The sequence below is a fragment of the Stegodyphus dumicola genome, chromosome 6 (genome assembly GCF_044657685.1).
Source record: "Stegodyphus dumicola isolate Sdum_Otavi_A_Nest chromosome 6, ASM4465768v1".
Classification (NCBI taxonomy): domain Eukaryota; kingdom Metazoa; phylum Arthropoda; class Arachnida; order Araneae; family Eresidae; genus Stegodyphus; species Stegodyphus dumicola.
In genome coordinates this window covers 154595168-154875452 of record NC_140773.1, presented here as the reverse complement: position 1 = coordinate 154875452, position 280285 = coordinate 154595168, and the positions used below count along the sequence as shown (strand labels likewise).

At 33.2% G+C, this 280285-nt stretch overlaps 1 protein-coding gene and 1 long non-coding RNA gene across 4 annotated transcripts; one reads left to right on the top strand and one right to left on the bottom strand.

The window, feature by feature from the left end:
* Window positions 1–36753: 36753 nt before the first annotated feature.
* LOC146996876 (uncharacterized) lies at window positions 36754–202011 on the bottom strand. Of its 2 annotated transcripts, none has more exons than XR_015041746.1 (3): window positions 201860–202011; window positions 79088–79233; window positions 36754–37334 (listed from the first exon to the last, which is right to left on the bottom strand). It is a non-coding gene; the product is annotated as an uncharacterized LOC146996876 (long non-coding RNA). The 2 variants fall into 2 exon arrangements; XR_015041747.1 differs by lacking the exon at window positions 36754–37334 and adding an exon at window positions 68370–68850.
* Window positions 202012–235889: 33878 nt separating this feature from the next.
* karr lies at window positions 235890–247456 on the top strand. 2 transcript variants are annotated; one of them, XM_035356323.2, is made up of 4 exons: window positions 235890–236198; window positions 243659–243736; window positions 243846–243901; window positions 247256–247456. In XM_035356323.2, exons 1-4 carry the CDS (start codon window positions 236063–236065, stop codon window positions 247424–247426), a joined length of 441 nt encoding a protein of 146 aa, XP_035212214.1. In that variant the 5' UTR covers window positions 235890–236062; the 3' UTR covers window positions 247427–247456. The 2 variants fall into 2 exon arrangements, with proteins under 2 accessions (XP_035212214.1, XP_035212216.1); XM_035356325.2 differs by lacking the exon at window positions 243659–243736.
* The last annotated feature ends 32829 nt before the right edge of the window (window positions 247457–280285 follow it).

Below are 280285 nucleotides of genomic sequence, written 5' to 3'. Positions count from 1 at the left end.
GAGGACTCATTTGAAGTCCGAAATAACCAAATTTTCACCAATTGCTACCAATCTTTCTAAAATCAAATCTTATTCTAAATCAATGAAACGGTGCGAATATTTTGTCCATCTTATCAAGTTTGCACCACATATGCAATTTTTAACCAGTTATTTACCACTAATAGGATATAAGGGGAAAATTGAAATTTTGTATTAATTTTAGACCTTTTACTTCTATCGCGGAGATAAAATAATGTCTTAGCTTTGCAACAGTTGCCTGCCATCTAAGAGCAATCTAAAAATACGTATCAGTCTTAAACATATACCAAAACACAGAAGAAAAACAACAAAAATTTTCCTTGCTTAGTAGTTTTTTTTTTTTTTTTTTTTTTTTTGTTTTTTGTTTAGCTAAAAGGACGTTAGCCCAGAATGGCTATTAATTTCGTTTTGGCGTTTTGCATTTGTTCACTATAAAATCTGGATCATTTTTTTCAAATTGTTGACACTAAATAGAGCCTGCACTATATTTAAAAAATTTAAATAATAAAGAATCTGCATAAATGTATGTATGTTTCTCCCATTGTGAAAAAACAATGGAACCTAGAGACTCTGAAACAAAACAATGGAACCTAGAGAAATTCTGAATAACATAGTCCTCTACTCGAATATGGGCCTCTGGAAGCCTAAAATTGGAACTTGGAATTTGTTATATTATCTATTTCTTGTTTTGTAAAACTTTAATGAATTTTTGATTAACAAACTTGAAGATTTCAAAGTGTTCCATTAACATTAACATCGCGTGCATCTTCAAGCACGGATGTTTTCGTGCATTGGTAAAACGAGAAGACTTTATTTAAATATAGATTTTAGATGTTGCTTAATTTTCATTTCGAAATTGGTTGCTAATTTTTTCTTCCACACATGTTAATCTTTTCGGCATATCCGGAGCTTAAATATAGCAGCATACAAATACATAGTTTTATAGAGATTTTAAGTTTGTATTTTCTTCAAACACCAGAAAATTTAAAAGTCTCTCATTCTGAAACATTAAATTAACTAAATTTTCATTTCTTTTCCATTATTAAACGAAAGAGAATTCGATATTTTATTCTGTAAATTTTTATTATACTTTCAATAGATTGTAGTTTGTTGTAAAATTATACTGATTCTGATAGCGTCATCAGCTCTAGTACGTTTCTAGCAAATTACTCACTTCTTTAATCCGCAAAATTCGGAATATTTTTCAACGGTAAATCGATCCTATTTTCCAAAGATTTGCTTGTTACTTACCGCTTGGTAGTGCTGTCATCTTTTAAGAAGTTTGAAAATAATTCAACCAACGAAAAAAATTTTTTATTGTCAAAACGACACAATTTATATCTCGTTTAATGTTAGAAAAATTTAAAAAAAGAGTGCCATACGCTTGAGGTATTCCTCTTCTTTAGAAACAAAAGAAATTTCCGGGGGGGGTTGAAGCAAAAAATCAAATAAACAAGGAAATAATGGATCACACAGAAGCAGATGAAATAAATTAAGCACCATTCTACCAAGAAAGACATCAACAGGTGTTAAAATTTTTGCATCTGATCTGGCGGGGAAGCTGGGTTGGAATAAATATCCTTCAGTTATCATTTTATTTAATTTTTATGTGAAAATTTCCCATCCAGATTCTTATCTAAAATTAGGGATGGAATGAGTGGCGAGCTAGCTTATCGCAAATCCGTACTAGAGTATACATATAACAGAGGAGGAATGAATCTGCCTATGGAATCTGCCTATCTATTAATGCCTTATCTACATTTCTTGTTAGGAACTAATAAAACTGCATTCTTATGAGAACAGATAACCTCTTTGCTCTCAAAATAGTATAAGATCTTGTAAAAACAATTCAAAAATTATTTAAACTAGGAAATATTAGCAAATCTACATCCTTTACTGCGATTTTTCGAAATTTTAAATAAATTAACAGCATTTCTTGTGGACACCCTTTAATTGAATATATTAAGTAAATTTTAGGTAACTGTATGAAGCTAAAAATATTTAGAACATAATCGACGCATTGAGCTGCTTATCATTTTTGATAATGTATTTAATTTTATGCTAACAGTAATTAAAAAAAATAAAATGAAATAAAATAAAAAACTTGCAACTTACAGAAAATTTTAAAACATAAACAATACTATGCAATTTTAATTATGGTCTTTAGTAAAATAATAGTCATTTGTAGGGAATTTAAGGTTAATTAACCAGTTATTTATAACTTCAGACTTTACTATAACTTCTTTTTTACGTATTCCTCACCAGAATACAAATGAGTAGCCAGTATTTAAACTGAGGCTTTTGGATTTTAAGACGGTGTGTTTCTATCATCGCGTGGCCATTACGTTTTAAATTCCTACCAACTCTTATAGTTGTAATTATTCGGCTTTGCGTTTCCCCGCTGCCTATATTTTTATTCTGAAGCTCCAGTACAGTAGTGAGTTAGTTTCTATAATAGTAAGTAATGTGTAGTCTTTGACTGTTTGACTAGTATAGTAGTTATTGTGTAGTCTTTCATTGTTTGACTAGTATTAATGTGTAGGCTTTTGCCTTTGACTGGCAACATATAATTTAAAATTGATTATTCTATTAGTTGCATCACCAACAGCTATGATTATATTGTAGCACAATAGCCTTAATGTTCTAGATTTTGTTTAAATGAAAAGGTTACTTTGTTCTTTGTTTCAGACATAGTGATAATTCGCTTCCCATCTGTTAGGGTTACTGGAAAATTTAGTATTACTAAGACAAGTGTAACCCTACACTTCTTAAGCAATTCTACCTACATACGACCGAAAGTCTGACTCGATGAATCACTTTTGAAATCAGCTCTTATTAATAAATTATAATCAGCTCTTAATAATAGATAAAATATGTATCCTTCTATTTTCTTTCTATCGTTCTATTCTAGTTTCTCATTTATATGCTTATGCCTACTGTAAATGCTTACTTTTATCACTTCTACGATTGAGAACACATGTGTTTAAAAAGAGGATTATCACCAGTTCGTAAATTCCATGAATACAATATGATAATTTTCTACATTTTTATCACATTTTTAACATAAATAGTTATTTTATAACTATATATATATATATATATATATATATGTATGTGTGTGTGTGTATATATATATAATATTACATATATACACAAACACATATATATATATATATATTACATATATTACATATACACACATATATATATATTACATATATTTTATCATATTTATTTAAGAGTATTATACATCTTCTTAAACGATTGGTTATAAAATAATTTACGTCTAGGATATGATTTAATTATAATTTTAAATTGTTGATAAATAACATGAAACATAACACCATAATGCATTATGAAAATTTGCTATCATTCATTTGTTTTGGCTCATTTTAACATATTTATCAAATATAACTGCATATTTATATTTGATGTTCGAGGTGAATATGAAACTTGAGATCAGTTTAAAATATTTCTGTACCTGATTAAAAATTTAATATTTGCTTTTCAAAGTAAATAAGAAATTTAACACAAATTAAATAATAATTCTGTTCCTTATTAAAAATGTCACAAAAAGATCATAGATGGCAGCACCAACACTAGAATTTAGAAAGATATGATTGTGAAATTTTTGGAGAAGAAACAAATTCAAAGTACGAAATTCTGTCTCATAAAAATTATAAATAACCAGTATATAGATATAGCTTCAATTAATGTACATATTGTTTATCTGCGGCTCATTTTACAATTTCTCTAACATAAAACTACTTTTAACTGCACTGGAAAAGCCCTGGAATGAAGAAAATGTTCCTTTTCAATATCTTATTGTTTGATAATTAAATACTGAACATGAAACGTGAATAATCTTACTTCTTTCTGTGAGACCTTCTTAATTAACTTTCTTGTTAACTATTTTATATTTACATAATTTTTGGTAAGTAACTATATTTTCCATTATTTATTGGCAGCACTCATATTAGCTGAAATATCAATTGTTTCATTTCATTTTACTTTTGTTTTTATTGAAGAATTGAATGAGGGCAGCACAAAAGTCATCCTGTCGCTGTTATCATATAAATTCTTTTTGCTTGATCTGGTTTGCTGAATTATGGCAAAGCACCTGAGGGCTATCTGCCTAAGGAGAAGGATGACTTGGTGGAGCATTTTCTAAGGAAAACTGGCTCTTACACCTGCGAAAAACCACGAAAACAGCCATGCAGCTAGCCCGTTCGCCGGATTCGAACGCGGTACTGAACTACCAGTGACATTCTTTCTGCAGTAAAATTCCTTTTTTCTTCATACCTATGCAACGAAGCCTATAGAATCATTTTCAAAAAACAGTGAAAAAATTAACTAAAGAGATTTATGGAATATCGCCTCAAGATAAGGTATAAACTGGACGGATTAAACATAATAAATGCTGAAAAATTTCTGTACATATCCAATTAAGCATGACAGTTAAATGTATTTTTATTTAAACCAGTTAGATTAAAAGGGGAAAAAAAAATATATGGTTAAAGACTGTATTTAGCACTTTTAAATCGCTTAGTCTGTTAATCAGTAACAGACAGATTGAATTTCAAAGATAAATACCTTATATATGCATGCTTTGCCGAGTTTGAAAATTATGGAAATACGTAGAAGTTAAAATTAGTTAGTTTATTTCGAGTAGAGGCAACATACTGCTTTTAAATACCAGAGTTTGTTAATTAAATTTGAATGATAAATATTTTACACGTGAGGCAAAGCACTGGAGAGCGGAAGGTAAAAATATTTTTAATCAAGCAGTGCGAACACATTGCTTTAAAATCACTGAGTGTGTTAATCAAAAATTCACTAAATTCACACGAGGTATGAAATAAATTTTAAAAAAATAAGCCACCTTTTATTTTTTTTCAAAGTGCGAGAAACATGTATACCTATGTCCATACGCACAGTCTACATTATTTATTAATGGAGATGTATATTTTCAATATTAAAAATTAAGTCATAAAATTATGGTTTAAGTAGAAATACATTATTAAATAAATATAGAACTTTTTAAAAAAAGGGATAGTCCTACTTCTATATCTGTCTACATAGAGAGAAAAATAGAAAGGCTCATTTTAGGGTGTTTTGGAATGGTCCAGTTATTCATATAACATTAACTGTTTTAACAAATTTTGTAATAAGAGTAAAGCCATCAATTTCATCAAAATATACACGGAAAATATATCATCTCAGCTGTAACTGTTCATTTCATCTAAAGTTCACTTGTTTCCCAAACGCATGCTGTTTTATTCAGTTCGACGGTATCACGGATGGACTGCTAACGCTGTTTTAATACGGCCATGAACCATGTTGCTCACGAAATTTCACTTTTTATCAGACGTGATATAAATAATAAATCAATGTAGAAAACGAGACTTGAATCTGTTCAGTCTCAGTTCAGTATTAATATAGAGACTTAATAATGTTAAAAGATTCACTGAATCCAACTCCGAATACTTGGACATGAGGAAACCTATTTGTCACCCAAATGATTGCAAAAGTTTGTGAGACTACAAAAAAAATTTACGGCGAGTTTACAGCTGTTCTTTCCATGCCTTAGGTGTTACAAATTAAGTTACTTCTTTCTGAGACCTTAATATTTAATCATAATATTATACGCAACAATATAACTCATTTTTCTTGCACTTAAATATAGAATTTGTTAAATTTACGCCAATGTATGTACTTTTGCTTTAACCAAAGAAGATTGTTGTGGAAACAAAATTATGGATAGATTTCTGTATCCACCGGTGTTTATATGGTTTGATTTGAGACATATAGAATTGGCAAAATTGACGTTAATGACACACACACACACACACACACAAAAAAAAAAAAAAAAAAAAAAAAAAAAAAAAATGTTTCAAATTTTCAATTACATCCAAAAGGGAGTTTTAAGTTTTGTGTGTTACCTTTATTTGTTAAATATCATGTTCTGCGTAGTCAGATTATAAAATTCAGGTTCGACAGCAATATCGCAAATTAATTTTAAAATAAGCATATCTTTAGAATTTTCGATACAGATTCTCGCGCGCTGGAGATAACTTTTTTTTTCGTACAATGTTGCCATTGCTCACTTTGAAATCGTTTAGTTTTTTAATCAAAAATTCGTTGACGTGTTACAAAATCTGAAATCGATAATAAAACAAATTTCAAATTCAAATTAGGGCTTCCACATGTCCTTATACTATGGAAGATTACGTTATCCAAATTTTGATGGCTCTAGGTACCATTGTTTTATAACAGTGCGAGAAACATACATACATTTATGCAGATTCTTCATTATATTTAATTTCTTTAAATATTAGGTAGGGCGATAATATAGGGTGGCGACGATTAGAAAACAGTCTTTTAAAGTTTTCAACGCAAAATGCCAAGACGAAATGAATAGTCCGTCAGGGAAAATTCCCTCTTTGGATTAAAAAAAAAAAAAAAAAAAAAAAAAAAAAAAAAAAAAAGAAAAGAAAAAAAAGAAAAGGTTTAAGTAACTTAAATGCGTTTAGTTTTAGGAACTTATTAATAAAGTTCTATATCAAATACTGTAGAATATTGGTCTCAAACTCAAACTGCATGCGAGCCGACCTGAAAATAGGCTACAGGTCTAAAATTTGTATTAACAGAATGAATGTATATAGTGCATCTGTGCATCTTGCTAACCAATTAGTAACTGACTGTCTCAGTATATATCAAAAGTAAATATAGTAAAATAGATGTCAGAAGTACTAACTTAAGAAAATCTGATGTGTACACCACATGACTTCCTTGTATTGGAATATTAAATTATACGCATTTTTTCTTGCATTTCATTTAAACTTATTGGATTGAATTAAATCTACTTCGCCGACAGCACATAAACCACAATAAAATAAATGCATTCTTTAAAATTCACTCTAGTATTTGTTTACCATAGCGACATTCTGGCGCTAGATTCACTTAACAGTATTAATAATTATATAACAGTTAACTTATATAATAATTATATAACGGAAACTAAGTTATCTGTTATATAATCCAGTAATTACATAACAGTTAACTTATATATTTCGTTCATATTATAACTCATAATGCACAAAATTTATATCATTTAAAGAATAGAATTATCTAATCGTTGCCACATGTTCTATTCAAATACTATAATAAAGCTAGAAGGATGCATAAAAGAAATTAAGCAAACAAAATCAAAAAGAAACAGTTTTTCGCAGACGATTGAGTATTTCTCATTTAACTAATTCAGTTCTCACTACGCGAGAAGGCAAAAATACATAAAAACTCAAAATATCTATATTAAAAATTACGAAGTAAATCTTAAACACTTATTTCCTCGAAAAAATTCCAGAAAGAATTAAGCATGATTTAATTGGCAATAATAAATGAATGCGTTATCTTTGTTGTTGCGAAGCTAAGTTTCTCTAGATTGGCAACAAATCCACTAGTGTCCTGTTTCAAATGTAAACATCAATGGCCGCCATTAAAAAAAGGCCTAGCGGCACTTAGACAACTTTAAAATTGTTTATAATTCTAAAAATATTGCATACAGATTTACTAAAGGCATAAAAACCTTAACCGGAAGAGAAAAACAACATAATACAATCATTTTTAAAGCAAAAAATGTACAATTTACAAACATATAAGAAAGAAACTGAGATCACTGAGCCGGGTAACAGAGTGGATATATATAAATATATACCTATATAGGTTTGGTGCGGCCAATTGCAACCAAAATACGAGGTGCACATCTACATGTTATAGCAGTCCTATATACAACATTTCAACGTTCTGAGGCTACTCGTTTTTTAGTTATGCGAGATATGTACGTACGTATGCACGTACGTACATACGTTCGTACAGACGCCACTAAAAATTCTCTTCAGAATTCATTTTAAAGTAGTTTTATAATTTTTTTTTTGAAGGAAAAGAGTATTTTATTCTGTCCTTACGTACAGATATCACGCAAAAACATCGTTAAATTGCATTCGATAGCGGTCCAAATGGATATTTTCGTTGAAATATGCTGCCTGAAACTTTTCGCGATTACAATACTTCCTTTTTACTTCGTACAAGGAAGTAAAAACCCTAAATGCTAGAATGTTGAATCGCCCCAACTGCGGCTGGCTAACCAAATTTACTGATTGTATTTATGCGTGAAAGTTCTCCAGTTTTGCAGCAATCACATGACTTAATATACACGGAAACCTGACAAATACAAAATTCTGAGCTATTCATTCTGCTTTTTTCCCCTCCAATAGTCTCGCATGTAAATTTACTTAATATTTCTATGTCTCTAAAGCTGAAAGAACCATACACATCAATGTGTTCATAAGCCGTGCAAAATAGCTTCCAGAGTCATCAGTTTGAGACCATTATTATAGAACTTGGAAAATTAATACAAACGATGTTTGTATTATTTATTAAATAAATACTTTTAAAAATACACTTTCTTTTGTAACAATCTAATACAGTGATATCTCTAATTAAAGTATTAGCTAATTTGATTGAAGCTGGAATTTTTTACTCAAACTCTTATCAACTGCAGAGTCCATTCCTTGTATTTGGAATCGCAGCATTTTCAAATCAAACGAAAAGAAGGCTGCTCAGGCACATAAAATTTAATAAGCATTTAGTTTAAAGTATTATATTTATTCAGTTTTATACGGTTAGGTATTGAATTAACTACTATTAGCCCCTATTTCTTGTTAAACCTCATTTTTCCACTTTAAAAATACAATTTAAAATAAAGATTTACAATTACAATAAAAATACAATTTACAATTTACAATAAAGATTTACAATTACAATAAAGATTTAAAATTACAATAAAAATAAAATTTACAATTTACAGTAAAAAAAATAACTGATTTCAAATTTATGGAAAAAGTTCCAAGTAACTCTACATTTACCATTTATATGCTATTGTTTGATATCTGAATTTTGCTTTAGTAAAGAATATATATATGTGTGTAATAAGAGAGAGAGAGGTTAATTTTGTTCTCTTTTTACTTTCTTGTACGAAGTAAAAAGGAAGTATAGTAATCGCGAAAAGTTTCAGGCAGCATATTTCAACGAAAATATCCATTTGGACCGCTATCGAATGCAATTTAACGATGTTTTTGCGTGATATCTGTACGTAAGAACAGAATAAAAGACTCGTTTCCTCCAAAAAAACTATAAAACTGCTTTGAAATTAATTCTGAAGAGAATTTTTCGTGGCGTCTGTACGAACGTATGTACGCATGTGCGTACGTATCTCGCATAACTCAAAAACGAGTAGCCTTAGAACGTTGAAATTTTGTATATAGGACTGCTATAACATGTGGATGTGCACCTCGTATTTTGGTTGCAATCGTATATAAATATATTTATATATATATCCACTCTGTTACCCGGCTCAGTGATCTCAGTTTCTTTACTATTATACGTTTGTCAATTGTAAATTTTTTGCTTTAAAAATGATTGAATTATGTTGTTTTTATCTTCCGGTTAAGATTTTTATGCCTTTAGTAAATCTGTATGCAATATTTTTAGAATTATCAACAATTTTAAAGTTGTTTAAGTGCCCCTAAGCCTTTTTTCATGGCAGCCATTGATTGTTTACATTTGAAACAGCAGACTAGTGGATTTGTTGCCAATCTAGAGAAACTTAGCTTCGCAACAACAAAGATAACGCCTTCATTTATTATTGCCAATTAAATCATGCTTAACCCTTTCTGGAATTTATTCGAGGAAATAAGCGTTTAAGATTTACTTCGTAATTTTTAATATAGATATTTTGAGTTTTTATGTATTTTTGCCTTCTCGCGAAGTGAGAACTGAATTAATTGAATGAGAAATATCAATCGTCTGTGAAAAACTGTTTCTTTTTTTTTTTTTTTTTTTTTTTTTTTTTTTTTTTTTTTTTTGCTTCATTTCTTTTATGCATCATTCTAGCTTTATTATTTATTATAGTATTTGAATAGAACATGTGCAACGATTAGATAACTCTATTCTTTAAATGATATAAATTTTGCGCATTATGAGTTATAATATGAACGAAATATAATACTGTTAAGTGAATCTAGCGCCAGAGTGTCGCTATGGTAAACAAATACAAAAGTGAATTTTAAAGAATGCATTTATTCTATTGTGGTTTATGTGCTGTCGGCGAAGTAGATTTAATTCAATCCAATAAGTTTAAATGAAATGCAAGAAAAAATGCGTATAATTTAATATTCCGTACAAGGAAGTCATGTGGTGTACACATCAGATTTTTTTTTCCTATTTTTTTCCCTCTGTGTGGGCTCGCATTGGTGTATGTTACTAATTAGATTATGTATGTTATGTTCAACAAATCCTCCTAAGGTATTTCATTAAATCGCTTTAACGTAAAATCTTCACTGAGGTCGATTATATACTTCGGTTTCGCAGGCTTGCTTAACATTTTTTTAATTCTGTCTACCATCTTACACTATTTAAAGCATACTGAGCTCGATACTATACTTCGCTTTCCCAAGCTTGCTTAGTATTTTCTTTTTTTCTATTATATTTACTTTATATTATTTAAAGCACCGATGGCAATGGATCATCTGCTATCATCTTCTTACATAAAATTATAAAATTTAAATTATAAATCAAAAATGTAATTTTTGATTTATAATTTATTATCATCGTCTAAAATTTTAGAGATATATAATTTTAAAATCAAGTAAAAAACACCGGTTGTTTTTTTCTCTAATTTATTATTTATTCGTCGAATTCAGTTACGGTTACAACTTTTCATAATTCCTTTTTTTTTTTTTTTTTTTTCATTTTCAACTTAGAGAGGAAGAAATTACTATTTTGAAAGAGAACTGTTTATGTATAATTTTTAAGCATGTTACCATTTAGTAGCTGCTTCTTGTTGTTTCAAGCATGAAGAATACATCTGACTGCGCATAATAAATCCGATCTCTAAAATTTTACTAACTATTCAATAATTTTATTTAGTTATTTGCTTGTCAAATATATAAAAAAACACTGGGAATGATAAAAATATTAGCTTAAAATGTTAATTTAATAGTAATATATCAATACATATTAGTTCTTTTTTCGCTGATACAAATTGTTTTAGAAAACCATTTTTATTCTTGTCATAATTGAAATAAACTGAAAACTGCAGAATATATGCAATTTTTTTTTCTTTTTTTTTTTTTTTTTTTTTTGTAAATTATTTTTCATTTTCTAATTAGGAATGTTAACTGGATAAACAGTTTTCATACTCAAAATTTAATATAAGTATAAATTTCTAAAAATTATTTAAATCTTGATATTTAAAAGTATTTTTAGTGTTCTGGCACTTCCTGACCAGTCATAAAAACACTTTCTTTTCACCATTATTCAGTACTATTCGCATGATATTGATAAAGATTTCAAATATGTTTAATCTTCACTAACTGGCGACAGTGATTTCTCCAAGTTCCTTTAACAAGTCGTCTAAATAAACAGACCCAAATGAAAAAAATTTTTATTAAAACGAATGTTGTGGTACAATAAAGTTTTAAACTGTTAACATCCATATTTCTCATAAACCATGGATTTCAAAGCTTTAAATAGCGTAATATTTGTGTTACAAATGGTCCGTAAGTGATGATTTTATACACTAACCTTAATGATGCCCCACACGTGAAATAATGATGTCTTGTTGATTCTTCCACAGGATCAACAAAAATTATTTTCAGTCAACCATACTGTTTACAGAAGCGAGCTGTTCACTCCGTACTGTAAAGAACAGTCAACCATTGAGCAGCAGCGGCTCCAAGGGTCACGATTTGGGTTCATTGGGGTCAAAAGATGGAACGGCAACGCATTAAATGGCATTTAAGTCCTCAATAACTTTTCCTTCAACTAATGCGTTCTTCGGCGCAGACGTGGGAAAGCTGGCAACATAGAGGATCTTTCTCTTAGCAAACGTTTCGCGCTGTCATTATGTTATCTCGCTTGTTTGTTTGTTTGTTCACTTCGTGAAAGTGGCATTTGCTGTGTGGCTGCACGAAAAGCCATTTTATGATAATATTTGAATCGAACTAGCGATGTCGACTGAAGTAGTTTTATTCCTGATTTCTGAAGGATTTGATTTTGATGCTTCAGCCCAATAAACAGCGGAATAAGGTAACCAACGAGCTTAACGCTAAAGCAATATTCTCAGCTAAGAAGCGCTGCTAGTGTTTCACATAGAACAAAGATGGCGCACAGTATGTTTTCTTTAGATAATATTTAGGAATATTCTCTGGAATAATTTTATTTCAAATTATCTGCCTAAACATTCTGGCGGGAAAATAAAACTGAGATCAAATGTAAGGTTTTACTCATAAGACCATCAAGATGTCATTCTGAATGCATTTTATAGTACAATATGTTTGCCTTCAAGTAATAAGACAAATTATAACATCAATTTAATAAGCAGGTCGTGGGCGCCTGTCTGGTTCGTATGTCAATTTTATACTATTATTTCGGTATGATTGTGATTATTAATTTCATTTTGATATTTACAGCATATTCTGAAGATGATTCTGAAATAATCAAAAGCATGAAAGTACATGCGACATGCGACGGAGGACGTGGGCACCACCCCTCTACCAATACGGTTAATCGGTATAGCGCCATGTCCACCTTTATCTAGATAACCATACGTGTTCATTGTGCTAATATACTAATATATAAACATACATACAAATTTGGCACTCAATACAGTGGCGTTAAAGCTAATTAATGTTAGACACTGGATAATACATTGCCATGTTACAAGGTGTATTCAAAAGCATGGATACGGTAGCATATATACATAACGTGTGTACTCATATGTTGAGTACACTATGATCCTTTGAAGCATTATCATTAGATTACAGAAGATATGTACATACTGAAATATTAGGTGCGCAATGTTATGCTGGAATAAGTAATTAGTACAGTGAATTAAAAGTTAGACCCTAGATTAGTGCTGTGTGGTACAGTGTCTTGCTACTGAATTATTTGTACTGTTTCCTAAGTACATTAACCAATGTACAAAGATATTAAAACATGTGTATTAGGTACACAGTAATTAGTGGATACCCAAGCATTAGGTAAGTGCTACTTTAACATACATTAACAATAGGTACTTAATACAATGCTGGACAGATAATTGGTGCAATTAGTTTTAGAGTGGGGCTCTAGTTAGTTCTTTGCGATACGGTGCCGTGTTACAGGATAAAATGCGCAGATGCATAGTTACATTATCAATATATACAGAACATAAATTCATATACATATATACAGACATTTTGTATACAGAACATAAATTCATATACATATATACAGACATTTTGTATACAGAACATAAATTCATATACATATATACAGATATTTTGTATACAGAACATAAATTCATATACATATATACAGACATTTTGTATACAGAACATAAATTCATATACATATATATATACAGACATTTTGTGTAAAGACACATTAGGTACATGATTATTCAGTGCGTAATAGATGTATATTAACTATACAGTGCCAAGATACGTATGTGATAACACTAGTAGATACATGGGTACAATTACATATAAACAAGGACATACACAATTACATATAGACAAAAGCGTATATACGCTCATATTTGGTACATAATAGTCATTGGTGACATAAACATTTGGTACTTACTTCATTTACTTAAACTCTAGATCCATAAAATAATGTTATAACTAGTAATAGGTGCTTATTAATTTCATAATAGGACACTAGGTTGATATTTTGCCTTACCGTGTCACGTTACGTAGAAATGTATGCGGGTGCGTGGGTACAGCTGCCTATTTACAATGCTATACCGTTTTCCTATTTACAATGCTATACCTATTTACAATGCTTATATCATTCGATTTCATAATCAATAGGTACATGGCACATTTATATACATGAGCAGATGGTACATTGTGAAGTGCCGTTGAGGATAATTGATGCAATTAATTTTATAGTATTTTAAAAATAATGCATTTATACGCAATTATAAGGTGCATAATTGTCATTGGGTACATATACATTAGGCGCATAATACATATACATATTCATATATTAGTTTCTTAATACAATGCTAGGGCAAGTAATTGGTGCTGTTATTTTTACATGTAACATGATGCTGTAGGCGATTGGATGGATAAACTAATATATATACTAATATGCATATACACAACTTTTAGGCACTTAATAATCACTAGATTCTCAGACATTAGGTACATGGTATACATATACATATATAAACAGATGGTTCATAATACAGTGCTATGGAAAGTAATAAATGCAGTTAATTTTATAGTAAAATTCTAGTTTAACACTATGCGAAACGGCTTCATGTTACACAGTGTTAAATACTGACGCGTGAATACAGTAATATTTCTACTTGTTAATACTATATATATATAAATATACAAATATTAGGTGCATACTTAACATAGGATACATAATTATTAGATGCACTATGCATATACGTACATAATACATAAGATTAGTACAATGCTGGAACAATTCATTGGGCGCTGTTAGTTTTAGTGTAAGATCCTAGTTTAACGCTGTGTGGTACAGTGCCATGCTACAGGATGATATGCGCGGAGCCATGGATTTAGTTATATACATACTTAAAACACGTATACACAATTATTAGGCACGCAGTAATCATTGGATTTATAAACATTATATACATGGTATATATACAGACGATACATAATATATAAACAAATATATATATATATATATATATATATATAATAATGCTATAGAAGTTAGTTAATGCAATGGATTTTTTAGAATTAAGACTTTATATTAACACTATGCGGTAAAGTGTCATGTTGCGTGATGTTATATTCGGTTACATTATCATACATACGAGGATATATATACATAGTATTAGGCACATAGTAATCATTGGGCTCACAATCTTAATGCGCATAGTACCTTAGTCTCGTAGACTTGAAAGTACGTAATAAGGTTCAATTGGCGCTATTAATTTGATGATGCTAAATAATATTAATACAATAATGCAGCAATGATTAATACAGTTAATGATCAATACAGTAACATTTATACTAGAACATATATATACAAATACAAGGCGCATAATTACATTGAGTATAGAATCATTGGGTGCATTATACATATACATACATAAAACATAACTACATGGTGATGGTACTTAAGATACATTTATAAACAGGTACAGATGGTCCTTATTTACATATTGCGGTACAGATAATAGACATAATTCGTTTGGTTGGCATAATGCAAATTGATTAAATAGTTGATTCTTGCTATATTACTAGGAGTGTTGGATACTCCTTACGATAGTTCAGTTATTTTGTGGTGTTGGTAGTTGGTGCTATATTGCGGTACAGATAATAGACATAATTCGTTTGGTTGGCATAATGCAAATTGATTAAATAGTTGATTCTTGCTATATTACTAGGAGTGTTGGATACTCCTTACGATAATTCAGTTATTTTGTGGTGTTGGTAGTTGGTGCTAGACTCTGAATTACTATTCGTCTATATGGCTGACTAAGTATGGCACAGGTCTGTGTCAAGGTCGGCCAGTTTATCCATTAAAAGCCCTATTTTTCTAACAAAGTGCTTCTGTTTTATCAAAAACTTACAGAAAGCTTGTCGACTGGTCGACGGAAGGTTGATGTGTAGCCCTTGTGTAAGGGGACAGGAGGTCAGATAATGCTCCGGAGAGCCAGTCTGTCCACAGGCGCACTGGCTAGTGTTACTTATCCAGCGTTTGTTAAAGTACTCGGGAAATGGTCCATGACCCGTAATGTATCTTACCAATTGCATGTTTGCAGAATTTTTTGTAGTGTCCACGTAGCTGACATGGTAATAAGTCCGTCGGCCGGTATCGCTGTTATCCCATGTCTGCTGCCATTTCACGATTGCCTTTAAGCGCAATGTTCTTTTCAGATAAGACACTGGCCATAGGATGTTGATTTGTTGAGATGTTGCTCCTGTGGCAGCTTCTTTGGCTAGATGGTCAGCCAACTCATTGCCGTGGTGACCGGCATGGGCTTTGATCCATTCAAGTCTTGTATGGAGTTGGGAATATTTTCGCAGATCTTCCTGTATTCCCTGAATAATATCGGATGGGTGGTCAGGGTTTCCTATTGTGTATAGCGAAGAAAGACTGTCTGTCTTTATTGTAACGTTGCGGGAGTGGTGGGATTGCAGGTAGCGGATTGCTTGCGCAATTTCCACTGCTTCTCTCTGAAAAACGCTATTAAATTGCCTTAGTTGACCCTTCCATTGATCTATGACTGTATCTTGCAGCATGACCACATAGGCACTTCCGACGTTTTGGTCTATCTTCGACCCGTCAGTGAAGATGGTAATCTGTGCTGGACGGTGGACGGTAGTTAGATTGGTAATTATGCTTATTTCGGTGCCTTTGGCTGCTGGATGGATTTTCAGAGGGCAGCATTTAGCTTCATAGTCCTCTGGATTAAAATATTCTTCGTCAAAGGTGACAGGTCTTTTAAGCTGCAGGACGATTTGTCTTGCTGCCTCCTCTTCGACACGGATGTGTAGGGGAAGGAGACCAGCCAGCACGTTGATCGCATCTGAAGAGGTCGTGCGGTAGGCTCTGGTGACACCCAACGCAAAGGGTCTTTGAATGGTAGAAAGGTGTTTAATTTTCCTGCTTTGCACTGGGTGAGCCCATACTGCTGCTGCATAAGTGACTATCTTTTCCACCACTGTGATGAAGAGGACCTTCTGAATATGAGGATTGAGGCCCCGTGGCCTTCGCTATTGTCACTGTTCTAATTTTGATGTCCTGGATGTGTGGTATCCAGGTCATCTTGTGGTCGAACGTAAGGCCCAGATATTTTAGTTGATTGACTATTTGTATCCTCTGATTGTTGATCTTAATGGTTGGTCTTCTTGAAAGAGAACCTCCCCTTTTAGGTATTAATAACACTTTGGATTTGTGCTTTGCAATTTTTCAGTTTAAGGTTGTCACATAGGGCGTAGAATTGTTGGCACACTTCGTTACAGAGCATGAAAGTACATGCCAATAAGAAAATACGCAGTCGGTGATAATAGTAACTATTACTATTGTTAATTTTGTTGAATTTGTCATACTGCAGAAGATTGGCCTCGCCCGGCACTTGGATAACCGTCTGGCTACTGCGAATTTTAAACTGAGATATAATTCAGGGAGTTGCAATTCCAGACAGAAATAGTATTTAAATTGTCCCGTGGTTATGAAAGCAGCGTGTTTTGAAACTTATCGTAGTTTGAAGTGACGTAAAGCTATAAAACAATTGATATTGATTTACAGGGGAAAATTTGCAGAAATGAAGCAATTACCCATAATTTACCGGGTAAAAAGTCTTAAGTATTCATGGACTAACAAAAGAGATAAATTAATTTATAAAATAAAAAAAAACTTTCAAATTAATTTAAATAATCCATGCAAATTAAAGTAACACTGAAAGCAAGAAACGATGTAATGAACACAAAACTCAAATAAATATAAATGAGAAATGTGATTTCACCTTCCATACCTGGGTAGGCAAGGAGCGCGATGAAAGACGTAGACCTAACTGCAATAGTAGCTGTGGGTTAATTTTGTGATAACTATTTTAAGCTGTACTAATGATTAAGCTTAACATTTTCCTTATCAAACTGTGGTCAGAAATTTGCATATCTCTCTCAATTAGCAGTAGCCGCGACCAATAAAAGCCTGGAATTCCAGTTGTGGCAACGCAGTTCAAATTCGAGTAGTGTGGAGCTGAGTGGCGTAGATAGGCTCGCTTTAATTGTAACCCACGAATCGGGGACAAGTAAAGTTTTGCTGAATTTTAAATTTATGCGTGCATGAAAATCAGTTGACATTAATGTGATAATTCGCTGACAACGAAGAAGCAGTCTTGTGTGAGGTAAAGATAGGCAGATATACTTTAAAGTAGAATAGTTCAAGTAGCAGAATTATAAGTTGAGACTTCAGCGATTAAGTGCTGGAAGATATAGAAAACTATAGAGTAGTGGTTCCCAACCTTTTTTGCCCCATGCTCCCCTTTGACCTTTGCTAGAAGATCATACTCTCCTCAATCCTTTCCAAAATATAAAAAATACATACAGTGGAACCTCGGGATATGAGGTTAATTCGTTTCAGCATTAAGCTCGTATAGCGAATTTCTCCTATCTAGAAACAAACTTCTCCATTGAAAATAATAGAAATCCAATTAATCCGTTCCGCACCCCCTCCCCAGATCTGATTACCGTCTCATCTTCAGTCGACGTACCTGGTGTTTTCCGGAGAAGGTCCAAGTACAGATTCTTAGTCTTAGTGCAAATGATAGCTTCCAACACCGAATCGCCGTTTAACTGTTAGCCGTTTCTCGTTAATTCACACCAACAATAGCTTCTCAACATGTTCTAGGAGTTTTGGACGGTGCTTGGAAGTAATGGCAACTCCTTTGGCCACATCAAGTTTCTTAACTTCTTCCTTCTTCTTCAGAATAGTTCAGATCGTCGATGTCGAACGGTCAAAAGTCTTTGCTAATTCAATCACTCTTACACCACGCTTATATTTATCTAAGATTTCTTTCTTAATTTCAACGGCCATGGCTTCCTTCTTTTTCTTTGCAGCACTATCTGAGGCAACAATCTTCTTAGGAGGCATCGTGAAATAATTGTTTTCTAGTTAAATGTGAAAAGCAATTAACTCACAAACACGTAGAACACTGAATGAGCTGACGAAGCTGGATCGGGAAACGCGCCACGCATACCAGCAGCCTGGATCGTTGCTTGTTACTCGAGTTAATGCTCGTATTTTTAGAGATGAATTTTTCGCTCTTTCTCGTATCTCGAATTTCTCCTATATAGAGGTGCCCGTATCTCGAGGTTCACTGTATGTACTTTTATTTAGATTTAGATTATGTTTTAGCATGTTTTATTATGAAAATACAAAACTGTACTACAAATTAAATTATAGGAAATGTTGGTAAATACCAAAAATAAAAGTAGTTTTTTATGTTCACAAAATAAAACTGAACACTTAATAGCTAAATAAAAGGCTAGCCACATCCCCCTTGAAACTAACCTCCTGGTGGAGAACTCCTGGTGTAGAAGAAAGAAAAGATCGTTATTTCTATCCATAAAGTCACTAAATCTAGAATTTACTTGCGTTTGTCTGAAAAATGTGAAAGATCTGAAATACTGCAACATGACAGTATACTAAATTTTTTTGAAAGCCATTTTTTTTCGGGGGGGGGGGAAGAATGTACACAATCAAAGCTCCTGCAAATCGGCACTGAAAATATGTACTCTTTGGTAATTGGTAATAAGCCATGCTTTTCAGCAGACATTACATAAAAGAAACTTTGAGTAATGTTTTAGCTTTCGCCTATTTACGATCGAAACATTTCTCGTGAAAACAAAAATAATTTTCGAAGTTCTTCCCAATCATCACAAAAGCCACTAATCTACGTCTCTCGTGAAACCGAAATGGAATAATGAGGCCTTTTACAAAGGAGGATATCCTGTATTTAGGCGAAGTTTATACGGAATGAAATAAAAACCATTATTAGGAAAAAGAACTTCTAATTTAAAACGATAGCTACGATAAAAAGAGAAAAAAAGTATAAAATAAAAGCCTTTATTTCGCTTGAAAATTAACTATAAAAAGATCATGTTAATTTTGTACGCTTGTTTTAATTTCATGTAAGGTCAGTTAAAATACAAAATATGTACGGTTAAAATATATGCTATTTTTATGAAAAGATCATCAAAATGGAATTAGCTATTAAAATTTTCCAAAATGTCCAACCAAGCCTTAACAATTTGCATGATAATAATCCTTGAAGGACTTTATTATCACCTAACCAAGTTTTTGATAATTTAAATAATTATTTAAAATTTATAATCTTTACTTGTTGCTAAACTTGCTTAATTGTCTTGTCTAATTTTAAGTTTTAAAATGACGTGCTTCTCTTCCATTCTGATTTTGAATCAAATAAATGTTTTTGTTTATGGAATTTTTATCAAAAGAAGTAATAACTGAATGTTGAACAATAGCATCGAATGGAAAAAACGAAAGAATTAGCAAGAAATTGTACTGTAATAGAACTATAGCTAGTACGAAAGAATAATTATCATTATTACCCCTTAAAGTTAATTAATTAAAAGTGAATGATTGTGTCAATGAAATTTTTTATTTGTGAAGGTAATGAGTAAATTCGTGAGAATAAAATACTTAGAAAATTAAGAAATTGAATTAATATTTGATTGACATTGTCATGGAAGTGGGGAATACTATATTTTAGCAAGTACCTGCAAATATAGCAGAGAAAAATGAACCCTTTAGTGCAAATATAAGCACTTTAATAAATAGTGGATCTCTTCATATTACCCAGATAGAAATACTAACCTCACTTAAACCAAATCATCAAGGTTGAATCATTCGAGTTTGATCCTCGAAGTTTTTCCAACACCGACTATCACTTTTGACAGCTTAGTTGGAGAACCATTTTCTGGCGATGAACAGGATGTTTAAGTTAGAATCATACCCATAATTCGGATATGTACGCAATGATTTTCAAAATTCACGAATAAAAACGTCTAATCCTATTGAGCGACGCAGTGTATCAAATATGCCTTTATGATTAAAGTGAGTATACCAGAAGTATTTTTTCATACGCATTTCAAATATGATATCGAATCTATGCAGATAAAAAAGTATGAAAAATTGTTCATATCACAAAACATGAAAATAATAAATGTCACCAAACCGTTAAATAAGGCGTATGAAAACTGAACATATTACAAAGCTATTACATATCGCAACGGTAATCATTCAATAACTCTGTTATCAGAGAAATTAGCCAAAAGTATCATTATTCGCATTATGATCATTACTGTCAATGTTGTACATTGTCCTCTATCGGTGAAAAATGAACTAAATATTTTTCCTTTTTGGGTGATAGACCTTTCTATGATTCATTTTCGTGAAAAATTGTGTTGTATTTATCTGTCCAATTTGCACTAAATTTCGAAATCATTGCCGACTTTTCTACTATCCTACAGAGCGAAATTTACATAGAAGGACAAACTTAGAACACCCACTTTCTTGGGGAGGGGCCCAGAAAATTAAAATATGATATAAATAGTCTTAAAATATATTATAACAGACTTATAAATGGCCCCATATTTCAAATAGCTTAGGACCTTATCAAGTCTAAATCCGGCTCTAATCCTATGCATTAAAGAATTTTTAACAACTTATTGGCCGGTAGATTTACCAAATAATATTATTTACATAAAAAAGTTTCAGTTTTTTTCTTTTTTATAAACTAATATTTTGAAATATGTAAAACATAAAGTTTGGTACGAAACGAATATGTTCAAACTTATTGTTCTAACTTAAAATTTTGAAATTTAGACCTTGATAAATAATGTATACATGCATACGTGATAAATATTTTTTGTAAAGTTCACTCTTAAATTTCTCTGACTTTCATGAAAATAATCCATTATAGAATAACACCTACTTTTCGACTCATTAGAGAATAACACCTACTTTCAAGCTTCAATAAAATAGGTATATGCTTCCTTAAAAGTTTAATAATGAACGCACATAGTTTTGTATAATCAATCATGCATCAGATGCCACAGGAATTCATTAATCTACATTACTCCTGAGGCTTAATATGGATGACGTCTTCGCAAGAGGTCAGGTGACCCACACAATCTGATGATACGCTATTCATTACCTTTTATGCACAACGAAATTCACAGTGCGTTTTTCTGTTAAGGGATAAGAAATCGTGCTTATGTTATGACATGTTTTCTTCTCTAAGCGTTATAGAATATTTCTATTTTTTTAATTAAAATTTCTTTCCACAGATGTTCCATTTCTGAGTGTTTGAAACTTTTGATTCCGTATCTTTAGTAATTTTTTTTATAAAATACATTTTCATAAATTTATCCAGAAAGAAAAATGCATTAGCATTCGAGAGGGGGGGATTTTACTGTTGCTTCTTAACATAACTTTGCATTCCATAAATCCTATGCACCTGGAAAAAAAAAAAAAAAAAAAAAAAAAAAAAAAAAAAAAATACGGAATTTTTGCATGCCATATTTATTCACTTCTTTCTGTCTATTGTACTACGTTTCTTGTTTTGTTTGTAAATGTAGCTTTGTTGTAAATCTTTATGTAGGATAACATTTTAGAATATTCTTCTAATGCCGCCCTTCGCATTTCGCTATTCTATTGTTATCCCATACATGGTACGTTTCTGTGTTGTATGAGCCAAATTTCTCTTTTTCTCAAAACATTCAGCACATTATTATTATTATTATTATTGCGCTGATATTCACTAAATTCATGCTTTACTTACTTACTTTTTTACATACATGTCTTTACTTTTCAATATCATGCATAGTAGCATTTCACAGCTGCAATTTCCTTTTCATATATATTTTGATAATGTGGGTGCATTCAAATTTCAAGTGCACTTCTGTAGATTAGCTGAGAAGTGACCTATTAAGCTGAATGACTTCCAAAGTACAATTGAGAAAAAATTTCAGCTGAAACTTAAATAATTTCTTACCAAATCTTACAAAATTTATTTATTGGAAAGAAAAAACTACTTTATTTATTTATATGTAATTTTTTATTTAAGTTTTTTTACATTTAATAGCTATCTATTCATTTATTTATTTTTAATAGTTCCCTATTCGATTTTTATTGTATTCCAAATTTAAAAAAATATTCGTCAGTTAAAGTTAGAAGAATGTATAGATAAAACATATAGTTCTTAATTCTGTTAAGTTCTGAAAATATAGTGCCTCAAATATTACTCCTTATAATACGGAAAACCTTTAAACTCCAGAATTTAGAATATTGCAAAAGGAAATACTTAACTGAAAAATATATTACCAGCACGGTTACACAAATTAATTCAAATGTTATTTCTTAACCAGATAGATTTGTATATTTTTTAATAAATATCATATTCCATTTATAAACCGAAATTAATATTTAATTGATAATTTTCAGTTTATTTAAAATTACCACGTGTGATAATGACAGAATGAATAAAATGATTCGTTTATTGCAATAAAATGACTCGTTTTCTTTGGAAAGGTAATAAAGTCGTATGGAAAATGTGTGATAACGCGTAACAGAAACCTGCATCTACGTGATTATGTTCTCAGTTGTGGGAAGACAGGTTATTCAGGCATCGTATTGTGGTGGGATAGACATCGAGACAGTTTGAAACCCCACACATTGTGGAATAACAGCGAATGACTTCATAAAACAGCTGATAACGCGGTTTTATTGTCTTTATTCACTTCAGCGTTCGTCGGTAGACAAGTTTACCACTGAGAACAATTATGTCAGTTTGCTGGGGCGTTCTGCGCTTGTTTTTCAATAGGTCAAAGGCATTCGCCCTGCAAGGAACTTCGAATCGATGCTCATAAGAAAAATTTTACTCGCAGGTATACCACAAAGTGCTCCAGTCCACTGTAATAAAAAGCACGCCATAATAAAACGATCTATGTGAGCTTTAGTTTTGTTTTATTAGCATGTTAAAAATCATCTTTAATATATTATAAATACTATCTAACACAAAGTAATATAATTTTTCTCTTCCTTGTTTTTTATCTTTACCTCAAGAAAATTACGATTTTTATTCTCTTTCGTGTTAAATAGCTCTTCCTGACTAAAGTGAATATTTCTAATTATTTGTTTAAAATAGGAGACATCTTTTTACATGAACATTTGAAAACGTTCATACAATCAGTAATGGTTCTAATTTCAATGTAATAATAGTGGAATTTAAAATACTGAGAGAATTTACACTTTGTAAATTAAATACATGAAATTTATTAAGCTGAAGCTCGTTATAATGGTCCTTTGAATTCTAATAAATAATAAGAATAATATAAAGAAAGAGAAATTAATGTATTCTCACCTGTTGAGGACTTTTCTGCACTTTGAGGATATTTTTGTAACTGTAGATGAAACGGTCGTTATAATGAGTAGTCATTATAACGAGCGTTATCTGTAGAAACAGCGTAATATTCCAGGGGAAAATCATGATGTGAGCAATTTTATCAATAAAGAAAATTAAATAATAGTCTATATAAAGAATGAAATAACAAAGATAAGTAATATTTTTGAACACTTACGGATATTTGTGTGGCTTATTATTTACCTAATTTCTGTACTATTATAATAAGTTTGCCGAAATGCAGTGGTGATCATAAAGTTATCCAGTGACGTTAAGCGAAGCAAACCGAATTAATTGGAATAATGGAATTTATTTAATGGAGGATTACTGCAAACTTTTGATTTTTTTATAAAGCGCTGCACCTTCCAAGCTCAAGAAAGTGAAGCACAATAAAAGAAATACAGCTATAGTTGTCAGAATAACAAAAAGGAAATCAAGAATTTCATATGTAAGTTTCACAGAAGTCGTTGACGTCTTCTTAAACTTCACCTTTTTTTGCTAGCCGTATGGATCTAAAGTGCTATGGTTCACTGTAATATATACCCGCTATAGCGTCAAATATTGAAACAGAAACACGAAATCAATATTTTTGAAATTTTCACTCGAACTTTTTATACTTTGAGATTTCATCACAAATGGCTACTAGTTGCAATATTGAATTGTTTCTTTAATATTTGTTTGGATTTGCTGTTTATCATAGTAAGCAATTTGAAGTTATGCACTTGCAACGGTGTTTTCGAGATTATTCCAAAAATATCGTATTTGCTCGAGTTTATTGCTTAAATTCTCTGTAGAGAACTATAACTGTGTTATAGTCGTCTGTCTAAAATTAAAAAAATTATATATATTAAGATTATCCGTTTATCCTGTACTTCTTAATTTTTTAGTAAGAAGGAAAACATTACTTGATTTTATTTTGAATCGCGTTTGCACCGTTTGATTACCCTTCGTAAAACAGTTTTGACACACCAATCTCTTACACGTGCTGCTGCTACAGATGTAAACTCTTCTTTTTTCTTTTAAAAGACTGAAAGAGGCAGGGTCATCTGATATGTGAAATCTTCCTACATTTAAGTCAGTAACGGTGTAATTAGACAGTAATAGTACTTACCTTTAAAACTTATTTTAAGATTACATACAATTATTTTAATTGCAATTATTTTGTTATGTCCGATTAACAGTTTAAATTTACGAATGCGTTTCTGAATTTTTATTTACTTTACTGAAAACATAAAAGGCAAATTAAAAAATGTTGATGAAGTAATTAAAAGTTGAGGCAGTACATTTTTAGTTTAATTTGAAAATATCGACAGGTATTCGTTAATACTATTAGTATTTTGCAATTAAAATTTAATCTGTTCTTTAAAATTCTGGCTATTCTAAAATTTGGAGAGAAATTAAACTTTACATTAACTGTTCATAGACCTAATAATTGCCTCTATGAAGAAAGCATTTAAGTTCCCGGTCAATTTTTGTCGTTTGGAAGTCAAACTTCTAATTTTTCATAGCGAGTATAAAACTTTCAGAAATGTAAATATAAGAAACGAAAGACCGTATTTAAGTTAGCTTTCGTTATTTGTCGAAAATTAATTCTTTCCAAATTTGATATAGCCCAAACATGAATATTTTTGTCATTCAAAACACTTCCGCAATTGGAAGTATATGACTACGATTAATGATTGTGAAAATAAAGGCCGGGTAAAGACCTATAAATCAGGTAATGAGGATGGCTATTGAATTAATTTGGTTCGACGTTTGCAATAAAAAATAGAGATGATCAACTAGATGTTAGTAGTCCCATATACAAAATTTCAATGTTCTATGGCTAATCGGTTTTGAGTTATGCGAGATACATTCCTACCTACCTACCTACATATATACATGCGGATATACGTACAGACGGTCACGAAAAAAATTCCATTTGAATGCACTTTAAATCTCTCTTACGATCCGATTTGGGAAAAAAAAAATAGTGCTTTATTCTGTCCGTACGCACAGACGTCACGCAGAAACAAAAGTCGTCCAAATCAATTGCAGGACAGTCAGACTGGATATTTCTGTTAAAAAATGGCACCCGAAATATTTCGCTTTACTTCTTACAAGGAAATAAAAATTGAATACTTTTAGTTGTGTTTCTTGAAAGATACATTCCATTATTTTGCCAAAGGTATGGAGCGGGAAAAGGGCTTTGAAAACGTAGATTTCTGCACTGGGACAATAGGCACTAAAGGAGACCTCGGTGAAAACGGAAAATGAAAGCTTCAAACTCTAGTGCAATAATACAAGATTGCAAACAGGTCTTCCGTAATAATACGTAAGCAGGTCTTTCTTATTAAATCTTCTGTAAGTGAAAATGTGTGATTCAAAGAATCAATTTGCATTAATAACAGGAAAAAAGTTTGTATTTTCCCAGACCGAAAACTAATACATCAAATATTAACATGTGGAACCTAAACTAACCTTAACAAATCATAAAAGCTAAAATGATACAATAATTGCATATGTGGCTCAAGATATATGCATCTTATGCGTATAAAGAAAGGAAAAAGCATCCATGTATAACGCAATACTTAAATTTACATCATCCCTTTGCTACATAAATGGCTGTCTGATTTCACAAGCATCGTAGTTTAAAGGTAAGATGCCTTTCCTTAACAGACAGACAAATCCATCGAAACATCCATGTAAACAACTGGCGACTGAAATTCAAACCTGGTCGAGCTATCAGTGCTCAGCAGTCTTAACCACTCGGGGACTTTCCAGCATCGGTATTGTGTCATATCATAAAATGCTATAGATATTATTAGTATGCTAACGTCAAGTTTGGTAATATATTACTAAGCCTCGATGCCGAAAATGAAAAGAAAATGCAATAAATATATATAAATGTTTTTAGTACGAAAATAAGCCAATGGATGCATTTATTTCATAAATTAATTTCACGATTAATATTCTTTTTTTATTATCTATTTCTCAACATTTCCAGAAAATCTACTTATTTTGCAAACGATACAAATCTTACTAAATTTCCCAATGCTTTTATTGAATATGTTCCTCGCGTAAACTAATTCGCGCGATTCAAATCCATTTTATTCCAGTATCAACTCTGTGTTCAATACAAAACTTCCCTACACTTATCTAAACCTAAACAATAAATTTGGTGGCTTTATTTATTTTCTCACATAGATTGGATAAATAGACATCACCAGTCCAAGCTGCTGAAGCGGAGATTAAACCCAGAATCATTTACTTGAGATCTATTAAAGGAGCAATTGTTGGTCAAAGGCTTTGCGATGATTGTTCATTGGTGAATGCAGTTAGTTCTCAGTGCCTAACCATAATTCCGTCACGCCCGAAGGCATCCCTGTCGCCCCAAAATGATTTTCCATTTCGAATCAATGATTCTAGAGGCATTACTTTTTGTAGCAGCTCACAATCATTCGTTAGGTATAGGTTAATAAGATGTATTTCGTGATAACTGGAGATAACATTAGTACTGTTTTTTAGAGAAGTATACCTTCCGCATGTTGTTTCTGGATAGCGTGACCAAACGATACATGCTCATAACCGTTATATTACGGTCAGCATCAAATTCAATGGGTGTAGATGAAACAGACTACTAATATTGCTGCGATATCGTAGATCACTCTCAGTCATCTGTCTAAATAACATAGTTTTAGGCTGTTCTAGGAAGAACAATGCACGAAGGTAGCTAAGCAGAAGTTTATGTTCTTGTCTCCAAACATATGAAAAGGAATACATTCCTGGTGTAGCATACGTGTTTGTTTTTGAATCATTTTAACGAATTATGATATTATGTTAAGTGTTTTCATTATCTTATGAGAGATTATAATAGATTGTAATCACAGAACATCCAGTTTCAGTTTTTTATAATTTAAAGAAATTCATAGCGAAGGCACAAAATAGTTGCTTCCGAAACGTCTTTGATTAACTATAGTAACTAACTGTCATAACTAATTGATAATAAATAACTGTCTAAGAATTAATAATACTAATCACTGGGATTAAGTTCTTTAAGACTGCTGCACTATTTTAATGTATTGCTATAATTTGTTATAATTTGAAAGACGAGTTAAACAACTTATGCCACATGAATTGACAACAGTTCTCAAAACTGACCATTTGTAACACCACACGGATGATTATAAGGTAATAGCATCGTGTAAGGCAAGGGTACAACTGTGATGCTAATTTATAAATTATTTTCAACCGTTTAAACGAAAATAAATATTGCTATAATAATGTTTTGATACATTTAATTCTTTGTAGTCTATAATTATCAGTCACTAAATACATGATACGACTCTAGAACAAAGCGTAGATTTCATTTATGTGCTTTTTAATAAATACGCTGGAAAATATTTTGAACATTTTTGACAGTTCGCAAAACTCACAAACTGCATGGCCCAGAAATACCGCAAAATTTATGAAAGCTGTAGTTATCGTGGATGCTTGAATTATATGTGGATGCTAACCTATTTTATAATTTATTATTGTGAAATATGAACAATGCTACAATAAAACTTTTCATGTTTGATGTTCATTCTTAGTAATGCGCATAACATTTACGTTTTACTATTATACGAAACAATATTTTAGTCAGGTATGAACAGAAGACTCATATTCTTACAGAGACATTTTAGTACATTGATAAATGCATTATATATTGTGTTGTATTGCAGTATTAAGTATTGTGTGTAGTATTGTAGCGGATAAATGAAAACAAGTGATACAATGAAAAGAAATTCATAGCAAAGGCACACTTTTGTGCCTTCGCTATGTTATAGTGCATACAATACTTTTCGTATACAATACAGTTATAGTGCTATGTTACAGTGCATACAACGCTATGTTATAGTGCATACAATACTTTTCGTCTTTTACAATGTTCATAACATTTACATTATTGTAAGAATACACTTACTAATGCATCTAAAATTCATAATAAGTGTAAATATTCTGTTCATAATTTCAGTAAGACTTCCTGTCAGCAATAATATATTAGAAGTTTCGACGGAGTTCAAAGTTACGCTTAGGATTTCAAGAGGAGGAGGTCCAAAATCCCACATCATTTGGATTTGCAATAAACATAACTATATATATCTACGGAAAGGGTTCATTTATGAACCTTCAATCAAAATTTTAAAAAATTACTCTAGGTATAAACATTAAACAAAGGGCCAATATTGGTTCTTCAGCACACATGTTGCCTAATAAGTAATGATATGTTTTTCCAGACAGTTACTACAATCAGAAGTAAATGAAAATGAAAACGAGGTAAAAATAGCATCTTCATATCCATAGTTTCAGTTACAAACCTGTTCAAGTATTCTTTAAGGTTTAAGATTGACGGTAAAATTAGTAAGAAGTCAAAAAACTGGGAGTGAGCTATGGAAGCGTTAGATGGTGCTACAATTTGCTTTTAATTCGAGAGCAAGTAAATCTTTTTTGGAGGCAACTTCCCCTTGATAAGTCTGTCTCCTGCCTACTCAACGGTCATTCACATATGCATTTTTTAAAAAAAATTGTTTAATTTAATTTTAATTTATTAAATTAGTAAATTTATTTTCATGGATTGATTTTGCACTTAATTTGCTTATGCTTCTGAATTTAAATGATATTGTAGATTAGTTCGAGAATTAAATCTTTTACATGTTTGCATATTTTTTTAAAAATTATTTTGGCTTTTTTCCTTTTTTTAGAATTTAAATTTGCTTTTTTACTTTTATATGTATTTGTTAAAAATTAGATTTAAATTTGTTTAAATTTAAATTTCATTCCTTGCAGCAATGGCGCAAAGAATATTTAATTAAATATGTATTTAAATTTAATTTTTTAATTAAATTCAATTTATTCTTATAAAACAATTTTGATTTTGCACTTAATTTGCTTATGCTTCTGAATTTAAATGATATTGTAGATTAGTTCGAGAATTAAATCTTTTACATGTTTGCACATTTTTTTAAAAATTATTTTGGCTTTTTTCCTTTTTTTAGAATTTAAATTTGCTTTTTTACTTTTATACGTATTTGTTAAAAATTAGATTTAAATTTGTTTAAATTTATATTATGTAATATATAAATTATAAACTCTTATAAACGCATTGCAAATGTATTTCATATTTACAAATATATAAATGTAAAATATTCTCAAAAACTGCTTTCTATTTCTGGCTGCTGTACTTTTACTAACAAAGAGCTAAGTAATTTCTTACGTCGCAATTACAGCTTGAAGACGTTCATTTTTTTCTCTATGTTTTCTCTGCTTCATGACTTTTGCCAGAAATTTTAAAAATAAATGTAGAGTATTCTATAAAATTGTTTTCTATTTCCAGCTGCTATACTTTTACTAATGAAGAACTAAATAAATTCTCAAGTCGCAATTCTGACAACTGCAGACAAACCGCATAGCTTGTCCTTGGAATTAAGAAAAAAAAAAAAAAAAAAAAAACCGTTAGTATGTTTATTTGTTCGATGTACTGATCTGTTTCGTGTCGTAAGTTAACCTAAGTTTTTAAAAATTTTCCTGGTCTATTTTATTACTTTACATAAGACACTATTCATTAAATTGAATATTATCGCAATATATTTGTAATATAGAGTATTTTTCTTTTTGTAAAAATGTTATTTACATGTTTGGATATCTTGAATTTATTATTGGTTACGCGCATAATTTTGAGCGCTTTTTACATTTTACTATACTGTATTAAAATATTTACATCGTAAAGGGGAATTCTTGTACATGCATATGGGTTTGCTAATTTTGCCGAATTGTTGCATTAAGATGCATAGTTTTATTTATTTATTTATTTATTTTTTATTTTTTTTTTTTTATTTTACAAATGTATGGTACGTACGAAACACAATGTCAAAGGAACTGGGGAGAGAGTGAGATAAGCTAATTCCTCCTGATGAGTCGTCATTGTCTCACTGAATTTTCAATTGTTCATTTTTCTAAAAATTTTCACTTAACTTGCATTTAAATTGTATTTGTTTTACTTCGACTTCTAGCTATTGCTTGACAGATAATTTTCCTTTACCTATTTACTTCCATGCTTCACGTCTTCCTGTTCACTTTTCTTTTTCTTTTTCAATAAAATTTTATTTATTTTTAATTTTTTTTTAAATTTATTAATTTTTTAAAATGTTTTAAAATATTTTTGTACTTTTTGGAATTGGTACTAAATTGCATAGTTGATAGGAAATGATGTTGACTTCAAATTGAAATTTCTAGTTTTTGGCTTAATTTGCACTGTTCATAGCTATTTTCATTTCATTAATTCAATTATTAAATTTTCACAGCCAAGCCGCAGGATTCTAACATTTCTCCCACTTTCCATTTTTTATATTCTACATAGATGTATACCAAACATACATATACAGTGTCTCACAAAAGTGATGGGACACTTGTGCTTTACAAAAAGAAACTGTAGTAAAATAAATTAAAATAACATGTAAAAATTTTTTGTGGGTGTGTTTCATACTTAAATTTAGCAACACTTATTACATAACATACATTTTCTCAAAACATTAAAATATTAATTTAATAAAAATACAATTGTTTAGAACGGAGCAAAAAATGGCTCACATAAGTGATGGGACATTTACTTTTCCATCAAATATTTATCAAAAAATTTTACTTTTTAAAAAGTTTTAATATTTTGTTGGATTTCCTTTTACTTTTAAAACATGATTTAATCTTCTTGGGATGGATTCGACTAATTTTTTTGTGATTTCGGGAGTGATTTTTACATCATTTTTCTTGAAGCACCGATTTTAATTGTTGTTTTGAAGAAATGGTGTGTTTGCGAATTTTTGATTTCAATTCTTTCCAAATATTCTCTATGGGATTGAAGTCTGGAGATTGTGGTGGTGTTTTTATTATTTCAGGATAGTTATACAGCAGCCAGAGTCTAACGTTCAAAGCAGTGTGCATGGGGTCATTGTCTTGGCGGAATTTAAAATCGTTATGAAGGTTCAATTTTCGTGCTGAAGATTTCAAATTTTGGTTTAAAATGTCAATATACCTGTACTGATCCGTTATACTGTCAATAAAAACAAGATTACCAACTCCAGCGGACGACATACACCCCCATACCATAACTCCTCCTCCACCATGTTTTAGTATTGGCACCAAGTTCTGTTTGCGAAATTCTTCCCTGGGTTTTCTCCACACCAAGATTCTACCGTCAGAAACAAATATATTAAATTTACTCTCATCAGCAAATATAACTTCATTCCAGTAATCAGAATTCTTATTTATGTTGGATTTTGCGAAAGCCAGCCTGAGTTTTCTATTCTTTCCACTTACGAAGAATTTTTTCCTCGCTGCTCTACCGTGATATCCAGCAGATAGAATTACTCTTCTAATAGTCTCAGGATTAACAATTACTCCATATAATGCTTGTAAATCAGCAGCAACTTTAGGAGCACTCATTCTTAGATTTTTTTTTAATATTTCGAACGGTAATTCGCTTTATTCCATTGGATAGCTTTGATGGTCTGCCAGGCCTTCTTTTAACCTGAATCATATGATTCATTTTATATCATTTAATGATATTGAAGACTGTTGAATAACTCAAGTTAACTGTTTCAGAAGTTTCTCTAACAGATTTTCCACGTTCAATATGCAAATTAATAACTAATTTTCGAATATTAGGCAAAGTTTCTTTTCGTTTAGCATTCATGGCTGCACAGAGCTAAAAAACACAAAAATACCCAAACAAACTGGAGAGAAATACTGCAGACGATTTTATAAATTATTGCCAATTGCTTTTGAGTAAAAATAAAAACCCCAAAAAATATTTTTATTGTAGTACGTAGTAGTATCTAATGGTGTCCCATCACTTATGTGAGCCATTTTTTGCTCCGTTTTAAACAATAGTATTTTTATTAAATTAATATTTTAATATTTTGAGAAATTAATTAAATTTTTCATGTCATTTTCACCTCGAGGGATCTGTTATTTACTAATCCACTTCCACAATCATTCTGCAAGTCATATCTTCCAAAAGTCCTTTGTATTTATAAATAGAATTAATATATCGGGTTTTAACGAATGTTTCCCGCCATCACAAATATCGTCTGCGCAAATAGCTCGCGTTGGAGTGTTTATTCATATTTTGTCAAACTATTTACATATATTGTGGAATGATTTTTGACATTTGAAAGGAAGGGACTTGCTTTAGATTACTGTGTCGTGAAATATGTAAAAATAATATGGTTATCATTAAGTACAAGATTTCTGAAATGGAACTATCACACTACCAGAATAGAGCCATCATTTACTTCCAGTTCTTTTACAGAAAGTCAGCTACAGAACATCACCAAATCATGTGTACAGCTTTAGGTACTAATGTTGTATCATATGCCACTGTGGGGGGTTTGGTACCGAAAGTTCAAAAACAAGGACTATGACATTCAAGAAAGCAGAGCGCTGTGGCCGGCCTACTGATGCTGATGAGACCCGCCTGCTAGAACTTGTGGAAGAAGATCAGTATGCAACCACTCGAAAGCTTGTTAAGGAGTTAGCTGTTAGTGCCATGTCCATTAGTCGCTCTATGCATTACATAAACTTGCTGTACAAGTTCAACCGCTGGGTGCCGCATGAGCTAAATCAAGCAGATAAGGACAGACGTGTTCGGGCCTGCACTAATCTGCTCGAATATCAACGCAAGGACAAATTTCTGAACCGGAACGTCACTTGTGATGAAAAGTGGATTTACTTCAATAACACAGGGGGAAAAGCGAGTTGGTCTGCACCCGGTGAGCCCGTCGGCAGCGTCACAAAGCGTAATTTGACTAGCCAAAAGATCATGCTTTGTATCTGGTAGGATTGCCATGGTATTATCATAAAAAGTATCTGGAAACGAGTAAAACCCTCGACAGTAAGGTGTACAGCAAGTTGCTAGCTCGTGTTGACGCTTCTATCAAGGAAACACGTCCAACAGAGTTCCGGCGAAAAAAAGTAATGTTCTAAAAGATAATACAAGACCACAATACGTCTGCATTCATCGGCTAGACTCTTTACGGACTCCAGTGGGATCTTTTGCTGCACCCACCATATAGCCCTAACATCGCTCCTTGGTAATTTTATCTTTTTTCACATCTGCAGCTACATCTAGCTAGTGCTGTCTTCCATTCTGCACAGGGTGTCCGAAATGAGGTTAATCTGTTTCTGAACTCTTGGCCACCAAGTTTTTGGGCCAAAGGCTTTGAAAAACTACCAAAATGTTTGCAGAAACTATAGATTTGGGTGGTGATTACTACCCACACTAAAGGTGATACTTTCATTTTTTTCCTAACTTTATTAAGAACGTTTTTCGGCCGAAAACTTTCGTTAAAACCAGATATTTATACTTGCTTGATTTCAAACGTCATTCTGGATTCGTAGAGATGACTGTGTTTCCAAAATAGTTTCTTCAGTTTAAAACCAACTAACGGCATAAATCGCTACGCTATCCAAAGTCTTACGAAAGATACGACTCGAAAAATGACAAAGAAACTTTCATAAGAAATTGCTGAAAAAGTATTTAATGACCTGATCGAACAAAGTATGGTAATCTAATAAGACATATTGTCAGAAATAAGTTTGTAATTAAAATGCAGTATCGTGCTTTGAAAACCAGTTCATAATAGGTTTACAACATCATAAAATGCGAACACTAAATGTTGTTTTCAGTAATTTAATGGGCTTTACATCAGACAAGGTTTACAATTTACAGCAAAGATTCCAGGGCATAAATATGAAGGAATGATTATGATTTCTAAGTAAAAATGAGCAACAAAATTGATGATTTGCACCAGATTCCAACATAAACTAAATCGATTAGCTTACAAACAACTGTAAACTGCCTGTTATTTTCCCTTGCCGCAGTAAAAAGATCAGTATCTATAAGGTAGGGAAATAAAAATAGCGAACAGCCAATAATTTAACGGAACATTAAATATAATACATCAGTTCTAACCCTAAAGCCAAATCCACGTTTTAAAAAAGAGGGTACGGCTACTTTCTCTTGCAGATGCCATACTACTGATTCGCTGCGCCAACATTCTGACATGCAAATTATACCGATTATGATCTGCATAGTTACAGCACAAGTTTTGCGTATTAATTTTATCGTTTATCAGTCATTTATATTTTATTTATTTATTCATTTTATTTTTCAGTATGTAAATCTCCAGGTGTTGAGTCATGTTCAAGACCGAATTTCGCTTAACAGCGCCATCGTATTAAATCTTTTTCTTTCGTCGGTCATAGGTTAAAGAAGAACGACTTTAGATGCTTGAATTCATCGTAACAAAGATTGCTCTGTTGATCCACTGTGAAAGATGTAAAATGCAAATCAGAATTGCTGGGAGGCAGGCGACTTGAATATCTTCAAGGTCTGGTTCACTGGGTTTCTCCATTTATACTTGGAATTGCCCAGCGTTGTATCGAAGATGACTGGAATAGATTGACAACGTTTTTCAGAAGAATTTTTTTTATTAAATACAGATATCTATATTACGTACTGATAGTCAGCTCAGTCCTAAATTTTATAGCTTTGCAAAGTAATTGTTAAAATAATAAAGAATAAATATATTTCCGCGCAGAATTTTAATCAGCCAAAAAAGTTTTCACTATTTTAGCAGGGAAAGTTATCACGTAAGTCACAAACTAGCATGATATATTAGAAAACACTTAGTACTTTCCATGTATATTAATAGGCAGAAGCATTGTCCTAGTTCACGATATTCAGCTTCTTAATTGCCATGTATCAGCTGCACATGCGTAGTTCAGTTTGAAAATGGTGATAGAACTCGATGAGATTACAAGGAAAAAGCAGGGCGCTGTTATCCGTTAATTTTTGGGTAGGAGCGGAAGGGTAAAAAGACTTCGAAAAATATTGTTTGTGGAAAAAGTGTTTATCAGATAACGCGGTGCGCAAGTGGGTCGAGACATTTTTTCAAGCCTGCTCTCAAGTTTGCGATGAAAACCGAAGTGGGGGTCCTGTTCAGATTAGCATAGACTCAATAGTGTAGATGGTGGAAGAATTGATTCTAAAAACTGCATAGCATAACAATGATAGAAGAAGTACCCGTTCGATCCAATCAAAATAATTTGGTTTGGGTTATCTAATTAACGCAACTCACACGATGGCTCCACGAATGCCTTCGTTGTTCTTTACGAATGAATGTTCTCCACGAAGGCATTCGTGGAGAACTTTCTAACGGGAATTGGGTCGTATCCACGTTATACATGGGGGAAATCACAAAAATGCTCGCTCAGCCAGCCCGCACACCTGGAATCGAACCCAGGTCTAATTGCCAGGGTTCAGCGGCTTTACCACTCGCCGCTAATGGGCAAAAAAGCATCTTGGAGGAAAATGCTTTGCAGACGATGGTGATATTCAAGATGAAGACCCAATGGGGCTGAGACAGCAACCCGAAGAATTTTGTGCAACTAATGGGATTGATAAAATGATGAAACAATTGTATACATAACATAAATATTACGCTATGAATTAAAAGCAGTTTTCAGGCGAGTATCCCGTTAGGTTATTTTGTAACTTTTGTGACTTCCCTGTCGATTTCTCTTCTTACATTAGATCGCAAATACATTAGTGTGACGTCTTTAAAATTCGAAGGGGGAAAGAGCATGTTGCTAAAATTAAAATAATGTTGCACTGAAAATGAGAGCTTCGGAAACAAACAAATTGAATATTCATATAGAATGAAGAAATTGAATACTTGTATAGAATTGTGTACTTTCGCTTTTAAAAGTCAACTTCAGAAAGAAAACACTGAAACACTGTTATCATTTAATAAATAAATATCATACATAAAGCCAAATTACAAAACAGAAATGCATAATACAGACAAAAAAAGTATTTATATTCACTTAGATATAACTAAAAATTATGTCATGTGTGTATGTTTCATTAAAATTTTCTTAAAAATAATTTTTGAAATTTTCAGCTATAGTTTATCCTTTATATTTCCGTAAACTTTTGACTACAGATGATTACATATTTTAATGGAAACCACAATTCAGGTTTCAAGACACAATGCGTTCAATGCCAGCAACACATATCATTTTTTTTTCCATTTGCCGTCTCTCCGTCCTCGTCTTGATTTCGGTACACCATAAAACTGTTTTTACTATAAAATGAGACTTTTTTGGTTGGGAGACTTATTCGAGATTGTGTAGTTGCTTGTTCTTTTCAGCAACACTACTGTAATGTCAGAAAGACAGGCATAATAGTGACGTTACAGCAGAAAGTGCTCTGAAATTAAATTTCAAAAAATTATATTATTTTCAATGATTAGTTTAAATTATGCATATGCATTAGAGACAATAGTATTGTTTTAATAAAGTTATCTTCATTGTGATTAAGTGCTATTTTTGCTTTGAATAAATTGTTAAATAATCTTCTTATTTTTGGAATACGCAAATGAAGGGTTTCAAAATAGCTCTTTAAAAATGATCACACGAAATATTATCCAAACGTCCAAAAGGCGAACAAAGTATTAAAAAATGAGAAAGGTGAAAGGTAGTTAAATAAAAGGTATTTTCTTGCAAAACTTCTTAAGGTAAAGAAATTTCCTTTTCTGTACTATCGAGAAGCTGCAAAACAGAAACTAGAATTCACAAACGTCAAATCATTCTCAATAATTCTGAATTACCTATAAACTCCAGATGTTTTTATAAGCATTTAATTATATAATTACATTAAGTACATAATTTCACTTTGATTTTTACTACAACTAGATCATACACACTGTTACAACTCATTTCGTTTCATTAATTTGATTTCATTTGTAAAACATATAAGTAAAATTCAAGGAACACCCGCTGTTTCCAAAGCTTTATTGTAGAATCATTGTAGTCATTAGGTGTTTTTGAAGCAGGAGACATGAAAAATGTCGAAAGCACCTCTCAGGACTCGAATGCTGGACCTGTCAAATACGCTTAGAATATGCTTCCAATTACACCACGAAAGCATGCGGAAAAGAGGGAGAAAATACCTTATACTATTAACGGTATCCTGATGTATGTTATCAACACTTTGCTAATTGCATGCTTTTGAAAACATATTTCTTACTCTTATGCAAAAAATATGCCGAAATATTACGGAATTCTTGAAATGAAACATTTTTAAAACATTGCATAAGAAACAGCAAGAAATTGAAGTAGGAAAGGAAAAATTACTTTAAATTACTTGTTTCGTAGGATACTGCAAATCCTTAATCCTACACAGACACTCTAAATCCCTGTAAAAGTGGAGAAATTCTTTTAAAACATGCATAATTCACCAATCTTGCTTTTAAATTTTGGGATCAAGTTATTTCATCAATCGCATTTCTTTGTCTGAAAATTTCTTATTGTAAATAAACAATTGCTGGAACTAGTTTTGAAATTTCTTAAAGAAGAAAAGGAGAGAATACTTAGTGGAAAAGGAAACAACACGCAGCATCAAAACTGTGCTTGAGGGATACTACGCAGTTATAACTTGAGGAGTTCTACTCATGCTATTTGATAATTACCTAAGGCTTAAATACATCATTTTTGTCTAGTAAATCTGAAATATCTGGTGTTTTCGTAGTATCGAAAATCCAACACCATAGAAAAATTGAGATAAAGCGGCTTAAAATCAGGCTTACTTTCGTGACTTGAGTAAGACCAGGCTCAAATCTCATCGTATGTTCTTATCTCCTTTAAATGGATTTAATTTTAAGAATTTTTGTCTTCAATGAAATGAATCGCTGAAATGTGACATTTCGTCAAATTTGCTGACTGCTTGAAGTTCGTCAATTTTCCCAATTTATAATCTCTAGTTTCTTTTAGGATTTGGACATCCTAGAAGAAACTTCTCGACAATGTATAAAAGCTGCCTCCTTTAGAATGTCAATCCCTTATAAAAAGAATACATAAAAATGAGTTGTCAAATAATGCCTTAAAATTAAGCAAAAGAACAACCTTAAGTTATTGTACATTTTAAATAAAATTATATCGATTTCGAAGATATGTGACATAACTCATTCTTCTAGCAAAAACGCAAATTTTTTTGCAAAAATTTGGTATGTTTCAAGTCTAATGTATGTGGGGATTTTAAACGATGAACAAATTAATTAACGAAAGACATTTTAATCAGACAAACGATTATTACATAAATTTAACATTTAAGAGAATTAAACAAGTAATGATTCGTCAAAGTTCTTTTTGAACAGAAGCAGCGTCTCTGCTTTCACGTCAATCGTCTATCATCTCAAAACGGTAATTCCCCTAATTTTTGCTTGGCGCCTTCGCAGCTCGTAGAGAGAATGACGTCACGGCATCTGGTTTTCATCACAGCTCCAAGCGATCGGCACTACATTTCGGCCATCCGAGGGTGGACTGGCCCTCCAGGACACTGCAAAATTCAAAAAAAAAAAAAAAAACAAAGCAACAAGCAAGAATATACAATAACAGAAATAAGTGTTCGTGAAAAATTTTAAGGTGCCGTCCATTTCTTGAGGAATTCGGCACATGTGGTGGTGCATATGGGACCCTCATGGCATCCTTCCTTTATTACGTCATAGGTGTTGCCACCCTTAACTTTCGTGATGTTATAAGGTCCAAAATACTTCGCTCTTAATTTTAAGTGTGGTCCGAATTGAGTCCTTTTGATTGCCACTAAGTCACCAACTTTGTACGGCTGTGCTTGTCTTCTTTTGGCATTATATGTTTTTTCATTTTCCTGTTGGACTTGGAAAATTTGCCTCTTGGCTTGCTTTCGTAATTCTTCTCTTTGAGACTCGAATTGAGATTGAAACTCACTTTCTATCAGTTCTTTGAGCTGATCGGTGCCCTTACTGTTCATTTTAGTACCGAAGAGTAATTCGAACGGAGTAGTGTTAATGCTTCTTTAACATGTTGAGTTAAGCGTTCTCTGAACTTTGTGTGTATGTTTATACCATTCGGTTGGTTTTTTTAAGGACAGTTTCGCTAATACTGATATAATGACTTGGTTGATTCGTTCGACTTGTCCATTTGCTCTCGGCAGGCCTGTGGTGATTAGATGATGTTTAATATCTTCTTTAGCACAGTAGTCAGAAAACTCACTGGATGTGAAAGCCGTTCCTCTATCAGAAATGATCTGACAAGGGCTTCCAAAAATGGCCTTCTGATTCTCTAACTTCGCTATCACCTCGGCTGAGGTCGTAGATTTTGTTGGATAAATCCAAGTAAATTTAGTAAAGGCGTCGACCACTACTAATATGTGTTTGTAGTTTTTATGGGTACTTTCCAGAGGACCCAAGTGATCTATATGATAAGTATGCAACGGAATGTCCTCTTTGAATCGCGGATGTAAAAATCCTTCCTTTTTCCCAGCTTTACGATTTATTAAGATGCAATGAACACAATTCGCGATAACGTTTTCTATCTTCTGCCGAAGTTTGGGAATAAAATAGTATTCATCCAAGTGTTTCTCTGTATGTTTGATACCGGTGTGCCCTTTCTCGTGAGCATCTTTTATGATTTCAGTCTGCATACTTTCCGGTACGACTATCAATTCTTTACCGTCAATAAACTTGTATAGTACGCCATTTCTATTACAATAATTTTCATAACTCGAGGTTTTCAATAATTGGTTTTTATTTCAGTGTCATTTTCTTGAGCAAGTTTTAATTTAGGTAAGATATTTTCAATAGAAATGCATAAGACGTTTATAGGAGCTCTACTTAGAGCATCTACATGTGGCATTCTAACACCTTTACGATGCTCTATAACATAATCGAATTCTTGTAACAACAGAGCCCAACGAGCAACACGTGTCGCTAAATCTCTTTTTTCCATCGTCCGTTGAAATGCTGAACAGTCCGTCACTATCTTAAATGAAATTCCCAAAAGGTAAACACGGAACCTTTTCAGTGCTTCTTTTTCAGTGATCGCGAGGACCTCCAACTCGTAACTTGAGTACCTTTTCTCTGCATCAGAGGTTTTCCTACTCATAAAATAAGTGGGGTGAAAACTGCTATCACCTGGAGGTTTCTGCATTAGAATCGCCCCATATCCTTCTATACTGGCGTCTGTGTGTAGTTCGGTTTCATAATTAGGGTTATAAATTGCAAGTACAGGCTTCTCAGCTAGCGCTGATTTCAAACGATTGAATGCGATCTTTTGTACTTCACCGAATTCGAACTTATTACCCTTTTTTAGCAGGTCGCTAAGTGGCTTGGCAATTATAGAGTATTTACTAATAAATTTTCTGAAATACCCTGTCAGACCAAGAAAACTTTGGATCTGTTTTAAATTAGATGGTTCAGGGAAATTTATAACAGCTTGCGTCTTCAAGGTGGATGGGAAAATTTTACCCTCTTCTATGACATGACCTAAAAAGTCAATTCGTTTCTTTAAGAATTGGGATTTTTTAAAATTTATTTCCAATCCGTATTCACTCGCTAGATTTAAAACTTGACTCAGCCTCTCGATTCCCTCTTCGTATGAGGCGGACAAAATGATGATATCGTCCATGTACGGCAAAACGATGCCATCGTTAACTAACGGTCGGAAAATGGTATTTATGAATCTCTGGAATACAGCTGGTGAGTTACAGAGTCCAAACGGCACTTTCAAAAACTGGTACTGTCCTTCATGCGTAACAAATGATGTGTACTTCCGACTTTCCTTTTCGACGTCCACGTGAAAAAAGCCATTTTTGAGATCAATAGTGCTGAAAACATGTGCTTCTTGAAGGCGGTCTAGGATATCCTCAATCAGGGGAAGGGGAAATCTATCCTTTACGACAACTTTGTTTAAACGACGATAATCAACGCAAACTCGGTGTCCCGTCTTTCTTTTTAACGATGACCAATGGGCTGGAATATTCCGAAGAACTCTGTTCTATAATTCCTGACTTTAGCCATTCGGATATTTGGGTTTCAACAATTTTCTTTTCCGCAAACGGTAATCTACGCGGTTGATGCGATACTGGTTCGTTATTTTTAACGCAAATTTTTAACTGTATGTCCGTAGATTTGGTCTTACGTGGCATATAGTTCGAAACTAACTGTTGAACAGTCTCTTTAAAGTAGTTTGGAACAATAGGTGCAATGTTTATTTCTTCTTCGTTACTAGCTAGGTCAACAGGTAAAACAGATACAATATTTACTTCCTCTACACTCTGTGACTTACTTTTTATGGTAACCCCATTTTCATTTATTAATATTTCACCTTTTAATATTACGTTTAAGCCTAAAATGGCTTCATGTGTCATTACATTGTTGTCTACAACACAAATATCTGCAGTACACTGGAAATCATTAATTTTAATATTACCTTTAAAGAAACCTAGAGGTTTTACTTGACATTTACCGAACCCACTCAGCGTTGAACTTACGGGCACGAGGCCTTCGATATTCAGTTTATCAAAAGTCGATCTACATAACAAAGTAGTTTGACTTCCTGTGTCCATTAACGCGGTTACATATACATCATTAATTTTTACTTCTTTGGTCAACTTCGAGACTACATCAATATTCACGGTTGATACTTCTGGTTTCGAATTCGTATTTGAGCATTCGAAACTTCGGTGCCCAAATTCTTTACATTTAAAACACTTGACTCCCTTATCTTTATGAACACATTGTTTGGAAATATGACCGCTTTCACCGCAGTTGAAACAGGTTGTATTGCGTTTAATTTCAGGAATTGTTCCTCGACTATCGGTTACGTTACGCTTTGTTTGGTCAACAGAATTTTTTGAGTCATATTTATGTTTAGATTCAATTTTTTGTTTACTTTCAGATTTTGTTTTTGACGTTCGCGACTTTTCTTCATCATCACATATCTGTTGATAAAGCTTCAATTTGTTCTTAAAATCAGTTAATGTTTGTGACCCATACAAGCAAGATTTTTTAAACGCGGAGCCTGGTATACCATCTATAACATATCGTATTAAAGCAACATCTTCAATTTGACCATTTTTAGCAATTCTTTTCATATTTAAAAAATACTCATCAAATGTTTCATTGCTCTTCATTTTTTGTTTTGATAATAACTCATGCAGTTCGGCCGAATTGCAGCTGGACCGGAATTCATCAAGAATAGCATTCTTAAAAATTTGCCATGAGTTCAACTTTGGTTCACTAAGAACAAATAGTTTTGCTCTGCCTGTCATCAGGCGTTTAGCAAAAATCAGTTTTTGTAAATCATTTAACTGAAGAATGGTAGCTGCATCTTCGAAACTTTCGACCCAACTACTGACATTTTCGTGGCTTTGGCCATCAAATTGAGCAACAAAAGATTTGATGTCTTCAATAGTAACATTTATACTACAGTTATGAAATACATTCGACTTGTTTTCAATTGTACTAAGAATATTATCATTAGCACATTGGGAAGGAAGTTGTCTCACTGTGGCACCAGAATTGTTTCTTAGTTTCGTTTCATCTCGAACATTATCATCTACTTCATTTTTATCCCCACCATCCACACCCTCTAAATCACTTTCGTTTTCACTTTCTTCTAAAATTACATTATTTTTAAGCAATTCTAAATTATTCAGATAAGAAACAATTCGGGTTGCTAAGTCATCTTGTGTGCCAGAGCTATCAATGCATAAAACATTGGCAATGGAAATTAATTCATAAGCCTGAAAATCTTGTTTGATTTTTTCGAGTTTTTCATTAAGTTCTTTACTATTCTCTTCTAAAGAGAAACCACTAAATTGTCTTAACCTTTTTCGATTATTTCTGTCGCCCACATCGTTAAATATTATTTTGTGTAATAATTTTATATTATGCGCTTTTTCACTTTTCAGGACATCTTCCATTCCCGGCACATCAATTAGAAACATAGTTAATAAAATTGAGAAAATCACTCACTTCATATAATGGTAATCCACGATGTTCCTGGCTCTATAATCCGGAAACAGAAACGAAACAAATTACTTCCATACCATCCAATGGATCACAAATGGTGTCGACAAAAGGCGAGTAGAAACAGGTTATGTCCGATGGATTTTTGGCCACAATTCACGTCTTGATACTTGACATCCAGTATTATTAAAATTAATTCCACAGTCTTTAATAGAGCCGCACACTATTTACTCACTATTACGCAGTTTAGGTTCAGGTAAATCAGCATACATTCCTAGGAGTTTGATGAGGTTTTTGTTCGAAACATAGTTGATTATACATCGTAAAACAGTCCAGCACAGCAACAAATTCTTCAAAACCGGTAGTAATCCAGGAAAGCAGGTAAAATTACTGTTCATTCGAGTGCTGAAGTGCAATCCCACTTCTGAGAAAATTTTTGTGGGGATTTTAAACGATGAACAAATTAATTAACGAAAGACATTTTAATCAGACAAACGATTATTACATAAATTTAACATTTAAGAGAATTAAACAAGTAATGATTCGTCAAAGTTCTTTTTGAACAGAAGCAGCGTCTCTGCTTTCACGTCAATCGTCTATCATCTCAAAACGGTAATTCCCCTAATTTTTGCTTGGCGCCTTCGCAGCTCGTAGAGAGAATGACGTCACGGCATCTGGTTTTCATCACAGCTCCAAGCGATCGGCACTACATGTAAATATTTTAAATTGTTTATTTACAATTGTTCGAAAACTGCAAGATTTAACAGTGATTAAATAGTTCTAAGAAATACATCGGTAAGGAACAGCGTTATCTTGTACAATTAAAATAATTACGTATTTTAAGACTTTATATTTACTAAGATAGTAGCCACCAATTGATTCCTGGAGACGCACTGTTTAGCGAGAATGGACCTTCATAGTTAATTATTTACAAAGGGGACATATAGGGCTCTGACAAATATCGGAAGAAATATTTTATGGTAATGTTTGATTGTGATATTAGTAAATAGAACAATAATATACTAATGAGAAATATAAAGCATATATAGATAATAAATATTAATCTGAGAAAGGCAGATATTGTAACTGAGATGCGGCTCAGAAAAGAATAGAGGTGATAGTATTCGATATTTTTTTTTAACTTTTATTTGTGATTTTACAGGATGCTTAATAGGAAAATAAAAACTGGCTTAGAAATAAATTGTTGTCCTTAATTAAATTAGCGTATTCAGTATTTTTACTTATAATACAGTTTATTTGGGCATACCGGTATCACTGCATTTGAATTTACATATATGAATTTCGCATGCAACCCAAAGTACCATTATACTTATTACATGTCTTGCTTAATTCTTTAGCTTTTAAGGTTTCCAGGGCAATGATCCATAAAGTGGTCGATAGCAGTTACGAGATGTTGATAAAACACAATCGATAAGACAGTATGTTGTTGATAAAGATCAGTTCTGCATACGACATCAAGAGGTATTGCTTGGATATACTACATATTTCCCTACCTTCCTTAGATGACGGCAATGCTCAATCCTTCGTCGTTTCCCTTGGCAAGCAAATAACTGATATAGAATGTTCTGATTTCTAAATAAATTTCGTGGTCAAAGTGCGCAATGAATGGTCATAAAAATTATCTTAGTCTATGTTCATACAATAACTCTTTTGGTAGTGAGTCTAAAATCTCCGTTTTACACACTATATTTACTTTTTACTTCAGTTTTAGAAAGAGATCACAGATTCTGAAAACAGCGTGCATTATTCAGCATTCAAAAATGCTTGCAGATTTGTATTCACGGCAAATCCTCAGGAGGAAGAAAAGAAAATCTTGTGGTTTAAGGGAAAATTCCTCACATTAGAATTACCCCTTAGTTTAGATCAAATAATTTTAACACTCCCTTGTTAAAATAATTTAAAAGATGATAAATCACTTAATAAATATTACAATTTTAAAATGGAAAATGAATGTTAATATTATTAAACTGATCTTCCATTCTTATTTTAACTTGCAAATGTAATATATAGGTGTGGTCTTCAAAGAGGTGTTGTGTAGCTAAAATTTTGAATATTTACAAATTAAAATTTTGATTTCTATGATTCGTGTAGCAAATTTAATATAATTAAGTGAATCATAGAAATCAAAATTTTAATTTGTAAATATTAAAAATTTTAGCTACACAACAGAGGGTAATATCGTACTAGGTTTCATTTCTGAACGCCTACCAAAGCTAGGTAGTTTTTAGCGTTAAACGTTTTTTTCTTTTATTGTTTGTATCCAAAATCATATGGGAATGAACATATCTTCAATATTAAAAATCTGGCGGAGTATTTCGATACAGCGAATCATGCTTCGCGTGATTTCTGGTTATAAATTAAAAGAGAAAATTGCTAAACAACCACCCATTGTGAATATGGTGAATGCCATCGCAAAGGACAATCCGATGGGAAATAAGATATCAAACCTCTGTAAAAATGAGTGTTGCATGACGCATTTTTAATTTATTTAGATTATGAGCCGTGGTTGAAAGACAGTGTATCTTAAAGTTGTAGATTCTATTAGTCTTTCCGAAGCAGAAAACACGAAAAATCAGGGACGATCTTAATGGGATTGGAACTCTGGATCATTTGATTGCTTTGCTGTGTAAGTGGTAGCACGGCCGGCTACGAAATGGCTAACTGACTTTGAAGAACTTGTGGGCAGAAGCGCATCAACAATAAAATGATGTGGATTATGTTTTTTGACTTTGATGGAATTGCGCAAGCTGGATTCGAACTCTGAAATGTTATTAGAACCTATCAGAGTATTTAAGTGAGAGATTTGCATTGAATGGCCTAAAAATGAACAAATAATGTTATTCTCCATACGCATTATTTCTGGTACTAAATACAGTTTTCTGCCAAATAAAATGACTGCGATATGTCCTCATACGTTTTATTTCTTGGTTTCAGCATCATTCAACATGGCTTTTCCAAAATCGTTTGAATGTTCATCAAATTTTAGAAATATTTAAAAAACAAGGTTTTAAATCCATTCGCGACTTCGATGCAGCCACAGCAAGGCAATTAAATCCTTATACGAAGGAGGACTTCTCAAATTAGCTGCAGAAAGTGGCGAGAAGGGCATAAATAGTCTGTTTGGTTGCGTTCAGACGGCGACATAAAGGGCCGTTCCCACTGATGTTTATCTGAGCTAACGGAGTCAGCTCCGTGTGCCGACCAGCTCCGCTATGCCTGCAGTTCACATTTTTCAACTTACTGCCCTATGGGAAAAAAACTGGTTTTGGAGATGAGTCGGCTATGTTAGGTGTGTTTGTTAGCTCAGATAAACCACAGTGGGAACGGCCCTTAAATGTCATAAAGGCATAGTCACAAGGAATAAAATGCGGGAATTCCGTGCACACCTGCGACACAGTATCTAAGCCTCACCCACTTAGAGAAGCTAAAATTTGAGCCATGCGTGGTGTGTCTACAGCTTTTCCGCTTTGTTTTCCCATTCAGGTTTCGCGCGTTCGCTCCGACTGGTCGACGCTTATCCCAAATCGGCACAAAGATTAAAACATCTAACTTTATGCCAAGAGCCCTAAATCAGATTTTGTGACATAGCACAGACTGGTTACCTGCCAAAGCAGCTCGGCTTAACCACTTATGCCCTTTATACCGTCCTCTGGGGGGACGCAGCTTTTGAGGCCAGGTAGAATATTTTGTGGGGGACTAATTTCAATGTAGCATTTACTATAACATATTTTTTAAGCATTCAGCATATCTTTTTAATGACTTGTCACAATCAGCGTTCGAATTGCGGTAGTTGTGAAACAGGTGTATCCATAACTGAGAGATATAAATATGTTGAAATGTTGAAAAATTAGTTGAATTGAAACTGTGTTATGATCTGAAGCCTATTAATTTAGAAACATAATAAGAAAAACAAATTTTGTGAACAAATTAGGCAACTGCACTTTGTCAACTTGAAAACTTATTTCTCTTTTCATTTAAACCAAATTCAGTAAATCAATCATTATTAATGAATTTGAAAAATTAGTTGAATTGAAACTGTGTTTAAGTTTCATGGTATGGCATAGCTTGAAAAGCTACACATGGTTTTGCGTGAAAGATTTCAATAATTTGTGCATCTGATTGATGGCAGTTTTCAAGCCAGTGGATAAAAAAATACGTTGCTGTCAAAATCAACTGTGAAAAGCAGGATAAAATTCAAAGATAGAAATAATATCAAATTTCTAAACACAGAGAATTGCTTAAAAATAAGGGCGATTTTAATTAAAAATTTTCCCAGACGTTAGCATCCCCCCAAAAAAAAATACTGAATTGTTTCATGTTGTCTTCCATAAAAGTAGTTTACTGAATTTATTACAAAGTGATTCTTTATTTTCATTACAGTTTCGTACGTTTATTTTGTAACAAAAAGAAAATTCACAAAATTAACGCAATTCTAGCACAGTTTTTATCGCTAGTATAGTATTACACATTGCAATTCCATCGACAACGCAGTACAACTCAGATGACAAACAAAATCAGCAAATTCCTGATTGGACAAAGCGAATTACGAACTCGAACGCTGAAATAGCTCTACTGGCTATGGCGGAAAGAAAAACTTAAATCTTTAAGTATATTAGAAAAGTTAGTAATAGACAACGCCTAACAAAAATGTATAACTTTTATTGCAGGTCTTCGTAATATCTCATGTATTTTTAACTTATATCTTACAATAGGATTATCTTAAATGAGTTCTTGTAAAATAGTCTAATATTTTGTCCAGATGCCAAGTCAAGAAACTTTCATCCATGGTCAAGAAACATGGAAATTAACTTCCGCTCTTCAAAGCCTGACTTCCAGCCGCTGGTCTGTGACAGAATGAATAGTATTACTTTGCAGAAACTAAGTATATTTCGGAAAGAAAATATTTTAATCACCATCAGAAATCATAAGACAAAAATATCTGGGAGTTAATTTTAGCTCAGTCTAATAAATTTTGACATGCAAAAATTTGGTAAATTTGGATATATGCCCTATGCAGCTTAATGCAGCGTTTTTAATGTTTTTAAAGAAGGATAAAAATAATAAAAAGTTTAGGTTATTATAATAAATCACTTTAAACTAAGGTTATTATGTACATCAGTATGCATGAAAAGATGAATGATAGCTACCGTATTCTTACATATAGATAATTTCCACGAACACTTCTTTCTTTTCGATCCTTTAACTATTTTCGTCACCCAGTATAGAACCCTCTTAGAACTTGCCGAAAGTGAAACTGATTTTCAAGGTCTTTCGCTTCATTATCGACAACAGTAGCAGAAAGATAATCAAAATTTTCCAGAACATGATAATTATACCTTTCATCAGATGTCTCTCTTTGATTGTAAGTTATTAATTATGAATGTGGCTGCATATTTGCTTGTTTGGCTTGGTATATAAATGACAGTTGCGTATATTATCAAGAGGATAAGATCTCTGGTGGCAATAATAACTGCCTAGAATTATAAGTTAATGATACGGGAGATCCATTCATATGAATCTTGTTTATATTTTAGATCTGTTAATATATGAGTTATTTTAGGTCTACGGTGGAACTTCTTAGTAACGCAGGCTTCTCCTTTCTGGGATTTCTCGCAAATTTCCCTTTAAATTTTACTGATCCCCAAATTCACAGGAATATATAAAATGTTTAAAAATAGTTGGTATGAGTACAAAAATTTGTTACTAAGTGCAATATACACAGCTATGTGAATTATATGCATACCATCTGAAAAAGAAAAAAATATATAATTTATACTTTAATGCATAACTTCATTTTTCGAACATTCATTTTAACAGCCATGTGCGACTCGGCAAATGTTGGCACAATAATCTAGTGTAGTCATATCTGGTGCATCATTTCTTTTGTAATAGTGGTCATAGATTCTGAAATTCAGATTTTTACTTCTTGTGTACCACTCAGCTAAGGCAAACATTAAGCAACTTTCATGATACAGAAACATGCGGAAAACTCTGTACGCATATGTCACTTCATCTTGCATACCCAAGCCACCAGTTGTATGGCTTACAGGAAAACCATTACTAGTATGAATTTAAAAAAAAATACATTTTACTTTTATTTTGGACTGTGTCAACGTGACTAAAGGTTGTCTCTTTCTTGCATTATAAATTAATAATTCCTTCATAAACATTCTGAATTTATAAATAAGACTACCTATTGCAAACTAAAAATAGCAGGACACTATATTTAGTTTTCTAAAGATATAAACTTTCTAGATAAAGTGCTCATGTGTCGGTTTTTCTTTAAAACTGAAAGATCCTCTGATATATGATTTCAACATTTGTGTCCAGAAAAGGGCGGGGCCTAACAATGGGGCAGAGTGGATACGACCGCTGAACGCTGATACCTCGACAGAAAGTCAGATCTTGGTCAACTGGTTGACTGTATAAGCATTATTTAAGTTAAATTCGCATCACACATGATTTTCCCCGCTTATGACATGATTAGAAGCTAGTTCAGGAAGTGTGCTCTTATATACAGCCACTTACACATTTGAAGATTTTAGCATTTATTTCCAAGATACTGAAAATTTTTACTCGCCAACATGGCTCTTGGAACCATTGAACTGAGATACGTATAATCCTGACATCATGATGCAAGAAGAGTTGATTGCATTGGAAGGAAAATGTTCAAGCACAAGTCTTATTCAAAACACATGAGTATGCCAAGTTATAGAATTTAAAAGTTATCCGAGAGAAATATCCCCAAATTAAAAACTGTTACCAAACCAACATTATTGATTTTTTCCTCTTCTTACCTAGTAGAAGCAGGCTTTAGTGAAGTAAATTACTATAGTAAATAAGAAGCTGATTCAATAGTTTTGAATAAGGTGATTTAAGAACTACGTTAAGCAGATTTGGGCTAAATAGTAAAAGCATTGCAATAATGCATCAAGCGCGGACTCCGCATTAATTTAAATCGAACTTTTGTATAATTACAATCTACGATTTTATTTCCGAAAGCTTGTTTATATTTATAAATTTAAAAATGATAACAATACAAAAAATAATAAAACATAAATGTAGTAAAACATTTTAAACGGAATAAACTATCAAAATTTGTGTTCATATACTTATTCTAATTGTTAACTTTAAATTGTTTGTGTGCAGTCAATAGAATTATGGTTATGTTATATTCTGTATATTGCAGGTGGAAATGCACGAAACCGTTCTTTTAAAAAAGGTCGATGGAAAAAATTTTGGTAATTCCTGGTCTAATTATTTTATTCACATATTAAAATCAAGCAACAAAGAATTGATTCGCCGGTAAACAATCAGTCGCAATACATTATTTAGTTATAAAGATGTGAATTATATCAGAATTAACCCCCCGTTATAATAAAAATGAAAAGCTTCCCAATTAAAAAAAGGGGAAGAATGAATATTTAAGCAGAGAAAGGAAAAATGCGTATGTAATAACAAAACTTCAGGAAATGTATTTACAGATTTTTAGTCAACACATCATATCACTGAGAAAGGCAACAAACATAACTGAAATAATAGAATCCAAAAAGTAAGTACACGTGTATAAATTAATTCCCATTATGGTAGTAGCCCATACTGTGGCCTTAAATGATTTTTTAATTTCAATAGTTTATAATATATTTTGCTGATGAATGTAAAGAATTTTGATGACAAATAATCTGAGCAGTCATAAAGGTTCCGTGTTGTAGTATTTTGCATGCCGATTTCGTCACTAACAGAATTTCGTTCCAAATGATTTCTTTGCATGTTTGCAAAAAAAGCACATTTGAAACGAACAAATGTTTTAAATGTGAAGTGTGGCTTATAAGAACAAAGTACGGGTTAACCTTCTGTAGATATTTAATGATACGTATTAAATCCATCTCAGGTAAAGTTAATTAAAGCATGAACATCAAGGCATTTAAACCACATGGGTAAGACAAAAAGATAACAATAGTGATAAATCCAGAATTTCCTTAGAGCATGTTATGACAGTTTGAATTGTATTGATTACAGGTATCTATCTATCATTGAGAGGGGCAACATATTATAACTAATCATTTAAGGACACTTTACATATTTAGTTACATATTGTGATTACGACGTATGAACGCATGTCTCAAAAAAAGATTCCGAAATTTTTAACTGTGTTTAGCTTCTAATTTTACAGTAAAATTAGACGTTTTCTAGCTTTTCTTTTAAAGTTAGACATCGTACACACAAGAATTGTCTTAATTGATAACTAAGCATTCTTGATTTTCTTAATATTCCTTTATAGGTTAAGTAAGCATGTTATTTCGAGAGACATACTTTATAGAGAGAGATTTCTAACTCTTGAAAAATCACTAAAGTATTGAAAGTGTGATATTCTGAGATCACTTCCCTAAACATCTTCGAAAGTCATTTATTTTTTTCAGTAAGCGGATTTCTTCTCCTGTCAAACTAGAAAGTATGGCTTTTAAGTCTCATACGCGAATGGTCCACTGAAATAATTGTGCAGCTATATCTTGAATAATTAGCTTCTCTTTTTAATTGTTAGTAAGTACATAAGTTTACATTAGATTGGGATAAATCTAAATCAGAAAAATTATTCTACCACTTGGCTGTGCCATTTTGAATACCTCATGATTCATTTAGAATTTTGTTATTTGTATCTTTAATTGTTGGAAACTTAATTCTAGAAAAATTAATAGCAAACTCTTCGACGTGTTAGATTTTAATCTGAAATTTCAGACTGCAGATTTTTACGTGGGGTGGGATTTTAAGCAACACCCCTGTATTTTCCAAAAACTGGGATATTTACAGAAACATTATGACAGAAAAAGATTCTTTATTGTAAATTGTCAAAACTGCATATTACTTTCCTCACGTCATCGTAACTGTGCAATATTCTAGTTTGATTGCTTAAGATTTGTTTCCTTTTATTTATTTACTCACTAAAATTACAAATAATAATAATAATTCACTTATTCCCTTTTAAATACTGAAATATTAATTGATTAGTCACTGTAATAAATGGCAAACGATTTATCTGTATTTCTAAAACGTGAGTATCGTATACAATATGTTTGATTCTAATTTCTTATTGTGTAAAGTCTGTTTTTTTAAATCTCTTAATTTACACTCTTGTTTTTTCCCCTCCTTTGCGTAATTCGCGCGAGTGAATGGAATTCGAGGAAATTCTCGAAATACGAACTCCGGTTCGTCATGCATCAATTAACACTACGCCGTTTCCAGTGAAAAGAACCACTGGATCACGGTCAATAAGCACAAATAGCGACAAAGACAATAGAGTTTCTGACTTTCACAGGCTTTTAAATACTGCGTCGAGTAGCAAATAAACAAATGACAAATTTTTGTTTGTAACAGCACTGACCATGTATGTGTTCCTAACCGGGACAAAATGGCTAAAATATATATATTTATTCAATTATTATTTTTCAAGTACTGAAGAATACAAGACATTGATTTTTTGTAAGACTGTCTTAAACAGCAAAGCGTGATGAAAAATGTTAGCAATTAGACAGCGAAAGTAAGCAGTTGCAGTTTGCTGCAGTTTTTAATTTTTGACACTGATGTAGTACTCCGCTTTTTACCTAGGGCATGTAAGCAAGCATGTTTAATTGTGGCATGGAGTACAGAAAATTAGCAACATTTAACAGGCAGCTAGAATGGGGCTAGAAAAGGAATGTCCTACGAATTAATACCTGTGCGCTACAGAGATATGTGTGCGGAAAAATTAGCGTGCTCTTTTATTTGGTACATTGTGGGAAGGATTTAACACCGTTACGAAAGCCATTTATTTAAAATGTCCAGTGGCAGGTATTACCAGCATGATAAAAGTGTTTTTGTTGGGCTTTGATCACATTTGCCTTGTAATGTTATTATTCGCCAGAAATTAAAAGGACTAATCTGACAATTCTGACTTTTAGAATGGAAAATATGCAAAAGCTGATACATAACAAACTCAATAAGAACATTTATTTCAGTTTTCAGGTTATTTTTTGTGTCTTCTGACATGTAGTCTGCTAATTTTTCAACTTGATACCACATATATTTTTAAAGCACTACTTACACCAAACTCAGAAACCATATCTAAGTGACTAGTGAGTATGTACGGCTATATTTGTTTCAAATTAGTGAGGTAGTACTCTTCTCTCAAAACAATTCGATGCCTCTAGGAGTTGTTCTCAGGCCCCATAAGAAGACAGACAAGATAATTGCATTTTGCTGCAGCAGTTCCACACTTAATACTTTTAATACACTTTTTCAAATACGCTTTCGGTCTAATGTTTCTTCAGCGGTGCAACTTAACGATAAATATTCAATAAATTTGAAAACATATTTCAATGTTTTATTATAAATTAGACTTCAAGATAAAACTTTTGATCAGTGTAGACTAATGCAGATTAACACCGCTTTCCAAGCACTTTTAAGGTAGATTATGTGCTTTTGTACTGTAATGGTAAACACATCAGTCCAATAATCTGAATACCAAAATTCGAATCTTGGATTTGTTTGTTTTTTTTTTTATTATGGCAAAGACTCGAAAGCTATCCACCTAAAGAGAGGATCCTTCGTGGAGAATTTTCCAAAGGAAACTTGCTCGAATAAGCATTACACATGAGGAAAACCACGAAAGCTCCTATGCTGTCAGCCCGTTCGCAGAAGTTGAACTTCGAACCGAACTACCAGTTTTCAGCTCGGACGCTGGTGGGCTCTTCGATTCTTGGAAAATGGTGCTCCTAAAGATTCTGGACGGAAGACAGGTTTTTAACTCAGTATTACTTATATTTTCAAGAATGGCGCTATAGAATGTACACTCTTTTGACGCTGCAAGAAATAGGTCCATACAGATTCTTTACCCTCGAAACTCCTAATATCCGTATAGCGGCGTTTGAAATAAAACTTAATAAAAAAGTTATTATAATTATGGATTTTCGATGGAATTTCTTCTGTCTAATTGTCCTTTATATGGTAAAAGGATATGATGAATTAAATATGTTCCTACTTTAATGAGATTTACTACATATTTGTGATGCAGTAATCGACATAATAGTCTGGTAATGCGAAGACTAGGGTTCGATTCTCTTCAAAAGTACATTAAGCTTTTAAACATGCTTCACTGCCAAATTTTCAATGTCTCTACAAGGTTCGCCATAATAAGTAATTAACTAAATAAATATTTCCCTTCTTCCGATGAATTGTGCGTTTTAATTTTATGCAGTACAATTGTATTTAACTGAAATATATGCAAAATAAAAATGCAATTAAGAAGTGCTCTAAGTTATTTTAGTAATAAAAAGTAAGTTGCAGATAAAAAAAAATGCCCTACTTTTAAGATAACTATCTCTGCTTAGAAAAAATATAGGCTATAGAGCTAACATCACGTGATTTTTAAAAAACTTCAAAATGCATTGTATCCAAAAGTTATGTTTAGACATCATTAAGTTACTGATAAATTAGGTTTTCTTAAGTTCTACGAATGAAAAGAACGGCAAAATTCTTAAATTTTCAGACGCTATAAAACGGGATGAACTTATTCTAAAGGCGTTTTCATGGATAAACGTCAATGATTTTGAAACGTAATTATGAAATATTAATTGCATTGATGGCAGATCCTGTAAAAATTTAATAAAAATATAAAAGTATATAACCAAATAAAGATACAATTAAAATATATAATTAAATAAAGATATTAAAATATATAGTTATTGCCTTTAAATCACAAAGTTAATTATATTGTACAGACAGGTCTAAACTGAATTATTAATAAAAGATCTTCTGTCATATCGAATGATGTCTCTGATAACTGGCAATTTCGCAGGCCGCAAGGTGGTAAATGAAAAATTTTAGGCTTCATAACTTACAAAGCTACAACTGTCATGGTAACGTAATGTAAAGGGAAGTGAAAAATAAAATTACTAAGCTAGAGATTAGGGATACCCAAACGTTTTTCACAATATAGAACTTTTCAAGAATTTCTAAATTTTTTATCGAACCCTTGAACTTAACTCGTATTACAATTAATAATTAAGTAATTATAATAGAACCGCGGAAGAGAACTATAATATGATTGTTAAATTTTGTATTTATTATTAATTTATAATTAAACGCTCATTAAGTTAGTAGAATTGATTGGAAGTGGAAATGCAACCAGTGTACTCGGTCACTTTTGGCATGATGAACAGTATTTGGCTCAAGATAACTCAAATTTCAAACTTAAATCTATAAGGAATTCTGTAACTAACTTATTTCATTGTTTCATTGTTAAAATCAGTTTCAGCGGTATAGGAACTTGGAAATACAAGCAAACTGGAAATATATCTTCAGAAAGTTTGGAATATTTTTGTACAATTTACGTTCGTCTAAAAATAACTCTTATAAAAAGCATTTTAGACTCAATTATCAACTGACAATTCAGTAATTTCCTAAGTACGTTTGATATTCTAAGATTTTGTCGAATGGTGCTACAGCCCAGTCAAGATCGATATATGCATGTTTTATTAAGCCTCTGGACGCTATTTAAAAAAGCTTATTTTTTCAGTTTTAACAGCGAAGAAAATAATAAATTATCCATTTGCCGAGTTTTATGGGAAATCGACCAAAAGCCTCCAACAGTAAATTTTTCCACAAGTTTTATAATATCAAAATTAAGAATTAATAAACTATACATTTCAAGATTTAGAAGGGAATAAAAAGTTACTTCAAAAATAAATTTCTATATCCACTTCAAGCAAAAAATATTGCTATATGATTGAAACACCATTTCGAATTATAACCTTGGATAAACTACTTTGAAGCGAGAGGTTTAAATTTGAAAATACTGATTTCATTTTGGTTATTTACATTTTTATAATAAACATAAACACAATTAATGAATTTTTCCCCTTTTTTCATAAATAACATAATTAAATATAATTTTAATTTCTCAATTTTTTAGTTTCTCAATTTACGTTTTCTGTCAACTCCTAACTGACCTCGAGTTCGAATCGAATCCTGATGGTCTAGGGTCTACCGACAGACTTTCGCTTATATTTAATACCTCACTGAAAAATTAAATGTAAGTAAAAGGCAGCTGCGTTGTTCCTTACGACTTTCTTTTGACTTAAATGAAATGTGGAGGTGGGTAATCAATGTTATTCGTTGTCAAGATGTTTTTAACGATCGTTGAAACTTTGGTATACACTCAAGTCTTCTATCTTGCGTGTCTTCAGCCAGAACGAATTTCAGAAATAGAAGTCCTGCAAGATACCAACAGATGGGGGAGGAAGTAGTAAGTAGTTAGCTGGAAGAAATGATCAAGGTAAACTGCATCCGGCAAACAGTGTGAACTCCCATTCATAGGTCGCCAGTGAACCACCGCGCATTCTTCGGGATACGCGGAATTGAATGGTCAGTGAAAAGTCGTGTTGGGGGTATTGGTGAGGGGGAAGGTCAAGGTCAGTGAGGGATGTCAAGTAAGAAGAAACAGAAGTATTTTCAGTGGCAATTTCCCGTGTGAACGGTAGTAGTACCATGGAGGTAGGAACCTTCTCATTCTTGCATGCGAGAGATTGCTAAGAACTTTTCATAACATTTTTTTAAAAAGAAACATGTTGATGAATAAGTTGAAAGGTACTTTCTTTTGAAAGTTATATTGCGATTAAATAGATATATGGAATGCGTTCTTTTTCCATAAAAAGAAGGGACATAGAAATGTTTTTGTCTGAAGCATGGAAATTTTGTGATCTGTGTGAAATACACTTTGAGTGTCTGTGCTGCACATAAAAAATGATCTTCCTTATTTTGTCCTTTCCTTCCCAATCTCAGCGATGCAAACATTCAGATTTTTGAATATGTTGAGTTTCAGTCAGGTATTAAAAATATAGTTTAGAATCTCTTGTCATGATTGATGCAAAAGTAATACTTTTTGAAATAAAAGCCATATCTTATAGGGAAGAAATTGCTAATATATTATTTTACAATTTCATTAAATAAGTATTTCATATTTTTTTTAATTACTGGAACAATGTGTGATCACAAAGCAAAATTATTTCGGAGTAACCAGTGGTGTAGCTAGGGTTTTCAGAGCCCGGGGACAACTGAAGAGCTTGCGCCCCTTTCTGTATGCCAAAATGAAAAATGTTTCATTCTAAAATTTCGTAACATCAATTTGGCACCCAGGGATGCTGCACCCGGGGGCAGATGTCCCCTCTTACCCACCCTAGCTACGCCACTGGGAGTAACTTACTAAAATGTATTAGATCTACAAAAAAGGATATTGAGTTTATATTAGCTTCTAGTTCACTATTTTTACAGCATTTTATGATATTATTGAATCATGAATATAATCAAATCTATGGTCAAATCTATGGTGACTGTTGTGACTATTTTAAATTATTACATTTCTTTAACATTTAAAGTGCATTCACTTCATTTAACTTTTTTATTAAGAAGGTCATTATCGGAGTGTTATGGATATGGGTATGGTATGGGGCAATATTTGGCGCTTTAGGTAGCAATACAATTATGTTACTTTCCGCTACCAAATATTTATAATCCATTTGTTTAGGCAAGTGCTGCCACTGCAACAACGTTACGCTGTTCTACACCTGGGGACTGAAAAGTTCATAAGTTACCAATCCCAGTGAATTTGATGTTCGCTGTGATTCTTTAGTTACGGGCAACGGTGTCGTTAGGTTTCATTTAATTTTAATAATACATTAAAATTTTCTGCAATGCCTCATACCAGTGACATTGTGAGCTGACCGCCAGTAATCATAAGCCATTCAGGGCCAACTTTGTACTTTTTATGGCCAAACTGGTGTACTATAGCTTATTTTTTCAACTGATGTAAATTTAGATATCTGCCCTCATTGGTGACTAGTGGGTTTTGGCTGACTTTAAAGGACAGTCAACTTGGAAGCCCGTAAGCCATCGGTAACCAATAATCTTGAGACATTAAAGTCTCACTTTAGAATAGGCACTTCAGAGTCATGTTTGGCCACTCGGCTTGCCACGAAACCATGTAACGACAGCTGCTGAAGATGATCGAACCCCTAATTGTTTCTTTCCTATTTCATTCCTCTTACCGCGTTTTATTTTGCGAAAAACGCACGAATGGAAATTGACTTGAAGAAGGATCATATGAGGTGAACAAAATATCTGTTGTATGGTGACGGCAACACGTGTTGCTATCGAAAATGGGCAAGGGCCCTAAAGGCCTTGAAGTGCCTATTTTAAAATAGCAGAGTATAGTATCTTCTTTTCCTTCTAACCTTAAAACATTTATCTAAATTTATTACATCTCCTTACTCCACAGGCTCAATGGTTATCGGTGTGGAAAGTGCTTATTGTTAATTTGTAAGTTACCAGACAGTAACCATCAACCTGGAAGTCATTGGTGACCAATAATCTTTGGTAACACTTTGCAAGGACTTAACATTGTACTGTCTGTGCATGGAAGTTATGTTATGGGCAGCTGATCAAAATCATAAGTTTTGATAGGACTCGGTTTTGGGAAATCTGAATTAAAGCTTACTATAATTATTTCTTATCTACGTTACAAAATATACATACCTTTCGTTTAGCATAATATCGAAAACATCGAGAAACATTCTAGAAAATTCATGTAAGTGAAATGATCACAGAAAATGGAGTGACTTCGATAACTAGAGTCCTGTATTTTGCAGCAAATAATGATTGATTTAAAAAACATTTAATAAAATTAAAAATTGATCTGTAGAATATGCCTTCATAATGGATGACATATTTGCTTTCTGTTCTTGGGCTTAGTTAAATTACTATTGCTAGCAGTTTTGGAAAATGTAAAATGTTCTTTGAAAGGATTGGTTATTGAGGACATTTTATTTATGTTGTGTTATACTGAAATGTTTGGTTAACTGAAAAAAAAGGATTATTAAATCTGCTCACAAGATTTTTTTTCTTTTATTATGTATCAACATCTACGCCATCAACGATAATCTAAATTATTAAATATATATAATTGAAAATGCAGAAATGATAACGTGATAATTCTTTGATATTTTCAGCAAATACCTATGATTTTAATTTATCTCTTCAAGTTGTTGCATATAGTTTTTCATTAAAGTTTTGACTCAAAAAATACATTATTAACTAAATCTCAGTTTAATTTCACCAAAATAGTTTAGACATTTTTATTGAGTTGTTTCATTTTTTATTGGAGGCTATTCACATTCGGCAAAATACAAGATATTTGCCTTTAAAACTGAATCTTTTTATTGTGGATTAACAAACTAAGCTGAAAGCAACAGATGCATTTCTTAAGAATATTCATTTCTTACATTTGAATCGAATTAATTTAAATAATAAAACTGCATTTAATTCATGATCTGTCTAATTATAAACATTCATAGTTTTCATAAAATGGCGTTATTTATTTTTTATTGTTTATTTCATATTTTGTAAAACTTTGATGAATTTTTGGTTGCCAGATTCAACGATTTGAAAGCCAGCAACGGCAAAAGTGTACGGAATAGAACAATTTTTTTTTTTCCTTCAGTGCTTGAGATTGTCTGTCGGAAATTCTAAAGATATGCTTTTTATAAATATCTTGTGATTTTGCCTTTGAACCGAATTTTATGCTACGTAACTGCGAAGAACGGGATATTTAGTGAATAAAATTAAGACATAAAACATGAATGATAAAAAGAAAACTGAACATTGACATCATAAACTGAGAAAAATCTGACAAAATAGAAAAATATATGCCACCACTTTACACTACGTTGGGAATTCTAAATATATGCTGCTACACCGCATTTTAAAAATCTTTATGATTTTGTTATTGAATTGTATATGGCGTAAGTGCAAAGAAAAGATACTTAATAATAAAGCTAAACAAAAGTTAGGTGTGAGTGCAACAGACTCACAAACTGCGAGCTCAGGGAGCGCGGAGGACCCTTTTATGCAATCGTTAAAATCTCAAACCTTTCGATTTTTTTTTCCTAGAAACTTTGCTATATTCCAGAAAGAAGAACTATCTAACAATAACTGTTTAACTAAATATAATAATTAAAATGATTCCTAATAGTTGAAAAAAAATTCAGCAGTAGTCGATGATAAATACAGATGTAGATTGATAAAGACGAGATTTATTCTCATCAAATCTATAAAATTAACACAATTAAACTTGTTTTTATATTCACAAGAAGAAAAGTCATAGCCACAGGCGTCCATTCTTTACGCAGGAGGAAAACGCGGACATTTGTAATCTCCAATTAAAGATCGACATTTTAAAGGCTATCGAAATCATTCATTGCAGTACAGTGAAACCTAGGTTCCCGAACTTAATTCGTACCTTAAACCCGCTGGTCGACCGAAATAAAATATAAAACAACCGTTCGTCGACCGAAATGAAATATGATTAATGGAAATAACATATAAAAAATATTAAGTACACAATATTAAGCAGAAAAAATAGATGAAAAGTTAATTTAATTTTAGTATACCTGTACAAAAGAGTAAATGACAGCTTAAAGTGGAAATGATGAAGAATGTGATATTGTCTGGAAGAGAAATGTCCTTCCATAAAAATATTAGATCTCTTTATGGAGCATCTTTTTTTCATCTTTCCTTTGTCTCTAAGCGCCACCCGACTTGACCTGCAACTCACTAAGCTTCTGTTTGATTCAAAATTTATCCAATGTGATATTTTGTTGCCTACGTTTTAAAATATTTTTAGAGAAAAGCGGCATTATCATTAAAATGCTTAAACTATAGTTTTATAAAGTTAATATTCATATGTAAAAACTTTGCATCTCACCCCTTTTTGCGCAACTTCTCCAAGTCTTCATTGTTAATTTCGTAAGTTCTTGTCTAGGCATACTGTATCATAGATAATAAAAAAAATGACCTAAGTTCTCTTCTGGTTGCAATCCAACCTGACCATAATTAATTTCAAGCCGAAGTCAAGGTCGTATAAGTTACTTCTGCCAGGCTTTGTTAATGAGAGTTAAGCAGTGGAAAATATTAAAAGGATTTTTCCTGAAACTCCTGAGTATTAGTTATGCGTAAGGGAGATTACCTGAAAAAGGCTTTTTAAAATCATTATCTTGCCGTCTAGAGCGTTCGTAACTTGAGACACTTTACGTCATCCGAGATGTGTTTTGTTCAAATAATTTGTTAGTGAACCGAACTGTTTGTGAAAGGAGGTGCTCTTGATCCGAGGTTCCACTGTATTCGTGAATCTTCAGAAGAGGTCAAGACACTGAAGAAAATGAAAGGAAGAATATATACTGTGACCAAATATCATTTAGGTATAATTCTTTTTAATGTAAAGCTTTTTTTTAGTATTATTATGTAATGTGAAATATTGAATACTGAGGAATTTTTAAGGAAAAAGGAAATAAAATAAAATACGTTAAAAGATTGTAATAATATATCTCATAGTAATTCTATATAAAAATTTCAAAGTGCTTACAAAAGTGCTTATTATTCCCAGTAAGCGAATTTTATATCCTAGCAAAATAAGAAGCGAATCATATTCTTTTTAAGCCCCGTGCTCAAGCGATCCAATAATACAGACACACAGTTAGATTTTGAGTAATTAAGTTTTTTTTTTTTTTTTTAATTATTTCTTAAATAAGAACACAAGCTTTCTCGTGACGTTAACTTGTAATGAAATGATGTAATAGCAAATTTTCTTCAGCCATTTAAACAGAAGATTTTTAAGCTATGCATCTTTAGTTTCTGGAGGATTAATTCTTAAATTTGTAGGCCTATCATATGCATATGAGCTTAGCTTCAGATTGTTTCAGACGTTAAACTTAAATTTGCATGCAAAGATCAGACTGCAATTTCTTCTTTCCTTTTATGATTTTTATGTTTTTTAAAAAGTATTTTGTTTGCTTTTTAAATCTTTAGTGGTAAATTCTTCAAAATTCTAGATTGTAATCTGATATTTTTAGATCGCGATTATTCTGTGAAGGCTTCAAAATAATTGCGCAAAAGCCCGGCCAAGCCACTCATAACGAAACTAAAATAATATTATTCTAAATAAAATAAGATGTTACAGTTTCAAAGAACCGTTTTTATCAGATTTAGAAGAACTCTTATTTGCATTTAACTCAACACAGCCATTTTTGTTACTTTTGTTTGGTATTCAAAGTAGCTTATTATACCAATCAGTGTAGCAGCTTGTCAAATTAAAAAAAAATAAATTCTTTATTTGTAGAACTAATTAGAACTTTTTTTATTGTTTTAACGATTGTTTTGTATACCAGCGTGAATTCAATTAAGATCTTACTCCCCGAACTTCCTCATTGTCAGCTCTGTGGGTGCTCGGCCTGATAAAAATCCACCTAGTTGCGGTCACGGATTCCGGAAGCAGAATTAACAGTTTTCGAGCAGAAAGAAGAATTCCATTCTTTTCGCCTAAAAAGTCGTCTGCCGGTTCCTGCAACGAGATTTGCAAATGATCCTTAAACATGATAAGGACGCTACAGAAGTCCTTTCTTTAATCTCACTCTGGGAAAAAAAAAAAAAAAAAAAAGTCTGCTAGAAAGAAAAGAACAGTAACATCTAATACTGTTCCTGTTACGCGGTGTTTACGGACTGGTAGTTTAAAATGCAACTATCTGTTTCAGTTGTTTTGAATGTTTAATAATTAGAATGATTAATATTTATGAAAGCGTTTATTTATTGTTTTCTGCCCGTTTATTTCAATAAGTATGAAAGATCATCTTTAAGTTAGCATTACTTTGATTATATGTATATTTTTAAATCTTACTATGCAAAAATTATCCAATTTATATTTTTCTGCATGCTTTCTTTACCTTCAATTTATGCAACTACAGATTAATACTTAGAATGTAAAGAGATCCAAATTCTAGGTTTTAAAATTTTAAAATCAACAATCCCGTATGGCTAAAATTCAGCTTCACACTTTTAGACTTCAGTGATTGAATGTTTGATACATTCCGAGTATCGCTTCATTTTAGGCCATGAGGAAATTTTTTTTCGGTCCAAAAAGTTAATTAAATTTTCCATTCAGATTCTGTTTTAACTGTACGAAATCAAAGATAGTCTATTCAAGTATTGTGTTTATTTGAATGTAGAAAAGCACACTAGATCCGTCCACTAATGAGAAAAGTACCTGCGCGGAGGACTTATTGATAGAAGTCGATTCTTTTTCAGAACACTCAAAGCAAAATCCTCAAAAACACTCGTCTAGTAGCTCAATCGGATTCGAAACTGGGCCGAAATATTAATGTTTAGCGATCGTGGCTACTCGGCTGCTGAATCCAAGGCTGCTGCGTCTAAACATATTAAATGGAACTCATTATTACCAGTTAATATTCATTACTGTTGATTAGTACTTAAGTTTTTGTCAAAAAACGTTTTAAACAACAGTGCTTTTATTTACATTTTTACTAAGTGAAAAATTTACTATAGAAAATACCGTGTTACTTTGAATTTAAGTTTGAGTGAGATTTTGAGATTAAAAAACTGGAAACAATAATAATAATAATAAACAGGTTCAGATTTAACGGTCACCCAAAAGGATTCGTTAAGGTTTGCTTACGCTTTCGCTCATCTAGCAGTATACAAATCTGCTGTTGCACTTATTCGTGCTAACTTAATTTTTTTGTCTTTTTAACTTTATTATTAAACACCATTTTCTTCGCATTTATGCGATTTACGATTCAACAACAAAATTGCACAAATTTTAAAATCAGCATAGCAACATATGTATCAGAATTCCCGATGCAGTGTTAAGTGTGCTGACATGCAGTTTTCTATTTTTTTTTTTCAATATTTTCTCAGTTCATTATATCAATGTTCAATTTCTTAGTAAGATGGTTAGCAAAACTTTTTTTTAGCTCAAATGGGCATTAGTCCAGAAGGGCTATTAGTTTCGAAACGGGATTGTGCGTCGAATCACTTTAAATGTCCGAATCACTTTTTATATTCTTACATATTACCAAATATTATCACCCTGTATACTATTTAAAGAACTAAATAATGCATAATCTACATGAATGTATGTATGTTTCTCGCATTGCGGATAAACAACGGTACCTAGAGTCATCAAATTTTGAATAACATAGTTCTCCACTCGGGCACCTGGCAGCCCGAATTTGGAGTATGGAATTTATTTTGTTCTCTATTTCCTCCTTTGTAAATCCTTAGAGAATTCAAAAATTTCAAAGAAAACGGTGACAACACTCCAGGGAATAACACATTTTTATCTCTAGCGCGCAAGATTGTCGATCGGAAATTCTAAAGATATGCTGTTTTTAAATATTTTTAGCACAATATAGCGTTAGCCCAAATACTCTCAAAACTTGTACGTGTTGCCCGTTTAGGTTCGGCATGATGCCGACAACATATAATTAGATTATTTAATGTGAAACTCAGACAGTTGTACGTAATTAAGTGCAAACATTCTGCAAGGTATTCAAATGAAATTATTAATAACGAAAACATATTTAAAATATTAACTAAAACTGAACATCGAGTTACAGATTAAGAATGCATGCTGTTTAGAATTTTTCGCATCGAATTTATATAACAAACAAGGAAATTTCTTGATATTCAGTTTTATATTCCTAAAATTAGATTATAAGGTATTTTCTACATCTTATCTGCGTGCTTTCGTGTTGTAACGTTAGCACCCTAGGCGCATATTCGAGAGACCCAGGTTTCGAGTCCTGGCGAGGGCACTGCGGATTTCTTCGATTTCCTTGTTTCCAAAAACTTCTAAAATTATTCTATAATGGCGACCAAACTAAAAGCTGGTGGATGATGATTTTTTACCACCAGGGTTTAGCGATTGGGTCCCCTAATCCCAGTCGTCCTTTAAAAAGGGGAGTATGTAAGGTATTATTTTCTCTCTCCTTTCTGCATGCCTTCGTTGTGTAACGGCAGCGGTATTCGAGAGGTCCTGTTTCGAGTCCCGGCGAGGGCATTGCACATTTTCTCCGTATCCTGCTTCAAAAATATCTAATGACTCTACAAGATATTGCTAATCTTCTCTAAGAAATAAATCAAAACGTTTCGTAGCAAGTACATAATACGTGGCGTTAGGAACAAATTTTGTTAACTTAAAAAATGCAGCATATGTTTCAGTTAGGTCTATTATAAATTATACGCATTTAAAATTATATCACCAGGTAGATTATGAAAAAAAATTAAACCGAAGGTGAGCATGAAAGGTGTTGGTTATCGGTCACCTAGAGATTGATGGTCAATAAATAAGTGGGCGGTGAGGGGAGAGGCAGTAATTTTAATAGATTACTATTAAATTGAAGTTAAATTGAAACAGAACGGCGCGTGTCAAGGCTCTTGATCACTGTTGCGAGGCTATGAAATTATAACATTTTTTGTATCATTGAACTTTTATATATTTTATATTTAGTTAGACTATTGCACATGTATCCAACAGAGCTCGAGTGGCTTTGGGAAACGACAGCTCAGAAGAATCCTAGAATTCAAAGATGAATCCATTCCTCTAATGTGATGTCACGAGCTGATGAACAAATAGCTCGGCATCTAACATCATCTGAGCATCCATTGCGCTGAGACATGATGGGGCGAACAGACCAAAAAATGAGGAGTTTCGCTTTTTGAAGGAAAAATATGTTTTCCTTCATATTTGAAACAACTGTTCTCGTCAATATATTTTTTTGACAATTTATCGTAAATAGTCTTCCGTAGTGTCATTATTCCTTTAGTAAGAAATAAAAGTATCCATGCCCGTAAGTTCCCAGTACTGATTTTAGTAATTGTCTATGATATTACATTTTAAATTTAATATTAAGTACAACAGTGTTCGTTGTTGGTCACTGGTAATGATATCATGACTTTTTCATGTAAGTGATTTAATTGTCTTTGTAACTTTACTTTTATATTGACTAGCTAAACAACTCTACATTTATGGTCAATTCAGTTAGAAGGCATCGAAGCCTCTATCAGATTTACTAGCTACACTCAGCAATGCATAGATAGAAACATTTCCGGGGATCTTGGGTTTTTAAGATATCTGAATGGTTGATTTAAACGAAAACCATTATTTTCGACATATTCCTATGAGAAACAGAACAGCGAAACATTTTTGTCAGCGTCGTAAAATATATTAGGTAGTTACCTGGGACAGAGGACCCAACGCAACTATTTAAGCTAGGATCATTTCCGTTTAAACCTGTGCTTAGAGAAATTCGTTTCTCAGAAAAGTTTCGGGCCTCCAGCGGCCGAAAGGTAAAGTCGCTGAACATTGGTAGCTCGGTCCGGGGTTCGAATTCCGGCGAACGGGAGGGCTGCATGAGCATTTTTGTAGTTTTCCCATGTGTAACGTATACATGAGCCAGTTTCCCTTAGAAAATCCTCCAATAATGCATTCCTTCCCTTAAGCAGATAGCCCTCGAGTGCTTTGTAATAATTAAATAAACCAAACCAAATCAAACTCAGGAAAGTTGCTTCTAGTTTCTCTAGATATGATAACCTCATGAGGAACGCAGAAGAAACACAGAAACAAACTTTACAGAACATTTTAAAGAAATTTCAGAAAGGCAAAATGTATTACATCATGATTTTCTTCTAATAACGTTTATTAGTTCATTGTTAATCTCTGTGGTAGACAAAGATTAATGCTTAGGATGATTAAAAAACAAATCCAAATTGCACTTTTCTTCACTGCTGCCAAAAAACAACAACTCTTCACAATTTTTCAGGCAATTAAAAGTAGTCTCTTATGCAATACGATAGATTCAAAAAACGTGAGTTTCATTTATTTATTTATTTTTATTTTTTAAAATCAGGTAGAGGCTAAAATACGGGGTTAGTTTCCTGCCATTTTTGACCACAACATTTCTTCACTATTGGCAAGAAATTAAGGCAATTAAATTTTTGGATTGAAATTTTGTTGTTAAATAAAGCGTGAAATAAAACTCATTCTACGAATTGAATGTGCATGAAAACAAGTTGCTGAATTTGCCACATAATTTGTTTTGTTTTTCGATTTATCTGCGTTTAGTTTTTAGAAAACTCGTTTACTTAAGAGGAAAAACTAATTTTTCAGCATATAAAGTTTCCATGCCAAAAAATTTTATTTTTAAGTTTAAAATTGAAACTAATTAAGAATTAGGAATGGCTCGAACTTTCAAAAAATGCTCGATGCATTACGAGAGAATGTGATTTAAATTTCAGTTTTTTTGAGAAATATGAGTTTGTCGCAATATTTATTTAAAAGAAGCCTGGTAATGTAATCTTTCCTTTAAGCGAATTTTTTTATCTTCATATCTACTAAAAGTTAAAAGTGGAACGATCTACTAAAAGTTATAAAAGGAAAAATATAAAGTATTGTTCATTTTTATTCATTCAAATATAAGTACTATATGTATTTATTGTTCATTCAAATATAAAGTATTGTCTAAGTTAAAATAAAGGAAAGTAGTATTTGAATTCTGATTTCAATTTATTGCAGAAGAAACAAAACAAAAGAAAGGTAAGGTTTTTAAACTCGATTTCAATACTCTAAAAACATTCGCAAATAATCAATAGTTTTTAAGAAAACTTACAATTTTCTAATTTAAACATACTGACAGAAATTCATTAGAATAGAGAACGCAAAGAAATATTCTTTCCCTTTAACATAGAGGTCTATTACAAAATGTTACATTTTGTAAAATGCTGCATTCCGCTGTGCTGCAAGGGTGGTCACAGATGACAACCACAGGGATACGACTATGAAATGAAATGGCTTCTCTGTTGTCAGGATGTGTGGCAGTGAAAGTCAAGTCAGTCCCATCACAGATTATATTTTAGATCGTTGGTAAAGACGAATCAGATGCTGTGAGAGCTGCTCTGACGATCGCTCTCTTCTCACACTGGATCCGTGATCTTCGAGTTGTGTTGGGGAATTCCAGAGTTCCAGAGTCAAACCCCCAGGTTCTGCGACTCCGAATAAAAATTTTAAAAGAAATTACAAAGTACTCACACTAATTGACTTGTTTTTACTAGTTAGAAAACATAAAGATACATATAATCACAGATTAATTTTAAAACTTAACGTATGGTCATCGCTTGTCAAACAGAATTACGTACAATGTTTTACAAAATTAAACAATTTTCTGATGGTAAATGAATTGAATTTAGACGACAGTGTTGAAAGTTGTAGTACCTTTTTCAGTAGAAGAAAACTGTAAGAGAATATTACCGAAGAGGAAAAACAAAATATGATTGGATAAAAACTAATTCAACCTTGACTCGAGTACTTACGACATATTAGATACTAACGATATATCAGATAAAAATGGCTAGAGTTTTTACGATATAACAGAATGCTTGCCATTGAAGAAAAGGGAACAGCTTATCGACATATCAACAGATTCGATGTTAAAATCTAAACTTAAGCAAGAGTAGTTTTTCATATTTTTTATTTTAGATTCACGCAGAATACCTAGAAGTTTCTCACATAGCAGTAAAACTTTCTTATGCCATTCAGAAGAACGTATTTAAGTGATAAAACTTTCTCAACGTATGTAGCAAAAAAACCAAATATAGAAACAAATTTAATGTAGAATGTGAAATGCGACCGCAGATAGAGTTAGTTCGTTTCAACAACTTCTGTAAAAATATGCAAGAATAAGCCAGTCATCAAATGTAATGCAAGGGTGGGTGACACCTGCGGCAAACGTTAATGCTATTAATGATTGAAATTTCACTAATTTTACATTAGCAGTTTTTAATAAAAAATCATATCTGGTAGTAACAATTTGAAAAATGAAACGGACACTTACAGTGAAGAGACCCCAAATGTCATTTTGAGGCTACTAGCTTTCTGGGCTAGCCCTCCTTTGTGGGAAAAAAAAATTCTTTATTCGTTTGAGTTTCGATGACCCATTTCATCATGGTAAAGCTACCAGACAGCTAAATTTATTTAAAACAATTGACAAAGCAAACAAGGATTAAATTAATATATTTTTTTTTCATGTTCCTTTGCAGTTCAACAAATCTGCTGTTAAAGTGTCTAAGATATTTAAACAGCAGATTATTGCGCTGCTGAAACTAGAGAAAGAACGATTTGTAAACAGTGACATTAAATACTGAATGGTCTGTGGAAAAATGGGAAAAGTGAAAAGGAAAGTACAGCGATAAATATACGAAAAGGAATACTATCTTGGAAATCAACATGCGTGGGTTAATGGATTAGGTAAAGGACCATAAAAAAAATGCTAAACAATCAACTTTTTAACTATTTAAAGCACTTTATCATGCTGCCGAAAATGGGCTCTAAAGATGTAAAAACAGCCTGTCTAATTGATTTCATTGCAAAGTTTTCTCCAATTTCCAGTGGCTTTTAAAACCAGTGGTTCTCAACCTTTTTTTTTCCCACAGTGCGGGCTTTTAACCACTGCTAGATTATTCCCCTCTTTACTTTCCAAAACTCAAAATATGTAAACATTTATTTAAATTTAGATATTTTTAACGATACAGGAAGAAGCAGGTGAAGTCAAGCTACCGCATTTCTCCTGAAACTAAGAAATTCACCCTGGTTTAAGAACGCCTGCTTTATACTAACTATTAAATTAATTCACTGATATGTTGTATGTACAGATGCTTATGTAGATGAACAAGCACATGTGAGATCAGATGTGTCTGAACTTTTGTTCCAGAACAACCGGAGATGATTATGACAACGATAGCTTAGTTATGCAATTTTTTCTATTTTCTGGCATTTTCCCCCCTTACTTAGCGCGGGGAGGGAGAAAAGAAAAAGATGATGTAACGTAACTACCCTTGCTTTGCCAGCCGCCTGCTTATAAAATTTTCCTCCACGTGTGATGATATTTCTCAATCTCCGATGTATCGGTTACTAACAAGAGTCGTACGTGACAACCGAGAAAAATTAATTGGCTTATAGCTGCGTGAAATTGATTTTTTATTTTTTTCGAGTAAAGTCTAAGCTCTTTTGAGCATGCAATGGGCAGAAGAATAATGGGTTATGCTTAAGACCGAATTATTGTGAAACTCATACTTCGTAGTCAAACGTAAAACACTTTAGCTCTGTAATCACATATGAAATTAATCAACTTTTTATCTGCAATTAAACATTATTAATAGCACATTTATAGTATAATTAACAGCACAACTAATTGTACGTCTTTTATAACATTTTTATTACCTGTATATGTATGTGTATGAGCGCGTGCGAAAAAAAAATTAACTGTAATTTTAAATAGTCCCTAAATTCCGTTTCATTAATTTGGCTATTTACCTTATAAGGTATTTCTCCCGTCTTCTTAGCATGCCTTCGTGGTGTAGTGGTCAGCACACTCGGCGCGTATTCGAGAGATTAGTGGTTCGAGTCCCGGCGAAGGCATTGTTCATTTTTCATGATTACTGCTTCAAAAAAATCCTAATGTCTCTACAGTGGCGACTGAATTGAAAAAGGTGGTGGGTTATGATTCTCCACCACCAGGATTTGGCGACTGGGTCCCCTAATCCTCAAGTTCCCTTTAAAAGGGGGAGTATGTAAAGAATTTCTCCCGCCTTCTTAGCATACCTTCGCGGTTCAGTGGTCAGCACACTCGGCGTGTATTCGAGAGATCCGTGGTTCGAGTCCTGGGGAAGCCATTGCTTATTTTCACGACTCCTTTTTCAAAAATATCCTAAGGACTCTGCAACTTTCTCTATTCTAAAAGCCGTAAAATGCTTATAATAAATCTTTCTGCAAGGTGAAATTTCAAAATTAACAGCTGTCATATGACTCCTGTATACTGAAGCGCCATTAAATTAGTGGTAGATAACATTATGCAAATATCGTGGAGCTTCTTCCTCATTTTTGGGAAAGTGAAGATGCTGCCTAAGATATAGCTTTAAGCAGTTGTTAAAAGTAGCGTGAAGGGTAAAATTCGTGATTTAAATAACTTCGATCGAGAATAAATAATAAGTGCTCAATATGTGGCTCAGAAATAACTTGAGAACTGTAGCTTTCTAGCTCCAAAGCATCAAGACTCTCTCTAGAGTACATAGGCAGAGGAAAAAAAAACCATAATCGGGAAAACTGCAGAGAACCAAGCAGCCTTCAACGACTGTAAACCTGAAAGTTTCAGATACATCATATTATAGATTTCATATCTTAAGCTTAGGTGACTACCACACTGAATGATGGATCCAGTCGGCCAGTGAATACACGATTTTAGTCAACAGACAACGGCGCAGCACTCGCTTCACCACATAAAATTCTGATGACGAAGAATCAGTCAGAACAATCTCAGATACTATACAATCTGATTCGTCGATTGTATGTAGCTGATCACATTGATGACGGGCTAAGAATATGGCACCAAACACTGAGCCCACGGATCAAGCGTGCCAGGCTGGAACTGTATAATTTCATGGCGGCTCACTGATAGCATGAGGTATTTTCTCTAGAAAATGTTTCTATTCTTTGGCATTCGTATTAAATAAAGTATGTAGTTCTGTTTCACATTTTCTCATTCATCTAGCTGTGAATGAAGTGTACTAACTGCTGCTATCACAGATTCCAGTTGGCTACCCCCTGATTCAAAAAGTATTCCATTGAATTCACCCCGCTGAAATGGCCACCCAGAATCTCGGAATTAAATTCCATCGAACACCTTTGGAATACTCTGGAGAAAGGTGCGCAAACACGTCATCTATCATTAGCGTCCTTATCTGATTTATGGAAAAATCTTGAAGAAATTCGGAAGGCCTTAGCTTTAAAACACTTTCGCAGACTTGTTGAATCTATACCTCGGCGTGTGACAGCTGCTATTAAGACCAAAGGGGCACCAACTCCTTACTAATCGGGTATCCTTAACTCTGCACAAGTTCGGTACTTAGCACCGTTGACGTACCTACTTACATAACGGGTAAATGAAAAGATATATAGAGCTACGGAAAATAAATTCGGAGCACCTCCGTGGAGCAGCTGCTCTGCTTCCCGCTAGCTGAAATGCATGTCGGAGAGCTCCTCGTCCATGTAGCGATGCATATGGATCGAAATTCCCACGAGAAATGACAATTTAACCCTTTAACTGTCAAGTTATTTTGTTGATTTGGGCACACAAATTGTCAAATTTTTTTATTGGAAAAATCAAATGTTTAGTACAAAATAAAATATACTTTAGTTAAAAATTGATATTTTGAAGTACATGGGTAAAATTTTTAATGTCTTGTAGCCACTGCATATTTGCTTGAGGCGACTGCCACTCAACATGGCAGTTGTAAAGTTCGCTTCTAGTGGAGCATTATTTTCTAAAAATGAAAAAAAAATTATTTTCTAAAAAATAAACAAATGAAAAAATAAATAAAAGTGAATACCTATTGATAGTTCAGTAATTCAATCTTGTCTGGAAACACTTTTCCAAGCACAAACCAACTCCACAATCACTACACTACAATCGTGTTTCCTTCCTTATCTTTTCCCCATTTTTATCCTTTCTCAAAGCCCACCAGCGGCCGAGCGGTTAAGTCGCTGAACACTGGTAGTTGGTCCGAGGTTCGAATTCCGCGAACGGGCTGGCTGCATGGGTGTTTTCGTGGTTTTCCCCATGTGTAACGTGTATACGAGCCAGTTTCCCTTAGAAAGTCCTCCACGAAGGCATCCTTCCCCTTAGGCAGATAACCCTAGTGTGCTTTGACATAATTAAATACACCAACACACTATCCTTTTTCAAACAACACACTTTGCACTGTCTTGTAGGCTCATGTTTCGCAAGAGTAGGAGGAATATGGGAAATAAAATGCCGTTCAGTAAGACGGGCAGGTTTATCTATTTAAGGTGGTCTGCCAACATTCTTTTGTCCAGAAGCTGCGTCATCATATTTATGTAAAAGCTCTTATACAACTTGAATTGGAAATTCTAAAAATGTAATATGTTTCCCAACTACATTTTTATATAACAAATATGAGTTCCAGAGTACCTTGCCTAGTAAATGTAAAAATATCTTTTTATAATATTTTTCTGACGTTTTCGGATTGTTGGATGAAAGGATATTTCCTGATCACAGCGATCTACACCACCCATAGTTAGACTGTAGTCAGAAACAATCTTCGGCTTGAGTATATCTTCATTTTTTTATTTTTGAGGCTGACCATGGAAGTATTATGAATACTGCTCATCAAACACACATCCTTCCTCTTTGGTTGAAGAATCTAAATCATCTATATGACGTTTCAAAGAACTGGACGCCATTTTACAACAAAAAGATCCCGTGCACTTTGAACCAAAAAACTTATAATCTCTAACCTTTGAAATCTTCAGTAAAGTGCTGTCATCTATTGAATAAGTGCACATTAACTTTTCCCGAGATATAGTCGGGTTTGACAAAGAGATGAGGCCGAAATAAATGTCTCCCGATATATATTCGGGTATAACAAGACGATGCACTCAAAATAAAATTACCCCGAGTAGTACTCGGGCGTGACATTTTCGAACACCAGTGCTATCTCGGGCATGACAGTTACAAGGTTAAAAGGAAAAGAATCCTTTTTGCTATCGCTCAGTAGCGTCCTTTATCGCCAGAAGGTGCCATTCCGCACGCATATTCCATTGCAAAATCTGCTTGTTTCAGTCCCATCTACTGCCCTTTCATTTGTACTGGATACTTTTTTTAACAACTTGTATGTTAGTGCTCTTTGATCTACTTATCAACTATACTTAACTTACAGTTTAACCTTTGAAGTTACCGGAGTAATCTTTTTGTTGAATAAGTAGTTTAAAATTAATTTACATACAAGTGAGACTAAGAACAGGTTTTCGTTTCGCTGTAGCTCACTGAGATGCTGTTATGCGTAGGTACGGTAAATTAACATGCTTATCTTTTTAATAATTTTCTGTCGTTGTTTCTAAATATGGATGGTTATTTAAAGATTTATTTGAAGAATTTTAATTAGGCTTAAGTACTCTAAAGCGAATTCGCCAAATGCCTAGAATCTTTTTAAAAGTTTTGATAGCAAACAGATCTCATGAATAAATTTTATAAGTATTATACATTTAATCGAGAACCAGTTATTTTATTTTTTTGATCTGTACTATCATTTCTCCCTTGCCGTTTCCCCGCCAGAATGCAAATTTAGTTCGCGTGTATTTAAACAGATATATTTACAATGTAAGACAGAGCGTATTCTGCCGCTTTGTATTTGTGGGAACACTACTATAGCTTGCCATCTGAGATAAGAGTTCTTATCTTCGACCTTGCATTATAATTGCGAATAGGTGAATTCCGCGTCGGATAAGTTTTGGACCAACTTCAATGATTTTGTAGATTCGTTCAAGTTGTGTATCTTCAATGATTGTGTAGCCTTAGGCTACTAGTTTATTTGAATTTAAATTCTACATTTAACTAATTGTCAAGTTATCTCGCCACAAGTCGTTGGCTGAGTTGTAAGCACAATGTGTGCCTTCTGTTCTTATTTAATTTTAATAAAGGAGGTCTTTTGCATTCTTCTCCCCAACCTTCAGTTGTTATATTCGCATACTGTTTTTCGTGTAACTGCTTTCAAACCAAACGTGTAATTGAATCGTTTTGACAAGTTGCAGAGACATTAGGGTTTTTTTTTTTTTTTTTTTTTTTTTAAGCAGGAGAAGTAAAAAATATGCACTCTCCTCGCAGGGACTCAAACCTGGACCTCTCACGCGTTGGGTGTGCTAAAGTTAAACCACGAAGGCATGCTAGAAGGATGGAGAAAATACTTTGTATACTCTCCCTTTTAAAGGGCGACTGGGGATTAGGAATCCCAATCGCCAAATCCTAAATGGTGACGAATTATTGTCCACTACTACCTTTTAGTTCGAGCGCTACTGTTGAGTTGCTTCTTCGAGCGTACTTTTATTTTGAAGTAGGAGGCATGAAAAAGGAGCAGAGCTCTCGAATTTTGAATCTGGACCTCTTGAATACTCGCCGGAGTGTGCTACCGTTACACCATGAAGGGATGCTGTAAGAAGTGAAAAAATATAAGGTAAGATTAAAAAGTTAAATCTTGGTAAAGGTTGAACAATTTTTTAAAAATTACCTTGAAAATCATTTGGTGTCTGCAATAATTTTCGGTAAAAAGTAATTCCATAATCTATAGCATCTTTAAGCAAGGACACAATATTTACGAGGGATCATCTCAATGTACCTCATTTCATTTTCTTTGTTTTGATATACACATATATATATATAGATGCTCCCATAAAATAACCAAGCAAATTAAAAGATTAAACGATAAAGTAAAAAAGTGAAAGAATAAATGTATGTTTAGAAAGAACGACATCTCAGACAGTTTCAACTTGTGATTTTACAATTTGCATATCAAAATACCTGAGCCATTTTCCTTTACTGAAAAGACATTGTACAAAAATTTGCTTTGAGAAGGAGCAATTTATAACACCAAATTTGGTTTGGTTTATTGAGATTACAGCAAAGCACATTAGGGCTATATGCTTAAGGGAAGGGATGCTTTCGTAGAGGACTTTCTAAGGGAAACTGGCTCGTGTACACGTTACATATGGGGAAAACCACGAAAATGCTCATGCAGCCACCCGTTCGCGGGATTCGAACCTCGGACCGAACTTCTAGTGTTCAGCGACCTTACCGCTCAGCCGATGGTGGGCCCAACACCAAATTTAACAAATTAGGTAAATCTGCTACCGAAACATTAGAGATGATTCTTACAGTATATGGCAATGTATCATTGTCAAAAACAGAAGTGTATGAGTAGTACATCCGCTTTGATTGTGGGCACAAATGCGTTGACGATGAAGCAAAGATAGGGCGCCTTTCAACTTCAAGGAATGAGGAAAATATATAGAAAATTAGTTCTTTGGCAAAAGCTGATAGACGTGTAACAAGTCAACAGTTTTCAGACATGCTTAGGATAAACAAAGAAAGCTATAGGTTAATTTTGATTTAAAATCTGAAAATGAGGAAACTTTATGCTCGATTTGTGCCTTGGATTTTATCAGAACAGCAAAAAGAAGACAGAAAAGCTTGCTTTGAAAATTTGCTGACTATTGCGAGAGAGGAAAGCAATTTTTTAACGTGTATTATAAAAGTAGATGATGGCTGTTACAATATGACCTAGAAAGAAAAAGGCAAAGGGCACAGTGGTGAAAAGCCAATCTTCTATCATAAAAACAAAGAAAAAAATTCATGGATGTTGAAATCAAAGGGAATGCTGTTGCCCTTTTCAATTACAAGGGACATTTTCCCCCATAAATTTATCTCTGAAAAGCAATAAATTAATCAGTATTTTTGCAAGGAGGTTCTTTTCTGATTAAGAAATAAGATAAGGAGAATTAGAAAGGAGCTTTTCGATTTTGGTAATAGTTTGGTTTACACGATAATGTTAGACCCCATACAACATTGCCTGCACAATATTATCTTGATAAGCATTCAACTGCAGCGATACATTTTCTACCATATTCTCCCGACTTATCGCTAGTTGATCGTTTTCTTTTTTCGGAAGCTTATGATGGCTATGAAAGGTGGGAAAACGTCTCGGATATTAAATCAAATGTTCCGCATATTTTGCCAACGGTTAGTTTCAGCGCTTATAAACAGAATTTTGATGACCTGAAGAAACGTTAGAAAAATTGTATTCAATCCCCTGGTGATCATTTTGAAAGAGAGAAATTTATTTGAAAGTTAGTAATCTTTTTCTTCTTTTTAAGAAATTGTCCGATTACTTTAGGGTGCATCATTACTTTTTAGAAGCATCAAAACAAAATTCACCGATCACCATGGAGTCTTCGTGATAAATGTGCGCTAACTGAAACACTTGCATATTAGTGTGTCTAATTTTTAAATGATACTTCTTTGTTCTTTTTTTTTAAAGTCAATACAGAGCAATACGGTAGGAGCCGCTTAATCTGATTATTTTCCACAGCTATTTTGATAACATTAAACGGTGAGAGCAACGGAATTTAACTAATTTAATACAACTTTAATTCGAAACATATAAAGAAGTACTTTCACACTATTTTAGTTAGAAAAATACAATTTGTTTTTGAACTGAATTTCCTTTAAAACGTCTTCCACGAAAGCATCCCTCTGCTTGGGCAGATAACCTTCGTGTGCTTTATCCTAATCGAATAAATCAACTTTTTAATATTTTTTGTTAATTTTATGGTATTATAGGGATCACTGATATATGTTTGTTATCACCGTAGAAGTAAGAGTTCCCATTTTTTCCATGTATAATGTTGATACTAGCCAGTTTCCCTTATAATGTCTTCCACGAAAGCATCCCTCTTCTTAGGCATATAAACGTCGTGTGCTTTACCCTAATCCAATAAACCAACTTTCCAACACTTTTCGTTAATTGCATGGTATTAGAGTAATCACTGATGTATGTTTATTATCACCATTCAAGTAAGAGTTCCCATTTTTTTTAAATTATAGGATATGTTAAAGAATCCTTAATTTTTTATTACTTTTTTTCCCTTTTAAGCACTAAAACTTTGTACGGTAATTAAAAGGTGTTTAATCTGTTAGACGAGTATAAATAATAACACACAAAAAAGTAAAATGAGTTAGCTTTTTCATGCTCATTCATTTGTAAATCTAATCTAAATAAACACTAATACTGAAAAAACAGAAATGTTTTAGAATCATGAGATCTGTTTATGCAATTTCACAATGAGCAAATGCGGGGGGAAAATGGCCAACTAATTGTATTAATTTTTTTGAAATAATATTATTTTTTTCCAAACAAAATATTTTGTTTTCTCCAGCCTTCCATATGTTTTCCCATTCTGGCTGGGAGAGTCTGGTCACTTTTAGTTTAGAAACAAGACAAAATTCACTTTGGCAAAACAAACAGCGAGTGAATCGTAAAACTGTATGCTGAATATGCTATACCATTAACAATTCGATTCCTGAAGTGATTTTTTTTAAAAAAACCAATGAAGCATCTCATCAATACTCATGGCCGATATCAGAAACACTTACATAGACGGTTGGAAAATACTTCTCTGTGATATCTATAAAAGCGATCTGCCTTTTAAAATTCGTATGTCTTTTACGTTCATCGATCACCGGCAAATAATTGCATAGCTGTTCATAAACAACTTGCTGACCGATATGTTGATAATCACTATCATAATCACTGTAAGATCGATATGCTAATATGTTTCCGAAAGGCTGAAAAATGGATATAATATATTATTACTTACTCCTGTATTCCTCTCTCCTTACTTGTACTAATTCTCTCACAATTTGAGAGAGGAATATTATGCGATGCTCTACATTTCTGACTAAAGGTAGGAACAAATTAAGCAAGAGACAGATAAGACAGGTCCGTCCGTCAGCAGAGGTCCACCTTCAATACAGAGAGGTATTAAAATAATGTAGCAAACAAAAATAGCAACACCACAATAATAATAATAATAAAATTCAAGAAAATAAAATTTTATTAGTAAATTTTAATAACATAGAATATTTATGTTATTCATTATGCTATTTAACTAAAAAGTAATAAAATTGGATTGCTACATATTGCACTGGAATAGTGTGCGCAATTTACGCATTTAATGATAACGTAGTCTATTTGCAACTACAATTAATAATGCAAAAGAAAAACACTATAAACACTTTTTCACTTATTTCATGTGTTAGAAATTAGCAAATATGAACAGAAAAGAAAGAAGAGAGAGAAAAAAAATGAAGACTAAAATAGAAAAAAAAAACAAAGTGAAAATTATTTAAGAATTATTCGAAAGGAATAGAGGGACCTTCAGTAGCATCTTGCAATGCAGAAAAAAATATTGAAGAAAATTCTTAATAGAAAGGGAAAAAGAAAATAAAAGAGAAGACAAACAATGACGATGTTTTAAAGACCTGCAGAACTGTTATACACCTATGTGACAAATACATTTCACATCCACAAGCAAGATTTTTTTTCATACTTGAAAACAAACCGTTGTCAAACATATGCTCATTCGATACATCGGAATTAGTAATGCAAGAGATGGAAAGAAAATTATGAGATCCCTTAAAGAATCATATTTTAACATATAGAAAAGAGAGGTTGAAGTGAAAAATTGAAAGAGTTTGGTGTAAAATAATAACAGAAAATTAATCTTTTCATATATATGTAAAGTATTTCTTTTCATTAAGACATCTTTGCTGAAGGCCACGAAGACCGGAAAAAAGTCAGAGTTAAAAAATATGAATGTTCAATAAAACGCAAGAACTTCAAGTATTCAAAGAAAGATTGCACTTAAGAACGTTTTAGTAAAACATTCGCTTGCATTTCGTAGCAATAATGAATGATCTGGAATGTCAACTAGATTTGGTGGAAAGCCCACTGGAGTTTCAAGCTAAATTTGATGAATTCTGAGTATTTCAGAAACAAACATTTGGCTCAGAAGGAAAGGAATCATAAATTAGTTATTTTGATAGTACGTAAGGAATTAATTGAAATTATTAGATAAAAGAGGATGAACATTTTTTAAACTGAAGTTAAGATATTAAACTATTATATCATACTTGTTGATTCCACACCTGATATAGTTCATTTCCATCATTTAACTATAATATTGGGCTATTGTTAGATAACGGTCAATGTGTGGGCCGTTTCTTTGGCTTATAGCCTATATATACGCATAACTGGCCCATCATTCGGAAACCGAAATACCGAACCAACTAAATGTTTTAGATACAAACATTAAAGAATGCAGAGATCAAAAGTATGAGAACGCAGTAAACATGTCTGGTCAAAGTTTGTAAGCCAGAATTAGATAGTATAACGCATATCATATGCCTTAACGCGTACGGCTGCTTAATATTGTCTGCAAGTTACATTTTATTTGAACTTAGCATAAATAATTTATATAGTATTTTCCCGCGTTACTTAGCCATTCGAACATTGTGGAATCTAAATTTGTCTAAAATGAGATACATTTCACTATTAAGAGATTGTATGCTAAGTGGCCAGATGCACTAAAAGTAATCCGAACTGGATATACTGAAATACGATGAAATGCGTTGGTTCACTATTCTCAAGAGGAACCATAAAATTCTTATATTCAACTCAAAGAAAAAAACATTCAAGGGGAAAAAATTGAAATTTGTTCCAATGCCCATTATTTGGGATAAAATACTAAACTGCGAGTCATTAAAATAATTCTGTAAAATACTAAAAGCATAAATTAAGAAACGCACATATGACTGGATATCTGTACTTTACCATAAAAATAAATTACTGGGATAGTAATTAACTTTCATCCTTGCAACCGGATGTCAGAACTTTATTCAGATTATTTCTATGATGATGCATACAGAACGACCCGTTAGGAACTTACCAACACGCGCAGAGGTCACAACTCAATGTGAAATAGTAGTCTCCTTATTCAGTGGATAAAATGTGAACCATGTCAGAAGTTTGCAGTCGATATTCATTTAAAGTCGATCTTAGAAGAGCACAGTAATTAAGTCACAGCGTACGTGACAATATTCAGCGAATTAGTATTTAGCAAAGTTGAAATGTATCTTTCTTTTCTTTCCATTAATTGAAAATAAAACTAAAAAATACCTACAGTCTCAAAATTTCAGTTTACAGTATAAGTCTCTGAAAAGCAGTTTATCATTAAAATATTTTTAAAAATAAATTCATAAAAACGTAAAATTATGATAAATCCAATTTCGCTTCTGTTCGTAAATAAAAATTATACCTAACATTATATCTAAATTTTGTATTGTTGAATACAGATAAAATTCTAATTAAAAAATTTCAGGTTTAAAAGCTTTGTTAATTTCTGTATTTTTCTCTATTGATCTGTAGGGTTTATATTTATTTTAACTAACATTTATTTTAAGTTTAAACTATCTTTCCTGTCAAGCCTTACTTTCCCCTGGAACTGCCAATGCCAGAATATGTAAATTTGAGTAGAACGCGCAAGGATAATTTTGATTTTTAGTACATCTAAAGAAAATGCACTGAGTCCCAAATTTCTGCGGAACTCAGTCCTATAGGCCACTTACACAGACTACTGTTGAGTACATTGCTTAAATTTAACATACACTCTTTGACTTAGGAAAAGTGAGGGTAAATGAACTATTAGTAGTCCTTAGCAAATGTTCCGTTGCGTGTACCATGAAATCTTTCCAATAATCGATTTTCAGAGCGTTGCCATTCGATAATACATAAAATATTTATTTTATCTTCCAAATATAATCAGCAGGTTATTGACTAACAAACTCAGAGGTATAAAAGCAATCTGTTGCCACTGCGAGAAACGCAAGACCTTTAACTTCTTTTCCATTCGTATCATGCGTTGGCAATTCTTAAGAGTAGCGCCATTCGACAAACCGTAAAGTCTTAATTTAATTTCAAATTTAATCAGTTGCTTAACAAACTGAGTGATTTTAAAGCAAGAAAGGTAGTTTTAAACATTTCAATCTTTATTTATTTAAATAAAATATAAAATTGGTTCAAATTAAAATGTTATTCCTTCTGTCCTGTAATAATAATAACAGTTCATGAATTTAATTCCTCCCATAATATTATTAGTAAACGAAAATAAATATAGAATGTAACATTTATTATCAAAAAACTAGATTCAATTAAACAATAAATTCAAAATATTACTTCTAATTCTTATTTGGGTGTTCAAATAGTTTCTGGATTCTGGATAGTTTCATTACTGCATTTTAAATTTACGGATATTATCCCTTGGCTGCGAAACTTTACTTTCCCTATATGAGATAAAAATTATTGAAGCTAACATTTTTCATTGCTTCTAATATAATTTAAGTGACAGTAACGTATCATTCAGCATTTTAAAAGAAAGGTTATCAAAGGCTAAATTCATCGCTTGTATGGTGCCTTCTCTTCTAAAAGGAATGTGTTTAAGTTTAGTTGTCTTCATAATCTTTGCATTTATGTCCACAGTTTTGTTTTCTCAAAAAATCAACATTAGCATACAATTCACCCTGACAGTTCTTTTCGGAAGCACGCTTACAAATTCTTGATATGGTTATTCTCTTGCACTTAAATGGCTTTGCAGCTAATTTAATTGCACCTTTCGTTTTTCTTTTGATGCATCAAGAACTGGCCAATCGCAACTCAATCTTTGCCTGAAAACTCTCTTTTTTTCATCTTACTTTTACAATGGGTTGACATTCATTGACCTGCAATAAAATAACTGATTTGGATTAGAGAATGAAATTAGAAAAGTATTTATAATTCGTAATAATTAGGTTAACCTAAAAAATTGAAAGATGAAATATAAAAACAAACGAGAAATGCCATGAAATATTGATTTTGATTGAAGGCTTCGTAATTTTGGCTACAATATAGCTTACAGCTGCATTCGAAATTAATTCCCTTTTAAATATTCACTTGCTACTAATATTATGAGACAGAGGGAATATTATTTTACAATATTAGGCAAGACAAAAAACTTGTGTTTGGCTTGTTTTATGTTTTATCTTGGCGTATTTCTCTTCTCGCTTTTGAATTTTTGCTACCAACCGGTATTATTTTATATTATAGCCAATAATGATTACTAAGAATGTATGCAACTTTGTTGTACTTAATGGAGGATGTTTCTAACGCCATATTCTTTTTAAGCAATATGCCGAATTATTTACCTTTTAGGGTTTATATTTATTTTAACTAACATTTATTTTAAGTTTAAACTATCTTTCCTGTCAAGCCTTACTTTCCCCTGGAACTGCCAATGCCAGAATATGTAAATTTGAGTAGAACGCGCAAGGATTCAAATTATCAGCGGAAGTATTCTGATTTTAATAGAAGGAAACAAGTTCGGTGTGAGAGATTCTCTTACTTAGCGAGCGCGGAGGTAGTTAGCGAGAATTGAAGAACCCCGCGTTGCGGCCTATGTGCTTGGCGGGAAGGAGTGGTCATCGTCCAAGTGAGCTTCAAGTCTGCTGAATTAGCAGCGGTATTGTAAAACGCGGTGAGTTAGTTATTTTAGAGAGCCTCGTAGTTAGAATCTTGTCTTTATTTTCTTTTCAGGTTATTATTTTTATTTGACTGCCAAGTTGGCACCGTCTGTAAGCGTCAAGAGAACGCAATTGTAATTTATTATGTTGAATAAAAAGGGACTTAAACCCTTCACAAGCTTCTATCTTTTATACAAGTTTTCACAGTCACCTCTTGGTTGCGTGCAAGTTGGAGGCGCGCAACGTTATATTGGCGCCCGAACACTTATCGAACTGAAATGGCCGAAAACTGGATGGAAGCCGCTGGACAACACCAAGAAATGACAACGCAGTTAGAAGGATTTGGATACCTGGTCCAGACTTTGAGAGCATCAATCAAGCCAAACGTCTATTTCGACGGAAAAAATTCGGTGTCCGTATTTTTAGAAGGTATAGAAAACCACTTTCAGCTCTACCCTGTGCCTGAAAGACAAAAAGTTGCCATCGCCACATCAGCACTAAGAGGACAGGCCGCGCTATGGTGGAAAAATATAGGCAAATTTCTTCTAGGTGAATTTGGAAGCCCGACGTATACATTTGAAAATTTCAAAAAATCGTTAGTAAAGGCCTTCCCCATAGTGAAAGATCGCGCACGGCTGGAAGCCGAGCTATATAGTTTCTATCAACGGGATACAGCACAATTGACGGACTTTATTTTACGGAAAATCAAGCTAACGGATATGCTGTATGGCAAGAAACCCGATGCGGAGATTATTGAAATAATATTACCAAGATTGTTACCCGCTGTCCAAGACTACTTTGAAATTAGAAACCCAAGCACATTGCAGGAACTTTTCGAATTGGCGGTGAAGTTTCAAAATCGCAGAATAGCGGAAAAAGCGAGAGGGGAAACATATTCTCAAAGTACCCGAAGGAAGGAGGAAACCAGAAATGGAAATCGCTCATATGGGGGAAAGAACTATCAAGCTAACGCATCGAAACTCGAAGGTCAAGGCCCAAAAAGAAAATTTGAAAATAAGCATCCGCGTACCCAGAAGACACAGATTGAAAGGAAAGCTTTAAACGACTAGAGGGGCCTGTGAAAGGGAGGGTCCAGACCCCGGAAGTTTTAAAAAAAACCCTCAAATAGACATTTAAATACAGTCATCGTAAAAAACTCACAGCTACCAATTATACAAGTCCTGGTTGGCGATGTACCAGTAGAAGCCCTCATCGATACAGGAGCAGAAGGAAATTTCATGAGTGAAAAGTTCTTCAAAAAGAATTTTTATAGGATACGACTCTTTAAAACCAGAAATACGGAAATTATAGCGGCGCAAGGAAAAACATGTCACTGCATCGGGAAAGTATCATTAAACGTACAGGTAAAAGAGGAAAATCTCAAAGTATTAATTTTTGTGGTGAAACACCTGCAACACTCTCTTATTTTAGGTATGGTCTTTTTAAGGGCCGCGAGGGCCAAATTGAATTTTCAAGATAGTTCCGTGGTGCTGGAGATGGACCAGAGGGTGGTGGAACCTGTGGAGACACCTGAATTGGACCTTAGCCATTTGAATGACCAGGAAAGTAAAGCAATACAGCAAGTGGTGAGTAATTTTTCTCATTTGTTTTCAGAAAAACCAGGAAACTGTCAAATCGTGACTCACAAGATTCAATTAAATGCCGAAAAAACTTGTAGGACTAAACCGTATTGCTATGATAAACAAAAAGACTTAATCATCGAAGAACATATTCAGGAGATGTTAAAGAATAAAATAATAACGCCCATAAATAGTGAGTACGCGAGTCCAGTCGTACTATGTAGGAAAAAGAACGAGTTTCCTCCTTCGGATAAAAGGGCTTGGAGGTTTGCTATCGATTACAGAAAACTAAATAGCATTACTAAATTTCCAGTTTATCCTTTGCCGGTTATAGACGAGATCATTAGACAGATCAAATCGACAAGATATATGTCTACTTTGGACTTAACGTCTGGCTACTATCAAATAGCTATGAGACCCGAAGATATACACAAAACCGCGTTTATAACAAAATCGGGCACTTATGCATTTTTACGCATGGCCTTTGGGTTGTGTGGGGCCCCATCAACATTCCAGAGAGGAGAGCTATGGACATTGTTCTAAAGCCTGTCCTAAGAAAATCAACTTTAATTTATCTAGATGATATAATTATAACGAGTAGTACGTTGGAACAACACATTAATGACCTCGAACAAGTTTTTAAATTATTAAAAGAGGCCGGTCTTACAATTAACGCCTCAAAATGCAAGTTCGCAACTAAAGAACTTAAATATCTCGGTTATAAAATTTCGCAAAAGGGTATAGAAACGCAAGATTCAAAAATAAAAGCTATTAAGAATTTCCCACCGCCCAACACCGCCAAGAAACTTTCGTCTTTCCTTGGATTATGTTCTTACTATCGATCTTTCATAAAAGATTTCGCTAATATTGTTGAACCACTCTTAGTAATTAAAAGAAAAAAGAGTAAATTTACGTGGACAGCGGAAGCTAACACAGCTTTTGAAAGATTAAAAGAAGCGCTTATTAATGCCCCTGTTTTAAAATTCCTTGAGGGGGACGAAAACCTGGAAATTGCGGCAGATGCGTCAGACTATGCGGTGGGTGCGGTTCTTATGCAAAATAACCATCCGCTGGCATTTTTTAGTAAAACATTGAATCAGACACAAAGGAATTATACAGCTACAGAAAGAGAAACATTAGCCGTATTAATGGCTGTACACAAATTTCGAGTTTATTTCGGCAAATCGCCAGTAACAGTCTTTCGGATCATGCGGCTGTTGGTAGACTTTACACGGGAAAAACCTAACGCCCAGGTTAATAAGATGGGCTTTAAAACTCCAAGAATATAATATCACAATAAAATATAAACCGGGTAAGGAAAACAATGTAGCTGACGCACTTTCTCGTATAAAACTGGACGACGAAGGAAATGAACTTAAATGCGCTGTGTTGACTTCAAAAATTTTAGATTCTAGAGATACGGTTATTACTGAACTGAAAGCTGATCCTGAATTTGGAAATGTCTATGCTTATTTGAAAGACCCCGAAAGCTTTGAGCACACAGATATCGATGCGATAAGAAATAGAGCAAAAATGTATGAAATAATAGATAATTTATTATTCTATACGAAAACAACAAACGAAAATCTTGAGTATAAGTCAGTCATCCCAGCCTCGCTTCGATTAAGCATTTTGAGGAAGTTGCACGAAAAAAAAACAGCGGGCCACCTCGGGGTCAGAAAGACTATAAAAAGGGTACGCGAGGCGGTATATTTCCCGCAATTATACAAAATAGTAACGACGTATGTCAGGTCCTGCAATCAATGTCAGTTAATAAATGATATTAATTACAGCCCGGCCGGGTACTTAAATAGCATTCGCGCTACATTTCCGAACGAAATTTTAGGCATAGATCTCCTTGGTCCCTTCCCCCAGAGCGAGTTAAATAAAAATCGTTTTCTTTTAGTAATAGTAGATCATTTTTCAAAATGGATAGAAATTGTTCCTCTTAAACGCGCGTCAGACAAAACAGTCGCAGATGCATTCTTACACAGATACATTTTAAAATACGGTGCACCGATAAAAGTTATTAGCGATAACGGAAAACAATTCATTAGTCAAATATTTGAAAACATATGCAATGGACTTGGCATACGCCATATCAAAATGGTTCCGTATAGATCACAGGCTAACATAGCAGAAAGAGTTAATAAAAACATAGTAAAAATAATTCGCAGTTATTACGTGAGCACACATCACAAGCGCTGGGATGGCTACATAAATGAATTAGCTTATGCTTTAAGAACGGCACATCATGATACTACGAGAAAAACTCCAGCAGAATTATTTTAGGCAGAAAGTTAATTACGCCTTTAGATAAATTATTCTTTGTGCAACAAAGAGAGCAGGAGTTTAAACAACAAGATGTGCAAAAGTTGATTGATCAGGCGCTTAAAACCTCGGATACGGCAAGAAATAGACAAAAGTTATATTATGATAGAAAACGCCGTGAAGCAGATTTTAAAGTTGGGGATAAAGTATTGAAGCGGAAATTTTCTTTATCAAGTGCCCCAGACAATTTTATGGCAAAGCTAGCTCCAAAGTTTGAAGGCCCCTATGTAATTCAGGAAATCAAAGGGGTAGTATTATATCTTAAGAACGACAGAGGGGAAATCTGTAAAGCAAGTCCCGACGAGGTGAAAAAATACTATAATCCAAATGATTTTGAAATCCTTAAAAGTTTCTTGCAGGACTCAAGTCTAAACGAAATAGAAGGGCCAGAGACTGCAACAACTCTTCCACCACCCAAGAAAGGGAGAACTGAAGAGAGACCTAGCACTTCTACAACCCGGACGTCGGTATCAAAAAGAAAAAATGATTTTCAAACTCCGGCGTTTAAGAAAAGCAAAAATACAGATGAACCGGGTAAAGAAACCGTGGTAAAGACGAAAACACCACCTACAAAGGATGGCAGGAGAAATTACACATCAAGGAGAACGCGCACACGGCCACAGAGTCAGGTGCCAGCAAGGCCGCCGTTCCGGAAACTGAAACGCCAGCAGGAGGCACAAAAATACGAGGAACAGAAGAAATTCAAGAAGGACTCCAGACCGGAGGACGTCAAGACCAGCCGTCCCAGGCAGAAACGCAAAGGCCAACAACCAGACGATTACTCCGTCAAGAGGCCAGCATGTAGAGGACGCAAAAGAAAGAGCAACTTGGACGACACTCGGAGATCAATAAGGAGAAGATTGACATCCATGAAACCTCTAACTTGGGATCAATTTTGCCAAAAACGGATGACGGAGTTTCAAGCATCGAAAACTCAAAGATAAGTTAAAACCTTCTATAAATTTTTTTTCTCTTTTGTTCCGAAATGTTATGCATAAGTACGAAGTTCTATGTTTTGACGAAAGTCAATATGTCTCGGTTGAGACTTAGTTTTGTTTTACTTTATTTAGCTAAGGCAAAAGTATTATTTTCTTTAAGTGTAAAAGCTAAAAACAAGCATTTTCTGTTGGTCGAAAGACTAATTCTGTTGTTAAAGCCAAAATTTGGCCGAAGACAAAAATAACTTCGTATTCTTGTATTAATAAGAATTTTACTTTCAGTGCCGCCAGCTTGGCGAAGAATGAGTAAAGTAAAAATTTAGTTTCTCCTATTCATTTTATGGTAAATTGTAAAAAGCATATGTATTAAACTTTTGTAAATGTATGTAAATACTTGCATGTTATGTAAAAGTAGAATTTAGTCTAGAAGCATAAAATTGTAGATGCTAAAAGTGAATGCTTAAAAGCAAGGAAGTCAAAATTTAAGTATTAAACTGTAAAGTCATGCTTTAGAGCGAAAGCCTGCATGTTTAAAGATGAATGAGGGGGAAGTTAGAATGAATGTGTTTTGTAGGGTTCTCCACCTACATTTGAATTTTTAAGAATATTAAAGTAGCTCATTGAGTTGTAGAATGTCGAGTAAGGTGTGTCTATTTGGTTGTTGAATTCTAACAAATCATGGTGGTTAGGGGAAGTGTTGTAAGACTAAAACACGAATATTCCCGTTTGACACCACACACGGTGGAGAGCCAGGGTAAAGTTAAATTAATGCTTGAGAAATTGAATGAATGTGAAGTAAGCAATAACTAAGAAAAACGAATCGTTAAAAACAAAAATTTATTGTGTCAAGAAAGTGTAAATTATAATGTATGTAGAAAGATACTGATACTTATTCCTTCCAGATGCTGGAAGGAAAGACCAAGATTGATTGATGAAGTCCAGGAAAAGTTGCTGTAAGAAGAAAGCTTTGTAACGAGTAACAGAATTTTAATATATAATTGTTACATAAGATTTTTTTTTTTTTGGGTAAACGAGGTTCTCGCCAGTTAGTTCAGAATTAGATAAACTTACAACAGGTCGTTTGTAGGACCTGCTTCCAAGTTTTCCAAATTCTGGCAGCGGCAAATGTAGGGTTTATATTTATTTTAACTAACATTTATTTTAAGTTTAAACTATCTTTCCTGTCAAGCCTTACTTTCCCCTGGAACTGCCAATGCCAGAATATTCAAGGATTCAAATTATCAGCGCAAGGATTCAAATTATCAGCGGAAGTATTCTGATTTAAATAGAAGGAAACAAGTTCAGTGTGAGAGATTCTCTTACTTAGCGAGCGCGGAGGTAGTTAGCGAGAACTGAAGAACCCCGCGTTGCGGCCTATGTGCTTGGCGGGAAGTAGTTGCAATTGTTCCAGTGAGCTTCAAGTCTGCTGAATTAGCAGCGGTATTGTAAAACGCGGTGAGTTAGTTATTTTAGAGAGCCTCGTAGTTAGAATCTTGTCTTTATTTTCTTTTCAGGTTATTATTTTTATTTGACTGCCAAGTTGGCACCGTCTGTAAGCGTCAAGAGAACGCAATTGTAATTTATTACGTTGAATAAAAAGGGACTTAAACCCTTCACAAGCTTCTATCTTTTATACAAGTTTTCACAGTCACCTCTTGGTTGCGTGCAAGTTGGAGGCGCGCAACGTTATAGATCATAAAATTATAAATACAAAAACATAAAAAATATTTTAAAAAGAATACTATCATTTCAAAAAAAAAAAAAAAAAAAAAAAAAAACATATATAGAGGCTTGCAGTCCATAAGATACAACAATACTTCCTTATAACCATAAATGCTGTTTTGAAAACACGCGACAGGGTATACAAGAAACATAATCGCACAGTTGCAATCGCTTAAAATTAATTATCATAAAAATACTTTTTTTCTTAACTACTTCAAATAAAATGATTTATAAAGTTATTAATTTAACTTTGTATTGAGCAAAGTACATTGATAGTAGTAGAAGAGAAATGAAAGAATTTCTGTATTGTTGATTAGCAACAGCACATACTTACTTTAGATAGGATTTTATTGCAAGTTGAAAAAAAAACCTCTTAAAAAGAATATTTTTAGCCAAAGTCTTAATAACTTAACGTTTGCTTTAAATATAGAAACACTGAGTATTATAATTACAAATGTTGATGTTTCTCCTTGGTAACTAAATTTATTTTCATAGAAAATGCTTTGAAAAATCGTATTTTCGACATGAAAGTAAGCAAAATATGCTATAAGTTTCAAATTTGAAATTTTTACTAAAAATTGGAAATTTAATCCTTATACTGAATAATATGCCGTTGCATCCCTACTGGAACACAAAACTGAAATACTGTCTGATTGTTTGCTACTTGGGCGCTAAAATACTAGGTGACGGCTTGATTCAAAATATCACTCGACGAAAAGGTTGCATTAGGATGCAGATCATCAGATCCCACATTGCAGCACGAAAAGATGGTAAAAAAGGGAAACAAGACCTACTTCGATTATCGATGGATTTTTAAACAGTAAATGACTCACGCCTTTTCTATCAGATTGCGAAGTGCACGTAAAATACCGAAATGATATGATGTTCATGGGAATATAAACAAACTTTTTGATTGTAACGAGAGATTGAAAACGTCTGACAGAAATTAATAGCCAAATAAAATATTCAGTGACTAAATATTGCAATCACCAATATATTCAAAAATCATTCAAAGGTTATTATGATTTTTTTTTCGAAATATCGGAACTGTGACATGTTTGTTGGCAATTAATTTCGGCAAGGAACGAGAGAAGTATCTGCCTTAATAACAATGCATTCAGAGAAGACTTTTCGAGGGTAACTGGTTTGATTCCGTGTTGAGAACGGAGAATCAGAGCTAACAGTTCATTTGCTGTGAACTTAACCCGAGTCGAAATGCGCGTATTCAACGATCTTATCCATTGGACACTGGAGAGTTCCTCAAAGTTGTGCATGTCTGTAAATACGTTTTAAGGTTTCGGCTTACTTTAAAAGTCATATTATTAAAGGTTGCATAAATTCTAAATTGAATAAAGAAGTGATTTTCTAATCTAGGTTGGCCCAAACTACAACGGTTGAATTTAATTCTTAATGAAAGCTTTTGTTGGAGACATTGGAACTAATCTTTTGAATGTTTCAAGTTAAAATCTTTAACAGATTTTTAGTTAATATTCGAAAGTTTTAAATAATTTTAAAAATACAAAGGTTTATTATTTAAACATAGAATCTTTTTCAATATTCTTGGGATTAGGGGATTCTACTCCCCATCTCTACATCTGATTATTACTAGAATTGTATAGATGTGCTTTGAGGCAGGAGAAAATATGATTTCCTTAAACAATTCCTATTAAACATCTAGTACAGGACCCAAACTATCTCTATATTATACCAAAGATTGTAAAAACGATTTGCTCACGCTTCAAGCTGGGCAAACTCATAGTCGAAATACGCTGGTATTCTCTTTGATCTCCCTTTTACTTTACTGGCAATACACTTAAGCCATATTTGAATAACAATAAAAATTAAAGCCTATAGTATAATAGAACAACTAATTGCATACGCAGAAGGCATGGCTATAATTGAGGGCTCAACCCCCATATTGTCAAAATCCTGTGCAATTATGTTATTTCCAAACTGGTAGCGAATGGAAATAATATTTGGGGTTCCTTAGTGACCGGAAGGAAAATCAGAACACTAAAAGCAGTCTAGAAATAATTTTGCATCAATATACTAAGAGCATTATATACCACATCTAATATAACATTGAGTACCGTAGCTAGCACACTGAGTCTTTATATTTTAGCAGACGTTGAAGATGCATCATTTCAAGGACTATAGATAACCATCTTACTCAATATCAAGACGCTATTTTCATACCGAAGAACTTCGGCAATGTACAACACTATATGTCAAGCAAACATATTATATTTACGAAGAATACACGGTATGAAATTTTGTTCACCATAGATCCACTAAATGGCCCATAGAGTCTACAAAGATAATAAAGTGCAGTTTATCTCAAAATTGATCCAAGAGTAATATAGATATAAAAGAGCCACCTGTACAGAAATAGAAGCGTTTGCCAAGCAGAAGAACTGATAGCTATCAAATCAAGCATAAACCTAAAAACCTGAACATTCTAGCAGCTAGTCAAGCAGAAGTCAGTCTAACATATAGTCATGATTATACATAGCATTCTTGTTACAAAGAATCAAAGGTCAGATCTCTTATAGAAATGAGATAAAACATTTGTTTTTATAGAATCCACAACAGCAGTTTATTTTGTATTAGGTAAGGGGGCACAGTGGATGCTCCGGTAATGAAGCGACAGTTTAATAGCAAAGAAAACAGTCCTACAGTAAGAAGGCAATGATGTACCGTTCCATAACCAAGAGCAAAACGAAAATTCTACTTAATATTATTATACTGTGGTCACTGGTCAGCGTCAGGAGAAAGACTAAACAACGAGTCCGGAGGCTAGTTAGGGTCTGGAAGTGTTGGTATGACATCTTGTCAGGTGGCAATCAGGAGCTTAGCAGGGCTGGAGGTAAGAAGAGTAATAAAAATAACTCAGACACTGGTGAGTGGGTGGGGAAATTATTTTCAGAATAACTATAAAATTATGAAATGATGGCCAAAAAGTTAAGAAAATGGGAAGTGGAATTAACTGGGAAATAGGTAACTGGATCAACTTTGGCCAAGTACAGGTGCCCTATCCTACTGCTTACCTCTCTAATGTTACCTGTAGCTACCTGAATACCATCGCTATTATAAGATTCGGCCTGCTAAGAACATAAAAGTAATAATTCCGAATGTTATAAAAATAACTATCTTATTATCTAGAAAATTAGCATATCGGTTTCCCTGAACAAATAAATTGAAAAATGCTAATTCTATAGGTAGGGAATTTTCACGCTGTTATTAGTTATGTTATTACTTTCAGGGCAGGGTAAGAATTAAACCTGTGTCTAAGTGACTTCTCAAGAAACAAAAATTATTCTTAAATATTCTTAATGATTAATGAGACGACTTACAATATATTATTAATCGTAACATATCATTCCCTTTTTTAATCTATTTTTCTATTTAATTACCTGAGCTCATTCTTGATATTCGGAGACTAAATGAAAAAAAAATCAGCTTAGGTTAATTAAGAACTGTTTTTAAAACTGCTGAAAATTTTTTAAAGATAAGATTGAAAAGAAGAATTCTCTTGTTAAAAATCTGAATTGCACTGAATGCAGAGCATCAAATTATACTTAATTTTATTACCTAAAATTTTATCATTATGCTGTTATAGGTGTGAAATTAGAAAATAAATTTATTCTTGATATATTTAAATTCTTCTAAGTCAACAATAAGAAAGCAAAAAAATTATATATAAAATAATAACAATGAAAAATAAAATAAATTTTCATCTTTGAAAATTTATTTTATTTTTCATTGTTTCATTTTTCATTTATGTCCTGACAGACATCAGGAAATGCCTGTCAGGCCAAAAGCGCAACTACTTGTCCCTCAATTCTTCGAAAATCATTTTCCCACTCCCGTTCGAAGAAAAAATTTGATAGCATTCAATTTTAACCAGAAAATTGCTTTAGTAACGTAAAAGTCTCACATCTCTCTCGTCTTCAGAAAACAATGAAATAGTCTTCCAAAATTTAAGTGCGAAGAGTAGAACTCGAAATAAATTATGAAACATCAGAGGTTCATGCACAATTTTCTGTATGTCGCTGTTGCAGAACGTGAAAATGTCAAAATGCATTCATAATAATGATTGAAGAGATGGTATGCGCAATAAATTGTTTGAAGATAAAAATGTCTGTTCCTGTCAGTGATCACATTGCTACTGAAAATTTTAACCGAGGATACAAAAGTTATTACTTAATACCGGTTCTTATAGAAGAAAACTAATTAGCTTAAAGATAAATCAAAAATACATTTGCTTCAATAAATAACAAAAAAGCATTCACAAGCTAATGTAATTTTACTGGAAATTTATCATAGGTACTTGGTGAAATCAGTTTATGCATCTTAGGAGCATAATCTATACATATAATAAAAGAAAGAGTCTGTCTGTGTCTGTGTGTGTCTTTCGTTCGCGCTGCGCGTAAGCTAATAGACCCACGGCTACGAAATTTGGTACATAGGTGCATTTAGACAAGAGCCAGTGCACCTCGAAGCGAATTTTTCGAAATTCTAATTAGAATTTTTTTTAATTTTATGTTTTGTGACGAAATCGCGTCATTTTGAAATATAATGGGCTATAGGAAAGCGAGATTTTACTCTACACACTGCATTTTTACATCGTCATGAAACGTAGGCACTTAGCTATTTTACGAACTTAAAATAAATTTCATGTTTCAATAAGTCGATTAAATGCGAATTTATTTAACAAAGGGAGCTTAACACCTTTTCAACGGAATTTTTTCTAAAAATGTTTATTTTTAAAAATCTACAGTTTATTTTTCTTTGATTTTTGAACACGTTAAACTTTCATCCTTGCGACTGCTTTTACAAAAAGAATTTTGGAAAAATGATAATATTTTGTATTTTTAAAAGAAATTTTAAATGAAGCCTCCGAGTACGCTTCTCACATCTAACATCTTTAAAAATGTGATTTTGGCAACCATTTTCCTGTCTTATTGTTGATGCTAGATTTTTGATGAAATCGCATCATTTTGAATAGTTTCATTCTTTTAGAAATATGGGTTTGGAAACAATTTTCCATCGTATTTCTTATGTCACTGTTTTTAAGAGATTGGCATATTTCATTGTCATTTTTATATATATATAATACATTTTTATTGATTTTTTTTTGATACAGTTGTTCTATAGAGTAAAATTCTGCGCGGAATTTTATGTTTTTTGAGTTGCTTTCATGTTATTTATTGCTAAATTCACTGTTTGTAAGATATTGAAAAGTTTTGCATGATTTTTTTTCTTCAACGGAAAGTTGGTTAATTTTTATATTAGGATAATTAATATTTGTATTAAGGGATATAGCTTATTTCATTGTAATTTTTTCTCTTGAAAATCTAACATAAAATATCATTAATTATACTTTGCATTTCAGAATTTTTTTTTTTTGTATTTTTTATGTTATTTATTGCTCATTTCACTGTTTTTAAGATACTGAAAAGTTTTGAGTAATTTTTTTAGGAAACAAAGTTCTTAACATCCTTTATACCATTTGAGTTCTTAAGATTTTTCAAAGAGAAGTTGGTTAATTGATTTATTAGGATAACTAGCAGCTTCGCTGCAAGCCTTCTTCTGGCTTTTGAATGTACCGGAAAAATGGCTGAAGGGAACACCAAACGTTAAATTTAAAACCTGAGTAGAAATTTACTCTGCAGAACAACTCCATAAAAAAACTTATTACGTATAACAAAACTACAATTGAAATAAGCAATATCCCCTAATACAAATATTAATTATCCTAATAAATTAATTAACCAACTTCCCTTTGCAAAATCTTAAGAACTCAAATGGTATAAAGAAGGTTAAGAAATTTGTTTCCTAAAAAAATCACTCGAAACTTTTCAATATCTTAAAAACAGTGAAATGAACAATAAATAACATAAACGAATACAAAAAACGAAAATATTCTGAAAAGCAAAGTATAATTAATGATATTTTATCTTATATTTTCAAAAGAAAATGATTACAATGAAATAAGCTATATCCCTTAATACAAATATTAATTATCCCAATAAAAAAACTAACTTACTTTCCGTTGAAGAAAAAAATCATGCAAAACTTTTCAATATCTTACAAGCAGTGAAATAAGCAAAAACTAACATGAAAGCAACTCAAAAAACATAAAATTCCGCGCAGAATTTTACTCTGCAGAACAACTTTATAAAAAAAAATCAATAAAAATGTATTATATATATATAAAAATGACAATGAAATATGCCAATCTCTTAAAAACAGTGACATAAGAAATACGATGGAAAATTGTTTCCAAACCCATATTTCTAAAAGAATGAAACTATTCAAAATGATGCGATTTCATCAAAAATCTAGCATCAACAATAAGACAGGAAAATGGTTGCCAAAATCACATTTTTAAAGATGTTAGATGTGAGAAGCGTACTCGGAGGCTTCATTTAAAATTTCTTTTAAAAATACAAAATATTATCATTTTTCCAAAATTATTTTGTAAAAGCAGTCGCTTGTAAAAGGTGTTAAGCTCCCTTTGTTAAATAAATTCGTATTTAATCGATTAATTGAAACACGAAATTTATTTTAAGTTCGTAAAATAGCTAAGTGCCTACGTTTCATGATGATGTGAAAATGGAGTGTGTAGAGTAAAATCTCGCTTTCCTTTAGCCCATTATGTCTGAAAATGACGCGATTTCGTCACAAAACATAAAATAAAAAAATTTCTAATACGAATTTCGAAAAAATCGCTTCGAGGTGCACTGGCTCTTTTCTAGATGCACATATGTACCAAATTTCGTAGTCGTGGGTCTATTAGCTTAAGCGCAGCGCGAACGAAAGACACATACACACACACAGACAGACTCTTTCTTTTATTATATGTAGGGATTAATATTTGTATTAAGGGATATTGCTTATTTCATTGTAATTTTGTTATACGTAATAACTTTTTTTATAAAGTTGTTCTGCAGAGTAAAATTCTACGCAGTTTTTAAATTTGACGTTTGGTGTTTCCTTCAGCCATTTTTCCGGTACATTTAAAAGCCAGACGAAGGCTGGAAGCGAAGCTGCTAGTATCAAATAAATCAGAAAAAAGCAAAGAAATCTATTAACATATTAAAAAAATTACACGCGCTCCAAGTTATGCATATCATTTCAGGAAAATTATAGTATTAAACACAAAAATACAAAATTTGAAATAACGAGCTTATACGTGGATATTATTGCGTAACAGTTACTGTAGTCATGGAAGCGGGTTATGAAATAATATATAATGTGAAGAATAACAGTCGGTTGCCAATCAAATATGCAAAGCATTGAGGAATTTTAGTATTTTAAAGATTTTACGTCATCATGGGTGACAGAAGACGTCTGAACAATAGAGTGTTATTAAGAAAGTAGAAATTGGATAGCGGCGAATTTCATTTGAGTAATTTCGTCATTCATCTCTTATGGAAACAATTCCAAAGGAGTCAAAGAGCCATCCGTAGACCTGCTTAGAAAGTTCTAGCGTTTTAATGACAGCTAGTATAATGGTCAAATGTCTGGCTATAGCATTAGTTCCTCTAAAGAGTGATACTGTAAATATCAGAGAAGGCCAATATTCATTAATTATAATATAATTATGCTCGTCAGGAGAAAGACTAAACAACGATTCCGGAGGCTAGTTAGGCTCTGGAAGTGCTGGCATGACATCTGGTCAGGTAGCAATCAGGAGCTTAGCAGGGCTGGAGGTAAGAAGAGTAATAAGAATACCTCAGACACAGGTGAGTCGGTGGGGAAATTATTTTCAGAATAACCATAAAATTATGAAATCATGGCCAAAAGGTTAAGGAAATCCGAAGCAAAATTAACTGGGAAATGGGTAACTGGATCAACTTTGGCCAAATACTGGTGCCCTATCCTATTGCTGACCACTCTAATGTTACCTGTAAATTCTCGAAGTCATTCAAAACCAATGACTTCGAGAATTCTTTACAGATCTGCAGTAAATGAAACAGGATTTTCTGGAAGAACTATTAAAAATTGCCCTTGTTTTGTAAGACCTTTTTCCCTTCTAATCGCAGATCTTTTTAATGTAATTTTAAACATATCCTACCAGCAGTCGGGAGGTCCAGTGTTCAAAACCCGGCGACGGCACTGCACAGTTTTCTCCTCCTTCTACAAACCTAGTGATTCTTTGAACAGAAGAAACATTAACACTAAACTCATTTGTATAAAGTATTATCCACCTTCTGCATTTATTTTTGCTTTTCTTAATTATTAAAAGTTAGCTTCCTAAAGGTTTGCATTTTTCACTTTGCTGTAATAAGAAAGGGAACTAGGTGCTCATAGATTTAAGATTGAGACATATGTCTTCTATAGTATACACTGCAGATGCTCTGCACGCAAATTTAGGTTTTCTGAACGTTCCTTATTAAGATAACTAGGAGCACTTACAGTTCAAATACAGCCTCGGATGTTGAATTTTAAAGCGGTGTCGTTTGGCTACTTAGAGTGATAAAGAATATTTTATCCTCGAATATCTTAGGCAAAGACAAAAATTCTTGTGCTGAGAATTTATTTTCACCTTTTCTTTCCTTTTTTACCCCTGAAAAGTTCCATGTTTCAGAAACCTCCAAAACCTTTTGAGAAACATGTTTTACTGCATAAGGATGTATATATATATAAATAAATTTAAATCAATAGTTCATTATAAGATTATCTAAATAACCAGCAGATGGTGTCCGAAATAAAAATAAACCTATTTTTCTCTAATTTGTTAATGATGAACATGAATACAGCAGTTCAGAGTTTTTACTAATTCAAGTTTTAAGTATTATCTAATACATACGCTCTCTATCATCTTCAAAATGTGAGCTAATTTATCACTTTAATTCTCATATTCGTATTTAGTGTTAACAATGTTAGTAAAACTCAATTCCCACTCCCTCCCGAGCATCATTTGGTGGTTGCTCAATGTAATCCACCACTACATTATTAATGCAAGTCTATTGTCCTCCTGCATTTAAAACATTGCAGGAAAAGTTAGTTAAAGTGTTTAAAAAAACCCACTACAATTTTCAGGAAAAAAACCAAGTCGTAGGAACAAGAGCAGCAACAAATCCTTAACAGCATAAGGGAAGGAAGCTGTGCCGATCATGCCGAGCGGCCGCGATGTGAGTTCTGTAAAATTCATCATACAATAATATGTTTAAATTTCAAGGGATCTTGGTTGCTTTAATAAAACCTATTCTTAAAAGTTACTTACAAATGACTCTTGGTTATATTTACAAATTACTCTTGGTAAGAGCAGTTAGAGCAGTAGTTAGAGATCTCGATCTCTAAATTGGTAAACATATATGTTTCTTTCCTTGTAAGTAAAATAAAGTTACAAGTAAAGATGGAAGAGTAAGCATTACTAATTATTACATTATTACGCATCGTTAAAATCTATGAGTAAAAATAAAAGAGAAAGCAGCATAAAATAAATACTTATACAGTTAAAATGAGCTACTAAAACATAAATTATTTTATTTCTTTCTGCCCTGTAAAATTCTTGGCTCAAACATTCAAATAAATTCATTACAAAAGTGATTCCATGTATAATGTTTTTTAATTAGGTTGTAGAGTCATTAGGTTATTTTGAAGCAGGAGACATGAAAAAGGAGCAATGCTCTTACCGAGACTCGAACCTCGGACCCCTCGAATACGCGCCGAGTGTGCTACAGTTACACCAGGATGGCATGCAGAGAGGAGGGAGAAAATACCTTATATACTCCCACTTTTAAAGGGAGACTGGGGATTAGGGGGTCCAATCACCAAATCCTGGGGGTGAAGAATCATTCCCCACACCTTTTTAGTTCGGGCGCCACTGTAGAGACATTAGATTAATTTGATGCTGGAGATGTGTAAAATGAGTAATGCCCTCGACGAGACTCGAACCTGGACCTTACGAAAATATCTGCCGAGTGCCCTACCATTACACCAGGAAAGCAGAAAATTCCTTATAAGGTATTTAAAATCATTTCGAAGTGCGCTTTTTTTACCCATTTACAGACATACAGAGACATACATTTATTTTAGACATACAGAGGATCAAATATAGAGGATTATACCCGTAAATGTACGCAATGTATGTTACAAATATCATAAAAATTCATCATCTTGAACATTACAGATTAGCCTAGTGCTCAGCTATCTTACATCGAAGAAGAGTTGGATAAAATAATTTAAATATAAAGTCTGTTCTGTAATGCAATATTAATAATTTATTGAACATTGAGTTGAAAATGTAAAACAATATGTGATTTGACTATTCTACATTAATGTGCATAGCTGATAACACATAGAGTTAAAAAATGCTTGAACCTTAACTTACTGCAGAAGAATAGGGATGCTTCAGTTAACAAGAACAATTTTAATAAAGCTCTAAATAGCTGGAAGAGTCAGTGCGGAGTATATGGTTTAGCATGCATAGAATTCCAGAGAAAAAGATCGGTAGATGTTGTTGTATAGTTTATTTCCTCTTTTTGAAATATTTTCTCAGGTGTTTCATGGGGAAATATGCTATATGTTCCTGTCTGAGCGTTTGTTCTTATATTATGTATATTTTATTTATTAAATGCCTGGCCATGACAATCAGGTCATTAGGCAAACTAAGTTCGAATGCGTCACAAAAGAAGATTCGAGGAGAACGGCAGTCACAGTAGCAGATTTTGCTTTACCCAGGGTGCACCACGTGGAAGTCTGCTATATTACGTCTCTATATTATGCATATAGCAAACTGTTTAAAACAATAATTCCTAGAAGGTTTTTCACTATGCGGCGCACTTAGTGTTTTGTTATTTTTTCACGATGCTTCAGTTGCAATATTTTTACTATAACATTAATCTGGCAGACAGGTGAAAGTAACATTTCAGTGAAAAAGTAATTTAAATTGATAAAAAAGTACACAAATCAAATACAAATAAATGAAACCTTCAGGCAAAATAGAAAGTCAATGTGGCAGGTGATCTTGTTAATTTCCACACAGTTGTTCAAATCGCGGAAGAAGGCTCGATACAGCTATTCTCATTACTTGCTCGGCGATGAATCCATACAATTAAAAGGGATGAGGACTCTTAGAGCTGAAGTGCTTAAAATTAGATGGAGAGTTCAGTTTCGATTGAAATTTTTAAATCGATTGAAACTTGAGAAAGCAAATTTTGTTTTCAGTCTATTATCGCAAGATAGCTCAATTATACTCTTTTTATCTTGCGACTTAAACTCTTGGGGTGCTTGAGGATGAAGAGTATTTTGGATCAACATAAATTTCTCTATATTATGTTCATCAAAGTATTTTATGGCTTTGTCAGTAAGTTCTGAAAGACATTCCATGGAAAGCGACAGCAATTTCTGTATAACGACTTTATTGGCTTCCATGACATGACATAACTTTTTGAAGAACCTTGCTTTCTTGTTTGGTCTAGAATTTTGTGCAGTTATATGTAGTTTACTTTGTCTATGAAACATTCTGATGCCAAATTCAACTGGATAGACGACTCCGATGCAAATGCTTCCCACCGAACAATTCTCATCACATGATTCGCGCATGCGCCTCGCCTCGAGACCGGAACGTATTTAGAACTAGTAATGGACGATTGAACGAAAGATGTAACCGATAACTTCTCTTCTCTATGTTATATATATAATTAGTTAATTAATTAGGAATGTGTAGGGAATAAAGAATATGCTATTATTCTAAGTGCTTTTGTCTGATGTGTAGATTGCTTTCAGCTAATAAAAATATCTCAGGCCTCTTTTGGATCAGAAAGAAGATCTTCTGACAAAGGTTTTACCATTACTACTTGATCGGAAAATAGCTACCGACACTTTTCTTCTTCTTCTTCTTCTTCTTTTTTTTTTTTTTTTTTTTTTGATCACAATGAGTCAGCACACGATGCTGTGTCTTGTTGCAAGTAAATACTTGCAGTCCTTCATAGCGACAAGACACTGATCTCATGCACTATCACTACATACTGTTACGTTATTTCTTTCTGACACCAGTTGTTACGTTATTTTCTTCCTTCACGTTCGTAAGGGGTTCGTGAGGATTTGTAGTGAATAATGGCAATACTACTTGATGAAGTATCGGAACACACTTTATTGGCCAGTATTGTCAGGACAGCTCCAAAACACGTTTTTACAGTCGTCGATGAACTACTATAAACACGCTGACGCGATCAGTGACACAGCCTCCAGATTATCAGGCTATCACGTTGGAGACAGCTTCACGGCAAAGCACTAGAGTACAGCTACCGACTCTGCTTGGTCGTTCTCGGAACTCCACGTACTCTTGAGGCTCTCCACACTACAACTCGCGACGCACTCGACGACACACAGAGCACAGCTCCCGACTCTTCGGCTCAGTCGTTCCCGGAGCTCAACACGCTCTCTCGACGATGTATTAACCGCGATACACTATGAGACTCGGTGCACTCAACGATCCACTCAGCACTCGCTGCCCGGCTGTCAACTCGATCGACTCCGCAGAGTTTGACTCGCTAGACGAGACACCAACTCGATACTAACTATCTCACGCTCTAGACGAGGCACTCACTCTAACTGACTGCGGACCAGCAGGGTTTATATAGCTTTCGGCTTGGGTTCGAGAACATTCTGAGCTAAATCGGTAAGAATTCGTTCCAAAAGATTCTCCATCCGTCCATAGCATATCGCCAATTTTGTCGCCAAATCGGCGATTTCTCGGCAAATGTGGCAACCCTGCCTTCCCTTGCCATTTTATGACAGCCCTAAAATTGCTTTGCGGGGAAGCCATCTTATCGCGCCTGTACATTTCGTAACAATACATACATGCATTTGTTCCCAATCTAAATCCTTTTCCGCTATAAACTTCTCAAGCATTTCGAACATGTCTTGAGCCTTTGCATATTGATGATGCTCTTACCGAACAGAATATTTTCAACAATAATATTACCATTGAGGAAGTATACATAACGTATAAGATTTGTCTTTTTGTTATTGTCCGTAGCGTCATCTAGCTGCAGACTGAATTCATTTCATTTTCTGCACCAACGGATTATTGAGATCTTGCGTTATACATTGCACTCTTCGACTAAAATTTTTGTTGGATAGTGGCAACTTAAAGATGAGTTTTCCCACCATAATATCAAAAATTTCGAGAGCAGCCTAAAAAATAAGCTCTTCTGCGATAGTTGGAGATTTTATGCATTTTGCCCCTCTGTGAGCTGCCTTGAAAGACGCTTAGCTGTGCGTTACACTTGCTTAGTGAACTCACTGCTTTGGTCTTGTAAATCTTCCAAATTTCCACTAAAAAAATCGCGAGATTTGTAGATTAAGTTACGGTGAATGGTCTCGAGATGTCGCTGTACCTTACTTGGGAGCATACGTTCCAGCGCAAAGATTTTTTTTAAACAGACAATGCATCTTGCAGCGTTGTTTAGTTCTATTGAAATAAAAACCAAATTAAAGCAACTTTCCTCTTAAGTTATGATATTTTGGCTTCTTTCCTCCTCCGCCAGTTGTTGCTGCCTTGTCACTTAAACTATTGTTAACTATCGGTTTGCTTGCTATTAGAAATCCTTTATTTTGTGAAATATCAATAAGAAGTCGTCAATTTTTTGCAGTATTTCGTTGAAATGACGCCTTTTTACTTCCTTGTACGAAGTAAAAAAGGAAGTACTGTAATCGCGAAAAGTTTCAGGCAGCATGGTTCAACGAAAATATCCATTTTAACCGCTATCGAATGCAATTTAACAATCTTTTTGCGTGACAGCTGTACGTAAGGACAGAATAAAATACTCTTTTCCTTCAAAAAAATAAAACTGCTTTAAAATTAATTCTGAAGAGAAGTTTTCGGGGCGTCTGTACAAACGTATGTACGTACATACGTACGTATCTCGAATAATTCACAAATGAGTAGCCTCAGAACGTTGAAATTTTGTATATAGGACTGCTATAACATGTACATGTGCACCTCGTATTTTGGTTGCAATCGGCAAACACATATAAATATATTTATATATATATCCATTCTGTTACTCGTCTCAGTGACCTCAGTTTCTTTACTCTTATATGTTTGTAAATTGTACATTTTTTGCTTTAAAAATGAATGTTGTTCTTATCTTCCGGTTTAGGTTTTTATGCCTTTCGTAAATCTGGAAGCAATATTTGTACAATTATCAACAATTTAAAAGCTGTTTAAGTGCGGATAAGTTTTAAATAACATGGCGGACATATTTGTTTACATTTGAAACAGGAGAATAGTAGATTTGTTGCCAATCTAGAGAGACTAAGCTTCGATATAATAAGATAATGCCTTCATTTATTATTGCGAATTAAATCATGCTTAATCCTTCCTGGAATTTTTTCGAGGAAATAAGTGTTTAAGATTTACTTCGTAATTTTTAATACAGATATTTTGAGTTTTTATGTATTTTTACCTTGTCGCGAAGTAAGAACTGAGTTAATTGAATGAGAAATACTAAATCGTTTGTGAAAAACTGTTTCTTTTTTGTTTTGTTTGCTTAATTTCTTTTATACATCGTTCTAGCTTTATTATAGTATTGAATAGAACATGCGGCAACGATAAGATAATTCTTGAAATCATATAAATTTTGTGCATTCTGAGTTATAATATGAAGGAAATATTAAGTGAACCTAGCGCCAGAGTGTCGCTACGGTAAAAAAAAAATATAGTGAATTTTAAAGAGTACATTTATTCTATTGTGGTTTATGCGCTGTCGACGAAGTAGGTTTAATTCAATGCAATATGTTTAAACGAAATGCAAGAAAAATGCGTATAATTTAATATTCCGTACAAGGAAGTCATGTGGTGTACACATCAGATTTTTTCATAGATGTTATAAGATTGTATAACCTTCCTCTCGTTCATGAGTTTGATACAGACGGTCGTGAAAAGAAAAGGAAACGCTAACAGATGCCATTGCTGGGAAGCCAAATATAGCAGTCTTGTGACAGGAAGTAACAGCCATAAAAACTGTGTGAGAATAATTGAGTAGAAATATGGCGTCACGACATACAATTATTGCAGACTGAAAAAACTAAGTGATAGAATAAAATCACCCTTTGAAAAAAAGAATTTGAGAACCACAGTTACTTAAGATTGAAAGGAGAATTAAAAACAATAAAAATATAATTTAAATGGAATTAGCTGAAAAACTGAAATGTAAATATTGAAGAAAAATTAAGGAAATATTATTTTAGGAACAAATATTATTTCAAATAAATTCTAATGAAAGTATAATTAATAAAAATATGGCGGAGCATTTAACGCAGGTCTTATCTCTTCGTGGAGCTCCTGACCTTACTTCCCGACGGCCCAGGAAACCGTGGAGTGTACTTTGGGGAACCGCTGGTCTAAAGTATATTTCTATCTTGGAAAATCTTAAAAATTCAGAATTCGATTTATACTGATTATGTCGTACCATTATAAACTCAAGAGATCCTTACATCAAATCTCGATAGAAAGGGTATTCTTTGTAATTTTGAAAAAGGGAAGCAATGGAAGCACAAAAAGAGAACATGAGAGATAAAGAAAACTGATTAGCTTAAAAGAGTGAAATATATGAAATTTAACAGTAAAATGAAAGATGATTCAGCAAAGATAATAAATGTTTGCTTGAACAAAATTGTTTTTTCCCCCATCCTCCTATTGTTTTTCCTTTTGTCAAGAGGTCAATGACGCAACTAAATAACTATCGTCATAGTCCCATTTTTCAACTTGCGACTAATAGTAGAAAGAAATTAATTAATACCGAGAAATGTGGATAGAATTTTCTCTCAATTGTGCATAATCTGTTTCGGAGGTCATTGTCGACATTTTAAATGAGTGACATATCTGTTCTTTAGAACTGCGAGACAGATACAGTAAATAGATAGAAAGGCTTACATAATTTCCGAATAAAGAAACATTACCCGGAACACTGCATGCAAGCTGTCAAAGGAAAATAACTTCGAAATGTACTGCGTGCACCAGTTGAAAAATGCGAGTAAAGGTCTTTCACTTTTCAAGTGACTTAAGAACACGTATTTTTTATTTATTTATTTATTTATCTCTGGTTTAGTTTTTAAAAACAGACTTATAATCTTTGACTTTTTCTTCTCTTAGAGATTTTGTAAAAATAGTTTTGAAGGTTGGAAAATAGAAGTATGCAGTAAAGCTTTTTTAATTGCAGTTTTTTGTTTATGTAATGGAACAGTGTGGCAGTTAATCTCTTTCCTTTGTATTTAATTAGCATTCTGGCAACTATGTTAATTACAAATAAAGCTGCTATCAAAGCCTCATAATTTTTTTTTTTTTATAAAGCTTAGAAGACTGAAGGTACAGTAACAACGTTACGCCAATTAACGTTGACATTTTACCACGATGCAGCGTGCAAAATCGTCAAATTTGTATTACTCAGTCGCCAAATTTGTATTATTTAACATTTGTACTGTATCAAAATTAAGTTTTATAACAGGATTTTTTGTAATTTACGAAGGTGAATGTTGTGAATCAATATTATAACAAAGAATAAGGAAAGTATAAAATTATACGTACAGAAAATTATTTACATTGTAACGAATTATGGCGTTGCTCTATGCGAGTTCTTGCAGTGCAAATGATTAACAAATTCAGTCAGCAGTCGGAAGATCCATGATTTCAATCTCGGCGAAAGCGAAAGTTGGTTTCTAGTTTTATCTATTCCTAAAAGCTTAATATTTACCTAAAATTTGTAGTTAAGTTACATAAATGTAAAAGTTTTATCCTATGGAAGTTTCCTATCTATTCACAGCGGAACAAGCTGAGTACGCGTCGTTATGCTAGTTGTTATAAAATATTTGTTACCATGCAAGAAACATGCTACAATAGAGAAATAATTTCGTTTCACATAATATTACAATAAGCCTCAGTTTACCGGGTTAGGCAATAATTTATTTTGCCTGCAGAGATTTTGTTTAGAAAAAATAAATAAAGAATAATAAGTAGTAATTGTTTACTTGAAAATCTGGAATACGCTCGAAGCATAATTACCACTTATCCTCCAATATTTACATCCGTATTGGTCAACATCCACTCAGAAAAGTAAATAAATGACCTTTAAAGCTACTCTCATGGCAACCGTAATTTAAGACTATCCGTTGTCCATCAAAAGTTGCAAAATCTGCGGTTTACATTCATTTGAAACCATAGGCTGTGACGAAACTGTTGACTACTATTCCGCCCACAGTGAACACGTCCTTTCAATTTTAAAAGTAGATAATAAGCGCAGAAATCTGGGTTGTATGTACTGAATGAATTTACACAAGTCGTTGAAAGGTAGTTGTGAAAACCACACGTTGTTTGGAGAAGTGAAATGTAGGCAGAAAACTATGTGAAAATTGAAAAAAAAAAAAAAAAAAAAAAAAACTTTATGTAAAATAATTGTGAATTTAATTAGAAAATTAATTTAAAAAAAAAGAAGCGAACTACTGACATATTTTCATAAAATTGCTAAAAAAATAGATTTGCTAAATTTTGATCTAAAAGATAGAATGCCTATTAATAAATCTATAATATAAATCTTATAGATATTATGATTAGAAACCGTAATAGAAATTTTTGTGAGCATATCGTTTAAAGAACTGCTAAAAGGAACTTTTTAAATGCACCATTTTCAAGAGTCCTCATTTTCCCCGTCTCTTTAAAATTAATAGTTCTCAAGTTTTAATGCTTCGAAACATACATCTCGCTACATACGCCTCAGAAATATATACATAACTGATGTACACTGGTGTGCAAAAATTAAGGACGAAGTCGAAAAATTAGCATATCAGTTGAACGAAGAGGCAGAGCGAACAGAAAGACCAATCAGGAGATTAAGTAAGGTGATGTACGGTAGCACATGCGCAGATATGCAGGTATGCGCAGATATGCAGGTAATGGGGGAGTGTCTGAGTAGTATAAAGCATGTTGTCGGTGTAAGATCAGTATTTCTGGCAAAGAGATTGCACGCCGTATAGCAGTTAATATCACACCGAGTTGCTGCCTCAGCGAGAAATGGCGAATAATCAATCTGTTAGACGACATCTGGATGCTTTTACCCGAGGTCGAATCATTGGGAAGTTGGAGGAAGGCCGCAGTGTGACAAGTGTGGCTGCAGAGTGCGGAATTGCTCACAGCATCGTTTCATGACTTTGGAGACAATTTCAAACTACAGAAACAGCTATCCGGGGGTTTAGTAGTGGTCGTCCACGAGGAACCACGTCCTCAGATGACCGGTATATTGCCTTACAGGCCAGAAGAAACAGGCGGCAGACAGCGGGAGAAATCGCTAGACACACGACACAGGCGACTGGACGACCGATATCGCGTTTTACCGTGGCCAGAAGACTGCACGGTGGGGATCTGTTTGCACGACGCCCTGTACGGTGTGTACCTCTAACGCCTGCCCATCGGAGAAGGCGTTCTCTGTGTTGCCGGGAACACCGGAATTGGAGAGACAATGAATGGGGACGAGTACTCTTTACAGATAAGAGCAGATTCAGTCTGAGTAGCAATTCTCATCGCATACTCATCTGGAGAGAGCGGGGAAGCCGCAATCATCCCTCGAACATCATTGATAGGGACAGGTATGGAGGTGGCGGTGTTCTCGTTTGGGGAGGCATCATGCTTGGTAGTCGTACAGACCTTCACATCTTCGACCCAGGTTCAGTCAACGGGACCCGTTATTGTAACGAGATTCTTCTTCCATATGTGCTTCTTTTTAGAGGCGCTATGGGTCCGCAGTTCCTTTTCATGGACGACAATGCACCATGTCATCGCACAGTAGCTGCCGAACAGCTCTTAGTGAGTGAGGATATTGAACGTATGGATTGGCCGGCACGATCTCCGGATCTCAATCCCATCGAGCATGTATGGGAGTTTCTAGGCAGACGCTTGGCAGCTCGTACTTTACCACCAGTGACGATTCGGAGCTTCGATTGGCGCTGCAAGACGAATGGGCAGCAATGCCTCAACAACTCATTGACACCTTCATTCTCAGCATGGGCAGACGCTGTGAAACCTGCCTAGCAGTCAGGGAAGATCATATCCCCTATTAAAAACGGGATGTTTCTTGCTGGACACCCATCACAGGGATGTTTCGGCCTTCAGTCGCATTGCGCTCCATGCTACTTTTTCAATAAAGCTTCTTTTTATCCCTTTGATTTCTCTTTTAGTAAGTGTTGCTTACATTACTCATGTCCTTACGTATTTGGGATCTTACGGTATTAAATGTGTTGATTTGGAAAGCTTTTGTACAAAGTTATATTGAAAAAAAGTCTCGTCCTTAATTTTTGCACACCAGTGTATTTCTAATTTAGATATAGAAAACTGCAATTATATAATACAGTAATGGGAATTTTTAAAAGTCATAAATTAGATAAAGAACATGTGAAAAAATACTTAATAATTATTGGCATTAGACCCTTTAACTTTCTTTTTTATTTTTATTTTCCTTTTTTATCCTAAACATAGTTGTTGTTTAAAATAAGATACTTGCAACTTCATGGATTCATCGTCCTAAGGATGGTAATAGGCTTATAATACGCATTTTTTTAAAATTTTTTTAATTAATTCCTGTTACATGAAACTTGAGTAGCACTCATGAGGTATGCACTTACATAAGGCTTCTATCAATACATTTTATAATATGTACAAATTAAACCATTTTTTTAACTTGAGAGAATTCAAACTTAATTCCTGTTACATGAAACTTAAATAACGCTCATGAGATATGCACTTACATAAGGCTTCAATCAATGTACAAATTAAACCATAAATTATGGAATAACAATATAGTAAAATTGTAACAGTATTTTTTTTTTTACATACCCTTCTGTTGGTTGCTGCTCTGCTAATATATCGTAGCTTATCTTTTTTCTATCAAATGTTATACTGTTATAAAGATTAAAAAAGCAAAAGTGTAACCATCATCAAATTAAATTATAACACGAGTATGCGAAATTAACTGATAAATTCTACAAATTCAATTTAATCAGCCATTAACTACTTTATATGCATCATTAGCGAATAATTAGCTACTTAAATGCAAACTTGTAGGATTTTATTGCTTTGAATTGAATTTTGGCAATATTAAATTGTTTATTATGTAGATAAAAAAATTACCCGATGAACTTCAGAAGACACATTACAGAATACGCAAAACCTCGTTTTATTTTCTGGATTAATTTATTAGCTCTATTTTCTTATAGCTGATGTAACACATTATTGTTTTATATTTTTAAATCTATCTTTCTTTTCCAATTTAATGTATCAAATTGTAGCTATTTAACAAATTATATTTTTAACATAATATTTAGAACAGCTAAAAAAAAAAAAAATCTGAAAGGTTTCAGATTTTAAATTACGTCCAAAGAGGAGTTTTTTTTTAACATTTTGTGTGTTATCTTCATTTATTAAATATCATGTTTTTCGCACTTAAACTATAAAATTCAGTTCAAGAACAATATCGCAAAATAATTTTAAATTGAGCAGATCTTTAGAAATTCCGATACACAGTCTCTCACGCGCTGGAGATAAAAATATAAATATGAAATCGATAATAAAACAAATTCCAAATTTCAAATTTGGGTTTCCAGATGCCCATATTCACAGTAGGATTACGACATTCAAAATTTCATGACTCTAGGTACCGTTGTTTTATCACAATGCGAGAAATATGCATATATTTAATGCAGATTCTTCATTATTTAGTTTCTTCAAACATAATACAGAGAAATAATATTTGGTGGCAAGAATTTGAAAAGTGAAAGGGACATTCAGAGTGATTCGACGCAAAATCGCAAAATGAAAAAAATAGTCCCTCAGGGACAAAGCTCCTTTTGACTAATAATATTTAAAAGAGCTTAAAACAGTTATCAAAAATAATTTAGATGGGGTTCAAGGGTTAGGCTTCATGAGATGGGTTATTTTGTTGATTTTCCTAAGAAAAGAGAAGCGTCTTAAATCGGTTGTCTGTCCATACTGGTGTTGCAGCACTGGTTATTTCATTGAAAGAAACATGAATTGTACCTAACAATGTCCTTTTTTTTCTTTGAATACATTAAATGCAAACTGAAATAAGGATCGATAAATAAAATGTTTAGATAATAAAATATTAGGCTAACATTTTAAGAATTGTAATGACGAGTAAATGGTTAAATGTTTCCACGAAATATGTTTTATTGTGTTTTTATTTAAATAATGTATGTTTTGAAAAAGATAATGCATTTTCGGTGAGCTTAAATCACAAAGAAAGTTGAAATATATTAGTTTTGTGAATGTTTATTATCATCGTCTTATGGAATTTCTTCAATCATCCTCGCATAAAGAAATAATAAAACTGGAATACCAAAGGACGCTGTAAAGAAAATGCACATAATTTTGCATTTAAAAACGTATATTGTTTTCACTAGTAGGTTTTATTTCACTTTATGTCTCTGTTTGTTGAGTCGGTGTGTTTTAGTCAAATATTGAAACTGCTTTTTGGTTGACTTCTAGAGAGATGGTTCCTTTCTAAAATTTTCACACGTATCACACGTATTTGCGACGAAAAAAGAATATTCATAGGACCTTTATCTAAATTTGGTATCGAGGGTTTTTGGCTTGTTATTTTTTAATTAGAAGTGAATTTTTCTCACATAGACTTATTTAGTAGTCGAACGCAAAATTTGTATCTTTATGCAGAATTGAAGCATAGTCTTTCAAATAAAGATTTTTTTTTTCCTAAAACATTTACCAAATTTTGGCATTTTTTTTTTTTTTTTTTTTTTTTTTTTTGTTTTTGAAAAACTCATTTGAATTTCTTTTATTCCTTCTGCTTATCCTACGAACACCAAAAATTAATAAAAATTCGACCCTTTCTTCAAAATCTAAAATATTAAGACCGTAAACGAAACCTCTTTGCTGATATGATAAAATTTCTGAAATTATTGATAGGGCTGGAAATAGCTTTAACAATTACTGTGGAACCTCTTCTTTCGTTTCTAAATAAAATAGAGGAAAAACACGATGAATGTTATAAAATTATTAGACTACGAAACTATTATTATATACTTTAATCTTAACAAAATCTGGAGACATAGGTATAATACGTTTTGATAGCCTCTAACGCTAACGTATTGCACTGTGACTTTCCTTGTTTTTCTTGTTTTAATGAAAGAACATGAGAAGTTTCAGTGTAATTTTAGAGCGAAACTAATATTTGAAGCACTAGGCCTCGGCTATGTGAGTCTGGGCGAAAATCAAGATTTTGTAAATAGTTATCATATTGTAGATAATATTTATTACTTTCAACATAAAACCTCAGCATTAAAATGTGCCACCTTGTAGAGACATTAGGAATTTTTTTATTGCAAACAAGATGAAAAATTAGCAACCACCTTCGCCTGGAATCGAAGCACGGACCTCTGGAATACCGGCCCAGCGTGCTACCGTTACACCACGAAGGCATGCTACGGAAGTAGAAGAAATACTTTATATATAGTCCCCTTTTTTAAAGATCCCCTAAAACCCTAGTCGCCAAATCCTGGGTGCGGAGAATCATCATCCACAACCCTTTTAGTTCGGGCACCATTTGTAGAGACATTAGGAATTTTTTTATTGCAAACAAGATGAAAAATTAGCAACCACCTTCGCCGGGAATCGAACCACGGACCTCTAGAATACCGGCCCAGCGTGCTACCGTTATACCACGAAGGCACGCTAGGGAAGTGGGAGAAATACCATATAACCTTAAAGTGGAAAAAGCCAACATTAAAAAAAATGTACACAAAATTTTCTTGTTCTGTTTCATGTCACCTCTTGAATTGAATGCAATACCATTTTGAAACTCTTTACTTCATTATCCGACACTAGCAAAAATCTTTCTGTTTACAAAGCTTTGAAATTAAGTATTCCACCTTTCACATATTCTATGCATGGTTTCGTTTACGGTCTTAATATTTTAGATTTTGAAGAAAGGGTCGAATTTTATTAATTTTTGGTGTTCGTAGGATAAGCAGAAAGAATAAAAGAAATTCAAATGAGTTTTTCAAAAAAAAAAAAAAAAAAAAAAGCCAAAATTTGTATAAAAGAATCTTATAATCTGATATTTATTTATTCAATACTAGAAAGTATATTCTATAATCTAATTACATTTTTTAGTTTGCTTAAAAATGCACTTTTTTTTTTTTCATTTGGTTACGAATTTTTGTATAATGTAACATGAAATGCTTGAAAAGGCAAGGTTATATTAGGCCGGCACGTCTATTTAACATTGAGGTAAATGGCAATCTCCCTAAATTGGAGAGATATCGCCAAGTTGGCGATGTTTTTCGCGACTAATTTTTGTCGTCAGACTTGGGCAGGAATTGCAAAAGTTTGCATACTTGGCAACTATTTATAATAAATCTAATTGATCCCTATATGTAAACGTATCCGGTTCTTATATCTAACTTTATATTCCTCCCAGAAATTTAGAAAAATGGAAGCTACTCGAGATTTCTCGGCGGTCGTTGATAAACTATATGAGACCGGAGACAGCATCAGTTCTCAGTTGTTTAGTTCAGAGTTGAGTTCAGAGTATTAAGAGATCACCGTCAGTGTTTCGCGTTTTAGATGCGCTTTGTATTGCGCTGTGTTTAACGTTGTTAGTAGTTTGAAATGTACTAATTACTTATTGTATTCTGCACTGCTGAGAAGAGCTATGCGAGTATTTTTATTGAACGTTTCAACTGTAAAGTGTGTATTTTGGTAAAATAAATTTTATCAAGTCATGATCTGCTCTGTATGCATTCAATCCATTCCTATTAATGAACTAAAAAAGTGGTCACAGTTATGTATTTTACATCACGAGTTTGACAATTAGCAATAAATCTATTTTATGCACTAAATACAAATTTAACTTAAGCAGTAGTTTATTTTTAAGAAAATGTAAAAGTAACTAATAAGCAATGATTAGTATAACTAAAGTGTTAGCAATCTGATAACTTCAGGTGACGGGGGGGCTACTGAAATTAAGTTGTTTGGAAACTTTGTTGTAAAAGACATGGGCTCTTTTTACCTGGGGATTTACGTCCCATTCATCCTGCCAGTGTTATAATGCAATGGTCAGGATTCCTCTCTTAAAATAGGATTTTGGAAACAGGGTGGGCACGATTTGAGCATCTCCATTGTGTGCGGCTTCTTTTGCAAGCTCATCTGCTTCTTCATTTCCCTGGTGTCCGGCTTGGGCCTTTATCCAGGAAATATGAATATGCTTGTGCGCTCATTTCCACGGAGCATGTGTTGTATATGCTGTATGAATGGGGCAGGATGGAAGGGATTTTCAGATCACGTGAATTGAGAAGATGTCTGAAAAAAATATAATATATGCCCTCATCATAGTCATCTGTGGCTGCTAGGGCCTGTCTAATGGGCACCGCTTCCGCTTGAAAGGCGGAGTTCTCAGGTCTTAAGTGACCTTTTCACGTGTCTAGTATGGTATTGTTCCTCTTGACTACTATTCCACTGCCGACTCCTCCATTAATTTGCGAGTCGTTCTTGAAAAGGCTGATTGCAGTTGCAGGGACTCCATTTTGTGAAGCATTGTCGTGTGGGCGCAGATTCCTGCTCAAGATGCACTCTAAGAAGCTATCTCTTGTTCATAATGAGCTGGGTCATAGTGTTATCCTCTGTGAACCGCTGAGCGTCTCAGTAACTTGACTCAAGTGACAACTGCCTCCATAGCTGCCTTGTGGTCGAGTGGTATCATTCCTGCTAGGACTGTAGCCGCTGCGGTCTCAGTGGTGCAATCCAGACTGCTGTTCCATCATTCAAGTTATCGGGTCTAAAAGACTGGATTGAATTATTTGGATAGCGGCTAAGTAAAGGAGGTTTACGAGGATTATCTGTCTACGGGTAGGTATGCCTCCCTAGAGCACTTTTTAAAAGAGACTGGCTCGTATTCACACGGTTGAAAACTATGAAAATCTCTTACAGCCAATTCGTTTGCCGGGATTTTCAGGTCTAAATCCAAAAATTAACAACCAGATTTGAAAATAATATATGAGTCTTAAGGTACGTACTTTCCCCGTTATCAGATCTAAACTGATCTAAACTGAAAAAAATCTTTGCGAAGGCAATATATAGGAAAAAAGACGATTTTTCTTTTCCTGAAAAACTAACTTTTTCCAAGCTAGTCAGACTGAAATTTACGAAATCATCTTTATTGTTCTTAAATCGAAAACCTAATGAATATTTTATGAATCTAATGACTATAATCAAAAGGCAGATTAGGAATGATTAGTGAAATTCTTAAAAACTTTATATAATGTTATAAGGTATAAAATTTCTCTTAAGGTTTATTTTTTGGACTTCTTTCTTTACCTTTTCTACTATAATACTCGTTAATGACAAACTGGAGAATGTTTCTATTAGGTAATACAAGTATATACAGTATAAAAATTAAAAATATTATGATGCTTGCTATCCTAGTCTCTGGAATAAAGGGATGCAATAGAAAAAAAATAGCTAATGAAAATCCTCTCATATTACTCCTTCTAGAAATAGAATTTAAAAGAAGTCTTCATAAGGATATCTTTTGAAAAAAAATTCAATTACGTGTGCAGTCTTTAAAAGCTGTATTTGAAATCATAACAAAAGGCATCTTATTGAAATCAGAACAAAAGTCATCTTAAAGTTCGGTATTTGAAGTGTAACAAACAAAAAATAATTTTATTGTTTAATGTTAATTACTAATGCTAATGTTCAATTAATATAGAACCAAGCTTCTGATTTGAATTATTGCACTAGAAATTACATTAATATAAAAAACTACAGCACGATAAAGAGTTGAAAATATCAGCTGAAAATAAAATATACAGTTGTTACTGAGAAACGTTAGATGTTAGAAACATGGTAGTGAGGTTACAAATTCTTTTGCTTTTGAACCTTATAAAATGGCAACAAAGGCTTAAGTTGAAAGATTCTACATTAAAAAACTTGCATGATACTAGCATCTCTCCCTCGTATAAGAAAACAAGGTAAAAGGCTTGCAGGTGAAAAAATATTCTTCGACTACGTGACTGTATAGACACGCTATAATTTTTATTGAAAACATCTGAAGACGTCATGCCGGAAAATTATTACCTTTGCAAAAAGCCGCTCGTTCAGCATGGATGCAGAAACACCAAAGATGAAGAGAATGATGAGGCATCACTGAAGAAATTAGAATTTTAAGAGGTTTTTCAAAAAGACTGCAGAGAAGTACTTTTCCATTTTGTGAAGTCACTTCGGTTTTACGAAAAGATCTATAATAGAATCTTTTTTATCCAGCAAAAATAAATAAATAAATCAATAAAATAAAAAAAAAGATCTCTATTTTTGTAAGAAAGAAAAAGAGGAATAAAAATAGAGATAATTCACTACTTACAGAACAGCCTGTCAATTTTGGAACGCCATGAAAGTTTAGACAAATTCGAAAATGTTTTAATTGCCTAAATAATTGAGACTACTATCTTAAATTAAACTCATCACAAATGACATCATAGCATGTAACGGTATGATTAAACTAAATATCTATAGATCAAAGTAATTTATAAATGAATTCTACATTTTTAAAATTGATCAAGGTATTGAATAGCATAAATAGTGTATAGTATTTTAAAGAAAAGGTGAAGTAAACAGTAACACAATCATAATTCTTTATAAAGGCAATCTCAAGTCACTAATGTTAAACGATAATTCTAAAAGTACCTGTCATCGAAATGAAATATCAACAACCTTATTAATTTAATTTACGATTTGCATTACATGCGTACCATTTCAAGTTCTTTCCAGTTAATATTTCATAATTTTATAATATCACCATATCAATATAACAAATTTATATTCTATGCTGTTTTTATCCTAAATCATTTTCCAGACTTCCTTTCGGTGTTTTACAATCTGCCAAAAGCCCAAATTTCGATACTCAAATTGCAAAATAACCTAAATTATTAGCTACTTTGTAATATAATTGCAAAAACAAGACTTTTTTACTAAGCGAAATCACATTGAGTTTTTCCTCAAAGCAAGGATTTTCTCTTTCATGTTTTTGTGCAGTCTATCAATGATCTAGAAGTATCAACTGACATGGCTCAGAAAGAGAGTCATCAAAGCTATAGGGATTTTTGAAAAAAGTCGTAAAGATTGAGTTTTTATATTATATTAATTTATTACCAATCTTTCCACTCGTAACTTCTCAAACTTGTATGTGGAAAACCGCAAAGCAGTGCCTTAAAAACTGAAAAATGGAGCACAGGTTTTATTTCCGCAAGAAAGTAAGATGAAACATTTTTAAAACTGCACTGGAACGTACAATTCAAAGGGAAAAAAGATACAGATTTCATCTTGTTAACGCATAGAAAGAACGAGAGCAACGAAGAAGGTAAAGCTTCCAGTTAACTCAAACCTCTAGGCGTAATGTTGATAGGATTACAAAGGGCCGATATCGTGCATCACAAAACAGTAAACAAGACAAATATAAAAATATAAGAAGAAAACTTTGAACAAACAAAGAAACAAATTACGAGATTCTCAAAAAGGGGGGAGAAGAAGACAATCAATATAATTTTCTTACGATCAATGCAGTTTACAGTACAAAGTTGATGATATTCGGGGCCAAATCATGGAGGTTACAAGGAAAAGAGAAACTGCCCTAAATACTTTCAGTTCTTTTAATCCCTAAGCTTGGAAGTTTGAAAACTTAATTAATACATTGCCCATTTCGTGGAAGGATTGAATTGAAGTCCGGATAATTACAGACATTTAATAATTTAATTAATGGACAGAGGATAAAATTATGTGCTAAAAAAGTCAACGTATACGTAATTCAGAAAGATAAATTACGCACCAGTAACATATATTTTCTTTTCTCTAGTGATAAGTGCAACAAGCTTTTCCCGTGAGAGAACAACTGAGAGTACCTTCCTAGATTTCCCCACTATTTAACTCAAGATTTTGGATTTCTCTTTCGAGTTTTGATTTAAAGTAAGTAAAATTAAGAGAAATCAACTAGCTTTTAATTTGTCTAGAAAAAAAAATCAAAGAAAAATTAGACGAGATGAGAAGAAACTTAAATTTCCTCTAGTCCGAATCATATAAGTTCTCAAATCTTTCGAACCTGTTATATTATGACAGCAAATAGTAATAGTAATAAAAAGTAAAAAGGAAAAAGCGATTTTAATTGATATTAACAGTTTTTATTGTAACACAATTTGTAAGCTGCATTTCAGAAAAACAAATCGCATATGTTTTAAAAGTTTTTTATTCTTTAAAAGGCCTTGAGAGTTAAACGCAGTAATGGCATGTAGAACCGAGGTTCTTTTCCTAAAGGAGTACAAACTGCACCAAGTTGAAAACACAAGATTTAATCGGCGACTTTCCTTAAGTTTAACAAAACAGATGAACATATCATGTCAGACTATGACACGTTAGTAAAATCATACGATGAATTACATACGAATGTGCTTAACTAGTAGAACATGATTTGAGTCTGCTTAGCAGTTCGTTCAGACAGGCAGGTACTTGACGATGTACAAAAATTATCCGGATTCCTATTACAATGTAGTCTTGCACTGCGATATCCCATGTTAGGACTCCATGTGCTCACATTGCTGCACTACGTTCGAGAGATTCACGGGTACTAGCCACGTCGACAAACACTTCGGATAGGCATATCAGGAAGGACACAATCTCCACCACCAGCAGAATACTTAGTCTTCAGCAACGCCGGGAGGACACGCAGTCGACACTACACACTTTTTCTCTCTCCGTCGGGAGGATTCTAATTCTACTACTACTTACATAGTTTACCTTTTCTGCTCAGCTCAGTCGCTAATGGGAGGAATGCAAATCCCAATAAACACAATTCTTGAATCTTGAAATTCAGATTGTTTATATAATTTGACAATAATCAACTAAATAACTTTTTTTTAAGAATCTTTTTAAATCAAAGCAAGAATTGAATGAAGGAACTCCAAACTTCTGCAAATGAAAGCATTTCTAAAATTCGGGTGCAGCAGTTTCTTCTGAAAGAAATATACATTTTCCAGGACAATCGAAAAAACTGGAAAACATAGAAGAAAAAACTGGTAGAAACTGAAAGAAATTAACAATGATGCATCCAATGGCAGTGTTAAAGCAGATAGATTTACTAATAACAGAATTTTATGGAATTGGTTTATCGCAAATATGATGGTTCAGTAAGAAAATAATCATTACACATTAATACTTTAAAAATTCACGTTTTTAATTTTTATATTTAAATGAAAGCTTTCAGAAATATTTCAATGTTTCGAACATGATATACAAATTGGCTCATGTATATTATCAAAGACATGTTTTATTGCAGGAATATAAATGTGGTCAAATATACATATAGTGAAAATATTTACATTTATTATAAATACAGTAGTAGAATAAAAATAGCAATAAAATATAAATATATGAATATCAATATGAAATAAGTCAGGATAAATTTTTTACATCCGATTTATTCTGTTATAAAAGACGCATCCGTTTATAAATATTAGCATTACCCTGCTGTCGTTTGCTATATATTAATCTCGTTTAGTAAAAGGAATGTGTCATTTCCGAAATTTTATATGCATTATGTAAAGTAGTTGAGATTACGGACTCAGCAGCATCCTAGAAAATTATTACCAATTTGAATTTATTTATTCAAAAGTACGGAATAAGTTATTATATACAATAGCAAAAAAGTGTTAGTAAAAAAGTTACGTTATACTCTTTATGTGATGACGTAGATTCAGTTTTGTAATTTCCTTTTTTTTTTTTTTTTTGTAAATTTATTAGCCCACCAGCGGCCGAGCGGTAAAGTCGCTGAACACTGGTAGTTCGGTTCGAATCCCGCGAACGGGCTGGCTGCATGGGTGTTTTCGTGGTTTTCCCCATGTGTAACGTGTATACGAGCCAGTTTCCCTTAGAAAGTCCTCCACGAAGGCATCCCTCCCCTTAGGCAGATAGCCCTAGTGTGCGTTGCCATAATTAAATACACCACACCACCACCTTTTTTTTAATTAAATTTTATTTTTATCCTTTCTTTATGTTATTTCGCTTTTTTCTATTGATAAGAACTGAAATTTTAGTTTCAGAATCTAAGTAAATTCGCTTTAATTCACTATTAAAGCAGTCTTCCTCTTCCTTTCTCTCTCTCTATGTATATATACTATATATATTACCAAGAAGAGATAAGTACAGAAATGAGATTAGTTATGTTACATAGTAGATGAAAATATTTAAATTAGTGTAGCATTGCTACATACGAATAAAATGTGAACCCAATAAGTAAAATTAGTTTTTCCCATTTTTCTCCAGCGATCTTGTGAGGCATGGTCTTATTCGCCTTGTTATTTTGCCTTAGCCAATGTGTTGATGATTCTTTTGGGGAGTACAGGAGAGGTAGATGTTATGAGGGCTTCTTTTGTCAATGCATCTGCTCTGTAAAATCCTCGATCTTCGGCCCAATGGAGATGGAATCGAAGGTGTTTGACCAGCATTAGGTCACTTTAAATTACACTGATGATACGCATCATCTTAAGTCCTGGATTTGGCAAACCTGAATTTAAGTTAGCTTGTAGCAATCAAATATTATCGCAGTATACATTGGCGTTATAGTGTCTGCTGTTTCCATGGGATGGCATTACCTGTTGACACACGGTACATCGCTGTTGTACCCCAAACTCTTACCTGTACCTACACTTGTCTGTTAGTTGCTGCATGGGTTACTGCTGGTGATATTGAGTGCATTTCAGCCTGGCAGATTCTATTGTTGGATGATATCGTGTTTCCTATAAGTGACATACTTGTTCATCAGCATACTGAACAAAAGGGCAGCCAATTCCTTCAAGTTGAACTGATACATCTATGCAGTTCTGGTGCTTCGTATTAGGAGTAGCAGTGGAATTGTGTTGCATATGTATGTGGCAGACTTTGACGACTAGGTAAATATGAAGCTCATTGTTAGATGCTTCACGTGCGTATCGATGGAACAATGAATTGTAAATTACGTTTGTTTCCATAACTGGAGAATAGATTGTCATGCAAATGTTAGTTCTGTCTGTATATGCGGTGTTACTATATAACTTGTTACTATATACATAGTAAGGGTGCGGGCACACAAATACGATAATTTCCTATAAGTTTTCCATTTTTAAGCGTGCAGCGGTCCGCTTCTTAACTTAAATGATTTACCTCAAACCCACATGTAACTACTTTTGTAACGGCTTCTTGTATTCTATAGAAGGAATAAAATTTATTTCAAGCTACGTATACATAGATTAAACATAAATTACTTATTTTAAGAGTTTCAGCCCACATATATATGAATCAAGTTGTAATGTTGCGCGCTTCCAACCTGCACGCAACAATTGTGGTGACTGCTAAGAACTGGAAAGTAGACAAAGTCTTGAGAAGGGTTTAAATCCCTTTTAATTCAACTTAGAAATTACAAATGCGTGCTCTTGACGCTCACAAACTACGCCGACCCGGCGGTAAATAAAAATAAGAAACTAAGAAAAGAATAGTAACAAGTGACTAACTGCGAGGCTCTCTAAACGTAACTAACCTCACCGCGTTCTAAAATACCGCTGATAATTCAGCAAACTTCTGAATATTACGTTGAAAGATTAACAATCTGCCGAGGCAAGCACACAGGCCGAAACACGTGGTTCTTCAATTTCTAACTAGCCACCTCCACGCTCGTGAAGCAAGAAAGCACACTTTCGAACTCGTTTCCCTTCTATTTAACTCAGATTACTTCCGCTGAAAATTTGAATCCTTGCGCGTTCTACTAAAATTTACATACTCTGGCATTGGCAATTCCAGGGAAAAGTAAGGCTTGACAGGAAAGATAGTTTAAACTTAAAATAAATGTTAGTTAAAATAAATATAAACCCTACAAAGTAAATATAAATTGCCCCATGCTCATGCTTTCTATAGGACGGTAGAGACATCTACTGCGTAGACGTTCTAATTTTTTATCACTCTTGTGATCATCTGTGTGGTTATGCTATCAGAGTTTTTTTTATAATCCAAGTATTTCTGTTCCACAAAGCAAAGCAACTTTTCTTGAGGCTCCAGGCATCTTAATCATCCAGATAGATTGCCAGTTTTTAGAAGAGTGGCCATTCAGTATTTTTTATTGATTTTTCGAATTAAAATAATACAGTGCTCAAGTAACTGCGTAACTTGAGAGCAATATGTACACATCTATAAAATTATCTTTGTTTTATATTTATTAATAATTCATGTAATAAATAACATGCTTGATTTGTATGAATTATAAATGTCCTATTAATAACTTTTGACATTTTATAGACAGTTACTGTAATTAATAAAAAATGCTTCTATAGCCGTATCTCAATTCGGAATAATTATTTGTATGATACTTAATAAAAAACTCTTTAATAGAATATAAATATGGCTTAAGTATCATTATATGGATCGACAATCAGGGTTTTGGATATTATCTGGGTATTGCTTATAATCATAAGCGAATGATTAAGTCCAGGTATAACTCAAATAACAGTAAAGTAATTTAGCCTTTTTTAATATATAAAATATAAAAAAATACAGCAATTTTATGAATAAGAATGTAGATGAAGAGCAAGAGCTAGCCAGCGAAAGAGCGAAGGAAAAAATATCTTAAAAATTAAAAAGCGTTCGAAGATTTAATAACAAGATGTTGTTTGAATCTTAGGTAATGGATGCCATTAAAATCAACAGTTATCCATAACCCTGAATTTAAAAACAGAAAATTACAAACAGCAGAAAATTCCGAATTTTTGAATTATTTCTGATTTGCTGATGCATACCTGCATTGGTACATTTTTATTAATTATTTTTTCATGTACTATCTACTTATATTCTGCAATTTGTTGACATTTACTCACATAACTTGTCTGAAATGCACAGAATAATTTACCCTGGCTATAAGTGCCGTTCTTCTAAATAATTTTATTCAATTTATTTTAATTAAAAAATTATATAATATATTACATAACCTTTTATTTTTATATTATTTATGCAGTATTTACTGTATCGTATATTTTTTACTCCACTGACAACTTCGAGTTGTTCGTAAGCTTTAATAATGAGCAGTACAGAGCTCGTCGCTTGTTTTGGGGAAACCTGTATTTCTTTCCAGTTGTTTCCAAAACATTGTTTCGATTGAGCACATTTAGGTTAAAATAGTAAAAGAGAATTTAGAGCTTTTCTTCTAAAAATTAATTAAAGAAATCTTCTAATTTACAAATAACGTAAAAAAAATTTAATTCCTCAAAATTAATTTTTTGCATTCTTAAAGTCTTATTTGACATTTATTTGTTTAAATTCAAAGCTTTCTTTCTTTATGTTTTCTTAAAAACAGCTAATCGGACATTTACTTCTAAATACAGAGAGTATACGAATTTATTTCCTCTACCTAGGCATTTGATGTTTACTGAGGGGCTTCATTACAATTTGAATTCTTGCAACATTTTACGTTATAATGAGGGTTCACTCTACATATTCATACAGCTAAGCAAATAGATGTAAGAGTTTTTACTTTGTCTTAGTATATTTAATTCTGAATCTAAATTCCTTATAATTTACGCATATTTTCCGACAATGTTTATTATTTAAATCATAGGTTTTAAACAATTATTCTGTATTTCAGTTTCATTCGAATTTTTCCTCTGTGATGTACTTTTTACTTGATATTTTACATCAGTAAGTATGAATGCTTAGTGTACATTCATCAGTCAAAAATACGTTGATTCATGCAAGAACAGTAAAGAAGGAATGTTTGCATCACAGTATTATTTGCTTGACGTTAAGCAAACTGAAATTGCACGTATAGCACACTCATGACGTAATTCAGACTCTGATTTATTTACGTATTCAAGGATATGTTTAACTTCATGACATAAGATTATGCTTTGAAGCTTGACAAGGAATGACAAATTTCCGGATGATATTTGGAGATATCTCGCGTATTTACCTTTCATCTTTCGTAGACTTATCAGGACACATGAGTAACATATCACTTCGATATGAAACAAATCTTATTTCCCGAAATAGTTAAGGTTTCATAGCTTCTTTTATTTTATCCAATGAGAGTTCGATTTAGTGTTACAGAAGAACTTAACATTATAGTTTTAAAGTAAGATATCCGTCATTTTTAAAAATTTGCTTACTGTTATTTCGCTTACAGAAAAAAAAAATAAGTTTGTTGAAAGAAATCTGAAGAAAATTTTGCTTTTAGTTCGTTAAAAAAGTAGAAAAGGAAAAAAAATACTCAAATTTTGTTTTGAACAGCGGCTATTCAGATGTACCATCTTAATTGAGAAAGGACACAAACTGAATACCTATGTTAATCTATATAATGTGGGGAAACTATGTCTAGTTAAATATAATGAACCTTCTTGAGACAAACACCTCCTTAGACGACCACCTCTGAAAGCGACTAGAATTTATAAACATAAATAAACATCTGTTATGATAATTATAATATTTCTATAACCACTAATAAGAAAAATCTCAGTTTAGAATCAGCCTAAAATATTTCCAGATATTATGCAAAATTTAAAAAAAATGCATCTCCAATAGAAAAATGATTTCTATGGAAAAAATTTTGTATTTCGAAACAAATTTTATCCTTAGTTAAATTCCACGTAGTTGATCTTACAGGTCTGTTTGATCATTTGTAATACAGTATAGTATAATAATTTATTATATTATTTAAATAATTTATTAAAGTTAATATTATTATTAATATTAGTATTAAATTACTATTAAATATTAGTATAAACAGTTCAGGGAAGGATCCCTGAAATGTTTATACAAGTTTTTCCATTTCCTATCGATGCGGACTGATTTGGCAGAAAGAATATAAAACAGTTATAATAACAATTTCATCATTATGATCTTAAGATCATTTATATTGTTGAAGAGACAAATATTTGTTATCTCTCAGTACCCATGAAGTCAATGACATTCAAATGCGTATGGTACTAAAAAGATAAAACTAAGAGTAAAAATAATGTTGCGTAAAGTGTCAATTCTTTAGTTGGTGGGGAAAACTCCTGTAAATAACTAACAATTCATTATTACGGATATGTTTAAAAATAGCAGTATGCTTAAGTTGAAAATGGAATATTATGTAAACCAAAATTTACGGAAGACCGTAATTACTTTTGATAACCACCAAATTCCGTTAAGCAAGTGAACATAAATATGTTTGAACTTAGGAATTAATTGATCTAAGTTTGTTTTATTTTCACTGCTGGCCATTACAATTGCTACAATATGGAGCGGGAACGAACGCCATATTTACATGAAAGATACAAATGATTGGGTATTCCAGCGCATGCGGTCAAAGCAGGTATGAGTAACACCATCTACACTGTGTATAAATGGGAAGATTGCACAGCGTGTTTCTTATTTGGAAATTGCATTTGAACGTTAGTTGTTCGTGTAAAGGTCGTGTTATACCTCGTATAAGAAGGAGCAACTCCCATCAGTACACGTCGGAATTCGACTACGGCAGAATCAAGCCCTTCTAGACTGCCACTTATCGTTCCGCAACATCATAGTCGTGTTGATTGGAATCTCATGACTGCCAGGGGGATATGAAATTGATGGTTCTGGGAAGGTAATACCAAACGCCATGCAGGATCACAGTAGCCGCGATCCACAAATGCACGAGATGATAGATGTGTTATCCTCCCGAGTCTTGCGGGATCGTACAGCCATGTTACGTACTTTGAGACAGGAACTTAGCTCTTATGCATAACGAGAGTGCCTGTACGACCAGTGGGATGGCGTCTGCAGCATCACGAACTACAAACATGGCGAAGATTCCCTTAATACTGCAGCAGAGACAGGGGTGCCTGCAGGGGTGCGAATATCGATGAAACTGAACTAAGGAGTGACACCATGTCCTCTTTCCAGGTGAATCTCGGATCTCGTACAGCATTATTATGGACTTGTCCGTGTGTGGGGACACGCAGGAGAATAAGCGTTGTCACCTTGCATTCATCATCATCATACAAGCCCAGCACCCAGCACCTGGGGTACTGCATGGAGTGCCACTGGGTACGCATCTCGATCACATAGTTATTCACATAGTTCAATGCAGACAACCGTCGTTATAGTTTAATGCAGATAACGTCATGGTTCAATGCCACCATTACATTTCTGACATGTTAAGGTCCATGGCTGTGCCCTGTCTCTGAAGCCTCCATGACGCATCTCTCAATAAGATAATGCATGGTCACGTGTTTTCCGTGCTGTCCTAACCTTCTTCGATATACAGTGTGTTCGATCGTTGCTCTACCAGAAAGTTCTCTAAATCACTCACCCACTAGAACATCTGGAAATGGGTTTCTGAGAAACTCTCATGCCACCAGTAGACAGCTACTTACGACTGATGAGCTCGGATATAGAGTTGAAGCCACATGGAATGAAGTTCCTGTATTTCTCATCTAAGCTCAGTTAGACTTGATGCTCATCCAGATGACTGTCAGAGGAATGCTGACAGAAGTGTCAACTTCTGAATGTATTGAATTCTGCACGCTGTGTATTCCAAGCCACCTGCAAATATCTTCTTCCCGTTATACTGTATATATACAACAAATAAGATTCTGTTATTTGCTTTTCTAACCTAGTGTAGCAATTTTAAGAGCCAGCAGAACGAAGTTCAAACTATTTAATAAAATAAAATAAAAATAGACACATTTGATCACACGAATAGTGGACGTTTTTAAAATTGCTAAATAAAACTTACACTACAAAGCTCTTGTAGCTTTATATTTCAATGGTTTACTCATAAGGTGTGTTTTTCACAATTTTAAAATATTATTTATTCACTGTATTTAGAAAGCTCATCTAAAGGCTGTTTCATAAAATGTTTTGTTTTGCTACATTAATCTAAGAGTTCAATTTTTACTATTACTAACATAATGTTGTTAATAAACTAATATACTATATTTCTACTTCAGTACCTTTTTAACAGAGTCCTAAAACTTTGAATAGGGTAAATCTATTATGCAAATGTATGATCGCTATCACGAGCAATCAGTTGTTTTAGCGTGACCATTTCCGCCGAAGAATAACATTGCCACGAAGTGCAGACAATCAACTTACAGAAGATTCACTATATAATATTGTATTTCGATCCTTCAAAGTAAGCCACAGACATAAACGTCTTGAAAGGATGCAAAAAATGCAGACACGAAAACTTGATGAATTCCAGTCCACTTAATGATGATCTTACTCACTCTTCTTCGTCTTTCCAATAGTATCCGGTAAATTATGAATTTTATTATTACGAAAAATTATAAGTATTATTTTATTATATTTTAAAGAAATTTCGTAGCAATAAAATACATAATTGAATAAGAAGCATCAAATTTACTCGACACTTTAGTTATTAATGATAAACGAATAAATATCAACACAGTGGTTTTATTCGTATGTTACCAACAGACATAAACATAAACCTACTTAATTATTATATTTCTTGTACTAAATATTTTTGCGATAGTTTTACAAATTTCATATTTTTACAAAGAAGTCTATGAAACCGAAATCAAAGAAGCTAAAGCAGTTTATTAAACAATCAAACTGAAATACTTATTAAAATAGTAACACAAAATTTCCCAAAATAAAACTACTTTAAATTCAGTTAAGAGTAGGATACTGATTCCTTAATTTCTTTTGGAATATTCTTAGATAGTTCTTTGAAATAAATAATTCAATCAAAAATACTTATGGAAGATTTCAAAATTGGCCGCCCAAAGATAGAAATGGTTGGAAAAAAAAACAGAGAATAGAACTCCTTTGAAGGAGAAAATCATGAATCAACGCTCGTCATTATAAAAGGCTGACCACAATGAGACTTTTTTACAGAGGTCTTGATGACTGCCTCCAAACAAACTATAATAGCAAGACAGGCAAGAAGGGAAGTACCTTCATTTCTAAATTATTTGAATATTTTATACAAAATTAGTACAATAATCAAAATACAGCTTTAGCCGCTGATATTGCAGAGATACTGCTACTCATGAATACAGATAAAACTGTTATGGTTAATAGAGAAGAAATTCAAGGAACAATATTAACAGCTAGACTGGCAGAATGTTTATCAGTGTTTGAAATAAATAAGAAAGTTATGACTAGTAGTAAAGAAATTCAACTTACTTGCTAATTTAGCAGCAAAGTTGCCAAGTATGGACACAAATGAGAATACTAGACTTAATAGAAAAGAAATTCAATTTGTAACCATAACCACTGGTTAGACAGAGTATTTATTAGTTATGAATACAGACAAGAATGCTGAGGTTAGCAGTAAACAGATTCCTTTTAAGGAGGTAGTGTGGAAGAAGAGCAGGAATACAGAGAACAAAAATGAACAAACAATAATAATAAACAAGCAAGAGCTTGTTCTTTTAGTGAACAGTATAATTCCAAGATCAGCTATTAACATTAATACACAACAAACCGAAGTTGTTAAATATCATCAGCTGTGGCTCAATATTGAGTAAAAGCGCATCACGCGATCAACAGAAGTACTAATATGCTGCAAGGAGAAAAAGAACTTAATTCGCCTTAAGATTATTACAAGCAACGCTCCCTCCCTCAGAAGAATTCTTTATACAAGAGAACTAAAACCCAGGCGGGATAGAAACGCAGTTGTTTTCCTGGGAGTAGGGATTTAATTGAATCTGATCTACCTCCTATTGATAACGTTGAATCAGATTTAATTGTATTCCTCTTCTTATTTTATACATTTTTGTGTGTGCGTATCTTCATAAATGAAAATATTAATGCAAAAGAAGGTATTACATCCAATTAACTATCCCATGAAAAGGAAGTGAAAAAAAGCTTCCCTCTAGCAACAAAATAAAAGCAAAAATATCTTAAACTCCAAATAAACAATGGAGAAAGACAATAACTAAAATGGATTTGGATGTGTTTTTGATTATTATCATGGTACGGCCAGCAGCGATTCAAAGTCAACCACATTTCTAATTCCAACTCTGGATGAGCTCGCGAGTGTATATAGATAGATATGTATATGTATGTAATATATATATGCGTGTGTGATTGTGTGTATGTATGTATGTAAAATTCAAGGAAAAAGAAATGTTTCGTTAAATTCATTAAATATTTACTTAATTTACGTTAAGTGCAGCAACAAATGACTTCAATACAAAATGCTTCAGATAATTCTAATTTTTCTAAATACCTCATTAAAAACATACAAAATAAAACACAATCTAAATAGTTGACAATATAAAACGAAATTAACACTAAAATTATTTTTATACCGAACAATATCATGATAAAAGGTTCTAAGGCTTATTCAGTTTAGTTCCTTAAAAAAGAACATAGCTGATTCAATGTTATATAATTCCTTTGTCAGTGGATTTATGATAATGTTTGTGCTTATTTAGGATTTCTGATTTTTTGATGATCACTTTAGTATCAACTATTTGGACTTCTTTATTTTGCTTGTTTCTTAATCAGGTATTTAGTATCATGTATAGTACACAGACATGAAACCAATATTGTATATTTAGGGATTAGGCTTCTTTCTAGGTTCGCAAGTGGTTTAATTATTATCCTCAGCTTTGTTAACACGGTAATCTTTTTTATGTATTTATGTCCATCAAAAATCTTAACGTGTTAACAAAGCTGTTAGCATATTAATAAAGTTTTCCGGAGGTTATTTCTTAAGATGAAGTTCTAGAATAAGCATTCAAAGACTTTATATTCCGCATCGCCTGTGTATGCTTAGTAGTTAAATTACGGAGGATTCAAAAAATTGGACGGTCAAAAATTATATAGTGATGGGTATTATTGTCTTAATTCCTGAACTGTTCAGAAACCAACTGTATTTTTGATAATTTTTACAAGTATAGTTCGTACTGTTTTAATGCAAATTTAAAAAATTGCCCTAGACATATTTTTTATTCTTTCTGAAAATGTAATTACTGTTTCCTCAACACGGTTGCTTCATCCTTTATTAGTAAGAAGAGTTATAAGTTACATCGGTTCTTTTAGTCCTAAAATATGCCCTTCTTATAGCTTTTCGTGACTGCAATCTGCTATCTGCATATACCTAAAATAGATATGAAAATTAGTTTTGACTATCACCTGTCGCTTCCTTTCACGCCTGTCATCTTGATAGAAATGTCAATCAGTTACATGATTGACTGCTTGCTGTTTTATCAATGGAACTAAAAGAAAATTCGAAAGGCAAAAGTAAGAAATTTTCAATCTGTATCCGCATCAGCAGAGTTTAAAAAAAAAAAAAAAAAAAAAAAAAAAAAAAAACTGCTGTGCTCATAATCGAATTAAAGTTAAACGTTTATATATATTGAAATATTTGTTTAACTTGTGAATATAAGCTCTTGATTGGCAATGATTCTGAAACTATTTATATGGTTTGTTGTATTAACGTTTGAACAAAAATATCTTATTACGATCAGTCAAATCATTGAAGTACGACTATTTTTCTGCGTTGTAATTAAATAGTAATTCAGAAATAAATTAGATCTTCGAAGTTTATTCTGTCCCTGTTAGGAAGTGGAAATTAAAAAATACTTATACACAGCTATTTGAAGAAATTTTAAATAAATTCAAATAACATAGAGTGAAAATTATAAATTAACATCGAATAAATATGATGTAAACAGACGGCTATAGCAAACAGCTCTTAATAGCTCAGCCTTATTTTCTATAATATCGGAAAAAAAAAGCAGAATTCATTCCGAGTAAGCATTGAATACTTGTTGCCAGTATGAGCTAATTAAATACTCCACTTAGTATAATTTGCTTATCTGTAAAGGCTGAAGGTTAAAACAGAATTATTGAAATGGAATTAAGATTAAACATTGAAATAAATTATTATTTAAAGCAAAATTTTACATGCGCATCTTTTAAAATTTAGCTATTTTATTCTATGTTCTTAATCATATACAAAATTAATAAATGGAAAAGTGCATGAAGCCATTTATTTTCCGGAATTTCATATTCTGAGAAACAAAATTAAAGTTTCGGAAATGTACTATTTTAAAAGTAAATTATAGTTGCATGATATGACTTTCCGGAACGTTTCAACAAATTCCTAATTATCACTGTAATTGAAGTTCATGTTTTAAATGCAACTGCACATGTTTTTTCAAGATATTTCTGTAAGCAGATTAATCGGGCTACTTTGAAATAATTACGTAATGCGTATAGTTATTGTTATAAATTAATTATTGGGATTACTCTACTTATCGATGAACAAATATGAATTATCGCGCTGAAATAACGTTACTTATTTTTCCTGTTATCAAATCTATGGAAATCATTTTCTAAGATTCAGTTACATTGATACAATGATAGAACAAAATTTTAGAGGCTTAATATGAAATGAACCATATATTAAATAAGTAAATATGAGTATTCAGCTGTAACTGATTAAATATTCAAGTTCTATCAAGAATAAAACCGCATTTTTAATACGGTAGCTGTGTCTACACTATTATTATTTACAGCAGTTTTTATATAAATAAGAATATTAGGTTCACAGGCTACTCTAAATGCAAGGCTATTGTAAAAAAATGCGCAATGTGAATGATTTGAAAGAAAAAGGGGGTTGAAGGATAACGTCGTAAAAATTAAAAAGGATAGGGCATGCTTTCATTAAACATTCAAGCTTGTAATTCCTACTCCTGGGTACACGTAGAAAGACAAATTTTCAAAATATTAGCATCGCAATAGCGATGAACTGAAGCTTAGAAGAAAATCATAATGCCATTGCGGATAGCGACAAGGAAAATTACACTGGAATCCAAAGGTAAATTTCAGAATAAATAAAATTCAATGAATACATGTTACCAAGGCGAGCTAACTAAATACTATCCACTTCTGTTTTTGAAACCTATCTAGTGTGCATTCTAGTGAGGTTTTGACGGTAAAAACAGAGAGAGACTAGACGCGTGAATGCAAGCATTTTTGGCAAAAAAGTAATATCGGTATTTTAGTTTGAAATAAAACTCAATTTCTCTTAGAAAAAATGAATTCTTCAATCAGTCAAATATCGCTCATTCTGTTGATGACCTTTTGCCATACTTCTTGTAAGTTCATGATTGCACGCTCATAGAACTTCTTGGTGTATCAGAAAAAAACCTCAACCAAATGCGATTTGAGGTCATCGTTATTACCAAAATTTCTTACCATTTAAGAAGCTTCGTAAACTTTGAAATAAATGATAATCCCATGGTGCAAATTCGGGGCTATATGGGAGATGCGCCATCACTTCCGAATCCAGCTCCAATAATTTCGTACTTGATATTAAAGATCTGTGAGGCCTCGCAATGTCTTGGAGGAACACGATTCCTTTGCGATTTGACAATTATGGCCTTTTCTCTTTGATTGCTTCTTCCACTTTCATAAGTTCTTGGCATTAAACATCTGAGTTGACCTTTTGGTTGCTTGGAAGCAGCTTAGAATCTTTGTAATCCCATCAGAGTGTCACCGTGATTTGTTTTCTGGTGCAGTTTGGCTCTCGATATGATTTATGCTGATTCATCTTGCTTGGACCACAATCGTTTTCGATTAATGTTATTGTAGACGATCAGTTTTTCATTACCATTGATAATTCGTTCAAAAAGAAGATCGACTGCATTACGTTTGAAATGAGTATCGCAAATGTTCATTCATTGTGTTAAGTGAATTTATTTCGACTCATACGGAACCCAAATATAAACTTCTTAACGAGTTAAAGGCGTCTTATCAGAGGCGAATTTTATATATATAACTCAAAGTATCTTCATTAAAAACTGAAAGATATAGAAGAACATAAAACACTAAATGTAGCTAAAACAGTTAAAAAAATTTTACAATTAAAATTATTTTCTACGCCAACAGGTAAGAAGGCAGACTTTTCGGTGCACAAAACTAAAAGTTTCGTTTTGATTCCACTCGGCAAAAAGACACTGAAGGTGCAGAAAAACTTAATTCACTATTCTGATAAGTTTTAAATGTAAAGAAATATGGCTGCTGTGGTAAAAAAATAAGCTTACCCGCACTTGACAACTTTTAAATTGTTGATAATTCTACAACTATTGCATGCAGATTAATTAAAGGCATAAAATTCTTAACAGGAAGATAAAAACAACATAATTCAATAATTTTTAAAGCAGAAAATGCACAATTTACCAACATATTATAATAAAAAAAACCTGAGCTCACTGAGCAGAGTAACAAAGTGTATATATATATAGTATATAATTTTAGTTCGGCCGATTGCAACCAAAAAGGGAGGTGCACAGCTACATGTTATAGTAATACTATATATAATATTTTAACATTCTACTACTCGTTGAGTTATGCGAGATACATACATACGTAACGTACAGACGCCACGAAAAACAAAATCTCTTCTGAATCCGTTTTAAATCAGTTTTATAATTCGTTGGGGAAAAAGAGTCCTCTATTCTGTCCTTTACTTCGTACAAGGAAGTTAAATATGTTAATAAATGTTTTTTCACCTCACGTTAAAACTGACTCTAAACTAACAGTTTTAAACAAAAATAGACAGAATTTGTTTCTATAGCAAACCTAAAAGTGTCAGCTGCCAAATCTCTAAAGGAAAAAAAATATGAGATTGACAGAAGAATAACAAAATGAACATACAGTATTTTTTTGTGCAAATCGAAATTACTTTCTTGCCAGCTCAATATTTTTTAAACAAAATGCTACGTTTTCATGGCGGTACTCACAATGTGTTTCCGAGTTTTGACATATGGTGACATACATCAAAACTCGAAAACAAGATTAATAAACGATTCGGTATTGTGGGTAATAAATATTTTCCCCCAGGCGGCTTCTGTAAGGTATTGCTATCTTTGCTATTTATATATCCTGATTGAGAGTTTTGGATTCGATTGGGAGTATTTCCAGTTTCTGCGACTGTGTTCATATCTTTCGGATCTAGGCGGTAATCGGTGCCTAAGTTGCTCAACAGAACCATATGTCACGAAGTAGTGGAACTGTATACTAACTAGACCTCACAGGGTCTTTCTGCAAGAAAATAAAATTAAACTTTCTTTAATAATAAAACAAAATTATTTCTTCGCACGTTTCTTTCATTTGATTGGATTTCGTAACTTTTCTTTTTTGGCCCACAGTCGGTGCCAGAAAGTGATATGAATCATACAAGAGCTAGATCTAAAACGGAGTGTATATGCCTCGAGGAGATTCAACACGGCTATTGTTATTTGCCTCATTAGCACAAAAATAACGGGTTAGTCTTTTCTTCTTCTTTTTTTCTCTTTCTTTTCCATGCCAATAAGAGAAATGAAAGAAAATGAATTCTCTTTTCATTACTGTCTGTTCGCAGAGTACCGTAACTGACCCCCATAATTTCCATTTGTTGGTTTACTTTTTTTCCCCGTTTAATAAAAAGTTCCTTGTGTAAGCAAGTATCTGAAACTGCTTCGAATGTACGGATAGCTCTTAATACTTTTTTCTCTGTTTCACGAGTTCTGCTTGCCATTGAAGTTCACGATTGTAATCCAAGGTTGCTAATATGTGGCATTTGAAAGCATTAAAAATTTGAAAAAAATAAATAATAATTCAGGCAGTTATTTGGTCGTTTTGTAAGGTATTTTCGAAAGAGGCCAAAGAATAATTTTAAAAATGTTCATAGCGTGATAATATATTTGATAAAATTACTCCAAAAATATACGGATTTATTTCGCTTCTGCCACGGTTACCTCATAAACGATTTATTTCTTGTCGTATTTAATTACGTAAGAAATTAGGCCAAAATTTTCTAAATTTTAAAGTTTTAAGTGACTGTAGTTTCTTTAAGGGCCCAATTATGGCCGAGGGCTAAGATGTCTGAATGCCGGTAATTTAATTTATCGAGGTTCATTCATCATCATAATGGTTGCTTATGCGTTCCCATGTACCACATAAATATTATAAGGTATATCTCCCGCCTTCTTGGCATCCTTCGTGGTGTAGTGGCCAGCACGTTCGACGCGTATTCGAGAGGATCGTGGTTCGAGTTCCGGCGAGGGCATTGCTCATTTTTCATCTCCCCTGCTTCAAAATAAACTAATAGCTCTACAGTGACGTCTGAACTAAAAAAAGGTGGTGAATGATGATTCTTCACCACCAAGATTTGGCAATCGGGTCCCTTAACTCCCAGTCATCCTTTAAAAAAGGGGAGTATATAAGTTATTTCTCCCACTTTCTTATCATGCCTTCGTGGTGTAGTGGTCAGCACGCTCGACGCGTATTCGAGAGGTGCGGGGTTCGAGTCCCGGCGAAGACATTGCTCATTTTTCATATCTTCTGCTTCCAAAAAGATCCTAATGTCTCTACAACATGAATAAATTTTGTTTAGAAAATTCTCTATGAAGGCACATTTTCCCTTTGGCAGATAGCCTTGGAGAATTTTGCCACATTCGACTAGACAAACAAGATAATTTTCAGGCAAATCCTTGTGTTTGTAAAAGTTCAGAACCCCTCGCGCTACGATACCGATCAAAATATTTATGTACGTATTTATGAAACAAGTTTCTAATCCTTATAGGTAATAAGTAATAACGTAAGTTTTTATTATGTTATGGAAGGGAAAATTAAATAATACCCTAAATCATTGACTTGTTATGCAACTTAAAATTAAATGATAATTTAATTTACTTACGGAAGAAATTAGACCAAATTACGGAAGAGAAAATAAACTCCGCCATAAGTATTTTTTAACAAAATTGTTTTAAAATTTGCTGGAGCAAAATGCAGTATAAACCATTCCTCCGCCCAAAAAGAAAGAAAGGAATTTAGATTAAATAATTTATTTACCCTATTAAACGTGAGTAAGGGAGTATTAAATATAATTTAAAACTTATGCTACAGATGAGTGTAGAGTACTGAGCTTCATGTGAGCCCACCAGCAGCAGAGCGGTAAAGTCGCTGAACACTGGTAGTTCAACACGAGGTTCGAATCCCGCGAACGCACTAGCTGCATGGGCGTTTTAGTTATTTTTCCCTATGTGTAACGTGTATACGAGCAGTTTACCTTAGGAAGTCCTCCACGAAGGCATCCTTCTCCTTAAGCAGATAGCCCTCGAGACTTCACATAAGCCAAACCAAAACCTGAGATTCGTGCAGCCAACGAGGCTGGCGATTTTATTCCTTGCACTTTTTTTCTTTTAAAGCTTATGAGATGTTATATAATAAATTCGATTTACAAGATGCTTCAGAATGATTATAAGAACAAAGCATCCTTTGAAATATTGCTATAGACCCATAGTTCGAATTTAAGAAATTAATTAAAAGAGGTAAGCCTACAGGTTAATACTAGTACATGTTTAGGCATGTAACGCTTTTTAAGTAAATTTATATGAAATTATAATTTTTATTTTGGTGACTATACATTTTAATTCCTAAGCAAAGTTACCATTAATAAGTCATTTTTTTATCCCACTGTATATCTTTTGGGAAGGGAGGGTGATATAAAAAAATAGTGTCTAACGTATACGACTTCGATACAGAATCAAATCATCCATTTTAAGGATACATAAAAAATTAATTTCCTTAGAATAAAATTCTGATTTTTAGCATTTTTTAATGAGAATTTTAAATCCATCATTTTAGGCTAATATTGTCTAAATCAAAATGTAATTCTTAAAATAATACTCGAAGACTTATGATACGTATTTTTTAATAAAATTGCTTGTATGTAGTCTTTCAAATTTTCTTTATGATTTTTAGTTAATTATGCATGCTGAAGGATTTTTTCCTATGTAAGAAAATATATTCGATGTTAACTCCTCACTACACATAAAAATTTAAATATATATAATAATGAATTATGAGGGTTTTCTTTGTAAAGCTGACGAATTACATGATTTCACCATTTCCATAAGCAACACGTCAAATAGTTTACATTCATCGTTTAATTCTACAAAGTAAACTTAAAACAACTTGAAATAAAAAATTAGCTTCTTTCTCGGTTATATCTACTAAAGTACCATAGTAAAATATCACCTGTTTAAATCCAAAGAAATAAATATTATCATTTAAGAGATTTATAAGTATGACGTTTCTATCTGATGGTTAAAATAATCTTTGCAATATTTCTCTACATATAATTTCTTCTAAATGGATTTTTCTGCGTATCTAAACGTCTACTATCTACACGTCTACAGTAACAAAACTTTGTGCGCCTTATTGGAAATATTTGCTCCAGTCAAGAAAACGAAAACCCGGTTTAACAATAAGACAGTTATCAGTCGATTTCTTTCATATTTTAATGCTCTTATAAATATGTATTAGATTATGTGACATTCATTAATTAGTGCTAAATGACTCTTTCTGTAACTTACACACTTTAAAATTAGAGAGTTATATAGAAGTTAGGAAGAATTTCATAGATATGTTTTAAATTTGAAAATCAATAATTCGTAAAATTCAGCTTTTGTTTTGCTTTCCTTTCAGATAATGGAATTCAGAGTGTTTTAAATTGTCAAACTGTAAAACCCACCTTCACGTTCAATTTAAATACGAGCCAGATTCTCTCAGAAAGTTTTTGCTGAGACATTTCTTTGCTTCGAAGAGCAATCTTAAGACTCAATAAAGTCAACAAGGTATTTATTTTAATATCTCTTTCTTTTCATGTAATTTAATGATCTTATGTGTGGTTTTTTCACTTATTTGGTGCATTGTACGTAAAGAGTTTATTGTGTATTTTTGTTTAAAGGAATTTTTGCCCACTTATGATTTTCGCAAGTGTTTATTTTATACGATATGCTGTAGATTGTACCATTCTCAGTCATAGCCATTAAACTGCGAAGATACCTCAATTAGAATTTGAGAAACAATAGTACCTGGGTACTCGTTCTCTCTGAAATACGTCCAACTTAGTACACGTCCTATTTGGATCCGATAATTTTTATTTGGTATACGTTATTTTTTTTTTTTTGGAATATAATTCGAGTTGAGTCACGACCGCTTGTGCTGAACTTGTTTATCTCTTTCGAGACAATGCTGCAATTGCCCATGAGCATCGGTACGCGTTTTGATAATTTTCAGTAAACCACTTACTTTATAACCACTTACTTTATAGTGTTTAAGTGATTTTTTCTTCATGTAAAGTCTTTCTAAAATCATTAACAATGAATTGTTTTAATGTTTATGAAAAGAATGAAACAACGATGAAAAGTTTTAGAATCAACATGGAGGGGGAACATGATACTGTATTGAAAAAGGTGATGATGACATTCTTATCCGGTATTTGGGCTACTGCAAACCCTATGCTAAGTACGATGGTGTTTACGATTTAAAAGATAAGGACGCTATTAATAGCGGCTAACGTTGCAAAGGGAGTAAAATTTGTTACCAAACGAAGATCAGAAACATCAGAGCATGTTAAAAAAAAATTGCATTTTATCCGGATAGCAGAGAAGGCATTTATGTGCTGTACCACTTGCAGTGTTTCATTTAAGTTATAAGGTATTCGTGCTTCGTGGTGTAGTGATTCTGCACTCTGGGACGGTATTCCAGAGGACCGTGGTTCGATTGCCGGCGAAGGCGGTTGCTAATTTTTCATCTTGCCTGCTTCTAAAAAAATCCTAATGTCTCTAACAGTGGCGCCCGAACTAAAAGGGTGTTGGATGATGATTCTCCTTACCCAGGATTTGGCGATTGGGTCCCCTAAACGCCCCAGTCGCCCTAAAGGAGGAGTATATAAGGTATTTCTCTGGCCTACTTAACAAGCCTTCGTGGTGTAGTGGTCTGCAGGTTCAGCGCGTAATTGAGAGGTCCGCGGTTCCATTCCCGGCAAAGGCGTTGCATATTTTTCATCTTGCCTGCTTCCCAAAATATCTAATGTCTCTACAGTTACACCCGAACTAAAAGGGTGTTGGATGATAATTTTTCTCACCCAGGATTTGGCGATTGGGTCTCCTAAAAACCCCAGTCGTCCTTTAAAAGGGGGAGCATATAAGGTATTTCTCCCGCCTTCCTAGCGTGCCTTCGCGGTGTAGGAGTTTTGCACGCTGGGCCGCTATTCCAAAGGTCCGCGGTTCGATTCCCGGCGCAGGGTTTGTTAATTTTCCGTCTTTCCTGCTTCCAAAAAATACCTAATGTCTCTACAAAGTACAATATATATTTCACCCATTCACTCACTACATTAGTATTTTAGTATTAAGCAGTGTTATAATAATAATAATAATATGATTTCTTAATGCGAAAGGACTAATTATTTTATCTTTATTTCTTACTGGAAAAGTTCATTTGGTATACATCCGATGATCTGGAACGGATTAATGATGTATACGGAGATCCTATTGTATAGGTGAATCTTCTTCCGATAAGCCCTGGCAATAATAAAAGTTTCTCGCCAGCTTGGCGATATACTGGAATTGGGTATACTGTTGGGTATCTTGTATACAGGCTGCGTTTGGACCTTAGGGGACAGTTCAGAGAGTTATATGAGTGAGCCATTTTAAAAATAAGCTAATATATTGAGCACTAGTTCATCTGATTATTACTCTATAAGATGTTATTTATTTTCTATAAGGTGTTATTTTATAAAGAGTACATTTCTTCCAGCTAATCTGGTAAAGACATCTCTACGACCAAAGCTGTCAACAGTATACAACAGTAAGTTTATCTCAACAGTAAGTTTTATCGGCCGCCCAACCGGGGTAGTAGTTAACTACGCTGCCGTACCGAAGGGACCATGTTCAAATCCTGGAGAAAGCATGGATGTTTCTACATGTTTAGTGCCTCTGCAGCATGGGAGCACTATAAATATGCGGCGAGCCGAAAGTTCCTTCGATAGATTGTGGTAGAGGAATAGGGGTGGGAGACCCTCAGACCCGTTCCCGCCCCCCAGGGTGCTCTTCATCAAAACTAAGGTTGGATCTCAGCAAAGTCGTACTGTTACCTGCATGGTGCTCAAGGCTGTTGCCAATGGCAGGCGCAATCTTGCTCTCCTTCCCACCTTTTATTTCGTAGCCTTGTTCTGATGCTACTGTCAGACAAGGAAGATAAGTCACAAAAAAGCACAGTTTTATCCCGAGAAAAACCATTTAATTTATCTTAAGAGCTCCCGAAATTATTTGATTTCAATTAAACTTAAGCGTAATTATCGGGTTGGAGGGAAAGTTCTGTCGTATTTTAAATAGGCAGACGATTTTTCTTGTAAATAAAAAAAAACATCTGGCTAGTGAGTCAATCGGATGTTTTTTTTTGTTTTTTTAGCTGCTGTATAATATAAAAGATGCCCTTTTTTACCTTATATGAATTCCAAAAAGGAAACAACGCATCTGTTGCATGTAAAAAATTATGTGCGGTATATGGAAAAGATATTGTAAATGTTCGTACTTGTCAAAGATGGTTTAGCAAATTTCGTTCCGGGGACCTGAGCCTCAAAGAAAGTGTTCGATCTGGACGATTATCCAAGATCGATAATGATGTTTTGCGATCCATGTTGGAAAATAATCCACATTTAACAAGTCGAGAAATTGCAGAAGAGTTTGGCATTCATCATACAACTGTTGGAGATCACATTAAATCACTTGGGTTTGTGTTAAAGCAAAGTGTTTGGGTTCCACATGAATTAACGGAAAAGAATTTGTCTGATCGTGTAAGAATATGTTCATCACATCTGATTAGACACAATGTGGAGCCGTTTTTGGACAGGCTGGTTACTGGAGATGAAAAGTGGATTCTTTACGAGAATATTAAAAGAAAAAAATCTTACTGCAAACCAGGAACATCATCAGCAACAGTTCCAAAACCAAGTATCCATCAACGAAAAGTACTGCTTTGTTTGTGGTGGGACAGGAAAGGTCCAGTGTATTACGAGTTGCTGAAACAGGGAAAAAACATCAACGCGGATCTGTACTGCAATCAGCTGGATAAATTGAATGCAGCTATCAAAGAAAAAAGGCCAGCATTAGCGTTCAGAAAAGGAATAGTGTTCCATCACGATAATGCTCGCCCGCATACTGCAGTGGTGACACTACAAAAACTGAATGCGTTAGGATGGGAAATCCTTAGTCACCCCCCGTATTCACCTGACATTGCATCCTCTGATTATTACCTGTTCAGATCTCTGCAAAATTATCTAACGGGAAAAAATTCAAGTCTTTTGAAAGTGTTTCTAAGGCAGTTGCTGACTATTTTAACTCCATGGATGAGAACTTCTACAAAACAGGAATTTACAGGTTACTTGGAAGATGGCAACAGGTTGTAACAAATAACGGAGCATATATAATTGATTAATATTAAACACATATTTTTATAAATGAATTCAAATATTTTCTTTAAAATACGACAGAACTTTCCCTCCAACCCAATAGTATTCGACGTTTTCTGACCTCTATTAAATTATTAATAACTCGGAAGCATTACAGTCAAAGATTATTCCATCAAATGGAACAAATCTAAATAATAATTTTGTAAAATTTCCTTATGCTGTAACTATTATTTTATAAGAAATTAAAGTAGAAATAAAATTTTCTTGGCTAGTCTTAATTTTGCTTAACTCGCTAAATGCGGTCGGTTAGGGAAACAGGCACCGCCCCCTGCCTTAGTAATGCATACCAGTTAAGTTGTTGCCACCTTCCTTTTTCTGTGGTTTCAAGATTTTTACAGAATTTGGCAACCTGCCTTTTCATGCGCGTTTAGGTTTCAAATAGTTTAGCCATTTTACACTGCCGCACCGTCTGCACACGTTAAGTTCTTTTTCCTCTTATTTACAATTTTGACTTTTCTAGATTACAATCATAACAAGAATAACAAATTTTTAAATTCTACCAACTCCAGCAGTAATTGCGATTTTATATTAGTTTCCTTTTTCGTAAATCGCTTGCTTTTTTCAAGTTAAAATTTAGAATTACATAATTAAGTTTCATTTTTTTATATAATGGTGTTTATGAAACTCATTTGTGCGTTTTCATAATTTGTTAAAAGAATAACGTTTTCGAATCTTTTGTGTACAGTTTTTGTAGCTTCTTTATGTAAATTATATTTTTATATCATTTCGCAAAGTAATTTAGTTTGATTACGGTTTTTCTTTCATTGCTTTTTTAACTATTAGAGTATCGAAATAGTGTTGGGTTTTGACTTTATAGGATTTTTAGAAATATTAAACTGCTTTTATGAACAAGTAATTAGCAGCGTTACCTCACGGCTTTCAAGTGTGTAGTCATGGCAAGACAGATGTTTTGAAGTGGTAAAGGACAGGAGAAATAAAGTTTAAAATATATTTTTAGAAAAAACAGTAACTGAAATAAAGCAGTAGAAGTTAACAACACTCAGACGTATGCCCCCTGATTATAAACTGACAGCTGAACGCGGCACCTCAAGGATTTACCCGGTTAAAGAACAACAAATTTTTAAGAATTCAAGAGTTGCTTCGAACCAGGGGAAGATCCAACACCATACAGTCAACTTTTCAAGAATCATCCTGATTCCGTGAAGTTTGAAGAGAATCATCCTGTGCTGCAGTATGCATCGTCCCAATTCAGTAACGTCTGAAGAGAATCGTCTTGATTCTATGCTGTTGGATGATTCAGCCGGTTTCAATGAAATTTGAAGAGAATCATCCTAATTCTATGCTGTTGCATGAATCAGCGTTATTCAATGAAATTTGCAGCGAAACATCCGAATTCAATGAAGTTTCAAGAGAAGAATCCTAATGCCATGCTGTTGGATGCACCATCCCGATTCAATGAAGTTTGCAGCGAATCAACCTGCTTCTGTGCGGTTTCAAGATGAATTGTCGACTTTTTTTGGAACCGAAATCTTCATCCACAGAAAAATTGGAGACTGAAAAGTTTCATTACGAAGTCCTGTTCGCAGAACAAATTGTTCAATATATAGTTGTTTATATACGCGAAGTAAATATTATGGTGCAGACTTCTACTATTTCACGTATTCTTTCGAATCCAAGTGTTCAATAGGAACAAAGAGAAGATGTATGAGAGATATTATAATGATGATTCAGATGAACTTTTTAAAGAAGCCCTCATTAATACATATCAGAAGTTTCCAAACTCGTCATCAGATGATTCCCGGTTTGTTTCTCGTGCAGAAGAATGTTAAATATATTGTTGCCGCTTCACCGAGATGTCGTATGAGACAGAGGGAGTCTCTAACTTCACGGCTTTCAGTCGCATAGTCACGGCAAAACATGTTAAATATATTGTTGCCGCTTCACCGAGCTGTCGTATGAGACAGAGGGAGTCTCTAACTTCACGGCTTTCAGTCGCATAGTCACGGCAAAACATGTTAAATATATTGTTGCCGTTTCACCGAGATGTCGTATGAGACAGAGGGATTCTCTAACTTCACGGCTTTCAGTCGCATAGTCACGGCAAAACATGTTAAATATATTGTTGCCGCTTCACCGAGATGTCGTATGAGACAGAGGGAGTCTCTAACTTCACGGCTTTCAGTCGCATAGTCACGGCAAAACATGTTTTTTAAGATGGTAAATTGCAACAGAAAAATGAAGTTTTAAAACTACTTTTAGGAAAAGCAGTAATAACTGACATAAGACATTATAAGCTAACAACGCTTAGATGTGTGCCTCCTACTCGTTAATCATCTTGGTATAATGTTTTAAATACTATCACCTTAAAAATGTCTATTTCTAGCATTAAAAAGAAGGTGATTAATAGTTTTTATTTGTTTCACCCATCAGTATATTTTTTCATCTTTTGTAAGGTATTTCCTCTCTCCTTTCCTCATGCTTTGGTGGAGTAGTTGAAAGCATACTCGATGCGTATTCGAGAGGTCCTGAGTTCGAGTCCCAGCGAAGGAATTGAGGATTTCTTCAACATCTTGATCTTGAATACTTCTAAAATTCTCAGTAGTTGCGACCGAACTAAAAGGCGGTGGGCAATAGTTCGTCCACCAACTTTTAGTTCGGCACCACCAGGATTTGGCGATTGGGTCCCCTAAAAGTCGTTTTTTAAAAGGGGAAGTATATAAGGAACTTTCTCCTTCTCTTCCACATGTCTTCGTAGTGTAATTGGAAGCATACTCGACGCGTATTCGAGAAGTCCTGGTTCGAGTCCCGGCGAGGGCATTCCACACTTTTCACGTCTCCTGCTTCAAAAAAATCCTAATGACCCTACTCTTTAATATCCGTTTTAGAAAGAAAATTCTCCAGCTTTTGCGTTTCACTACCACTTAACATGAGACAACATTAATAACCTAAAAAAGTTTTCATGGGATAGGATAATCTATTTTATAAAAAGATTCTTTTTAAATATCCTTATTATAATAGTTTCTTTAAAATTCAATTCTTATATTTCTATTTTCTTTACCTTATATATATATATATATATATATATATAATATTTTCAGGAGCAGGAATTTGGATGGCGTAGAAGTGGTGATCCATAATGACTAGGAAATTGGAGGCGAATGCAGATTAAATATTCACCTTTATTTTAAGCAACATGTTGCGGCTACACACAAGTCGGCACATTAAATATGCCTGTTCGAAAAGGCTTAAATTTTTTATAAGTGCAAATAGATGGCAAGAAAGCAGCAGCAGACAGACAGCAGTGAAGCTAGGCCAAAGGGAAAGAAAGTGCGTATTGTTCAAGATGAAACCTGAAGTCAAATTTAGTTTTGGTTCTCAAAGCATTCTGATTGGACAGTTACTATTGCTGTAAAATTATTATTGGTTGCTTGAGTTTTAGTTCAATTTATATCACCAGAATTAAGTAAGAGTCATATGACATAGACTTTTCTCGAAATGACGCAGTGCAAATAAATGGCTATTTTTAGAATAGAGAAAGTAAATTAATTTACGCTGCTAATTTAATCTTTTACACATTCTTTATTTTTCTTACATATATATATATATGTAATATCTTAAGTGCATAGACTTCCCTGTTACTTTTAGTAGCTTTCGATATCCGTCATCCGCCATAGCTGATGGTTAAAGCATATAGATGAAGATAACAAAACTGGATTTCGAAAAGTCACCAATCATTACTTTCGCACATACCAAAAATCATCATTTTGCTGACAAGATATTTTTAAATCATACTGAAAATACAATAATTTCCATGTACACGGGTTTTAAAAATACAACGTAAGCATTTTGGACAGGACAGATCAAGCAGCGCTGTTGCTTGCAGGATAGAAGCTAGGAAAAGGAATGACGTAGTTGTTTTGCAGGGAGTATTTATTCCTAGTAGATGCAGAAAGTACTCGAAGCTGTGATTGGTTAAATTTAGTTTTAGTCGCCATTTTCAAGCAGCGTTAAATAACATAGAAAGATCTCGAATTTGGGAGAACATATGAATTTAAGGAGAGAGAACATAAAATCTAGAATAGTTAATTTTGAGGTCGCCAATCATTCTTAAAGCAGCCGTCCTACTTTGTTATATCTTACATATCTCCCTCCTCTTCAAAAGAAAAGTTGGTAGAGCATGGTGGAAGAAAAAGCATTAGTATATTAGCGAAGCAAGAGAAAATTTTTCATATGAGGCGAGACATGAGGAAGCATCAAGGTTTTCCTATGCCCCGTCATTGTTCATGACTTTTCTCGTATACAAATTATGAAATACTTAAATGTATAATTAACAAATATTTTCTCTATCGAACCGCCTTTTCCTCTTTGAAAGGGGGGAATCTGTAAGATAAAAAATATGAAAACAAACTTCTAATTTTAATTGGCTGTAGACTCTGTTATTTTTTATTTAATTTGGGGACTTCCTCACTCTATCTTAAAAAATAGCGCTATAAGTTTTAACTGCGTCATTCAAACTAATCGTGCAGTCCTACGTAACGCTTAATACAGATACCTCTTGCCCAATCGCTAAATTATAAACGAAAACTTAACTCGAACTGAAACTTATGACTCCATCCTTTCTTCCTCTGAACTGCCTGCGTCGCCTTTTCGCTTAAGCTTTCCGTCCGACCAAACGCTTCGCGGCTACCTTCTTTGTTAGCACAAATGTTTGTTAGTGCATATTCCTTGAACAAAGGTTCAAGGAATATGTGCTAACAAAAGTGTGGAGGGCATAAGACACTCTTTCGTATGTGAACCAAATATTGCGAATGCAGAATTGATTTCCTCAATCATAAAATTATCTTGAATCAGTCCTATGTCTATATTGCCAAGTTTCTTAACTACACATCTATTACGACACCATCAAGTTCTAAATCCTTCATATCATGTCATATATGTATTTTATTTACTAAAGAAATATTGATTATATATTTAATTATATGTATTTTATTTACTAAAGAATATTGATTTATATCTCCTAATATAAATTTAGTAGAAGTATCAAAAAAGAACTAAGTGAATTTTCGAACTAAGTGAATTTAAGATCATACAACAGATATACATATATATATATAATTTAGTGATTTAATTTGGTGTATTTTCTATGCATTTTGATTCTTCTTTTTATTTAATTATAAGTACATTTATTTTTTTCTGTCTTATTTCATTTCACTGTCATTTCAATTTGTGAACTTTGTGAGGAATACAGATGAAGCCTTAATAATTTTTACAGTTTTGATCTGCAATATTTCTACGCATTCAGTAGAAATTCCGTTTCAGTTTTGTTCGTTTTATTTTTCCCAGATACATGTGCTATATGCTAGTTATATATGCTAAGCATGTTGAAAAAATGCTTCAATATCTAAATAAGAAATGAAAAGAAGAAAAAAATTGCGCACTTTAAATTTGTTATATTCCTCAAGAGCATTTTGTTATGTAGTTAAGGAGATTATTGATGCGTCAGTGCTTTATACAATCCGCGTCGAACACCATCAGAAACAAAATTAAATTAGTGATATTACTTCTTAGCTATAAAGCAGCTAATTTCAGTGTTTTAAACACATTTACTTCTTTTTAATTTAAATGCAGTTTCAAAGTTATTCCATTAGATATTTGAAATTTTATTCTAATATTGGCTTTATCTTAATTAGTTTTACCCAACCATAGACTAATATAAATGATTTTAATATATTTAAAAAATAAACTAGAGTAAATTATTTTGTCTCGTAATTTAGAAAATCAGATGTCTTTTGAACTCAAACATAATTTCAGTTTAAGGCGGTTTATGAAAGTGGAAATTATGCGTAAGCTGAGAATCATTTGTCTTTAAATATTGATTAACATCATCCCTTTATATATCTTCTACTAAAAAAATTAAATTTCATTCTGGAAATGGTTTTGAATTTATGTTTTATATAGGTATTGCTCATATATTACATTAAATAAGCCTGTGTATTCAAAGTATGAGTGGTTAGAGGTGCTGGTTGACAAATAACTGTAAATTTTCAATGGCAGTCGTTGAATGTCATTGTTTATATATGTAATTTATTTGATGGAAGACCATCAAATAAAGCAATTCTTAGAAAAAAAAAACAACGTAACAAATTTGGCACTTTCCTGAAAGAAGTAAAATGCGTACTCACTCTTACACATCAAATTATCAGTCTGTAAAAAACGCTTGACCTGCTGTTTTCTCGAAATCAGTAGACTGGAAATTATGCATACAAGAAACTACAGAAGTTGCTTTGGCAACACGTTTTTTTATTTCCGTTGTGATGAGCAATTGTTCGTCGCCCGACCGGCATTGTATAACAACACAGTATGGAAGAAGAAAAAATGTTACTTTTATCAAAAAACGAAAAGAAGAAAAATTTTGAAAAATACCAGCAAGGTTCAAGGTTAGCTCATCTTTGTGCTTTACGACTACGCTTTCACGATGAATTGTTGCTTGAAAACGTATTTGTTTAAAAATGTTCGACACACTTTATGCTTAACATCTGAAAAATAAATAAGCATAATGTAAAACTGCTTAAACACCTATATGTACTTACTGTATTTATTGTATATCCATAATGAAAAATAACATATCCACTTTTAGACTATGTTAATCCACATAAAGTACTCGTATATGGGTATAAAAGTTAGCGTGCATAAGAACGCACGAACGCAACTATCTATCTATCTCTATATAAAATTTCCTTGTAAATATTTCCTGTAATAATCCTATTTTACTTGTAGATAGATATATTGTACTTTATAATCTAATGATTATACATAACCCCTGTCTTAATTTTTATACATTTTTATAATTGGCAATCTGACGGACGGAATGTGGGATTTCCTTTTAGCTTACATAAGTTTTAAAATCTCTCTTTAGGGGTGTAGCGGCATTTAAACAAACACCTATATGTACACTGCTCAAAAAAAAAAAAAAAAAAAAAAAAAAAAAAAGGGACAGTCCTATATCTCTATATCTCCCGATCTACTGGGCCGATTGAGAAAATTCAAATTGCGTTCTTCATGTCTCGAAAGCGCGACTTAGGATATATATTAGATTTATATATAGCACTATTCTAACATAGGTATTTTGACACAAAATCGGACTTTTTCTGAAATAACATAACAATTTGTTTACATATTTCGATTCTACGACTCAAATTATGCCAGAATACCAAGTTTTGTAAAAATCGTACGAATAATTTTTAAAATATTAGCTCTCAAAATTTTAGCTCCTCAATGTTAATTGAATTTGGCAAATATTTATTAATATCTCTTTTTTTATTAAACTTTTTTGATTTTTTCTCTCACATTTCAAAATTTTGGTTCATTCCAAATAAAATTTACCCATTTTTTGCGTTTTATTTTTTAAATTTCTATTTTTAAATAATTTCTATAAATTTTTCGAAAAAAATTTTGAATTATAATCTATAACATTTTTACCATCATCTTAAAGTAGGTGTATTTTTAAGCATATCTGCAAAAAATTAGACTTTTTTATTAAAAATTTTCTAAGATATACACGAATTTACATAATTTCGCGTTTTGAAATTTGGCACCGTTTTTTTGAGCGATAATAACGCCAAATGTGGTCTATGGATTTTTGTTACACTGAATTGCCACAGCTATTTTTAACCTTAAACTTCAAGTTAAATTTTACGAAGAATTAATTATATGACATTTTTTCCCTCAATGATGTGTAATAAATATTTATGAATACTATATGAAAGGCTATTTTTTAAATTATAGATGATATTATTCAAATTTTTAACTATTTTTTTTTTAAATTTCTCTCGTATCTTTTCTTTTTTTAAAAAAATTTAAGAGTAAGTTTTTGTAAGAGTAAATTTTTACCTTCGGCGTTTTATCGTCTGCTACTTTACTTCGTTTAAATCGAATTGTCTAAAACTGAGAATTTTTGTTTGATATTTATTTGAATTTTATGACATTAACTGCATAATTTATTTCTAAATAAACTGTTGCTTTTGAAGTGGCTGAAAGAGCGGCTGATACTATCATCCATATTTTTAAAGCACAATATATTTTTATAGAAACATAATATTTAGAATAATCATTTTTTATAAAAGTCAAATTATGATATAAACATACAACCCTCTAGAGACTGAATTAATGGAAGTTCAGTGGTTATGTAGAAATGATCTGCAGCTACTTAATGGCTGGATAAGTCAGCAGATTCTGTGAACAAGTAAGAATAATTATATAAACGACACCAACATTCTGGATTCAATAAACAACGAGGATACGATGTTTACTAAATGAATTTAAGAAGTTTTAAAACATAAAAAATCAACTCATTTTTTTTCCTAAAATGTATTTTTGTGCGTAGCGTATTTTCATTATATCCTTAAAATTCTAATTTAGAATGTAATTGTCAAGAACTGAATCCTAATCATCAGTAATATAATAAGTAATTATTACGGTTATTAATAAATCCTTCTTATAAAGTAATTGCAAATATTTCAAAAAACTTTCTGTCTGAATGCAAACATTTTTCTATGCAAATATTTTTAATTTTATATTAATCAAGATTGCACACCATATTACTTATTTCTACTTCAATTCTTGCCATCAGTTCTAGTAGAATTTACAAATCAATTATATTTAATTAAGGATTGGATTGGATTATTTAATTACTGCAAAGCACACGAGGGCTGTCTGCCTAAAGGGAGGGATGCCTTCGTGGAGGACTTTCTAAGGGAAACTGGCTCGTATACACGTTACACATGGGGAAAACCACGAAACCGCCCATGCGGCCAGCCCGTTCGCGGGATTCGAACCTCGGACTGAACTACCAGTGTTCAGCGTCTTTACCGCTCGGCCGTTGGTGGGCTATTTAATTAAGGAATGACCATCTAAGTTAAGAAACAGCGTACCGTAACAACATTTCAATTATTGGCGCCGTATCTTTCATGTTACTCCCGATTGGCTAGCTACATGATTTTTAATGAGTATTCGGATTTTACTAGTAACTTCACTTGGAAATCGAGCTTAAACTAGGTTAGTTGGTTATTGGAAAGAACATGGGAGCTATTTGATTAAGATGCTTTCATAGAGAATCTTTGTAAAGAGAACCTAAAAAACTACGAAAACCAACCATGCAGCCTGGGTTAGATTGAGCAGCAAACAATTAGTATTTAACAATCTTTTTTTTTTTCTTTGTAAATATTTAAAATATTGTTGTATTCTTAGACACAAAAAGCAGAATTTAAGTTTTGTTAACTCGTTAGTAAACTACCAAGCCGTAGTGCAAATGAATATTCAATTTCTTTGGCAATAATTGTATTCACTGAATATTCTTGGAATATGAGCTAAAGAAGGAACGTTCTCGGAAGATTAAAGAAGTGTTTAAATCCAGTGATATTAGGTTTTTCTTACAAGCTCAGGATCAAAACGATTCTGCAATTGCCCGAGTAGTTGACTTGTAAATGGATGTGAATTAAGCAGATGACTTTTAATCTTACGTTATTCAGCCAGAAAACGTACCGTATTTGACGGCATATAAGATGCACTGGCATATAAGACGCACCCTTATTTAGACGGCCACACACAAGGAAAAAAAGTTTCAATAGCGTGGTTTCTTTTAGTTCTCACGTTTCGTAAAAGCCAAATAAACAATTATTGAATGCAATTACCTTCACGTATAAGACGCAGGTAACGTTTTTGAGACCAGATTTAGGAAAAAAGTGCGTCTTATATGCCGTCAAATACGGTATTCCAAATGTTTTATATTGCATGACAATGCATCATTTCATTATTCAATAACCAGTCGGAGAAACGCTTGTGTTCCGAAAATAAGTATGTGTACTCAATCGTCCTGCATGTTCTTCAAATTTGTCTTCTTGCGATTTTTTTCTTTCCCAAAAACTAAAGTTGCCTCTCAAAGGAAAGTTTTTTGACATTGAAGAGACAAAATTAATATGACATCTACTTTTAGAGGCATGTCAAAAACAGATCTCTACAAACCTTCTCTTCCACTACATGTTGTGCAGTCAGACAAAAAGTTACATCAGCGTAAATTCTATAATCTATTTTTATTACACTCTGATTACTTTATTAACATACAGTGAATATATACTAAATCTTTTACTTTAGCTTAAGTAATTCGGAATTTTTGACGGAATTGTTGTCGGAACTAGGACTTAGAAGATAAGTCAAATTAAATATTTCGATAACCCAATAAATTCAAGTTCGAAATTTCAATATTTTATTTTCGGAGGGAGGGGAAATGTTTTCAGTTTTGGTCCATTATACTAAGTATATTTGCTTCGATTTTTTATTTTTCCATAAAAGCGAAAATTTTACGCATGGTATACATATAACGCATAGCTTCAAATTAAAATTTAATAATATAAAGAGTGGTTATAATTAAAGTTCCACATTGAAACGGTCATAAAAGGAAAACTACTGGATCAAATGTTATCAAAATTGGCAATCGTGTAAAGGAGGTCATGGGAATTTATTTTCCGCGAAAAAAGGAAGTTCGAAATCTCACCACCAGGGGGGGGAAATGGCGCTGTATGCAATATTGTTAAACGAAATATGGGTCGGAATCTAACTTAACCTTTTGTTAAACGGGTTTAATATGTTGTATACCCTCAAGAAACTTTGAAGTAGGCAAATTACCATTTAAAGACGTTAAATTCGATAAATGTCAAGTGCGCCATCCCTGTAAGTGAGAATTTCGTCCGTGAAAACCACGAATTAGCGATTAGAAAATGTGAGATCGCAAATCACTCTCATAAGTGCGTACAATCTGGAAATCGTTTTCTTACAGATCGCTAATTTGTAATTTTTTAAGCCTGAATTCGGCACTAAAACATGAAGATACTGATTCAAAACGCTTTTAATCGATTTGGGTCAAAGAAATCTCTCATGTTATCTATCTAGTTCCATTGCATTCTCCTACTGCATTCGATTGTATAACAGTCATTTCACACCGTTTACTGTTGAATGACAGCTAGTTTTATAACAAAACCATTTTTTCTGAAGAGCAGTCGACAGCTGGATCACTGCGATTGCAGCTCACTTAGAGTCAATATTAAAATGTTTCGTGATACATGAACTGCAGTAACGTGGCATTTTAGATACTACGATTTTTATGCAGGGCTGGGCACCACCTCAAGAGTGTCGCATAGTTACTTAGGCAGTATTTCACGAATGAACGTCTTATAGGCCAACACTTCCCCTCTTCCCACCAGACCTCAACCTCTGTGACTTTTGTCTATGAGGTTATCTCAAAAGCACTGTTTATGGTGATAATCTAAACAATTTGGCAGAAATGAAAAATGTGATACACTGATAACATTCCTCCTGATGTGCTATGTGTAACGTGTATACGAGCCAGTTTCCCTTAAAAAGTCCTCCACGAAGGCATCCCTCCCTTAAGGCAGATAGCCCTCGAGTGCTTTGCCGTAATCTAATAAACCAAACCAAAACCAAACCTGATATGCTAAGAGCTGCTGTTGAGAATGCAGTAACATGATTTAACTTGCTTTCGGAAAATGCTGGACGCTACATTGAACATGCTTTGTAACACGTTTCGGAAAATATTAAACACATTTTAAACAGATGTTTTCGTGTCTTATTTCATTTAACAATATTGTATACAGCGCCATTTTTCCCCTGATGGTGAGTTTTTGAACTCTTTTTTTTTTTTTCCGCCGAAAATAAATTTCCATAACCTCCTTTACACGATTCCCAAGTTTGATAACATTTGGTCCGGTAGTTTTCCTTTTATGACCATTTCAAATTGAAACTTTAATTATAACCACCATGGAAATTAAACTTTAAAATTTTGACAGTTTGGTTCAAGTCCCAGCTTTAAAAATATATATATATAAATATAATCTTTTATATTAATCCTCTTAGAAAGAATGTTTAAAGAAGCTAATTTTTCTCTCGCGTTATACACTATATAAAAAAACATGATCTTTAGTATGATTTAGATTGTTTCAGCCGATATAAGAATCGGGTTACTCGGTGGTACAGAATAAACCCTGCTGGACTGTTTTATTTCTTTGTCATTTAGCAAAAATCTTTTAATTAAAATATTTATCCTTTGGACTTCGCTTTAAACTTTATTTATAGCTAAAATGACTAGAAAATGAAAAGCTGTCTTTAGCTGAAACGCAATTCATATAATTGATATTTTAAAAAATTGACAAGATTGCAAAATGTATGGAAGTCTAGCAGTCGAAAAATCTTAATTTTCTTGTGTGAGCACTGAAAATAACTGTAGAAGGAAAGAAGAAAATTAGGGAGAAAAGTAAGCAAAATTTTGCAGGGAAATTTGGCTGTCAGACATACCAAGATGTTCAAAAAGTTCGACGCTTTCGAATATACTTTCAGGATACTTCAAAGAATTTAGGTGTTCAAAGAGAAAACACTTGGACGTGTACACCAGCAAATACCATCAATTGAGCTTGTGTTAACAAAAAAGACAAAACGATATCATTGCAGATTAAAGTGAAGAGCGACTGGTTTTAAACTATATGGTTGTGTAAATTACGTTATAGAACATCATATCGTATCATAAATGGTGAATCCCATGATTTTCTCAGTCGAATTATTTGAAGATTCAGGTATTTATCCAGTGATGTATGTGGATGTCACCTACAGATGTTTTTTTTTCCTTCCTGATTAAACAGCGGCCGAGCGGTAAAGTCGCTGAACACTGGTAGTTCGGTCCGAGGTTCGAATCCCGCGAACGGGCTGGCTGCAACGGCGTTTTCGTGGTTTTCCTCATGTGTAACGTGTATACGAGCCAGTTTCCCTTAGAAAATCCTCCACGAAGGCATCCCTCCCCTTAGGCAGATAGCCGTAGTGTGCTTTGTCATAATATAATAAACCAAAACCTTTTGATGAAACCAGTCTTTCCTTTCATCTCATACCTTCAAAATCTTTAGCCTCTAAAGACTGATAAAGGCTCTGACGAAATACTTCGTGAAGAACTTTCTAAGGGAAACCAGCTGTCATACGCGGTACACATGAGAAAATCCACGAAAACGCCCATGCAGCCAGCCCGTTTACCGGGGTTCGAACCCCGGAGTGAACTACCAGTGTTCAGCAACTTTACCGCTCGGCCGTTTGTGGGCCTTTATGAAATGGAAGGCGATAACTTTATTTAAAATGATTGTCAGAAATACCAAAATGTTTCGAAAAGTTGGATACTTTTCAATATACTTTCAGAATGCTTAAAGAAAAAGAGAAGAAAAATAAATTTTTTCGTAAAATTTAGTATTCGTATTTTTTTAAATTTAAAACTTTTCAATCTTATGATATTTGATTCTTGCGATTTCAAAAATAAACTATTTCACTAAAATATGAATAACATTTTAAGAAACCAAATGTAGGATAAAATTGTGTAAAGCAATGGGCACAATGATAAAACTGTTTAAAGCAGTGTATACAAGTCATCCTAAGTTAAAATATCAGTTATACATCTCTCTTATTTATATATATTTTTTCTGAACGGAACATTGAAAGGCGTGTAAAACTGTACTTTACTGTATTTTCTCTTTTAATATAGTATGCAGTTTTCAAACGCATCGTAGTCTGGGTTACAAAGAATTTTTCCGAAAGAAACGCAGTTCAAATAAATAAAATCAAATTCTGGAAAATTGATATTAATAAATATATTTAAAATGCTCAGTTCGAAGGAATAAATAGAAAATTTTAGAACAATTATCTGAAGAGACAATGAAACACAAACAATTAAAATAAAAGTATAAAAATTAAAAAATGACCTAAAATAAAAACTATGACGAAAAATATATATAAAGAAAACTATTTGAAAAAAAAAAATAAATAAATAAACGCTGCACCTTTATTTCCGCAGTTCGAATAGGTAAAAAGAAATTTTTAAAACAGTTATTCGGAAAAAAAAAAAAAAGTGCAACTTAAACAATTAAAATGAAATTCGAAAAGAAAAAATTACTTAAAATAATAAGTTATAATTAAAAATATAATATAAAGAATATTATTTGGAAAAAAGGAACGATGGTGACTTTTTTTCCTCTCATGGGAAAGGAAACTAGGTTGCCATATATTAAGAAGTTCGCCAAGTAAAGTATTCTTGGCGCAAACTGACAAAAAAGTGCCAACATAAATTTGTGAATTTCTCCGTAAATTTCGCTCCAAATTTTACAAAATTTCATATTTAGGCGTAATTTGAGTCGTAGAATCGAAATATGTAAAAAAATTGGTATGTTATTTCAGAAAAAGTCCGATTTTGTGTCAAAATACCTATGTTAGAATAGTGCTATATATAAATCTAATATATATCCTAAGTCGCGCTTTCGAGCCATGAAGAACGCAATTTGAATTTTGTCAATCGGCCCAGTAGATCGGGAGATATAGGACTGTCCCATTTTTTTTTTTTTTTTTTTTTTTTGAGCATATTATACCTACACCATATTTGCTGAAAACAAACACCATATTTGCTGAAAGGGAGTACATGCTGAAATATGGAAATTATTAGCATTGCAGCACATGCGTACAAAGCAGGTGTAAACGCCATTTACATTACGCATAAATGGTAAGACTGCACTGTTGGAAATCACTAACATGCATTTCACAGATTGAAATCAAAAGAAAATGACATTAAATTTTGATGTCAACAGGGGCGTATTGCCATCAATTCAGCAAAGTTACAGTTACTGCTCATCGGTTAAAGTAGACTGAGGAAATATGCGAATATTTTAATTAAATTGTTCGACGAAAATGTTACAAAAGTCAGAACTGTAAAATATTTAGGAATACTCCTAAATCGAACTCTTACATCCGACTACATAGAGCATGGAAAATGCAAAATGAACTCCATCATTCACAATTTATACCCACTGCTGGGCAAATTTCAACTTTAAGCTTGAAATGCAAGAGGCACATCTACCTTTCAGTGATCGGACCAGCAATCACATAAGCCTATCCTGCATGGGCGACATTCAGGCCTAACAACTTGAAAGATCTACAGACTTTACAAAACAGTAAGCTTCGCATAATCACGAATGCACATTGTTAGTTGACCACAGATATTTTACTTTCGTAAAATTCCCCGTATGAAGGACACCATCAAAGTGATCAATGAATACTTTCAAAAAGCAACAACTTGTCATACAGTTAACTACGCAAATATTACGCAACTTTGACACAGAATTGAAACCACATAGAATTAAGTTTCGGCACCTGTCACCTAAGCTTAGCTCGACCCTACTCCCTCCCCCGCCGGATAACTGCCAGAGGTTTGCTGCCAGATGGAGGCAGTTCTGTGAACTGAATTCTGAACACAATATACTCCAAACCACCTGCAAATTTAATTATGTTTCCCTTCCCTTATACTGTATATGTGCAATAAATATGAATCTGCCATTTCCTTTCTCCTTCAAGGTGTAGGAAATTTTATAGCCAGCAGTGTATACATAGAGGTATGGTAAAATAACTGGCAAAAATATAAAGACAAAAAGATGGGATTGAAGTATGCTGATTTTTGCAATAGACTGGTGATGCGGAAATGGCGTTTTTGAAATGATACGAAACGCTGTTGAGCGGTACATAAAAAGCCTTCAGCTGACGTAACTCGTTATTCCCCTTGCAAGTTTCAAGCATTATTTGCATCGCCGGAACTCGGCGGTATTCTTTTTTTTTTTTTTTTTTTCTATGGATAGCATCTACGGAATATATTGAATATAGCTGCTTTCTGACTTACTATCCTAGCTTTTCAGTTTTTAAATTTTACAAGAAAACGAATGTGATATACTTTGAATGAAAACTGAAAAACTTTGAATACTGATCTTTTTATAGCTACGATATATTACGTACGTGCTTTCCGACCATGATGATGATATGGCTGAAATAGAGATGCTTTTGTTCGAAATCGTATTGTTACGAATTTCGTATTTAGTTAGATATTTTTAGTAGAATTATAACTAAAATTGTTTTATTTTCCCATGCAATGCAGCACAAGACATATTTTAATAGAAAGCTACGCCGGAAAATTTAAAATACAGGAGCACGTGCATTTAAAATTTAATAGATAGATATCTTGTAATTTATATTTAGATTGAATAAATGTAATTGACTACTATGTTAGCTGCAACCGTAGTTCTACTCTTTTGCTTTCCAGAAATCTTGAGAAGCAGAAATTACTAGACTGTCATGCGACCGATTTAAAGATATAAAAAGCCAAGACAGGGAACATCTCAGTTGTTGTTTAGCTGTTATTATTGTTGATCGGATTCGCTTTCTCTGCGCTATGGATTGCGTTCTATTTGACGTTTTAGTTATTTAAATTATAGCTACTGATTATATTGCGTGATATTGTGATATTGTACGACTATCTCTGAGGAAATATCCAGCGTTCTGTTAAATTTCTTGTGATAAGAATAAATTTTATTAACCTTTTATGGGACTTGTACAAACCCGTACGCACGTAACAATATTATATTATCAGAATTTGATATATTTTTGAAGAATACTATGACTATCAGAATATGAATATATATAAACTATATGTTGAGCCATATCAAAAGTAAAGGAAATTAATGATTTTCTTTTCAGTTGCCTAAGATTTATTTATTAAGTTAATTAAATTAGTTGCTGAACATTACTTAAATTTAAGTTAATTGTTTTCGTAATGTCACCAACATCCAGCATTAATTTCATTTTAATGTGTTACACATTTTTATGCCTCAAAGTACTTTCAGCTGTGTACTTCAAAAACCAATTCTATCTTTCAGTACAATATTCCATGACTTAAATAAGATATTCAGCTCTTCACCATACAATAAGCCCATTAAAAGATTTTTATCGACCTATTCTTCTTTCTTCTTTCTTCCCCGTTCGAACCTGCAACATCTCTATAAGCAAGTGTGAGAATAAGGGCTTTTAAGGACAGATTAAGATGTATTAATGGTGGAATTGACTAGCCAAAAGCCTGATTGTTTGGCCAGTGATATTAAGTGAGACCATTGTAACTAATTACCAATGTAAAACAATTTTTTACACTATCTCTTCCTATGATTTTACGATGTATTTGTAAGAAATAACAAACAAGTTATCAGTCAACTTTCAATAAAAGAAAGGGAGAACTATTTCATTTTATGCACTTTCTGGCCAGCAAACTAAATATGTTTGTAAAATGTTGTGGGCTGTAAGATAAACTTCCTTTTCTTAAATTTAAAGATTAATATGACTTGTCTTAAATAACTGCATGGTAACAGATAAACGCAGAAATTTGCAACAAAACTTTCCTAAGTACATGTAATTAAATGAGATAGGAAATATATTTGTAGATAATAATGCAATTAAATACTGAAAAATGTAGAAAGTAACATTTATTGAGTGCAACGCCCATTTGGTATCCGTTTATGACAATCAGCACATGAAGTTATTAATGCTGAACACGTCCCTGCCAACTTGATCCTTTTACTGCAAAGGTAGTTATCAAAACCTGAGATGTGGGAAATTTCGAAAACGTAACCCTCACCTTTACTACTAAGATTTAATTGAGTTAGATTTCAAACAAAAAACAAATTGAGGTCACGCGGACATTATGAAATAACTAGGGAGGCTCTCAACGGATGCTTCCAGAGTCTGAGTAATTAATGTTGAAGAGTTCCAATAAAAGAATTCCGTTTCAATAAATAGATACGGCATTGTGCTCCAACAAAATGAATATTCTTTTATTAAATGGCAGTATAATATTTCATATATTTGAATGATGAAGTTGCGATACAAAGTTATTTAATATGCAGCTTTAGAATAAGCATATTAATCACTTTTTGCCTTTTTTGCTTGATAAAATGAGCGTATAGTTATGGGAATGGGCAGCTTCATAATATGCAGAATGTTTCATTACGCAATCTAAACTGAATTCACATTCTTCATCTTTGTTACCGAGTATCCCACTAAGTTTTAAACGCAGGTAGTCTCACATTCAGATGTGTATACATTCATTACTGAATTCTGAAATTCGAATTTTTTTTTGTTTTTTTTTTTTTTTTTTGTTTTGTTTTATATTTTGTGCAAATTTGACGAATTTTATATTTAAGAACTCATTATATCAATGCATATATAATATCCGCGTTTACATTGTTATAATGATGCACCCGTTGTTTGTGGCCCCGAGTGCGAAAGATTACAATTTGAAAACTGCGTGAATTACAAGTCTGAAGAACTAGGGAAAAAAAAAGAAAAGGAAAAGAAAAACAAGAAGTTGGTTTAAACAAGTTTTTCAGTAAGGAACTAGTTTTTTAGTTAGTTATATTTAAACTAATGTTAGCTAGGTTTTTCAACAAGTATTTCTTGCAAATACTTTTATTTATCAACGTTGTTTTTGATAAATTATTTTAATGGCCAGTGGGAAAAGCATTTTATTGTTTAACAATAAATAAGAAATAAGAATAATTAGATATTGATCAACTTATTTTTTTCTTCAGATATTCTCAATTATCTTTATATAAGGTTTTGTATGGTTATTCTATTTTGTAACAAATATTGTCAGTATTGAAGTCAACTCAAATAACAGTAGTGACAATTTTTGCGCTTTATTCTTATTGAAGAATTTGATGATAAGGCATTTAATATTTGTTTTATAGTAATAGTCATGTATATTAATTCTATAGTAGAATATAATATAAAAGTATTAATATAGTTCAGAATAATTGTTTTTCTACATATGCAAAGAGAACTGGGAAATATTTCTCAAAGAATATCGGAAAAGTTCAAGAAAGGGATTGAATGACTAACAAAAACTTAATACATAGCATAAACAGAACGGACTGAATATAATAACTAACGAATTTAAGAACGAATTATCGGCATAGTTCCAGATAGTTATGTAAAAAATGCTGAACATTTGTCACTGAAAAAACTGTAATTGAAATAGTAATTGATGTAAAATGTAAAGATATTGGCGTGGACAGTTTGTTACGAAGTACTGAAAATTCCTTTTAGAAACAAAACTACGAAGGCAATAATTTGTATAACATTTAATGTGAATGTTTTATTTATAAATCATGTAAAAACATGTAAAACTACACGTAAAAAATCCATTTTCATACAAAGGACGTTTAAATGTACAATATACTATTCTGGTTGCTTAAGAAGGCATTGGTAAACGAAATTGCAAAATCATTTATTGAAGGAGTAAAATTTATTTTCCTATAATGTAATTGAACACTGTGTAAGAGAAAGAGTAAATCTGATTCATTTCACGAAGTGCTATTGGAGAAAAGGTAAACTGGTTTAGAATAGATTGATCAGTAATTGCAGGAGAGCTCCGTTTTTTTATGAAACATCCACCAAAAATCTATTATTTAAACTAGATTTATCTCGAATCAAATGAGTAGACTGCTAAGGTTTGGAAACAAACTAAAGCCTCTGAATGGAACTATAAGAACTGTTTAACATCACATTATTAAACATGCTTATTTCATATATATGTATATATGTAAAGGTAAAGAATATGCAAAATAAAATACTACATTAATTTGCAGTTTGCTATTTAATTGGCTATATTTTCGATTTATTTTGATCATTTTTTTCTTTCTATTCTAAAAATAATAAAATGCTTACAATAAACCTGTCTGAAATGAGTCATTTCAAAATTAGTCCTTATCATTATCACATAACATTTATAATAACTTACAATACACAAAAAAAATCTTCAATAAATAAAAAAAAATCAGCTAATAATAATATAAATTTGCAGAACAAAAGATTAAATAACCAATAAAAATAAAATAAATCAATAACTATATTATTCTTAATTTTACTTTCGTACTGTATTCAATAATTATTTTCTGGGCTGCTGTGCTTACTAGCATGTAATTGATCTCTTCTCTTTTTTACTTCAAACAGCCCTCTAGCAGTGAGAGTTAAAAGCGCTGAATCCTGGTAGTTCGACCTGAGCTCAAACCCTGTCGAACATGCTGGCTACGTGAAAGTTTTCGCATATGTCTCCATGAACAACGTAGATACGAAACAGTTTACCTTAAAAAAAACTCTTTATGAAAGTGTTCTTTTCCGGCCGGACAGCCGTCATGTGCTTTTCGGAAACCTAAGTAATCACCGTCTTTCTTCAAATACATGCTGTCACAAATAAATATATGCACCCAGAAGAAATCGAGCCATAGTAACAGATCTCGGAAGGAATGTAGTCTGAAAACAGATATGCAAATGATTTAAATTTCGAGGCCAATGAGACAAAGGTAAGTGCGTTATGGGCATATGAGATGCCCAGCTTGGAGAATTTAAAAGCATGATTGCTGGTGCCGTAGGGCTCTTAAAACGAATCTGTCCTCTTGGATGGACGGTAGAGATGCATCAGAGACGTAACAAACAGTTGTCGAGCTTTGAGAAGGGGCATACAATAGGCCTCAGAGAAGCAGGTTGGTCAAACAGGTGTATCTGCCGCCACCTCGGTCGGAGCGATCCGGTAGTTACTCGGTGTTGGCGACAATGGATTACGGAAGGGATAGTCTACAGTCGCGGAGGAGCAGTGCGTCCCAGAAACACAAATGAGCATAATCAAAAGAGCGGCCACTTCCACACCAACAACGTCGCTAACATCGATTCGACGTCATTTACCATCATCCAGGCATCTATTAGTATCAAAGAAAACAATTCGGAGATGACTGGCTACCTCTGGTATATGCAGCCGACGCCCATTGACGTCTACCTCTGACCCCACATCATAGGCAGTGTCAAATGGATTTTTGCCGAACTCGGGCAAGTTGACCGACTGAAGGCGCGTGATCTTCAGCGATGAGTCCCGATTCAGTCTCGGTGCTGATGACCAACACATATGAGTGTAAAGGCGGCCAGGCCAGCAGTGTTATCCGGCATTTGTTGTCGAACGGCATACGGCGATTACACAAAATGTAACAGCATGGGATGAGATTTATTGTGAAACACGATCCCCTCTAGTCGTTCTTCAAGACACTATGGCGGCTGGCAGTTACGTGGACGACAATTTAACGCCTGTGCTATCAGGTACTGCTTATGTTATCAAATCGCCCAAGTGCCATTTATTAGCAAGACAACACTTGCCCACATACTGCGCGATTCTCACAACAATGGCTTAAAGAATATGAAGTACTCCCGTGGCCTGTCAGGTCACCAGACTTCTCCCCAGAGCACGTTTGGGACATGCTTGGAAGCCACTTCAGCCATTCCGAAATATTGAATTAACTGCCCAGTTGCAAAGATTATGGCATGATCTTCCGCAGGGTGTCATAGGTGACCTACTTGATCGATGCCACAGCGTGTGTCGGCTTGTATAGCTGCCAGATCTGTCTATACTACTTACAGATTCGTAAACGTTTTCATGCCATAACTTCTTAATAAAACGATCTTTTGTTCTGACTTTGTAATCACTTGTTTATCTCCTCATACATTACATACATGTTAAGTTTCGTGATAGTAGTTCGTTTTATTCTGGGTGGATATATTTTTCGTAACAGATTATATCTTATAAAAATATAAAAAAATGCAAATATAATTGATCAAGAACGTGCGGGCAAATTGCACAAACTGAGCTATGTTTGTCAAGAATAAAGCCATTAAATCGGCCATGAGTGTTGCTATGTCTTTATGTACCTGATACATCACGTTCTACATTACCTATACCAAAATTTTTATCATGCATATAATACTGAAGTAATTATGATATATGCTTCATATATACCATCAATATTTTGAATACTCTTCTACATAAGCATCTTACGTGAGAAAAGAATTTAACGTTAAACTACCAAGAATAATGTAATTCATCAACAAGTAAATAAATATTGTGATAGAACAACAGTAATTTGTTTCTTGTAACGTAGGTAGTTTGCCCATTTCGTTTACTAGTAATTTTATTCCAGTGACAACTGCAGGAGATATTTCAGTGTTTTTCATATGTGTACTATAAATATGAGGAGTTTCCTTAAGAACATCTCAGCGAAAGTATTTTTCTCACAGACAGGTAGCATTAGTTTGCATCTCTGCAATGCTGTTTCTCATAAATAAAATTAGAGTGAAATGCAGCATAACTTAAATAAAACTAAAATTTAGGCAGATAAATGTAATATTTTGCACAATGTTTATGAAAATGAAAACAAATTTTATGGCTAAATCATTAATAATAAGATAACATCATTTCCACTTATTGTCATGAAAGTGGATTGTGTAAAGTGAATTCATGTATTAAAATTCACAACATGAGCAAGCATTTTTGCAGGTGTAAAGTATTTTTGAATTCATTGAAATATAAACCCTTTATTATTCGGACAAGGAAAAAATTGACAGTGATGAATGTGCATTTAAAAAAAAGTCAATGAAAATTGAAATTGAATTTTGAAATAAAAAAAAGTTAAAAAGAAACAGTATAAATAATTTTAATTACTTTTCGTTCCCTGAAAGATTAAAATTTATCTACAGGATTATTCGCTAACGTAAACAGATTAAAGATTATTTATTTTCTTGTCAATAATTTGCTTATGTGTTTAATCTAGACTTGAGCTAATATCTCTCATTAATTTGTGACAGCTCTGATAAGTTTTACACAGAACATATTCCTTTCACTGCAGCGGAATAACAAACTAGGAACCACTACTTTGTTTGCTAGATTCCAAATTTAAATGTAATTTTCCACAAAAAGTGTCCTTCGATATTGACTAGTAGGTAATTACACATCACAGAAATTTTTTGAATCTCTCACAGCAAACGGAAACGGATAACTCTTTGCATTTTATGCGTCAGTGGTTTATATCCCAGTTATTTACTGTTTTGTTCTTTACATTGCGTGAGAAGCAAACTGTCTCACATTTTCCAAAACTGCAATCTCGACACTAAAACATATTATTTCAAAAAAATATTCTCGGGAAAGCAGCATTTTCTGTCTTCTAGAAATTCGACTGAATATTTTGGAGCTGCATTGAAAAGTCACGCATCACAAATCAGCACGCAAACTTTTTTACATTAGCCACAAAATATAACGAAACTTCAGTTAGTGTAATATTTGCTTTTTTGATAAATATTTCTGCAAACATTGGCAAATAATAATGCATTTTTTAGTAAACAGTTTTGGTTAAAGTGTCAAAAGAAATAACCATTACTGATCAATTGAATACTTTGGAGATGTTGAGAAATAATAGCATTTTTGAAGAAAAGCATATTATCTGAAATACAAACTAAAACTTCAAAAGAAGTAAACATTTCAAATCCATCAAGTATAAAAAAATAAAATATGACTGAGTTTGTTTATTTCAATACTAAAAAGCAAATTAAACCTGGTTGCCTGCAAGAAAAGATAGGTTCATTGAGGATATTTTAAAGAGAAACTGGCTCGTATTTACATTACACATGAAAACAATCCATCAACATCTCATCTAACCTGCTACATACATTCACCAAAATAAAGGCTGAACTACTAATACAATTTCATTTACACTGGCAGGCAAAAATTAAATACCAGACAAGTCTTCACGTGTGACTTTACTCATAAATGTTCTAATCGGTACAACATATTACAACATAGCCAAAATATAAGATCACAAAAAGGTTAAGAGAACTGACAAAAAAGGGAACTCAAAAGATGCATAGGATTTTTATTCAAAAGAACTTTCGGAAGTAAGAGGGCAGAACATAGGAATGTCTATACGACTGACGACACGCAAGAAAAATACATTCCGTAATAGGAGATACGTTCGCGCCTAACTTCAAATGCTGGATATATACTTTTTATATTTTTTCAGTACGAGATCGTCCACAAGTTCCTGAGGCATCGTACCTATTTCTTTTAAAAAGCCGATAGAAGCTAAGGAATCATTACTGGCACAACGTTGCTGCCAATCGTCCTCAGAAAATGTTAAACAAGTACCAGATTGAATTTAGATCCTAAGGCAGTAGGATAAGGTGCAGAGTTGTCGCCCACCAAAAGGGATCCAGAGATCATAAATTGTAAGATTTTTAAATTAAGAAAAAACTCAACCTTGGCGTAGATTCTGAATAAACTTCTATCGATTGCGAAGGCAAACCATTGAAAGTCGTTGTTCTTCAGGATAAAGTCGTTGATAAGATATATCATAAACTCCTCAAGAATTAAAATTAGAGATGAGAGTTTTAAGAAATGCGCAGGTAATTTTATTGACAAGTGAGAAAACGATCTGAAGCTGAATTTCTGGAAAATACGAGCAATTTTGTAGCTAATAGAATGAGGATGATATCAAATGACTACAATTTTATTTTGATTATTTTAATATCGAAATGACTTTCTTGATAGCAAGACAGAAAATTTTCAAATGTTTTATCAGTAACAGCGGAGAAAATGTACCATCAATGGCGACCAATTTCAAATACCTGAGTTCGCGAGAAAATAAAAATTCTGAAGAATGCATTTTGTAAGCACGATATACAGTACTTTGTGAACACGATGTGATTGAACGATTTTATAATCATAATGTCGTATTCGTAGCTCTCACCAAATGTTATATGCCTAGAATCACTAATAAGATTTAGTTGGCTCTCTTCGAAGTTCACTCGATTCTATTGCTAAGCAGCCAATCCTTGAGTTCACAGCGCCAAATGTCTATCTGATAAGATAATCTCTCTGTTCACACTGTAGCAATGGTCGGGCAAAAATCATAATGATTTAATACATCAGTTTAATATACAGCATTTAGTGGTGCGCTTTGAAAAGACTAAGAATCATTAAAAGTCTTCGCGGGACAAAGTGGGGGACGTTTCCTGGGACACTTAGTAAACTAATTAGAACACTAATATAATACGTACACCTCACTAATTAGACCAATCATGGAGTGTGCTTCTCCTATTTGTACTCATGCTTCCAGAACGGTCTTGGGAAAATTAGAAAGTGCCCAGGCCAAGGTTGCAAAAATCAATACCGGTGCAGTGTCTTCCACCAATAACTTAAAAACAATTCAGGAATGTGGCCTCGAAAGCCTCAGAAAAAGGGCACAATATAATGCAATAAAATTTACAAACAATCCAAGAAGCCGTGTACCAGAACACATCGCTAGGAAAACCTTTGAAAATTATAACGGCAGCACTAGACTAAAAAAGGTCATTTCCCTACTATGCCATTTTACAAAGATATTAGAGCAGCTTTCGACCTCGATCACATCAAATTTTCCATGTTCCAAGAGCCAACATTTCCATCCAGGCTTCCTATAAACTTTAAAATAGTACTCAAACTACTAGAGCCTTGCGATAAAAAGGAATTGATTGATATCATTAAAGCGAAAGCGATCAGGACCGTTGAACAGTATTCAAAAGAGAACTTTGTACAGATGGTTCATCAAATGAGACCATCAGTAATGGAGGGTCTGGAGTATTTATGACTATCGCAAGCGATACTACTTACCAACACACAATTTCTAACTTCACATGTAAGCTTTGGGTAAAAGCGGAGGCACTTGGCCTATATAGATTCCTTCCCATTTCTGAGCAAGCAGGCAAAGGGATTTGTTGCCTTCAGTGACTCAAAGGCAGTTTTACAGGCAATCCTGTATGGAAGCTTCCAAATCACCAATGGATCCACTTCCGCCTAAACGAGCTTCAAAAGTTAAATAAGGTGTGCATTCTCTAATAGTTGCCAGCGCACGTCAACATCACGGGTAACAAGAACGCAGATAAACCTGCAAAAGAGGATCGAAATCTCAACAATAATAATAATGTAAATGTCACCCCTTCGGACGCAAATACCATTTCCAAATACAGATTGAAGGAACTTTCCATTCCAATAAAGCACTAGCTCCATAACATCAATGTAGAATTGATATAACTGAAACATTGTCAGATTCAGAACTGGTCATCGCAGAGGATTGAAAATTGATAAAGAGAGTAGGAGCTAAAAGAACTGTGATAACTTCTCGGACGTAGTACGGACAACTGCACACATTTTTAATTGTTCGCCCATTTTTACTTAATTGCTAAAAATTGGGATTTTGTTTAAGGGACTGAACCTTTATGATGATCACTTTGCTGATTGCGAAGGGCTCTCATCTTCGCCCATGGCACTACTCGAATAACCTTTATCATGGACACGACAAGAACAACAACAACAGTGTATTTGTGTGTAGAGATTTTACCCTCTATCTCTCACGCTTATAGAACATGACATGTGTTCTGTAACTTCGCGCGCCGGTGGAAGACCATTACTAAACTTTCGCATAATTATCCTATCCTTTAGAATGCTATCCAATCTTGTGGCAGGACGCTGTGTGCAACCTCAAACTCCTTGGCTACACTATACAGTCACACACACTTTCGCATAACTATCCTTGACTATAGAGCTTCTTCCAGTGTCATAATAAATCTACACTGGATGAAATCGCTCAGATGTTATCTGTGAGTTTATCTATTACGCATATCATACTGCGACAAAAAATCCCCCCTTGTTCAAACTAATGTGTGCTGAGCAATAATTTTCACTGAAATAATGAACTGCCACTACGCTCATGATTTTTATACCCTTTTCCTACACTCTTACTATTTTTTTCTGAGTATATACGCATGCTTTGTCATGTTTAACCTTAGGCAGTCTCCTGACTGATCTTTTGATTGATTGTGCCTCTTCGTTCCGATTTTCTATTAATTCCATTACTTCGTCTTTAATTTATGCTCCTCGTTATAGAAAGCCCTCCATGAAGGTATCACTTCTCTTAGAAGATAGCCATCATGCGTTTTGCTTTGTTTAATTAACGAACAAGCATTAACCACTTAGTAACTGGTCAGCCGATAAACTCCATAGAAGGATTGGTACTAAAATAATTTTCGCTAAAGAACAGGATAGGAAATCTACTTGTATATTTCATTCCAGTGTGCTATAGAAAAAATAATAAAATATTTAGCATAATTTTAAGCAGCATAATATTTTAAAAAACGAGAGAGACGGATAATAGAGACGGATGGGGATTGGCTGTCAACTTAGTTAGGACACAGTGAATAATTTTATGTTTAGTTTATACATTTTTTTTTTTTTTTTGTTTTTTTTTTTGTTTTCGATAATAAATAGACCTTTTTCTTATCGCAGTCATTTAGGTAAATCCATGCTTCATCAATGATCATAGTGAATTTCTATTTATCTCATGTTAAACAGTTTTCATACAGAGTTCAATAAATTGTTCTGCGTTGAGACACACGCCTCAGTAATAACTGGTGAACATTACGTTTTTTAGCTTTTTTTTTAAGTGGTAAATCTTGGTTTATTATTTTTTATAGTTGCTCCAGATATATTTAGAGGCCTAATTAAAGACTTTATTTCGCGTCGGCGAATTGTCACCAACGAGTTAAGTTTAGAAACATTAGAAACGATACGTATCTATTTCGGGTATGCCTTTGGAGACTTCGTTCCATTCAGAAATAATGTTTGACGGTTTTTCCCTTTCTAATTAATAATGTTGCTAATTCTGGCCTAAGAAATACCGTACATTTCACAATGGTTTTGAATTACGAAATAGGAATATTTCTCTTCGGAAAGCACAAATTCATATCTTTCAATCCATAGCTTGTTTACATGCGACATTTTGAAAGAATAAATTTAAGAGAACTAGATGATATTTCTCATTTCAAATAATAAGCTATTGTCCAAAATTTTATTCCAAATTAATTATCGAAATCATTCTAAAAATGTGTAAATACTTTTTGCGTTTGCATGCAAATAATCATACTTTTTTCATTTATGACTACAAATTTCAGATACAACATGTCATCCCGTTTCGACTTTGATAAAGTTTGTAACCTTGAAAAAAAATTACTAAAACTATTCTCATCACGAGTTGTAGATGATCAAATATCAATCTGTTTTTTTAGATTTATTTTTTAATTTAGAGCTAAAAGCAGTTCATCCATAAATATGAATGCGAATATGTTGCTCATGCATAAATATATGTTTGATATATGAATGAAAATAATGTAAAATAGGCTTCAAGTCATTAAAATCTTTAAACTTTTTCTTAAATTTTTTTCATAATAATTAATGACATAATAATGCTAATTAACTTTATTCGCAGTCCACGTAACATTGCTTTGGGCCGCCAGTTTGAGACCGCTGCCTTACAGCATGGCATCAAAAAGGTCAAAATCAACGCAGATCATTGCTGCATTCGCACAGGAATTTAACGATGTATTCAGCACCAAATAACACCATAACTGCCTCTAAACACCACATCGTTAGCTTCGCAGTAAAGTGCTTATTAGTAAATACGTTATTTAGTACAAGATAATACACATAAACTCAGAAAAGCTAACATATTAAAACTCCATGCATATTATCATCATAATATAAAAATATATATTATTTCCTGATAAAAGAAAGTCAAGGCAGAAGTTTTAGAGCTATGCCATTAACCTTGTCAAGTTTTGATTGTCTGCGTGAAAGATGAAGAGAATATCATAAAATTAAACCATATAAGTCGTCGCCAGAAAACTGAATTGAGGAGAAATAAAGTTTTTGTTTTGCAGACATCATAAAATCTTGATATTTTGAATGAAATTATGACAAAAATATGTCGAAAATTATGAAACTGAAGCATATATTTATGTTAACTACCATGAAACGTACGTCGGAATTAATTAACATATTTCTTTTATTTTTGCTTTCCTATCAATTTATAATGATGCATTCCTCTCTTTTAGATTAATTTTTTTTTGTGTATTTTCCTAAAACATTTCAATGATGGAAAAGATAATTTTTTTAAATCTGAAATTCTATTTGTGTTATTTGTTTATCTGCAATTCTAATAATGCAGTTTTGGAGCATATTTTACACATAGAATTCTATTGACGTAAGATGAAGATCCTATTGGAAGTATTTGCAAACTATATATACCATTAAAATATGTGCGCGTCTGTTTGTTTGTTTGATTGTTTGTGGCATTATACCCTCCGGAATGGAGGAGAATTGAGTTTTGAGAGAGCTATTTCCGAAGTTCAAAAATTGCGTAGGAAGCCATTTCTACTATTTTCATTTTTGTACGGCTTTAATTATCTGAACTATCAATTAGAAACTCTGGAAACGCTAATTTCCGCATAGAACCTATAAGTCTTGCTTTGGGCGCAGCCCGTTCATACGGCGGGTTTGCCAGCTAGTTCACTAGAATTAACTCTATCTACAGGCGATTTTTGTTTTAATAATCTTCATTTTATTTGGTTTAGCTAACAATAAATTAAAAAAAATCAAAGAAAACTTTTTTTGGGGTTGCTTATTGTTTCCATTGCTCTGATTTTGTGTTCTGGAAAATTACGAAATGTTGCCACTTGACGAAAATACTTTTTTGCTAGCGTCAGGAGCAAATATTTCTGTGAAGCAAAAGCCTAACTATGTGTGGAACTTTTAAATCTTTTCTTTGTTAAATAAGTGCACAAGTCTACACGTCACGTTAATTTACGGTAAAGTGCAAGCAAACAAAAATTATTTCCTGTTATTTCGCTTTGCTAGTTTGAACAGCTCATTTTAAGTAAAAGATTTTATGTTCTATACCTTTACTTTTATGGATACCAGTTTCTAATAGGTGTATTGTAACTGTAAAATTATTTTCAAGTTTGAACTGAAACTGGCATGTTAAAAATCAGATTGCAACTTCTTTTTACTCTCATTCTCAAATTTTTAAATTAAAAAAAAATTGATATTTTTTAAATTTTAGGTACAAGTTCTTTGTGTTGTTAAACTGTAGTAATCTAAACTTTTCAGCTTATAATTCTTTTTTCAAAATTTTTCAAAGCAGAATCCGAGCACAAAAGGTTTTGAACCGCCTTAAGTCAACTAAAAAACGGTCTAACTGATTTCGTTAGCGATGAGAATTTTCCTGTCCTTTGAATCGATTCACATTATAATCTTATAAAAAGCCGGTTATTTCTCGAAGTAAAGGAGAAAAACTTTACAGAGCTTTATTTTCACATGCCACTCCTTACGTAATGATTAGCTCTAGGAAAACAAATACATACATGTATATTACACGTTGTTAAATAATACGTTTTGAGATAATATGCCAATAATTTCCTTGCACAGATTAAAAATGCACGGGAGAATATTAATGCTGTTAAATTACTTCAGCACAACTGGAATTGATTTTTATTTCTCTGTTAACCTGCATTGTAAGAGATTTAACGTAATTTAGAGATGAGGTGAAGTATCAGTAATCGCCGCATCTGTTCCTGAGCGTAAATTTATGCTTAAGAGAACTGAAGATATATATTTTGAGGTGCTAATATTAATGAAACATTGTTTACTAATATAAAAATTTTTATTTATGACTTATTTAAACTTTAACGTCTTGAAAAGAAGAAATTAGGTTATGTTAGAATAATTTATTTTCTCTTTTGCATAATGAAACAGAAATCGAACGTGAGAAGCAAAAATCGAACGTGCTCCAAGCTATGCATTGGCTGGAGAGGATTCACCCTACGCCTAATAGCTGGGCAAGGGTATCAGTCACTTTTCTTTCTATCTATCTTTTTTTTTTTCTTTCTACTACGTTACCTTCTGTCTTGTTATATACTCTTGCAGTTATCGCTTAATAGATAAGCCTGAAAATATTGATGACTGATAAATGACTTAAAGTGAGTTCTTTTTCCAATATTTTAATTTTAAGTATGTGTAAAAATTGTTAAATTAATTTTTTTTCTGCATAAGTTAATAACAACTCTTATTTGTTAAATAAAGATTTTATAGTTGTTTTAACTTATAATTATTTAATGAAAGTGTACTTAATAGAGCAGAGTGAACTCAAAACATCTTAGCTGCGTTAATGCACAGCACATCAGATTACAATGAGTAGTGATACTTAGATATTTTAATCTTCGCCGGCATTAGCTAGAATTATTTCTTGCTTTTTCTAGCACCTTAGATAATCCTCGGGACCACACGGACCAAACCTCAGGAATGAGCAGTGAAAATAAATAACTTTTTTTTTCTTTTCTTTAAACTGAGAATATAAAAGTATAAAAGATACTTTAACACAGAGGTAGATTTATCTGGTCGTGGAAGTCGCAATCATGAAGGTTCCTGACTTCTAAGAGACCTCGAAATTGTTAATTACTTTTTAAAAATCATTACGCGTCTTAAGACGAAGCAGCTTTCAAAAATTTAGATGAGGTAAGTCCTCACCTCATAAACCCGTCACGATTAATGTCTCGATCTTTAGAAAGGTAGAGTACAAAAATGTTAATCTGTTGAAAATGTTGTAATATTGGATAAATAAAATTTATACATATACTACTGTAACTCATTTCCAAATCTAGTTTCAAAAATTAACAACAAACAAAATACATTTAGAGCAATCTGCATTTAAATAAGACTACAAAAGGATTTGGTTTGAAAAAAAAATATATAGTAAATGCTTTATGAGATATTCCGAAATTAGAGAAGTTAACGAAATCGGAGATTTGAAAAGAGCAATATTCTGTGCTTAAAAGACATTTATATCTTCGAAAAAGTAGCAAAATCTTCAGTTTCAAGTAGGGAAAAGTCTGTTTTCGTACATTATTTTGGCATCTCATTAATATTCAGAAGAAATTTATAATAAGACTTTTGGATGTATTTGGAAAACGTAAAACGTCAGGTAGAAAATTTTAAAAATAAAAGAGATAAAGGTTCTTCTGGTGATACTGTCTAATGATTTACATTAAAGTTTTTTTTAAGAAGAAAAAATAAAATTTAAAAAAGGAGCCTAAGAGTGGAAATATTCTGTTTGAAATTATAATAACACTTGCTGTTTCTATAACGTTCTGATCGCAATTTATGATCATGATGCATCATAAGATATAATTATTTTTAATAAATACACCTCGTATTTAATCTTAAAAGATTTATACCAGAGCTGAATTTTGAATAATTAGGCAAAATAGCTGAATGTTATTTTTGTGTCCGATCTAAAATAGGTTTCTTGTAGTCTGAATAATAGAGCTATAATTAGATGAAAGAAAACAAACAATCAGAAAATTTAAGTTTCATAGAGTTGAGTGATTTTAATTACAATTATGAGTAGAATTAATAGAGATAAGAAGCAAGATGAAAAATTTACCGAAGTTGGAATCAGAAATTTTCAAGAGTCAGCTAAAGTGCAGGAATATGAAAATATTTTGCAAGAAAGAAATGTTTGAAAGGTGTGTATACTCACGAAAACTGAATTTATAAAAGCTGATTCCTGTACAAGGAGAATGCTTTTTTTTTGTTATTATAGACAAATAATTAAAAATTCAAAGCTCTTTTATTTTTCATTATGATACCAATCAATACTTTTAAAATTCATCATCATCTGTATATAAATTACTACAATCTCCTCCCCCCTACACTCAGTTACCGATAACTCTCCTAATACGCAATAATTAATTATCAACTATTATGATAAATCAGTACATTTCCATTCTCTAACGATTTCGTTTGATTAGACACAGGTAAAAAGAAGAAAGATTTATTCTAGAAAGAATTTGAGAGAAATTAAGGCATACAAACAAGCGTTATCCACTTTTTGAATTCAAATAGGATTCAAACAGTGGTGATAACAATCTTATAATTGTGTATACAGGGTTTCTTAAACTTTTTTCAGTCGCGACCCCCTTTTATCGCTGACATTTTTTCGCGACCACCTCAGGACCCCATAACATTTACAAAATTTTGTGGGACCCCATAAGTATTGCACAAATCCGACACACGCATAAGTGAAACCGTCAATTTTTTTTACTTGTACTGTAAAATACTATTGCAGTTTTAGGTCATTAACTTTAATTTCTAATTTTAAGACATAGAACAATCGGAAAACTTTAAATAAGTAACATACGAAATGATAGCGTCACGTGCAAAGCAAGGAAAATGAATGTTTATATTATAGTAAAAAGAATGCGTCGAAAGGTTTTCGTTTTTCTCTTTGTCTCTATTGTCTTATCTCTATCTATTTTCAGATAAACTGTGTAAAAATATTTGTTAATTGTTAAATTATTATAATAAGAAATATCAAAGCTGCTAAAAGTTTCGGCGACCTCCTGAGGAGTAGCGACCCACAGTTTAAGAAACCCTGGTGTATACAATAAAGCGATAAAATGCTATAGAGTGACAACTGTTCTATAGAGAGAATTTATCTAATGCTAATCTTGTAGAGACATTAGGTTATTTCGAGGCAGGAGATGTGAAAAATGAGCAATGCTCTCGCCAAGACTCGAACCACGGACCTCTCGAATACGAGCCGCTGCCCACTACGCTACGAAGGCATGCTAAGAAGGCGGGAGAATACGGTGTTTTTGACAACTGCATGGTTATCTTTGCCATAAATTTCGAGCGCGGCTTAAGGCCTGGCATAAAAGACGTCAACTCAGAAAATATTATTTAAATTTATTTGAATTTGAATTACCTTCGGCATTAACAGTAGCCACCATCAAAAGACAACAAAAGCATTTACAAGTCGGCCTGCCAAAGAGGACTATAGACCTCAATGCATAGATAAACAGTTAAGTAAGGCAATAAGAGAGCAGTAAAAGGATGAGAGCAAGTAATTTTTAAGGTCAGATATTTAGGTGCATTGTCTGTTAGATTAACAGTGGAACACCTGCAAAGCTGGTAAGAATTCTCAACCTAGTTTCAGCTGCCAATTTGTTTGGATTCACACTAACAAGTGTGCGTGTATGTAAATTGGAATGGGGCAGAAAGAGAACACGGCAGAATGAATGAGGGGTGATAATAAAATTATCAGTCTTTTATTGATTGGCCGTCGGCCCTACTGGCATCTAGAACAATTTGCTTGTATGTGAAAAAAATAGGGTGTGTTTGTTTATTGCTATTGTTCTTTCCGAAAGCAAAACACGTGGTACTGAAAATATGTAAATTGATATTGACGAATCTTATATTGCAATGTAACATATCAATGCCTCACATACAATTATAAGATTGGGATCAGCACTGTTTGAATCTCATTTGAATTCAAAAAGTGGATAAGGCTTGTACGCTTTAATTTTTCTAAAATTCTTTCTAGAATAATTTTTTTCTTCTTTTTACCTGTGGATAATCAAACGAAATCGTCAGAAAATGGAAATGTACTGATTTATTATAAAAGTGATAATTAATTATTTCACACTAGGAGAGTTATCGGTAACTGACTTTAGGAAGATTGTAGTAAGACAGAAGAGGATGAATTTTAAAAGTAGTCATTGGTATTATAACGGAAAATAAAATAGCTTTATTTTTTTAATTATTTTTTCTCATTTTAAGTACTCAGAGGATCATAAAAAAGCAATTTAATAAAATTTAATACATACACGGTTTTCAGAATTGTAGGACAATAATTATGGATCTATTAACCTTGAATATGTTGTCGTTATTTTAACAAAAGAATGTTATTCGTTCCATTTACTTATAGTTGCTTAAATATGTTCATTTATTTATACAAATTCTGGCGATTAATAAGCAAATATACAAATTCGAATTTTACAATTAGAATAACATGTACTGTTATTTCTCAGAATCATTGCCTATATGATTCTGGAGTAAATGATTCTATTTAAAGAATCTATTTAAGAATCATTTACTGCAGCGATTCTATTTAAAGAATCATTTACTGCAGCGACAAGAAAATGTGATAAACCTTGTTATTTCCAAAGAAGAATTTAAGCATTCCATATTTCTCGTATACCTTTTAGAACGATTTTTGTAATGCACGTCTTCCTGGGTTTGCATTTAAAATTCAACCTCCACTAATGGTGGGCATCAGCCGTTATAGACGCTTACCAATGCTCAGGCCGGAAGCAGTGGTCACTTTGTTATGGAGGCACCTAGTAGGTGAGCCACTCCTACCTCCTATGAAGAGACAGACATTTACACCCTTGCCTTTTTCTGGGATTCGAACTCGGACTCCCCGGTCACAGAAGTCACCTGGTAAAGAGGGAGAAAATGCTTTACACTGTACAAGTTTTCTTTATATATTTTAACTTTATCCGTTGCTCTCAGATGTTTTTACCTGAAGCTATTGCTTTACTCCTCCCATCTTCTACAATACTTGTTTCTAACAGGTAAAATTATGATGTGAATTTGTACTTTGTTTAATGTTTTTATGGCTATTTTATTTCTTCCTTGGTCTAAAAAAGCTGCAGGATTTTCCAGCTATAAATAAAATTTAAGTTTTTTTTTTAATTTCCAGTAAAAAAAAAGTTTCAGATTTTAACGGTGCCCCAAAAGGGTATGTAAAGGTTTTTTACGCTCTAGCTAGGTTCGCGGTCTACTATTCTGCTGTTAAACTCACTCCTACTAATCCTTCTTTTAGTCTTTTTAACTTTATTATTAAGTATAATTTTCTTCGCATTTACACCATATAAAATTCAACAGCAAAATTACAAAAATTATAAAAACAGCATTGCAGTAAGATTTTCCGATGCAGCGTTAAGTGTTGGCATAAATTTTTTCTGTTTTTCTCAGTTCAGTTCAGAACATGTAAATGTTCAGTTTTTTTTACTAAGATGGCTTTAAAAGACAATGTTTATCTTATATTAACGCTTGTGTGCTTCTCTTCATTTATTAAACATCACGTTCTTGGCACTTACTCCATATAAAATTTTATTCAGGAAGAAAATTACAAATATTTTAAAACAGTATCTTTAGAATTTCTAATAGACACTCTTGCGCGCTGGAGATAAAAATGCTTTATACCGTATAGTATTGCCATTGCTCTCTTAATCGCTGACTTTGTTAATCAAAAATTCGTTTAAGTTTTCCAGAATATGAAACAGATAATAAAACATATTCGAAATTCAAAATTCGGCTTCTTCGGGTACATATTCGAGTAGAGGACTATATATTTAAAATTTGATAGCTTTAGGTACCGTTGTTTTTTCACAATGCCGAAACATACATACATTCATGCAGTTTCTTCATTACTTAATTTCTTTAAATGTAATACAGGACGATAAAATTTGGTGGTAACAGTTTGAAAAGTGATACGCCGTTTATTGTGATTCAACGCAAAATGTCGTTTAGAGATTAATAATCTACTCGGGACTAACGTTTCCTTCGGGTTAATAATTCATATTATTTTGAAAGAAAAAGATAGAATCATACTTCTTAAGGAGAAACTTATTAGATCTAGCTTATGAAAAGATTCATTAGCAAAAATAAAATATTCCGTACAGGTACTGATTTTTGCTATTTGGGAGGGGAAAGGAGTTCGGGTACTTTCAGGTTTTTCTAGAGAAAATGCCTGAGAATATGCTCACTCGAATGTACAATAATATAGCTTTGAAATGTGGTGCAAGTGAATGCAATTAAAATGTATAAATGAAACCAATCAAAAATACAAAATAGCTTAGAAATAATGAAATATACGCTGATCTCATATGCAAATTTTACTTGGACTGGAAAATTATTATAACTATTAATCTATTCCTATAACAATCATCTCTAAATCTAGGATGCATTTCAATTTAAGGATAATTTCACTAAGAATACAATTTCGATGTTTAAGTTCTTAAGTTACCAAATACTTGTTTCGTCTATGATAAATTTCTGCTCATATATTTATGACGATATTTCGTACTCCTAATCTTAAAAGAGGCTCTTCAGGGGTATCAGAAGGAATGTCAAGATTTTGGTCAACTTTTCACCTTCCTGAGGTATTCGAAATAGGGAGAGATTTTGAGAACCAGATTACCTGCTGAGATTTCTGTCTTTTTTCTGGGTTTTATGATGTATGAGTTCAAAGTCCGTGGAGCATTCGTCTTCGTTATGTATTCGTGGACAGAATATCCCACAAGAACATCCGTATTTTATTTACACTTTTTTAAAGTCCAAAGGGGCAATTTGCGATGAATGACTATCAATTTCGTTTTGGCATTTTGCATTGAAAACTATAAACGGCGAATCACTTTTCAAATTGTTGTCACCAAATATTATCGCCCTGTATTATCTTTAAAGAAATTTAATAATGAAGAATCTACATGAATGTATATGTATGTTTCTCTCATTGTGATTAAACAACGGTACCTATAGTAATCAAAATTTAAATAGCGTAATCTTCGATAGGATATAACCATGGGGAAGCCCTAATTTGAATTTGAAATTTCTTTTATTACGAATTTCATATTTTGTAACACTTCAACGAATTTTTTATTAAAAAACTAAACGATTTCAAAGCGAGCAATTGCAACACTGTACGAATAAAAAAAAAAAAAAAAAAAAAAAAAAACCAGCTCGCGAGACTCTGTATCGGAAATTCTAAAGATATGCTCAATTTAAAATTATTATGCGATATTGGTGTTGAACTGAATTTTATGTTTTGAGTACGTAGAATATGATATTTAATAAATAATGGTAACACACAAAACGTTAAAAGAACGCCCCTTTGGACTTCATTTAAAATCTGAAACCTTTCAGACTTTTGTATTTTTTTTTTACGAGAGTCACTGTTTTACTACTCAGATGCATGCTTAATGCTAAGTCTGAATACTAAAATAAGTTCGATCGTGTGGTATAAAATTTCGATATATTAAAAATACAGCATTTCCCTGTTGTAAAGCTATTCAGTACCCCGAGACCTCGGCGTTAATTCAAGTATTACTTAAGATCCTGTTTAAATACTATATCTAAAAAAAAAATCATGATTTAATCAATATCTTACGTTTCATAAACTTCATCGATAGCATAACTCCTTAAATATTTTGATTAAATATCTAATTCTTTTGCTTTTCTTGGCATTCTAATAACACAAAATGACTTTAATTTCACGTACTTCATTTTAATTTCAAGTTCGGTTCATCAGAAAACGTTTTCTGTTTGTCTTCCGTATAATATTAAATTCTATGACTTCTCTAAATAGAAAATAGTTGCTAAGTGTTTCATGCACTTGAAATGTGTTCTTGACAATCTTTCCTTGCTATAAAACAAAAGCATTTAAAAACTTCGATAGAGATTTCTCTTTTCGCGCTAATAATAATTTTTTTTAAAAATTTTTTAAATGGTCACTGTAATTTTGCTGTGATTCCTGTTTTTCGTCTATTAGTTACAAAACTCGAAGAAGTTTTCAGAAGTTTCGCTCCAAAGTTATTTTTAATTTTATGAATAAAATTCGTTATTCAAATCTTCTTCAGATTTTAATGCTTCAAACATGAACCCGAGATTTTAATTTTTAATACTTCTAGTAATAGTGCATTATAATGCTTCCGTCAAATTAACAATATTTTGCACTGAATGAGAATTTTATATTTGAAAAATAAAAATAAACAAATCTTCCGTAACTACTACTTTTTTAACCCTATAATTTTTTTGATTTCATGTTCCATTATACTTTTCAAAAAGCACTCAGTTGGTGAACTAAATTTTGTTAAAACTCTTCCACATTCACCAAAACTATGTAAAATTTGGTTATTGATTTCAAGCCCAGTACAATCTCTCCCAGTTTAGACGGATGTTTTGATTTATTTCATTTTCAGTCATTTATTCTTTTTATTTTTCCTGTCCTAATGACGTATACCAGGTATATAGAGTAGATTATGTTTTGCTTTTTAGCGACGAGAGTATACCTGTCTACCTCAAAATGTACAGCTGGTTTTAAAGTTCTTTAAAATAAGCATTAATCTAAGATTGAGTTTTGCCTTGATTTGAGTGTCAAACTGACTTGCTTCCTTTTTGCGTAATTTACTCTTATTTCTCAGTAATATTATGAGGTATTTTCTCCCTTCTTTCTGCATGCCTTCGTGATGTTATTGGAAGCATACTCGACGCGTATTTGAGAGATCCAGGTTTCGAGTCCCGGTGAGGGCATTGCACATTTTTTACGTCTCCTGCTTCAAAACACCTAGTGACTCCACAACATTATAGATGTTTATTTTGAATTAGAGAAACTAACCGAAGTACATTTTTTTATTTCGTTATTGTATAGCCAAACTCAAGAGTCAAAATATGACCACCTACTCAATAACGCGTTGTTCGACGTCTGGCTTGCAAAACAGCTGCAACTCGCTTTGGCATGGATGCCAGAAGTTCTTTAGATGACGGGAAACAGGGTGTACCAAATATCTAAGCAGGGGCCATGCAAAGTCAAAATATTCCTACTTGGTGGTGTTTGAACTCTGAGCTGTAGCTTCATGGCATACCAAATGTGCTCTATCTGGTTAAGATCCGACGAATTAGGTGGCCAGGACATTAACTGTAATTTATGATTATGCTTCTCCAACCACTCCAACACAGTTTCAGCTTTGTAAAACGCGGCGTTGTCCCGCTGAAGATTCCATTTCCAATTGGGAAGACAGACACTATATAAGGGTGGACTAATCAAAAATTATATTCAGATAGCCCGCAGTTTTCATGGTCTGTTCTTCCATAACTAAGGGTCCCACAGCCGCCCATGTAAAACTCCCCAAAAGCATAATTCCGCCACCGCCCCAAAAGCATAATTCCGCTTGTGTATGACCTGCTGTACAGGGCGGAGCAACTGTTCTCCTGGAAAACGGCCATACCTTGACACGAGCATCCACGTAATGATTCACCCGACCAAGTAAGTGTATTCTATTTATCCATGTCCATTCTCGATGTTCCTAGGCCCGTTGTAGGCGTAGTTGATGGCTGGTCAATAGAGGCACATGAGTGAGATGTCTGCTGCGCAGTCTTATATCTAACAGCGTCCTCTGAACTATTTATTCCGAATCACTTTCACTTGGACTTGCATTGTATTAGGTTGCCACTTGAGCTACTATCTGGCGCCGATTTTGCTGTACCAAGCAGGACAGTGTCAGACTCCTTTTTCTTTGATGGTGCCTGGACGCCGAACACCTTGGCGTCTAGTGCTGGTTTCAGCGGCAACCAACTAGTCATGCAATGTTGGAGATACTCGTTCCAAGTCTTCGGCCCATTACATTCTGCCCTCTACCAAATTCTCTTAAATCAGCAACCTTTCCCATCACTTCACTGGCAAAAGTAAGTCCAAGAATGATTCTGTACCAACCAATACCAATATTGAATTATTGCTGAATTACCGTATAAGGTATTTCTCCCGCCTTCCTGGTATGGCGGTCTGTACACTGGGCCGATATTCCAGAGGTCTGTGGTTCGATTTCCAACGAAGGCTGTTGCTAATGTTTCATCTTGCTTGCTTCTAAAAAAATCCTAATGTCTCTACAGTGGCGCCCGAACTAAAAGGGTGTTGGATGATGATTCTCCTCACACAGGATTTGGCGATTGGGTCCTCTAAAAAAAAATCCCAGTCGCTCTTTAAAAGGGGGAGTATATAAGGTATTTCTCCCGCCTTCCTTGCGTTCCTTCGTGGTCTGTGTACTGGGCCGGTATTCCAGAGGTCCGTGGTTCGATTCCCGGAGAAGGCGGTTTCTAATTTTTCATCCGTCCGGCTTTTAACCTAATGTCTCTACAACCTCGTGAAGCGCGATGTTACCAGCTCAGTTGAAAATACTACCACAAAACGGCACTTGATTTTGGTATATCAATAGTGATGGAGATCCGCGACAGCGGAGGAGTGGTGACGAAGGAGAAGGGGGTAGGTAACTACGAGTTACCGATTCTTCAATCAGCAGTTATATACCATTCCACTTTAACCACGTGCCCTCCACGTCATCCAGAGAAGTTCATTGAAAAATATGTTTTGACTCGTTAGTGTATGTTAAAAAATTTACTGGTTATATTAGTTTTAGTTACGTTTTTCGCATAATAGTTTAATTAAGTTTATTTTTCATTCCTCATTATGACAGTTTAATTCAGTGCCTAAGATTTTAGTTGCATCTTCGAATAAAAGGAGAGGTATTTAGCTTTAATTAAAAAAATATAGCAAATTAATATTTTTTACGATATTATATAATACATTCAACTAATAATTCCTTCAATAATTTTTAAGCACGTTCAAGATAAATTGGGCAATCCATCTGTTGTGATGCTCTTTTGAGTTAATCATGAGCTATCTCGTTACGTTAGCAGATAATTGTTTCATATTTTTGCAATCCACAGGCAGATTGCAATCTAGGATAAAAGATGGATCATGCTCCCGAAAAGATTAAAAAATTCTGATCTACAGTAGTGATGCAATTAATAACAGATATTTATAATTCCTCATAAATCGCAACTATAGAATAGTGGTTTGCTATGTAAATAATACATGAATTTTCAGTATTTTTATTTTGTTCACTTATAACTATTATTAAGTATTAATTCGTAGAAAAATCTGACAAAAAACCAGAAATGGATTGATTAGCTAATAAAACTTACTGTCCTTTTAACCTTACTTCAAAATCTGTTTTTCAAAAACTCTAATATCATTTGTCATTTTGAAGATAAAGCATTTTGACCCTGATCTAAAAATTGTGTCAATTGCCCTTTATCAAATGGAAACAGTTTTGTCACTATCAATAGCATTCTTCTGCACGTTTGAAGCAATTGAGGAGGAATACATTAAATTTAATTGCAAAGCAACGCATGCTTACGAAATTTTGCAGTTTTGCGTGAAATAGCTCAGCTGGGTTATAGCTTTGGGCAGTTTCATTCACACTGATGTTCGACAAAATCCACTTAAATACTAAAAAATATAATCAGCTATTTTGTATCACAGCTTCTCATTTTTTTTAATTTACATTTTAAATTCCTCCATTTACAAGTATTTTATTAAATCTCAATTTACATCTCTATTAAGACAGTCATTAAACTCTTCATATATGTTACTTCTAAAATCACTTGGCATTGATCAACTGCTGTTAATTCAAGTAGTAGTTAGGGGATTGTATTTACCCTTCTTATGAGCTGAAATGGTTTATTCAGTTAGCAATTAGAATTTTAAAAGTAACAGTATAGGAGTTAATTCATAAGTAACATTCTTTTAGATACAGAATAAAATCTTACATGGAAATTTTCACTTGTAATTGGCTCTGAATCCATGTCATTTTATTAGCTTTGTAGCCAATGAAGGTTAAAAAAATACAGTGGTACTCGATATGCGTTCGCTTTGAAACACGTCCAACTTTGCATACGTCCTACCTTGGACGCGAAATTTTCTGGTTGGTATATGATATTTATTTGGAATGCGATTCGAGTTCAATGAGTCACGACCGCGAGAACTAAACTTGTTAACCTCTTTCGAGACAATGTTAGGATTGCCCATGAATTTCAGTATGCCTATTACTCCTATTCAATAAACAGCCAGCTCTGTAATTCTGAATTTTTAACTATTTTGTGGTTTTTGGCATAATATTTTATAAATTCATTAACAAGAATTCTAACAAAGTTGATTAAAAGACAAGCAACGAAGAGCATTGTCAGGATCTCCATGGAGGTGAATAAGGAAATTATTGAAAAGTAGGAAGATGACACGTGGATTCGAAACTTGGCTACTGCATACTATATGTGGACTACGATGGAGTCTACCATGAAAAACAAAGACGCTATTAAATCGGCTAAAGTTGCAGAGGTGAAATCAACTACCCCCCCCCCCCAAAAAAAAATCACAGACGTTAGAGAATGTTAAAAAATTATTTTTGATTTGAGTAGCAGTAATATATATAAACACAGTATCAAGTTCAGTACTTCATTTATGTATAGTATATATTTCATCCATCGTAATTGTATTTTAATATTAAACAGAGTTATGATAATAATAAAAGGATCCTTTTATAAGAATGGATTAATTATTTTCATTTTATTTCTTATTAGAAAATTTCGTTTGGCTACGTCCAAGGATCTGAATGGATTAATGACGTATGCCGACTTACCGTTATATTAGATATTGTTTTGGAATTCTGAATCTGTTTTAATTAAGATAATTTAATAGCTAAAAAAAATCTGTCAGATTTTGTAAAGGTCTCACTTGATTGTAATAATACTTCTGTTTCAAAACCGCGTTTTGAAATTTATCGATTTTTCTATTGTTTGATGAACAAATGGAAATGCATTCAAACGTAAACTGTTAAATTCGTTTCAGGTAAAAGGAAGTAAATTTTGTAAGTTAGAAAAATAGAAGTATTGTATTCTTGCATGAATTGACTCACTGGTTCTGCTGGTGATACATTTATACTTCTCTGGCGTAGGTTGTAATAAAGATACTACGATACTACGTTTAAGTAGTATCACTATCTTTTTATTTGATTAACAATTATTATTAATATCATTAGCATTAATAATTCTAAATATAACACGGTAATGACAGACGTATCAATATAGAGACGTAAAATATTCTCTTCTTATGATACTATAAGAATATTTATCTTATATAGCATAACAGATACAGACTGTGCATTATAACAGATTGAGAAATTTTCTCTAACATAGCATAACAAATAGAGACATCATTATAGATTGTGAAGTAAAGAGTGTCCACCAAAAGACTGAAGCATTTGAAAAATTCATAACTTGTTTTTTCAATCTTGCTAATCTGTTCCTTCAGTCTTGCTGATTTTTTTATAGGTTGTAGAGCTTTTCTTGGAGATTAAAATAGCTTCGTATGATGTTCTGCAAAAAATTAAAACTCACTGATTTTTTTCAATTACATTGAAAGATCAGTTACTCAGACTGAAAGATAACACCGGCAACATTTTAATGCCGTAGTATCTCTTGACGATTATATGACTCGGAACCTCATGCCTCGATTTGAAAGAAGTGGATTATTCAGCGATCTTCCGGGAAGAGATCCTAACAACACTGTGCGTTCTTCCACAGCGTTGGACTTTCTCTGAAATAGAAAACTCAACTACTTTTACTCGTTGGTGGATATATATGTAGCCATTTGAATTGCAAGAGATGCTCCATTATCAAACAAACAAAAAAAAAAAAGGGGGGGGCGATGAAATGAAATGAAAAAGAAAAAGAATGAAAAATGAAAAGTTATAAATTTTTCAAACTCTTCAATCTTTCAGTAAAGGTAAAGGTAAGGTAAAGGTAAAAGTATGGGGGACACCAGTGATGTACCATAGGTCAACTGGTAATGCCTTCCCATACTAACTCTTTGAGAGAAAAAAAAAAGGGGGGGTAATTGCAAGTTTTATAAGAATTTGCATGGACTGAAGCTTTTCAAAAGGTCTAAAGTTTGCCTATTATGGTAAATCCTGCAATTCCACAGTACGCCATCTTTCAGTAGTGACTCTGTATTAAATAATTAACTCAAGCACTTTATCGTAAAGGAGTAATAATATTTTTGAGTTTACTGCTTTGAATGATCTGGACGAATGTATTTTTTCCATAAAATGGTTTGCTTCTTTATTGTCATAATTGTAATAATATTTTTGAGTTCTACTGTTTTGAATCACCTAGGCAAATGTACCTTTTTAAAGAATATGGTTTGCTGTTTCATTGTCATAATTGTTCCACATTTTCTCTTGTTCTGTAGCTGTATAATCATCCTCCTCTCTGACTTCACCATTCTTTTACTCACTGTTTTCTAAAACGTAAAATTTACTGATATCATTACTTAACACTATTTTAACGTTATTGAAGGTGTTAAAACAACAACCAGACTTCGCAAATTTGCAGCATTAGTTTCGAAGATTTTAATATATAGAACCGGCTTCTTCAGCTGCAGAAGTGCAGACTACAAGAGAGATAATTGTTTTCTGACTTGATATAAATGACAGGATGGAAGTCAAGCTATTGGCGCGACCTAATGATGAAGAATGAAAAACTATGAAATATTTTCCCTTAAAGCTCATTATAAAGATGGATTGGAACTGGGATCATTAACTAGAACTGAAAGATTTGTATGAACGTAAAACGAATAAAGAAAATATAATTCGTCAATGGAAGATATTTTTTGAATAATTTTGGCTTCAGAAAAATATAAAATATAATTTTCTGACCAATAGTCTTAGACAACATCTGATTTCTGTGTTTCTTTTTGCTGACCAATAGCATTAGACAACAGTGGATTTATGTGTTTCTTTTTTTTTTTTTTTTTTCCAACATACGCTTCATCTTCCTTAGCGCGAAATTTTAAGGCTTTCGTAGTCTGACCAACGTAATTTAAACCACTTGACAAGGAAACTTGTATGCATCGTAGGAGTTCATATTCGGAATGGGGTCTTTAAGTATGGAACTGCAAATTTCTTTGACAGAAAATAAAATGACTCGAAAGATGAACTTCTGTAAAATATCTTCGAATTTGTAGCTAATCGATGAAAAGAAAGGAATGACAGAAAAATGCTTATAATCATCTAAAACGAAAGCGTGTTTTTTGATATGTTGAGAATGAAAATATTTTAACCGCTTGGTCAATGATGTTAGGCCAAAAGCCTCTGTGTATAGCAACTGCAATAGCATTATATTAATTTCTTAAAGTGGGCGCTAAGGAGGTTTGAGATAGCGTGCTTGTTCTAAAAGCAAGAAACTGGATGCTAGAAACAGAAGGATAATTAAAATAAATTTAAAAATTTTAGTTGCATGAGCAATTTTTAAACAAATATTCAAAAATTCAGTTGCTTATGCAAATATTACAGTGATGCAACTAAAATAAAATTATACTAAAATGCATGTGCAACTCGTTTTCCGTTTAGAAGAAATGTCTGAAAGTAAGTTATACAACTCCCGTTTAAAATGCTTAACTCAAGGGGATGAAGCTGCGGCTTCAGGGATAACTAGATATCTGCTACGTGCAAGAAGTGACTTCTTTCAACTTACGCGATTTCTTACAAATATGAATATAGTGGCAGATCTCTTTCGTATTTTATCGTGGTATTACCAGAATTATAAATATAGTCTAGTATAGAAGTCTTTTAATAAGTAACAGTCTGTTTCTGATTTATGCGAAGACCAATTCAATTATAATTCGAAGTAGTATTTTAGCGAATACTTCCAAGTAGGGCAAGAAAGACAAATAAAAACTTAAAAATTTCAGCATGTTTTCAGTCAGCGCTCTAGAGATGATATTCATAAAGTACATCATAGTAGCATTGGGGCAGGATAGCAACAAAAATTCTAAACAGAAAGTAAAAATTCGAGAATACTGCTTTATTTTCAAGTCTTTAGTTTACTGTCTCGCACCTCAAAGAAGAGATTACCATTAAAAATTTTAGAAAAGTATTAAAAAATAAACGAAAAATATGAAACATTATAAAATTTAAAAGGTTATAACGTTGCGCGCCTCCAACTTGCACGCAACCAAGAGGTGACTGTGAAAACTTGTATAAAAGATAGAAGCTTGTGAAGGGTTTAAGTCCCTTTTTATTCAACGTAATAAATTACAATTGCGTTCTCTTGACGCTTACAGACGGTGCCAACTTGGCAGTCAAATAAAAATAATAACCTAAAAAGAAAATAAAGACAAGATTCTAACTACGAGGCTCTCTAAAATAACTAACTCACCGCGTTTTACAATACCGCTGCTAATTCAGCAGACTTGAAGCTCACTGGAACGATGACCACTACTTCCCGCCAAGCACATAGGCCGCAACGCGGGGTTCTTCAATTCTCGCTAACTACCTCCGCGCTCGCTAAGTAAGAATATCACACCGAACTCGTTTCCTTCTATTTAAATCAGAATACTTCCGCTGATAATTTGAATCCTTGCACGTTCTACTCAAATTTACATATTCTGGCATTGGCAGTTCCAGGGGAAAGTAAGGCTTGACAGGAAAGATAGTTTAAACTTAAAATAAATGTTAGTTAAAATAAATATAAACCCTACATTTGCCGCTGCCAGAATTTGGAAAACTTGGAAGCAGGTCCTACAAACGACCTGTTGTAAGTTTCTCTAATTCTGAACTAACTGGCGAGAACCTCGTTTACACAAAAAAAAAAAAAAAAAAAAAAATCTTATATAACAATTATATACTAAATTCTGTTGCTCGTTACAAAGCTTTCTTCTTACAGCAACTTTTCCTGGACTTCATCAATCAATCTTGGTCTTTCCTTCCAGCATCTGGAAGGAATAAGTATCAGTATCTTTCTACATACATTATAATTTACACTTTCTTGACACAATAAATTTTTGTTTTTAAACGATTCGTTTTTCTTAGTTATTGCTTAATTCACATTCATTCAATTTTTCAAGCATTAATTTAACTTTACCCTCGCTCTCCACCGTGTGTGGTGTCAAACGGGAATATTCGTGTTTTAGTCTTACAACACTTCCCCTAACCACCATGATTTGTTAGAATTCAACGACCAAATAAACACACGTTACTCGACATTCTACAACTCAATGAGCTACTTTAATAGTCTTAAAAATTCAAATGTAGGTGGAGAACCCTACAAAACACATTCATTCTAACTTCCCCCTCATTCATCTTTAAACATGCAGGCTTTCGCTCTAAAGCATGATTTTATCTACAGTTTAATACTTAAATTTTGACTTCATTGCTTTTAAGCATTCACTTTTAGCATCTACAATTTTATGCTTCTAGACTAAATTCTACTTTTACATAACCTTCAAGTATTTACATACATTTACAAAATTTTAATACATATGCTTTTCACAATTTACCATAAAATGAATAAGATAAAATAAATTTTTACTTTACTCATTCTTCGCCAAGCTGGCGGCACTGAAACTAAAATTCTTATTAGTACAAGAATACGAAGTTATTTTTATCTCCGGCCAAATTTTGGCTTTAACATAACAGAATTAGTCTTTCGACCAACAGAAAATGCTTGTTTTTAGCTTTTACACTTAAAGAAAGTAATACTTTTGCCTTAGCTAAATAGTAAAACAGAACTAAGTCTCAACCGAGACATATTGACTTTCGTCAAAACATAGAACTTCGTACTTATGCATAACATTTCGGAACAAAACAGAAAGAAAAATTTATAGAAGGTTTTAACTTATCTTTGAGTTTTCGATGCTTGAAACTCCGTCATCCGTTTTTGACAGAATTGATCCCAAGTTAGAGGTTTCATGGATGTCAATCTTCTCCTTATTGATCTCCGAGTGTCGTCCACGTTGCTTTTTCTTTTGCGTCCTCTACATGCTGGCCTCTTGACGGAGTAATCGTCTGGTTGTTGGCCTTTCCGTTTCTGCCTGGGACGGCTGGTCTTGACGTCCTCCGGTCTGGAGTCCTTCTTGAATTTCTTTTGTTCCTCGTACTTCTGTGCCTCCTGTTGGCGTTTCAGTTTCCGGAACGGCGGCCTTGCTGGCACCTGACTCTGTGGCCGTGTGCGCGTTCTCCTTGATGTGTAATTTCTCCTGCTATCCTCTATAGGCGGTGTTTTTCTCTTTACCACGGTTTCTTTACCCGGTTCATCTGTATTTTTGTTTTTCTTAAACGCCGGAGATTGAAAATCATTTTTTCTTTTTGATACCGACGTCCGGGTTGTAGAAGTGCTAGGTCTCTCTTCAGTTCTCTGTTTCTTGGGTGGTGGAATAGTTGTTGTAGTCTCTGATTCTTCTACTTCGTTTAGACTTGAGTCCTGCAAGAAACTTTTAAGGATTTCAAAATCATTTGGATTATAGTATTTTTTCACCTGGTCGGGACTTGCTTTACAGATTTCCCCTCTCTCGTTCTTAAGATATAAGACTACCCCTTTGATTTCCTGAATTACATAGGGGCCTTCAAACTTTGGAGCTAGCTTTGCCATAAAATTGTCTGGGGCACTTGATAAAGAAAATTTCCGCTTCAATACTTTATCCCCAACTTTAAAATCTGCTTCACGGCGTTTTCTATCATAATAAAGTTTCTGCCTATTTCTTGCCGTATCCGAGGTTTTAAGCGCCTGATCAATCAACTTTTGCACATCTTGTTGTTTAAACTCCTGCTCTCTTTGTTGCACAAAGAATAATTTATCTAAAGGCGTAATTAACTTTCTGCCTAAAAATAATTCTGCTGGAGTTTTTCCCGTAGTATCATGATGTGCCGTTCTTAAAGCATAAGCTAATTCATTTATGTAGCCATCCCAGCGCTTGTGATGTGTGCTCACGTAATAACTGCGAATTATTTTTACTATGTTTTTATTAACTCTTTCTGCTATGTTAGCCTGTGATCTATACGGAACCATTTTGATATGGCGTATGCCAAGTCCATTGCATATGTTTTCAAATATTTGACTAATGAATTGTTTTCCGTTATCGCTAATAACTTTTATCGGTGCACCGTATTTTAAAATGTATCTGTGTAAGAATGCATCTGCGACTGTTTTGGCTGACGCGCGTTTAAGTGGAACAATTTCTGTCCATTTTGAAAAATGATCTACTATTACTAAAAGAAAACGATTTTTATTTAACTCGCTCTGGGGGAAGGGACCAAGGAGATCTATGCCTAAAATTTCGTTCGGAAATGTAGCGGGAATGCTATTTAAGTACCCGGCCGGGCTGTAATTAATATCATTTATTAACTGACATTGATTGCAGGACCTGACATACGCCGTTACTATTTTGTATAATTGCGGGAAATATACCGCCTCGCGTACCCTTTTTATAGTCTTTCTGACCCTGAGGTGGCCCGCTGTTTTTTCTTCGTGCAACTCCCTCAAAATGCTTAATCGAAGCGAGGCTGGGATGACTGGCTTATACTCAAGATTTTCGTTTGTTGTTTTCGTATAGAATAATAAATTATCTATTATTTCATAGTTTTTTGCTCTATTTCTTATCGCATCGATATCTGTATGCTCAAAGCTTTCGGGGTCTTTCAAATAAGCATAGATATTTCCAAATTCAGGATCAGCTTTCAGTTCAGTAATACCCGTATCTCTAGAATCTAAAATTTTTGAAGTCAACACAGCACATTTAAGTTCATTTCCTTCGTCGTCCAGTTTTATACGAGAAAGTGCGTCAGCTACATTGTTTTCCTTACCCGGTTTATATTTTATTGTGATATTATATTCTTGGAGTTTTAAAGCCCATCTTTTTAACCTGGGCGTTAGGTTTTTTCCCGAGTAAAGTCTACCAACAGCCGCATGATCCGAAAAGACTGTTACTGGCGATTTGCCGAAATAAACTCGAAATTTGTGTACAGCCATTAATACGGCTAATGTTTCTCTTTCTGTAGCTGTATAATTCCTTTGTGTCTGATTCAATGTTTTACTAAAAAATGCCAGCGGATGGTTATTTTGCATAAGAACCGCACCCACCGCATAGTCTGACGCATCTTCCGCAATTTCTAGGTTTTCGTCCCCCTCAGGGAATTTTAAAACAGGGGCATTAATAAGCGCTTCTTTTAATCTTTCAAAAGCTGTGTTAGCTTCCGCTGTCCACGTAAATTTACTCTTTTTTCTTTTGATTACTAAGAGTGGTTCAACAATATTAGCGAAATCTTTTATGAAAGATCGATAGTAAGAACATAATCCAAGGAAAGACGAAAGTTTCTTGGCGGTGTTGGGCGGTGGGAAATTCTTAATAGCTTTTATTTTTGAATCTTGCGTTTCTATACCCTTTTGCGAAATTTTATAACCGAGATATTTAAGTTCTTTAGTTGCGAACTTGCATTTTGAGGCGTTAATTGTAAGACCGGCCTCTTTTAATAATTTAAAAACTTGTTCTAAGTCATTAATGTGTTGTTCCAACGTACTACTCGTTATAATTATATCATCTAGATAAATTAAAGTTGATTTTCCTAGGACAGGCTTTAGAACAATGTCCATAGCTCTCTGGAATGTTGATGGGGCCCCACACAACCCAAAAGGCATGCGTAAAAATGCATAAGTGCCCGATTTTGTTATAAACGCGGTTTTATGTATATCTTCGGGTCTCATAGCTATTTGATAGTAGCCAGACGTTAAGTCCAAAGTAGACATATATCTTGTCGATTTGATCTGTCTAATGATCTCGTCTATAACCGGCAAACGGTAAACTGGAAATTTAGTGATACTATTTAGTTTTCTGTAATCAATAGCAAACCTCCAAGCCCTTTTATCCGAAGGAGGAAACTCGTTCTTTTTCCTACATAGTACGACTGGACTCGCGTACTCACTATTTATGGGCGTTATTATTTTATTCTTTAACATCTGTTCTTCGATGATTAAGTCTTTTTGTTTATCATAGCGATACGGTTTAGTCCTACAAGGTTTTTCGGCATTTAATTGAATCTTGTGAGTCACGATTTGACAGTTTCCTGGTTTTCTGAAAACAAATGAGAAAAATTACTCACCACTTGCTGTATTGCTTTACTTTCCTGGTCATTCAAATGGCTAAGGTCCAATTCAGGTGTCTCCACAGGTTCCACCACCCTCTGATCCATCTCCAAAACCACGGAACTATCTTGAAAATTTAATTTGGCCCTCGCGGCCCTTAAAATGTCCATACCTAAAATAAGAGAGTGTTGCAGGTGTTTCACCACAAAAATTAATACTTTGAGATTTTCCTCTTTTACCTGTAAGTTTAATGATAATTTCCCGATGCAGTGACATGTTTTTCCTTGCGCCGCTATAATTTCCGTATTTTTGGTTTTAAATAGTCGTATCCTATAAAAATTCTTTTTGAAGAACTTTTCACTCATGAAATTTCCTTCTGCTTCTGTATCGATGAGGGCTTCTACTGGTACATCGCCAACCAGGACTTGTATAATTGGTAGCTGTGAGTTTTTTACGATGACCGTGTTTAAATGTCTATTTGAGGGTTTTTCTAAAACTTCCGGGGTCTGGACCCTCCCTTTCACAGGCCCCTCTAGTCGTTTAAAGCTTTCCTTTCAATCTGTGTCTTCTGGGTACGCGGATGTTTATTTTCAAATTTTCTTTTTGGGCCTTGACCTTCGAGTTTCGATGCGTTAGCTTGATAGTTCTTTCCCCCATATGAGCGATTTCCATTTCTGGTTTCCTCCTTCCTTCGGGTATGTTGAGAATATGTTTCCCCTCTCGCTTTTCCCGCAATTCTGCGATTTTGAAACTTCACCGCCAATTCGAAAAGTTCCTGCAATGTTCTTGGGTTTCTAATTTCAAAGTAGTCTTGAACAGCGGGTAACAATCTTGGTAATATTATTTCAATAATCTCCGCATCGGGTTTTTTTTCATACAGCATATCCGTTAGCTTGATTTTTCGTAAAATAAAGTCCGTCAATTCTGCTGTATCCCGTTGATAGAAACTATAGAGCTCGGCTTCCAGCCGTGTGCGATCTTTCACTATGGGGAAGGCCTTTACTAATGATTTTTTGAAATTTTCAAATGTATACGTCGGGCTTCCAAATTCACCTAGAAAAAATTTGCCTATATTTTCCACCATAGCGCGGCCTGTCCTCTTAGTGCTGATGTGGCGATGGCAACTTTTTGTTTTTCAGGCACAGGGTAGAGCTGAAAGTGGTTTTCTATACGTTCTAAAAATACGGACACCGAATTTTTTCCGTCGAAATAGACGTTTGGCTTGATTGATGCTCTCAAAGTCTGGACCAGGTATCCAAATCCTTCTAACTGCGTTGTCATTTCTTGGTGTTGTCCAGCGGCTTCCATCCAGTTTTCGGCCATTTCAGTTCGATAAGTGTTCGGGCGCCAATATAACGTTGCGCGCCTCCAACTTGCACGCAACCAAGAGGTGACTGTGAAAACTTGTATAAAAGATAGAAGCTTGTGAAGGGTTTAAGTCCCTTTTTATTCAACGTAATAAATTACAATTGCGTTCTCTTGACGCTTACAGACGGTGCCAACTTGGCAGTCAAATAAAAATAATAACCTGAAAAGAAAATAAAGACAAGATTCTAACTACGAGGCTCTCTAAAATAACTAACTCACCGCGTTTTACAATACCGCTGCTAATTCAGCAGACTTGAAGCTCACTGGAACGATGACCACTACTTCCCGCCAAGCACATAGGCCGTAACGCGGGGTTCTTCAATTCTCGCTAACTACCTCCGCGCTCGCTAAGTAAGAATATCACACCGAACTCGTTTCCTTCTATTTAAATCAGAATACTTCCGCTGATAATTTGAATCCTTGCACGTTCTACTCAAATTTACATATTCTGGCATTGGCAGTTCCAGGGGAAAGTAAGGCTTGACAGGAAAGATAGTTTAAACTTAAAATAAATGTTAGTTAAAATAAATATAAACCCTAAAAGGTAAATAATTCGGCATATTGCTTAAAAAGAATATGGCGTTAGAAACATCCTCCATTAAGTACAACAAATTTGCATACATTCTTAGTAATCATTATTGGCTATAATATAAAATAATACCGGTTGGTAGCAAAAATTCAAAAGCGAGAAAAGAAATACGCCAAGATAAAACATAAAACAAGCCAAACACAAGTTTTTTGTCTTGCCTAATATTGTAAAATAATATTCCCTCTGTCTCATAATATGAGTAGCAAGTGAATATTTAAAAGGGAATTAATTTCGAATGTAGCTGTAAGCTATATTGTAGCCAAAATTACGAAGCCTTCAATCAAAATCAATATTTCATGGCATTTCTTGTTTGTTTTTATATTTCATCTTTCAATTTTTTAGGTTAACCTAATTATTACGAATTATAAATACTTTTCTAATTTCATTCTCTAATCCAAATCAGTTATTTTATTGCAGGTCAATGAATGTCAACCCATTGTAAAAGTAAGATGAAAAAAAGAGAGTTTTCAGGCAAAGATTGAGTTGCGATTGGCCAGTTCTTGATGCATCAAAAGAAAAACGAAAGGTGCAATTAAATTAGCTGCAAAGCCATTTAAGTGCAAGAGAATAACCATATCAAGAATTTGTAAGCGTGCTTCCGAAAAGAACTGTCAGGGTGAATTGTATGCTAATGTTGATTTTTTGAGAAAACAAAACTGTGGACATAAATGCAAAGATTATGAAGACAACTAAACTTAAACACATTCCTTTTAGAAGAGAAGGCACCATGCAAGCGATGAATTTAGCCTTTGATAACCTTTCTTTTAAAATGCTGAATGATACGTTACTGTCACTTAAATTATATTAGAAGCAATGAAAAATGTTAGCTTCAATAATTTTTATCTCATATAGGGAAAGTAAAGTTTCGCAGCCAAGGGATAATATCCGTAAATTTAAAATGCAGTAATGAAACTATCCAGAATCCAGAAACTATTTGAACACCCAAATAAGAATTAGAAGTAATATTTTGAATTTATTGTTTAATTGAATCTAGTTTTTTGATAATAAATGTTACATTCTATATTTATTTTCGTTTACTAATAATATTATGGGAGGAATTAAATTCATGAACTGTTATTATTATTACAGGACAGAAGGAATAACATTTTAATTTGAACCAATTTTATATTTTATTTAAATAAATAAAGATTGAAATGTTTAAAACTGCCTTTCTTGCTTTAAAATCACTCAGTTTGTTAAGCAACTAATTAAATTTGAAATTAAATTAAGACTTTACGGTTTGTCGAATGGCGCTACTCTTAAGAATTGCCAACGCATGATACGAATGGAAAAGAAGTTAAAGGTCTTGCGTTTCTCGCAGTGGCAACAGATTGCTTTTATACCTCTGAGTTTGTTAGTCAATAACCTGCTGATTATATTTGGAAGATAAAATAAATATTTTATGTATAATCGAATGGCAACGCTCTGAAAATCGATTATTGGAAAGATTTCATGGTACACGCAACGGAACATTTGCTAAGGACTGATTCCAGATACTAATAGTTCATTTACCCTCACTTTTCCTAAGTCAAAGAGTGTATGTTAAATTTAAGCAATGTACTCAACAGTAGTCTGAGTAAGTGGCCTATAGGACTGAGTTCCGCAGAAATTTGGGACTCAGTGCATTTTCTTTAGATGTACTAAAAATCAAAATTAAAATTTGAAATAATTTTTAATTTCATATGGACCGCAAACCTAAACATTTAAATTATTAAAATATTCTCTTTAATTTCTCTTACTATATTCTAGTATTAACTAAAATAATACGAAGTATAGCTAATTTTATGAATAAAATTATGACTTTCTTTTCAATTTCCATATAAAGTGATGTAACGTTGATATATTTTCAATACATTTCCAGCACCTTCCTTTCTGAAAAAGATTAGGAATTTCACAAATTTTCGTAGTTTTATGAGTTCTCTGAGTCGAGAAAGTTTGAGGAACAATCCTTTTCGTAACAATTCGCTAACCGAAAAGAAAAATGTAGAAGACACTGTAGTATGATGGATAAGACCGGTGAACATTGATAATTCAACCCAAGATCAGCAGACAAACAAGGTTATTCTTTACCCAACTTTCGAGTTCAATGGCCAAATTTGGTTTATAGAAGTGGGAAGTATAGGGAGTAAATGCTTTTAAGAGACTGTGAATAAGTGACGTCACACGCTCAAAGACATCTAGTTAGGAAGAACAAATCTTGATGTATAAAAGCTTTGATTCATAGCAGGTTCGAATCCTAGCGAAGAGGCTGATTGCATGGGAGTTCCATAATTTTCAATCAAGTAACACGAGTATAAGTTATTTTCCCTCAGAACCCCCCCTCGCGAAAGTATCCCTTCAAGCAGATAGCTCTCATAGGCTTTACCCGTGATAGATTAAGTAAATAAAAAAGGCAGCCAAGAAAAAGTTACATAATCTTTTACATAGCACTTCAGAGGTATCTTGCACGAACAATAACTCTCATGCGCGTATTTGTAAAGAAACATACAATTCAGGAGGGCTGCAGAAATTCGGAGCATTTCTGAATTTGGAATTTAGTCGTCTACCATTTTTAGAGAAGAAATTATGGATAAGCGAAGACCACCTATCAGAGACAGACTATAAGTCATAGAGGATTTAAAAATGCACTAATTCCCTTCATTTCTCTTAGCCTCAAAAGCATTACCGAGAAGGGCTATTAATCTCGAAACGGCATTATGCATCGAATCACTAGAAACGGCTGTATCACTTTTGAAATTGCTGCCACCAAATATTACCGCCCTGTATTCTATTTAAAGAAATTAAATAATGAAGAATCGGCATGTATGTATGCATGTTTCTTGCAGTGTGAAAAAGCAACAGTACCAAGATTCATCAAATTCTGATTAACGTAGCCCTCTACCTCTAAATAACCTTCTATCTACCATAATACGGGTCTCTGAAAGCCCGAATTTTGAATTTCGGATTTGTTTTATTATCTGTTTTATATTTTGTAAAACTTTAAAAAAATTTTGATTAACAAATTCAACGATTTCAAAGCGAGCAGTGGAAACACTGTACGACAAAAAAAAAAAAAAAAAAAAAAAAAAAAAAAAAAAAACATTTTTATCTCCAGCGCGCGAGACTGTCTATCAGAAATTCTAAAGATATGTTGCTTTTAAATATTTTTAGCCCAAAGAAACGTTAGCCAAAATGCTCTCGAAACGTGTATGTATGTGTAAATGAAAAAAACACCCCTTTGGGCGTAATATAAAATCCGAAAACTTTTAGATTTCTATACTTCCCCCCCCCCGGACACACATTTGCATTTCGCATTAGGTCTTCGGTTTCAATATTATTTGTAGGAATTATTACAGTTATTTTGTGCGCATAGACTCCCCTCCCCAAAACAAAAAACGAAACAAAAATTAAAGTTATTCATTTTTTAAATAATATTTCGCAGTACAAATACTAATTCATCTCTAAATATTGTGAAAAAAAATTTCTATCCTTCTGTTTATTCTTTTCCATTACAATTCCTTTGCTTACAGGACGTAAATAACGTATAGTTGACTAAAGATTCAAACAGCGTGAATCCTTCGGTTGTCGAATAATACCACTAAGCGAGAAAGTTACAGTTGCAGATTTCTTTCTTGTCTCTTTTATTTTTCTTTCCGTCTTTCTCTCTCTCTCTCTCTATTTTTTTCCCTCTCTCTTCTCCTTCTAACTTTCGAATCCTTTTGTCATTCAGCATATTTCTTTTTCCTTAACAGCGGCTGTTTCTTTGATTTCAAGGTTGAGCAACAAGAATGCTGCTCCACGGAAACAATAAACGATTCCTTTGTTTTACTTCTTTTTAAATCTGAGTGTTATCGGGGCGAAGAAAATACGTACAAAAATTGTTATTAAAAAGTCACCAAGATAAGAGTAACCGTAAATGGTGACATTTTACGTTTCGCTGGGTTCTAGACTCATTTCCGTCTAAAAAATGAATGGTAGTCTGCTATATTTTTCTCTTTTTTAGGGTCACGATCCAGCCCGTCAAATTCATAAAATATTACATAGAGATGAGAGACAGCCCCCTAGAACGACTTTGAAACTATTAAAATCAATTTTATGTTGAAGTAATTTAAAAGAAACCATGCAATCCAATTAAATTTCGATTGAAAGTGTATAATTATATATCTAATTAAGTGTATTCAATTGAAATTGTATAATTATGTATTTAATTAATATAAAGATATATATATATATATATATATATATGTATTACTAATTTATGACAGTTTTTTGAGGATCTCTTACTGCAATGTCCACACTTTCAGACTTAAACCAGAGTCGCTAAGCCTAACCTGTACAGGAAAAATGTTTAGAATTATTTTTCTCTGTTTTATACAGTTCTAGTTTAATGTAATGTACTTACCAAAACTGCTCTTTAAAAATTGGATTTCAGAAGAAAAAAGCGTTTTGTCGCAACCTGTAAGTCATTTCTAATTATCATCGCCATTGCGACGTCAACGACGCGAGTGCTGTTTTTAGTTTCTGAAACAAAAAGAAACACTTGGAACTAGAAGTGGTAAAGGGATAAACATGAAATGCAATGCTGAATAGTAGTTTGGAAAATCTGCAGTGCAGAAGCATTGTCATGCAAGAAGCTACAATTTTCTGCTGTATTTTACAGTAGGGTTTTATCTTTATAGCTCGTCAAAGTAAGTAAAATCCACGTTAAAAAACCCTCTATGAGTAATAGTGCGAATGCAATTAGAAATTTTGAAGCAGAACGATTAAACAATACCGATCAGAATGAGCAGGAAGAAAATCTGTAGTGGCTGATGATTTCCTAAAACGAGGAGACGAATTTGGCTTACGGGCCATGTCGCAAATTTCTGTAAGAAAATTATACATCAGGTTGGTAATGCATAATGGCAAACACTTTAAATGGAAGAGCAACGGTGTAGAGAAATAATACCAATAGATATCTATTCTTCATACTGGATATGTATAAACGATGTTTTTTTTTAATTTTTTCTAATTTATTTTTAAGATCTTCGGAAAATATTTACAAAAATTTAGTATTCCCCTGGTCTTTAAAAATTAGAAATGTATTTAAAAGCAAGGATTACCACATATTTTTTTGAAACATTAAAATCCACATTTTTATTTTGAACCATTTAAAGCTCTTTTTACTCTTAAAACTATACATCCTCTGATATGGATACATATTTAATATTTGTATGTAACTGATTATCGAAATTTATTATTTAAATCAAGAATTCATTAATCCAGGCATTCCCAACTGTATTTATCTGTACTGAACTCAGAAATCTTGATCAAACTTCCATAAACCTGCACAGAAACTTTTTTGTTAATCCATTAGGGCAAATAACTCAACGGCTGCCTGTCTAAGATGATGGATATTTGGTTTAAAAACCTCTTTGAAAACCTGGATGGCATATCCGCGTTAGATATGTGAGGAAACCATGAATGTCTCTTGCAGTTAACCTGTTTACGTTAGGTGTAAATTTTACTCTATTGCATAATGATTCTATATAATTCTTTATAGCTTACAAATTAATGAGACACATTGTATATTTTGCCGGTGAAAAAGCATCCATCTTATCAGAAGTAGCGAAATTTTCAGAAAGTGCAAAACTCTGGCAACCATGCGCATAACCATTCTTTCGGCAATCATGGCCATAACAATCGTTTCAGTCAACCAACGCCTTCATTTTCGTATGCGTTCTATGTTGTATTGCAAGCTCCAACGGTTTTTATACACAGATCATGATATTTTTTGCCTTAAACTTAGTTTTAAAACATGAGTTCGCTAGCGCTGGAAGAAACTACGCTAAAATTTCAGCAGTAATACAGAATATTGCTGAAACATTTTCTAAGGGGGAACAACAAAAAAATGTGTTTTCTGGGTAACCGCTGTTGCCGAAGATTGCACGAAGCTGAGTCTCTGAAATTCTCTGATTTTTTTTTTTTTTTTTTTAGTGAAAACAGATCGCTGTGTACTTCGGAAGAAAGATAGCGAAAAAAAAATTACAGAAAGATTCCAAGAAGAATGTATTTTATTTTTTTAATGTATGACATAATCGATCTTTAATAAACGAAATTTTTATTTTAAATTGCTAAAGTATGTTTTCTTTTCCTAAGCTGATGCTGTTTACCAAACTTACCACAAACATCGATGTTTGGGATTCTTTCTAAAGAAAAAAAGCTCGAAAACTACGAACTTGCACATGCTAAGTAACTTTTACATTTTCATCCGTAAAAACTCGCCAGATTGCGACAAAATGGTTGCGATAGTACGAAAGTACCTTCAAATTTTTCGTTACTTAATTTTAACATTTCAAAGAAATGTACAATATTTGTTATCATTTTTTCTGCATTTGCACCAAAATGTCTACTCATTAGAGTCTTTAATCCTAAAGTAATGTTTACTTTAATCCTAAAGTAATGTAGCCGTGTTCAACTCGCAAGCAATAACATCCTTAAAAGCAGATAAATACATTAACAAGAAAGCTTCTTCGCTGCATGTAATTTAGATATCCTTGCCTGAGGTAAAAGTGAAAGTATACTACTCTTTCACTTTTTTAAAAAATATATTTATTTACATATTTATTTATTCTGTAGAAGTCAAACGTACGCTTCTCCAAGAACTCGGTCCAAGTAGAAAATAGGTGGCAATCATATTTATCTTTGTGCGGCTCTAAGGCTGACAGCTCTTCTAGTCCTTTGGTGGTCTCTTTCGCTTCTGGACTGAAAGCTTTATTTTCGCAGACTTCCTTTGCTCTTGGAAATATTCATGTAGAATGGAAAAGTATTTTTTCAATACTTTTTCAAGTGACTGCCAATATTTTAATATTGTACAGTAACTAGTTATTCAGTCAATAACTTTTATATATTAAGTCTTTAAAGTGTTCATATTTAATTTTGTCTGTTGTTAAACCTGACTTCCTAATGAACCTATGTCTTTTTTTTTTCTAAAAGAGTATTATAATACTTTAAAAATTTTCACATCGGTCTTGTTTCAATTCTTTCGTTGATATTATATTAAAGTTTAGCCAACTAATAATATGCAATTGCCTCAAAGGGAAAAGTAAAAAGAAGTAATCTAAGAGAAGGACACGAAGTTTTGCTTGTTTTTTTATTATTATAACAAAATACACGAGAGTTACTTGCCTTTGCGGAGGTCTGTTTAAGGAAACTGGTTGTACTCACCATTACACACGAAGAAAACCATGAAAACAACCATGCAGCCAGCTCGTTCGTCGGGATAAATGTGTTGAACGAGTCGAGTTTAGCGACTTTGCCCCTCAGTCGCTGTTGAGCTATATGTAAACATCGAAAGTTGAGACAGGTCAGAAGTTAAACAGAACCTTTAGCGAAACAAAAAAGGTCTTGAAAAAAAAAAACCTTTAAATTGTTGCTTTTGTAAAAACAGAAATAGTAAGAATTAAGGAGAATCATATTAGTATACAGATAGCATATGGAACAAAAACATGATTATATAAAAATTGAGAAGGAAAATATTAAATTTTTCTCAATTTAAAATTTTGAAAGATTCTGGAATGTCTCGAATCTTTCAAATAAAATAATAGTATAAATAAAAATCAAATACTTCACATAAAATAATTGTATAAATAAAAATAAAATCCTTCAAATAAAGTAATAATATAAATAAAATAATAAGAAGTAAAAAGAAAAAAATCACTTCGAAAGTTTTTAAATCAAGCAAAACTTGAAATCTGCATTTAATAAAAATAAAAAGTAAAAATAGAGGTTTCAAAAATACACATATATTTTTAAAGAAGATTTGAGTGAAATTTAGTAAGTGAGTTGCATAATTAATATTTTTGAATCTCTAATTCATTTTCCTAATGTAATTTGACGAAAGCTATTTCAGCAACAGTTCAAATTTCAATGCAAAATTCAACAGCCGTTGCTGAATATAACATGAGCTGTGTGCTGGACATAGCGTTTGTATACCAATCCATTGGTAGGTAAAGATATCTAGAATTTATTAATAGTAGAATTATCAGAACAATTCGAAAGTTCTTTTCAGATTTTCCAATGAACCGTAGTGCACCAATTACTTGAAATTTCCGACAGATTTTGCTAGGATGGCATACTCAAATAATGTGATAGTCATAGTGGCCAAGAGGTGATACTTGTAATCTATCACTAAAATTTCTAGATGGGATATGTTCCCTCAAATCTTTATTGAAACGAATCTTTCCAAAGTTTTGGGGTAAGTTTTTAACGGTTTATTAGATTAAGGTTTGAAATATTCCAATAATATAAAAAGCATAAAGATTCCAATTTTTAAGCTCTATTTGCTTCCCAATATTCTCTCAATTTCAGGAATCGAATGTTTATTCCCTTATTGCGAGCCAGTTTTACCTTAGTAAGTCCACCGGGAAGGCATCCTTTCCCTCGACTGCTTGCCCATAATTAAATAAACATTCCAATTCCTTATTTATATGTGCTGAGAAACCGAACAATTCCAGTGAGTTGGTTTTTCGGGATATTCTCTTTATTATGAAATGGGATGAAATCCGCAAGATTTCGATGTATAGTCTATTAATTTCCTTTCCAGAACAGACATTATAATTTATAGGAGTTATAGGTTAATGTGTAATAAAGGCTTACCAGAATCGTTTCACTAAAATTTATTTATTATTTTACTAAACAATGCCTCCAGCCATTGTATTCATTCCAAACCAGTCATTCGCACCTTATGCAAACTGCATGCGATAAGCTGGTGAGGGAGTTTAACATGCCCTCATTTTTATAATCGGAATTGTTGGGTAAATAAAGTGAAGGTCTGTGCTTCTATCGAAGGTCTAGAACTCAGGTTCACCGACCCAGTAGAAATGTCATGTAAAACAGGAAAAATGATAAACAGTTATATCTGCCACGAACTGATATCGAAGCAATTCAGAAGACCTTCACCTGCTTACGAGTGAAATTCGCTCTGACGCACCTTGTCAAAATACACGTAACGAAAAAAGTTAAAATTTTTTACCTGGAACTAACTGGTGGAAGAGAAGTAAACGGGTAACAAAGAACAAATATTTCGATAATTTTTTTAAAATTTTATTTTCTGAAACGTGCTTTTATAAAATTTATAAAGTAATTTAATGTTAGTATTTCTAACTCTTGAAAAAACGACATTTCAGACAAAATCATTAACATATCATACACCCAATTGTCTTACACCGAAAGTTAAGTACGAGGACAGAAGTAAAAAAAATTGCATAGTATATGCAAACAACTACGCACGCATAATTTACCATTAATTATACTAATAATACCGTAATATATTAAGCTTATATATTAAATAATATTTACTGTAATATATAAAACTATAATTAGGCCATAATTTTACCATAATTATATTAAAATGTTTGACAATTTTTAAAAAGCTGTAACTTAAGTATATTTAAAAAGTTATATATCTAGTGTCTCATTTTTTTCTTATTTTCATGGAAAAACAATGGTCACTTCGACAAGTTTGTTACCAAATATATATATTCGTTGTTAAATGTAATAAAATAATATTTATTACATTTAGTAACGTTGCGGCCGGTTGAACTTTCTCTTACAATTGCAGAACATTTTTTATGCAAATATTACTAGATCGGCGCAGTCTGCGAGCTTATTATAGATCTGTTACATTTTATTATTATTATTATTTACGTGTTCCGCGTTAAGAGCACTACACGGAAGGGAGGAATGCCTTCGTGGAGGACTTTCTAAGGGAACTAGCTCGCATTAACACGTTATACATGGGGAAAACAACGAACACCCATGCAGCCAGGCCGTTCGCCAGATTCGAAACTCGGACCGGACTACCAGTGTTCAGGGACTTTATTGCTCGGCCGCTAGAAGACCTAGCTATTACAGTTGTACTCAGTTTTCCCCTTCCCCTTCTTTATTGCGATATATTTGATAAAATAAAGATAAGCGGCGAAATGCTAACAAAGCAGTAAACGAGAAAAAATGTGGGGGTTTTCAAATGAATAATTGGCAAAATTATGCCTTTCCTTTTTTGAAAATTTTAGATTTTAGTTTGCAGAGTATAAAACTATGATTATCTGAAGCTTTATGTAAGTGCGTACGCTAGTAGCAAGAATTTTGTGAGAAGGATTAATATTGAAAAGACGCAGATTACAGCGATTTACAATAAGCAGTAACAATTACTTCTATGACGCGTAGGGTAAATAACAGAATTAAAAATAAAAGTTAGGGAGCAACTGCAAATTAAAATTAGTATATTATCTTACTGAATTATTGTCTTGTATACATGAATATTTAAGAGAGAAACTTAAAACTATTTTTAAAAGTTTCAATCAGTAAATTGTGGGAAAGAACGAAATATAGAAATTCAAATGTACTAAATATAAAGTAGTATATATTACGGTCAAGTCATTGTGCATTTTGGCTTAACTGCCGAAAACTGGAAACATGTGACGCATTTTTATCATCTTAAATTTTCCTAAAAATATCCTTTGAGATTTTTATAGTCGGTAACAGCATAAATCAGCGTAAGGTTAGTTATATTATGCTATTTAAATATAGAAAATCACACAAGGGTTATCTGGTTATCTTTCCTGAGGTAAGGGATGCCTATGTGGAAGACTGTGCCGAGCAGCGAACCCGTTGACGACAGACTATACCGGGATGAGCAAAGCTTTTCAGTCGCGGACCAAAAATCGAAAACAAAAAGTCTGGCAGGCCAAGATAAATTTTTCTAAAATTTTAAAAACAATATACAAGTATTACAATTTAAATATGTTAATTAGATGAATGAAATTGCGATTTCATTCGTAAAAGTTCCTTACATCGAGGTTCGAAGTGAGATGTACTGATTCTAAGAAACGAGGCTAAATGTTCATCTGTCAGTCTACTTCTGAAATAATTATTTCTAAGGTTCATAGTTAAAGACACTTGTTCACATATATAAGATGAAGCAAACATAGCACTGATTTTCTGGGCGTGAAATATTAAATTTGGGAAACTTACTTTCGATAATGATTTATAAAGCTCTAACTTTGGCATATTTAGTAAAAACTGCTTAAGCTGATTGTTAGATTGCAACTCAATTAATTCAAGTTGCAAATCCGACCTCACCACTTCAGAATTTACGTTGAAAGGCATGGTAAAATTATGCATTTCTGTTTGAATGGCACTGAAATCTTGAAATCTTCGTTCGAACTCAAAATGCTGTTTTTTTCAAGCCATCTTCATAAATCTTAAGCTTCAGTTATTGATTATTAGTTCAATTATTGAGGATACTGAATTTAACTTCTGGAAATGAGATAAGTCGCTAGCTGCCCAGCAAACAGATTAAGTTTTCTTATTAAGTTTTAAGTTAAGATAGTTAAGTTAAAATTAAGTTTTTTCTAAGAGCCCTAATTCTCCTATATTGGATTCACATATGTCTCCTCCCCGAGAAAGGTGTTGGTGTATTTAATTATGGCAAAGCACACTAGGGCTATCTGCCTAAAGGGAGGGATGCCTTCGTGGAGGACTTTCTAAGGGAAACTGGCTCGTATACACGTTACACATGGGGAAAACCACGAAAACGCCCACGAAACCTCCCCGAGAAAGAGATAACGCTTGTTGGCGCCACTCTACAGCTATAACGAACAAAGAACTTCCGCTTTTAACACTTTACCAATTGAAAGCTGTCTGTGCTTGCCGTCAATTTATGTTTTTAGATTAAAAACAGAGAAAGTAAAAAGATCATCAGCCCTTTAACAAAAGGCAGAAAAGATAATATTTTAAGAAAGGAGATGGTATATAATATATAAATACATATTTCTTTTAATATGCCTCGGACCGACAAATTAAAATTCTATCCGCAGGCCGGATAGAACCTTCCGGCGGGCCGTAGTTTGCCCATTCCTGGACTAAACCATTTGCCAGTGTCGAAGTTAAGTTTTGCATGCAGCAAACAGTAGTAAAGTTCGCATTCAAACATTAAACCTGGTGTTATTATTCTTAGTTAGTCTTGATTAGTAAATACATTTATTCTTTGCTTTTACGAGCAACAAAAAGGTGAAAGTATAAAGATGTTACGAAAGCATTAAATAAAGCAATTGAAAATGACATTCTAACCGTATCTACAATCAATCAAGCCAACACCGTTTCGAAGCTTGCGATTATTTTCATAATATAATTCAACGCCTTCTGAGCATAAATTAAATACCTTTTAAAGTAAGATGCCTTCCATAATGAAATCAAAATGTAATTACTCTACAAACTAAGCATTTTTGTCTGGAACATTCTTAAAATCAAATATTTATCAGAAGTAAAATTTTTATTGCCCTGGCAATAACGCAGATAAGTCGAAAACGGCGTACAACAATATTTATCAAATGTTGATGAAAATTCAAACTCTAGAGGTAGGTGTAAAAACCTTGTTTTTCCTCCTATTTTTGTTTCATTAACGAAATGAAACACTAAGAAAACATGCCAAACCTTTTTGAAGGTAGTCAGAGTAGGCGACACATTTCAAGGTCTCCATTACTGCGCAGCTCTGCTTGTTGGATGTTGCAACAATGGCATGCCCATTTAGAAATGCATCGAATAAATATTTGGTAAGTTCCACTATGTCTGTATAACCAGATGAAACCAGATGAAATCTATTAGAAACAAATAGTGTAACGTTTACTCAAGCCTTGCGAATTTCGTGCTATGATATGAAACTGAAGTCGCATCCATGATATTAACTTACGGTTAACCAATTTTATTAGAATAAAACATTTTGTGTTTTAAAAAGATTTAAATCACATAATAAAACTGAAAACGCTTCAGAATAATTCATGATTTTATTAATATTTACTGATTTTAATATAAAAAACACACATCTTTAAATATATCATTTCATATGACCAGGTGAAAATATTTTATACTACATCTACAACTATGAATAAAAAGTATCTGCAAATTTTGTATTTTGAAACTAAATAAATAACAAGTGCATTTATCGGAGCTATTTAATTAATAGTGTTGAGTAATTAATACACAAATTTGATTCATAATTTGACTAAATTCCCAATATCGGTTTCGTTCAAGTTTATAAATTCAGAAATTAAGGCTAATTCAAAAGTTATCTTCACTTGATACCAAAAGCCGTTCCCACTGAACTGCGTCTGACTCTGAAACAACGCGAATTTGCTTAATACATAAATTTTCAAAAGTGGGTTATAATTTGAAAAACTTGTAGGCATAACATATACCTATAAAAAACGCACTAACTCTAAATAAAACATGTACAGATGCTAGGCTTGCATGGAAATGGACGCGAATGTATCACAAACATTTTTACTTACGGTAGTTATCGGTAATGATATATGCACAGCATTTTACTGTGTTTCATATCATACAAGACAATGAACTGTGATAGTTTCTGGAAGACAGGTGATTTTTCATGCAAATACAATGGTTAATTTATTAAAGCAAAGTAAAAGAAGGCTGTTTGTCTAAGGGAGGAATGCCTTCATGGAAGACTTTCTAATGTAAACTTTCCCGTGTTTACATACAAAAAACTACAAACCCCTAGCAGATCCCTTACTGTGAACCTAAATGCAGTTTAAATGATGTATTAAACTGTATTATCCAATGGCTACTGATATATTGGTTTGGTTTGGTTTAGTTGTTTATGGCAAAGCATAGTGGGGATATCCGCCTAAGGGAAGGGAGGTCTTCTACAGAGCTTTCTTAGGGAAACTGGCTCGTATACATGTTAACGAAAATTTTCCATGCAATATGTTGAGAGCATTGTGCTGATAGAATATGGTAGAATTACGCAAATTAAATTTTTACAGCAATTTCAGATTTTATTTTAAAATATCACGTGCATTTTCAGTGATCCATTGCATAATCGTTGTTTTCCGTAGTGCTCCACTTTCTGCCTGAAAATGGTCAGCAGAAGTCCACGAAATTCATTGCGGCAAGGAGTCAAATGTGCCTGTCATTGGTATGCACCTTGAGAACAGTATGGGTGACAGCTCGACTTTAGCTCTGTTCCGCCTAGAGTTTTGTGGGAAAGCACCCTAGAGGGGACGGACCCGAGGGTCTTCCCTCCTTCTTTCCTTCCACTGACCACTCGAGAGGACTTTTGGCTCGCTGCATGTTTAGAGTGCCCCTCTCGCCTCAAAGAAACTAAACATTTATAAATATCCGTGCCTTCTCCGGGATTCGAACCCAAACTCTTCCGTACGACAGTCAGTATGAATATATGGAATAAGTATAACAACATAAACATTTAAGCTATTGGATAATTATAGATAATTCTCCTATTTAGTAGTGAAGTTGGTAGACGTGAACTTTCGTGGAAATCAAACGCATTTTGATAGCGTGCTCTTCAAAACCCGAATCATTGCATTTAAAAAAAATAGTTATGCGTGACTAAGAACAGGGGAAAAAATACTAAATACATTCCTGGAATATACGTATTGTGCAGTTTCACGTGGATTCATTTAGACTTTTGTATTTCAGTTTATTCCATTTAGTATTTCAGTCCGAAAAAAATTTAGAATTTCAGTAGTCTGTAAACTCGCTTCAACGTCAGTAAGCAAGTTTACTGATCATCAATGGGCAGCATGCCAAATTCCACATTTTTCGCCCTTTAGTATCTGAAAGCGGAAATCCGTTAAGGAAAGTAAAGGACAAATTCTTTCCCTTTTATGCATACCTGTTTCAACAGATTTGCATGACAAGTGATCAATAGAGAAAAAAAAAAAAAAAAAAAAAAATCAACGAATAAATTATAGGTAAATATGCGCTTTTCTATGAGAAATTTTCTGTAGCCTTTAGTGCTATTTTTTCTGCTCTTATGACTTGAGATTATAACGAAGTCCCGTAATTGTAATTTTTCCGTCATATTTTCAAAAAACTTATTTTTAAATATATTCCGTCATATTTTCAAAAAACTTCAGAATCAGTAAGTGTTAGAAAATTGTACGCAATCTAAATTTAAATGAATCGTTATGTTGTTGAAATTAAATATAAACATTTCTGACCTGAAACAGTTGATTAACTTAACATAATCGTCGTAATATAAAATCTGAAAGCTTTTTTATTATTCAAGAAGTGTGCCATATCATGAAGAACGCAGTTTCCATGGCCTTCGTTACTGCCAGGCATCTCTTCAGTAAATAGATCTTGCTTGTAATAAATAGAATAGAAAATAGAATCTTGACTATTTCAGTAGATGATAGTAAGTAATTAGTATGGTACCAGACATTACGATTGTGAATCAAAACAGCTTTCTATCTTAAGGAAGTTAAAAACTGGCCGCCTCACAAAAATTTTGGGAATTCTGTTTCCGGAAAGAAATTCGGTCTGATATTTTTTTCTTCACGTCTGTAGATAAATGTTACAGCAGCGACTTTAAAAAATACGAATTGTGATGGAAATCATTATGACAATGCTTTGTAACTTTATTTCAAAGGGGTAATTTGCAAAAAAAATCTGAACTGTTTGTGTCATGAAAGACATTGCTTCTTCAGAATAATGCTAAACCACTTACGGCAAACAAGGTGTGAAAGTTTTGCAAAGAATTTTTGATGACTCTGGAACATTTTCCATCTACCGCAGATCTCGCAAGAATTAAAATGGTAAACTTTAAATAATAAGAATTATTATTAAGAATTTTCAGAAAATGGCTTGTAGCTTATGTTTAAGAAACCAGTGCATTCAATGAAACGGTCTATAAAACATTAAGGCCGCTTTTTCAAAAAGACTACACATATCAAATCTTTTTTGCTAAAGTATTATGGAAAAAAATCCGATAATTTTTTTAAGAAACAATTCCGAATTACAGCAGGACGAAAATTTGGATACTCACTTTTCTAATCGAAAACTAGATCAAATGCAGTGTTTTTAACATAGTTCTGAACTTCGTAATCTCTATGCTTAAAATTCCACCTTTAATAATTTCAAAAATCTGGGACAGTTTTTATTTACATTTCAAAGGAACAAAAAGTAGCATTGTAGGAAATTTCCTATCACTTCGTTGTACTAAACAAAAACACTAGAGAAATTAAACAGTTAAATTCCTTAACCGAAGTAAGAATTTAAATCCTGTTTTGTCCTGTGTTAGGAAGAAATATAAAATATAACGCAAGTTATATGAGGTTCATTTATAGAATAAAAACTTATATTCTTTCTTTAATTTAAAAATTTTTAAATTTTGCTACGAAAATTGACTTTTCTCCTTACGCTTTTATCTCTATATTTAATTAACTGTTGCCTGGAATAAAAGATGATATGTGCTACAGCAATACTTGTAGAATTACAGTTTGCTTAATAAAATGATATAATATAAATTATAATGATTTTCTGATATAGATTTAAGGGAAAAAATTCTTCCGTGTTAAATTTATTATCGATATTTAGAAGTAAAAAAATTTATAAGTTAATAAAAGCTGAACTGATAACTCTCAGAATCAAGATTTCAGTATTCCACAAATACTAGGGGAATATGTTGGAATCCAAGCTGCATGTGTCCTAAAGATCACAATTAACATTTTATAATACGACATTCTGAAGGAAACTACACAGACAAAACTGCAAGAAGACGTATTTGACGCAGGTTAATAATTCAGCAAATGTTTTAATTTTTCAAAAGTAACAGCAAAATAAATCTGCGTAAAAATGGTTTCAGTTTTGGTGATGTCGCTTACCTTCCTTCAAAATATATAGAATGTCCGCAAAACTCACACTGTTATAGTTGCAATCACAAGAATACTTTGTAATTGTTAAAAAATAACAATAAAAAATCATTTTATATAAAACGTGAAATTAAATAGTTTACACTTTCCTATGGTCACGGTACTCCTATGGATTTACACTTAGGAAAATTTTGTATTTGTTATAAAAGACAACAAAATGCAAAACGACTGACTTCGTTACGGAAAAAAAAAAAAAAAAAAAAAAAAAAAGGCCTGAGATATCTGTAATAAATCGGGAACTATGTTCGGGGGTCGTACACAAATTGAAGAACGAAATGTTTGTATTTGTACGTAATAAAAAATAAAATATCGTTCCGAAAATGGTTTCTGGCGTTAGGAGATCACGTGACGAGCATTTCTATGGAGATTTTTGTAAAAAATATTGGTCAATATGATTTTTAGTATCTATCATACACAATTTTACTTGTAAAAAAAGACTGGCAAGCTTTCGTATTGGCACACAGCTAAATTGTAATGTTATTTGCATTAATTAAAAATAAAAATTATTTGTACTTTAATGGATTTTTTGCGGTTGCCAGGTCATGATTCTAAAATGATAAAACTTCATGAGAATATTAATATTTATTTTTAGACTTTGAAAATTTATAAATTACTTGTTCGAAAATTCTTTTGGTATCCTACATGTAACAAAATGTTAAATAAAGATACATATAAATCACAAAAGAATACCCTTGAATAGCATTTAAGGGATAAAATCAAGCTCAACTTCATTTATTAACCGTTCATTAATTACTTTATATATTAACCGACCTGCCAATGCAAGTTCAAAATGACGCAAATTTTGAAATTAAATATTTTGGTTGATTTTTGTTGAACGGGGTCAGACATTTTGTGTTTTATTTTTAACAAAATATCGTCCTACAGAAGTTTTTTAAACGTAAGTGAAATGACCGAAGGAATTTGTATGTTTATACGACCTAAATTTACAAAAATTAAGGCCAAGTAATGACTTTTGTGGATAGGGTGTATATTCCTACCAACTGTACACAGCGATTTTGACAAATTATTGACTTGGTAGGAAGACGAATTATAATTCTTTCAAATTCGTCCAACCATCAGATAATTTTGATCATCAGTGGAGACGGTTTTCTTAGAGGAATGAAGTTCAGCATCAGTGTTTATTTATGTTCTCAGAAATATTGTTCATTTTCAGAAATGGCCGTTTTAGAGAGGTGGTCGCAACGAGAGTGTTTAATGCATTTTAACACGAATACTTCTAAGTACAGTGACGTACAATACGCTCTGGCAAAGATAAGATATCACACCATAATAAAAAAGTAATTTTTAGTTTGACGGATGCTATAAAATTAGACTATCTGTCTCAAAAGTAACATGAGATCAGTAAAGCATACGACACATCAATTTGCAGATTTTTATTTCTTAAACTGTATAATATATTCTCGAATGACATGTATAATGTAATTTTTTTTTACAAATGGGAAGAGAAAATTTGAGTTGGAAATATTACTTAAAATGTTAGGGGACGTATCCTATACCTTCTAATCCGCTGATGACGCGCTACTGCGTTTCTGCATATTATTTATTTATTCGTGTGTCAAGTTATTAGAATGTAGACTTTTAAAATTTGCATAGATTTCGAGGTAAAGAACAGCACATGCCCTTTCATTTATTTTATCTCCTCAGTAGCAAGTTGGTTATAAAAGCTTCTTAGTTCAATCATGATTTTATAGCAAATATTTCATCTGTTATTTGTGCTTTAGTATTTATATGATTCACACTGGTGCTTTTACACAAGTTTTGCACTGTTTTTTTATGAGCAGGCTGAAGGTATATCATTTAAATTTCGCTGATTTTACCTAAATTTCTTTCTGTAAACATTTTTAAATTATTTTATTTATAAGCGATAAAGGAACAGTTATCCATCCAGAAAATTCCAACACCCTAAGTATGGCGTAGCAGAGATAAAAGGCGAATTACTCATAAAAAGTGAATTACTCATAAAAAGTAAAGAGAGAAAAAAATAAATAAAAGAAAGAATGAATATCATCATGGGTTTTATACGAAAACATAAACTAAAATGAAATAAAAGTCAGGTGACTCTATGTCTTTAAATGCAGTATTCATCGCATATACATCATATTTTTATGTTTGGGAATACTTGCCAAGGAACGATGAAAAAATATTTTTGAAATTTTTCTAAGAATGTGATTCAAATAAAAAAATGAGAATATAAAGAGAGTGACTATTATTTCAAGATACGAGAGATTATTAACAAAAGATAAGTTAAATATTTTTCAAAATAAATTTAAAACAAAATTTTGGGTGCTTGTTTAATGTTATTGAGCGTTGACAATTATTAAAAAAAGAATTTTTAAGCGTTTTAAAAATATGCTGTTTCGCAAAACTTTAAACAAAGTGCAGGTGAAAGAAAAGACGTGACATTTTATATTTCTGATATAGTAAGAGACATACGTTGCTGTAATAATAAGAGATTTGTTGTTAGAAATTTTCATGTTCTAAAAGTGAATTAAATCTTCACATAAAAATTTTCACGTCCTCTATACTTCTCTCCTAATAAATTATGAATATTTAATTTAGCAGCCAGATTCTTCAGAATAAGATTCTTATTTAAACAATATCTGAGCCAAAATGCATTAGAAAATGACAGTTTCTAAAGCATCAACAATATAACCTAATGTTATTAAAGTATTAGAAACTTAATATTCAAATGTTGTAGATAAGCTGGAACTTGTTTTAACAGCATACAGTTACCCGAGATCAAAAGTTAAAAATTTTACAGAAAAGCCCAAGTTAGCATTAGAGAAATTTAGCAATGTTTTCTTAAAGATAATGTAATAATTCACATAGATAATGGCATTTTGATTTGCTTATACCTTTTTACATACGGTCTTTAAGTATTTACTTTTCTTCTATATTTTAGAATATAATTTATCCATTGAAAGGTCTACAAATCACAAGCGGGAAGAAACCTTAATTTTCTCAAATCCAAATCATACGAGATTTTGGAATCTGTTTAATTTTGAGCCTTTCGAACCCTTCAAATAAAAATATTAAGAAGAAGAAAAAGAAATTTCACTTAACATCAACATTTTTATTTACAGAAAACTGAAATTTTCATTTTATAAAAACAAGAATACAGTTTTTAAAAGTACTCTTGCAATTATTAAGAAGCTACAAATCAATGGTAATGTAACCTATAATTAAAACTCATAAATCTTGAGGCACAATTTCGAAACATGATTTGACAAAACATGTTAAATAACTCTTCAAGTTTCATTTAAAAATTCAAAATTCAACAGCGCGGATCAGTAGTTCAAACAGTAGACTAGTTACGCAGGCTCCGTATGTTATTGTATACCGTAGTTTGAGCAAACTAGAAAGATCCAGGATCCAACAGTACTAGATTGCCTTTGTCTTGATCTAATGGAGTTTTTCAAATTTTAAATCATTTTCAAAATCCACAGAATTCGAGGCCTCGAATGCCTGCTTCGTTAAATCGTTCTGAATTTTTTTAATATTTATATTATGTATTTAATTTTTGCCATGGGATCACTCTTCACCTTCTGTATAAAGCAGTTTCAATTTGGCATCATCTCGAACATTATAACGAGGGACAAAGATGTATAATAAGTTCATGAAAGTACCATGCAATGCAAAGGTTAAACCAATTCTAATATTTTATTACACAAGCTTAAAAGCAACGTGGTTCATTTTAAGTACAAATAGTTGCTCAGAGCAAGCGCTTAACAATATTAACATGATTTTCCAAGCGAAAAAACACGAGGGAGGAAGTGTCAAAAAACGCGATTTATCGGAAAAAGGTAGGAATTACGAGGGCGGACGTTCAGTGAACCTTTCCTGACCCCAAGTGACATCCGCAAGTGGGGAAATAAACAACAATAACACTCAAAAATCAGAAGAGCGTTGCAGCTGGAAGTGCTCGACCTTCACCTGGTTCCATGTATTTTGCTATCTCAACATTCCCGCGCTTTGTCCGTCGCGTTTCAATAAAGTCAATCGTAACCCATATTCACTCGGGATTAGATTAATAATATGAGAGAACGCGAACAATTGAAGAGGCACAATCTTTCATACCTTGGCACACAAAGAGATTCTTGCTCTTTCACACTTCGGATCCACGCAATGTTGGAAATTAAATGTCATTTAGAGAATTCTGGCTCATATCTAATTGTGTCATCAGACAACAAATTGTAGACAAGATGACATATATTTTTGGCACACAATTGATTTTTATTTTTCGTTTTTCGATTAAAATAGTAATTAGTTATTAATTAAATTGTGAAGTGCTTTCTCTTCATATTTAAATAACAGTACATACATACATTTATGCATATTGTCCTTTTATTTAATTTCTTTAAATATAATACAGTGAGATAATATTAAGCGGCAACAATCTGAAAAGAGAAATCCATATTTATAGTGATTCGACACCAATTAGCCTTTAGAGACTGATAGCCCACATGGACTAACGTCCGTTTGGGCTAAAAAGTAATAAAAACAAATTCATTATTGTTGATTCTATGGAAATAGCTTTTCTCGGTAGATTTTGCTCCTTTTCCGAAATTAAATTTTTCTTTTCGTGTTTTCATTCTATAGTGTTTTCAAAATTTGATCCATTTAAAATTCTTCACATTATTTAGTTTCACTGCGCTTTTTGCAAGTAACGAAAATTCAAACTGGAATAGAAATCCATAAACTGCTTTCACAAAACAACGTTTTCGTAGCATCGTGACTTTCCTCAAATGAATTATTCGTAAAGTGCGCGATTGTTTGATTTTTGAATATTTACCATCCCCTTCGAAAAATGACTCTTGATGATCGCATCAAGCAGCTATAATAGCATTCCCGTCACCTGCTGTATTTACAAAGCCCAAGAATATTTACCGAAGGTAGGACATTTCTTGAAGCGGGAACTGTATTGAAATACGAGACTATTCTGCATAATCCATAACATCTGGCTATGTTGGCGGCAAATCTCTAAGAAAGTGAATTTTTTACTGACGAAATGAATACGTTGGAAGGGTTTAAAACGTAAGACCTGCTAAATTATTTTTCTCATTTCTACTTTATTTTATGTTTGCGACTTTAATTAGTTATTAATAAATATGATTTCTGTTATATATTATTGAGCAAGTAATAGTTAAAAACTTTGAAACTAGATAAATTATATAAGAGTAAAGGTGTTAAATAAGGACAAAACAGTCGATAACATTCATCATGCTTATACAGCATTTTTTGAAACTAACTTTTACGTAGTTTTGTGGTGAATTGGCTGTTGTATCTGCTTTCAATGTGTGTGTATTTAATTATGGCAAAGCTCACTAGGGCTATCTGCCTAAAAGAAAGGGATGCCTTCGTGGAGGACTTTCTAAGGGAAACTGGCTCGTATACACGTTACACATGGAGAAAACCACGAAAACACCCATGCAGCCAGCCCGTTCGCGGGATTCGAACCTCGGACCGAACTACCAGTGTTCAGCGACGTTACCGCTCGGCCGCTGGTGGGCCTGCTTTCAATGTAGATGTGTTAAATAGCTACTGCACCAATGTTCTGTTTCTATACTTTGCCGTAAAAATCATGGGCACCAATGCAGTGTTACTACTTCCTCTTAGGGAGGAAACTAATGCAGAAACAGACAGGTGAAACCGTAACTAGCTAAATATCAACTGCGAAACTAAACTCTTAAGAGTTTGCTAATTACCAAACTTTTAGTGATCGTATAAGTGAATTTTTAATGCATTGCGTTGTGAAAATGCATCCGGGACCGCGCCGTGAGAGGATCGAATAAACAACATGTAAAATCAATATATATATAAGAAAAACACATAACAGATATAAAGAACACATAAGTAATAGGTTTCCAGATTAAATATCAGTTTATTCAAATTCCTCACAATAAAAATTAAATCTTAGCCTCATCAGAGAGTCTAATTTCTTATTTGTGTTACCTTTTAATTTACTTCTTTTAGACACAGGGGAATTCTTCAATTTGTCATTTACTTTTTGTTACATTTAAATTCATGATTTGCAAATCTATTACATGACACATTTAATTTAACGGGTACCCGTTCTATAATTTCTAAGAGGTTAAGGAAAACATATTATTTGCAATTCACATCTGTTCTAAGGAAGATTACACAAACAACTTAAATTATTACATCCTAATTCATATAAAAACCTTAAGGTTTGTCTCGGTAATTTAGAAGGGGAAAGGGAAACAATTGAAAGCCTGAGAATTAATTTAAGATTCAACGTTGTTATTTTTTATTCCAAGGAAGTCGTTGAAACCTTACTTAAAGTTCAAACACAAAAAAACATAACTTATCTTGTAAGGACGTCTTGAAGTGGATGACTCGTATCCTAATAAGCGTTGACGTCGGCGGGGCTGATTTTTACTGTCACAAATGGAAGTTTCAGAGGACATCGTCCTGTCCTGGCACTATTGGCGAAACACACACGCAGGTAACTGTTTTTCATAACGACGAAGCTATTTTTACTCTGGAAAACAGAAACAGGAGCACTGCTGCCCAACACTGCTGTCCGCCTGGTCTTGAAAGTCTTAAGTCACTCGCCCGGTTCAATTTCGCCTTTTAACCAGAACGCGGCAAGGGAGCATGTTTGCAGCTCCCGGCCAGAAACGTCTCTCTAGGCAATTACGGCTCGCCTGTTCTTGCTCATCCCAAGAGCAAGCTCGAAGTTACTGTCTTAGGCCAAAAGTAAGTAAGTCCACCCACTAAGTGATTCCAAGAGTAAGAAGAGTAAGTGAGTAAAGTCTCTCGCCTCTTAGTCAAAACGCGGCCGGGGAGCATCTCTCTTCGTAAATTACATCGTTTAGAACGCTCAATCCCAGAGCAAGTTTTAAGAGTAACGTCCAAAGTAAGTTCCGCAAGCAAGTCTCGCACGAAAAGTCTCACACGAAAAAGTGATTCAAACTCGAATTTTCTTCGTCTCCTTCACAAACGCGGGCTCCCACTATGGCTTCAATTATCGCCCCTTAATTTTGGCAAAATTTGCGTTTTCAACCCCTGAATGCGGAAATAAGGGTGATCGCGCATGCGCGCCCTTCTTCACTTAGCCAACAACCGGACCCTCAATCGCCAAAAACCTGAATGACTTACATCGAAAGTCAAGTGGCAACCTCTGACCCTTCTGTCACGTACTTCCTGTCCTAAGGTCAACTGCACAATGAAATTCCTTCTAGAACATTCTAAAGGACAAAGCGCGCGAAATCATGACTTAGCAAAATTGCCTCCCTTTCCCTGCTTCTTTTCACAATGAATCAAAACTTGTACAAAAATTGCAAATAAAAGAAAAATAAATAATATTCTTTTAAACTAAATAATATTTCCAGAAGCATCTGTTTTTCCCCAAAATTAAAGCATTAAAATAAAAAATTCAAAATCAAATAAAATTAAGATTTCCATCCATCAGAAAATCATTCACCTAGTTTTTATAACGCTATCAGACAAATTCTCTACACAACAGATCTTCTCTTGGTTCGATACCAAGGAAAACCAGTTTTTTTCTTGCGTCTCTGGTTTTTCTTCCTTCTTCTTTTATTAAAAAAAAAAATTCCCATTTGTTATAAGTAGAAATCTTATTTTTACTTATTCAGATCATCCGTATAGTTATGTTTTTTGTAAATGCTAAGGATTATTATTTGTCACTCTTTTTTTTTCTTACGACGCTTTTGGTTTAATTTTGATCTCTATACTTTTTTAGCAAATTATTATTATTATTTTTAATTTAGGTATCTTTTTGTTTTGTTTTGTTGAAACTATTTGGAACCATGCTAATGCATATCCTGTTTGTTTACGTTCCGATGTTCGAACGGCGCCGAAATGGAAGAAGTAGTTTCGATTTTATCGATTTTAAATATATTTAATAAATTCAACTACTCTCGGTTTATTCAAACCACACTGTAAACATTTAATAATAATATATCCATATACAAACATCTAGTATTAATCTAATCACACAGTTAAGTTTTAAAATAAGACATAAAACAGTTACAGGTCAGCTACATTTTAGCGACCGAATTCTACCGATGACAAATCTAAAACGTGCTGCCAATGAAGAACAACGAAAAAGTGTAAGTTAATTCGACAGGCATGGAAGTAGACACTGTTATTAGAAGCAAATGATTTTCATAGCCTTGATATATAACAACAAATGGTGGTAAAAATGTGTTAATTACTCTAACAGCATAAATATTTAGAAAAATAATCAGTTAGATGCTTTGTATTGCAAAGTTTCTGACTACTTTGCTTAACTAAGTAGCAAACTTGTTGAACTACTTAGCGACTTATCGCTGAGTCCAAGTTTGTAAATGAAAAGTCGAGAGAATGGTTACACTCACCCTTTATTATCTCAATCTAAAAACACAGATGGCCCCTTTCTCAGGCTCACAGAAAATCCTCTACTTGGGCTTTTTAACTCAAGATAAGAAACTAATCTAATTCTAAACTACAATGAGCTTAGCTTAAGTTGTACAAAATTATCTAACGTAGTTGTCCCGTAATTAAATCAGCAGGTACGTACAAAACGACCGAGCGTAGTTAGTTTTAAACAACGAAGTAGCCTGACGGCAAACACGCGTCACTAAGGACTCCTAAGCGCTTCTGATGAAGTATGCGAAACTTTCCTTTAAATACTCTTTCTACCTTATGTACATGCAACGCGGTGCTAAAAACTTGCTCTGATAAGGAACAGTGGGTGGGAAACGAGAATAGACAGCAAAGCATGTTTAAAAATTAGAATAACTGTTAAAATAACCTCGACAGTATAATAGATAACCTTCATGTTACAAATGACCGTTTTAGACAAATCATGGAACAAGTGATTTGGACAGTTTACTTCTGACTCAAACAATCCCTTTCCTAACTATAAAGTGCGGTATTAAAAGTTTTCAAATCAGCTATACAGAATCCGAATGTAGTACAATGTGCACGTCTTTTTGAACGTAGCCTGAAACAATGCACCACGCATTGAAACGCGGTACTGTCACACAAAATCCACGATATCTGGTTACTTTAGCTTACGTGTAAATAAAAAGAGTCGTTAAGAAACTTCTTGAAGCCTTTTGTGTGTTCGCGAGTAGGCATGCGATTCAAAGCCACAGCTATTAATGAAGTATGATACAGGAACTAGAAAAGTATATGTAAAGTATAGTTTTTAATTTAAAAAAAAGATACTTTTTAAGGAGCTTCTTTTTATTTATAAGTTACAATAAACGGAAGAACATAAATTATGAAGTTTTAGAATTAAAATTCCAAGCAATGAAATGTTTAGAGTTAAAATTTAATTTAGAGTTTAAAATGGCATTATTATTTATAGAACAAAAATAAACGCATAAAAGTTATTTCAGGACCTTAAAAAAATGTTTAACCCTTAAAAGAAAGGGGAAAAATAAAAACAAAACATAATGGTATATGAAAGCTATTTCTATTTTGAATGTCATTTCCGCTTTGGGAATCGACGCATCTCTTTCAAGGAGGGCGTTGTAAGAACCACTCCCGTATAATGGATAGCAATTTGAAAAACTTTGGTAAACCTCAAGAATTAGAATAAGTTCATATCACCTTTGTTCAAGAAAGTATTTTTTGTCCGCTTTCGAGGGAAGAAGGTGTGAAATGAATTGATTACCTTCGGACCACCACTCAGGGGATGAATGACCTAACGTCCTCAAATGCGCTAAGTTTACTCACTCGAGCTGATTCTTGTTTAAGGTAAACTAAAGGACTCTCTTCGTCTCTGTCTCAGGGTCGACTGCAATACCCTTGAAAATAGATGCAACCTTAAAAGGCTTCCTTCGCCGCTGTCTTTCACATTTTGATAGGATAATAGAATGTAACTATCATTTTTTTATTTTTTCGTGGCAGATATGTATGAACAAGCAAATACATATGCCGTATTGGTCCGAATAAGTGAATTCCTGAACGTGGTTTTTAAGGAAAGAAAAATTTTTTCATGTAATCGTAAATATGATCTTGGTACGACAAAAACGCTTTTCAAAAGGGTAATTAAATGCTCTAAATACCAAATTACGACATGAAACTAAATATCGTATTTACTCGCGTATACCTTTTCCTACTAATTTTGCTGCCTGAAAGCCGAGAGGGAAAAAATACTATTCTAACCACTATTCATACTCTACTCTTTCTAACGTAGTGCATTAAAAAGTGTGCATAAAGACACGTTACTGTTCTTATATGATATATTTTAAAGGACTTATGAGTTTCAATAATATTCTTCTTATTTACATAAAATATTTTGTTATTTGTGCCTACATTTTATATTTTTACCGTAAATTAGAAGTTCCTAAATTATATGCTGAAAAAACTAAAGGTGAAATAAGCGAGGGAAAAGCTATGACAGTAAACACAGTAAACATGTATTCTTTTAGTTTAAAAGTTAAGGAAATTTTTTAAAGCATTTTGAGGATATTGCCATTAAATGAGCATTTTAAAGGGAGGGGTATTTCGATTTTGCTTCAGAATTTAAAATGCATCCGGAAACAGACTGTTGAAAACTCCCACATTTATTCAATTCCTAATAGAGTAATTTAAAAGATATAGCCTGAACTTATTCGGTTAATCAGAATCATGTAGTGTACCTTAAAATGCTATATGCCCCTTTATCCCCTTTTGCAGAGTAAGAGACTGTTGGCACACTTCTAGAATAAAGAAAATAAGATAGAAATCTTTCTTTAGTATTGAGAAAAATAAAAAATGTTCTGAAAAAATTAATTGGCATCAAATTGAGCAATCATTGAGCTTTAATTATCCTCTAATGACGATAAATATTGTCTATTTTAAAAATGGTGCGTGTAAAGAAGCTTCGGATTGAAGACTACGTTTTTGCTATTTCCACACAGATTATTTTCTAGTCCAATGTTCGTCACCATTTACCCAGATATGCTGTAGAAAGCAGAAAATGCTGTAGAAGAGATTCCTTAGCAAAGTAATAGATGCTGCGATTGCTGAAGAAACATGAATTTATCTGAACGCTTGATAAAAAATATCGAATTATTGTTGTGACAGTGAAGAAAAATTTTACAAACTCCGTTTCATGAATTCAACGGAAGTTTTAGTAAAATATTTATGGTTATTGATCGTGGTTTTCTTACAGTGGATAATTAAAGCCTAAAAGAGATTACAATCAAATCTTCAATCAGAAAATTCAATTTTAATTCTTCTTATAATTAAATTCCATTTTTATTCTTCGAACTATCAAGAAATTTCTTGACGAACTGGTATATAAGTTTGTATGATTCTTTCATGCACGTTCAAACTCCCTGATGTTGGAGCCCACTAGCGACAAAATGATAAAGTCACTGACATGTAGTTCGACCTGGATACGTTTCCAGGCAAACGGGCTGACGGCGTGGGTGTTTTCTTCGTCTGCTCATTGTGTGACGTGTATACGAGCTAGTTCCTTTTAGAAAGTCATCCAAGAAGGGAACGCTCCTCGTGCTTTGCCATAATCTAATAAAACAAAACCGAAGCCTTTGATATCTTAACAATGAAATATTATGCAAGACGGACTATTTAAAGAAACGCAGTCTAAATGCGAAGCCGCCTTAATCCGTATAGTAGTTGGTGATGCCGGCTGCCTATCGATGGGCTCAGGTCAGAATCCCGGAGAAAGCATTATTGTTTATAAGAGTATAATGTCTGTCCAGCATGAGCACACTCAAAATATTGGAAAGTCGAAAGATCTTTTGAGTGATTTGGTGGTTGGAGAAGAAGGATTTAGAGTCTCGGACCACCACTCGGAGTGGTTTCCATCAAAATTAGGTGGAGCTACACAGTTAATGTGCGACAGAATTACACCTGTACGACCAAGAGTTAAAAGTATGGTGTTCCACCCACTTGTACCTGTACCTGTCTAAATGAAGACTTGAAGCATGAAAAACAGGGGAAAAGAGATGAAGTCAAATATTACTGTAAACTGTGAACAATAACATCTTATGCTGAAAATTAACACAAGAAAGGGTTAGCAGACAGAACATTTAAATAAGCAATTTTATTTAAAACATTAACGATAATGCAGAAAGATCTTTTTAAAAATATGTAAACAGGCTCTATTCTTTAGTCAAACTTTTGCTGAACTTTTAATGAAACAAAAGCTTTATATCAGTCTTCAGAATGACAAATTTACAGTTCATTACGATATAATTTTCAGGTTAAATAATAAAGCTCACTGACACTTACTTGCAAATTATTTACATAACAAGAGAAACCGAATAGATACGACAAAGAAACCTTTGATTGAAAATTTAGAATCTCTACTTGGCATCACGTAGATTGGACGGTGATCAATTCAATACAATGATATGAAAGATGGAGTTACACGATAACTGACAAGAAGAAAAAATTATAATCATAGATAACATGTCAGCAAATCAATATCAGTGTTTAAAACGTAAAGCCAAACGCCAAACGCTTATAATTTAATTTTCAAAGATATACGCAAAAATGAATTTATAAAACCGTTTGAAAAATAAACAGCTTAGATCTCTTAAAAAGCGTTAGTTCTGCCAGAACTGATAGTTTCGAATGATTTTCCACAATATACATTAGTAGCAAACCGCAATCCATATCCAATTACTGTTTTTCCTATGAGTCAGCAAATCCCGTCTACCTAAATCGAAACTCAAATCGCTGAACCAGAGCAAATCTTCAATCATTCACTATATTTCTCGACTGCCCATGCATACGAAGTAAATAAAGTTTCACTTTTCTTTGTTTGCAGATTTTAAGCGGTGTTTATGGGAAACAGATAGAGTGAGCAGATAAGGGTAAGATTCTGAGCAATGGGACCAAACATTCTCTGTCACTTCTTTTCAGAAATTTAAACGACTCTTTGAACTGTGCGTGTCTAGCTCTATACACGGATTATTCTTATTATATATATATATATATATAACAAGTACAATACATTTCTTTACAGCCTTTATATATAATAAAGCCTGTAAAGAAAATTTCTAATTTTAATTTACTTTAGTCCCTTAACACTATTTTAATTGGGAAATTTCCTCTTTTCGTCCTAGAAATAATAAATAACTTTATAAACTCTTAAAAATGTGTTTATTGCTGTAAAATTGGTCATTCTGTTAAGCAGTTGCAAACTGAATAAATTCGAAACACATATTAATAATTTTACTTTTGAATGGCAACGCTGCAGAAAACTGATTATCGAATAATTGCGAAGAGAATAGAAGAAAAATTTAACGTGTTATGTTTCACGCGGTGGCAAAACTTACCAATTTTACTGGATGATAATTTAAAGTATCGTAACGTAAATTGAAGTGATGATCAAAACATTTGAGAAAAATTACACTGAGGTTGGAGAAATATTTTACACCCGAGACTTTTTAATAGAATCGGCAGAAATCATCTATTTTACTTTATGTGAATTTCTGTTTATCCCGGGTTGCATAGCTCCCAGTTCTTGTATATTTACTAGCATTTATTTTCGCTATAGTGTAATTAATAAATTATTTAACATGTAATGAAAAATTTTCGATATCTGCGACTTTTATTCTTAATCAAGACAATATTTGATAAGGCTTAAAAATTCCTCTTTGCTAACATTTTAACGCTATATTTCGTGTGAAACCTTGCGTGTAAAATGGGCTGAGGATAAAATTCCGACGTTTATCTTCAATGGAGAGAAAGAGTTCAGGAGCAACTAACTCTGGCCTTGGCACTAAATTGGACTGTAGCTTTTTCCTTCTCTTGTACTTAATCACCTCCTTTGTGCATCTTTATTCCATTTCCGGTCATAAAGCAGACGAAGACTTTTTGGACAAGATCGATGTTGCCATCCTTAATCCTCTTCAAATGTCATTTCGTCCAACTTTGAACAAGGCCACTTGTTTGTTCAATGAATTCTCTCTCGGGGCGACAATTGTTTCTTATGAAATAAAAAGAAGATTTAGATAGAAAAAGTAGCTAAGTATAGCAGGAAAAGTTTAATTCGATGATTGAAGTCCTCAGACCAATCTGTCTTTGTCCTCGCTGTATACATCGTTTGCAGTACAGAAGGATAAGTTTCAGAGAAAAAGAAGCACATTTTAGTTTGGAAAATGCTTTTAGTACAAAAGGGCAATTTGCCCAAAAGAATATTTATTTCGTTTCGGCATTTTGCGTTGATTCACTATAACCGTTGTTTCACATTTCACATTGTTGCCACCAAATATTATCACCCTGTTTTATTTAAAAAAATTAAATGATGAAGAATACATATAAATGTATGCATGTTTAAACAACGGTAACTAGAGCCTTAAAATTCTGATTAACATAATCCTCCTCCTAATATGGGCATCTAGAATCCCAAATTTGGAATTTGGAATTGGTATTATTATCAATATCATATTTGGTAAAACTTTATAACGAATTTTTGATTAACGTACTCAAGGATTTCAAAGAGAAGAATGGCAACGTTGTACAGAAAAAACATTTTTATCTCCAGCGCGCGAGACTATGTATAGGAAATTCTAAAGATATGCTCATTTAAAAATATTTCGCGATATTGCTCCTGAATTTTATGGTTCAAGTGTGAAGAATATGATACTTAATAAATAAAAGTAACACACGAAACGTTAAAGAAACGCCCCTTTGGGTGTAATGTATTTTTTCCAATGCTAAGCTTTTAGTAAAACTCCAAACCAGTCGATCAGCGTCATTTTATCTACTGCCTTTACCGAAGTTGCATCTTTATTTCCCTTTCTGGAAATATGACACTATTTCAATCATTTTTAGTATTATTATGCCGAAGTAAGACTAGTTATTAATCATACGAACGTTATCTATCATTAAAATGGCCAACTCCTAAAATATCTTTCTTTCTGTTTTTCATTCCACTCAAAATATTATCGTAGCTGTATACATTTCAAGTAGAGAAATCACGGGATGTTATTTTTTACAATATTTCAAACATTTTTTACTGATATTGCGTTGAAAGTTAAACTGTTAACAATAGTAAATCCCAGACAAAATAACTACACTCTAGCTTCTGTAAAGCATGCAAGGGATAAATATTTGCCCTGTAGTGTAATGGCCGAAACCGCTACATAAAACCCCGGTTATGATACAGGGTTGAAATAAACTTCTAACTCAAGTTATAACAATAACATGAATTTTAATAAAAGAAAAACATTAACAAGTTGTGGGACTTGGATACATTCAGTCTCGTAATTTCGGAAATTTGTTAACAGAATCGCTACTAATATTATACACGAGGAGTGATAGTTCTAGCAGGCCAACATGCCCATAGCTCCAGCAGGAAAGTTCTTTCCCCTCTTCTCAGGAAACCCTCTTTTATATCTCACTGTGTTTACTTGCCCCGAAATTCAGGAGGGGGAAGATTCCTCCACTCGTACGTAACAAAAGTGTTCATCATCTGACCCTGATGAAAAAACTCCTTTTACATCTTTGTCCCTTGGAGAGACCTTCGAGGCTGCAACTGGAATTATCAAAGGTACCCTATTTCAACAGGATTTAACCTATGGACTAAAAACTATTGCACTCTGAAATCCTTCATCCTAGACAAAGAACCTCTATGCGACCTTATCACAACTCCTCCCCTCATAGAAGAATTTTCCTAGACTATGGAAAAGAAAATTAAGTACTTTTCACAGTTTTCAGAGCAAAGATGGTAACCATTTAAGTGATAATAGAGAAGCCAGTTACTTTAACCTGCACTTATTTCTAGATAACATCATCTTGAGTCAGATAACATAAAAGCAAAAATACAACAAAAAGATTTAAACTATTCTATTTTATTCCTCAAATTTAAAAAAATGCTAACTCTTAAGATAAAACATTTGGTTCTATCCATTTCGAAAATGAAACACACGATGCAAACAATTTTGAATTTAAAATAATCAAAACACTACAAAACTTATTTTCAACAACTATAATTTTCCTCAAATCAATCTGCGTTGAATCAGCCAAAATATAAGGAACATTAACTTATCTCACGATATCCTCCATGTTCATCCATCATCAAATTCAAAAACTCAGGGCGCTGATGATAAGGTTCAATCAAATTGAGATGATAGATGATATCACTATTACGCTTACCCGGAATTCCTATGGTATAGTTAATGTCCGAAATAACACTAGTTACTTTTCAAGCTTTCCCGTCTTGCAAGCACAAAGCCTTCAACACCATTTTCAAAATGGAATTCAAACTTTTCTTGAGGATGACACACAAATGAATGATAAACCTTAATTCCGAACTTACTAAAAAAATCAGATGTAAGTTCACTAGTAAACGATCTCCCCAAATCACACTGAATTTCCTTAGGATAATCTGATCTAGAAAAGATATGTATTAAGGCTTGAATCATACTTTTAAAGCTTAAATTCTGTTCAGGAATGGCATCTGGATATTTGGGAAATTGACGTAATTAAGTATTTATTTTCCCGTGAACTAGGGATCAGAGGTCCTACCGCGTCAATATTTAATCTGCTATACACTTCTGATATAACTGGCACAATCTTCATTGGGGCTTTCTTTTTATCCCTATTGTGACCTACACGCTAACAATATCTCACGTCCTCACAAATTCTTCAATTTCCTGGTAACAATTGGGCTAGAAATAGTGTGTTAAAACTCTATCCTTGGTTTTTGTTACCCCTAAATGACCAGAGATTATCTCATGGCATAACTTTAAGATCATTTTCCTAAAAATAAGAGGCACACACAGCTGAAACTTAACTTTCCCTTTTTTAGAACCTGCACTCTGAGGAGCCTCTCCTTTACAATTTATAAACTCTTTTTCCTTTTCGCTTTCCCCTTTCTTCCAGAGAACCGCTAAACTTGCGCATGTTTTTTGTGCTTCCGAGAATTCTGCTGGCAAAACCTGCGCAAGGATAGAACTTTCTTCTGAACTGATAACTGGAATTTCAATGGATTCCTCCGTATTGCTTGTTAACTTCCCTTCTTCCGAAATCTCATTATTCTCACTTTCACTTTCCATTTCTTCCTCATCTTCTCATCTGGAGTCTAAGTATTCCGCACCCGCTCTCCTTAAGCTCCTGGGCGCATGTGTCTGACTACGAGTTTCCACAGCGTTCAAGAGAACCGGTCGTTTCCGAATTTCCTCTGTCAACTGTGCAGTTTTATTGCTTAACAAATATTACTCTTTGTCTTTTGAAAGTCTTAAAGAATCTTTGCTCACTGAGCAAATTAAGCGGCGAGTACCTTTAGAAATAGGAGAGCACTACTTAGACAATTGGGAAGAATTTAAAACAGCTTCTATTTTAGCAGAGAAATGCGACAGGTATGAGACTTTGCGAAGAGATACAAGGAGACTAGAGCAGAGAGGAGGGCTTAAGAAACCATTTGAGAAACCGGAGTAACCGCTGCCTTTGTGGTGACCACGCCAAAATCACCTTCAATGGTGACTTTCGCCAAAGGTAAATATTTACATTCTGTAAACATACGCGAAAGGTAAATACTTACATTGTAAAGGAGAGGCTACTCTGTGTCCAAAGGCTGTTTCACCCATACGGTTTCCCCTAATGAATCACTACTATTAATAGAAGTACTATTACACAGATCTATTCCAGCTCCAGTATCCCTCAGATATTCTCTCTCTACCTCATGAATTACTGCATTCTTGAAATACGGCTCAAAAGACTTCCCTAAACTCTCCGTTTCTAAATTATTCATCAGATTAGCCTTATTTTTTTCCAGCGATGCCCGTCCTTTCCACATTGATGACACTTTAATTTTCGCTGTTTCTTGAACCTCGATTCACTGAAAACCGGCTCCTTTTTCGAATCCTCCACTTTTCTATGCTCCTCCGATTTAATTCTTTGATGACACGACTTTTCTGATTATAACTACCATTGGAATTTACATACCTCTCTCTAGCTTTCTCAAATGGTTTCTTAAGCCCTCCTCTCTGCTCTGGTCTCCTTGTATCTCTTCGCAAAGCCTCATACCTGTCGCATTTCTCTGCTAAAATAGAAGCTGTTTTAAATTCTTCCCAATTGTCTAAGTAGTGCTCTCCTATTTGTAAAGGGACTCGCCGCTTAATTTGCTCAGTGAGCAAAAGTTCTTTAAGACTTTCAAAATCCCGAACTTCCACCGAATCCAACTAGTTCTCTAAATACATTCTCAATTTATACACTAAATCCACCCAAAACATCCCGTTCTTTCTAGAATGTTCTTCAAATTTGGTTTTTAGACCCAAATAACTGAGCTTGAATATATGCATGAGTAAATTCTTAACGTGCTGATAAACCACTGGTTCTTTTACTATTAACTGAGCTACATCATAAGGTAATAAAGGAATTAATTGCGAGAACCAATTAATCTCATTAACGTTCTCTTTTTGAGCCAGTTTCTCAAATAGCATAAAGAATACTGAAATATCTATATTACTCGGTTCAAAACGCGGTACTAGATCTTTCAGATTAACCCTTTTTTCTCTAGTTTGTTCAACTGTCGAAACCGTGTAAGCTAAGCTATTAGTCTCAACTACGTTCATCAATTTTAACTTCTCAATTTCAAAAACTCGCTCACGTTCCCGTTCTACTCTTTTGCGTTCACATTCTACTCTCTCTTCTTCCCATTCCCGTTCTACTCTCTCTTGTTCGGCTATTTCTTCTGCTCAGCCGCAGCCCAAATTTTCGCCACGTATTCTTTTGCCGCTCCTCTTCATAGTCCTCGGGATTAAGAATAGCCTGCCTAATTTCTCTTACTTTATTTGCCTGAGACACATTTGTATCAAACTCCTCCGCTAACTCCAATAGCAGAGATTTAGTAAATTTCCTCATAAACTCACCCATTATGAAAAATTAAAGAAAAATAACCTACCGCAAAATACAATAACACAAAAACAACAACAGGTCAATTTCTCCAAAACTGAGTAATACCCTAATAATTTTGAACACTTAATTATCCCTAACTATTTAACATATGCATACGTACAAAACATAAATAAAAAATTCTAATTAAGATGCAACTTTTTTCTGCGCTATCTCAACTATACAAATATTGCTTCTAACAGTGAACTCATTTAAAACTAAATTTTTCTAAAGCATAACGTTACAATACTTCAAAGAATTTAAACAGTTACTAGAACAATAAAAGAACCAGTTAAATTTCAATTAGCAGAAGAAACCGCAAGAATAACTTTCAATAACCACAAGAAAACTTTTTTGATGCCCAATAATAGAGCTATATCCAACATCAACCCAGTCTCGAATAACTGACATAACTTCTCCAAAATCACAAAAATGGTACTCATCAATTTGAAGACGCCTTCGATGATTCTCCTGGCACTAATTTGGATACAGCCACTCTTCCGGGAAATTTCACTATTTTGTGGCACTAAATCACACTCCGGCGTTCCCTTCTGACACACTGTCACTTTCTGAAGAGGTTTCACCACGCGAACTGTCCTTGCACGCAAAATTAGATGATTCTTGTGCAGAGAAGAAAGTACCTTGACTGCTCACATAAAGTCCTTTACAAAATTACCTTTGCTGAAATTTCCCTTCGACTATCCGAAACACTCACGCAACGAGATGCACGAAAAACAACCCACACTGTTCGCTGAAGTCCACAGGCGAGTAGTTCGTTCCTGAATTTACTGTCAGGAATAGTCCCGAAAGGCTGCCACCAATTTTAATATTACTGCTGTGGTGTAGTGGCCGAAACCGCTACAAAAAATCCTCGTTATGATATAGTGTTGAAATGAACTTCTAACCCTAGTTATAACAATAACAGAAATTTGAATAAAATAAAAACATTAACAAGTTGCATATTGAGACGATGTGGGACTTGGACACATTCAGCCCCGTAATTTCAGAAATTTGTTAACAGGAAGAATGCTCCATCGCTACTAATATGATACACCAGGAATGATAGCTCTAGCGGGCCGACTTGCCCATAACTCCAGCAGAAAAGTTTTTTCCCCCTCTTCTCAGGAAACCACATTTTATATCTCCCTGTGTTTACTTTCGCTGAACTCCGGGAGGGGGAAGATTCCTTCATAAGTGTCCATCTTCTGATCCTGATGAACCTCCGAGGTTGCAACTGGAATCATTAACAAAGGTGCCCCATTGGACAGGATTTCACCTATGGACTGAAAACTATTGCACTCTGAAATCATTCATTCTAGACAAAGAACCTCTATGCGATCTTATCACAGCCTCCCAAAAGTCTTCCATTGACTTATTTTCTGGTTGCTTTTCTTTATTATTGTGGACTAAAACTCAAAACTGAAAATAAGCGGGATAGATAAGACATACATACATCGCTGCTCTTGCTGTTCAGGCCCAGTCCTACGTAGGAACCTAATATTGCTTCTATATTCACTCCATCAAATACATTGCAACTGCCAAACTCTGCTTTATTAGTTCTTTAAATATATTTATATTTCATTTGAATTATACTTTATCTATTACAACATTCTTTTTATTTTATTCTTAGTTATGATATGTTGTGCTATATATTGTGTATGTAGGACAGCTACAGATAAATACAATATGCTGTTCCTTCCGTAAATTTACGTTTATGACTAATGGCTTTTGTGGCAAAAGACAGGGATTTGTAATACATAAAATAAATGAGTAAATAAATTTACGCTTTTGCAATGTAGTATTTATGTCAGCTGTTCCCAAACTGTGCACCGCGTCGCCCCGGGTAGCCGCGAAATATTGTGAAAGCTTCATAATTAATTTAATTAATACATTTAGCCTAACAAAAAAAAGAGTTTAGACGCTACAAATATCATAATATTTTCTGGGGTTTGTTATTACTTGATAGTGTATAAAAGAATATTCTTGCGAACGCGAGCCGGCTTCTCAATCGCACCCTATGATCGAGCTATATATATCATGGCAATCTAACCTGAGAACACGTACAAGGCTAGAACGACCTTTCCACAGCTAATTCAGTAACTGTGAAATTTTATTTGTATTGTAATATCTTGTTATTTAATAAATAACCATATTTATTGTTGAAGTGGCAAAGCCATATTTGTATTATGTTACCGTTGCTCAGCAACTTGAGAAATTGTTTTAAAATTAGGATTCTGAAGTTTTTACCAGCTAGTAGTAGTATGAAAGTTTTGCCACTAAAGAATTTATATAGAGAGGAAAATTTCCCAACAATTGCCTTTGAACCAACATTGTTCAATTTTGAGGACATTAAAGATTAAGTGATAAGCTAAATGAACAACAGACTCAAGAATTACATGATATGCTGCTGAAGTTTTCAAAAATCTTTTCTAATGAGCCTGAAAAACTCACTTAATAACGCATGATATTCAATTGACAGAAAACATCTGTAAACCATACAGAATGTCTCCTAGACAAACGGATATATTAAACACAGAAATTGATAAAATGCTTCAGCATAAAATAATTGAAATAGGAGATTCAGATTACACTTCTCTCATGATTTGAGTGGAAGTAGCAGGGTGGGATCCAAGACCTTTTATCGACTACAGAAAATTGAATAAGTTGACAAAAACACAATTCTTTCCCTTGCCTAACATCGAACAACGAGTAGAAACGGTAGCAGGCGCAAAATATATAACTCTTCTGGATTTAACAAAGAGATGCTGGCAAATACCTTTAACACCTAATGCTCAAAGATTAGAAGATTTTGTTACAAGTTTTGGCACATTTAGACCTCTACGGATGCTTTTCGGACTTAAAAATGCACCATTTTCATTTAGTAAAATGATAGCCAAAAATCCTTCACGGTTGTGAAAACTTTGCTGTTCTATATTTAGATGACGTGGCAATCTTTTCAAACACCTGGGAAGAACATCTAAGTCACCTGAAAGCCATTTTTTCCAAAATAAAGGACGCTGGTTTAACTGTTAAACCAATAAAATATAAATTTGCTCAAGATAGAGTTCAATATCTAGGACATATTCGTCGTGGTATAAGAATACCAAGTGAAGTGAAAGTAAGAGCTATTCTTGATTTTCCAGTACCATCAACAAAAAGTCAAGTCAGAGCATTTTTAGGATTAGCAGGATGTTATAATCATTACATTCCCATGTTCTTATCTATAGCAGCACCTTTAACAGAAACTTTGAAAGGAAACTTAAAGAAAGGGAAAATAAATTGGACAGAAGGGTGCACAAAAGCATTTAAAGAGCTAAAGGAGAAACTGTCTCAAAGACCTATACTACATGTACCTGATTTCAATAAGGAGTTTATTTTGCAAACTGATGCTTCAAACTCTGTTATGGGTGTCATTTTAGCTCAGAAAGATGAACGAGACAATGAACATCCAGTATTATACCTCAGTAAAATGTTTACAGAAACTGAAAAATAGTATTCTACCATAGAAAAGGAATGCGCCGCCATAATATTTGCTGTAAAGAAACTTCAGTGTTATTTAGACGGGCATACTAAATTCCTCATCATGACCGATCATAATCCCTTAGTTTGGCTCAAAAATAATGTGAGTCTAAATCCACGACTTATGAGATGGGCACTAGTACTACAACCCTACAATTACACGATCGTTCATCGAAGTGGTAAAAACCATTAAAATGTAGACGCATTAAGTCGTACTCCCTGGCCTGATTAAATAATTTGTTTCTCTATACAGATAAAAAAAATTTTTTTTGTTCCTTCCTCTCTTCCTCAGTGTATGTTATTATGTTATTTCTTATATTTAATTTCTGTATTGTGCTGATATTGTTGTTTTGAAAAAAAAAAAAAAAAAAAAACGTAAACTTTAATTTATAAAAATATTAATTAAAGTAAACTTTAATTTATAAAAATATTAATTAAAGTTTATCTGGAGGGGGAGAGGTTGTAATATCTTGTTATTTAATAAATAACCATATTTATTGTTGAAGTGGCAACGCCATATTTGTATTATGTTACCGTTGCTCAGCAACTTGAGAAATTGTTTTAAAATTAGGATTCTGAAGTTTTTACCAGCTAGTAGCAGTATAAAAGTTTTGCCACTAAAGAATTTCTTCAAATTATCTATCTCCGTGAACTAGAAATAAAATTTATGTTCTAATAAGAAGATTGCCTGTTTTGTCAATTACTGCAAAATACATTGCAGTATTATTGCTAAATTTAGCTCAGCATATCGTTTGATTCGTCTTTGCGTGTACCGACTTTCAGGGTCACGTTTGCCCCAAGTGATACCTTAGACTTACTAAATTGAAGCTTACTAGTTGGCTGAAGATGCACAGATGATTATTTTGTAACGAAATGCATAACACACGGTGTTAGAAATCTATTGTCATAATTGTACTAATTCTTAATGCTTGTAAAGTGTCATTAGACAGATTACAAATTACATCAAACGAAGAACGAAATGCGGTATTCAACGAAATATTCCTAAGAGGGAAAACCACAGTTTCAGAAAATTGGAAGTGACACCATAGACAGCTTGACTGTAATTTTTTGCCATTTTTTGACTGAATGTGCATTATTAAATAAACGCAAAATAAATATTTAAATTTAAAAAGTACATTAATCACTTTTAAACCTCTCAGCTTATTTATCAGTCGGAGATTAATTAAATTTGAAATAGAAATTAAATATATTAAGATTTTCAGAATTAGTATGAGAATCAGCTACTGTGTAGAAAGGCTGTGGAAAAGAAGTTAAAGGTTTTATGTTATGTCCAGTGACATTTGACAAATCATGTGGTAATAAATGCTATTTTTAGATTCTTTGTGCTCTTCACTTGTCATTTTGAGGCATATATTTGTAGCTTTTATTTCGTGATTTTACATATTTTATGCCTTTCCGAGATGCTACTAAATAAATAAATAAATAAAATACAAATTGACTTACTTCAGATAATTTTATTTATAAATTGTCCAAGGCACTGATAATTTTTTCAAAATACAGAGAGTCAATAATACAAATTTTGCCACCAATGAAGATGATGAAATTTCCCTCGATTTACGTCTTTGGAGGAACCATTATTTTACTTTCTTCAAACAAGCGCAAACGATTTCGTCTAAAACTGGTTGCAATAATTTCATTTTTATAAAAGAATGGAAAATGTTTTCAATGTATATTAAAGAAGCCATTTTTAAAGTTCTTTAAACAAGTGCAAACGATTTCTTCTGATATTGGTTGCAATAATTTCTTTTCTATAAAGAATGGAAGATGTATTCAATATATATTAAACTGAGCATACAGTTTCATTGATAGAATTTTTTCATGTAGAAAAGGCTAGTTTTTACGACGATTATTTGGAGAAAACTTAAGTTTCACGATGACATCTGAGTACAAAGTGATAAATAAACAAATAAAATACTTGAAAAAATATATGAACAGTAAAGCAATAAAAATCAATTAACAATTAACATGTTCTCAAATTAGATTAATATTTTACAATTGTTAAGGATAATGACATTTTAATTGGCTTAGAATAATAAGAAATTGTCGCGAATCTGGCAACAATAATGTTGAACTATAAACTTTATTCGAATTATTTGAGTCTTTTTTAAAAGAATTATGGTAATGTAAATGCTATTGACATTGAATGACAAAACGTTAAATGTTGTTTCATCGAACGAGTTATATAAAACGATATGAATGTAAATAAATGAAAATGCTTGAAGTACTTAAAGAAATTTTTAAAAGCATTTAGACAATGTAAATATTGTGCTTAATACCACCCATGAATGAAAAGGAAGAAATCGTTTATTTTTCTGTTGAAAAATATTTTAGTAAGAAAAGATGGGAAAGAATGTGTAATTATGAACGGAAAGTTTATGCCAATAAGAAAAGGAATTTTGAGCTGTTACTGTCTTTAGGTGAGTGATATTTAAAGAAATTATTCTTGCCATAAACACAAACACACACACACACACACACACACACAAAAAAAAAAAAAAAAAAAAAAAAAAAAAATTGTTAATAGACATTTTAAATGTGATGAAATCGCAGTTCATATCTTGATTTATGTGCGAAATATTTGATCCTATTGATGAAACTTTTGTGCGCACTTTAATGTTATGATCTTGATATCATGAAAATTATATTTTTTTATATTGTCGTGTAAACAGTAAAAGAGTAAATTGAAAATTTATAGTGACTTCTTTTTCATGTCTTTCAAATAGAGATCTGGAAAAGAAAGGCATTTGTGATAATCATATACCCAAAAAATGTTTATACATCTAATATTTCGAGAAAAGCCAGCACAGTTTAGACTATTAAAATTTGCTTTACTTTTCTACTTGACTTTGTATTTTAGTTTAACGAACGAACTTTTCATTATTACAATTATGTAACACACGAACACCATCTAACTCCTGGGCAAATTTCACTCTTTCTAATAATAGATTTTCTGTAGATAATGATTTTTTCTTGAATATTTAGTATTTCCCATTGTAAAAATATTCGTTAGAGCTTTATCGATATATGATTCATTATTTGGAAATGTCTAGCACATGAAACAAAATGTTCAGTTCAAGATATAATTTAATAATAACTTCATGCTATCACTTACCGTTTGCTCTTTTGTGCTTGTTGTGTTTTGTGCCGTTTGCTCTTTTGTGCTCTTTTGTTTGTCTGCTTCATTATAAGTTTGGTAAAATATATGAATGAAAGTAGAAAATAATTTAATTTATAGGTATTTTAAATAATGAAAATTGTAACCGGGGAGAGACCTAGAAACATTATATGTGTATATATATACTCCTAGGTTATGATATGTATTAAATATATGTGAAATATAATTACATATATATTATGTATTTTATATATATATTATATGTGTTTCATATATGACACTAGTATATATACAGGTGATTATAAAGTCCCGGACCCATTTTGATATTTAATAACTCATAAAATAATAAAGATATAAACAAACTTATGGCATTTATTGATGGAATAACTTATATATTTTCCTCTTCAGGTTTGAATATCTTTACTTTTGTAAATATAGTCTGCGAGTGTGATTAATTTCAGATAATTTCATTTTCCAGTCTAAATATCTGTACTTTTCTAAATATCGTCTGCTTATTAATTGCATTTTCTCTCTTTTGGTTTTGGCAACTATTGCAATGTTATGTTTACTTTTGATGTGTTTGCTCTAGTACTTTTGTATGTGATGTTTTATTCGACCGGATATTAAGGAGAATGCATACACCACAAGAGAAGGCACAGATTTGATGGTGGTTCATAGAAACGAAATCCATAATGCAAACAAAGAGAAATTGCAGAAGAATTTACCAAAAAGATCCTCCATCCAAAAGCAGCATCTTGCGGTGGAAAAAGAATTTTCTAGAAGCTGGAAGTATCGCAGATAAGAAACGTTCCGTACGTCCGTGCACAAGTGATTTTGATGTTGAGCCTGTCAGAGAGACATTTTTACACAATCCTAGAAGATCTGTGAGATCAGCGGCAAGAGAACTGGATATGTCAATTTCGACGGTGTACGAGGTTACTAAGAAAAACTTAAAACTGCATGCATATAAAGTTCAAATTGTTCAAGTTTTGGAACCGGACGATAGACCTAGGAGAATGGCCTTTGCAACAGATATGCTAAGGAGGATAGAAGATGATGCCAAATTTCTGAAGCGCATAATGTTCTAAGACGAAGCATCCTTTCATCTTTCTAGCATTGTTAATCGCCATAATGTGCGCATATGGGGATCTGAAAACCCCATGAATACCGTGAGGTATAAAGGGATTCCACAAAGGTTAATGTGTGGTGTAGACTAATGCACGACCGAGTCATTGTGCCTTTCTTTTTTACAGAAAAGACGGTCTCATCAGTCGTATACTTAGACATGTTGGAAAACTTCGTATTTCCACAACTAGAAGAGCTTCAGTTGCATGTCTTTTTGCAACAAGATGGTGCACCACTTCATTGGGGTACCATCGTTCGTAGTTCTTTGAATGACCATTTTACAGGAAGATGGATTGGGCGAGGAGGTTCAATTCTTTGGCTACCCAGATCACCTGATGTAACTCCGCTGGACTTTTTCCTTTGGGGATATGTAAAGGACAACGTTTACAGGAGAATAGTGTCGAATATTGATGACCTAAAAGCCAGAATTACAACCGCAGTAGCCTCTGTGGATGCTGACATGCTTGCCGGTACCTGGAGTGAAATTGAATATCGACTTGATATTCTCCGTGCGACGAAGGGGGCACACGTGGAAGTTCATTGACAAGGGTCATGAAACTTTTTAAGTCTATCTAACCATTTATGTTACTAATTTTAATCTATCTTTATTATTTTATGAGTTATTAAACATCAAAATGGGTCCGGGACTTTATAAACACCCTGTATTTCATATATGACACTATGGAAGGAATAATTTTGCAGAAAATATTGACTTTTAATGCACTGGATCAATCAGAAGCGAAGTGGATAAAGCTGCAAAGCATGACAGCTTGCTCGAAGTCAGCTTCTAGAGGTTTTATGAGATGACTGCTTGAGATTTTCCGAAAGAAAAAAAGGGAAATGATTTCATTTAGGAAAAAAAACCGCTTTATGAACGCAGCCTTTCTCTCCGAAGAATATAAGAATATCCAATGACATCATCTGATTGCTTGATAATAGCTTGAAAGTTCAAATCTGGGGAGTTGTTTTGCACAGTCTAGGCTCTGAGGCACATCATCCAACTTTCGAAGCCACAAGATTTTATTATTTGGATGGTTCTCTTTTGCGTTTTTAGTGTAATGTTTTTTAAAACAAAACGTGCCCTCTCCGAGATTCGAACAATGGAGTTTTTGATTGTTAGCCGTATGTTGTGCTTCTAATTACACTATGAAGACACGTGATCTGGACAAAGAACATGCATTGCAATTAAAGTCTAAAACGTCCACATAAATAGTGAAAACTTAGGGAAAATCACTACGCAGTTGACAGTAAAATTGCCCGTGGCAATAAACATGCTAAAAATGCAATAAAGCATTTATTATGCTAGTGAAATAAACCTATCGAGTAATATCTCTATTTAGACTTTTTCTAACCCAGACAGAAGCGGAAATATGCCTTAACTGTCGACAAGTCTTCATTTTTACCCTTTTTACAAATAAATATAAAGGAAATCAAATTTGTGTTTTTCCCTCTCAGCTCTTCCATAAAAATAATTATATAATTTGTATTAGCTTATCTTTCCAATTGTCCTCTCCTAAGAGCTACATTTTAATTGCAGTTCTTTTTATTTCACTTTTCAGCGCGGGAAGATTTTTTTTAATGTCTTAGAAAAATTATGCATTATATTAAAATACAGAGTGACTAAAACATTCTAATTTAATATGGAGGGTGGTTTAAATTGAAGCATGTCTATATAAAACTGGCAATAAACGATAAGTCTGTAAAACTGGCAATAAGCAATAAGTCTGCTGATCTGTCAATTGAAGTTAAAGCATTTACTTAAATTCGGATGATCATGCATGTTCAAGGATGAAATCATTGACTCTATTCTCTCATTTATAAAGAAGTGTGTAAAATTGCAGACTGTGTTGCAGATGAACTGAGAGGATATATTTCTAGGTACACACGAAATGCTTGCTGCGTGCCAGGCTTCGCAGGAACGAGTGTCAATAAATAGTTCAAATTTGCATTTCAAATAAAATTGCACTTCGCGGTAGTCTTAAATGCCTTACCATAAGCTTGAATGATAAGTATGAATAATGATGGTATTTCACTTCTCATAAGCAATATATCTGGCGTATTTTTTAATAATTTAATCTAGTCCTATCCAGTTTCATTACAATAACCTTAGAATCAAATAAATAACTAAAATACAGACATTTAAAAGTGTGCCTGAATAAAATGTTAGGAAAGCTTTGCACAATTTGAAGTAATCGAACAATATAGTCGATTACTTCAAAAGTAAGCGCAATTTGAAGTAATCGAACAATATAGTCGATTACTTCAAATTGCGCGAAATTTAGATTTAGCATTAAATTCAAACTATAGAGTAGAATTTAGAACCTCTCTGTGCAGAAGATATTGAATTCAGATAGGGATTTTGAAGTAAAAAATCATTTCTTCGAAAGATATCCTGTTTAATGACAAATCCTTTTACATCACAGACCCCAAAATCGATTCATCCTCCGCACTGAATTATTTCTATTGTTTTGGCTAATCTCGCTTGTCAGATATCAGAGAAAACCCACGGAATTCATCGAGGCAAGGAGACAAGATCGCGCCCGTTGATGGCAATACCCTTCGGCACCATATAGGGGAGAGTACGAGTTTGTTCAGTTCCGCCCCGAATTTTGAAGGAAAACGCCCTTGGGGACACGAGCCGAGGGCCTTCCACACCCCTCTTCTCCTACCTCATTAACCTCTCGAGAGGACTTTCGGTTCGCAGCATATTTAGAGTGTCCCATGTCACGCGGACACTATACATTTTACAAACATCCATGCCTTCTCCGGGATTCGAGCCCAGGCTCTTCGATACGGCAGTCAAAGTCACTAACTGGGCGGCCTGAATTATTTCTTCTATTGATTAATAATATATCATTTTGAGGTTTTGCTTGGGTTGGTTTATCTGTTTTGGTTATAATTAAATCAGTTTGGAACCTATTTCTACCTAGCCGGTTCACTAGATATTTCGTAAAATATATATGCATGTACGATAACACTGCAATGTTTTCCAGAGTTTTCTTTTTTAAAAAAAATTCGATACGTAATTTTTATTTAACATCGAAGCAATGTTTTATTAATTTTTCCGAACATATTCTAGTTTAACGATAAAATTGATCGTCGCTTTATTTTTCCATCATTGGATAGATTAGAAAAGAATCTTCTGAAGGAGGATTATTCGATATGTGAACTGCAAAATACACATTTTAGGAGAGTCTTCAACCGATCGATAGGGTGTTAATAATCGTAAGTGCTGACAGTAATCGCAGAGCGGGTGGCAATAGTAGATTTTTAAAAAGAAAAGTGTCAGGCTTGTTTTTATAGTCAAATACTGTAGAGAAAGTACAAGAAGACGACATCTTTGTGGAGGTTTTTAAATCGTCAAAACCACAATCAAATACGCTTTAGATGATCTTGTAATGTAGTCAAATTTGTCGAAAACGGAAACATGAAAATTTTTATTGCTTTTGCCGGGATTCGTGTACGTGACCTCCCAGCTATTAGTTGAACGTGTTTCTAATTTCACTACGAAGATATGTGATAATAAGTGAGGAGAATTCCTTACAGTCTTATACTATCGAATATATCGAAATACCTTGAAAGAAAAGCGACTTCAGTAATTTACTGCTAAGTTGATTATAAGAAATAATTTTCGTACGTTTTTTAATTAAATGAAAAAAAATTGTTTTCAAGCTGTCACATTATTTTTCATCATGAATAACTAAATCTAAAAGCATGGTGGTGCTTTTATAAAAGCGTTAGAGAGAACTGACATACATAAAAACTATTAATTTCAATTCATTTAAATATCTTTTGAATAATTTCGATTTAAAACTCGCCCCTCATTATTTAACGCATACAAACTCCCCGCGATCCACAAATATACAACACGGGCCTTATAAAGTAAATTAATTAAAACATTAAACATGACATGCATTAATAAAACAAACAAAAACAGAGAAAATCATTCTAGATTTCACAAAATGTGATAAGTTCACTGGCGAGGTCACGCCTAGCATCTTTAAATTGTTCTGCATTCATAGTCTCGAACCGTTGAAAGTGGGATAGGAAATAATTAAATGTTCTGCTTCTTGAGGTTCTTTTTCGAACAATCAAATATGTTACTTGATCTTAGATGGAAGCAAAACAGGTAACTTGCAAATTTACAGTGACCACATAAAAATTGATATATTTTAAAATTACTAAAGAAGAAAGACTTGGAATATAATCTATGGTTCATTGATGGAAAGAATTTTTTAGCTACTCAGTAGTACAATATGAAACATATTCTTCATTTCACTTAGATAAAAGCTTCTAATAATAAAAGAACTTCCATTAACTCTAATTTAAGGCATTTTTAGCAAAATAAAAGCATTTTCATAAATTCTATGATTACCATGCACATCAGCAAAATGAATATCAGTTCTCGTATTTCCAAGTGAACGACAGCTAAGGAAGTTTGAATTACTTATTTGTTACTGTTGGTATTAATTTTCAAGTGTAGAGAAGGAAAAGAGTCAGAGCATATAAGGTACCTTCAGATTGCAGTCCCATAATTCTTGATCCACTTGACGGCAAGATAAATGCAGAGTTTTGTTTGAAAACCCGTGCATTCTCGTACGGTTTGAAAACCCGTGCATTCTCGTACGGTTTGAAAACCCGTATGAATACGGTATTTAAAAACGCAAACTTCGGTTTGGACTTAAAAAAAAACTTAAATTTGAGATCAACCTATTGTTTATTTTACAGTCATCTATAAAGCAAACTACATGCAATTACTTTTCAGCAGTCTCTTTCATAATAGCTGAAATTTATGGGCTCTAAAGAAGCTGGAAGAGAAATTTTCGAGAAGGATACATTTCTGTTAATACAGTCTTCCAAAGCATCAGTTGGCATTGCGTCAAAAATATTACTCATGTATTCAGTTTCGAAACTCCTGAGAAAGCAAAAGTAGTCACATAGCTTAGTTCTCTATAACCACTAATAATACGAAGAAGAATTCTTTCTCAGATTTCTTTTGTAAATCTTCTTTGCAAGAACATGTTCCCAAGCACGAGAGTCATACGAACTACACTGTTTATACTACGTTGGTTTCTTGACTTCATACCTTATTCCAAAAGTGGTTTTTGCAATTCAGTGAAGACCATTAATAATTTTTTTAGCATTCACTAGAAAGTTATTTAGTCGGCTCTTTCTATGTGAAGTTTAGGTCGAGTATGACTACAAGGTTTTTAAAATGTTTTACGAATTCCAAGAGTAAATCATTGAGAATCAAAAAGAGCAATATTTTTTCATCAAAATTTCAAGAAGTTAACAAGATTTTATTTTTAATCGTGTAAGATTAAGGATGTTGTGATTCATAAAAAGAACTTTTTTTAAATTTTTAATGTATTTAACTAAAATCTTATAAGAGTATGAAAACTTTGAACCTAATGCATTGTAATATAAGTACATCCATCTATACGTATATTGAGATACACCTCTGCATTGAGATACACATAAACATACATTTCAACTTCACAGAGTGTGAGAAAGAATTCTTCATACTTCCTTCCTGTTTTGGTTAATTGTTGCTAGTGAAATGCTAGGATTGATTTAAATATTCCATTTATAAGTAAATTTGATAGATAAAGCTAAAATCTTATTATTTTATTTTAGGACTTGAACCTGAAATGCCTGATTTTATGAAACATATTAGAAATGAGAATAAGAAATTCTACCAGCAAACTTTGCAAAGTACATTTAATTAATTTAGTATATTATTTTTAACTTAGTAAATTCTTTCTACGGATGATACTTTATTTGTAGAATTATCTGCTAAAGTATTTCTTTGCTTTCCTTTCAGATAATCGTACGAAAGATATAAAATCAAATCAACATAAAGCATGCCTGGATAAAGAAGTAAATTCTTTCGCAATTTTTTTTCTTTAGACTTGCAGAATCATATGCTTAAAGAAAACTTAAATATTATTTTTAGATATAATTAATTATTTTGATTTTTCTAAATTAATTAATTCTAAAATCTTGCATATAATGTAATGCAAAAGTCATTTAATGTAAATGAATTTAACGAAATACTAAATTTGATTTTAGGTGTATTGGAAGGTGACTTTTATCCTTCATTAATGCAAATCCGTTTTAAAATATTATTCTTGATTTCTTCAAATTTCTCTTTTTAGTTAAAAGCTTCTAGATGTCTCCAGAATATGTTATAAATATTATAATGATCTTATTTTCTTAGCCCCGAATATCAAGGAAAAAATTATTTACTTTTATTATTTGCATTATTGAAAAGTAAGATTTCTCAATATGTTATTCCTAATTATTTGACTTGTCCAAAATTTTATGTAGTAGTATTTTATACAAAAATGCAAATGATTGTAAATTATATAACACTATTTCATGATACCAAAGTGCATCGAATTAGAATAAAATAAACGAAACTGCCTTAAAAGAATTTTATAGCACTTCATTTATTCCAGTATCAGAACTTAAAGTTAGCTTTTACTGCTATTCTTTATATTATCCTTGTTCCTTAAACGCTTATCTAATTTTGTTTTTTGAGTTTAAATAATTATATATTTTACATCCTGTTTAAAAGAATGAAATGTGAAAATTAAATTAACGTAAAGTAATGCTGTGTAAATATTTGAAAAATCATGAAAATATTGCATAAATACTTAGCTCTAATAATTCTGTAGAAAACATGTCTTTATTTTAATACAATCTTCAAAATTCTTCAAAATATGTCTGTGGAGAAAGTGTATCCTTTATTTGTAGAGAATTTAAAGTAAGATATTCATTCATATTTTCAAAATATGCTAGTATTATCATAAAAACTAAAATACTACCCATTTATAAATTGCATTTTTCTGAACTTCAAAAAATCTGATGTGTACACCACATCCTTGTACGGAATATTAAATTATACGCATTTTTTCTTGCATTTCCTTTAAACTTATTCGATTGAATTAAATCTACTTCGCCGACAGCGCATAAACCACAATAAAATAAATGCATTCTTTAAAATTCACTCTAGTATTTGTTTACCATAGCGACACTTTGGCGCTAGATTCACTTAACAGTATTAATAAATATATAACAGTTAACTTATATAATAATTATATAACGGAAAGTAAGTTAAATTTCGTTCATATTATAACTCATAATGCAAAAAATTTATATCATTTAAAGAATAGAATTATCTAATCGTTGCCACATGTTCTATTCAAATACTATAATAAAGCTACAATGATGTATAAAAGAAATTAAGAAAACAAAACAAAAAAGAAACAGTTTTTCACAGACGATTGAGTATTTCTAATTTAATTAATTCCGTTCTCACTTCGCGAGAAGGCAAAAATACATAAAAACTCAAAATATCTATATTAAAAATTACGAAGTAAATCTTAAACACTTATTTCCTCGAAAAAATTCAAGAAAGAATTAAGCATGATTTAATTAGCAATAATAAATGAATGCCTTATCTTTATTGTTGCGAAGCTAAATTTCTCTAGATTGGCAACAAATCCACTAGTCTCCTGTTTCAAATGTAAACATCAATGGCCGCCATTAAAAAAAGGCTTAGCGGCACTTAGACAACTTTAAAATTGTTGATAATTCTAAAAATATTGTATACAGATTTACTAAAGGCATAAAAACCTTAACCGTATCAGGACTTGTGTTCCTCTTTACTTGCTTTGGAAACATGACTCGGAACAGGGAGCTTACTCAAGCTATGTTCAATAAATGGTGAAGTAAACAATACACACAGGAAGGGTATACGAAACCCTTTATTTTTCTATCTTTACAGAGATTTCCGGAACTTCGGAATACAGAGACCAACCACTTGTGGTCTGAACGTAAGAATATAAAACTACTAACTAAAACTCTAACTAAAACTAACTTTGGATTAATATACAAGTGCCTAACTTTAAGATTGGCCGTTATTTAACAAAATCCGTATGTAGTACAGAGAGCTGCTAAAACTACGATACGTTTGAAATTATCAAGAGGACTAAACCTCTGGCCTTGAAGGCAACCAGCAACCGAGTAAAACTACTATGGCCAGCGGCCTGCTTCTAATAACTCCTTCCTCTCTCTTGCTTGGCAAAAAGCCACAACTTAAGTACTTGGCGTTAGCAAGACAGTTTTGCATAAATAAGTTAGAGCTTTTAATTCTGGCCAGAAGTAGAAAATAAGAAGTGATAGTAAAGATTTAAAATAAAATAAACGTTAGTAAAACTTAGGATCCTTACAACCGGAAGATAAAAACAACATAATACAATCATTTTTAAAGCAAAAAATGTACAATTTACAAACATATAAGAGTAAAGAAACTGAGATCACTGAGCCGGGTAACAGGATGGATATATATATATATATATATATATAAATATATTTATATACGTTTGGTGCGGCCGATTGCAACCAAAATACGAGATGCACATCTACATGTTATAGCTGTCCTATATACAAAATTTCAACGTTCTGAGGCTACTCGTTTTTGAGTTATGCGAGATACGTACGTACATACGGTTCGTACAGACGCCACGAAAACTTCTCTTCAGAATTAATTTTAAAGCAGTTTTATAATTTTTTTGAAGGAAAAGAGTATTTTATTCTGTCCTTACGTACAGATATCACGCAAAAACATCGTTAAATTGCATTCGATAGCGGTCAAAATGGATATTTTCGTTGAATGCTGCCTGAAACTTTTCGCGATTACAATACTTCCTTTTTACTTCGTACAAGGAAGTAAAAAAAGTCATGTAACATATTTTAAAATAGGAATAGGTTTATCAACGCGGAAACAACGAATTATCATTTACAGTTAGAATTAAAATGTTTATTACAAAGTCGAAGCTTTGCTTGACTTAGAAAATAAAAAATCTTTAAATGTTAAAACTATAGTTAACTCTCACTGCTTTAATTTTTTTTAATTACTCTCTACTCAAATCTAATCATAGTAGTTTAAGCTTTCCCGCTTGCTTAAGAAAGCTTATGTTGAACAGCAAACGTGAATCACGATTTTATCTGTTAAACTGGATTCCTTGAACTTAAATAGTAATTAAACAAACAAAGAACCTTATATTTATGCAAGTGTACTATTTTGAAAAAAAATTATTTTGACTTCGCTTATTTTCATATTCTCAATCTTGAGGTCTATTTTTTAACTTCAATCAAGGTCTCATGACTTTTTTTTTTTTTTGTTTGTTTGTTTCTATAATTTAAAAAATTTTCTTCGCTTTACAGGGAATCAGAGAGCAAGATAATAACAGTGTTTCAGGTTTTCAGAACTCTCCTTCAGCAGCAGAATATTTCAAAAATATGATTCCAAGAACTGAAAGCCATTTAGAGAATTTGACTTCTCTGAGTGTATTATTAGAAAAACACATAAAACAACAAGAAAGTTCTGCCGTCTAAATAAACGAAATATTCTATTTTTAAAATGCGTTACTTGTATTTAATAATTTGTGTACATATCACCAGGAATGAACCAACCTTTTAAAAATCAACATTCTAAGCAGGTAAAAATGTCTGGTATATAAACTCCATGAATGAGGTTTAAACTATCCGAAGATAAGAACTTCACGAGCATTTTATGAAATTAACTTGAATTTAAGTGCATATTTTAGAACTAAGTGATACAATTACTGTCTTTCCTTTTCTACATTAACTAAAATCTAATTTTAGATGTAAAATCTTTAATAGAAAAAGTGTTTTTTACCATTTATGAAATATGCTTTGTTAATTTCTTTCTTTTATCTAAGAATCTAATAAATATTACAATATATATGTCTTTTTAAAAATTCTCAGCGAGAATGCCAAACATATCTACATAGAGATGATAATATTTTATATATATTATTTAAACTTCAGGTAAAAATTCAGCAATCTCTCTCTAAGATGACAAACTATTCCTCTAAAACAGGGTTTCTCAACCGGTGGTACGCAAGAAAAAAATAGGTGGTACGCAAAGAAGCAAAGTATTTTTAACTATTAAATTCAAAAATTAGAACTACAACATTCTGATTGAGATTTTTTCTCAAACACTCATAAATTTATGCCATCTGAGCTTTGTTCAAGAGGGGTGGTGGTAATAGTACGTTGTAGTGGTGGTACTAAAGGTTTTCAATAGCAATTGTTAATTTGCATAAGGATTTACTCTTATTTCATTCAAGTTACTTAAGGTTCTTAGAACCTGTTAAAGGAAAGTACTGAAAGAGGAGTACAGTTTATTCATATATTAATTCCTTTGTTTCAATAAAATTACGAATTCATTGCAAATATAAGTAGTGTAATGTTGCGCGCTTCCAACCTGCACGCAACAATAGTGGTGACTGCTGAGAACTGGAAAGTAGACAAAGTCTTGAGAAGGGTTTAAATACCTTTTTATTCAACTTTAGAAATTACAAATGCGTGCTCTTGACGCTCACAAACTACGCCGATCCGGCGGTAAAATAAAAATAAGAAACTGAAAAGAGATAATAACAAGTGACTAACTACGAGGCTCTCTAAACGTAACTAACCTCACCGCGTTCTAAAATACCGCTGATAATTCAGCAAACTCTGAATATTACGTTGAAATAATTAACAATCTGCCGAGACAAGCACACAGGCCGAAACGCGTGGTTCTTCAATTTCTAACTAGCCACCTCCATGCTCATGAAGCAAGAAAGCACACCTTCGAACTCGTATCCCTTCTATTTAACTCAGATTACTTCCGCTGACAATTTGAATCCTTGCGCGTTCTACTAAAATTTACATACTCTGGCATTGGCAATTCCAGGGGAAAGTAAGGCTTGACAGGAAAGATAGTTTAAACTTAAAATAAATGTTAGTTAAAATAAATATAAACCCTACATTTGCCGCTGCCAGAATTTGGTAAACTTGGAAGCAGGTCCTAGAAACGACTTGTTGAAAAGTTTCCACAATTCTGAACTAAATTTTAAGAGCCTCGTTTACATAAAAAAAAAAAAAATCTGTTGTCTCACAAAAGGTAGAATAAATTTCTGTAGATACTTATTTAATTCTCTCTTCTTACAGCAACCTTTCCTGGACTTCAGCAATCAATCTGCTCCTCTTCCTTCCAGCATCTGGAAGGAATAAGTATCAGTATCTTTCTAAATACATTATAATTTACACTTTCTTGACACTGAATAAGTTTTTGTTTTTGAACGATTTATTTTCCTTAGTTACTGCTTAATTCACATTCATTCAAGTATTCAAACATGAATTTAACTTTACCCTGGCTCTCCACCATGTGTGGTGTCAAACGGGAATATTCGTGTTTTAGTATTGCAACACTTCCCATAACCACAATGATTTGTTAGAATTCAACGACCAAATAGACACACCTTACTCGACATTCTACAACTCAATGAGCTACTTTAACATTCTTAAAATTCAAGTGTAGGCGGAGAACCCTACAAAACACATTCATTCTAAATTCCCCCTCATTCATCTTTAGACATGCAGGCTTTCGCTCTAAAGCATGATTTTATCTACAGTTTAATATTTAAATTTGAATTCATTTCTTTCGAGCATTTACTTTTAGCATGTAAAATTTCATGCTTCTGGACTAAATTCTACTTTTACATAACTTTCAAGTATTTACGTATATTTACAAAATTCTAATACATATGATTTTTACAATTTACCATGAAAGAAATAAGAGAAAATTAAATTTTTTACTTTACTCATTCTTCGCCAAGCTGGCGGCACTGAAACTAAAGTTCTTATTAATACAAGAATACGAAGTTATTTTTATCTTCGGCCAAATTTTGGCTTTAACATAACAGAATTAGTCTTTCGACCAACAGAAACTGCTTGTTCTTAGATTTTATACTTAAAGAAAATAATACTTTTACCTTAGCTAAATAAAGTAAAAGAAAACTAAGTCTCAACCGAGACACATTGACTTCCGTCAAAACATAGAACTTCGTATTTACGCATAACATTTCGGAACAAAAGAAAAAAAAATTATAGAGGATTTTAACTTATCTTTGAGTTTTCGATGATTGGAACTCCGACATCCTCTTCTGGCAGAACTGCTCCCACGTTATAGGTTTCATCGACGTCAGTCTTCTCCTTAGTGTCCTCCGAGTGTCGTCCACGTTGCTTTTTCTTTTTCGCCCTCTGCATGCTGGCCTCTTGGAGTGGTAGTCGTCGGGTTGCTGTCTTTTCCGTTTATCCCCTGGACGGCTGGTCTTGGAGTCCTCCGGTCTGGGATCATGCTTGAATTTCTTCTGTTGGTGGTGGTCTTTTCGTTCCTCCTGCTGTCTTTTCGTTCTCGGGAACGGCGGCCTTGTTTGCACCTGACTCTCTGGCCCTGGAAGCGTTCTCCTTGATGTAGAATTTCTACTGCGATACGTTGTAAGTGGTGTTTTCCTCTTTACCAAAGTTTCTTTACGCGGCGGCTTTGCATTCTTGTATTTCTTAAATGCTGGAGTCTGACCGTTTTCTTTTCTTCTTTTCGGTACCGTCGCATGGGTTGTAGAAGGGCTAGGTTTCTCTTCAGTTCTCTGCTTCTTGGGTGGTGGAACGGGTGACGTTACTTCTGGACCTTCTACTTCTTTTACGCTTGAGTCCTGCAAGAAACTTTTAAGGATTTCAAAATCATTTTGATTATAATATTTTTTCACCTGGTCGGGACTTGCTTTACAGACTTCCCCTCTCTCGTTCTTAAGGTACAATACGACTCCCTTAATTTTCTGAATTACATAGGGGCCTTCAAATTATGGAGCTAACTTTGCAGTAAAATTGTCTGGGGCACTTGATAAAGAAAATTTCCCCTTCAACACTTTATCCCCAACTTTAAAATCTGCTTCACGGCGTTTTATATCATAATATAACTTTTGTCTATTTCTTGCCGTATCCGAGCTTTTAACCGCCTGGTCAATAAGTGTTTGCACGTCTTTCTGTTTAAATTCTTGCTCTCTTTGTTGCACAAAGAATAATTTATCTAATGGCGTAATTAACTCCCGTCCTAAAAATAATTCTGCTGGGGTTTTTCCCGTAGTATCGTGATTTGCCGTTCTTAAAGCATAAGCTAAATCATTTATGTAGCCAAAACAGCGCTTGTGATGTGTGCTAACATAACTTCGAATTATTTTTACAATGTTTTTATTAACTCTTTCTGCTATGTTTGCCTGTGGTCTATACGGAACTATTTTGATATGGCGTATGCCAAGTCCAGTGCATATGTTTTCAAATATTTGACTAACGAATTGTTTACCGTTATCGCTAATGACTTTTATCGGTGCACCGTATTTTAAAATGTATCTGTGTAAGAATGCATCTGCGACTGTTTTGGCTGACGCGCGTTTAAGTGGAACAATTTCTATCCATTTTGAAAAATGATCTACAATTACCAAAAGAAAACGATTTTTATTTAACTCGCTCTGGGGGAAAGGACCAAGAAGATCGATGCCTAAAATTTCATTCGGAAATGTAGCGCGAATGCTATTTAAGTACCCGGCCGGGCTGTAATTAATATCATTTATTAACTGACATTGATTGCAAGACCTGACATACGCAGTTACTATTTTGTATAATTGCGGGAAATATACCGCCTCGCGTACCCTTTTTAAAGTCTTTCTGACCCCTAAATGACCCGCTGTTTTCGCGTCGTGTAATTCCTTCAAAATGCTTAATCGAAGCGAGGCTGGGATGACTGGTTTGTACTCGAGATTTTCGTTTGTTGTTTTCGTATAAAGTAATAAATTATCTATTATTTCATAGTTTTCTGCTCTATTTCTTATCGCATCGATATCTGTGTGCTCAAAGCTTTCGGGGTGTTTCAAATATGCATAGATACTTCCAAATTCAGGATCAGCTTTCAATTCAGCAATAATTGTATCTCTAGAATCTAAAATTTTTGAAGTCAACACAGCGTATTTAAGTTCATTGCCTTCATCGTCCAGTTTTATACGAGAAAGTGCGTCAGCTACATTGTTTTCCTTACCCGGTTTATATTTGATTATGAGATTATATTCTTGGAGTTTTAAAGCCCATCTTATTAACCTGGGGGTTAGGTTTTTCCCCGAGTGAAGTCTACCAACAGCCGCATGATCAGAATAGGACTTAACAGACAGCGGCGGTTAAGAGATTGGCCATTATTTCGATTTCGACTATAAAACAGCAAGAGAGGAACATATGAGGGAAAAGAAGTTCGCTGCGATTGTGACTAAGAAATTTTCTTAATAATCCCATAATACCAAGCAGCCCAACTCTATAAGCCAATGATACAAAGCAGGCCAGTTTTATGAGCCAATAAAACCAAACAGGCCCTAATCGAAAGGTGCTGTCACTAAATTATTGTGAAACGAATTCAATCTGATTTCATGATGTCTGAATTTTCGAATATGGGTACCTGATACCTATTTTAAAGATACATTCACGCTACTTTTTTAACGTAGTGCCTTTTAAGAAAAAAGAAGGGGGTCATCTTGTTACTTAATTTGGCTCGCATATTGATAATCTAGAATAATAGACAATAATCTCAAATGTTTCAGATTACAAAGAAACGTGAAATGGTAGAATATAATAATAAATGTGGTAAATTTTTTTCATATTGCTCTTCTGAATCCTTTAATGTGACGATCCCAGCTAATATACTTTTGAAAAGAAACTAATGCTTATTAACTTTTAGTCAGCCTTTAATACTGAAAAATAGCACATCATATTCGTCTATATTTAGACCAGAATAGAATTTTAGTGGTTTTACGAAATTCAAATCGGTAAAAATTTCAGCTCTGTTGCAATGCACGCAATGCAAGTATTGTATCCTGTTAACAGAAGCCTTGGCTAAGCATATAAATAATTTGAAATTTCAGACAACATTTTTCTGAATGTGCCGTAATTCAGATCAAAGATAATCGTTAAAATAATTATTGACATTCATGCGTCATTTTTAACCTTTGAATACAATGACAAATACAAGGAATTTATTTAAATAAACAAGTTAAATCTCAAGATACGCAGGCTTTTATATAATATGTTATTAGCATCTTAGGATTTGCAGAAATTGGTGATAACTATAATAATCAAAAGATTGACATTTAAAAAGGATTTGAGAATAACTTCTGATATTTAAATAAATTTCGCAGCACTGCGCAGAAACAATTTATATGCACGTAAGTGAGCCAGATAGTTATCAGTTGTATAACTTCTCCATTAAAAGAAAAGAAACGCTATTCATAAACTAGAACTCATTGCTTCTAAAATAGGACATTCAAAGGCCCTTGGCCTGCTATCTTTTCAACATTTATTTCTGTTATTAAAATGATTGTAGACACTATTGCGCATATGCCAATGGTGTATCGACATCGTTGTTTAACTATAACGGATTTCTATTAATAAAACATCATATATGATTTTGACAGCAAAAAGAATTTTTTTAGAAGAAATCAAAGTATTTATACAGAAAGAAATATGATTTTATGAAAACTTGACGTTTCTAGGACAAAAATTACATTAGTTTTTTCTTTCTTTTTTTTTAATCTTTGCAAGTATGGCCAAAGCATATTTTGACTGAAATGTAAATCTACTCAGACGTATACTTTTTTAATAGTTTGCGCATGTTTAAAAAATGTATTAATTATGAAGACGTTTCGTTCGTAATACAAAATTTGAAATAAACTGTTTTGTTCGTTAAAATAAAATGAAAAAATGTTTCTTTTGCTATAAAAAATTTGAAATTTACTACAAATTAAACTTAAAATAATTCAAATTAAATTATTTTTCAATGAAATGGAAATACTCGTATATTGTCCTTTATCCTGCATTTAAATTTTATTTGAATGGAATGTCTTGTAATAGGTGTGGGAAACAAAAAGGAAGAAGTAGTGCTGATTGATCAAAACAGAAAAAACAAATTTTGTCAGTTTTTATTTCACATTTGGCTTCGTTTCAGAATTGTGTATGTCCATTTATTAGTTAATCATCAATAATAATTATATACTCTTTTGTATATTTATTTCAGAATTACACAACATACTTTTAGAATTCTTACTCGTTCTCTTTTTTGGTTCACAGCAAATGTATGTTACGTAGCAAATATATGCATCGAGATATCAGAATATTTGGGAAACACTGCCATACAGCTTTCATAATGAATAGAAAAGCATTGACTTAATTTTAGCGAAATTTAGACTCTACTCAGCTAGTAAATGAATAATTACATACTTTTTTAAGTTAAAATAATACGCCGGACAGTAATTATTGGAGTTTCAAAGGCAACAAGAATAAGCGTAATATTCATCCATTTGCGAAACTAGTTTCAAAGGCTTAAAATAGAGAGTTCAGTTGCAGAAGTGAAAAGGGGGAAAGGGCCTTTCAAATTTATGAATATTATGCTGATTCTTGCTGCTGTAACACCTTCAATAACAACATCCTTATTTGTATGCCACTGTTCCGAAGTTTTCAGGCAATCAAGAAAATTTATTTTTCAGAGTAACTTTCAGCCAAGCGATTAAATACATAACAAATAACGAAATTTTACAGAAGAAGGAAAGCTACATTTCTTTTAATCCGTATCGGACAATATTAAATGAATGATTAATTAGATTTATTCCTATAAATGGAAAAACTAACATGTTATCAAATAATTGTATTTAAAAAATTTTTATTAGCCCAAAAAGAACAATTTGCCCAGAAGGGCTAGTAATTTCGTTTTGGCATTTTGCGTTGGTACATTATAAATGTCGGTTCTCTTCTCAAATTGTTACCACCGAATATTAGAGCAGTGTATTATATTTAAAGAAATTAAATAATGAAGAATCTGCATGAATGTATGTGTTTTTCTCGTACTGTGAAAAAACAACGATACGTAGAGACATCCAATTTTGAGTAACTTAGAACTCCATTTGAATATGGCCATCTGGAAGCCAAAATGTGGAGTTTAAAATTTGTTTTATTATCTATTTTATATTTTGGCAAACATTTAAGAATTTTTTATTAGCAAACTCAACGATTTAAAAACGAGCAATGGCAACACTCTGCAAGAAAGAAAGAAAGAACAAAAAACACATTTTTATCTCCAGTGCCTGAAAGTGTGTAACGGAAATTCTAAAGATATGCTCTTTTTAAATTAGTTTGCGATATTGCTGTTGAATCGAATTTTATGGTGCGAAGAGAATGATATTTAATAAGTAAAGGTAACACACAAAACGTTAAAAAAACGCCCCTTTGTTCCTACTATAAAATCTGAAAGCTTTCAGATTTATTTCCCCTTATTTATTTTATTACGTTATACTTTGAAGGATATCTATTGTTTTCCCATAATACAATCATGCCCTGGCAGTGTAAAATCTGTCAGATTTAGGGAAAAAAAGAGTAACAGAAGAAGTCTAGCAAAAGTTAGGTTGCAAATTTTGCTACAGCGCTAAACATAACACCTCATACACTCCCTCGTGCATGGTCGATTATCAGATTCCTCCCATTCAGCAAAGTGTAAGTTCTTTAATTTGCATTTCGTATTTCATAAAATTCTTATTTATTAAAAGATGAGATAAAATAAACGAATCAAAATACATATTTAATTTATAATACAGGGTGATTATATTTAAAGTTCCACTTTCAAAAGGTTGTAAGAAAAGAAACACTAGTCAGAATGACATGAAATTTGACTTAATTTATACATGAAGCATTGGGAATTTGTCTGGATCAAGGAAAGGAAACACAATTCAAAATTTTATTTATAAATGTTGCTGTACTCACAATGAAATGCTAATTACGTGGCATGCACACCACACATAACACTTATAGTAAAAACATTGGGTACATACAATTCCCGCTATACTACATCTGAGAAGTTTACCATCACTTTGTCAATGAAGGATCGGGATCTGCTTGTCAATCTTTTTTGCAATAACGCAGATTGTGCCTCAGGCTGTCCTGAAGATGTTCCGGACATTAATAGGTATAAGACGTGGCTCTAGCCCAATATCTGTCAACGGTCTGCGGAATATCATTCGTAAATTCGAAATGATCGTTTCATTTGATGTGAAATCTGGCAGAGAGAAGAAAGCAATTGCTTCGGCGTCAGTTGAAGGTGTGGCATTCGAAGAAGAGACAAGTAATGGTGTGGAAACAATGCAGTGTAAGAGGAATTACCCGATCTTCAAACTTACCTATCAGCACAGTGCGTAAGTTTTTACGAAGCATCCTGCAATGCTATCCATTCAAAATTACTCGCGTGTTAAGGAGTTGTTTCCTTCTGACTTACCAATATAACAATTGACTTATCAATTTGCCTTAAGAATTCTTCCTCTGATGAAAATAGAAAATGCATGGCCACCAAATATTTTGTGGGCAGATGAAGAACATTTCCATCTCGAAGGTTCTGTTAATACTCAAAATTGCAGAAATGGGCAACAGATAATCCATTACCACTGCATCATATATTACATTACATCTTCATTCCGAAGAGGTATGCAAAAGGTGCGGGTTTATTTTTGGGCTTTCTTTTTCAAGGAGCTAAATTGTGCGGGTCTTGTTACTTAGACCGATGAAGGCAAACGGTATGAATCTCTTCTGCCCAATCAGATCGCTTCAGTTCTTCAAACGTGCATGCGTGAGTAGCCCAATTTTATGCAAGATGGTGCTCCTCCTCACGTTGCAAGACCGAGTGAAGCAACAGCTGAGTATCCATTTCGAAATGAAAAAATTATAAGTCGTAATTTTCCAACAACCTGGCGGCCACGATCCATAATCTTAATCGTTATGATTTCTGACTGTAATGAGAAAAGTTGCTTGCAGTGGTGCGATTGCGAACTGAATTGAAAACATACGTTGCGAACCTTATTCACAACATCAGACGGATATACGGGAGCGACTAAATTTCAACTCGGCAGGAAAATTTGATTGGTCAACGGTACACGTCACATGTGACGTCAAAAGCGGGGTGTTTTAGATTTACCCCACAGGATTACCTGCCATTTTCGGTTGCTTGTTTTCTGAGCTCTGCAGTGATATTTTTTGGCGAGCTAAAAGAATTTTTTGATAAAATATTTTAATTGATAATTTAGATATTGTTTGCTTGTAATTAAACACGTGATTACAAATTATTGTGAAGTATTTATTTTTGAGACAAACGTTTTGTAATCTATTTATTTTTCATATATTGCCTTTTGAGAACAGATAAATTTAGCTGAAATTTCCTTTGTTGAACAAAGGAAAATGAAAAATGTTTCAGAATAGCAAACCGTGTTAGTTTCAGTCAAACATTAAATATTTTATACCATTTTTTGTGTCAAACATTAAATATTTTAATATCATATGCTACCATTTTTTTTGTGTCAAACATTAAATATTTTAATATCATATGCTACCATTTTTTTGTGTCAAACATTAAATATTTTAATATATGCTACAGTTTTTATTCATTTTTTAATATTTCTGATGACAAAATAAGTTTTTTATTTTCTATTGTAGTACATAACTTTTTGTTATAACAATGGAATATGAAAAAATAGCAGTATTTGAATGTATGTACTGCTGCAAAAAGTACAAAAAGAAAAAGGTTTTATATGAACACATTCGGGAAGTACATAAAGTACCTGTTGTGGCTGAAGGAAATTTGAAATGTCCTATTAATGCCTGCAATTTTTCATGTAGAACGTTTGAAGAGTTAAGAAATCACGCAAGAGATCAACATGGATACACTCTTAACTCCGTTGAAATGACATTTAATACATATGAAGGTAAGATATTAGAAATTTGCATTTTCTGCGATAAACCTTTTTAATTTGAATTACCCCAAACTGAGTACAAATTACTATTTTTGCAAATTCATTCATCAAGTTGGGGAATAAAATACATCTATTTTTGTGAGTATAATTGATAACAGAATAATTTCCTTAGCATCTTGCTTTTTTCTGTTAGCCTGATAAACCCCCATTATTCTTCAGTAAAAATATTTCAAATAATAATTATTATTAATAATATTAAGATTAAGTAATATTTCTCTTCCTCAACTATTTGAAATATGAAGTAAACATTTTCTAAATAATAAAAACATATATAGAGATGTACTGCTACATAATTATTTATACATGTAATTCGGTGCTTCATTAAAAAAAAAAAAAAAAGACTATCCTGTTATTACACAAACGGATCTCTTAATGCATATGTATGATGAAGATATCAAAAATAATGTGGACCTAATAAAAAATTGTTAAAATCTTTATTAAAGTGGCAACCTTCAATCGTAAGTTTAGTATCATAATGATAGACACTTATTTTATTATATGTAAATGAGGCTTAAAATTTATTATATGTTATTTTAAAACTACTTAAAGAAATTTATTCAATGTCTTAAAATTTTAATAACCTATACACATTGTATCAGTTATCAAGAAACAGGCTACAATGTTTTTTTACTTTAGACATAGGCCAGATGATACTCATGCTATGGAAAATGTCTGATGACAATTTGTCTCTTAAGAATAAATTTCTTGCATTATTATACAACTTTGGGGAATATGTTTTAAGTCTAGTTTAGCTGGAACATGAGTACTAGTAACTGTCAAATAGGAAGAAAAATATGCCAATGTACAACTTAAAATAGAGTCGTAGCTAGGGTTTTCAGCGCCCAGGGACAACTGAAGGTTTCGCACCCTCTACTGCTTGCCAAGGATGGAAAACATTTAATTCTAAAATGTCGTAACATCAGTTTGGTGCCCCTTCGAATCTGCGCCCGGGGACAGATGCCCTCCTCTAGCTACGCCCCTGACTTAAAATTAGGCAACTTTATTTCAGTGTAGATTTTAAATAAAACTATCAGTTTTGAGAGCAATTAGACACAGGTCCCTCTTCTTGAAGAGAAAAATATTCTGCTAAAGTGACCAGTATCTATTTACAATCAGTGCCAAAATAAGATTTTGGTTAGTTTTAAATTAGTAATTTTGTTTTAAAAATTCACTAGTTCACAATTATAATGGGCTTTTATATTGTATGTAGGCTAATGTTTACCCTTCAAATTTAGATTTCTTACAATGGAAAAGTGAGGAAGAACGAAGGGAAAAAATTTCTTACTTTTTGAGAAGTACAATAACTCTTAAAGAAGGTGGGAAAAAGAGTTACTTCCTTTGTAATTGATCTGGATTTTATAATTCTAAAAGTAAAGGTGTAAGAGCTATAAAATCACAAGGTACCTGCAAAATAGAGGGGCACTGTCCATCTACTATTGAAGTTACCAGTAATGGCATTATTAAGATTTTATATTTCCAAACACACGTGGGACACACAGTAGATCTAGAACATTTGCCGTTAACAAAAGATTTGCGAGAAGTGATTGCAGGTAAGTTTCTTTATGAACTTGATTGTGAAATTCAATATAAAACAGACATTATTATACAACATTATCATATAAATGCAATATTTTCAGGTAAGTTAAATGAAGGCATTCCACCACAGAAAATATTAGATTCCACAAGGAATAGTATTAAAGAAGACATTTACAGGGAGCATTTATTGACAAAAAAAGACATACATAACATTTCTAATTCTTACTGTATTGGTAATGATGAACAATATCATCCAACTGATGCTGTCAGTTTAAGGATCTGGATAGAAAAAAATGAAATGTTTAGATGGTAATTCAGTTCTTTTTGTAAAATTCCAAGGAGAAGCAGCAGATCAGCACTTGGAAATTAATGACTTCTGCGTCATCATAATGACAAATGTTCAAAAGCATATGCTTTTAAAGTTTGGATCCGATAGCATATGCATCGATAGCACACATGGGACTAATGCTTACGATTTTCAATTATCGACAGTTTTAGTCATAGACGAGTTTAATTCAGGATTTCCTGCTGCTTTTTGCCTAAGCAATAGAGTAAATTTAGGTTCAATGCAAAAAATTTTTCAGTGTATTAGGGACAAAGTTGGACTGCTGTCTGTAAACTGCTTTATGAGTGATGATGCACCAGTATATTATACTGCATGGACATCAGTAATGTGTGATGCCAAATTTAGGATTCTATGCACCTGGCACGTTAAAAAGGCATGGCTGCAAGCAGCAAATTCAATTATCCCCTCAAAGCGAAAGGAAGTTTTGAAACTTTTAAATGTAGTATCTGAATGTCATGATATAAAAGAATTTGAAGCACTGATATCTGATTTCCTCAGCAAACTCTTTGCTGATAGAGATACAGACAAGTTTGCTAATTATTTTGCTTCAAATTATGCAAACAGATGCGAGTTGTGGACTAAATGTTATAGAAAAAGATGTAGCATCACAACTAACAATCATCTTGAAGCACTGCATCGAGTTTTAAAATATTCTTATCTTGATGGATTGAAAAACAAGAGGGTTGATAGGTGCATTGCGAAGCTTATTAATATGGTGCAAGATAAATGGTTCCAGAGATTTATCAAAACAACAAAAGGGCCAAACACATCAAAGATCAACCAAACAAATTTACGACACAACAGAGCAATAAATTTTCCAGCTAATAATATCACAGAAATCAATGAGTTTTCTTGGCATGTGATTTCAGAAAGTGACCCTACTCTTGAATATACTGTTACTCAAATACATACACAATGCATTAATTGTAACATTGTTTGTAAATGGTGCAAAATTTGTAACGATGCATTTGTATGCACATGCACAGACGCCACGATTAAAGGAAGTGTCTGTAAACATATACATGCAATAATTTTAAAGACAAGATTACTTAATAGAGAACAGTCAGCTAAAACTAAAGAATCAAATGATGTAAAACCCTTTCTTGATCTATCAGCACAAAAATTAAAAAAATCAGGAACCAAGCACCATATTATAAATCAACTGAGTATCATATCAAAACTTGTAACATCAACAACAGTAAATAATATAACTTTGGGAGATATTGAAAACACACTGAATAAAGTGATTACAAAATTAAAGAACGAAAAGCCGAAATTGAAAATGGTGAACTATGAACCTACAAATAAAAAAGCAGAGAAACAAAAGAATTTCTTTTTTACGAGAAAGAAAAGAAAAAGTCCATGCAGTACTGAAAATATTGCAACAACTTCATACAAGAAAGCTGCTATAGATGCCATTGGAAATAATGAAACTCTTATAATTCATGATTCTTTTGATCATATATATTGATATCTCATCATGTAAATATATTGTATATAAAATAATCTCTAAATAGTTTATAAATTAAAATATGATGAATTAAAAACAGTATATAAATTTAAAATGCTCTTAATCTTGTCACTACTTCATCCTTGCTAGTTACACAAGTAATTTATTAATCAGTTTTTGATCTCATATTCTGTCGCAGTATTTCACTACTAAATTATTAGTGTAAAGTTCTCCAGTTGATGGTACACATACAGTACAGTTAGCAACATCATTTTACAAAACATCGATATATAATGTGTTTATTAGGACGTATCACAACAATATGTGCAAAAGAACTAAAAGTTTCAGCATGAAATATGCAGTTACAGATTCAGTCAAATATAGATAGTAACATCATATACAGATGGAGAACATAATAGGAATAACAATCGCACTTGATTATTACAAAGGAAAATCATAATTCAGTATCTGCTGACAAATCAGAGTATGCTGGTATTTCTTGAAATAAATGATTAAAAATGCCACAAAAATATAATAAGTGCTTTAAAATTCTTAAATTCATATAAGTGTAAATCTTAGTGTTTTTGAAATTGCTACTGTATTTTGTTATCGAGCATTTTTGAATCGCTAGTGATTAAAATAACAATTTATGAATAGTGAAAACGTAAATTATTCCAAGAGAATTGATTAATAAATTTCATACAGTAAATAAATCATTGGGCTGCAAAAGTATGCAGATATATGACAACCAATAACAGAAATAAAAATAAAATCTTTAAAAATTTTATAAAGTGGCGAAGCATGCAAGAGCTATTTATTTATCTTGTAAACAATACATTTTCAGTAAAATCAGTACTTTAAAAAATTGATATACTTTGGAAACATGCTCTGCAATGTAGTTGTTTTGTGATGAAACTGTTGATAGTGATGCTTTGATAATGCTTTTGTTGATTTGCTCCACACAGTAAAACTGTAGAATTTATGTATACATAGCTCTTGCTTTTATGTATGGATGCAAATTATACAGCTTTTAATTTTTCATGAAACTTGCATACATATTAAAGTCAAGCGACTTTTCAGAATATTACAACATTATAAATTTCACACCTTGAGATTACTAAGGCTTATACACAGATTTCAAAGGAAAGAGTTTGTAAAGTTGTATAAGGGCCTTATTATTATTGATATAGACACAAGTATATAGTTTTCATTAATTAACACATTGTTATTGATGAAGATCTCTTTAATGATTCTTACATAAAGCTATTTGGATTTTTTTCCAGAGGAAAAACAAAGTTTCATTTAACCTGCGAGCACACGCACCGATCCGACGAACACTAGAACACGCGCCGGGTATGTCATACCCGAATAAAACGTTTGTAATTAAAAATTTGCCGAATAAAATTAATCGATATTTAAAAGAAATTAAAATGTAAAACCAAGTTAATACTTTATTTTAGACAAAATATGAAAGAATAAGGAGAGGTAAAATTATTTACTTACAATATTTTGAACATTGTTTACAAAATGAGGTCATATGTTCCATACATATACTCGTACTTTTGCTACAATTTTCACAAATGTATCTAGTCTTTCTATCTTTTTTCTTGGGGCACTCTGTACACCTCTTGTAAGTAATTTTAGGTTTTTTGGGGGGTGGTTCATTGTTAACATGTTCATCGGTGGTCAGTGTTTGTCTAGAATCAGGAACTACAGATGCTCGTCGTCGTTCATTTTGAACACTTTCTATTAACTGCATCCCTAAGGCTTTGAGAAAAGTACGCCTGGTACGGTATTCCGTTGGTGGTTCTTTCTTTGATAGTAGAATTATTCTTGCATTAATGGCAGCCACGTTTAACACTGAAAAGAAAATCACCATAGGCCATCGACGTGCTACTCTTGCTGTAGAATACGCAGCTGCCATCTCATCTACAACATCGACTGCTCCTTTTGCCATGTTATATAATGTAATGATTTCAGGCTTTTTAGATTCCCCAGTAGATTCATCGATTTGATCGCCGGAATGCATTGTGGATAACAGGATCACACTCTTATTTTTTTTCGGCACATAAGATACAAGTGTTGTTTCTTTCTGAAAACCGAAAATTGAAGAATATACTTCTCTTTTCTCTGCCAGAAACTCAGGTGGGATTTCTCTCTCATTTTTACGCATTGTACCTACTATCGTAATTTTCTTCTTTAGGAGATCTTGAGATAATTCAAATCCCATATACCAATTATCAACTGTTAAATTTCGACCAGAGTTGTATAAGGGCCTTATTAAACGTTTGACAACTTCGCTTGCACCATTTTCAACTTGAAATGGCCCATCTGGTTGTTTACCAGCATAAATTTCCATACTCCAGGTATAAAATACCCTTGCGTCTACAAGAGCAAATATTTTTATGCCATACTTTGCTGGCTTGTTGGGCATATTTTGTTTGAAGGAACAACGACCTCTGAATGATTCCAACTTCTCATCAATGATCACATACTCTCCCAAAGTATAAGCCTTTTGGCAATTTGTGACAAAATTTCCAAAAAATTCTCTGATCGAAGCTAATTTATCAACGTCTCTTCTACTGGGACGATCTCTAATGTCATCAAAACGGAGGCATCGTAAAAGAAAGAGGAATCGGTTCATTGACATTTATTCCCGAACTTTCCCCCTTCCCGTTCTGCCTGTTGCCCACAAATCTCTTACGTTCACATGGCATTATTTATAAACTCCACATAAATACAGCAATCCAATTAAAGCTTTGATTTCCAACTCATTTGTTGCTTTCGCATCCCGTTCATGAGTGAAATTTCCACGTACAATCAATATAAATATTTGTATTGTCGACTACATGTTTTAACATATCTTCATCGATAAGCAGTGACCAGGAATCTAAAGGTGTTGAGACGTCTTTAGAATACTTCGTATTTCTAGGAAGTTTAGTTATAATATTTTTGGCTCCAATTCTAACATTAGTCCGGAATTTATTTTTGTTCCATTTTACTCCATTTTTTCCAACATAAAACTCATTGCTACATTGCAAAATTTCCTTTTCTGTTTCTGTATCTGAATCACTACTCTTTATGGATGAATCATGATGACTATTATATTCTTCGTCATCAACATATTCATCGTCTTCACTAAATGAATCCTCATCAGAAGAAACTGTTTTAAGAATATTTCTCAATCTTTTCATCTTTTCATCGTAAGGAATATACGGCGCCATGCTTACAACTCAAGAAAAACCTATACTTGAAAACGAGAAGTGCCAAGTGACTCACTGAGAAACATGAGTACACGCGCGGGTATGAGATGCCCAAACAATGCTGTTCCTAAAAAACCGTTGCAACTGTCACCTTAGGAATTTCCCGCATTTCAGTATGTGGCCTTGAACTCAGATACACCAAGTTTCGTCCTTTTATGAAAGAATAAGTGATAAATATACAAAAAGAAAAATGCCCATGGGTATGACATACCCATTGCGTGTGCTCGCGGGTTAAGAAAATAAACCATAGAATATTCTTAATTTTATTATAAACTTTCATTACATCACATGAATCTGTAAACACTGAACTAATCGTTTTCAATTTAAATCACAAATGTATTCTTCATATTGATTTATTGACAGTATGAATAATGACCAAAACTTAATATTATCTGTATATAATAAGAAATCATTGATACATAGGGTAAAAATAAGCATGAAGTTAGATTATATTAGCATGCTAATGGATCAACTAATGGCAAAAGACTTAAAAAACTTTACCTAATCATTTGTACAAGATTATTTAATGAACACAAAATGTATAGGAGTTACTCCAACCCTTTTTTGACCGCAGACACATTCTAACATATATTTTGAGATCTTGTACCCTTATGACTCAACATTCAAGCAGATTTCAGGTATGATAGACTTTTAAGTGCTTCTTTGTCATGAAATTATCTTATGATCATTTCATTCAACTACTACAAATTAAGGAAAGGAGAATTAATTACCAGTGTTTTATACTTTTAGCCACTTGATAACGTTACATAATATGGATTAACTCAAAGCAAATTCTACTGATTATAATCAGATAATTGCATATCTCTTCTGAGAATTTAGATTCTTCCGCATTCATTTCTTTGCAGATCTTGCTCTAAATGGATTTCAATACATATTTACCACTAATAATCGCAAATGATAATAAATAACAAATTAATTTTTATTCTAAACATGATTTGGGGTGGTTGCATAGGCGTTTTCGTGTTTTTCCTCATGTGTAATGTGTATATGAGCCAGTTTCCCTTAGAAAGTTCTCCAGGAAGCCATCCTTCCTTGTAGGCAGTTAGCTCTCGAGTGTTTTAATCAAATAAAAACATATTTTTAAACTACAATATCAAATTTTGTATTTTGTCCTTATTTATTTCACTAAATAATTAAAGTCCTCTTTAGTACATACACATATCAGGCGCTATTTTATCTTCATTTACAAAATAAAACAGTTGAAGTAGTTTTAGGACTTTTCTCTCATGGGGAAAAAATATCTGCATTTAATCCAATTGCTTTATGAAAACTGAAGTTTTCATACCAAACGAACTTCTTACAATATAACCTTCCTTACGAACTCTCTTATTTACCATATAAACCATTTCGGATCTTTGCTTTGGTAAATGGTCTAAGGCCTTTTACCAGTATATGGCTGTCATAATCCCTAAGGAAGCATATTAGAAAAACAAAACGGTCAGCTATACGCAGGGTTTAATTTCAAAAATTAGAAGTACCAGAGCCCTATAGAAGACCTTCAGGAAAGAGGAACAAGAATAAATAAGAGAATAAGATGACTAATCAAATCATTAACAATTAAAAAATTAAATAATTCATTATTAAAAAAATTAATGGTTAAAGTAATTAAATAATTAAAATTTAATAGTATGCAAAGTGATAAATTAGAATTTAATAAGCAATTTTTAATATAATTTTATTATTAAAAATAAAGTTTCCAAGACCAGATTTCTACTGAAATTATTGTTCAGTTACATAAAAGAAGTGCTAAAGCCTTCTTATTTAGGGCTCCGGCTAAAATTATGAATTTTTCCTAAAACTAAGAAGTATCGGAGCCAGCCTCCGGTGGGCTCCGACGCAATTTAAGCCCTGGCTATACGAATATCTTGGTAAAGCAAGAGAAGAACCCATCTTTGGTCATGACCAAACATGGCGCATGATGAGTTTTGATTGTAAACCACATGAGAGGCGGAGTTTAAATACGTCAAAATGACGTCACCAAAGCCAACCAATCAAAATTTCCTGCCAAGTTGAAATTTAGTCTCACCCCGGATATACTCCGATATTCGGTAGATAATGCTGGTTTGCTAATTCCATTCGTGGCAGGAAAGTACGAAAAGCGTACACAACATTTTTGAGCAAGTCCAAGGATAGTTAAAATTAAATCACTGATTTCTAGGCCGTGAAACTGTTAATCAATTTTTTTCATAAAATTTAGACATATTTTTCCTTTCCCCACATACATAGATAAATTCTTATTTCATCACATATATTCAGGACAAATTTCAAGTCATTCTGACACGTTGTTCTTTTTTAAAGTCTTATGGAAGTGGAACTTTGACTGTAATCACACTGTATGTCCAGCTGACAATTTTTATGATCATTTACAGCTTTGTTGTAGCTAATAAAAGATAGTTCTAACGCCATATATTACGTAACTGCTACAGAATCATCTGTGATTTTAAATATTTATGATTCTCTTTATTGAAATTCTTTTACCATTTAGAAAATATTTAAAAATTATAAACTTCCCTTTTAGGTACTATACTGTAATCCGAAATCTTCAGATTGTAATTTTTTTAATACTATTGCTTTCATTTTATTTTTTGCTAAAAATCCTGGAAACTGAAACAGAGTTATGCATAAAACAAATATCAACCAGAAAAATATAGCTTCAATTGTTCTATTTGCTAGTGATTCTCTTCTTCGCAAACATTTTTCCATGAATAGTCTTAATTCAAAAGCTATTCTTGCGTTGTAGCCACTTTGACGTCTTACTAAAAAGAAAAACTCAAACCAGCGTTATAGTGTGATTTTGCGTGATATTTGAGTACTTTTTCAAGACATTTATGTCTAATAGCTGAAAGCAAATCTTATTTAGCCTTCACATTAAATATTCTTAAACTTATTTAATGTGTCTTATGCCCAGTTTTTGGCAGGCAGATGAACAATTTTAAAGCATTTACGTACTTCTATTAGGTTAGGTTAAGTTCAAGTACAGGGGCCACTTATTATTTACCCTGAGTAAGTATGTAAAGGCCCCTTACACTATTTATCCATATTCCGTTTTACGTTCGGGTTTGGACAAAAGGAGACATTTAAAGCGCTGCCTATATTATACATTAATCTTTATATGCACGCTTTATAACAAGAATGCGTTACATTGTTGCTTAAGTATGTTAGCCTGCTTGGATTGATGGGGCACGGCATTTACATGCATAAGATATGATCGCGTCTTCATCACACCTGGCCATTCGCTGCGTACAGATATTAAATTAGTCTCATTTTTGCATAATAAAACTCAGCAATATTGTAGCGAAAATCGCTCTTTTCGACCAAGCTCCTCATAGATTAGCGGACAAGGCGCAGGACTGGAAACCTGAAAGTACCGGGTTCGAAACCCAACAACGGCGAGATCTCTGATAATTGGTTTTTATGTAAATATCCTTGTTGTTAATGTTATCTTATTTATGTAAATTTCCTTCTTATTCTTCCAGAACATTCCAAGTCTGGAATGTTTTAGCATGTTCACCAGCTGTATATAAGTAGCTCTTCATTCAGTTCTAGTTAATAAAAAGTCGAGTTTAGACTTGTACTTGCCTGTTCATTTGTAGGATCCCCTCATCTACGCGACAGTTTGGTGGAGGCGCCGGGTATTTCTCAGTTACTACGGCAGTGTTACGCCGAAGCCTGCGGATTCGAGGACTTCCTCCTTAGTTTGGGCTCTTACAGGATTCGCGTAAAAGATCGAGAAAGATGGTTGATGAGAAGGAATCAGAGCAGAATTCTCCAGCAGCCAGTTCCGCTTCAAGTAATATCGCACCAATACCGATCCTGACGTACCAACTACCCAGAAGCCCGTGTATATTCAGCGGGGATAGCCAAGAAGATACTACGAGGGCAATCCAAAAAAAGGTCTCCTATTTTTTGGGGACGTACAGAAAGTTTTAATACGGTTGTTGGCAACACTGTTGTGAGTAGTGGCTTCTCCGCTACCACATAAGCACGCAGGCGCTTCACTCGGACGCTCAGTCTTGGCTTGGCAGCCATTCGAAATGGAGCTCCCGATAAACGTTGCCGCCAAGTGCGAAGTGGGCGCAGTTATTCGATTTTTGAACGCAAAAGGCGTTAAACCGGTTGAAATTCACCGCCTATTGACGGAAGTGTATGGACAGTCGTGCATGGATATCAAAAACGTTCGCAAGTGGTGTAGAGAGTTTACAGCAGGTCATACTGAAATTCATGACAAAGAAAGGAGCGGGAGGCCGTCAATTGCCGACGAGACAATCGCGAAAGTTGAGGAACTCATGCGTAAAGATCGGAGGATCGCTCTGGATTCTCTCTGCATTTTGGTTCCTGAGGTTTCCAGAAGCACCATCCACAGGATTTTAACGGAAAAGTTGCAATATTGGAAGGTGTGTGCAAGATGGGTGCCGCGTATGCTGACAGAAGACCACAAACGGCAACGGGTTGATTCTTCCCGCGAATTTCTTCGCCGCTATGGAGACGAAAAGAGAACTTCTTGGACTCGATTCACGCTTCCTGAAGGGCATGGCGGCAAACTGGTATGACATGGGCATTGTAAAACTGCCACAGTGTCTACAAAAATGCCTCGACCGAAATGGCGATTATGTTGAAAAATAGAGCATTCTTCAATATTTAAAGTGATGTAGCAATTATAGAAAATAAACGGTTCTTTGTATATCTAAAAATATAGGAGACCTTTTTTTGGGGGATCGCCCTCGTAATAGATGGCTCAAGGACTTGGATCGAATCGCCAACTATAACCACTGAGATGATCAAATGTGTCTGGCGAACGTCATTTTTACCTTGGCGGAACCGCTCGACAGTGGTTCGATAATAATGAAGATACATTTACCAGTTGGACTGTTTTCAGGACTGCTCTTAAAAACACCTTTTCCCGAGCAGCTGATGTAAAGCGCCAAGCTGAACGAGTACTACTCACACCTGCTCAGCAAATCGATGAGACGTCTGAAGCATACATTCAAAATGTTCTTGCTCTCTGCCGGAAAGCAAACCCATCTATGCTTGAAGACGAAAAAGTGGCCCATCTCATGAAAGGTATTGCTGAAGATTTGTACCAGGTCCTGTCGTCTCAGGACTATGACAGCGTCGATGCCTTCGTGAAACGCTGCCGTCACATAGAAAGCTTTCGACGAAGACGTATCGCCCGATCACGATTCCAGAGACTGCCTAATGTCTCCGCAGTGTCGGCCGATGCGGACGCCAGTGAACTAAGGTCTATAGTGCGCACCATCGTCAGCGAAGAGCTTCAGAAGGTCCTTACGCAGGTTCAGGGCTACACGGAAATAGAACCCGTAGCACCAAATGACATAGCATCTGTGGTCCGGGAAGAGGTTATAGAGGCGCTGGCACCACTCAGAGGAGCAGGGAGAAGCAAAAACACTAGCCATTGTTCACTTCCAGTTAGGTCGCAACCAAGACGTGAAGCCAGCCAGAGAACTGCTCCACAACGTAGGACAGATCTGGGGAGGACTGACGATAATGTACCTCTCTGTTTTCATTGCGGACGCCCAGGACATGTTCTGAGGTACTGTAGGGAAAGACGCCAGATATTTGAAAATGCAAGAGCCGCAAAAGACGTCCAATCCTCGACGGGACAGGGATACTGAATTTACATACAGCTTCGACGACGAATATGCACAACCTAGTTCTTCCCGAATAAGGAGCAGTTCACCTTATCCCCGATGCTCTCTCAACCGCCGACAATCGCAGTCACCAGTACGCCGTTCCAGCCGTTCCCAAGCCGAACCAATGTGGAAAACTAGCTCAAGCGACCTGTACAGGAGGTGAGGCCGCAGTTGAAGAAAATCCTCCGACGTACACCACAGCCAAGTTGGAAAAGAATAACACTTTTATCACCGTGAACGGACAGTGTGTGAAAAAGCCCTTGTTGACTCGGATGCAGACCATTCTGTCATATCCGAACAGTTACGTCGACAGCTAAATGCTCCTATGTTTGCTGAGAATGGACCTGTATTGAAAACTGCCTGTGGTAAAACTGTAGCTGCCTCTGGACGCTGTGTATTGAAAGTTGGTTTGAATGGGACTAAGAAGCCGTTTGAATTCCTTGTGTTTCCTGAATGTAGTCATCAAATGATACTTGGATGGAACTTTTTCCGTGCCACCGATGCCGTTATCGATTGTGGAAATCAAGAACTTACACTTGCAGAAATCCTTCCAGACATTGAATATTTAAATAAGTCACAGCTCTCCTTGTTTGCCGCAACCGATTATGTAATTGAAGCAAACACCGCAAAGCGAATATGTGCCTTGAATTCAGAGCTACGGGAAGCAGATGAAGCTATGATTGTTGGAAATAGGGTTCTTATGTGCGAAAAAGAACTATCGATACCAGCCTCAATCGTCACTATAGAGGATGGTTGTTGTAAATTATGGGAAACTAATTGTCCTCGACGAGCCCAACTGATACCGAAAGGGATGAATGTCGGCTATTCAACGTCCATAAAAAAACGACGCTATTTGCTCCCTAAGTGATCAGGTTCCAGCAGGTTCCAAGGGACATAGGTCCAGGAAAAGGTTATCTCAAGAAAACTTAAAAGAGATTTTTGATACTGATTTGACCAATGCTGAGGAAGACGAGCTATTGAGTCTACTAGATGAATTTAGTGACATTTTTGACTTTAACAGTATTGCGAAAAAATCCCGATGCAATTCGGTGAAGCACAAGATTGCTACAAGTGACAGTGCACCAATCAAACAAAGGCCATACCGTGTGTTAGCCACTGAGAGGCGTGTGATTGCAGACGAAGTGCAACGAATGCTAAAAGAAGATGTGATACAACCATCAGATAGTCCATGGTCATCTCCAGTCGTGCTTGTGAAGAAGAAAAATGGTGAATGGCATTTTTGTGTCGATTACAGAAAATTGAACAAGGTAACTAAAAAGTACGTCTATCCGTTACTTCGCATCGATGATGCTTTGGACTGCCTGGCTGGTGCAAAACTTTTCTCTATGATGGATCTGAAGTCAGGCTACTGGCAAATAGATGTTGATGATAAAGACAGAGAAAAGACAGCTTTTGTGACTCTAGATGGTCTCTATGAATTTAAAGTCATGCCGTTCGGATTATGCAATGCTCCAGTCACATTTGAACGGATGATGAACATGGTACTAAGAGGTCTCAAATGGAATATTTGTCTTTGCTACCTCGACGACATAATCGTGTACGCACCTAATTTCGAAGAACATCAAAAGCGTTTGAGGGAAATACTGAAATGTATCCAAAGAGCGGGAATGACGCTAAATTCCAAGAAATGTTCATTCGGCAAAAAGAAACTGACTATACTGGGACACTTAGTCGATCAACATGGGATATATCCCGATCCACAAAAGGTAGAGGCTGTAGCAAAGTTCCCTATTCCGAAAAATATCGCCGATGTCCGAAGTTTTCTGGGCTTATGCTCTTACTACCGACGATTTATCCAAAATTTCGCAGATATCGCAAAGCCCCTACATGACTTGTTGAAGAAAGATGCAAAATTTTCTTGGAACGCGTTACAGATCGAATCTTTCGCAACGCTCAAACGGCTGCTGACCAGTGGCACTGTTTTGGGACATTTTATTCCAGACACAGAAACCAGGATACATTCTGACGCTAGCGTCTATGGTATCGGTGCAGTACTGGTTCAGATCCAGGATGGCAAAGAAAGACCAATAGCTTATGCATCCAGGTCCCTTACTGCAGCTGAAAGGAACTATTCCACCACCGAAGAAGAATGCCTTGCCGTCATCTGGGCAATTAGTAAATTCAGGCCATACCTCTACGGGAAACCCTTCACGGTAGTCACAGATCACCACTCTTTATATTGGCTGGCCAATGTTAAGAATCCATCCAAAAGACTTGCACGTTGGGCTCTCAGGTTGCAGGAGTACGACATAAATATCGTCTACAAGAGCGGTCGGAAACACTCCGATGCAGATTCACTATCGAGGAAGCCTCTTATAGAACCAATAATTGAGAACAATGAAGACATCCCTTTCTTTGCAGCAATCGTAGATTACGGAAAAGAGCAGCAGAAGGACAAACGATTAAAATCTGTCATTACAACTCTCAAGAGAGGTGACGCATATCAAAATTATCAAATAAAAAATGGTATACTGTACAAAAGAAGCTATGATCCTATGGGACAGCAGTGCCTCTTGGTGGTACCAAAGCAACTTCGTAGCGAGGTTCTAAGAAGTCTTCATGATGCTCCAACCGCTGGCCATCTCGGATTTGCCAAAACGTGCGACCGAATAAGGAGGAAGTACCATTGGCCAGGGCTATATGGAAGCACACGGTGGTATGTATCACGCTGCCGAGAATGCCAAAGACGGAAATCACCGCCGCAACGTCCACCAGGACAGCTTCATCCGATAAAACCTCCTGACACACCGTTTACCAAAATTGGAATAGATCTACTTGGACGCTTTCCTGTTAGTCGAAATGGGAACCGGTGTATTATAGTTTGCACAGATTACCTTACCATATTTGCAGTCACAAAGTCAATACCGACAGCTGAGGGCACCGAAATTGCCAAGTTTATAGTTGAAGAAATTGTACTGAAGCATGGTGCCCCCAAAGAAATGATAAGTGACCGAGGACGCAACTTCCTATCCAATGTTGTTAAAGAAGTAATTCATCTATGCAAGACGTCTCATCTGCTGACGACTGCTTACACCCTCAAACCAATGGCTTAACTGAAAGATTCAATAAAGCATTGGCAGACATGTTGTCCATGTACGTAGACGTTGGACAGAAAAATCGGGATACTATTCTACCATTTGTAACCTATGCCTATAATTCAGCCAAACAAGACACAACGGGATTCAGCCCATTCTTTCTCATTTATGGCAGAGATATCCAGACTCCTCTCGACGTAATTTTCCCATACAGTATCCAAGATCCCGAAGATAGTTATGCGCAACATCTGATCACTAGAGCTGAAGAAGCTAGACAGCTTGCAAAACTCCATATTCTTAAAGCGCAAACCACAGACAAGCGCCGATACGACGAAAGACATTGACCTATCAGCTACAACATCGGAGACTTTGTCTGGGTCTTCACTCCAGTACGAAAGGTTGGGTTATCCGAAAAGCTCCTAAGACGTTACTTTGGACCGTATCGAATAACACGACAGCTCTCTGACGTGACGTACGAAATAGAAAGTAGAAAGTATGGAACAAAATAAGAAACGACGGAATTCAAAAGACATCGTTCACGTGTTGAGGTTGAAGGAAGCCAGACCAGATCGCCGCAGGACGCTGCTTCTTCCTAAGAAGGGGGGAAATGTAGCGAAAATAGCTCTTTTCGACCGAGCTCCTCATAGCTTAGCGGAGAAGGCGCAGGACTCGAAACCTGAAAGTACTGGGTTCGAAACCCAACAACGGCGAGTTGCCTGATGATTGGTTTTTATGTAAATATCCTTGTTGTTAATGTTATTTTATTTATGTAAATTTCCTTCTTATTTTTCCAGAACATTCCAGGTCTGGAATGTTTCAGCATGTTCACCAGCTGTATATAAGTAGCTCTTCATTCAGTTCTAGTTAATAAAAAGTCGAGTTTAGACTTGTATTTGCCCGTTCATTTGTAGGATCCCCTCATCTACGCTACAATATGAAGAACAAACGAGCATCGAACGATATATTACGGGGGAGAATGGATTTTATCTATATGCTGGCTGGCTGGAGGTTTACTAGAGCAAAAGAAATCTTAAAAAGATTTTGTACTTGCGTGATATTTGTGCTTCATTTCTTTCTCATGATGTTAAGTTCTCGGAATATACTCCTGCTATTTATTGCATAATAGGTAAGACTGGACATATTTAAGACTTACGAATGAGACTCTTGTACTTTTTTTTTCAATACTTCAATTTAAATGTTTGCAAAGGCTATCAACTTTACAAACATTGCATTTGATTTTGTGTTGAGTTAAGCAACTCTAACTTGTTAAATAAAGATATTATAGCCATTATAACTCCTGATTCTTTTATAAAAACTGTGCTAAATAGAGGATAGTGTACTAAAACGCCTTAACTGTGTTAAATACACGAACTATCAAATACAATACTTTTATTGCATTATGCCTGAATCTGACCTTGATTCTAAATCGAAAATACAATATGATGTATTAGAGCAGGTCCGCAGTACCATTTCACACGACTCCGGTGCTTGAAGCAATCTTAACTACTCGCATATGCATTTACAGTAAATTAATTAACATTATTTTTAAAAGAACTTAAAGAAATTTAAGATTTTAATGATTCGGAATCCTCGTTTATCACCTAAGAAAAACTATAAATAGATCTAATTAATTTACACTGCAATATAAATCTTATTCAAAGATTTGCAAACTTTAACAATAGGAATAATCGCTTTGTTTTGGAGTGTTAAATGTGAAGAACGCTTTTCCGTGGCTGAAAATTAATAGGTCTAAAACCAGATCGCTAGTGAGATATACAATTTAAGAAGAAGGAGTGCTGTAGCTGAAAGTTGTAGTAAGAAATTTATGAATATTTTTTCTATATTCTTTTAGTAAAACGTTATAAATAAAAGAAGGTAACAGCTGTCATTATGACCTAATTATTCTCAAGTTTTTTTTCCTCTTGGGAAATTTTAAGACTTTGTTTTAGTTTAAGTAAGTTATTTAGTGGTTGCTTCAATATATTAGAATTATTTGCATAAATGACAGCTTGAAAATTTAATATTGAGCTGTCATTAGGATTGAACTACAAAGTGCAACCAAAAGAAATTTCTTGCAGATACTTTAGATTTCAAGAACTTATAAATTTGAATTTTTTCTTTACGTCTTTGTTATTACTGCTTACATATGTTTTGACAAATATGTAGTAAAAGTATTTAATTTAATTAATTTTGTTTCTTTATTTATAAAACGATCCTCTTTCAATTTTATTTCATTAAAGTAGAGAAAACAATCAAACAAATGTATAAGAGTGAGAAAAATATTTTTACTTATAGCAGTGAATAAGAAAAACAGCATACAGTGTATCTATATAATCTGTTGAAGTTTTTTGTATTAAAAATGTTAAAAAAATTCATTGTTAATGATTAAAATAAGAAAACTGTAATCATGATTGTATTTAAAATATTCTGATTTTAATCTTTCGGAACTGATTCGAAATAGACGGGCAGACATTTAGAGTTAACGAGTCATTCCTTTAACATAAATTTAATTATAAATTACTACAAATGGTTGTAAAGTTTTCCATTACTTTTGTATTATGCTTTCAGTTTCAGTCTTTATTCAGTATAGTTGTCTTGGACTGATTTACAATTACTAAGGACTCGAAGTTATTTGTCTAGGATAGGATGCACTCATAATAGACTTTAAGAAAAACTAGGTAATTTTTACAATGTATACAGAAAACCGAGAAACGTCCGTGACGCCAGCTAATGGACGGAAAGCAGAACACAGCAATTATGATTCCGCAACTTTACTAGCATCCACCCCTCTCACATGATTGTATTTGAGAACATTTATGAAAAGATGCTTTAAGTACATTATGAAAGCGTTTATTCGCAAAAGTATGTGCTGTAACTGTATTAGTAAAATTCTAAGTGCATTTTAGAGAAAAGAGCTCTAACCACATAATTATGAATCTGAGCACAGCTTTGAAGAATCTTTCATTTCACAAATTATTCTTAGCGCATATGAACAAATTTGTACATTATGCACGTGTTTTAACATGTTATAGAGCCATATAAGTTGATTTTGTCAGAATTAATAGTGAGAGAGATAGCAATTTAATAATTGCTAATATGTAATAAAGTTGAAAACAGTTTTCAAATGATTACGCTATATTTGCAAACTATACATTTTACTTGCTTTGGCTAGTAAACAACAAAATGTCTTTCGCTTTAGCAACCATACTTAGAAAAAATACTAAAATTCAGGAGAGATTTTCCTTCATGCTGTTGATTGCAATTATGTTTATTTCCAATCCATGTGAAATTTCTTTGATATTACGAAGTTTATTTAATTTAACTACTTCGTGATAAGTAATAGTACAATAAAAACTTTAGCAGCCGGGAAACTGCTACAGTACTCAAGCAAACCAAAATTTTTACTTCTGACAAAATAGTTTTCTTTGCAGTGTCACAGAAATTTATGCATAATGTCATCGCGTAGAGCCCTTCCAGTATTCCATTGCAAGCTTATCTAAAATCTTTCTTAAGAATTAGAATTACAAAAATGAGATCATCAAAATAACTATTACAGTGTGCATTGTCTCATTATTTTTGGAAACACTGTACGTCAATCAGTTAAAAATATGTATTTTACTTTGGAAACAAATTCATAACTTATTGAACCGTATTAAGTTCGTGTTTTTTTACCATGTGTAATGTGTATACGAGACGGGTTCCCTTAGAAAGTTTTCTTTGAAAGGCATCCCTTCCTTTAGGCAGATAGCCCCGGTGTGATTTGCTATTATAAACTAAGCCGAAACTAATTGGTATTGAAACCAAGCGATAACTTATCATCTTTGCTAATTTAGTTCGATAGGAATGAGAAAAATCAACTGTGCTTTCATTGGGATTTGAATCGTGGATTTTCCGATTACTAAAAGAACTCGCTAACCACTTACACCACACCGTTACGCACAGAGGAAATGCGATAATTCATTACACATAGATCTCTTATCACAAATTAAAACAAAATTTGAAATTATACATACCATGATAAAGTGGTCCGTATCATTTGAAGACTAACAAGACTAGATCTTACGCACGAAAAACAATTGTCAGCAACTGTGTGCAAATTTCAAAAGTAGCAAAAAGGAAGTGATATAAAATTTTCATTTTGTCTAGATTGATTGTCGGGACAAATTATGCGCATCATATTACCCTTATAAAGCCCCAAATTACGAATTACGGGCAAGTACAGATCGAAAATTCTTGAACAATATTTACTAGGCTGGAACTGGTCAATTGTCAGAGTGACGTCTAAATTGCACTTCATCCCTTAACCGTTGGAAAGTGATCTTAGCATAAAATGGGAACTTTCCTCTTAATTCAATACCCATTCACTTGAACTTCATCGATTGCGAAAATCACTTCCCGTAAGGTCATTGCTCACCAAATAACTAAAAGAAAATTACTACATTCAATAAGAATAGAGTAGTTCTTGCGTCAAGTGTGGAAGCCACGAAGCGTAATCAAGTCAGTAACTCGAGTGTAATATTTTAATTTGACTCTAACTGTTCTCTTATAGTGTCCAATTTATTGCACTGGTAGTTTCTTTTCGCATTGTAACAGTGTTGATAGTTACTGGTAGTATGCGGTTGGCACGCATGAAGTGTTGAGTTTATGGCTGAACATTTAAAATGTACCCTGTGAATGCTTGAACACTGATTAGGATTGTTTAGTGGGTCTCCGTGGTAGGTTTTTCGCTAACAGTACTGAACGGAACTTTAAATAAAATCGGGCTCGTGTAGCTACTCCATCAACCGTTTAGAGCTACTTTATTTAACTTAACAACTTCGGTCATTATTCTGAAGGAATATTTGCATTTATTTCTGCATATATCATGTGTGTTGTGACAGATGTTGAAGACATTGACGTGCGCTGTGACGGAGAAAAATGTTCATCTGAGACTTTTAAATGAATCTAGTTCTCCCCCCCCCAGGAATGCCCTAATGAAAAATTACTTTCATACAGGTTTCCGAAGAGCATCACTATTATGAGCATAGACATGTGTACATATCTGCTCCTATGTACTCACTAAATGCGACGGGTCAGCAAGATTTGTTACGTATATTACTTTTTAAGATTTATTGCCGATTTTAGTTTACAAAAGCTTGTTCAGAATTATCACATTTCCCCGTCTGCTTTCGTGGTGTAAATGGTAGCACGTCTAGATGGCAACTGAAGATCCTTGGTTCGAACCCCAATCTGCGACAACTGATTTTCAGACTTTCACTAAAAAAACCATATCTCTGCAGTGACGGGCGAATTAAAATGTGGTGGACAATAATTCGTCTTTATATGAATTTAGTCGATTTGTTCTCGTCTTCTACACAGTCACGCTTTAAGTGGTAAAGCATCTAAGAAATTATTTCATTTCCTTGTGCTTACCGTCGCGGTTTAGTTTACAGCATGTTTAGCTGGCTGTTGCGAGGTCCATGATTCCAATCCTGGTGAGGATAGAGCTTTATTTTTTATATTTCTTCCTTCAAAAAATCATATGTCTCTACAAGCTTAGTAATAAAAAGTAAGTCTATTAAATAACAGTTATTTTATAACAGCAGTATCATCCCATGCAAAACTAAATCAACTGAAGAAAAAAGGTGTTTCCTATTCCCCATAGATACTCACTTTCTTATATCTTTACTAGATAGATATAAGTATTTTGCAAAGAGCGAATGAGGTGACGCTGTTGTTAATTAGAAAGTGCATTCCAGTTTCTGCACGAACGTAGACAAGTATCGCACTTTCGATGTGCCATAAAATCGTTACCTTTTATTTTAAACTGCAACTGAAGATTTAGAATCGACACATGCAATTCTTAACAATTAAATTTATATTTTAATTGTTAGTATTCCATTTGACGTAACCTAAGATGTATTTAGTTCGTATCATATCCAGTCGATGATTGTGGACATTTTCATCATTATTGGAGCTATAAAATAATTGTTATAACGGTGTATATTCTAAATTGTTTACATAATACTTTTTATTTTTAATATCTCCTTCTGATCTAAATTATAACATATACATTTCTTAGTTTTTTTAATATAATCTTATACATTTGCATTATTATCGCAATTAATAAAATTTGCTGCTAAGGACACTTATTTTGAAATTGAATTTTTGTGTAGGTTCTGATGAAGACTTTTATCGCGTTCTTTAATAAAACCGCCAAAACGATCAGGATTTGATTACAAGCACTGCAGTTTTATAGCCATTTTATCTTCAAGGCTCTTGGATTTTTTCAAGAAATTTCTTACGTCATCTCTATTCTAAGTTATTTTTTTTCGAAAAATTCATAACTAATTTTAAAGCTCTTCACCTTGATATAAAAAATTCACTGAACGTGTTATGTATGAATTCCATTATCTATCAGTAAAAGCCACTGATCCAGAGTTTGTTCCGAATCATAACTCGGAACTCGAGACAAATGCCTTTAAAACCGTGTCTTTGCTGTATCAGATGTCTTTTAAAATTTACTGACTTTAAGCAGCTTACAAGCAAATGTAAAGATAAGAATTTTAATGATCCATTAATTATCGTATTCTTAGAGGGAAAATGTTCCGAGTGGATAGTTCTTTCTTGATATCTATACTGAATATTCCTGCGTATACTCCTCTTTCTCACTTTCGACAAAGTATACGATTAAATAAAATAAGCAGGAAAAGTGATTAAAGTTGCATTTTTCCTGTTTGACTTTGCTTAGACACGCATGCTTGTTTCATTGTAATAGAGCTGAAAGTTTCCATATGTTGGAAGAGTGACATGTTAGTGAAACAAAAGTTTATTTTTAAAATCTTATAAAAAATAATCCATTATTTTTTACATGATGTTTCAAAAGCAAAGCCTACGCAGAGCCAGTGCTTAATTTTCAAAATCAGAAGTGCACCAAATTAGGCTGGTAGAAAAGAGGAGTATAAGTAAATAAGATAAAATTATTAATAATTTAGCAATACAAATTAAATAAAAATAAAAAGATAATTAAAAATTATTAATCAAGTTAAATTAATTACAAATAAATAAATACTGAGTTAAAATATCGAATCCCACTTCATTTGGAGCTCCGACTTCACTCAAAAAGTGAAAAGCACCAAGTCGGGTTCCGGACTATATAAAACCCTGAGTAAGGAGCACTGTAAGTGTGTAATGCAAAATTATGCACAGTCATACTTGCCACTAGC

Bases quoted from the DNA above. Each gene is read 5' to 3' on its own strand.
- karr (XM_035356323.2), top strand. From the start codon at position 236,063: ATGAATGAAAAGGAAGAAATCGTTTATTTTTCTGTTGAAAAATATTTT. The intron at 243,737-243,845 runs GTACATTTAATT...CTTTCCTTTCAG, and splicing joins CTACCAGCAAACTTTGCAAA to ATAATCGTACGAAAGATATA. The intron at 243,902-247,255 runs GTAAATTCTTTC...TTCGCTTTACAG, and splicing joins AAGCATGCCTGGATAAAGAA to GGAATCAGAGAGCAAGATAA.